Source organism: Sorex araneus, chromosome 10 (assembly GCF_027595985.1).
Source record: "Sorex araneus isolate mSorAra2 chromosome 10, mSorAra2.pri, whole genome shotgun sequence".
Taxonomy (NCBI): Eukaryota; Metazoa; Chordata; class Mammalia; order Eulipotyphla; family Soricidae; genus Sorex; species Sorex araneus.
This window is the reverse complement of record NC_073311.1, coordinates 53,061,022-53,349,379: the sequence shown is the minus strand read 5'-3', so window position 1 is coordinate 53,349,379 and position 288,358 is coordinate 53,061,022. Positions and strand designations below refer to the sequence as shown.

Below are 288,358 nucleotides of genomic sequence, written 5' to 3'. Positions count from 1 at the left end.
ATGGAATACATGCATGTGGCCGACTCGGGCTAAATCCCTGGCACCCTGTGTGGTCCCCCGAGCACCCGCAAGAGTTAATTCCTGAGCACAGAGCCAGGAGTAACCCCTAAGCATCACCGGGTGCTCAAAAACCACAAACAAAACAAAACAAATTTTCATACTGGGCTTCATGTGCTTTCCTCCAGAGCCACACCATGCCTACAACATGCCTACAACATGCCTACAACATGCCTACAACACGCCTACGTCATGTGTACACCCACGCGTACACCAGGCCCACGCCACGCCCGTGCCATTCACTGGCACGGCCTGCCAGGAGCGCTGTATTCAAACCCACGTTTCCAGTCTCCAGGGCAGCTGCGCGGTCACTCTGCTCTGCAGTTCACGAGTGACAAGCTCGGCGCACACTCCGAGGCGGAGGCCGGGCCGCCAGGGCCCACAGCGGCTGGGCGGGGCTGGCGTTCTCGCAGGCAGGTGTGGGGTGGCGTGTCCCTCGGGTGCCCCCGTCCATGGGAGACCAGCGTCAGCCCTCGCAGAGAAGACCCTCAGAGCCAGGCCTGCCGGAGCCCGACCGGACCCCAGGACACCTTGCGCCACCACACCGTGCTAGGGCCTCAGCCCCGGGCTGGGAAAGCCAGAGACGTTTCCAGTCCACAGTCCCCCCCGTCAGAGGAAACCGCACAGTCCGGGAAGACGGCTCTGAAGTGTGATCTGTGGGGGGCAGGGTGGGCAGAGGGGGCATCATTTCGGCCCCTAATGGAAACAAGAACCTATGAATGTCAACGGGTGAATGTGACTATCAGACGACACGGGCCGGGGTCCTAGGGACGGAGACGGCAGCCTAGATCTGTACTCGGGAGAGCGCCAGGGAGAACTGTAGCCTGCTTCCTTCTGGAACCTTCCACGCCCACTCCAGCTGCCTAGTCCACGGCCACTTCCTGTTTCGCAAGGGCCAGACAATGGGCAGGCTGTCGCCAGTGCTCTCATGAATTGCCCCACGGGCCCGGTGGCGTCGATTGCCACATACTGGACATTCTGAAGTGACCCGGTTTCCTTTGCTCAGATGAGGCGGAGGAAGGTCTCAGGAAAGGGCCGTATTTTTTTTTTTTTAACTTGGGTTTTCCAGAAAAAATGGAGCCATCCCCGGACCTCAAGAATGCGGATTGCATCACTGGGTTTCGGGAATGACTGTGTGAGCTGCCCGGCACGCCCCACTGTCCTCTGAGCGGCTGCAGAGGGATGTCTGGGGCCCGGGGACCAAGGGAAGCACTGAGCCTGCCAGCACGGCTGCCCGGGACGCGGCCCCATGGCAGGGCACATGGTGGGCACTGTGGACCTGGGTCCGAGCCCGGGCCCCCGCACTGCGTGAACAGAGAGCTCACGCCAGAGCCCCTCCCTCCTCCCGAGAGCACCTTCCCAGCACGGGAGAGGTCAGCTCGGGCACACTGGCCCCGTGGAAAACCTCTGGCGGGCCGGAGAGATACTGCATCGGGGAGGACACTTGCCTTGCACACGACCCACCTGGGTTCGATTCCCGGCATCCCATGTGGTCCCCTGGGCACCGCCAGGAGTAACCCCTGAGCATCACCAAACATGGCCCCAAATATTAAAAAATAATAATAATAAGACAAAAGAAAATAAAAAAAAAACCCTCTGGTCTCTCTGCAACATCTGTGAGCGCAGCCAGGCACCCCGGTGGCTCCGTCCACGAGAAGCAGACGCCCCCCAGTCTGCTCTCGGCTGTTCCTCAACCTCTGCTCAGGGTCGCCTGGCCCTCTGGGACCTTCCTCCATGGCGACCGGGTCAGGACAAGCCGTGCGCCAAGCAAGAGCTGTCACCAGGAAGACGGTGGCCTGAGGTCCCTGAGCGAGTCTCTGAGCGTGCAGACACGTGTTAGGACAACTCTAGAAATGAGGGGGACGGGGGGGGGGGGGGCGGGGAGGGGAAGTGCTGGAGCCCGGGGCGCGGTCCCCGAGAGCCAGGAGACCACATGCAGCTTTAAACCCTTGGGACTACAAATCCATCTTTTTTTTTTTTTTTTTTTTCTTTTTGGGTCACACCCAGCAATGCACAGGGGTTACTCCTGGCTTTTCACTCAGGAATTACTCCTGGTGGTGCTTGGGGGACCATATGGGATGCCGGGGATCGAACCCAGGTCGGCAGGTCGGCCGTGTGCAAGGCAAATGCCCTACCCGCTGTGCTATCACTCCGGCCCCTACAAATCCATCTTTAATTGAAAACTTTTTTTTTTTTTTTTTTGCTTTTTGGGTCACACCCAGCGATGCTCAGGGGTTACTCCTGGCTTTGCACTCAGGAATTACTCCTGGCAGTGCTTGGGGGACCATATGGGATGCCGGGGATCGAACCCAGGTCGGCCGCGTGCAAGGCAAACGCCCTACCCGCTGTGCTATCGCTCCGGCCCCTAATTGAAAACTTTTAAAAAGGTGTTTAACCTAAGGGCAGCAGAGATAAGGGCCAGGAGGGTCACACCATGGATGGGACACGGGCCCTCCATACTGGGGGAAAAAGGCAGTTGGGACGGAGAAGGAACCACGAAGTAAATGATGATCGGAGGGATCGCCCGGGACGGGAGATGTGTGCTGGGAGTAGACCAAAGGCCAAACACAAAGGCCTCTGAGTATCTGTACTGCAAACCACAGTGCCTCCAATCAGAGAGACAGTAAGAAGGATGGTACCTGCCACAGAGGCAGCGAGTGGGGTCGGTGGGGGTGGCGGGAGGGGCACTGGGAACAACGCTGGTGGAAAATGTGCACGGGTGGAGGGATGGGTGCTCGAGCATTGTGTGACTGAAACACAATCATGCAAGTAACCGCATCTCAGGGTGACCCAGTAAAACGTCTTTAAAAAAAAACAAAGTTCAAAACTGTCATGAAAAATAATTAATTAAAAAATCATTAATTAATAAAAATAATTTTTAAAAATAAATAAAAAGGTGTTTACTTATACCATGGTGCTCCCGGAAGCATGTCAAAGGTACACGTATGTCCCTGACCATCACCGACACTCGCCTGGGCTCTGCCGGCTGGCGAGTACCTTCACCTGGGGGCACCTCGTGGGTGGGTGAGTGGCATCACTTCTACCCAACCAGGCAGCGTCACCGCGCGGGAACAGTGGCTGACACTGCAGTGCGGCTCCCTTTGGGAAGGATGCCAGACTACGGGAGGGTCAAGAACGAGTTTCGGAGCAGAAACAGCCAGTGGCCTGGAAGACAGACAGCAAGCCATTTACTCCGAAGTCTTTGGTGGGGTGGGGTCAGGGGGCATTGCCACGAGTGGCCTCAGTTTCCGCATCTGCAAAGTGGGGAATGTGTTATCTGCAATGAAGACAAAGACAGCAACTCTCCTGGGCACGGGAAGTGGTGACCCAGAGCCCTACCAGTCCAGTTCCCCGAGCCTTTCCCTCTCGCCAGCTCCTGCTGCTGCTACGGAAGGCACAACGCTGCCTGCATCAAGGGGAGCCGACGCCCCGGCTTAGACCCTGACGACTCTCCGAGGGACGGGCTCACCAGCCGCGGGGCAGGGCCCCAGGAACCACAGGCAACGATCGGGCAGCGCGCGTGCGTCTCGGGCCGTTACCTCCTTGATCCGCTTCACCAGTGCGTTCTGGTCGAAAGCCACGGCCTCGGCGCACTGGTGCAGGTGGTCCTGGTAGCGGAGACACAGCTGCAGCACCTGCTGGGAGTCCAGCTTCTCCAGCCTGGCATTCGTCGGCGAGGTCTGGCCGCTCAACAGCCCTGCGGAGCAGAGAGAAGGACCAGCTCAGGTGCGGCGGGGGTAGCCAGGCGTGAATCGCAGGACCGGGGCACGTAACAACCCCTCGCCACATGCTGCCCCCGACCAGAGCAGCCGGCAGCCACCCGCGTCTCTATTTCCCGCAACAGCCCTGGGCAAGCTGTTCCCTGTGAGTTACTGCTCATTTCCGCCACTGCCCCGCAAGCTAAGACACCACCAGTCCCATTTCACAGACAAGGAGCTCAAGACTGAGGCAAAGAAACTGCACTGACATTCGATCGCTATTTCCAGGGATTTGGAACACAGTTCCCTTCTTTTTATTGATTTATTTTTTTATCACACCTGGCAATGCACAGGGGTTACTCCTGGTTCATGCACTCAGGAATTACTCCTGGCGGTGCTCGGGGGACCATATGGGATGCTGAGAATCGAACCCGGGCCAGCCGCGTGCAAGGCAAATGCCCTTACCTGCTGTGCTATCACTCCAGCCCCACGGTTCCCTTCTTTTTTTCTTTTTGTTTGCTTTTTGGGTTACACCCAGTGATGCACAGGGTTACTCCTGGCTCTGTAGTCAGTAATTACTCCCTGCGGTGCTTGGGGGACCATATGGGATGCTGGGAATTGAACCCGGGTCAGCCGCATGCAAGGCAAATGCCCTACCCGCTGTGCTATCACTCCAGCCCCATGGTTCCCTTCTTGATTGAAAACTTTGGAGACTGTTTTTTGTTCGTTCCTCTAAGGATGAGTGGTTGTCTGAGACCATTCGGGAAAAGAAGTAAAATGTCCTGGAGGTGATGAGATGACAAACAGGAAAGAACTGACCAGGCCCGGGAAGACGTTAATGGTCGAGTGGCTGTCCTGTGAGCAGGAGGTCACGGGTTCGGCCCCCAGTGCCGCCCACATGCCAAGCGGAGTCTAGGGATGCTGTCGCCGCCTGGGATCCCCAGTGCAGCATCGTGGACAATCTCCAGCACGTGGTAACAAGTGTGTGGCACAACCACCAAAGAGCGTGCAAGCACCGAAACTAAGGGTGTACCTCGGCTCTGCCATGACAAAGGGGCAAAACTGATTTGAAAAAGATTTCTCCAGGGCTGGAGCGATAGCACAGCAGGTAGGGTATGTGCCGTGCATGCGGCCAACCCGGGTTCGATTCCTGGCATCCCACATGGTCCCCCGAGCACTGCGAGGAGTTATTCCTGAGTGCAGAGCCAGGAGCTGACCCCTGTGCATTGCTGGATGTGACCCAGAAAGGAAAAAAAAAAGATTTCTCCATGAACAGAAATCACCGAGCACTCTAGACACCCCATCTCTGCACGGTCCCCCGGCCCCAGCTTAGCCGTGCCACGGAAAGTCTCCTGCCTTTGCACGGCCTCCCTCACCTTTCCAAAGCCCTTCACCGACAACTCTCTTGCTTTCCTTTAGGGCTTTCTAGCACTGATCCAACAAGAAATCGAGCAGCGAGACTCCAAGACAGCGAGTCTCGACGAGAACTCTGTTCCATGATTTTATTTTATTTATTTTTTGGGTCATACCCGGCAATGCTCGGGGTTACTCCTGGCTTTGCACTCAGGAATTATTCCTCGGCAGTGCTGGGGGACCTTATGGGATACCAGGGATTGAACCCAGGTCGGCCGCGTGCAAGGCAAACTGTGCTATCGCTACGGCCTCTAATGATTGCTTCATTATGATCTAACCCACGTAGCTTATGTTTGTGTTTTAAATTTTTTTTCCAAAGAGTTGCTCAGTAACTGATGACATTACAGTAATGGATCACATTCAACATTTCAACACCAACCCCACTACCGTTACGCCTTCCCACCACCTTTTTTTCTTTTTAAATTTTTTATTAGTGAATCACCGTGAGGTACAGTTACAGACTTACAAACTTTTGTGCTTGCGTTTTAGTCATACAATGATCGAGTACCCATCCCTCTACCAGTGCCCATTCTCTGCCACCAATGATCCCAGTACCCCTCCCAGCACCCCTCCACCCCACCCCACCCTGCCTCTGTGGCAGGGCATTCCCTTTTGTTCTCTCTTTCCTTTTGCCACCACCTTTATTTCGAGTTTTACCACCACCGCCCAAACCTTCCCCAAAAGCAGATGCTAAATAATTTATTTTGCATTGCTTGTTATGAGTAATTGACTAAAAATGATCCAAAATGCTTTCCTTAGAGTGTGTGAAAATTGTTGTATCTCATCTTGGAGCTATTAAGCCCCTGAATTAGAGATCATTAACATGATGTTAGAGTTTGAGTCTTGTGTGCTAATATATACATATATGTACATATATATATATATATATATATATAGGGACTGGAGCAATAGCACAGCGGGTAGGGCATTTGCCTTGCACACGGCTGACCCGGGTTCGATTCCTCTGTCCCTCTCGGAGAGCCTGGCAAGCTACCCGTGGCGTATTTGATATGCCAAAAACAGTAACCACCAATCTCACAATGGAGACGTTATGAGTGTCCACTCAAGAAAATCGATGAAAAACAGGATGACAGTGTTACAATGTTACATACTTATATATTTATATTATCAAGATTGGTTGTCTTCTACTTTACGCCCCATCAAAGTGCTGTCCACGTAGCTTACATTAAGGAGAACAACTCTTCTCTCCCCAAACAAATGAGCACCGAGGCGGGCATGGGTTTACGTTCTTCTCTGTGTCTGGTCTAATGAGAAACAAGGGGACCCCTGGTGCCTGCTTTCTGCACTTAATCTTCAGCGACTTCATGTCCGGGTGCAGCGCTGTCCCCGCTTAAGAGAACCGGGTCACCGGCAAGTGAATGAGGGTGACAGAGCTCAGCCGAGCTCCCAGGCCCCCAGCCGTCCCCAGAAACAGCACTGCCCGGCCCCACTCCATGCCGGAGCCAAAGACGGAACACAGGGGTATCAGAGTGAGCATGGGGCACTCACTGTCCAGAAGTCACCCTGGGGGCCGGGACGAAGTTGCTCCGGCAACTCCCAAGTCAAGGCAATGGCCCCTTCAATCACCCGTAAGCCTTAAGCCAGAATTACACCCCTGCCCTTTATCAAAACACGCCGCCCAGGTCCTAATTTAATGATTAGAATGTTATCACTGGACTTGGAGGAATCTGGGAAAACTGCCACAAATCCTGCCAGATCACAGGGGCCGCCAGGTGGAGCAAAAAGAAGAGGGAGGAACTCGGTGAAAAGCAAGAGTCCCCGTCCCTCTCGGGGGCCTTGACTCCTGCTGGAGGATGGAACCACCCCAGTACCTTCTGAGACAGGAGCCGGGGAAGGGCAGGGTGCCCCAAGACGGCCAGCTCCACCCGGGCTTAGCACCACCAGGATTACAGGCACTCAGGGGGAGCACCGCAGGGATTACAGATGCACAGGGGAGCACCAGCAGGGTTGCAGATGCACGGGGGAGCACCGCCAGGATTGCAGACACATGGGGAGCACCACCAGGATTGCAGACACATGGGCAGAGCACCACCAGGATTGCAGACTCATGGGTGGAGCACCACCAGGATTGCAAATGCTGGGGGGGAGCACTGCCAGGATTACAGGCACTCAGGGGGAGCACTGCCAGGATTACAGATGCACAGGGGAGCACCGCCAGGGTTGCAGACACATGGGGAAGCACTGCCAGGATTGCAGGCACATGGGGGAGCACCACCAGACTTGCAGACATACAGGGAGCACCGCCAGGATTGCAGACGCATTGGGGGAGCACCACCAGGATTGCAGGCACTAAGGGGAAGCACTTCCAAGATTGCAGACGCATTGGGGGAGCACCACCAGAGTTACAGGCACATGGGGGAGCACTGCCAGATTGGAGGCGCATGGGGGGAGCACTCTCCGTGGGCGTGCACAGGCTCCCTCCAATCTGGGCCCAGCCAGCCTCCCTCAGTCACATCCGGGCCGGGTCTCTGTGGAGCCCTTACCCACCGACTATACTCACCACCCAAAGCCTCATCCTTAACGAAGGAAGGATCCACATCCACCTGAAACCGTTTCCTGTGGACCGGTTTCCTCAGTGGGAGTCGCTTCATCATCGGGGCTCTGCCCCCCACCCCGTCTCACTAACATAAACCTTCCAACATGCAAAAAAGCGGAGAAAACTATAGGTCCGAACACTCACCAGCTAATTCCAGCAGGTGACAGTTTTAGTGAATCGATTTCACCCCTCCGCCCGGTCACAGGAAGCTTTCCCTGCGCAACGAAAGCCACCTCGCCGGTCGGCCCCCACCCGGGGAACACGGCCAGGGGCCCTCGCTGTGTTTCAAGCTTAAGCCCTTCCCGCGCTTGAAACTGCGATACACACACGGCAGATGTTTCCGGAGCTAAAGTCCTTGGCGGACCCGAGTCCATGGGCGAAGGGGTGGGTCTGCACGGGGGAGACACTGCAGCCCTGTCCAAGCCGCTCCGCTGACACAGGCGGGGCGCATGCACACAGGGGTGGGGGGTGGGGGGCCAGGTGGAGCGAGACACAGGCTGCCCACCATCCCTCCCCACCCCTCCGCACCAGGTGGAGAGTGGAAAAACCACCAGGTTCAGAGATCTGGAAATTACTCTGCCGAGTAACCTTTCGCTTTTTGGTATGTCAGGCCGAAAAACGAAAAAAAAAGTTTTGCTTCATTTTCTCACTACAGTATGGAGCCGTCTGCGGATCAACCTCGGCTGTGACCTCACCGAGCTCCCCGACCCCTAGAGGCTTATTAGCTGGACGCAGTGTTGGGAGAAGCGGGGCCCAGACTGGAGAGCTGGTGGGACAGGCTCCGTACCCAGTGCTGGGACCCAGTCCGTGGAATCCACATGACTCACAAGAATCAGGAGCCAGAGGCGGGGTCAGCAGGCAGGGCGCTGGCCTTGCACATGGCCAACCTGGGTTCAACTCCCAGCACCCCACGCGGTCCCTTGAGCCTGCCAGAAGTGGTCTTTGACGTTAGAGACAGGAGCGAGCCCTGAGCACAGCTGGGTGTAGCCCTAGGCCCTCCCCTCCCCCCCAAAATAAAGTTGTTGGGAAGGTGCAATTATGCAACAGATAATGAACAGACAGAAATTCCAGGCCAGAGGAAACACTCAAAAGGCTCATGCACGTGGTGTGCAGGTGGGATGTTGGGGTCTGAGACACAGACGCAACACATGGTCCCCAGATACTGTGGGGGTGACCCCGAGACATCACACTGGGTCCCACTGAGCACCGCTAAGGTAGCCAAAAAAACTAAAAAAACAAAAAAATTTCCCCAAACACTATTGACTCTGTTTATCTACATGATTTAAAGATGAGAGCACATAAGCCACGTGTATTCTTTAATACCAAGTCTTTTTTCAATTTTCATGGGAAAAAAATTATTTTTAAACACTAGTGTTTTTTTCGTTTTCTTCCCTTTTAAAATTCTATCTCTCTCTCTCTCTTTTTTTTTTAAAGATTTTGGGCTACACCCGGCTATGCTCAGGGCTTACTCCTGGCTCTGTGCTCAGGGATCACTCCTGGCGTGTCTGGGGGACCGTATGGATTGCTGGGGATCAAGCCCGGGTGGGCAGTGTGTAAAGCAAACGTCCTACCTGCTGTCCTATTGCTCTGGTACTAAACTCTAGCATTCAAAGGCACCTTCTCCTCTTCTCTAAAGGGCGAAGTTTTGGGGCTGGAAGCATAGCACAGCGGGTAGGGCATTTGCCTTGCATGCAGCCGACCGGGGTCCAATTCCGAGCATCCCATATGGTCCCCTGAGCACCGCCAGGAGTAACCCCTGTGCAATGCTGGGTGTGACTCAAAATGCCAAAAACAAAAACAAAAACAAAACACTGAATCAGACAAGGGCAAAGCCTAAAGACACCCAGCTCACGGCAACAGAGCTTAGGAAGTGGGTCGGGGTGGGGGGAGGGGGGATTTCTTCTCCCAGGGCATTTAGGAGCCCGCCGATGACCTCTGCTCTGCACCCGGCCCGGGAACACCCACCTGACCGGGAGGAGGACCACCCAGACGCTCAGCACAGCTCCTTCAGCCCCCAGGAAAGACTCGAGAGCAGAGAAGCTCCAGGGAGCCGGGGCAGGTGTGGACAGAAACACGCCCTGGGGTGCTCCCTCCCCTGAGTCCCCAGGAACTACCCGCATGCCTTCGAGTGAGGTGGTTTCTGACGCCCCCAAGTCACTGATTCAAACCGCAACCTCGTCCCTATCTTAGGGACGGCTGAAAGAGCCCGGGACACTCTCGCGCCCCTTCCGCCGTGTCCAGCCCGGTAGCGACTATCCCCGGCGGCACCTGGTCTCGGGCTGGCGGCAGGTCGAACTGTGGGCGCAGGTTCCCGCTGCGTGTCGGGTAAGTAGCCGCTGGGGAAGCCCGAGAGGCCCAGCCATGGGCCGTGGGAAGGGCAGGACTCAGCCTCGCTCCTGCCCAGCGGGAAGACCGAGCACTTCACCCCAGTCCCCTCTTCCTTCTCGGGCCAGAGCTCCGAGAGCCACCTGCCCTCTGCGCTCGCCCTCCCGGGACTCCCCGCACAGGCGAACCCCTTCAGCCATCCAGGGCCGGGCACCCCTCTGGTCACAGTGTCCACGAGACGAGAAGGGGCTGCCGTGACCCCAGGGGGCCGGCGCCCGCTGAGGAGGCACCTACACATCCTCTCCCCGTCCACCGCGAGGAGCCGAGCGAGCAGTTCTCCCCCTCCCCGACTCTCTCCTCCCAGAGGATCAGGCAAAACGCCACACCCTGGTCCTCCCTTAACAACGCCCAGGACCGGAGTCTTCCTCCCCGGCTCCACTTACGGGCCGGGATGGGGACATCGGCCAGACTTCGGAATCAGCTCCACAAACCGGACTGGTGCCTCTCAGCTAGGGGGGTCTCATGACCTCCAGGGGGGCCCCAGGGATGCTGCAAGCAGGCCACAGGTGGGAAAATCATGTAAGACTAGGAGGGCAGGGGCTGGAGCAATAGCACAGCGGGTAGGGCGTTTGCCTTGCATGCGGCCGACCCGGGTTCAATTCCCAGAATCCCATATGGTCCCCCGAGCACCACCAGGAGTAATTCCTGAGTGCAGAGGCAGGAGTAACCCCTGTGCATCGCCGGGTGTGACCCAAAAAGCAAAAAAAAAAAAAAAAAAAAAACGACTAGGAGGGCAGCTGGTCGAGACAGTGGGGGCCGCCGGAAGGAAGCGAGGCCGAGAGGCGCTGGTGCGGGTCATTCAGAACTGTTGGCAGAAGGAACTCAACATTCGGAAGTGAAGAGCAGAGCAGCGTGGCCTCATACAAACACCTGGGCTTGGGATACCCTGGCCAGCCTCTAAACATTCTATGGGATGAACGCAGTGTCCACTTGTCTGGGAAATTAGCGCCACTCCAGGAACAAGTGACCCTCCAGCTGGACAGGTAACTACGGCCAAGCCTAAGTGTTCTCCACCAGGCCACTGATGATGCCCCGGGCCCGGGACGAGTCCTTTCTGGAATCACTTGTCACACCAAATGGCTCAGGCAGTTTGAATAACACAAAGGGGGTGTGTGTTGTATGTGTGTGTGTGTGTGGGGGGTGTCAGTTACAGAGACAGCAGCAGTCACACCATGAACTTCATTTTCCTTGCGTAAGTTTGTAAGAGTCACTTCAAATAAATTTTTAAAAATTTATTTAAATTATTTTTAATTTAAAAAATTAAATTTTTTAATTTAATGTGTGTGTGTGTGGGGGGGAAGAGTCTGAAATCTAAATGCCAGTTCTCTCTCAAAGGGCTCATCCTTCTTCTCGTGGCCGGGAGGACTTTGTACCCGGCGTTCCAGTGGGAACCAGGAAAGTCACACAGGAATGTGGACGCTGGTTGGTGGGGGGGGGGGAGGGGAGAGGGAGGGAGGGAGGGCAGAGCCAGCGCTCCTGGCTCACTTCAAACGCACAGGTAATTCCGAACGAGATCAGTTTCAGGAAAGAAAAGGAAAATTAATCAGCTCTTCCCCCACACGAAGCCTGCGGAGAAGGAAGACGATCTCAGGTTCTGCCCACGCCCACGCCGAGGGGTCCTCCTTCCTGCCGGACTTCAGACCCCAGGACCATCTCTGTCACCTGCTCCTGTGTGGGCGCTGCCCCCACACACCCACCCAGACCCTGTGAGGCGGCGAAGGGGCCCAAGAGAGACCTTCCTCGAGGGCCGTTCCCTGGTGACAGGCTGGCCGGAGAGTGCGAGGCTGCCCGAGAGGCCAGAGAGGTGGCGGGGAACAGCCTCCCTCACCTGCCCGCCCGCTGTCCCCTCGGGGTACACGGGTGGGGGCGGCAGAAGCAGCCCCGGCAGAGAAGTGGCCACATGATTCTGGCCTGGACTAGGGGCGCCTAACCCTGGTTCTACAAACTCTTTCTGCTTGGTAGGGCATTTGCCCCGCACATGGCTGACCCGGGTTCGATCCCCGGCATCCCATATGGTCCCCTGAGCACTGCCAGGAGTAATTCCTGAGTGCATGGGCCAGGAGTAAGCCCTGTGCATTGCCCGGTGTGACCCAAAAAGCAAAAACGAAACAAAACAAAACCTCTTTCTGCTTTGTTTTTGCCGTTTCCGGGTCACACCCAGCAGTACTCAGGGCTGACTTCTGGCCCTGTGCTCAGGGATGAATCTGTGTGGTGCTGGGGGACCATCTGGGTGAGGGGTATCAAGTCCATGTCAGCCGCATGCGAGGCAAACACCCTCCCCGCTGGACTGTTGCTCCGGCCCCTGCTGACCAGTTTTTTTTCTTTCTTTCTGTAGAGCTGGGGATTGAGCCCAGGGCCTCTCATTCCGGGGCATGCCCTCTGCCACCGAACTTGTTCCCGGCCCCTAATTCTAGAGCTTTCTGTTACGCACTCCACCATCCTTCGCGAGAGTCCTTATCTGCTTCTATCCACCCAGAACCTGAGACTAAGTGACACCTGGATACCCCTGGGAGTATTGCTGAAATTTACTACAGTGTAACCACAGTGGCAAGACATAAAGCCCAGGAGTAAGAGAACCAGTAGCTGCCACACTACACTTGATCTCAGCCAAAAGGCCGAGAAGCAATAGCACAGCTGGTAGGGCGCCCCGGGTTCGATTCCTCCGCCCCTCTCGGAGAGCCCGGAAGCTACCGAGAATAATATCCCGCCCACACGGCAGAGCCTGGCAAGCTACCTGTGGCATATTCGATGTGCCAAAAACAGTAACAACAAGTCTCACAATGGAGACGTTACTGGTGCCCGCTCGAGCAAATCGATGAACAGCAGGATGACAGTGCTATAGCGCTGTCTCAGCCAAACACGGCTCTACGTCTGTAAGACCCTTTCTCTGATTTAATTGTCCCAACAACCACAGGAGGCAGATTTTGTTAGCCACTACACTGCACAGGTAAAATAATTGCAATAATTATGACAACAATCACAGCGATGCAAATAAGTGCTGGAATTAACGGGAAAAAATATCATAAGTAATTTTTGGTGACAGAAAAATCACTGTAATTAAAGGGAGATAATGCAGTAACCAAACCATGAGAGTGTTGGGCTTGCCACTTCTTGAAATCCAGCGATTTAGGAATTACTTGAGGAATCTGTTTAAAATACCATTTTCTTTCTAATTTATGCCTCAGAGGTTTTTTTTTAAAATTTTTATTAGTGAATCACCGTGAGGTACAGTTACAAACTTACGAACTTTCATGTTTGCATTTCGTTTACCCATCCCTCCACCAGTGCCCATTCTCCTCCACCAATGTTCCCAGTATCCCTCCCACCACCCCCACCCCAACCCCCACCACCCGACCCTGCCTCTGCGGCAGGGCATTCCCTTTTGTTCTCTCTCCTGTTCGATGTTGTTGTTCGCAATAGAGGTACTGCGTGGCCATCATGTTCGGTCTATAGTCTACTTTCGTGCCTGAGAGTTTTGCTGATTTGAGCTTTGGTTATACTCTGGAATCAAACTGGGTGTTATGGGGGGGGTGATTTGTTTATGTTTTGGGGTCACACCCAGTGGTGCTCAGGTGTTCCTCCTGGCTCTGCACTCAGAATTACTCACGGCGGTGCTCGAGGGAACATACGGGATGCCAGGAATTGAACCCGGGTCGCCTGCGTGCAAGGCAAGTGCCCCACCCGCTGTCCTATCACTCTTGTCCCTGGAATAAAAATGCTTTTAAGCAGCGCCATAGTTCATGGACAACCAAACCTTTTTGAGGGGGACGGTGGGGGGGGGGAAGGGGAAGGAGGAATCCGAGGAAGTGCTCAAAGGGCCTGGGGCCACTCTAGGTCACACTCGGCCAAGCAGGCTGATGGTTCGGTGTTTGGGTCCAGAAACCCAGAGGGCCTCTGGCGCCACCTTGGCAGTGGGGGTGGCAAAAGGCAGTGCATGGGGATCCCTTGCAGGAGACAAGTGTCCCCGAGCCCTGAGCTGTCTCCCCAGCCTGACAAACGGGTCTTCCACTTGGAAGAGACACGCCGCCACCGCTCCTTCTCTGTGTCTCTCTCTAATTACCAGGAAAGGGGCTGGGGGAAAGAATGGCAGATGTTAAGTTTAGTCTCTGAAAGACCGAGGCGCACAGATGACACAATTCTCCACAGACATTGCTGCTCTCGTCCCGCGCGTCCCTCAGGGTCGCGGCTCGAGGGCCCTAATTCCCACAGGCGCGGGTGCCCTAGAGACTCCCTTCTGTTTCCTCCGAGCGAAGTTCTGATTCGAATTTCTTTCTCGGCAAAGCACACAGGCTGCTCCTATCTCTCCCGAGAAATGAACTCCTTCCTGTCTCCAAAGTAAACTGACGTCACCCCGTTTGAAGATAGGAGCCCTCCCAGGGCAAGGCGTGAATGAGGCCTTATCTATAAATCACTCGCTGCAGCCTTTTGAAAATTCAGGAAGGCAATTATATGGAGCTACAAGATAAAAGCCATACCAAAGGTCAGCAAAACTCAGGATTAAACTTTGCTCCTTCCCCCTAGCAACTGTGTTAAAACACACACACACACACACACTATATCCCGTCATCACTCGGTCAAGACTTGATTGATCTGGGGTAATTAAATCATGTACTCAGCAAGCTCACTCCTTGGTTGCCTGACTCCTGACCTCAAGTGTGCGGAGATAACTTATCTGAATCCCAAGGTGACCATAAACACCAAGATGCCTGTCACCAGGCTGGGGCGGCCGGCCGGCGTCCCTCCCGCACTCGCGTGACCCCCTGCCTTCGTGGCAGATACCCGCATTTATAAAAATTCAAAGTTCCCCAGGGTCCCTGCAGCACACAGCTGTGCAAACATCCTCCCCGTGGAACACAGCTGGGCACGCCGCTCACGGCGATGCGGCCCCGGGTGGGATTCCTTGTTAATCTTTTCTCCTTCTGCCCTTCGTTTCCCCCAGCAGCAGGAGAGGCCCCAGAGGAGGCCGGGGAGAGGTGGACATCCCGGATTACCACGGAGCCATCATCAAAAGGACCCACGAAGCCTCAGTGTAGACCGTGGAAAGGGACACAGCCCCTCACAGGGGCAGCTTCTGAGCAGATCGTGTCTGATTTCACGACGCGCTTCACAGATGGAATAAACAGAAGCGTGTTCTGAGTGAAATGAGTTCGAAGGAAAGGGAAAGATGCAGAATGACTGCATTCATTTGTGGCATATAAAAACATATATGTAGTAGATATATTCTACATATCACTGTATCACTGTCATCCTGTTGTTCATCGATTTACTTGAGCAGGCGCCAGTAACATCTCCATTCGTCCCAGCCCTGAGATTTTAGCAGCCTCTCCTTACTCGTCCTTCCCAACGGTGCCCTATTGGAGGCTCTTTCAGGGTCAGGGGAATGAGACCTGTTATTATTACTGTATTTGGCATATTGAATACGCCACGAGAAGCTTGCCAGGCACTTCCATACAGGCAGGATACTCTCGGTAGCTTGCCAGGCTCTCCGAGAGGCAGATATATATTTCCCTTTATGACGATGTGTCGCGGTCCAGGAATATGTTCACTTATGCGTGAGGCTCAGCCTGAGTGTGTAGAAAGCGGCCTGGAGTGTGACGGCGGTGGGGTAGTGGAGGTTGGCTGCCAGGGCTGGGTTGAGTCTCTCTGGCAGCTAGGTAATATCTACTACATATATCTAATAGCTGGTTGCAAGGCAAATGCCCTACCTGTTATACTATCTCCAGTCCCCACATTGTAGTTTTCTTTAAAAAAAAAAAAAAAGTCAATATCCTGTAACATGGAAATCAGTATCAGAGTATGTTAAGACAACATGAAAGTGGGAGGCTGGAGCGATAGCACAGCAGGTAGGGCGTTTGCCTTGCATGCGGGTGACCCGGGTTCGATTCCCAGCATCCCATATGGTCCCCTGAGCACCGCCAGGAGTATCCTGAGTGCAAAGCCAGGAGGTAACCCCTGTGCATTGCTGGGTGTGACCCAAAAAGAAAAAAAAAACAATATGAAAGCCTGATGAAGTGATGTGGTGTCAGTAATTTCAAAGCATCTCCTTAAGATACATAATAAATATGAAAGGAAAACTGCACCTAGAGGTGGGGGAAATGTCAGGTACCACCATAGGTATATGATAAGTATTATTCGGGGGAATAGAAAGCTATAGAATTTAGTCACCAGCGTTTAGTAACTTTTTTGTAACTGTTGCCATTTGTTTTCTTTTAACTTTATTTTGACAAGTTTATTCAATGGGGTTTATTCAAGTTTGTACAATGGAGTTGCTAGAGCGGTGCAAAGAATGCCCACATAATTCACCCAGCTAGATTCCCCGAGTGTTATTTTGTTTCTTTAATTTTGTGTATGTATGTTCAGACAGTAGGCAACAAATCATAGAGGGAAGCATATATATATATATATATATATTTGACTCAGTGATTTTTTATATATATGTATATATATATATATATATATATGTGCCTGACTCAGTGATTCAATATATATATATATATGTGCCTGACTGAGAACACCTGTAAAGGTGTTTAGAGGCTGCCCCCAAAGCCTCCCTCCCTCTCAGAGAGCCCGGCAAGTCACGGAGAGTATCCCACCCACATGGCAGAGCCTGGCAATCTACCATGATGCATTCAATATGCCAAAAACAGTAACGACGACAGTCCTCATTCCCTTGACCCTGAAAGAGCCCCCCCACATACACCCCAAAATAAACAAGTAGGCCAGTGTCAGACCCAGCCCTGGTTTAAAGCCTGGCCCCACCTGCAACAGCTGTGAGGCAGGAAAGATCTTCAACTTCTCTGAGTCTCGGGGTCTTCGCCCGCCTGAGAAAAGTGCCCGCCCTTCGAGGAACAAGGACCCGGGGGATGTTGCTGTTAGGAAGCAAGAAAGAGGGCTGGGGGTGTCAGTCTGTGCTAAAGAGCAAATGGCACAGGTGGGAGGCCCAGGACTTGACAAGAAGAAAGGAAGAAGAAAAAGATGGAATTTTAGAGAAAAATATGGGTTTTTTTTTTTGAGGGGGTGGGTCACACCCGGAAATGCTCAGGGGTTCCTCCTGGCAGTATTGGGGGGCCATGTGGGACGCCGGATCAGCTGCACACAAGGCAAGGGTCCTCCCTGCCGTGCCCCTGCTCCAGCCCAAAGTGTCCATTTTTAATGTCACTGTCACTGACATCCCGTTGCTCATTGATTTGCTCGAGCGGGCACCAGTAACATCTCTCATTGAGAGATTTGTTGTTACTGTTTTTGGTATATCGAATACGCCACGGGTAGCTTGCCAGGCTCTGCTGTGTGGGCGCGATACTCTCGGTAACTTGCTGGGCTCTCCGAGAGGGGCGGAGGAATCGAACCCGGGTCAGCCGCTTGCAAGGGGAACGCCCTACCGCTGTGCTATCGCTCCAGCCCATTTTTAATGTACATGTCAGAAAGTTTAATGAATATACCACAGCCACTGCTTATGTACAACTTCTAAGAATAACAAAGCGAGGGGCATCTGTATTTTGAAACGTGTCCATTCACCAAGGGGCGTGTGCCCTGCACTCAGCCAACCAGCTCTGACCCCTGGCACCACGGAGTGATTTGTGAGCACAGAGTAAGCAAAGAGCCCTGAGCACTGCCGGATGTGGCCCAAAAGACAAAGACCATTTTTATTAAATAAAATTTAATTAAGTAAAAAATGAAATCGGGCTGGAGAGATAGCACAGTGGGTAGGGCGTTTGCCTTGCACGCGGCCGACCCGGGTTCAAATCCCAGCATCCCATATGGTCCCCTGAGCATGGCCAGGGGTGATTCCTGAGTGCAGAGCCAGGAGTAACCCCTGTGCATCGCCAGGTGTGACCCAAAAAGCAAAAAAAAAAAAAAAAAGAAAGAAATCGCCTCGTCGTAACCCATTTTCACATCATTTCCCTACTGGAAAGACAAAGTTAAATTGTACTTGGAGCAGGTAGGTCAAATATGTTTGTTTTCTCTTGGGGGGGAATCGGGCCACACCCAGTGGTGCTCTGGGGATCAGCTACGTCCTGGGGAAGCAGCGTAAGGCATGTATTTTATCTCTGGCCCCAAACATGCTCATTTACACGTAGATCATAGGAGAAACTAACAGAGAAACACTCGAGGGAACGTTTCCCCAGGGTTACTTCTAGGGACGCTCTCATCAGAAAGCAAATGAAGCAGGAAGCGAAGGTCGAAGGGCACGAAACGTGGGTGCCAGTGACAGAGCCCAGCCAGGCATCAGAGCTGTGCCCCTAAGCAGCGCCCCACCACGCTTCGCGGCTCTGAATGAATGAATGAGTTGGGATTCGCCCAGGAGCCCCGGCAGGAGACCGACTGTGATGAGACAGGCTGCAGGACACACTCTGCCCCGGAGCTCTGCAAGCGGCAGGCGGGACAGGGCTTTCCCAGCCCCTTCGCACCCCAGGGCCCCGCAGCCCTGCTGCCCTGCCACACTCAGCAGCTCTCTGGTGTCTGCGGGGAGTTTCCTTCCCGGGGTGCCCCTGAGGAGAGAGAGAGGTGAGAGGAGGGTGAGGCAGACTGTAAGAGAATCTCAATTCAGGTCCTCGTGACCCCTGTCCCCCGCCTCCCCAACCACCACCGCCAACTGTAACACCCAGATTCAGTTTTCCTCTAAATCCATGAAGATTTGCTGCCCCCAAGAAATAAACAGAAGGGGCTGGAGCGACAGCACAGCGGGTAGAGCATTTGCCTTAAACACGGCTGACCCGGGTTCAATTTCCAGCATCCCATATGGTCCCCTGAGCACTGCCAGGAGTAATTCCTGAGTACAGAGCCAGGAGTGACCCCAAAAGAAAAAAAAATAAATAAACAGAAACTCGGAGATTTATACAACAAGACTGTTGACTGCTAAGTATGAAAAACGTCCCCCTGGGCCAAAGCAGTAACAGAGCTGGTAGGGGGGTTGCCTTGCTTGCGATCCCTGGCGTTCCCCCGGCCCCCTGCGCCCCCCAGGAGTGATCCCTGATTGCAGAGCAGGAATAAGCCCTGAGTAACGCCGAGTGCGGCCCCCAAACCAAACAATAAATAAATGAAAATGTCTTCCAAGGCCAAGGATAATTAAACTACATGGCAGATATGCAAATAAATGGGATACACCTACTAAAATGGCACTTTCAAATAGTATTCAATGACACGAGGGATGCCACGATATAATGCTAAGGAAGATTGTGGTAGAAAATGACAAATTCGGAGGCTGGCGAGATGGCACCGGGCTAACACACTTGTTGGCCTTGCTGCTTACTCTAGCCCTGCTTTGAACCCCGACCCGCACACAGTCCCCAGAGCCCCGCCCCGGTGACTCCAGAGCACGGAGCCGAAAGGACAGCCACACAGCCCCCGAGCAGCGCCGGGCGTGGGACATAAACACCATCCAAAGTCAAAGTGACAAATGCAGCATGATTCTAACTGCAAAGTGTATCACGTGTAAGCTTGAAGGCAGAAGGGAATATACAGAAAAAGGTCAACAGCAGCATCTGCCTAAGTGACAGGTTCTAAATGTTTTTCTAACTTTTCCAAATTACCCACATCACATGTACTGGTTTCACTTTATGATCATTAACAAAAGTAAATATTAGGGGCTGGAAACATATATTAGAGCAGGTAAGATGCTTGCCTTGCACTCAGCCGACCCGGGTTCAATTCCCCCGCATCCCATATGGCCTACCCAGCCAGGAGTAATACCTGGGTGCAGAGCCAGGCGAGATGCTAGCATTGTTAGGCATGACTCTAAAATAAATAAATATTTAAGTGAATAAATATGGGCAAAAGGCACTGTGTCGTGATGAATCTGGAACTCTCTCTGAAAGGGAAAACAATCCCTTAAAAGACGGTCTTTCTCCAAGCAGGTGACACCACCCTAAGGGGTGGGGCGGGGGTGGTGTCAGAATGATGGGGAAGTGGGGGCTCCAGGGACAAACTGGGGGCACACTCCATTTGTTCCTCGGGGGGAGGGGCACTGAGCAACGTTGTTCTCAAAGGGGGGAGGCAGCAGGCTGAGTAAGTCTGGGACTAGCTCTAGCAGGAGGAAGCCGAGGACTGGAAACACCCACGTCTGCACCTGACCCTCCACGGGAGGCGGCTGCTTAATGAGAGGGTGAGGCAGGAAGAGCTGGGACCATCTCCGGTCGGACCGAGGATGGGGAACGACAGGAAGTCGCAGATGCGCTCATGAGGACAAAGATCAGCAACGTGGCTCTGGCCAGCCACTGGACGGTGTCTGGGACCCGGCGAGGCGGGCCTTGCTCCACACGCTAGATGCACGCTCCGAGACGGGCAGCAGGATGGACCCGTCTAGGGCCAAGGAGAGCTGGGGAAATAGCCCTCGGGGGTGCCGCCCCCGCCCCCAAGAACGGAAGGTATCGGGATGGATGAGTAACACACACAGCAACTTACATATGGACAAAACGCCCAAGAGGTGATTTGTTGCTTTGAGGCAGACAAATAGGTTGTGCGGGTGCACGCAGACTCGGACCCGGCTTCCCTGGAGTGAGGAGGGGGCCGGCGGGGCAGGGAAGGATCACGGAGCGGCGAGGGGCATCTGGGAGGTCTGAGAGGGTCTCCTCTGCTAAAAGACCACGGGGACCTGCCTCCCCCGCATCCGGACCCCAGGGCCACCAACCTCTGCTGCGTCCTCATGACGAGGGTGCACCTGGCAGCTCTCCTGCACCAGGTGTGACGTGGGCTACCCGAATTCAGGCGTGTGCAAGCCCAGCAACAAGGTGGGGGGCGGGGGTGGAAACGGGAGGGGGGTGGCAGTCCCTGCAGGCCCAGGCAGCAGAGAGATGTGCAAGCGGGGGCCACAGGGAGGGCCCTCCACACAGCAGGGAGGGCGCTGGCCTTGCACGGAGCCGACCCGGGTTCGATCCCCACCACCCGAGAGGGTCCCCTGAGCCTGCCAAGAGTGATTCCTGGGTGTAGAGCCAGGAGGAAGCCCTGAGCACCACCAGGTGAGGCCAGAAACAGATAAAACAGATAAAAAGGAAAGATGCGTGAGCGCCCCAGGCCAGGAGAGCGCGTGAAGGCGGCAGGACCCCCCAGGGAGCCTCCAGCAAGCACCCAAGGGGCAAAAGGCTCCGCGAGCACCACAGTCGAGGTGCGATCTATCTGGAGACGGTTTCACGGGGGTCTGCGGCGGCGCTGTACGGATACAAGAACAGCTTCCGGGGAAGGGGGGCAGCCCCCCCATGGGAATTCAGCTCCAGAGGGAAGTGGGAGGCCCCCTCACCAGCCCTAACCCCCCTCACATCGTGTTCCAGCCCAGAGTCCTCAGACACGGCAAACACGGCGTTGCCAACACAGTCCCGGCGTGTTTCGGGGCGTGTGTTCCTTCGCCGGCCTATGCTGTCCCCGTAATTCTGTCCCCTTGGCCCCCCCATCCCTGCCCCCCGCCAGGCCGCACTGCTATCTGTTGGGGGGAGGGGGTCTCGGTACTGCTTCCTGCCAAGTGTGACCTCAATTCATTCTTATTCAGTGACGGCCCCGCCGGCAGGAACCCGCTCTCCCGGGCTGGGCCGGCGCCTTCTGGAGCAACAGGCTCCCCGCTGTGCTTGCGTCTCCCGGTCACACGCAACGGATGCTCACGCGTGGTCCAGGAACACGGCGTTTCGGGGTCCTGAGGTGGCATGCAAGGTACCCCCCAAATCTTCTCTGACTGCTCTGGGAATGCGGGGTCAGGGGGATGCAAAACCCTGGCTTCTGTGACAAAAGGGACACACCTGATGGTGAGCCGCGGGGACGGCCCTGCCGCCCTGGGGACAATGTCCCCATCACTTCCAGTAACCACAGGGACTGGCGGTGAAGAGGAAGCCAAGTCCGGTCAAAGCGAAGAACGTGGGAGACTCGAGGAAGGAGGAGACAGACACGCAACAGCAGCCCCGGTCACCCGGGGAAACCGACGCCCTGACTCGACACATAGAAGAGGCCCGGCTCTGCGATCCCTGCCCCGGGCGCAGCTGGCACGGCCCCTGCCCGCCTGACCCGCGCTGCTCCCCTCCGAGGGCGGCTGGACGGTTCAGCCGGAAACAGGGACAGTCCCCAGCCCACCTTCCTGCAGGGACGCTCGCCGTGACTGTGATGGAATGGCCAGGACGCAGGGGTGAATCCCCAGGGACAGCGGGTCCTGCGAGTGAGGCTGTAAAACATCTGCTGACAGAGCTGGCGCTGGGGGGCGGGGGTGACAGTGTGGCAGGGAAGGTGCTGACCCTCCCGGGGCTGACCCACAGGCTGACCGGGCACGTGGTTCGACCCCCGGCATCCCAGACGGGCCCCAGAGCCCACCAAGAGTGACTCCTGAGCTGCAAAGAGTAAGCCCTGAGCATCACTGGGTGTGACCCCCCCCCCCGCCAAAAGCCCCCCAAAAAAATAACCAGACATACTTCGACGGGTCATTCCTAGCTTCTAGGTCTTTCGGGGGCAAGCGAGCCCCATGAGGGGTTCCAAAGTCCTGCAAAGGAACCAGGTGAGAAACAGGTAAACAGGCACCTGTCTTCCTGCCACTGTCTCACTAAAGGAGAAAAGTATTTAGGAAAAAAAAAGGAAAAATCACATGTTGGTTATTTGGGGGCATGTGTGTGCAAAGTTCATGAGAGTGGTACATGCGTGTAGAAGGCATGGCTGGGGTGTGGAGTGTGGGGCGGCATGCACAGTGTGTGGGCTGGGATGTACGATATGTGGTGTGTGTGTGGGCCGTATTTGTGTTCCAGGTATGTCATGTGGCGGCGAGTGTGGTGGTGTGTGTGTGTGTGTGTGTTTGTGTGAGAGAGAGAGATTTAAGTCAGTCAGAAAGAGACAAAGGGACGGGCCTTTAAGGTTGTAATTATAGGAAATTATTCAGGTGACTTCATCCCACCCACATGCTTTCTTGATTTTCCAAAAAATACGCCGGGTGCTGTCTGAGTGAGTGTTCCAGAAAGACGTGCTGAGTTGAGGACATTATTTTATCAACAGCAAGATTACTGGTTTCTGAGCGGGGATGACAGCTCCCAGCACGAGCGCCTGAAGCTCAAACCCACATCCAGGCTCAGTTTAAAGACACACACCAAGAGAGGAGAACTGGCTCCTGATAGGAACAAAAAATTAATTATGTGAAGATTTACAACCCCCAGTCCCCCCCCTCACCACCGCGCCGCCCCCCCCTCAGGATTCCTTGTGTGGCCTTTATAAAACGCTGCCTCTGAGCTTAAGCGCATCAAAGCACAGGGGCAGACGGGAGTAAACCCCCAGTGGGCACCCTGGCCGGGGGGCCGTGTCCACTGTGCCCAGTGCAAACTGGGTCAGGAAGACGGCCCTGGCGTCAGGGTACTGCTCCTGTGCTCCCCATCGTCAGTGCCCCACCCGGGGTGGGGTTTTTCCCTTTCTCTGCGCCCCCCCCACCAACAGTCGCTGTCACTTCCCTCCACGTCCTCACCTGGATCCCGTCTGTCCCGTCACATCCTCCTTGAAGGTCACTACCAGGCTGGAGAGAGGCAGAGGCTCCCCCTGACCCAGCTTCCCACCTCTGACCACTGCGTTCCCATCACCCCAAACAGCCTTCATGCAGTCGAGGACTGGGACTAGGATTCCTGTCCTGGATACCGGAGACCCCCACATCAGCCCTGGGGCCACGGGGACAGCTCGGCGTGAGCTTGCCCTGGTCCCTGGACACCGCTGCCTGGATCTCTGTGGTACTGGACACACTGCAGCACGGCTGACCGCAAGCAGCACCATCTCACCGGGCTCCATCCCAGAATCACATGCATCACTGGGAGAGACCCCCAGAGGCCCACCCCTCAGAGGGGAGACCCCCAGAAAGAAACACGCCCCTCTAGCTGCTCCCGATGGCCTCACCCTGAAATCCTGTCCCTGGACTTTCTGACCGTTCCCCTCCCCCTCGGGATGACCCGTCGCCTGGGACAGGACGCTTGGGGCCGCTCTGCTCTCACTGGCTTCTTACCCTCCCGCACACCGCACGCCTCCGACCCAGCCTGTGCTTCCAGGCCCAGCTGGCGAGACCACACCCCCCTGGGGTCGCTCCCCTCGGGGACCACAGTCCAGCTCCAGCAACAGGCACAGACGCCAACAGACCCGACCGACTCCCAGCCTCTGCGGAAGTGAAACAAGCTGCCGGCTTGCTGGTGCCCCGGGCCGGACCTCCCTGGGCCTCCTGAAGCAAGGAGGAAGCTCCGGTCTGTTAGAAGGCCGTCGGGGAGAGCAGCAAGACCCCCCAGACAGCCGGGCACAGCACTCGAACAACGGAAAGCGCGGCCAGCGTGACCTGCACTCGGAGCACGGAAAATGCGGTCAGCATGACACGCTAGCACCTGCACTCGAAACACGGAAAGCACGGGCAGCATGACACGCTAGCACCTGTACTCAGCACACGGAAAGCGCGGCCAGCGTGACACACGATCACCTGCTTCTAAAACCCCCGCCTCTGTGCACACACCAGGCAATGCCGCTCAGCTCGGCGACGAGTCAAGATCAGGATGTGAGACGGACGGAGAGGGCGAGGGTCCTGCTAAGGAAGAGCGTCTGGCGGGCACAGAAAAACACGCGGCAACCTCACGCACATGTGGGGCTGAATCCAGGCAAAGCACAGGGGCAGACGGGAGCAAACCCAAACCAACTCTCGGTCTCAGCCTGCAGCTCTGAGGTCCCAGAGTGGGTAGACGGTGAGGGCTGGAGGCCCAGGGTGGTACCTGGTGCCTGCGATTTCGCTGACACGCCTCTGCCGGGTCGGGCCAGCTGCCCTTCGGCGAGGGCCAAGCACAGCGAGGGGCCTTCTGCAGGGTCTGAGGCCACAGAACGATGCTGAGTAAGAGACGGGTCCAGCCCCACACCCGCGACCAACGCTCCTGTCGGTACCAAGAAAGGAGCCAGCGAGCGGGGAGTCAGAGCCGGGCACATTAGGGTCCCCTCCTCCTCCCCACTCCCCTTCCCTGTCATGTCCGGGCTGCAGGTGGCGGCCGTGCTTCCTGGGGGCTGCAGACTCTGGCACGAACCAAGGACCACCCAAGGCCACGGGCCGCAGACTCAGAGTCACGACCCGCGTGCCAGGCCCTCATCGGCCCCTCCCCGGGCTCCCTCGCTCACACCTTTCTTCTCACTAACAGGGGCCACTCCCCCAGGCTGCCCCCGGAAGGCCAGGCTGGAGAGTGCCCTGCATGGGCCAGTGCGGTAGGGGCTGCCGAGGGCTGCCAGGCAGGCAGGGGGTCGAACTCGGGGCCTCACATCTGCCGGGCTGGAGCTAGAGCACAGCCACACCCTGGCTCCGAGGACACTGTTTTTAACTTTTTTTCTTTTTTGAGACACGAGCTTCTTTTTTCTTGGGGGGGAAGGGGTGATGGGCCACACCTGGCAATACTCAGGGCTGACTCCTGGCTCTGCACTCAGGAATCACTCCTGATGGTTCTCAGGGGACCATATGGGATGCCGGGGATCGAACCCGGGCCTGCTGCATGCAAGGCCGGAAAAGTCTTATCCTCCGTCCTATCGCTCCAGCCCTGGACAGTGTCTTCTATGTCTGGGTGTCTGGCCCCTCTTCTGTCTCCTTGATTCATTAAGAAAAGGACTGCTCTCATTTGTGGAGTATAGAATAACACATGAGGCTGACGCCCAAGGACCGTAGATACAAGGGCCAGGGGGACTGTCCCATAGCTGGAAGCCTGCTTCACGAGCAGAGGGGAGAAGGCAGATGGAATAGAGAAGGGATCACTAAGAAAATGATGGCTGGAGGAATCAGTCGGGATGGGAGACGTGTGTTGAAAGGAGATAATGGACCCAACATGATGACCTCTCGGTATCTGTGTTGCAAGCCATAATGCCCCAAAGTAGAGAGAGAGTATGGGGAATATTGTCTGCCATAGAGGCAGGGGGAGGGTGGGAAAGGGGGGGTATACCGGGGATATTGGTGGTGGGGAATGTGCACTGGTGGAGGGATGGGTGTCTGATCATTGCGTGATTGTAACCCAAACATGAAAGCTTTTAACTATCTCACGGTGATTCAATAAAATTAACAAAAAAGAAAGAAAGAAAGAAAGAAAGAAAGAAAGAAAGAAAGAAAGAAAGAAAGAAAGAAAGAAAGAAAGAAAGAAAGAAAGAAAGAAAGAAAGAAAGAAATGCACTGAAGAGGCTCAAGAACTTCCTCTACAAGATCTCCCAGCTCCCGGACCAGACGGGGACAGAAGGGAAGGAGGACAGAGAGGAAAGAGGAAGCACGGCCCGGTGGCCAGCCCACGGCACCCGCTATGTCTCTTCTCTCGGGGATCCTGGTCCCTCTTTCAATCTATCACCCCCGGTTAGTTTTCTTCTTGACAGAAAAAGCAGAATCAAGAGGCACTACCACGCTGTTCCGCTCGTCAAACCAGGCTGACCGTGTCCACCGCCGCTGCTGGGCCCTGCTGCCCGGCCACGCTGCCCTGACGGCCTGACGCTGCTCAGTTTTTATCTGCCTCTGGCCCTACTGGCACCTTTCCACGGTCCGGGCGCATACTTTCAGGGTGAGCGCATTCTGGAATGTTCTCTGCACAAGCCCCGGGGATGACTTCAAATACCTTGCACTTTCCCTCTCATCCTAGTGACGTGCGTGAAGACGGAGCATCACCCACGCCCAGAAGGCCCGAGAGACGGCAGAGATGGCTGGCCGCAGACTGACCTTCGCGTGGGGGCAAGCTCGGGGCCCGTGTCCTTCTCTGCATCCTGCCGGCCCGAACCCAGGCCCCGGCCCTAACCTGAGCGGACGCCCAGAGCACACGGTAACTAAGGCCCCGGGCGGCCAGGGAACGGGAGCTCAGCTGCCCGGCGGGGAGAGCGCAGGCGGGAGGCCCTGAGAGGGTCAGTCCTGTGGAGCTGACGAGCTCAGGCCTCCGACCGGCAGGCAGCATGGGCGAGCAAAGGTCCTGGGGAGGAACCCCACGGCTGAGCCAAGGCCAGAGGAGGGCCGAGGGGCCGGGACCGGAGCTCCGCGGGAGCGAGCTCATCCTGCACACCCCACAGGGCTGCAGTGCGGGGCGGGGCCCTGGCAGAGGTATTCGAGGTTAGCCCACGGAGAAAGACGCTGTGCGGCCTGTGGTGGGTCCGAGGTGAGACCCCTCCCATCAACAGCACTGGAAGCCCCGGTGCCGAAAGTAACATCACCTTCTTTTTTTTTTTTTTGCTTTTTGGGTCACACCCGGCAATGCACAGAGGTTACTCCTGGCTCTGCACTCAGGAATCACCCCTGGCGGTGCTCAGGGGACCATATGGGATGCCGGGAATCGAACCCGGGTTGGCCGCGTGCAAGGCAAACGCCCTACCCGCTGTGCTATCGCTCCAGCCCCAACATCACCTTCTTTAAAAAGCGTATTCCTGGGGCTGGAGCGATAGCACAGCGGGTAGGGTGTTTGCCTTGCGTGTGGCCGACCCGGGTTCGATTCCCAGTATCCCATATGGTCCCCCAAGCACCGCCAGGAGTAATTCCTGAGTGCAGAGCCAGGAGTAACCCTTGGGCATTGCTGGGTGTGACCCGAAAAACAAACAAAAACCAAAAAAAACAAAAATACATTCCCTGGGAGCCCCCACTGCAATAGTACAGCAGACCTGGGTGGATCCCCCAAACCCATGGTGGACCCCCGAGCACCACCAGGAGTGAGCCCAGAGCACAGAGCCAGGGATGAGCCCTGAGCACCACCAGGTGGGACCCAAACTAAACAAAACAAAATTTTAAAAGGATTAATTTGGGGCCTGAGAGGTCAAGGTTCAGGAAAAGGCACGTGCCTGGCCAGTGGCTAAAGTCACAATCCTGGTTTGTCCTGGCACAGCACGTGCTCTGGGTACTGCCCGCATGTCCCCAAAGCATTCATTTGCATGAGCCCCGGGCAAAACTCTGGCCAGAGATCAATAATAGACAGGCAGCTGGCAAGGCGCTCGCCCTGCACGTGGCCCACCCAGGACTGACCCCCAGCACCACGCTGAGTTCCTGAGCACTGGGCATCGGGAGAAAGCCCTGAGCACAGAGCTGGGAGGAAGCCCTGTGCACAGCCGGGGGTGACCTCCCCACCTGAACAGAACAGAACATCTGAACCCGCAGCCTCTGCGTCAGCAACTGTGGCCCGACCCCGCACTGGAGCAAAGAGTTGGGCTAAAAGAGGCAAATCAGCGTCCAGAACTGCGGCTTCCTGCCAGGTGTCTGCGCATCGGAGGAGGAGGGGCCCCGGCTTGCCAACAGAATGGTTTGGTTGTCTAAGCGCAAACCTAGATTTGTTTTTTCCTGCGTCCATCTAATGCGTCTGTGAGGGGCTGCCCTGAAACCCTATTTCCACCTCTCCCGGCACCCGGCAGGACGGGAGAAATGGCAGGAAGAGAAGCTCCCGTGGCCCCAGGGCTGCTGCCCGCCGTGGCCTGGTCCCCGGGAGTCTCACCTGCTCTTCCCTGTGCCCATCTGGGGTGCGCTCTCCTCTTCAGTGACCCCAGCCTCGCGCTCCTCCTCCTCGCTGCGCTGCTCCGGGACTCGGCCTGGCCGTGGGTCTCCGAGGCACTGACCAGAGAACACGGGGCTGCCGTGCTGCAATGTCCCTGATCTCCGTTCCCGACACTCTCGCTGTGCCGGGGGCTGCTCCTCCTCTCTGGCGAGCAGCCAGCTCGCAAAACCAGGGGCTGACACCGGTAGCAGACCTGGGCTTGGGCCAGATCTGAGAATTTTATTCTCCTCTCAACGGTCATGATTTAGAGGAGGTGGATGGGGTCACTCCTGGAGGTACTTGGGGATCACCCCTGGAAGTGCTCAGGGATCACTCGTGGAGGTGCTCAGGGATCACACCTGGTGGTGCTCAGGGGTCACACCTGGCAATGCTCAGGGATTACTCCTGGTGGTGCTCGGGGATCACCCGTGGAAGTGCTCAGGGATCACTCCTGAAAGTGCTCAGGGATCACTCCTGGAGGTGCTCAGGGATCACACCTGGCAGTGCTCGGGGATCACCCCTGGAAGTGCTCAGGGATCACCCCTGGAGGTGCTCAGGGATCACCCCTGGAAGTGCTCAGGGATCACCCGTGGAGGTGCTCAGGGATCACTCGTGGAGGTGCTCAAGGGTCACACCTGGCGGTGCTCAGGGATTACTCCTGCTGATGCTCAGGGATCACCCCTGGAAGTGCTCAGGGATCACCCCTGGAAGTGCTCAGGGATCACTCCTGGAGGTGCTCAGGGATCACTCATGGAGGTGCTCAGGGCAACACGCAGTGCAGGGGATCAGAGCAGGCTGGGCCACGTGCAAGCCTTACCCTGTACTGTCCGTCCTGTCCTAACCACGGTATTACTTTTATCTCCCTGGTCACGGCCACGTGTTTGGGGAATTTGGGCTACACTGTGGTTTACAAGTCTCAGGGATTGCAAGGGGGGGTGAGGGAGGAGAACCAACATTTTAAATAAGTTTTGTAGTAAAAATTAATATGCGGAGAGGCCGGAGTGATAATACAGCAGGGAGGGCACTTGCCTTGCCCATGGCTAACCTGGCTGGACCCCCGGCATCCCATAGGATCCCCTGAGCACTGCCAGGAGTGGCTCCCTGAGCACAGAGCCAGGACTGAGCCCTGAGCACACCAGGTGTGGAGCAAAACTCAAATAAAGAAAGAGAAAAAACAAAAATACACACACACACACACACATATATTCAAAATATATGTGTGATACCACAATATAGCATTAGTGACAAACATAATAAAACACAGTGCTAATAAAGATACAAAAAATACTTTTTTGTTGTTGTTTTGGTTTTCATGCCACACTCAGTGATGCTCAGGACTTACTCCTGGCTCTGCACTCAATAATTACTCCTGGTGGTATACAGAAATTGGGGGGAGGGGGTAGGGGATAGGGGATGCCAAGGATCGAATCCAGGTGGGCCTCGTGCAAGGCAAGTGCCCTACCTACTGTGCTACCTCTCCGGCCCAGGGTGCCAGTACGTCCTATGGTACAGACAGAGACGATGGCAGTCTTACTCTAAAAGCCCCCAGCTAGAATTCAGGGGGAAATCACCTTGACACAGGGCCTGGGTTCTGCGTCTGCTGAGTACGAAATCCCGTGCGCTCTCCGCAGCCCTCTGATACGGGGTCCCTCCTGGTGCACATTTTTCAAAAATTGGAGTGAGGTCACTAAGAGCATGTTCCTGGGCTTGATTTCCAGAACCACCACCAAAAAAAAAAAAGAAAGAAACAACAGGAAGCTCACCAGGGGGTTCCAAAATAAGTGTCAGCAAGTAGGAAGGCAAGCCACCCTCCCCTCCGAGCCAGGGATGAGCGGAACGGCTCAGCTCGCACTGAAGGGCCGGGAGAGATCCCGGCTGGAGGCGTGGTGAGCATCAGTGCAAGCGGGAACGCTCGGAGCTGCGGATGAGTCAAGCTGACTCAGCTGCGTGCGGTGCCAACAGCTCCTCGGGCCGGGCAGGAGGGACGCGGCCGGGCCGGCCCTCTGCTGGCTCAGGCGCGGGCTCGGGTACCTACAGGTTCCAGACCAGGGGCTGGAGGACACAAACGCACCTTCGCAAAGGAAACAGAGGCGTCTCTGCCACGTTTCTAGGGGCACAGATTCCTTTTGGGATCAGAACACACGATGATGCTTCCGGGCTGGAGAAATCAAATATTCGAGAACGCCTGGCATCGAAGGGGGGCGGGGGGTGCTGATGCGAGGTTAAGACGCTGCTGGTTTTACAGGGATCACAGCGGCAAAGGGAGGGGCAATCTTCAGGAAGAAAAGAAGAGAAACACAGGACCTGAGAGACTGAGAGACGGGATTAAGGCGCTGGCCTTTCATGCAGCCGCTCCCTCCCTCCCCCCCAGTGCGGCACAAACCCCACCCCACCTCCAGGGCGCAGAGATAGCACAGCACTTGGCCTTGCACGCACCCAACACCCCCTATGGTGCCAGGGGTGATCTGTGAGTACAGAGCCAGGAGCAAAGCCCTGAGCACTGCCTGGTATGACCCCAACAACCAAAAAACCATGTTAAGATGTATACCTAAGGGGCTGGAGCAATAGCACAGCGGGTAGGGCGTTTGCTTTGCACACGGCCGACCCCCCCGGTTCGATTCCCAGCATCCCATATGGTCCCCTGAGCAACGCCAGGAGTAATTCCTGAGTGCAGAGCCAGGAGCAACCCCTGTGCATCGCCGGGTGTGACCCAAAAAGCAAAAAAAAAAAAAAAAAAAAAAAAAAAAAGATGTATACCTAAGGCAAACTAGATGTAGGCTGGTTACAGAATGCACGCATGGAGGGCCCCAGAGTGTCTCTCTCTCTCTCTCTCTCTCTCTCTCTCTCTCTCTCCTCTCTCTCTCTCTCTCTCTCACACACACACACACACACACACACACAACTTTCTCAGACCACCACAACTGAAAGAAACATCCCCCCCAGCTATGATAGGACACAGAAACAGAAGCCTATATACAAAGAAATAAAGGCTTCAAAATCTGGTTAAATTGAAGGTAAACGTGAAACAAATTTTTAATCTCTTTGAACAATTGCTTGGCTAAAGTAGGGGTGAAGGGGCTGGAGCAATAGCACAGTGGGTAGGGCGTTTGCCTTGCATGCTGCCGACCTGGGTTCAATTCCCAGCATCCCATATGGTCCCCTGAACACCTCCAAGAGTAACTCCTGACTGCATGAGCCAGGAGGTAACCCCTGTGCATTGCTGGGTGTGACCCAAAAAGGAAAAAAATAAAAAAATAAAGTAGGGGTGAAAACTAGCAACGGCTAAATCTCTTCTTCTTTTTTTTCCTTTTTGGGTCACACCCAGCGATGCTCAGGGGTTACTCCTGGCTTTGCACTCAGGAATTACTCCTGGCAGTGCTTGGGGGACCTTATGGGATGCCGGGGATCGAACCTGGGTCGGCCGCATGCAAGGCAAACGCCCTACCCGCTGTGCTATCGCTCCAGCCCCACAACGGCTAAATCTCGACCCATAGGAAGGTGAGTCAAGTTCCACGGGACACAGCAGCACCCGTTCTTGTATGTCCTTTCCATGGCTGCTTCCCCGCTCCACGGTGCTGTGTAGCCGAGACTACGACAGGGATTGAAACACCAACAGGGTCCATCACAGAAAAGTCTGCCACCCTGGTCTGTAGCACTGTAGCACTGTCATCCCGTTGCTCATCGAGTTGCTCGAGTGGGCACCAGTCACGTCTCCATTGTGAGACTTGTTACTGTTTTTGGCATATCAAATATGCCACGGGTAGCTTGCCAGGTTCTGCCGTGCGGGTGGGATACTCTCGGTAGCTTGCCGGGCTCTCCAAGAGGGAACAGAGGAATCGAACCCAGGTCGGCCATGTGCAAGGCAAACGCCCTACCTGTTGTGCTATCGCTCCAGTCCACCCTGGTTTAACGCAAAAAAAAAAAAAAAAAAAGCATTGTGGGCTTAAGGTTTATGAAAAATAAAAATTCATGAGACCAAGAGCACACTATATGATGAGGAAACTGGAGTATAGAAAGCACCCTCTGATAAAATTCCTACACTATGTGTGGTGATGACTAGGAGATGTGTATAAGCCTGAAGACAACCACAAAAAAATCTTCTAAGATTGAAATAATATGCAAAAGTGATGGTAAAATGTGAATCGTAAAGAAGCACTTGATTAGAACTTATAGTGAGTCCTGTACCAAGTTCCTCCCCTCGTGGGGAGTTTCTTTTCCTTTCTCTTTTACTTTCCAATAAACTTTTATACTTTAAAAAAAAAATCACTTGATTAAGACAAGAGCAAAGATGGACGGGGGAAGAAATAAAGAACAACTGGAACAAATATCAAAACCGCCAGGGGCTGGAGCGATACAACAGCGGGTAGGGCCTTTGCCTTGCATGAGGCTAACCCGGGTTTGATTCCCAGTATTCCATACAGTCCCCTGAGCACTGCCAGGAGTAATTCTTTTTTTTTTTTTAATTTATTTTTACTTTTTGGGTCACACTGGGCGATGCTCAGGGGTCACTCCTGGCTCTGCACTCAGGAATTACCCCTGGCCGTGCTCAGGGGACCATATGGGATGATGGAAATTGAACCTGGGTCGGCCGCGTGCAAGGCAAACGCCCTACCTGCTGTGCTATCACTCCAGCCCCTGCCAGGAGTAATTCTTGAGTGCAGAGTCAGGAGGAACCCCTGAGCATCACTGGTGTGACCCAAAAAAGAAAAAATATATATATGTATATATCAAAACCACCAGATGGAAGGGTTTACTCCACGCTAAAATCGCATTAAACGTAAGGAAGCTAAAGATGGCATTTCAAAGACAGAGATTTCAACACGTGCCTCGACCTCTATCTGCAAAATCATCCACACGGACACAGAGCCAGGGCAAAACTGGACGGATGAGCCAGACAGGACTTCTTGGCCTACAAGAACAATTGCTTCCAATAAAAAATGTGGACTACACTTGTCAAAGCCCCACTCTGAGGCCTGAGAAAGCAGCCAGGGTCCGACTGCCCATCCCCCTCCAGAAGGTGGGCGCCCTCAAAACAATGGGAGCCCGTGGCCTTCCCGCCTGGCACCTCCCCTGGCCCTCCTGCTGCGCCAGAAACAGCTGCTGTGCCAAACCGGGGCAGGTTGCAACAATCAGCAGCTTTTCTGGGCGGTGGGAGGCGGCGGCAACACCCTTGCCGGATGCCATCTGCGAAGGGCCGGTGCGAGCGCCAACTCTCCGCTCACCGAGGGAGCGGTCGTGCTCGGGCGAGTTGGATCCTGGCTCCAGGGAGCACGCTCAGCCCTGCGCGCCCGCCGCCTCAGAGGCAGAGAAGGGAGGGGAAGGCAAAGGAGAGGACGGGACAGGTGTGGACGGCCTCAGCTCTGACTCTGCCCCTTCCCCGTGAGGACCGACCGCCAGCGACTGTCAGGTCTGCTCGCCCCCAGGCTGACACGTGAGTCACAGACCCAGGGGCAACCCTGATGCGAAACGGACTTAAAAAATCAACACAAGGGGCTGGAGCGATAGCACAGCGGGTAGGGCGTTTGCCTTGCACACGGCCGACCTGGGTTCAAATCCCAGCATCCCATATGGTCCCCTGAGCACCGCCAGGGGTGATTCCTGACTGCATGAGCCAGGAGTGACCCCTGTGCATCGCCAGGTGTGACCCCAAAAAGCAAAAAAAAGAAAAAAGAAAAAAAAAGAAATCAACACGAGGGGCTGGAGTGATAGCACAGCGGGCAGGGCGTTTGCCTTGCACGCGGCCGACCTGGGTTCAAATCCCAGCATCCCATATGGTCCCCTGAGCACCGCCAGGGGTGATTCCTGACTGCATGAGCCAGGAGTGACCCCTGTGCATTGCTAGGTGTGACCCAAAAAGAAAAAAAAATCAACACAAGGGACCGGAGTGAGAGCACGGCAGGAAGGGCATTTGCCTTGCATTGGGTCGACCTGGGTTCTGTCCCTGGCACCCTCTCTGGTCCCCTGACCCCACCAGGAGTGATCCCTGAAGTGCAGAGTCAGGAGTAAGCCCTGAGCACATACCACTGGGGGTGACCCAAAAATAAGCAAATGAGTAAATAAATACAAGTTAAAAAAAAAAAAAAGCAGAGACATCAAAGGGGCAAAAAAAAAAATCTCCGGGAAAGAGACTTTGCAGATTTAGCAAGCGTGTTGTAAAGAAACAACCAGATCTGTCAAATAGCTTCACTGGGACACTCATTTTCACAAGAAACCTGTTCATCAACAAGGATGTAAATATACTTAATCGTGTGTCATTTGTAACTATCAAACAGTCCTCAAAATCTAGCTACACCCACGCGCGCGCGCACTGGAGTTGGGCAGTTGTAGAAGGCGCTTGCGGCCCCTCCCGCCAAGACCCCAGGACCGTGGGCACAGAGCCAGGAACTGCCCGCTGGCGTGGCCCAAACTGCCACCCCAAAAATACTGGGCCAGGGGCCGGAGTGCTAGCACAGCAGGGAGGGCGTTTGCCTTGCACACAGCCGACCCGAGTTCAGTCCCCGGCATCCCACAGGGTCCCCCCGAGCACCGCCAGGAGTGATTCCTGAGTACAGAGCCAGGAGGAAGCCCTGAGCAATGGCTGGTGTGTCTGAAAAAGCCAAAGTAAATAAATAAATAAAATTTAAAAATTTTAAATCTATATACTGAGCCAGAGAGACAGAGCAGTGGCGTGGAGGGCACGCCGTGAGAAGATCTGGTTCCTGATTGTTCCGGAACAATCAGGAGGAGTCCCGGGTTCAACCCCGCGTGCCACATGGCCCAATGAGCACTCAAACAGTGCCAGATGGAGTCACCTTCTCCCCTCCCCCCAAATTTAAATTTAAAAAATTTGGAAAGCAAAAATCTCCAGGCTGGGGAGCCAGCTCAGGGGGGAGGGGGAGGCTTTCAGAGGGACCCAACTTGCATCCCCGCCTCACAGGGTCCCTGGGGCACCACTGGCTGTGGGCGCGGTGGCCTCTGCTGACCCAGCAGCACCGAGGGCACTGAGTGGCCAGCCTGGTAGGCAGAGTACTGCCAGGAGTGACCCCTGACCTCTGAGCAGAGACGACAGGACCCCCACCTCCACCCCGAGAAATCTTGGAACAGTCAGAAACCAAACCTTCTGTGATGTCACCTAAAATATCTGGTTCTCCTATTCCTGGACCACGAGACACTTCATAGGACACACCCTACCCATGCTCCAAGAGCACCGCACCACATCTGATGGGTCAAAGTAGGAGGCAACCAATCTTACAGGGGAATATATATATATATATTACAGATATATATATCTGTATATATACGAATATATATACATATATACATATATAAAGCACACAAGGGTCAACCTTTAGCAACATGTTAGTGACCTCTTATAGAAGGGTTTAATGGCCCGTGGGTGAGATACAGCAATGTTCACACTCTTTCCTCTAAGGATACTTTTTTGTAACATTTTCAGCGGTTTTTCATAACAAACAATATAAAATATATTATTTTGGTTCTGCTTTGGGGCAGGGATTGGGGTTCGGGACGGAAACATCCCAAATATGGTGGTGGGAAGGTGTCATGGTGGTGGGATGGGTGTTGGAATATTAAATGTAATCAAATATTGTGAACTACTTTATAAAATAAAAAAAATTAAAATAAATAAATAAGGTGTCTGGTTCTCAATATGAAATCAGACAGCAGAAAAACTGGGAGGTGTGACTCCTACTCAAGAAAACAAAGAGGCACTAGAAACGGGCTGAGGATCCCGGGTCCGAGAGTTTGAGGGAAAACTCTGGCAGCCCATTACTGTCCATCATTCACAGGCCTAGAGGGAGTCATGGGAAAGAGGGAGGAAAAGTAGGGCGAGGGGAATCTCAAGCAGAGGACAGAAATCCTGACCCGTCTCGGAAATGGGAACTGCACCACAAAGGGTGATCGCAGTTCTCGGAAAATAATGACCCATCTGGGAGAAGAGCTGACGTCTGCAAGGGCAGAAAGGATCCACGACAGAGAAGGGTGGGAAAGACACTCGAAGGAACGAACACGGCTTCGGACATCTATGAGACACGCGTTGGGCTGGCCGAGAAGCCCTCGAGGGGACCCAGAGGGCAGGGAGAGCGCAGCTTTCCCCAGCGCGGGGAGCGCCATTAGTCCACACGACCAGGGCAAGTGCAGAGTTCATCACCTAAATATAGAAGCAACGGCTGTAAGGCAGAGACAAAGAGGAAGTTTTGAAGACCCCAGGCCGAAGTCAACCTCTTTGAAACAAGGCGGGTGGGACGAGGCTTGGGTGGCAGACACAGGTGTGGGGGGCTCGCCCAAGAATTCCACATCCCGCAAATGTGCCCCTCAAGAGGAAGGTAAGATACGTTTCCAGCTCAGCAAAACCCGAGAAGAGCCATTCCTGGAGGATCAGTAATGCCAGAGAGCCCAGAGGACGGCTCTTCAGGTGCAGTGACACTCGGGGGAGAGTCGAGTCCCGAGCAGCAGGGACGAGCCCCAGGGACAGTGACTCTGCGGGCCAAGGGGAAAGAGCCTGTACATGCATGTATGTTTATTCGTTCCTTCTCTAAGCGCCTTTCAAAGCTCTGCATGCGTGTCTGGGAGTGGGGGTGGAGGTGTCTCACACCCAGCTGTGCTCGGGACTTACTCCCACTCTCGCACTCAGAGACCAAGTCCTGGTGGGCTCAGGAACTACCTGGGATGCTGAGGATCAAACCCATGTCGGTGGCCCCTGCAAGGCGAGTGCCCTACCCGCTACACTATCTCTCTAGCCCCTGAACTGTTTTTGCAAAACAGCTGACTCTTGACACTGTATTTTGTTTTTTATAACACATTTAGACATATATGAATGCACTTTCATAGATGTATAATGAACATTTTAATACATTTATACTTTTAATATGGACTGGAGCGATAGCACAGTAAATACGGAGTTTGCCTTGCACACAGCCGACCCAGGTTTCAATTCCTCAGTCCCTCTTGGAGAGCCCGGCAAGCTACCGAGAGTATCCCGCCTGCACGGCAGAGCCTGGCAAGCTATCCGTGGCGTATTCGATATGCCAAAAACAGTAACAGCAAGTCTCACAATGGAGATGGGATGTAATGTAGAAGGCAACCAATCTCAATGAACAAAACAAACACAGAAGGCGTAAGCTGTAACATCTCATACAAGGACTTAATGTCTCCATGGTGAAATACAAAAATTTACACTAATTTTCTTCTAAGGAAACATATTTGACCATTCTGTTAGCAAATTATTAATAACAAGCAATATAAAATAAATTACTGAGGGCCTGCTATGGGGGCAGACCTAAGAGGTGATTAGCAAAATTGGAGACAATGCAATGGTGGAGGGAATGTGTAGTGGCGGTGGGATTGGTGTGGGAATATTGATCACCTGTAACAAATCATTATGATCAACTCTGTAAACCAGTGTTTACATAAAGGTAGGGGGGGAAATTTTACATATGTAGGCCTTACCCATTGCATGTAAACTTCAAAATGCATTAACCCAGAATGGCTTCAAAAGTTTTATTAATGACAGGTGAGACACGATTACCATAACAAGATCCAAGTTCGAAAAAAATAATTTAATGTACTATAATTTAAATCCCAGGGTTGGAAATGTATATATGTAAATAAGAATAGGCATTTTATTATATTGTATTAAGTGGTTTTAATTTTCTTATTCACATAGGTCAAAATCATATAGTAATCACAAATGGGCTATTTATTTCCTGATCATTCTATTTGCCGTTTCTTAAAGTTTTGTTGGAATAGGCAGTATAAGGTCAATGGGTCATGCCCAGTGATGCTGGAAACTCACTAGGTACAGGGTTTTCCTCCACTGCTGTTTCTGGGTCCATGTGCTAAAGACACTGAAACACAAGGATGGCCCAGGGGCAGGATTCTGTGAGAAAATATTTTTCACTGATACGCGGATGCGAGTAGCTTGTGCTTCATGAGATCACCACTGACATCCTGAACACAGACCCTGGGCTGGAGAGAACAGAGAGTTTAATCCTCCCCTGGACCCTGCCAGGAGTGATCTCTGAGCACTGAGCCAGGAGTAAGCCCCAAGCACAGCTGGATAGGGACCAAAAAGCAATGAATAAATAACTGACCATCTATGAGACATAGTTCAATTGGCCTTAAATGGCAGGACTCAGGGGAAATGCATCACTGACCCCTTTGTGCACTGAGGTGTTCACTACTCTCCAGGGTCTTGAAACTTCTATTTCTGGACTCCCAAGGGAATTTGCTCTTGCCTTAAGTCATCCTCGTGGGTACTTATCCCCCAAAATTCTTTAAGGTGGTGGGAGATGCGAGAACGTTTCTTTTATCATCTGACCTGTTAATAGAAAACTTGGTCTCAATATGGTATTACTATCTTTCCTAAAACAAGATTACATTTAACTTTATTTTTCAAGTAGCCATGAAAAAAATATTACATAAAGTACAGTGTTCTCAGAAACGGGGAGCCAAAGTGAAATGAGTCAGAAACAGAGGGACGGACATAGAGGGACTGCACTCATTTGTGGAGTGTAGGGTAGCATCACATGAGGCTGACACCCGAGGACAGTAGATACAAGGGCCAGGGGGACTGCCCCATAGTTGGAAGACTGCTTCATGAGCGGAGGGGAGAAGGCAGATGGAATAGAGAAGGGATCGCTAAGAAAATGATGGCTGGAGGAACCAGTTGGGATGAGAGATGTGTGCTGAAAGTAGATAATGGACCCAACATGATGATTTCTCGGTATCTGTGTTGCAAGCCATAATGCCCAAAAGTAGAGAGAGAATATGGGGAATATTGTCTGCCATGGAGGCAGGGGGGGTGGGAAAGGGGGGATATACTGGGATATTGGTGGTGGGGAATGTGCACTGGTGGAGGGATGGGTGTTTGATCATTGTGTGATTATAATCCAAACATGAAAGTTTGTAACTATCTCATAGTGATTCAATACATTTAGAAAGAAAGAAAGAAAGAAAGAAAGAAAGAAAGAAAGAAAGAAAGAAAGAAAGAAAGAAAGAAAGAAAGAAAGAAGGAAAGAAGGAAGGAAGGAAAGATAGAAAGAAAGAAAGAAAGAAAGAAAGAAAGAAAGAAAGAAAGAAAGAAAGAAAGAAAGAAAGAAAGGAAAGAAAGAAAGAAAGAAAGAAAGAAAGAAAGAAAGAAAGAAAGAAAGAAAGAAAGAAAGAAAGAAAGAAAGAAAGAAAGAAAAAGAAAGAGGGAGCCAGCTCAGCGGGGCTCCGTGCTCCATTCCTAGCATGCCATGGGGTGGTGTGCACTGAATTAGGAGTAGCCCCAAAGCACCTTTGGGGTGCTCAAAATGTGAACAGAAGGCTCCCTTCTGCCCCGCACCACTTCCCCTAGCAAATAGGGTACAATGATCGCAGTGCCAGCTACTAAACTGTAAGCCATAACTAATTCTTTGTTTTCCTACTAGTCTCCCTTTCACTCTCGGGTCCAACTCAGAGCCCGGGCTGGATGTTCTCTTCAGTCCCGCAGTCTCTGAGTTCCTCAGGCATCCCTGGTCTTTGGCTAACTGTGGGATCTCAGGAAGATACAATCGGTCGGTTACTCTGTAGAGTGTCCCGAATTATTTTCAATTGGTCAGTACCATTATTATCAACAAGAATCACTGGGCCAGGGCCTCCGGGGCATTTCACTAATACACGTCTCGGGGCCATGTGTGCGGGCCTCACTCCTGGCCGGCTCGGAGAACCATACACAGTTGCCAGGGATCAAACCCGGGCCAGCAGCACGCGGTACTAGCACTGCAGTCCCTCGCCCTATATATTATATCACTTAAGTGGAACTGGTTTCTAAATAGACTTTGAAACAGAAGGATTTTATTTATTTATTTATTTATTTATTTATTTATTTTTTCTTTTTGGGTCACACCTGGTGTTGCACAGGGGTTACTCCTGGCTCTGCACTCAAGAATTACCCCTGGTCGTGCTCGGGGGACCATATGGGATGCTGGGAATTGAACCCAGGTCGGCCGCGTGCAAGGCAAATGCCCTACCCGCTGTGCTATCACTCCAGCCCCTGGAACAGAAGGACTTTAAAATTAAAAAAAAAAAATCATCTCCCTTCAAGTGCTAGTATTTTGCAAATGACAAAGCATAACTCATTTATTATTATATCCTTACTTATCTTAATGCCCTTTAATATCTCCTCTCATAATAGCGACTATTAATTCTAGGGCTAGGGAGAGATTACAGTGACTAAGGCACTTGAGATGTGTGTGTGTGTGTGTGTGTGTGTATAAAATCTCCAAGTGTAAAGCTAAAATTCAAGGCCCTTGAGCTCCTGCCTTTCCGCCTTTTTCCTACCTTGGGCCTGGGTTCACCTTCCTTCCGCACTATGCCTGGCCTTCCCTTTCCCTCTCTAAACACCCTTTCTCGAGAAATCTCTCCTCACCGCCCTGCTTCGAGCCCCGCGCTCTCCTGACAGAGTCCCCCGAGGGGCAGGTCGTGCGGCGGCCCAGCCCGTGGCTTCCCCAGCCTGTGGCCCATCTTCCTCCCCGTGGCACTTAGCCACTGTCGCCTCATAACATCGGCCGCCCAGGCGTCCAGCTTGGTGCTCAACCCCGGAGAACTAGCGATGATTTAAGACGCAATTCCCGACACTAAAGGAAATTTCATACATCAATAATTTTCAATTCCGTGGCCGACTGAAACAGCGTGTACTCTCCAAAAAATTAAGGTCACTGAAACCAAACCGTTTCCTAGGGCGAAACGGTTTTTCCCCTCTCCCTCCTCCTCCCCCCTCCTCCTGCCCCCCCCCCCCGTCCCCTTTTCTGGCCCAATAGACAATAAAATAATTCATGATACATTACAAATGTGTCCTAAGACAGGTAGGTTTTCCAGCCAGCTTGTGCGCAGAGCAAGCCGTGACCCGGGAGGAAGGAACCCGGGCTGCTGCCTCACTAAGTTAATCAGCCCAAGGTCTTTGCAAACAGCCCACGGGCCACAGCAGTGTCAACCCGCTGGCCAAGGCCTGGAGCCCAGCGACACCTAGTGGCCGCGGCGGCACTCCACACGGCCCCACGCTGACCTGCACTCAAGGGAGGCCATCTTACCCGCGGAAAACCGCAAACTACGGGCGGGGGCCGAGGTATCTGTTAGCGTTCACGGACGCCTGAGTGTTCCTTCGCCTGTAAAGCTGCTAACGCCTCTCCGTGTGTCCCCTTCTTGTGGCTGGCAAACATGAATCGTGATGCAACGGAAGGGGGGGTGCCCAGAGTCCCAAGCAGGGACAAGGAGGCGTGGGGGACACTTGAAGTGATGCCTGGCCCGCTGTGCAGCGTTGCTCGGGCCAGCAGTGCTCCTGGCCCAGCAGGCCCACATCCGGTGCTGCTCACTGGTCCACACAGGGCCAGGCCTAGCCTCTGGCCCTCTGGCCGGTCAGCTCTGCCCGGCCGTGACATTTCACTATCAGCTGAAAAAAGAGCTTCTGGGTTAAAATGACCCGAGAGAGAAACGCCCCAGTGTCACGTCACGTCGCCAAGGGAACACGGTACTGCTGAGCCTTCCCAGGCAGGCTGGTCTGGGCTGAGAACTCCCGGGGCTTCTCCGTAGGGGGGCAGGCAGGTTCCCCTTTCTGCACGAAGTCCCCGAAGCCCACAGCCACACCCGCCACCCTCGGGGAGAAAAGTCCCAGCTCCACGACTGAATCTCGTCCCACGGCCGAGCCACGAAATTGCGCCAGACCTGCGGCTCCTGGACCACTCAGCCTCACACGCGGCCGTGCGAAATCTCAAAACTGCAGAGCAGGGAGGACGTTTGCCTTGCACGCAGCCGAGCTGGGTTCGATTCCCGGCATCCCATATGGTCCCCTGAGCACTGCCAGGGGTAATTCCTGAGTGCAGAGCCAGGAGTAACCCCTGTGCATCGCCGGGTGTGACCCAGAAAGAAAAAAAAAAAAACCCTACAGAGTCCTGTCAGCCTGGTAGGATCAAGGAAATCTGACGGGGAAGGGGCCGAGAAGCCCACCCAGCTCAACACACCTGAAGGCTGGCACTGACCGCACGGTCCACCTTCAGTGACTTCGGTCACATCACGGGGAAATGCCACCGTGACCACAAGCTGACTCACACTGATCTAAGTTTCTAGGATTCCATTTGCCTCCGTGTTGTAACAGACCCAGAGACCTGCCCTACGAAAACAGGATGGGAACGCTATTCGGGTCTCCCAAAGAGGAATCGTAAGAGCTATGCTTGGAGTCTCACATTTCACTCAATCCGGAGTTCTGGTGCCTTGTTTGCCAAGGCGTCAAAAATCAGATGGGCCAGGGGCTGGAGCGATAGCACAGCGGGTAGGGCGTTTGCCTTGCACGTGGCCGACCCGGGTTCGATTCCCAGCATACCATATGGTCCCCCGAGCATCGCCAGGGGTGATTCCTGAGTGCATGAGCCAGGAGTGACCCCTGTGCATTCCCGGGTGTGACCCAAAAAGAAAAAAAGAACAAAAAAAAAACGAGAAGTGGGGCTGGAGTGATAACACAGTGGGAAGGGCATTAGCCTTGCACACGGCCGACCCGGGTTCGATTCCCAGCATCCCATATGGTCCCCCGAGCACCGCCAGGAGTGATTCCTCCACCAACTTACAGCCTCAGCGACAGCCGTCAGGCTGCTCATGAACAGCAGAAACTCGGTAATCTTGGATCAGTTCATCCACAAAATGTCACTAAAAAGAGGACAGGGCTTCTACTGATGCCTTAGACGAGAAAATCATAAAAATCCAAGGACAATAAAATTTGCATCAAATTAATCTTTTCAATTTTGGGGTGAGAGAGAATAAAAAGTATTATTATTATCATTATTATTATTATTATTTTAAATTCTGGACTGGAGTGATAGCACAGCAGGTATGCATTTGCCTTGCACACAGCCGACCTGGGTTCGATTCCTCCATCCCTCTCGGAGAGCCCGGCAAGCTACTGAGAGTATCCTGCCTGCACGGCAGAGCCTGGCAAGCTACCTGTGTCGTATTCGATATGCCAAAAACAGTAACAACAAGTCTCACAATGGAGACATTACTGGTGCCCGCTTGAGCAAATCGATGAGCAACAGGATGACAGTGACAGTGACAGTGACATTTTTAATCCTGGGAACACTTTAAAGCCTCAGCTTTCCAAAGTAAACATCTTGGTCTCAAATGGCATGTATTTAAAAACAGAAGCATATTTACATGTGACCTTTGGAAAAGTAGAAAAATTAAAGATGACAGAATTTTAGACTATTCAGACTGTGTCTAGGATATCATTCAGCAGAAATGACTGGCAAATCAGGGCCTGAGAGAGAAATGTATACATTTATCTTTCCTGTCATATTCCACAAGAGATGGGTTGGAAGGAGAAATCTTCATTCCCATTCCTTCCCACTCCAGTCCTTGCATGATGTTCTCGAAGGTGGCACTGAAGAGTTTCGGTGAAATGATATCACCCCAATGAACCCCTGTCTTTACGTCAATGATCACTTCCTTGTAGAATGGTGAGATCCTGGTGGTGAATCCGTAATACAGCTTACGGAGGATCTTGAGTTTGAACACCCTGTTTCACTAGGGCTTCAATGACCGCTTCAGTCTCAACAGATTCAAAGGCCTTTAAATCAATGAACGTTAGACAGAGTGGCATCTTGAACTCTCGCAAAACTTCAATGAGCTTGGTCACTGTGTGGATATGGTTGATTGTTCTGAATCCTTTTCGGAACCCGGCTTGCTCGCATGGTTGTCCTTCGTCTAGTGCTCTGCCTATTCTATTCAGGATGACTCGAGCGAACAACTTGTAGACGACAGACAGCAGGCAGATTGGGCGATAGTTGCTGATGTCATGGATGTCTCCCTTCTTGTACAACAGAACGGTCCTACTGGTTTTCCACTGGGACGGAACCTTGCATTCGGACAGGTAGCGTGTGAAGAGTTGGGCCAGTGTATTGATGAGTACTGGCGGCAGATTCTTCAGGTGTTCGGGTCTGACCTTGTTTGGACCGGGTACTATCCACGTCTTTACTGATGAAATGGTGTGTCGGATTTTGGAAGGGAGGACATTGGGAACGACATATCCATCCTGCGGAATTTGGTGTGTGGGCAGGTGGACGTGGCTGTCGAAGAGATCCTGAGTAGAAGTTGTGAAAAGACCAGCAGCTTCTTGAAGAAATGCCTTCAGACTGTGAACTAAGCCATGGCCCCATGACGCCCCAGGAGGGGAAAGGTTTTTCTCTCTCGGCTTTTCCTTGGGGGGGAGGGGCGGCGTGACGACCACCATCTTATAACGCCCACTAAAGAAAGGTACCAGCTTGCACCAACGGGACGCGTGAGAGATCTCGTGATAGGGGGGCGGTACCGGCACCGCTCTCCGCCCAGATGTGATCCCCGCGGCCACTCATGTGTGGCCCCTCCGTTGTTGAACACCTGTGATCCCAGAGGCCATCTAACTACTCTCGGCACCAGCAGCTTCTTGCAGAAATGCCTCCAGACTGTGAACTAAGCCACAGCCCTATGCCACCCCAGGAGGGGAAAGGTTTTTCTCTCTTGGTTTCTCCTTTCCAGGGGGGCGGCGTAGTGACCGCCATCCTATAAGGCCCACTAAACAGAGGTGTGAGCTTGCAATGATGCAATTTTTGGCAGAAATTTCCTGGGACTTAGTTACTAAAATACTAAAATACAGAAATTCAAAACTTCATATCTCTTCATTCTCAGCAAGGGAAAACAAATTATCAAATGCTGCCTTTTCAGCAGGTTCGATTTTGGGGGGAAAATTCCAAATACTTATAGTGAGTTTTATGTTGAAATATTGAATGTCATCAAAGTAAAGAGAAAGTAAAGTGAAAATTATCAGCTACACAGGCAGCGGGGTGGGGAAAGGTATACTGGGGTTCCTGGTGGTAGAATATGGGCACTGGTGAAGGGATGGGTATTTGAGCATTGTACGACTGAGACTTAAGCCTGAAATCTTTGTAACTTTTCACATGGTGATTAAATAAAAAATTTTTAAAAAAAAAAAGAAGTCATGAATAATTCTCTCCATTGCCCTTCTGGAAGATGTGATAGATCCATCAGGACATCGGAGGGCAGTCGTCTTGGTCTTATAGTTGGCGAAGGACAGGGAAGCATTGGGGCATCTTAATCACATCTTTTTGTCTCTGGAAAGTTCTTTAAAACATGAGTACCCTAGGCCATGCTGTTGTCTCTATGTGGCTAGCTCCTATTCATCCCTCAAAGCCCAGGTCAAATGTTACTTTCTAATGAAGCTGCCTCAAATTCCAAGGGCAATTAAATTATTCCCTCCTCCACACACGCCCACTTAAGCCTTTGGACAGAATTCCTCCTATTATACTATGTAGAGTTAGTGATCTGTGTAAGTCAGAGAAGGACCGAAACTGTGCCTCAGAGTCTCTGCTAACCCCACTCTCAGGAGCAGACGCTTGGCAAGTATTTCCTGAAACACTGCAGAAGTGAATGAGCCAGGGGCTGGAGTGATAACACAGCGGGTAGGGCATTTTCCTTGCACGAGGCTAACCCGGGTTTGATTCCGGGCATCCCATATGGTCCCCCAAGCACCACCAGGATTAATTCCTGAGTGCATGAGCCAGGAGTAACCCCTATGCATCGCTGGGTGTGAGAAAGAAAAGAAAGAAAGAAAGAAAGAAAGAAAGGAAGAAAGAAAGAAAGAAAGAAAGAAAGAAAGAAAGGAAGGAAGGAGAAGGAAGGAAGGAAGGAAGGAAGGAAGGAAGGAAGGAAGAAAGAAAGAAAGAAGAAGAAAGAAAGAAAGAAAGAAAGAAAGAAAGAAAGAAAGAAAGAAAGAAAGGAGGGAGGGAGGAGGAAGGAAAGAGAAAGAAAGAAAGAAAGAAAGAAAGAAAGAAAGAAAGAAAGAAAGAAAGAAAGAAAGAAAGAAAGAAAGAAAGAAAGAAAGAAAGAAAGAAAAGAAAGAAAGAAAGAAAGAAGATAGGCCACGGGACATTCTAGCCAGTGAGAGAAAGTGTGTAGAATAATGAGACCCTCACCCATTTATTTCCCAAAGGGGAAAATGTCCCTAAAAAGACTGAATAAGGGGCCGGGTAGAGAGCTGGGGGGGGGGGGGAAAGGCCTGCTCTGCACACAGTAGGCCGGCGCAACCCATGTGCCACATGGTCCCACAGCACCTCCAGGGCTGACTCTGAGGACAGAGCCGGGGGAGCCCCCGGGCACCACTGGCTGTGGCCCCCAAAACCAAACCAAACAAAATGACACTTTCAGAACAACGAAAATCATTTATTTGCTAAAACGCTGCCAAGAAATGCTGCAATTCTCAAAACGGAAACTCGGATATCAAAGAGGGAATAAAGAACTGAGAACATGTGGTTAGGGGCTGGAGCAAGAGCACAGCGGGACGGGCACTGGCCTTGCACGCGGCTGACCGAGGTTCGATCCCCGGCATCCCAGGTGGTCCCCCCGGCACTGCCAGGAGTGATCCCTGAGTGCAGAGCCAGGAGTAACCCCTGAGCATCGCGAAGTTGTGCCCTACCCCCGAACAACAATAAGGAAAATAAACAAAAAGACTATGTGGTTAACCACGGTGTCCTGAGCACAGCCTCCTGTTTTTAAATCTGCCTGTAAGGTCCCCTCCCCGCCACCCCCCTACCCCCCCCCCCGTCCTTTCTGAGCTTACCAGACAACACACCCCTGCTTGGAGACAGGCACATTTGGGTGGTAGCTCTTGTTGGGGGGGGGGTCGTTCTTTGGCTGTGGGCCCTCCACTTTCGGTGTGGTTAAAAAAAATTCTGAAAATTGAGGGGTTCGAGCGCTTGCCATGCACGCTGCTAACCCCACTTCAACTCCCGGGCCTCAGGTGTGGCTCCCCAGAGCACTATTAGGAGTTTACTTCCAAGCACAGAGCCAGGACAGCCCCTGAACACCTTTGGGTGCTGCCCACTCCCCTCCCCAACACTTTCCCTCCAAACAAAATTACGTGTGAAAAGCCAATCTGCTCGTGCCGTCGGCACCCCTCTCAGTCGATCTAAAGTGTCCACTGGAGGGATAGTACAGCGGGTAGGGTGCTTGCCTTTCATGCCAGCTAACCTGGGTTCGATTCCCGGCATCCCAGATAGTCCCCTGAGCACCACCAGGAGTAATTCCTGAGTGCAGAGCCAGGGGTAACCCCTAAGCATCACTGGATGTGGCCCAAAACCAAATAGATAAAGTGTCCATTGGCCTTCCCGCTCCTGTGGGGAAGGTGGACGCCTGGCAGGGTAAGTCATGGTCAAAGATCAACTGAAAAACTGTTACACACACACACACACACACACACACACACACAATCTACAAGTCATCTACGCTGCAAACGTGGCATCTGGGGTAAGGCACCCTCAGGGCTGACCCTGGGCTGAGGGGCCCCCCAGAAGCCCTGGGCGCTGACGGAGATTCATTCCTTGGCTCCCTCCCTTCTCCTGGGTCTGTGCACGGAGGTCTGACGGTGGCGACATGGGCCTAAACTCACTTTCCACTTTGTTTGATTTATCTGTCTATCGCATGAGTGTCAGACATGAGGAAACAGGACGTTTGAAATCTAGCTCCCCCAGGCTGCCCTCGGCACCTTTTCCCATAGATCATTCTTTCCCAGCTGCAAGCTGGGCACCAGCACTCCGCGTTCCTCTGGGAACCTTCACCGCTGTTCCATGATTCACACACACACACACACACACACACACACACACACACACACACACACACACACACACACACACACACACACAGAGGCTCTGTTGTTTACATGGCCTCCACAAAGGTGAAGGAGCTAAGGTTTGCACGTGCCAGTGCCTTTGACATGGGTTCAAATCCCAGCACCGCAACTGGCCCCCCGGTACCAGCAGGTACGGGCCCTGAGCAGAGCCAGGTGAGGCCTTAAAACCAAAAAGGAAAACAGAACATTGCCTGTCCATGACAGCCCGACATACAACCCTCCACAAAGCTGTGCAGGGCCCTTCTGCCGCTACACCATGCACATCTGACCTCATCATCAGGAGGTCAAGACAGGCCTGGCCTTAGGAAACTGGACATCTCCTGAGGTACCCTGGGCCGTGGCTGAGAAAGCCATGTGCACGCACAAACGTCCATGGTGTGTTACACACACAGATTCATCTCCAGGGGTGACCACTTTTATAATATGCCTATAAGTCAATACTCTACTACTCTCAAATACGTTATTTCTTTTTTTTTTTCCTCTTTTTGGGTCATACCCCGCGATGCACGGGGGTTACTCCTGGCTCTGCACTCAGGAATTACTCCTGATGGTACTTGGGGGACCATATGGGATGCTAGGAATCAAACCCAGGTCGACCGCATGCAAGGCCTACCCGCTGCGCTATGGCTCCAGCCCCTCAAATACTTTATTTCTATAGAATGACCCAAAATAGTGGGATTCAGACCAAAGGGGGGAAGGGGAGGGGCAATAAGTTGAACTAAGTCTAGGGCCTGGAATTTCAATTGCATTCCACCTCCATTTCCCTTCTGTGCTCAGTTATGGCCATTTACTGGTACTAATTTGTTAATTAACTACTTTACATTTCAAAAGAAATCCCTAATTCAGATTCTGTTACCAAAAAATAGGAAAAAAAAAAACCCAACAGAAATTCTCTTGACTTCCTTGGCACTAGTACACAGTATAAATTATACTCTCGGGATATTTACCCAAAAGGGTTAAGACCAAAGAAAGAATGTGCTTGCTTGTTAAAAATGCAAACATGACCTCAGTCTTACCGAGAGCCCCAAACTCGCCCAGCCGCTGCCTCTGCAGATCACCCACCAGCACTGGCATTACATCATATGACATTATGGAACAATAGCAAACTCTGTGTAATACTTGAATATTTTGTTTTGAAGGAGTAAACGGTCATTAGCTTGGATAAAAGCTTTCTGAAATCAAACCTGGGGGGTAGAGCCTTCAATGGGTGGCCTTTTGACTGCCTTAAGAAATAACTTCACCCTGCAAGCAGCAAAGGGGTGGGGGGAAGAGATGAGAATCTAAGGGTGACAGTGATGAGGGGCCCCTGCCACTGCTGCCCGGGGGGGCCCACGAAGGCCCTAAGTAAACGGGCAGAGCCATGCCACAGCAGGGGCCAGGCCCGGGAAGGGGCTCAGCGGCCAAGCACTTACCTGGCATGCGGGAGACCCTGGGTTCAATTCCGGACACCACCAAAGACACCACAAGGGACTCCGGACACATCCTGCACCCCAACCCCAACACAGCCCCCACCCCGTCACTCTCCTTCCTGTTCCAGTCTGGTGGTCTCCGGAGTGGGCTGTGCTGAGTCTCGTTCTCTGCCCAAGATGTCAGGAAAACCCCGGCGTCCCCCAGGCCACCCTGAGACAGGGGCTCACCGAGACTCACAGCGATGAGCTGACACAGTGTTTCCATCACGGTTCTCACCCAGAGGTACTCGGGAGGTGACCCATTTATATTATCTCTTATTTATTTCTTTATTTATTGTTGGTCTCAGGGCCACGCCTAGCCATGCTTAGGACTTACTCTTGTCTCTGTCCTCAGGGAGCACTCCTGGCTGGGGGAACCGTATGGGATGCTGGGGATCAAACCCACAGCAGTGGCGTGCAAGGCCAAGCACCCTACTTACAATACTCTCTCTCTCTCTCTCTCTTTGACCTTTATTTTTAATTCTCTAATGACACTCATGATTATTTCCACCCAGCTGAACCCCTTGTGGATCTTTTCTAATCACACAGGTGAATACTTCCTTCACACACGTGACACACGGACATCTACTGCAATGCTCACGGCCTTTCCTGCTCCTACTGGTGGGCCGAGGCCACAAGTGACCAGCCCCATTCTCAGGCCACGCCCGCCCAGTGCCTTCTCGCCCTCTCTCACGCCTCTTCTCCGGGTGCGCACGAGCAAAGCCCACAGCTGTGCGGAGACCCAGGGCTCGGGGCCACCAGGTCCGGCCACACTGCACTCAGGACACCGCCTCGTTCACTCTCGGAGATGCCGGGGATGCTCCTAAATGTGATGTTGGCTTCCCGTTAAAGCCAAGTCTTCTCCTACCCCCACCGTCTGGTATCCACAAGAGGAGCCACTTCAAATACCTAAGGTGAAAACATCAATCCCAGGAAAGTAAAATGTCCTGGGGCTCGGGGAGGAGCGACAGGACAGCAGGCAGGACGCTTGCCTTGGGTGGGCCAAGCTGGGCTCCATCCCCACCCCCTCCTCCCACAGGGTCCCCCAAGCCCCACAGGAGTGACCCCCAAGCACTGGCAGGTGTGAATTTATTGCTGGCGGTGCACAGGGGTCCGTGTGGGGTGCCGGGGATCGAACCCAAGTCGACTGTGTGCAACTCAGGAGCCTTACCCGCTGGACTGTCGCCCCAGCCCTGTGGGGTCTTCTGGTTTCTGAAGTGGGGAGGAAATATGGTCCCAAGAGTCCTCCCCTAGCTCTAAAGGATTTGGTGGGAAGAAAGGACACAGCAAGGGGGCCGGAGCAATAGTACAGCAGGGAGGGCATTTGCCTTGTATGTGGCCAACCCGGGTTCGATCCCCGGCATCCCATACAGGCCTCTGAGCACCGCCAGGAGTGATTCCTGAGTGCAGAGCCAGGAATAACCTCTGGGCATCTCCAGGTGTGACCCAAAAAGAAAAGAGAAAATTAAAAAGGACACAGCAAACAGGAACAGAGGCGGGGAGCTGTGTGTGAGCCCCAGCTGGGAGGAAGGCGTGGACTCGAGTGTCTGTCCCCCAAACGGACGCTTCATGGATGCCAGCTTTAGAGGAATGTCACATGCTCCTTAGCTTAACGAAAGTCAAGAAGCGTCGGCCAAAGACTAACCCTGAGAAAGTGGGGAGCGGGGGAATCTGACGGGGTGCTCGGCCACACGAGAGAGCCAGCGGCTCGAGACACAGCTCCACTGCAGTCCAGGAAGAACCTCTGGACACCACCAGGGACAGCCTCCCAGTAAATATAATCATACATAAAGCACCACCCGCTTATTTAAGGAAGTGATGGGGGATAACGTAACCGGTATGTGATTTGACACCAGCGACATCAAGGTTCAACTTCTGCCTGTCCGCCAGCTGTTCTATCTTACACAAACCATTCCAAAATAGTTACTGGTGGAAAATGAAAGGGAATTGAAAGGGAATGTGTGTGTGTGTGTGTGTGTGTGTGTGTGTGTGTGTGTGTGTGTGTGTGTGTGTGTCTGGAGGGGGGGCATGTTAAACACATTCTAAGCATGCAGAAAGGATTAATTGTATGTGTTAATTGTATGTGTTATCAGTGGTCATGGGGATTCTTTGGATGGAACTCAACAAGTGCCTCCATTGTCCAGCCAAGCAAGAATGGACTCTTGTTTGGAAACGTAACGCCCGACATCATTCACCTCCCTCACCCAGCCCTGCGTGAAACTGGCTCTCCTTTAAACACTGAGGACTCGGCGGTGCACAAAAGACTGAGAGTCAGGCCGAAGAGCACTGACGGAGAAGCCAGGAGACCCAGGGAGCCCCCAGCCACCTGTGCGGTGGGGCAGTGGGGATGAAGCGCGAGGGAGAAAGGCGGGCGGGCCGAGCACTGTCAGTGGGGAAGGCTGCGCCAAGAAGACCTCACCGGGGGCTGGAGCGATAGCACAGCGGGTAGGGCGTTTGCCTTGCATGTAGCCAACCCAGGTTCGATTCCCAGCATCCCATAGGGTCCCCTGAGCACCGCCAGGAGTGATTCCTGAGTGCATGAGCCAAGAAGACTTCACCAGGGCACAGACCCAGAGCAGAGGAGGGGTGTCTCTGGGGCCCTGCAAACCTTCCTAATGAGTGCCGCGGAGACAAAGGCCAAGGCCCTACCTTTCAGAAGCGGCTGGAAGGTCGGAATCTCTTGCAACTTGATGACATCAGGATCGTTGCTGACATTCCTCGAGGCCTGTGAGCCCTGAGCTACCACCACGATATCATCCATCTTGGCTCTGTGCTTGGCGGGAGAGGGCGCCACTGCAGGGAGAGAAGGGGGGAACCGGTCAGCCGTCGGGTGTTAGCTGGCTCTCTAGGGCCTGTTCGCAGTGCAGACACACAGACACACAGACATACACACACACATCTGCAGTTATCCTGCAGTGGCATGAAATGCAGAGGATGAGTTGGGGATGGGGTGAGGTCTTATATTTGTTAGAGTCTTTAAAAAATAGCGATAGCACAGTGGGCAGGGCGTTTGCCTTGCACGTGGCCGACCCGGATTCGATTCCCAGCATCCCATATGGTCCCCTGAGCACTGCCAGGAGTAATTCCTGAGTGCATGAGCCAGGAGTAACCCCTGTGCATCGCCAGGTGTGACCCAAAAAGAAAGAAAAAAAAATTTCTAACTGGACTATTAGTCTGTTAATTAGGGTGCCTGCCTTGCAGGGGTGTGGGGGTAGGAGCGAGAGCTCAATGGGCTAAGGCCATGCTTTAGATGCCGGAGGTCCAGGTTCGACCCAGGCCTGGCATGGCCCTCCCAGCACGGGTGGGAGTGAACCCCCAGCACAGAGCCTGGAGCGGCCCTGGAGCACTGCCGGGTGCGGTTCAAAAACAAAACAACCCCAAAACTCTCGAACATGGCCCTGGAAGACAGCTCAAAGACCAGCTCTACCACATGGTCCCGACACACGCAACCAGGGGCACGTGAGCACCTGCGACAGTGGCCCCCAAACAAAACCAACAACCAAAAACCCTCAAGCATTACAGAAATCCATAACATGCACGAAAAAGCTTGTGTAATTTCAAATCGTTATCATTCAGGACACAGAGGCATTTGCTGAGTTCTCTTCTTCGCCCATCTTGCTGCCCCTATTCACCGAAGAGGGAATCAGAGAACAAACTCGGGCTGTGACTTGCTCCAGGTCAAGAGTGCTAGAAGCAGGAGGGGAACTGGCGGTCTAAGGGGCCAGTCTAGTGACAATGGGGTCGCAAAGCTGCCAAAACAAGAATGTTTGATGGGGCTGGAGAGACAGTACAGCGGATAGGGCACTTCCCTTGCACGCAGTTGACCCAGGGTCACATCGTCAGCACCACATGGGATCCCCCCTGGAGCCCTGCCGGGAGGGACCCATGAATGCAGAGTCAGGAACACGCCCTGAGCTGGGAAAACCTGGCTCTCATTCTTCCTTGGCAGGTCAACTTCTGAGCCAGCCTCTCCGACCTTAAATTGATGAGCACTCATCCACGAAGAGCAGAAACGACCGGGTATTATTGTAGGTGGGAGACACTGCTAGAGAGGAACTCGGAAGGGGGGTTCAAATTCAGCTTCTCAGGAGAACGGGGCCTTTGGAAGTTACACACAGTATCAACACCCCCAGGGGAAGACACCCCATTCCTCTCTTCCCAAGTATCTGCCTGACCGGAGTCAAAGGAACTTTTAGGTCTGGGATGTAAGTCCAGCGTTAGAGTACACTTCAAATACACACACCAAAACTTAAAAATGTAAAAGGGCCAGAGAGATACCACAGGGGTAAGACGCTTGCCAGGCACTAGGCCCACCCAGATTTGATCCTGGGCACCCCACACGGTCTTCTGAGCATGGCCAGGAGTGATCCCTGAGCACAGAGGCGGGAGTAAACCCTGAGCACCAGCAGGCAAGGCCCAAAAGTGAAAAAATAAATAAATAAAAATGAATGTCTGAGGGTCACTCTCCAGCTCCTCAAATTAAAACGAAAACAAAGGAACAAAACACTAACCCTTCGGTGGGTTTCAGATTCTAGAGATAGTCTCTGTTGGCTCATCCAGGCTGATCCAGGGATCACAGGGGTGATCTGCACCCTGGAGGCTCTCCACGCGCCCCTGAAAACCCTGCCTGGGGGCCCGGGGATAGTACAGCAGGGAGGGCACTTGCTTTGCTTGTAGCCAACCCGGGATCAATCCCCGGCATCCCCTACGGTCCCCTGAGCACCGCCAGGAGTGATTCCTGAGTGCAGAGATGGGGGAAGCCCTGAGTATCAGCAGGTGTGACACAAAAATTTAAAAAATTAAAAAATTTTAGAAAAGAATCTACTTCCACTATTCTTCCAGGAATTGTCTCCTCACCTGTCCTGGGAACTTACCTAACATCTGACCGATCCCAAAGCAGAAATATTTTCTGCTCCACCTTAAAGTGATTCCTTCTAGCCCAGGTCTGAGACAACAGGACTTGGCGAAGTTCTAGCTGCCTCCTAAATTCCCTCGCCAGTCAAACGGCGCCACTTGGAGGAGAAAACGTAAATGCACATAAAGTGCATGGCGCGGGAACTAGGAGAACTCTAACCCACGGTATTAAGCCTGCCGTAATATTTGAGCCTAGGCAGTTAGGGGCGCAAGCATATTAAAACAGCACCTCTTCCTTCAACATAATGCTTTTGGGGAGCCCAGGGTGTGTCTGCCGGGGAGGGAGCCCAATAAATCAGGAACAAAAGGGTGATCAAGCCTGACAGAGACAGGGCGGTAAAAGGCAACACTGACTGCATCTGTTGCAACCAATACTCTGGGGCTTCCAGGAACCGCAGGACAGTAGCAGAACTGATCGCTGCAGCTCACCACGCCCCCAGCGTGGGGGTTTGAAGCAGTCACACTTCAGGATGGAATACCCCTTGACTTCTCCGCTTCCACATTTCTGAATCACAGACCCCACCGGGAACAGAACAGCTCACCGCCAGTGGCGGCGCCTCTTTTACGCCCTGGACTGCACCCAATTTGGATTCGCGACCCCAGCGCTTATCCAAAGCCCTCCCAGTTGTCTGTGATTAAGGGAAAACAGGAGCAACTGATGCCGAGGGAAGCATGCACGGTTTGATTTATTGAGCGCTCACTAGGTGCCAGGCATAGAAATTCTCCCACTCCTCCCACAAACGCTGAGCGAAATCCAAAATCATGGGGGGCGCGGGGAGGTGGAAGAGATGGAGGGGACGGGCTGGCGGGGGCGGGGGGGGGAGGATACTTAGGTCCCCCATCCCAGCTCCTGCCCTCCTGCGAAGCTTCTCCAGCACCAGAGAGGGGGCCCGAGATTGCCTCCTGCTGGGAAAATGCAGTTTCCCGAGATGCGCATCCAAGGGGGCTCAGCCAGCCAGCAGCGTACAGCGGTCACGCAGCATCTTTGCAAAAACCCGGTTGTGGGGGGGGGTGAGGGGGAGCTTTTTGTTTGTTTGTTTAACCTGTGCTTAGTGGTTCTGTATCGGAGGCACCCCACGGTGTGAACCCAATCTCGCCCTGTCCATCGAGAAAGCCACAGCTCAATGAGGCCGTCCGAGCCGGGGCGGCAGCTGGCACAAACCAGCTGCTTTGCAAGCGGACGCCGGGCAGCTGGGAGCGCCCGGGCCAGCTCAGCCCGGGAGCACTGGCCACTCGCTTCCACGCCAAGGCTGGGGCAGATGGGCAAGGCTTCTTTGCATCTCTTACTATTTTTTAATTTATTTGTTTTTTGCTTTTAAAACAAACCAAAAATGCAATTTTTTTTTTTTTTCAAATCGGCATGTGGCGGGGAGGGCCGGCCCGCGGAAGGTGAAGGTTAGGCACCGACCTGAGGAGTTCAGATCGTTGGCGCGGCTCTCGGCCTCGGAGCTCTGCTCGCTGCCCATGGCGCGGGCGGCGCGGGCAGCGCGGGCAGCGGCGGCGCGGCGGGACGAGCGGGCACCGTGCGGCAGCGGCGGCGGGGACGCTACATGCCCGGGAGGCCCGACGCGGGGCCCGGCCGCGGCGCACAGCGCCCGCCCGCGGGGCTCGGGGGGACCCACGGCCAGGGGCGGGGGACGCCGCGCTCCAGACGCGCCAGCGGCCGCCGGGCGGCGCCGCTTCCACTCGCTCGCTCCTTCCGGGACGCGGATTGGCCGCGCCGCCTGCGCGCGCCGTCAGTTCCGGGCGAGCGGGCCCGCCCCCGGGCCGGGCGACTTGGGGGCGTGGCCCCTCTTAAAGGAGCCGACCGCCTGAACGCCGAAACCGCCCCAAGGGTCCCCGCGCTTTCCGGGCTGGACCGAGGAGTCTCCTTTAAGCATCACCCAATGAACACGCACTTTTATCCTTGGCGTTAAAGCTTTATCAGCGAGGGTGTTCGTGTGTAGCGGGAGGGCCGAGGGCAGGTGGGAGGGCAGAGTGAGTTAAAATAAATTGAGATAAAATCAATTGAGATAAAATTTAACATATAAAGATATATTAGTTTAAGGGATACTGTCTAAGGATTTGTTACTTGTTTACACTATGAAATGGTAAATCCTGTTAGCAGTTGGACAAAGAAAGCTGCTAGAAAGAATTGGAATCCACGACTGTCTGAATGCCAAACTCCTATTTTTGTTCCAAAAACTGAGAATGTGGCAGTGAAGCCCATCCCCTCCACAGCACCCACACCCCCGCAAATATTACCGAAGTGAAGAAAGGATTTGGAAATGACATAGAGATAAATAGAATATGCTGATAATACATATTAAAAAGATCAAAGGATACCCATTCCTTGGGAAGCTTACATTCTGGTGGCAAGAAAATTAAATGGGTATTTATAATATTTATAAAAGATTTTCTGCAGGGTGGGCTTTAGAGTTAGGAAACATTTGGACTTGGTGCGTTTCAACATCCTTGCAATCAATTCTGAACAAAGAGCAACTCATGCGTCCTCAATGCACAACTACCAATGGAACCATCTTTTTTTTGATAACTTATATCTAACACTTTCATATATACACTGATTCCCAATGACCTTCTTTGAAAGTAACACTTTCCCAATGTTACAGAGAGAATAAGTAATTGATTTCTGACTGCACAGTGTGTAAATGAAAAAACAGGCTTCAAGCTGGGTTTTTTTTAATGCCATTTTTATTTAAAATACAACTAAGTATTTCTCTTTCTGAAACAGTAAATGGATCAAATAATGCTGAACATAAATCACTGACTAATACGAGAGTTTTAAACAGGACTTATACAAGGATTTTACTTTTAGAAAGCAAAATAATAAAATTATATGCAAAGGGGTTTTGGAATCTTGAAGCCAATTGCAGACATGAAATGAGTAGAGAATCTGTGGTGAAACCAGAACATTCCACCCTGCTTTGAAGAAGGGTTATTATACAACATTCAGTCAGCTAAAGATGGACTGGTAGAGAAGTCTGGACATAAACTTCAAGTCATTTTGCTTGTGCAGAATCATCCAGAATTTCCCAAGATTGAACGGCAGTCCTGTGGCTTTCTTCTTTTTCCGTATTCCCAACAAGGCTACATGAAATTCACCTCTTGATGAGCCGCTTACAACAGCAGTTCCTTAGAAGCCAATGCGACAGGTGGGTCAGATTTCCCTATAAGAAACAAAACTGGCCACCTGCATTGAAGCATCCAAAAGGACCAGTCCTTCTTTCAACAGTGAAGGGGAGTTCCTTTCTCCCCACACCCACTCAGCACCTCATTTCTCTCATTTCTTGGAAATCACCTCCAGCCTTATCTCCTAGAATCCATTGTGGAAAAAAAACCACATAAGTGAAGTCATTTTTAAAATCAGGTGAGAGAGATGCCATCATAGGACAAAACAAACAAACAAACAAACAACTTTGCTGTCTTGTCTTAAACTGGGTCAGCCCAGCGGACTGGGCCAAATGGCAATTACTTTGCCAATGGTTGTTTGAGAAACCAGCAGGAGAAGGGCCAGTGTAATCACAGGCCTGGTGAGCGGGGGCGTTCTGCCAGAGTACCAATTATGTCGGGCCAAGAGTAGCTTAAGCTTGTTAGCACTAATTAATTCATTTCTCAAAATTACTTACTCATCTCTTTCTCTCCCATTCAAACCCCCTCACTTTGTGGGGCTGGAGAGACAGTCCGGTGACTTGCATGTGGCCATCCGAGCTTCTGTCCCCAATACCCCATATGGTCCCCCAGGCCCTGCCAGGAGTGATCCTTTAGCTCAGAGCCAAGTTGAGCTTGCCTTGCGGCTGGCTGACCTGGGTTTGATCCACCTATCCACCACCTGTGGCTCCTCAAGCCCCCTGGGAATCAATCCTGCGTGCAGGGCCAGGAATCACCCCTGAGCATTGCCGGCTGTGGCCCCCAAACAGAACAAAACAAAACAAAAAAATACACAACTATTGACGTGCTTGTCTCCCCACTGAGCTAGTGTCACGTTGAAGGTAGCCCCCAGGTCTCACTGGGTTTTCATTTCCCTTACAGGTTTCTGAATGAAAGAAATGCTTTAAAAACCTCAGGTTTGGGGGTCAGAGAGACAGAGCACAGCAGGTGCTTGCACACGCCCGGCTTGTACATGGCCGCTTGAGTTCGATGCTCAGCATCCCATATGGTCCCCTGAGCACTGCCAAGGGTGATGTCTGAGTGCAGAGCCAGGAAAAAGCCCTGAGCCCTGATGGGGCTTCGAGACAAAAAATAAATAATTAAAAAAAATATTAAACTCTGAGCCAGAGAGATAACTTAAAGGGCTGAGTGCATTGTTGCAAGCAGATTTGATCCCTATACCCCGTCGTCCCCTGAGAGCAAGTCCAGCTCGGAGCAAGGAGTAACCCCTGAGCACTGCCAGGTGGGCCCCCAAACAAACAAAATCTCCCTCCACACGGGATTTCTAAATGTCAGAACAGGATCAGGAATCTGTTTAGACAACGAACTGGCAATGGATATGCTTTCAAATTCAAATGCCTACTTCATGCTAATAGAAATGTTTTCCTTGATCAGTAGTTCAAGGTAGCAGGCTGGCTTCCTTCCCCAGCAGCCCATAGGGTCCCCTGAGCACCGCCAGGAGTGATCCCTGGTAGAACCAGGAGTAAACCCTGAGCGCCACCAAGTGTGGCCCAAAATCCAAAAAAGAAAAACAATCAGAAATTTAACAGTGTCCTCAATTCACTTGTCAAGACCGAGGAAACAAACAAAAAACATATCATTTCCAGGACTTGAGGTTCAGCGTATCAGAAAGCGGGTTTCCTGGGTGTGGGAGCCTGTAGCAGGCCCTCTTTCTGTTCCAGTTCTCAGAGGTTTGCTGAGATAAAACGTTTATTGTCTCTTGTCACAGAAGGAAAAGCTTGGTGGCTTTTCCTTTTCTTTGGTAACTAGCTCTTTAGAAGCAAGTTTTCACAGGACGAGTGTAATGAAAGAATGGGTCCTCCCCTGGCTAAAACTAGTAGAGTTAGTTTCACACACAACGAAGCATTGTTCGTGGGCATTTTCTGCCAACACTCTTCCTGTCGGGTTCGTTAAAATTATATGTAGCTGTTGGTTGTCTCCAGCTTAGAAAACTCATCGACAGCTGTAAAGGGTGTTGTTTGAAACCGCACCCCATCAACCGAGGTGGGGTTCGGTCAGAACTAAATCACTTCCAGGTGGGATCGATAGCACTGCCTTGAATACAACTAACCCTGGTTGGAACACTGGTGTCCTATAGGTACCCTAGATGGTCCCCCAGCACAAGGAATGATCCAAAAGAGCAGAGCAGAGCCGGGGAAAAAGCCCTGAGCCCCTCAGGGTGTAGCCCCCAAGCCAAAGAAAACCCAAGTCACAATGGTTTATGAATGTGTATTTGTATTTGTGTATTTGGATGTGGGTGCGGATTGAGCAATGACTCAAACTCACCTGTACGACCTGTGCCCTATGAATTCTTTTCCATTCAACCAGCAAATAGGTTTCAATTAAATATTGACAGTCCATAATACATTCCAGGTGCCATGCTAAAAGTCAGGTATACAATTAAAACCTGTAACTGTTTTTTCTTACTTACAATCCTCATCAATAAACAGATACCTTCCCTAATTTTCATTTTAAAAAATTGGGGGTGAGGTCTTCACTGCATCTGTGCTCAGGGGTGACCCCTGGCTATGTCTGAGAGTGAACCCCCAATTTGTGGGGTGCAAAGAAAATGCTTAACCCCCCAGTACTATCTCCTAATTTTTTGTTTTGTTGCCACACTTGGCGGTGCTCAGTGCTTACGCCTGATTCTGTGCTCACAGATCCCTCCTGCCAGTGCCTGGGCACCGTATGCGCTGCCGGGGAATGATCCTCGGTCGCAGTGCGCAAGGCAGGAGCCCTACCCACTGGGCTATCTCTTGAGCCACATAGATATACATATGTGAGCCGCTCCCCGTGGTCCTGGGCGTTCGGAAGCCTTGGGGTGCCTGGAGCTTATTGGGTCTGCGACTTGCTAGGAGCGCGCTCACCCCTTGAGCCATCTCAACCCTGCCGGAGGCGCCCCCGTGACTTGACTGGGTGACTAGGGTCCTCGTGGCTTGGCACCAGGTAGGGTGATGGCCTGGGGAGATGCAGTGGACTCGCCCGAGCGGCGCCAGGGGCAGCTGGTCACCAGCACAGGTGTCTCTGGGGCTGAGAGTCCCGGGCCCGCGGGCGGGCGCGCATCAGCTCCCGCGCTTTGCAGGGGCGGCAGGGGGTGTCCACCCGGGCTGCCCCGCGCCTCTAAGTGGCCGGCCAGCAGCTCCGGGTTGCAAGGCAGGAAAGCGCCTCCCCCGCCCCCAGCCCCCGCCGACCTGCGGCGGCGGCGGCGGCGGAAGCAGGAACTGGCCAAGCACCCGCCGCCCGCTGCCCGCTGCCCGCTGCCAGCCCCGACCGCGGTTGCCCAGGCTTCCAGGTACACGCGCGTCTGCGCGGCGGCATCCCCCCGTGCGTCCCCGCCAGGTTTCTCTTCCCCACCCCGCACCCCGGCTGCAGAGCCCCCGGGACCCGGTGGGGACAGTGGGGCATGGGGAGAGGGGAGCTCCAGCAAGCAAGGGGACAGCTGTCTCGGTGTCACCTCTGCTGGGCGTCCGGTGGAGAGGCGCCCGAAGAGTTTGGGGAGCCCCATGCATTCCCGACGGGCTCACGCCCCCTGCTTCTTTCCTGGCGCTTCTCTCCTGCGTTCATCCTTTCTCGGGCCGGTTGGTTTAGGGGCCACACCCCGCGCTGCTCAGGGGCTGACTCCGGAACCTGTGCTCTGGGGTGCTCAGGGAACCATATGGGGTGCTGGCTTGAAACCGGGTGGGCCGCGTGCCAGCACCCTGCTTGCTATGCGCTCTGTCCCCAAAGAACCTCCTGAAGTTCATTCCTGAATCTGCTAGTCGTGGGATGCGCTGCTACGCACGGGTGTGCGGGTCTGCCAGTAACTTGCGGCCCCGTCAGTTTCCTCTCGGCTTCTGCTCTGGATTTCGGACATTTGACCCAGTCAGGTGTGAGGGCCTTATCAGCAGACAGGCGCAGGTGTTTGCCCGACACCTGCAGCCTCTTCCCTGGTTCAGCCGGGACCTTGCTGTTGGCACCGTGGAGCGCTAACTCTTCGGTCCTGGGACGAATTGCTCCATGGATAAATGCAGCTTCCCTCTCTCACGGAATCGACGCTGCAGTGCTTCCTGCCCCTTGCCCAGGAAGCAGCAACAGGAAACACAACTCCTGCCAGCTCCCAGCTCAGGTTCCTTTGCCAGGGCTTTCAGAAACACCGTCAGAATTCCTTCCACGCAGAGTGTTAACCCTTTGGGGTTTTGCTTTGCTTTGGGGGCCACATCTGCGGGGCTCAGGGTTTACTCCTGGCTCTGCACCATGGATTACTCCTGGTGGGGTCCTGGGGATCCTATGGGGTGCCCAGGCATCCAGCCAGGCGAAGGCTGTACCCGCTGTATCTGTCGCTCTGGCTCCCTGACCTTTGGTTTCCGTTTGATTTTCTTTAAGACTAGGAAAGAGACTTGCAAAATGTGGCAGCGGTAAAAAGACACCTGTGCTAAATTCGTACCCGGGGGAGCGCAGGCATCCTCAGGACAAAGTCTGAGTTTAGCAAGGTGCGCTGTTTCACTCACCCTGTGCTGAAAGTTTAGTGTTTCTTCTAAGAGACAAGTAGGCAGGCTGAGAGGTGCGTTTGCTCAGGTCCGAGCCCGTCCATCTTAGCCCCTGAGCACCATGGGGCGCTGCCCCCAAAAGAAGCAGAAGAGGAGCCAAGTAGATAAAAGCTACCATAGTGTAAGTTAGTGTTAGTCCCAGCCGGATTCGCCCCGTAGAGATCACAGATATTTTAATAACATTATTGATTGTGCCTACCTGGAAATGTTTACTTTCTGTGACTTCAATTTCACGGCAGGTCCTAGGCATTCCCACTTATTTAGTAGGTTAGTAAAGAAGTATGTTAGCACACGATTGTTTTCATTTTTATTGAAAATGGGATCTGTCTTCTTTGAGTTCTTGTAAAGATTAAATGATAGGGGCTGGAGCGATTGCATGTGGCCGACCCCAGTTTGATTCCCAGCATCCCATATGGTCCCCCAAGCACCGCAGGAGTAATTCCTGAGTGCAGAGCCAGGAGTAACCCCTGAGCATCGCCGTGTGTGACCCAAAAAGAAAAAAAAAAGATTAAATGATAAAGATGGATAAAGAGCTGGAGCTATAGTACAGTGGGGAGGGCATTTGCCTTGCACGCGGTCAACCTGGGTTCTATCCCATAGGGGCTCATGCATCCCCTATGGTCCCCTGAGCAATGCCAGGAGTAATTCCTGAGTGCGGAGTCAAGTCATACCCCTGAGTATTGCTGGCTATGACTGGAAGAGAGAAAAAAAAAAACAAAGATAGGTAAAGAGTTTAGCAAGAAAACTAGCATGTAGGAAGCATAAATATTATTATTTGGGGGTTTGTTCCCCCAGGGTTTTTTTTTTCTTCTCTGGTGTTGGGGACACAGCCAGTAACCCTTAGGGGCTAATTTGGGCTCAGTGCTTGGGAGATCCTCCTGGTGGTGCCTGGGGGACCGTCTGGCCCAGGGCTCCTGCACTCAAAGCCTGTGTTCTAACCCTCTGAACCGTCTTTCCGGCCCTCTCATTCTCTTGCTTTTGAAGGTTACACATAACGGCAAAAAAGGTATGGGACTTGGTTGTTTAGTTTGTTGTTTTTCACTAAGGAAAGCACTGGTTTCTGTTAGGACTCACTGTGACATAGGCCTGTAAGTGTTGTCGATTGTCATGCGTTTTACCAAACCCAGATTCTGGTGCTGGCTGCTTGAAGTCCGCCGCTCTCAGGCGGAAGGGGTGCAAGGGTGCGGCCATCCGGGCTTATTCCTGACCCTGTGCTCAGGGCTCTATCTGCAGTGCTGGGAATCGAACTGGGGTCAGCCACGTGCTGAGTGTGTATCTTCGACCCACCCTCCACCCTCCATCAGCTGTCCATCTCCTTGAAGGCCAGTATTCAAGAGACAAGAGTTGGTGAGGGAAGAACAAGTGTTCCAGGCGAGAGCAGCCTCAGAAAATGGGGACTCGTGTCCCCAAAAACCATCTTGCCTGCGTGGTCACAAGAAAATGCTTTTTATATGAAACGCGAGCAGGAAAGGGCATCGGGGCCATTTCCTCCTGGCTGACCCCCCAGACACACTTGGTGAGCGCGAACAGATTTCGGGGGAAGGTTTCCGCTCTTCTCCTCTAGGGCGAGTGAGCGAGGGGACATTCCCACACTGACAGCCAAACTGAACTAGACAAGCTTCCTGGCTTCTAATACACAGTTCAGCTCTTTCGGGGAGGGCTGGCGGGGGGTGGGGGGCTATACCTGGTGATGCTCAGGGGACCATTCGCGCTAGGGGTCGGACCCCGGGCCTCCTGAATGCAAAGCATGTGCCCCAGTTCTGGGCCCTTATTTTATTTCTGAAAACGCCCAGGCCAGTGTTGTGGAGAGTTCTGCGGCCTGACCTTCCCTGCCCTCCTCCTTCCTCTCCTCCACCTCCCAGCAACTAGTGTTTGGATTTTGTTTTTTCCTTTCCAGAATGTCATTTAGCCGGAGTGACACTTTTCAGCGTGACTTCTTTCACTCGGCAACATATAGCTAAAGTTTCCCTGTGCCTACTGTGGTTTGAGAGCTGGGTGGTAATAAAGACCTTATTTTTATTTATTTCATTAGTATTGTGGCTGTTGGCATTGTGACTTTTGGGTTTTTTTTTTTTTTTTTTAGGACTTTTGTTTTTCTTCTTCTTTTTTTTTTTTTAGAAGGAAAAAACAACAGGGCCGAAGAGCTAGGACAGCTAGGACAGGAGGGCATTTGCCTTGAGTACAGCTGACCAGGGTTCGATCCCTGGCCCTATGTAAGGTCCCCTGAGCATGGCCAGGAGTGATCCCTGAGCACAGAGCCGGGAGTAGGGTCTGGGCACCGAGAAACAGCACCACACCAGAAACCTGCTGCTAAGCTTCTCTTCAGTCGAGCCGTCGTGCCCTCCCGGCTGCCGCCCCCTGCTCTCTGCAGCCGAGTCTCAGAATCAGATCATTTGCAAGCCCAGCCTGGGGGTGCTGCGTAAGAGGGGCAGCTGTAAGCGAAGCAGCCTTAGGGGCTAGAAGGACAGCACGGCAGGCAGGGCCTTTGCCTCGCATGCGGCCCACTGGGTTCGATCGCCAGCATCCCATATGGTTCCCCGAGCACTGCTAGGAGTGGTTCCTGAGCATCTTCAGGTGTGACCAAAAAAGCCGGCCCTCTCCCAAAAAAAGAGGGCAGTTTCGCTTCTTTTATCTTTGAAATAGAGAAAGAAAAGCTCTTTTGTTTGTTTTTGGGGGGCCATACCTGGTAATGCTAAGGGCTTAGGAATCACTCCTGACAGTGCTCGGGGGACCCTATGGGATTGGCCGCTGGTTGGCCTCACGCAAGGCCCTACCTGCTGTACTTTGCTCTGGCCTGTCGCACCTGATTTGACTCAGTCTTCTGATCCCATTTGCTAATTTGCGGGGGTTGGGGGGCAGGTCTGGGGTTGGTTAGGCCCTACTTGGCAGTGCTCAGGGCCTGTATGTGGTGTCAGGGACTCAAACCAGGGTTTCTGCCATGACTTGTGCCGTACCTCCTGTACAATCTTTCTGGAGCCAATTTGCCATTTTTTTTTCTTGGGAGGTTGTCTCAAATCTAATCAAAGTGAAACCCAAAGAATTAGGGAAATTTGTTTCTTTCTGCCCTAAAAATTGTGCATTGCTTATACCAACTTGAAGGACATGAAATATTTTATTCGCTAATGAGTTCAACAAAACTCAGGGGTCCGGGGCTGTAACTCAGTGTAGAGTATCTACTTGCCCGTGTGTGTGTGTTTGTGTGTGTGTGTGTCTGGGGCTGTAACTCAGTGTAGAGTATGTACTTGCCCGTGTGTGTGTCTGTGTGTGTGTGTGTCTGGGGCTGTAACTCAGTGTAGAGTATGTACTTGCCTGTGTGTGTGTGTGTGTGTGTGTGTGTGTGTGTGGCTGTAACTCAGTGTAAAGTATGTACTTGCCCCTGTGTGTGTGTGTGTGTGTGTGTGTGTGTGTGTGTGTAGTGGCAGGGGAGGGAAGGCGGGAGGTGGAGGGGGCGGTCCCTGGATCTGATCCTGGGCACTGCAGGGGAAAAAAAAAAGAAAGGAAGTAGCACCACTCACAGCCAGTTCTTTATTATTGTTCTACAGCGTCCAACATCTGCACAATTGTCCTGAAGCAAAGGAAGACCCTGAGGAGGAGGAGGAGGAGGAAGAGGAGGAGGAGGAGGAGGAAGGAGGAGGAAGATCATTCCTGAACTGTGAAGACAAAGACTCCTTGGACCTTAAAATGTGCCTCGGCGGGGCCGGGAGCCGGGCCTGCGCTGTCCTCCTGGTCTGTTTCCTGACCCTGAGGCCGGCCGGCGGCCGGCAGTGCCTCAGCCAGAGCCTGGAGGACGTGGTCATCGACATCCAGTCCTCGCTGGCCAGGGGCGTCAGGGGCAGCGAGCCCACGCACACCCCAGGCCCCCAGGAGTGCATCGCCTCCTGCTGTTCCACCAGAAACATCTCGGGTGAGTCACGGCTGGGGGTGCCCTCGCCCCTGTCCCCGGGCTTGCTTGGGACACTCGGAGGCTCCTTTCACATCAGTGCTCGTGGGTCGCTCCCAGCGAGTGCTCTGGGGAGCAGGGGGTGCCGGGAAGGAACCCAGGGCCTCGCACATGCAGAGTGAGCCGTTTCTCGGGCCCCACCCTACCCTGCTTGTCCTGGTGACCAGCACCCCACACCCTCCCCCGCACACACACACCGAGGCCACGCTCTTGAGTTGGGCCTCGTGCACATTCTGGTTTGACGCTGGCCGGGGTGGCCGTGGCAGTCACAGGGGCTCTCAGCAGGGGCCGCCCCACATTCGTCAGTGTGGGGTTTGCAGGGGGCGTGCGATACACACCTTAGCTGAAGTGCTCGCACACACGCACACACGAGACACACGTGGCTGTGGTGGGCTGGAGACCGTTGCTGCACTGGGGGTACCAGAAGGGCCAGGGGTGCACGAGAAGCATGTGGGAAGCCCCGGGGGTCTGACTCAGGGCCTCGCGCTTGCCTGCTGGATTCTCTCCTGAGTCTTTAGCCATTGTTTTTAAATATAAGAAGCTGGGGGGCTGGAGAGGGAGGCAGGGGGCGGGCTCTCCAGCCCATATGGCCCCCTGGAAACTGACAGGAGAAGTTCCTGAGCATCGCCAGATACAGCCGCCAAAACAAAAGTAAAATAATAAGGAGTTGGGATTGGTGTGGCTAAATAATTCCTATCGGTGACTCTCAATAGGATAAAAAAAAATTGGGGTGACAAAATTCACAGGGGAATGTTCCACACATATGCTCTCCTGTCCCCAGAGTGAAGTCAGAGTCACTGTGTGTTTGTGTGTGTGTGTGTGTGTGTGTGTGTCTGTCTGTCTGTCTGTCTGTCTGTCTGTGTGTCTGTGTGTTTGTGTGTCTGTGTATTACCAGGTGTCTGGGTAGAGGGGGGCAGAGAAGCGCCAGGGTAATTTACACTGGGCAAGTGTTTAGGATACTGGAACAAAATCTCCTTCCCTTGCTCGCCTGCCATCATATGGGGCACTGAAATATCAAGTGATTTTCTCCAGAGTTTTGTCTCTGAGGAAAATCAGCCTATGCGCTTGTCTTGGAGATGGAACCTGACAGGAAATCAGACGGCGCCAGGGCCTGAGGCTTATGCTTTGCCTGCCAGAACCACGCGTGTCCCCCAAAATAAAAGATTTCAAAGAATGGGAATTGCCGTTTGATTATGGGGAGGCGCTCAGGGCTTACTCCTGGTGCAGTGCTCAGGGACCACTCCTGGCAGTGCTCAGGAGACCATATGTGGTGCTGGGGATCAAGTCCGGGTTAGCTGTGTACAAGGCCAGGGATTTAACCTCTGTATTGTCACTCCAGCCCTAGAATTTGATTTTTTCATTATTGTTGTTTTGCGGCCAGAACAGTGATGCTCAGTGATGATCCCTGGCCTGTGCTTCAGGGATCACTCCTGGTGGTATCGGGGGACCATATGGGATGTCAGGGTTCGAGCCCCGTTGGCTGCATGCAAGGCAGGCACCCTCCCCACTGTGCTATCGCTCAGACCCTAACATTCGGTTCTGAAATGGCAGGTCCCCTTCCCCGCAGTGACGTAAGTCAGGTCAGCACGTGACAGGTGTCTGGGACGTAGCACAGTGGACTGAGGGGCAGGGGTGGAGTGTCATCTGGCGATGCGGGCGACATGGCTGCAGGCCTGAGCCGCGTCTCTGAGTATTCCAGATGCCGATGCTTTTGGGTGAAAGAAGACTAGTAAGGCCTGAGAGACAGGTTACGGCATTTCCCTACATCCGCAGGTTCAAACGCCCAGCATGGGTGTCACTGAGCACAGAGCCTGGAATAGACCCTGAGCACCTCCAAGCTATGAGAGAGAGAGAGAGAGAAACAGAGACAGACAGACAGACAGACACAGAGACACCGAGAGAGCGAGCCTTGTGAAGTAATTACCATTTTCTAGTCATGACCTGGCCCTCAGCCTCGAGCTGTAAAGCAAACACCTAGCCGTGGAGGACTCACGCCTTGTTGGGGGGGGCTGGGACGATCCATCCTCGCTCAGGCGAGGGGTCAGCCTCCCGTCAGCGCCTAGAGGAGGTAGCGGTGGGGGCTGGGGGTCTCGTTTCATTCCTGAGCCCGCCGTGCAGTGTGACCTCTGTGAAGGGCCAGAGAGAGAGCTCGGGGGTGCGTACGGAAAACCTGCTTCCATCCCTCGCACCCCACAGACCCTGAGCACCACCAGGAACGACCCCCGAGCACTCGGCTAAACGTAGTCTCTGAGCCCCCATGGACCACTGGGTGTGTCCCAACTGACACCCTCCCACCCCCATAAGACCCCCCCAAAGAGCAAGCCTCATCGCACTGCTTCAGCCTCAGCAAACAGGAGTCTCTCTGCAAGGACTCACCCGCACTGTCGTTAAACATCCCTCCTGGGGCCAGAGCCATAGTACAGCGGGGAGGGCATCTACCTCGCATGTGGCTGACCTGGGTTCGATCCTCAGCATTTCACATGGTCCCCTGAGCACTGGGCAAGCATCTAGGATGCTGGAACAAAAATTCCTTCCCGGGGCTGGAGCGATAGCACAGCGGAGAGGGCGTTTGCCTTGCACACGGCCGACCCGGGTTCGATTTCCAGCATCCCATATGGTCCCCTGAGCACCGCCAGGGGTAATTTCTGAGTGGTGCATCGCCAGGTGTGACCCAAAAAGAAAAAAAAAATTCCTTCCCGTGCTCTCCTGCCATCATATGGGGCACTGAAGTACCAAGTGATTTTTCTCCTGATTTTCGTCTCTGAGGAAAATCAGCCTCTGTGCTTGTCATGGAGATGAAACCCAACAGGAAGTCAGATGGTGCCAAGACCTGGGGATTCTGCTTCGCCAGAACCAGGCATGTCCCTCAAAATAAAAGATTTCAAAGAATGGAAATTAGCATTTGATTGTGGGGAGGCAGTAAGAGGCCTGGAGTAATTCCTGAGCGCAGAGCCAGGAGTAACCCCGAGCATCGCTAGGGATGGCCAAGAAGCAAAACCAGAACCAAGTAACCCCTCCCGCCCAGGTTACCTTCAGTCCAGTTTTTGAGCGCGTGACGTTTTTGATTGCCTCGTGTTCGTGTGACCAAACAGAAGGAGAGGAGATGGCTTGGCGGGCCCTGGGCCAGCGGAGGCCCTGCCCCGGGCACCAGGACCCGTGCCACCCTTTCTGGCCCCCGTTCTCTTTAGAAATTGCGTTTCAGGGTGACGCTTACAAAACCTCTCCTTGCAGGGGACAAAGCCTGTAACTTGATGATCTTCGACACTCGGAAAACCATCAACCAGCCCAACTGCTACCTGTTTTTCTGTCCCAGTGCGGACGCCTGTCCACTGAAACCGGCGAAGGGACTTCGGAGTTACAGGGTAATCGAAGGTAATGCAATCGCACCCCTTGACTTTTGTGATGGGGATAGAGGGGAAGGCGGGCTGGGGGGTCTCAGTGGAGCTCCCAGGGAGAGCAAATGTGATACGCCAGAAAAGCCCCATCAGGCCCGGGGTACTGGGATGGGTGTGACTGGGGGTGGAGCACACACCTCACTGTTTTCGGGGGTGCTGGGGGAGGAGGTTGATCTGGGCCACACCTAGCCGTGCTCAGGACTTACTCCCTGGCTCTGTACTCAGGGAGCACTGCTGGCAGGCTCGAGGGACCATATGTGGTGCCAGGGATCGAACCCGGGTTGGCTGCACACTGCATGCAAGGCAAGAGTCCTACCCGCTGAGCTATTGCTCCGGCCCCCACATGCCTTACTTCTGAGAGACCCCGGGTCCGATCCCCAGTACTGCCGACCACCTCACCCGCCCCGCCACTGCACACACATGTCAGGATTCTGTTGGGGGGGGGGGTCTTGGGCAGAGAGAGCCTGAAACTCAGGTCCCCCAGTAGGGAGACCCCAAATAAATTTACTGTATTAGGGACTGTAGGTTAAGGGATTAAGGTGCTTGCCCTGCGTGTGGCCAACCCCAGTTTGATCCCCAGCACCCCAGAGTAAGCCCTGAGCACTGCCAGGGCTGGCCCAACCTTTGCCCATGCACAGATGAATGAATGAAATGTCAAACTTTCCTTTTGCCATGAAAGACTTGAATGAGGGTATTTTGCTTTTGCCTTTCTAGTGGGGAGCGCCTGCGGGCCCTCCACGGAAAGGGTCTCGGTCCCTTTCCCTCTGCATCTGTTGCTGTGACTGAGTGACCCTCTTCCAGCTGGGCTGCTAGCTCTCACCTGAAGGTCCTACGGAATGCTGTGGCTCTGCAGGGGTCACAGTGCTGGGGGCAGGGGTGCCAAGGTGCAAGTTGACCTGATGCCCTGTCCCAAGCCATCCCAGACCCAGAAAAGCCTCTCAAGAGCAATGTAGCAAGACTGGGATAAGGGCCCAGGGTTCCAGGGTGACAGAGTGAGGGCGGGGAGAGGGAGAGAGGGGGGAAGAGAGTGAGAGAGGAGAAGAGAGGTAGAGGGGGAGAGAGAGAGGAAGGGAGAGAGAGGGAGGGAGGGAAGGAGAAAGAAGGGAGAGGGAGAGGGGTAGAGAGAGAGGAAGGAAGGGAGGGAAGAAGAGGGAGGGAGGGAGAGAGAAAGAGGGGAGAGGGAGAGGGGTAGAGAGAGAGGAAGGAAGGGAAGGAAGAAGAGGGAGGGAGAGAGAGAGGGGGAGAGGCAGAGAGAGGGAGGGATGGAGGGAGGGAGAGGGAGAGAAAGAAGGAGAGAGAGAACTGTTCATCCCTGAAACCCATACTAGAGAAACAGCCCCCAAACAAGAAGAAGCTATTGGGTGGAGCTGTTTATTGTATAATTAGTTTAAAAAGTGAAAAACCAGGGCCAGAGCCGATAGCACAGCAAGTAGGGCGTTTGCCTTGCACACGGCTGACCCAGGTGGGCTGGCCCAGGTTTAGTCCCCTCGAGGGTCCCTCGAGCCCACCAGGAGTGACCCCTGGGCAGAGAGCAGGGACTCAGGCCTGAGCACCACTGGGCGTGGCTCAAAAGCCAAACAAAAAGTGACAATCATGGGGCCAGGGAGATCACTCAGGGGGCCAGCGTGCGGGCATGGCAGGTGGGTGCCCAGGTCCGAGCTCTGGCGCCATACACCCTCCCTGGCATCGGTGGGTATGACCCAGCTGCCCCCCAGCACTGTGCCGAGCATCCTCCCCCACTCAAATGAAATGAGCGGTGATGGGGCTGGAGAGGCGGCAGAGGGTGAAGGGTGTTGCCGTTCATGTAGCTGGTCCTCGTTTGATCCCTGGCGCCACACAGAGTCCCCTGAGCACCATCAGGAGTGATCCCTGCATACAGAGACCGGAGTCAGCCCTGAGCCCTGCCGGGTAGGGCCCAGCGCCCTGCCCCCCCAAATAATATTTCTTTAAAAAACAGTGAAAAATATGAAGCAATATAAATGTCCAGTGAGTGGTTGGGAGGCAAAAATCAGATGGGTCCACCTAAGAGAACATACTGCAGAAATGGAAATATAAATTTGAGATGCAGAAACAGATTTAAACTTCAGGAGAAAAAAATCTCTCTTTTTTTCAGTGATGTGAGGAAACAATGTTAACTTTATGCTCCACAGGCAACGCCCATCAATGATGGCACATGGGTAGGCATTTGTAGTTGAATTTGTTTTGCAGTGAAAATTCTCTAGAATGTTATATCAACTCTTTATAATGGAGATACCTCTGCAGTGTTATTGCGTTTGTAATGCAAGTGTCAAAGGGTGATGGAGTCTGTCCAGTAAAAGTGAGAGAAAGCCGAAGTTGGCATCTGCCAGGACCTTTTCCTGAAGAAAATCAAGTGAGACTAGGATTAGGCAGTTCCTGAAGCAGCCAGCAGAGGGAGCCATCAGCTCAGAGCGCCGGGGACTTTATTGTGATCCATCCATCTGTCCTTGTATGTGACTGATGATTGATAACCCTATAAAAATAAGTCCCCCACCTCCTCTCTTCTATGACATCAAAAAGGTTATTGGTCCCATGGTTAGCTTCGAGGAATCTCCACTTCCTGTCACTGACTGATGAATATTTACAGACCAAAAGCATCCAAGAGGATATGCACACGTCATCCCATCAAATCATACGTCTCGGCATTACTTTTCTTGCTTGCTTCTTGCAACTTGGTGGTATGTCTCTCTACTGGGGACTGGAATAGGGGGATTCAGAAGTAGAGTAGGGGCGAGAGAAATAGTCCAGCAGGGGAGGGCGCTTGCCTTGCGTGCTGCTGACCTCGGTTGGATCCCCAGCATCTCATGCTCTCCCGAGCATCGGCAGGAGTAATTCCTGAGTGCAGAGCCAGGAGTGACCCCTGGCTCAGTGCCAGGTGCTCCAGGTATGACCCCTGCCCCCCTCTGCAAACAACAACAACAACAGTAAAGAGAGTACCTTAACTTGGGAGTCTGATTTTTAATTGAGTCAGTCCCTCTGCCTTTTACACATGAAGCCATTCTGAAGTGTAACTGCGAGAGGGCTTGCAGGCACAGGGCTGCCGTGCCCAGCCCCCTCTGAGGCTCCCTGCCTGTGACCCAGAGAAAGCACCTTGCCCCAATGACAAACAGCAGGGGTGGGGTAGAGACAGCAGGTGTGGCGAATTCCTGTCTGTTGTGGCACCTTTGCCAATGGAATCTTACCGGAAACAGACCCGTTGGGGATTGGAGCTGAAGCTCAGTGGTAGAATACACCTTGGCTGGTAGGAGGCCTGAATCGGCCCCTGTCCCTGACCCCTGCCACCAAACACAACGAGAACACAAGCTGGGTAGATGGATGAAGGGGCTGGAGTGGGCTGGGGTGCTGGCTTAGTGTGGGAGCGTGTGCTTGGCGTGCCCCATGTTTGATCCTGAGCACCACCAGGGATCGTGACCCCTGAGCACTGAGCTGGGAGTAACCTCTTAGCTGTAGGGGGGTAGCCTTGAAAGTGGGGACTAGGGTACACGCTTTACATGCAGGAGGCCTGCGTTCATTCCCCAGTATTTCAGAGGGTGACCCCTGAGCACTACTGGAGGGGACCCCTGAGTGTTGGCCAAGGGTGGTCCCTCAGCACGGCCAGGTATGGCCCAAAAATATAAAAGGAGAAAGAGCCAGAATTAGCCCCACTGCCGCCTCCTAAAGAAGAGAGCAAGCCGCCTCTTGCAGTGGCGATGCCGGCTTCACACAGGCTCAGAGCCTCGCCACGTCTTTCTTTGTAAAGGGGTACGTCCAGTCCTGTTCTTTCCATGTATTTGTTTTGGGGGGTCACACCTGGTGATGCTCAGGGCTTACTCGTGGCTCTGTGCTCAGGGATCACTCCTAGCGGGGCTCAGGGGGCCCTGTGGGGTACCCGGGATTGAAGCTGGGTAGGAAGTGCGCAAAGCAAGCACCCTACCCACTATATTATCCCTCTCGCTCCATTTTCTTTTTTCTGTTCGAGTTTTGGGGTCACACCAAGCAGTGCTCAGGGGCTATTCCTGACTCTGCTCAGGAGTGACCGCAGGTGCTGCACATACGTGGTGACGGATTCGAACCCAGGCCACGGCTGCTGCAGCTGCCTGCCAGGCAAGTGCTTCCTGTACTGGATGATCTCTCCAGCCTGAAGTCCTGTTCTTTAATTAAAAAAAAAAATTGAGGGGCTGGAGCAATAGCACAGCAGGGAGGGCGTTTGCCTTGCATGTGGCTGACCCGGGTTCGATTCCCAGCATCCCATATGATCCCCTGAGCACCTCCAGGAGTAATTCCTGAGTGCATGAGCCAGGAGTAACCCCTGTGCATCGCCAGGTGTGACCCAAAAAGCAAAAAAAAAAAAAAAAAAAATTGATTTTATCTAGAAATGTAGCCCTGCTTCATCTCCTGGATGCTGTTTGTGAGTGGAGCTTCTCCCCCAGCAAAAAACTCTGCTTCGGCGGTGTGGGGGAAACGGCACGCATTCTGTGAGGCTGGGGGGCTCGGGGCTGGAGGGCAGACTTGGGGCCAGGCCGACCCCTTTCTCCTCCTCAGCTCGCTCCTCCTCGCCGTGGCTCTTCTCCCGGCTCTCCAGCCTCTGGCGATCCACGTTGGCATCTGGGGGCAGGCGCCAGGCTCTGCCGATCCTGCATTTCCCCAACGTGTCTCTGTCCCAGTAGAACGTCCAGGATGACACGCAGGGACCAGCGCCCCCGACAGGCGTGTTTGTGCCTTTGCTCAGTTCTCCTTCTCTTCCCGTTGTGTCTGTAGAGCCTCTGTCTTCTCCGACCAGACCCGAGTTGTCCAGCCCCGGCCGGTGGGACCAGGCAGCCCCCTCCTCCTCGCCCCCGACCGCCAGGGGCTCCTCGAAGCCTGCCGATGTCCTCAGGGAAGATGTGTCATCTCAGACATCGGGGACGTCCGGTCACTTGGAGAAGCTGCTCCCTGGAGGCTCGGCCAGCCCGGGGGTCCTGGGATCGGAGGGGGAAGCCCATCCCCCAAGTTCACACTTTTCCCCAGAGCCAACAAAGGCGCTGCTGGAGCCTGAAAATGGAGCCGCGCTCTCCACGCCAGCGGCCACGGCCACCCGGAGGCCCCCCACCTCTGCCTCTCGGCCGCCGGCAGCTCCCGGGATACCTTCTGTGGCTCGGCCACAGGCGGCCACCGCAGCTGGACCCGTGACCACAGTCCCCACTCAGCCCCCGACAGGCCTCCCGGCCACCGTCTGGACAGGAGCTGTGACATCGGCCCCAGCACGCCCGACAATGACAGCAATGACGAGGGGGACAGGGACGAGGGGGACAGGGGCGACAGCCACCTCTCAGGCAACAACAGGCCTGCAGGGCGCCCCCCACGTGGTGCCCTTCCCGGAAACCTCCAGCCTGCCTTGGAACTCGGGTGCCACCCACGAGGCCGTGACACTCCCTCCGTCCCGTGTGGACTCTGCCCCTGCGAGCGAAACCTCCTCCGGGAAAGCCGGGCAGCGTCTGGGCGCTGCCTCCCTGGACCGTGGCCCCGGAGGGCGCTACAGCCTCCCGTTTGATAAGTGGCTTCTGGTGGGCAGCCTGGTTTTGGGGGTCCTCTTCCTGGCCATCGGCCTCGTGCTCATGGGGAGAAAGTTCGTAGAGTCCCTCCATAGGAAGCGCTACTCGAGACTGGACTATTTGATCAACGGGATCTACGTGGACATCTAGGCGGGTCCGGATGGCTCCGGCCTCGCTGAGCCCCTGGCACCCCGGCTAGGGTGCTAGAGCTGCCAATGGGCGCAGGAGCAGCCTTGGAAGCGTTTGGACGTCAGGCAAGGGTGTCCCGCCTGTGATGGTTTGCCACTTTCTTATTGTTCGGTTCCTGAGGAGGGGGGAGCAAGTGGGGAATTTGAATGATTCATCTCCAAATCTCTGCTGAGAGCAAAGCTCTCCCTGGACCAGTCAAGTAGAATTGCTGCTATGAACGGGAAACCTGCGACCCCGAAAGACGGTGCGCGCTTTCAGGCTCAGCCCGTTAACATTTCTGGTTCCAGAGAAAGTCCACTGTTTCCGACATGAGATTCCAATAGATCCACTTTCCCTTTTGTATGAATTCTGATCAAACCTATTCCAGATGTGTTTCCTTCCAATTAAATATTTGAATAAATCTTTTTTTTTTGTTAATATAATGTGCTTGTAAACGACATGTCGGGCTAGATAACTTCCCATTTTTCCTCACCAGCACAATGATGAAATGATGAAAATATGTATTCTCAGATAAATGACCCCCCACCCCGCACATTTCCTGTCCATGAGCAAAGAACTTCCTTGGGGGAGAATTCTAGAGAATAGTAAGCGTACGTGAATCAGTGATAAGCCCGTTCTGAAAAAGGGCCAAGTCTGCTTGGGGTCTTTTCTCATTAGCTCTTTAGAAGGGCGGAGAGGGGAAGTCATGTAGATATTTCCTAAACTTTAAGTTAAAAAATGCAACAGTGTTATTTTAAAATCCTCGTGTACACTTGCCCAATGGTCAATGTTAACTTTATTTTGGATACTATTACCAATAGTATATGGCACTTCAATATTTTATTAAACCAATAAGTTGCAGGGGCCTGAGATGCTATAGGAGGTGAGGTACTTGCCTTGCATGCGTTCAACTCCAGTTCAATCCCCGCACCATATATGGTGCCCGGAGCACAGCCAGGGGTCACTCTCGAGCATGGCTCCCTAAAGAACAATGACCAAACATGAGTGTGCTCTAACTTTTATGATTTAGATTTCCTGAGAAATTCTCTAAATGAGTTGCAGAGGGATGAGGAGGAACCCAGAGTGCTACTTGGATCTCCTCGGCACCAGCCTGCCCTAGACTTAAAGTTGAAGTCTGGGACTTTGTTTCCAGGACTTAAAAGGGAATTGGGGCACGCACTTGCAGACTACGAACACTGGAGGGCAGTAGCGGGCTAGCGAGTTTAGCAAGGACGTTGAACTAAAAGGAATCGAAAAGAAATTAAGGTTTTCCTTAATTAAGGTTTTTCTCTTTCCTCCTCGTCCTCTCTCCTGGGACACCCCCCATCCCACCCACACCCCCACCCCATCCACCTCCCGCACTTTATGCTGGACTCATAAAGCTCCTTACGAGGAAATCTGGGTGATTGAGAATATCACTCTTCATATATTTTCCTACTTAGCAGCAGGAGACGAATCTCCACGGGGTTTACATAAGCTCCAAGAAGGTTGAGTAAATAAAACCTCGATTCAATTGAATTTAACAAGTACTTATTGAATATCCACGTGGAGGCCAGAATCAGATTAGTAACCAAGTGCCCTGGAATTTTAAGATTTCGCCTCATTGCTTGCGGCTTTTGGGGGGTGGATAGAAGCCTGGTGCAGGGTGGCCAGAAGCAGCACATCTACCTGTCACTGGGACCCTGGGGATGGAGGTGGAGGCAGAAGCAGGTGTCTGCCTGGGGCTGGGCAGTAGTGCGGCTGGGCCCACCAGTGAGAGACACTCCTGCCTCAGCTCCCCTGCCCCCAGGGGTTGCAGGGAGGAGGTGATGCCAGAATGAGCTTTCATGGGAACCCGACCAAGTGAACTGACTCAGCGTGAGATACAAAGTTACATAGTTAGGGGCTGGAGCCATAGCACATTGGGGAGGGCGTTTGCCTTGCACGCAGCCGACCCTGTTCGATTCCCAGCATCCCATAGGGTCCCCTGAGCACCCCCAGGGGTGATTCCTGAGTGCAGAGCCAGGAGTAACCCCTGTGCATCGCCAGGTGTGACCCAAAAAGCAAAAAAACAAACAAAAAAAAAACAGTTACAAAGTACAAAGTTATTCATCATTTAAGTTTCGGTCCTACAGTGTTCTGACACCCATCCCTCCACCTATCTCCCCGGCTTCCCTCCGGCCCCCAAGCCTTCCTTTATGGCAAACTTTTTTCTCTTTTCTCTTTTCCTTTCCATCACTGGTTTGCGATAGTGTTACTGATGGGTTATCATGCATATCACTTTACCTCCTTCCAGCACCCAGTTCTTGTCCAGAGTGGTCACTTGCTGTTACTGTTGTTACCTTGGTCCCTTCTCTGATCTGACCCAACCTGCCCCCTCTTCTATAACTGAACAATACACAATGTAGCCACGGTAGCAAGAGAGAAGCTCAGCTGCCTTCTAGATCAGGATATCTTTAGAACTTTTGTTTGGGGGCCACTCCTGGCTCTGTGTCCAGGGGTCCCTCTGAGGTCTGAGGAATGGAATCAGGGGGGCTGTGTGCAAGACAAACGCCCTACCCCTGTACTACCCCGCCTTCCACCAGGGGCCTTGAATTCCTGTGCTGCAGCGGTGGTCTGCAGACCAGGGCTTGGAAACCACTGTCACGGGCCCTGGCTGAGAACTAACGATGCCCTGAGCCCGGGCACGGGAGCCGAGGGCCGGAGGCGGCTTTCCAGGGGAGCCGCGGCCGCTCTCAACACTGGCCTCCTTTCTTCCCTGTCTCCGGTGTCAGAGCTTGGGGCCATGCTGTCGTTAGGGTCCCGGGGGCTCGCACTGGGCCCCAGGAAGTCCTGCACTTCCTCCTTCCCCCTCAGCGTCCGCGTCCAAGGGTTCCTCTTCCAGAAACACCTCTCTGGGCCAGAGGGGTCGTGCAGAGGTCAAGGTGCACGCTCAGCACGCACCCCAGCCGGGTTGGGTCCCCGACACCACGTGACCTTCAGGGCCAGGGTCTGGGGCACCCTGAGGCTCTCGGGGGCACCCCAGGGCCTGTGTAGCATCACATCCTGGACCCTCACACTGAACCAGGGGCCCCGGATTCAGGAGCACAGAATGGGTCTGTGCATACTAACACATGCTTATGTGCTCACACAGAACGGGTCTGTGCATACTAACACATGCTTATGTGCTCACACAGAATGGGTCTGTGCATACTAACACATGCTTATGTGCTCACACAGAACGGGTCTGTGCACGCTACCTCACACTCACATGCTCACACAGAATGGGTCTGTGCACGCTAACACACTCACATGCTCACACAGAATGGGTCTGTGCACACTCACACATGCTCACATGTTCATGCAGACAGATCAGCACGTGTTCGTACAAGATGGCTGCATGCGTGCTCACACAGACTGACCCATGCAGGCTCTGACACGTGACCAGCTCATGTTCACACAGCGTAGCGTGACTCCTTGGCCTCATCACCCCGGGCCTGGCGTGGAGCGAGCGGTGACTCTCGTCTCGCCCCGAGTGCATTTCACACGCTGCTGTCCACTGCTGTTCTGGCCTTGGCAGCGATGGGCTCCAGCGGGGCTGCCTGTGTGTCTAGATCATGAAAGAAAAATCCACTCACGACCCCACTTAGCTGCATTTTTTAGGAGAACGGGCCGCATTCCAGGTGCGCCGTGATGAAGTGTGTACTTTCAGTCTAACCAGGACCATGTGCAGAGAGCCCCGCAGATAAGCCCGTTGGCTGGAGGCTCCCTCTCCTGCCAGCCAGGCCGCAGTTTACTTCGAGTCGAAACTTGAGAGAGTGAAATTTTTGGTTGTGCTTTCATACGTTTGTGAAAGAACATTGTGTGTGTGTTGTGTGTGTGTGTGTGTGTGAGAGAGAGAGAGAGAGAGAGAGAGAGAGAAAGAGAGAGAGATGCCAAGGGTTGAACCTGGGACCTCACGCATGCAGGCAAGTGTCCTAGCTGGCCAGGGGCGCAAGGCAGATGCTTTACCACTGGACATCTCTCTAGCCCCTTGGCTCGTTGCTCAATAAGGTAAATTTTAGAAAGCTTTTTACATTTGGGGTTTTTTTTTTCTTTTTGGGTCACACCCGGTGATGCACAGGGGTTACTCCTGGCTCAAGCACTCAGGAATTACTCCTGGCGGTGCTGGGGGACCATATGGGATGCTGGGAATCGAACCCAGGCTGGCTGCATGCAAGGCACGCGCCCTACCCACTGTGCTATCTATCACTCCAACCCCAGGTCTGGTTTTGTTTTAGGCCATACCAGCAGTGCTCATGAGCTTCTCCTGGCTCAGAACTTCAGGAGACCTTGTGGGAGCTGAACCCAGAACCTTACACAAGCAAAGCTGCCACTGAGCCACACTGCCAATCACCAGAACCCCAGTTCTGGGCCTCCAGATCCAGTATTGTTTGTTTTTTGGGCCACACCTGGGGATGCTCAGGGCTTACTCCTGGCTCTGCACTCAGGAATCACTCCTGGAGGTGCTCGGGAGACCATGCGGGATGCTGGGGATTGAACCCAGGTTGGCCGTGTGCAAGGCAAGTGCCCTACCCGCTGTATTATCACTCCGGCCCCAGATTCAATCAATATTCTTCTCCTCTTCACTGTGCCACCTGTGGTTGGAGGCAGTCCCTTAACCAACACCAAGAAACAGCCCCTCAGACTCTCGGAAAGGGGCTCAGCCTAGTCTATAGTAGGGCCATTTAGAATATTATTCACATTTGTTTTTTCACTTATAATATTCAAATAATAGAAACAGGGCTTTGTGCCTGAGAGACAGGATAGGGTAAGGCAGAAAGGCACGTGCCTTGCACACAGCTGCCCCTGGTTCAGTCCCCAGCACCCTTTGTGGTCTCCTGAGGGGGAAAAAAAAAAAAAAAAAGCAAAGAAAAAGGGAGCATTCCTGGCCTCATGAAGACTAAGTTCTGTCTGACTAAATGCAACTTCTTCCTCCAGGGCCCCTTGTGTGTGGTCTCTGCAGCTCTTCACACAGATTCTGTGTCTTCGGGCAACACAAGGCTCCTGGAAGACCAGCACTGAAGCCCCCACTCCCTGCCACCTGCCTCTTCCGGCTCTCCCAGCCACCGGGGTCTGGAAGTCACACTTGCTTATTTACTATTTTTCTCTCATTTAGTTCTCATGAGGGCACAGTAAAAGCTAAGAAAAGGGGGCCAGAGTGATAGTACAGCAGGGAAGGCGTTTGCCTTGCGTGCAGCCAACCCAGGTTCAAGCCCTAGCATCCCTAATGGTCCCCCGAGCACCTCCAGGGGACCCTGAGCATCACTGGGTGTGACCCAAAAAGAAAAAAGAAAGCTAAGAGAAGAACCACTAGTGGAAACCCAGCCTTCACTGGGAAGGTGATTCCACCCTGGAGAGGCCTTAGGGAACAGCACTCAGATTCAGCACCCTGGCTTCCGGCCTGGTCCTTCCAGGGCTGAAAGGGAGGTCAGGCGAGGAGCGAAGTTAGCAAAGGAAGCGTTTCTTGCCGCTCAAGCTGGCGTCCCTGTCTCCCAGGACCCCCTAAACTCCTCACACTTCTCCCTGGCACCCCTTCTCACAGCCCCCAGGGCCCCCCCTGCCAGCCGGCAGAGGAAACAGAAAATCCCGCACACACCTCGACCGTTTCTAGAAGCTTCTACCACACAGGCCTTCCAGGAGGGCAGGTGCTGGCCTTCCATGCCAGCTTTAGGCCCCTTGCCCTGCACGGCACAAGACCCCCCCAGCACCAGAGCCAGGAGCAGGCCCTGAGTACCACCAGGTGGGACCCCAAACAAAACCCCAGACCCAACAAATGTGCAAAGAGGGAAAAAAAACAGACTCGGCGCAAAGGCCGGAGCAAGTGGCCAGGTAGCCGCGCAGGGGGGCCAGGTTGGGGTGACCAGGTCCGGGAGCGCCCCTTGGGCTGCCGAGAGCCGGCCAGGGCAGCTGCCGGGGCCGAGGAGCCCCTTGAGGAATCAGGCCTCGGTGTTCCCTGCGTCTTATCTCTGCTCTCCCGTCCCTCCCGCGATCTTTAGACTTCTTATCTTTTTAAAAAGGAAACTTCTGGCCTGCAGAGGACTTTGTCCAGCTGGGCAGGGTCACACTAGCCGGACCCCCCACCCCCACCGACTGCAGCCGCTGCAATAACAGAACACCCCACCCCTTGGATTTATGACCTCTCCACCCCGCGCCCCTGCCGGGCGGGCGGGAGGCCCCGCTGGAGCAGAGCGAGGATCCAGTGTTGACGGCTGATGTGCTCAACTTTCAAATGTTCAATTACGGTGAAAAATATTTTGGAAGAGAAACGATCTTAAAAATTGCGCTACATAGTAAAGTTAATGGAGCCCATATGTCGGCCACTAAAACTTAGGAAAACAAACGAAAAACAAAACTTTCGCGCCTGCCAGGCTGAAATGTGATCTACTGCCTAGCGGTCCCGCGGCCCGGCCCGGCTCCGGAGCCGAATGATCCCCGGCAGCGGCGGGCGGACGGACAGACAGACGGGCGGGCGGGGGCGGGGGGCTTGGGGCTCAGGCCCGGGCCCGGTGGGCCCTGCTCTCCCTCCGCGGCGGGGAAAGGGGGGCGCTGTCCTCGCAGGGCGCGCCCGAGGCCCCCTGGAGGGCGCCGGGCCGGCTGGACCAGCGGGGCCTTTTCCCGACTTGGCGGCGCGCCCCTCCCCCGGCGCAGGGCCCGGCGGCCAAGGGGGCGCAGAGGCCGCCCGCGCGGGCGGGGAGCGGGGCTTCCGGGGCCGCCGGGAAGCTTCTAGAAGCACCGGCCCTCGTGGGGTTTGGGCCTCTGGGAGAGCGGGGGAGGGGGGAGCTGCGGCGGGGGCGGCCCGGCCTGGCAGCCGCCGGGCACCTGCCCAGGGCCAAGGGCCCCCGGCCCCGCCCCCCAGGGTGGCAGGGCCACAGGGGACCTCAGGGGGCGACTGTTGTGCCACACACGCCAGAGGCGCATCGCGCGTGCACCCCGCACCCTCCACACACGCCACACACACACCACCACCACACACAATACACACACCACACACACACCCCACACACTCCACACACACACCCCACACTCCACACACACACCCCACACTCCACACACACCACACACCCCACACATAACACACACCCCACAAACACCCCACACATAACACACACCCCACACTCCACACACCCCACACACACCACACACTCCGCACACACACCCCACACTCCACACATACCACACCCCACACACACCACACACTCCGCACACACACCCCACACTCCACACATACCACACCCCACACACACCACACACTCCGCACACACACCCCACACACACCACACACACCACACACTCCACACACCACACACTCCACACACAACACATACCCCCCACACGCCACACACCACACACACCACACATACTCCACACCTCACACACACCACACACACCACACCCCATACACCACACACACCACACATACCACACACACTACATATACACTACGAACACCCACATATACCACACAACCACATCCCCACACACCCCACACACACCCCACACATACCACACACACCACACCCGCCCCACACACACCATACACACCCACACCCCACACATACCACACACCACACAGACCATACTCCCATACACAACATGCACAATGCACAAAATACACACACCACACGCCCACACACAACATACTCCCATATATCCCACATACCATACACATACCACACACACCATACATCACACACACCACACACACACACATACCACACATACCACACCCCCATACACACTTCACACACCATGCACACAGCCACACACACCCCAGATGCACATCACAAGTACATCCCACACCCCAAACAGATAACACACACACCGCACACCCCCATAAACACCCCACGCCACGTACACGTATCGCATACATCATACACCACACACACATGCACCACACACCATATACATCACACACACAGCTGCACACACATGCCTCACACCACACACACATATCACACAGATATCACACACCACACACATGCCCCACACACCACATACATCACACACACACCACACACACCACATGCATACTACACATACATCACACATATCAAATGCATACACACCACATATACACACATCACATGCACCACACACACATGGCCTACACACCACACACAGGAATGCACATCACACACATACCACACACATATCACACACATACCCACATACCACAAATACACACCAGATACACACACACCACAAACACATCAGATTCATCACACATACACACCACACACGAACTCACACACACACCAGGCACACATCACAACACGCTACATACACATGTCACACATACTCCATACTGCATATACACCAGACATCCCCCTACCACACACGTACACATCCCATATCCCATACACACCACACCATGTACATCACACATACCACCACACCTCTACCTCTGTATACCACCACACCACGCATACCTAATTCTAATTTTGCTTATTTTTTTGGGGGGGTCACACCTGGGAGTGCTCAGGGCTGATCCCCAACTCCGCACTGCTCAGGAATCACTCCTGACATTGCTCAGGGGGCCCTGTGGGCTCCGGGGATTGAACCCGGGTCTGCCACATGCACGGCAAGCCCCTAGTGGCTGTACTGTCAAGCCCGCCCCCACTGTAGACATTCTGACGAGGTTGCGTGTGTTCAGAGTGGCATGGCCGTAGACGATGTGGACATTCTGCAGTGGAGACCGTACGAGACACCCGTATCCTCCACACAGCGAGAGCTGAAGTCCGGACCCTCAGAGAGGCCGGGCAGCCTTTCTCCGTCCCTCGCCGAGCACGCAGCCTGCAGACACTCACCACCAGGCTTTCCGGCCTCCCACGGCCGATCCCTGGCTGATCCCTGGCAGAGCAGGAGGGAGCTGGAGCGGGGCCCCCTCTTCCCGTCAGCCCTAACCCACCCTGCTGCCCCCAGCCCCACGCCAGGGGAGGGGTTGCAGGTATTCACCTTTTAATTGCCCAAAGAGGAAAATGGTTGGGGGGTTTCCCTCCTGGCTTCGGGGTCTTCCTCTCCCAGGTGGGACAGCGGCCCACGCCGCGTCTGCTCCCTGCATCAGACTCCGCACTGCCAGCCTTGTTTACCTCCAGGTGCTTGCTCAACCGCACCACAGACGGAACTAAAATAAGACCGGGCCAGCTAGTAATTGCTGTTCAGGCCCAGCGCATGAGCCTGGAGCCCGAGACACAATTATCCCAACTATAATAACCATTTTTCAGTTTTCCCTGCCTGCCGTCCCTCTGCTGCTTCTGGTAAGCCGGTCCTATTTTTCGGGCTGGCTGGGGAATGGGAGGGGACAGAACCCCACACTTCCTCCCTGGCCCCACACAAACATGGTACATGTTTGACCCCAGGGTCACACTTGCCTCAAGGTGGGGGACAGGGTGGAGCATGGTGTATCTGGCACAGAAATTCCTTCAGACTCAGGGTCTCTGATTATCGGCCGGTCCCTGAGGTTCTCCTCTGGGGCCAGAGAGATGGACAGGGCCTTGGGCACTTGTCTACATGCAGTGCCACATCAGGTCACCTGGCCATTGCCCAAAGTGACCCCTAAGTACAGGGTCAGGAATAGCCCCTGTGCATTGCTGGGTACCTCCTCAAGAAAATATGGATTCATGGGCTGGAGCAATAGCACAGCGGGGAGGGCGTTTGTCTTGCTCGAGTCTGACCCAGGTTTGATTCCCAGCATCCCATATGGTCCCCTGAGCACTGCCAGGAGTAATTCCTGAGTACAGAGCCAGGAGTAACCCCTATGCATCGCCAGGTGTGACCCAAAAAGAAAAAAAAAAAGGAAAATACGGATTCAACTGGTGCTAGAACCTCATCACTGTTTCAACTTCTCTGGGCAGACAAGAGGGATCCACTGAGCCAGAATAAGCAAAGCCCCCACCCCAACCCCCAGGAGAACACCCGTTTCTCACCAAAGCAAGAATATCCCCTCATCCGAGTCTTTGCATATCCTACAGGTGTAGCCGTATTCTAAAGTGACTATCTCTGTGGCAAAGGAAATGCAGAAGCAATATTCTGAGATTTGAAAAAAAAAATCAACCTGCACCGGTGAATCCTTTATTTTATTTATATTTTTCCGGTGTCAGGGCCTTACCTGGGAGTACTCAGCACTGGAAGCAAACCCACCCCTGGGGCGTGCTAAACATGCGTCCCAGCCTGTGAGCCATCTTCCCAGCCTCCTAAGTGACAGTTCTTGTTGTAACACTTGGCAGGACCCCGGTGACTGTGTCCTCATGTGGCCCATCAGTTTCCCAAGCACTCGCCAGGCACTGTGTCAGGAACTGGAATTCTCCGGCACTACCCGGGCCCAACAAATGGAGCTGCACGCGACTCGGGCCCACGGGCCCAGCGCTGTGTCCCTGGGACACGCAGAACCTTTCAGCGGAGTCCTCTCGGGGGTAGGTTTGGGAAATCTACTGTCTGTTTCTCTAAGAGAAAAGGAGAAGATGGCACCTTGGGCAGAAAGTACAGTATGGAGGGATAGCATGGCAGGGAGGGTGCTGGCCTTGCACACCCCGGACGGGTTCAATCCCCAGAACCCCAAGTCCATCAGGAGTGAGCCCTGGCCAGGGGGGAGCAAAGCAAGGTGTGCTGGCCACACAGTACACCCGTAACAGCCACGGGCAGAAGGGGAGTGGACGGCTCCACGGAGAGTGAGGGATCGGGTGGTCCTGAGACAATGAGCCTGCGGGAAGGGGGTGGCACAGCCGGAGACTGGCAAGGCTGATGTTCGGAGAAGGGAGATGGGGAGGCCAGGCTTGGGGGTTAGGCTCACCCCAGGAGTGCACACATGAAGCGAGTATTTCTGTGCCGGAGGGGTCGCTTGTTCGTTTGCTCTTTCTGGGGAGGGCCGGGACCCTCAGTGGCTCTCACTGAGCCGCATCCAGGCCCCGGTGACATTTCTTTGGTTACAAAAGAAACTGCCGGCCGGAACAGGGAAAGAGCAGAAGAGAGAAGCAGGGAAAGCAGCTTCGGGACCCTCCAGACCCCAGAGTCCTGCCTCTCCCTGCTGCCCCGAGGGGGTGCTCAGCAAGGTCTCGGTTTCAGGATAAGGAGGTGCATGCTGGGTGGAGCACAGCAGTGCTCCTAACACCCTCTCGGAAAGCCCCCTACGACAAGGGGTTATCTGGCCCCAAATGACAGCAGGGCCGATGCTGAGGGGGACAGTCTGCTTTGCACAACTTGATGTCCAGCCCCCCTTTTTTTTGAGGGGGGAACACCTGATCATGTTTCGGGGATACTCCTGGTTCTGTGCTCAGGAGCGCCTGCTGGGGGTGTTTGGGGGCCACCCATTGTACTGGGGCTTCAAAGCGAGGTCAGAGAAGGCTGTACAAGTGCCGGAGCCCCTCTGCTGTCTTTCAGGTACTTTTTGCTTTATTTGTCTTAGGGTCACACCCAGTGGTGCTCAGACTCACTCCGGGCTCTGCGCTCGGGAGATCTCTCCTGGGGAAACTGAGGAACCATATGAGGTGCCGGAGATCACAGGCAGCCGGAAAGCGCCCTACCCTCTGTCCTAGGACTCCTGCCTCTGGCGCTTTCTGGTTTTTGTTTGGGAAAGATGGACTGCACCCAGTGATGCTCAGGCTTTATCTACTGCTCCACGGCCAGGGATCGCTCCTGGCAGCAGTGCTCGAGGGACATTATGGGGTGCAGGAGATCAAGCCCGGATCGGCCAAGTTCAAGGTATGTGCAGTACCCACTCTGCTGGCTCCCCACCCCTGGAACGGAGTCTAGATGGGACCAAGTCAACCCCGAAGGGACGAAGCATCTCGCAGTTCGGGGAGAACCTCGCTGTGGTAATGGAGACCCCAAATCAGTGCTCTGGATCAGGCAGAAGCTCACCCTTAACTCTCAGACTAAAGATCGAGCTCGGAGATGCAGGGCTGGGCACGATGGCTGGCCTACGGAGCATGGTGCCACATCGCCACCTCCAAGTGGCCTCAGCATGACGCAGGGGGACTGGCTCAGCTCCTTCCATGACGGTCCGGGGAGGGGCCATCAGTGGGACCAGGAGCACGTCGGTCTTTTGTTTTTCCCCCCTTTGCTGGGGTGTGATGGGGGCGCTGGCCTCGGGGCTCTTCCTGGCTCAGTGCTTAGGACGGTGCCAAGACGGAACCGCGGGGTAAAGCCCAGCGCCGACGCCCTGTCCTACCTCTTGGGCTTCCCTGCCCGTCCTCTTGACCTGAGCCCCGCAGGGTCATGGCAAGTGAAAGGGAAACTGGGAAGCCGCCGGGCTGGCGGGAGGGAGGGAGGGCAGACCTCTGGCACACTTCCTTGCAGTCAGGGTTTGGCACGGGCTCGTGAGTTAATGCAGGGCCCACGAGCTAGGAAAATAGACGGCAGAGATGTTTTTCTGGGAAAAGAAGCAGGAGCTAGTAAAATTCAAATCAAGCTAAAAATAACTTGGAGCGCCCGATATTTTCCCTTATTTGTATTAGATCGCCTCCTTCCAGCTGCACTTTGATTTCTGTTTCCAAGAGAACCGCTGCTCCGTTTTCCTTCACGTCAGGACTTGGATATATTCTCCGGCTCCGCCTTCTCTCTAGCCCCACAGCCGTCTGCTCTTTCACTTTCTAAGGCCCCTTTTTCCTTAAACAGTTTTGTGGACAAAGGCGCTTTCCCCAGGCGGAGCTATGTTTCTAAGGATCACTCGTTCTCACTCTTCTCTGCTCTCACGGGTCACTCCTGGCGATGGTCAGAGGATCATAGGGGCCCCGGGGGATGGGTCTGGGGTCAGCTGCACGCAAGGCAAGCCCCCTACCCGCTGTCCTGTCATTCTCCCTTTAAGCACCCTCTTATCTTTCTCCTAAGCTTATCTGTTTTCATAGTCACCAGGGCCAGCAGTCTGTAAACCTCCTCCGAGCTGTCATGGTTGGTGGACAGTTGGCGTTTGCACAACTGTCAAAGTTCAGCGGTGCGGCCGTGAACTCGTGGATTTCTTACTCTCTATGGTTTGTATTAGGAGAGGTGGATCCTGAAACCGGGTCCCCCTCAAATATCCACAGAGGGTACTTCGGAAGAGGAGTCACGTTTGAAAGAGTCTGAGGTTTTCTGTGTGAGGGCCTGGAGTGATGGGAGAGTGGGGAGGGTGCTTGCTTTGCGTGTGGCCAACCCCGATTCAATCTCTGACACCCCCTAAGGTTCCCCAGGAGTGATCCCTTAGCTCAGAGCCAGGGGTAAACCAGAAGCACAGCCAGGTGTGGCCTCAAACAAACAAACAAACAAAAATAACCAAACAAAAAGTTCTGTGTGGGGGTTGGAGAGAGTATAGAGGTTCAGGACTTGCCTTCCATGTGGCGTCTGTTGGATAAGGGCCCAAATCCCAACACATAGAGTCCCCTGAGCACTACCAGGAGATTGACTTTGAGTATTGCCAGGTGTGGCCCGAAAGAGAAAAAAAAACTCTATGTGGAGGCCAGGGGGCTGGATCAAATGGCTGGAGCATGTGCTTTGCCTGCCCTGGGTTCCATCCCTGGCACCAACTGGCCCCAAGGAATGCTGGTAGACGCGCCCCCCCCCCAACCTCTCTCCCGCATGCACAGCCTGGGAACTGGGCATTTGCACAGCAAGGGTCCCAGGTAACTTTTGGACTGCAAGGCTAGTGCTCCCGATCCTTAAAGGGTACAAGAGAAAGCTCTAAGTCTGGAACATTTCCTGTGTGTTCCTGTGCCTTCCTTTGCTATTTTTGGGGTTGGGGGAGTGGGGGGAGGGATTGTTTGCTTGTTTGTTTGGTGTTTGGGTTTTTGGGCCACACCTGGCGTTGCTCAGAGGTGACTCCTGGCACCGCACTCGGGAATCAATCCTGGCAGTGCTCGGGAAATCATATGGGATGTCGAGGACCCAACCCTGGTCGGCTGTATGCAAGGCAAACGCCCTCCCCGCTGTGCTGTCACTCCGGCCCCATCCTTCTCTCGTGTTTGCTTCCCCTACTAATGTGACTTTTCACCTCTGTGATATACCCGGTTAATGTTTACCCTAAAGAGATGACTGCCCCTGGTGAATAATAGAACCCCAACCCTGCCCGTGGGAAGAGCTGCTCCTTTTCCTAGCCCTGGGGGAAGATTGGTTCTCATCAAACTCACAATCTCTGTGCTTGCTACTAGTGACCAGCTGTTTTGACCTAAGGAACAGTCTGCGCAACCAGAATGCTCCACGCCGGTCAGCTGCTGACGGAAGTCACTGTCGCGCTCCACAGAGGTTCAGCCAGAGCCGGGGAAGGTGCTGGGAGCCGAGAGACACCAACAGGCAGAAGGCCCAGCGGAGGGCGTGCTCTGCGGGCAGTGTGGCCGCCGTCCCCCATATCGCGTGGTCCCCTCAGCACTGCTCGGCGTGATCCTCTGAGCACCAGGAGTGACCCCTGAGCATTACCAGGTGTGGCCCCCAGAAAGACAAACCAAAATAAACCAAAAAAAAAAAAAAGAGCTTAAAGGAGAAACAAAACTACTCTGCAATCTACACATACCCTGATATTTTGTACCTGATGCCTATTAGAGAAGGGGGTGCAGGGGTGGGATAGGAGATCACCTTTGGGGGCCCTCCGTGAAAGAGGTTGGGGGGCAGTTCTTTTTCCCTAGGTGGAATGAAGGGTGTTTCTCTTCTTGCTTTCACCTAGAGAAATATAAGTGTTCCTCGCTTTCCTTCCCTCCCCCAGTGCAGCTAAAAATAACACGAATCTATTTATTTTGTGCCAATATCCCTTAGGATGTCTGCAGATGTTAACAGATACTTCAAAGTTAATAAAGGAAGCTCAGATTTTCACCCTGCAGTGGGTGGGGAGTGGGGGACCCCTGATCCTTATTAACTTACTTGCTTGGGCATCGCCATTGTTTTCACTGTTGACGATTGTTTTTCCTAAGGAGAGTGAGGATTTTTTTTTCTCTGACTTTAATGGAAGTTCTTGTTTACAGTAAATTCAGAGGAATTAATTCATTCTCTACGGAAAGGGATACTGCTCAGAACTCAACTTGCCTTGCACACAGCTGACCTGGGTTCCATCCCTGGAACTCCTTATGGTCCTCCCAGCCTGCCAGAAGTGATCCCTGAGCACAGAGCCAAGAGCCAGGTATGGCCACCCTGCCAAAAAATGGGAAAGAACTGAGACCCACATACCACATTAAGCAGGGTATATTTGACAGAGAAGCAGAGAAAACCCACAAAAAAAGGAACATCACGTCTGTTTAGACCTGCTGAAAAGATTTCAGGTTCCCAAATTGTATGCTGTACGATGTGACAAATTTTTTGGGGGGGAAGTAGACCCAGCAGAGTTTACTCTTTTTTCTTTTTTTTTTTTTTTTTGCTTCTTGGATTACATCCAGCGATGCTCAGGGGTTACTCCTGGCTCTGCACTCAGGAATTACTCCTGGAGGTGCTCAGGGCACCATATGGGATGCTGGGAATTGAATGGGGTTGGCCTCGTGCAAGACAAATGCTCTTCCCACTGTACTATCATTCCAGTCCCTCAGGGCTTACTCTTGACTCTGTGCTCAGGGCTCACTCCTGGTGGAAGTGAAGATCATATGAAATATGATACTGCCAGACAAGTATCATAGCTGCTGCCTTCCCACACCCCTCTGCCCCACCATTCTTCATCATTGCTATGAGTGCAGAAGATTTCTGTGTAGATTCATTGAAAAAACTCTCCATACTCAGGGCATCGGGCGAATACTAAAAATAAAGAATTCACTGTGGTAGAGGCGCAGGAAAAGATGATGAGAAACGACCACACAAGGCACTTGGGGAAGTGACCTGAGAGTTTGTCGTTGTTGGAAAGTCTGGTTGTTCCCAGGCCTGAGTCCCGCAGTGCTCACACAGTGCTCCCTTCAAGGAAGCCTGGGCAGAGGGAGACGCAGGCAGCCTCAGATGACCCGCGTGAGAAAAGGAGAAGAACGTTCCACCTCAGGCATACCTGGGTGTAGAGCATGCTGGGGGATTAGGGAGCACGGGCCAGGCTGTCTGAGGCTGAAATGGCAGATGGGGCAAAGTAAGGCTGCCCCATCAGAGAAGCATGGTCACAGCATCGGCTGTGTCCCCAGAAGAGACCAAAGCTTGGATTTTTGTGGGTATCTGGTCAAGTTGAAAATGTCCACAGAACAGTTACTTGCCTCTTAGTTTCTAAAAGGGCTGAAGACCTTTTTGGAAAACAATATGGACAGTCCTTCAAAAACTAGAAATTGAGCTTCATTATGACCCCGCAATACCACTTCTGGGACTCTATCCCGAGGGTGCAGAAAAGCACAGTAGAAATGACATCTGCACCTGTGTGTTCATTGCAGCACTGTTCACAATAGCCAGAATCTAGAAACAACCCGAGTGCCCAAGAACAGATGACTAGATAAAGAAACTTGGTACATCTATGCAATGGAATACTATGCAGCTGTTAGGAGAGATGAAGAAATTTGCTTATAAGTGGGTGGACATGGAAAGTATCATGCTAAGTGAAATGAGTCAGAAAGAGGGGGACAGACATAGAAGGACTGCACTCATTTGTGGAATATAAAATGACATCACATAAGACTGACATCCAAGGACAGTAGACACAATGGCCAGGAATGTTGCTCCATAGTTGGAAGCCTGTCTCATGAGCTGGGGGAGAAGGCAGCTGGGATAGAGAAGGGATCACTAACTCAATGATGGTTGGAGGAATTGTTCGGGATGGAAAATATGTGCTGAAAGTAGATAAAGACCAAACATGATAGCCTCTCAGTATCTGTGTTACAAATCATAATACCCAAAAGTGGGCAGAGAGTATGGGGGAAATTGTCTGCCACGAAGACAGGGAAGGGGGTGTATACTGGAGACATTGGTGGTAGAGAATGTGCACTGGTGGAGGGATGGGTGTTTGATCATTGTATGATTGAAACTCAAACATGAAAGTTTGTAACTGTATCTCATGGTGATTGGGCTGGAGCAATAGCATAGCGGGTAGGGCATTTGCCTTACATGCGGCTGATCTGGGTTCAATTCCTCCGTCCCTTTCAGAGAGCCTGGCAAGCTACCGAGAGTATCTCGCCCGCACTGCAGAGCCTGGCAAGCTACCCATGGTGTATCCGATATGCTAAAAACAGTAATAACTAGTCTCACAGTGGAGATGTTACTGGTGCCTGCTCGAGCAAATCGATGAGCAATGGGATGATAGTGATACAGTGACAGTGATCTCATGGTGATTCAATAAAAAAAATAAATAAATAAAAAATAAAAGGGCTGAAGAGGCCATCGGGGCTTATGGTGACTGCCAGGAATGGGTCTGACCCCAGTTTGATCTTCCACATCATGCGGTTCTCTGAGCTCCAGGGGTTTCCCTGGAGGCCTCCAAGCTCCGTAGGAAGGTCTGGGTGATCGCAGCCTGAGCAGCGCAGTGCCCCGGGACTCGGGCATTGAATCACCTGCCTAGTTGGCCAAGAACCCCCAGCACCATAGACCGAACATGATGGCCACTCAATACCTCTATTGCAAACTACAACACCCAAAAGGAGAGAGAACAAAGGGGAAAGCCCTGCCGCAGAGGCAGGGTGGGGTGGTGGGGATGGGGTGGTGGTGGTGAGAGGGATACTGGGATCATTGGTGGAGGTGAATGGGCACTGGTGGAGGGTTGGGTAAAAGATCACTATATGAGTAAAATGCAAACACAAAAGTTCATAAGTTTGTAATTGTACATCACAGTGATTCTCTAATAAAATTTTTTTTTAAAAAAGCATTTAGAGAGGCCCCAGAAATAGCCTCTTGGAAAAACAGCTGTCTTGTAAGATAAAGCTGGAAGCTCCATCCCTACTAGCATCACCCCCTGCCAACCAAGCCAAGTGTGGTCCTGGAAGATACTCTGAAGCACCCTGGCGCTACAGTCAAGTATGTGTGAGCCCTGAGACGGAAATGTGTCCTCCCAGCTGGACCATCCATCCGGCCCCTAATTTCCTTTTTCGGTATTGAGTTCAGAGAGGAGAGTTGATCCGATTTCTGTCTTGGTGATTTTATAGAAACACATGGGTGACCGAGCATGTCCCTCTTGGAGTATGTCCCGAGGGCATTGGAGAAGGACACCTGGTCACCTTTCAGGGCAGGGAGGATCCTACATCCATATGCCAGGTCTGACACTCCCATTTTTTTCTTTCAGAACCATTTCCTTGTTGAGTTTCTGCCTACTTGCTCCATCCAGTGATGACTGGCGTATAAGGTGACCTCGTACTATTGAAGGTCGCATAGTACCATTGTGTCACTGTCAATACCTTCCTTCCTGTCTGTTAGCAATTGTTGGAAACGTGTTGCTGTCCCTCCTAGGATGCGCTCATCTTCGAAATCTGACGTATTCCCCTGTACCTCCCTCTGTGTAAAGCCCCCACCCACCCCACCCCTGATATTTGTTGTTGTTGTGAAGCAAGATAGCTTTTATTGAACAAAACTTACTTAGAGGGGCTAAAGCAATAGCACAGCAAATGGGCTGGAGTGATAGCATAGCGGCTAGGGCGTTTGCCTTGCACGCGGCCGACCCGGGTTCGATTCCCAGCATCCCATATGGTCCCCTGAGCACCGCCAGGAGTAATTCCTGAGTGCATGAGCCAGGAGTAACCCCTGTGCATCGCCTGGTGTGACCCAAAAAGCAAAAAATAAATAAATGAATAAAAATAAAGAAGAGTTCTAGCACCATCTGATCTGCTTCCAGACCTTGATTCCCCACCCGCTGTATGCCTGACAGAACTCTCCTTAGGAAATTAGATTTTAAAAAGATATTTTCTAGGAGATGGCACAGCAGGTAGCTGCTTACTTTGCATACGGCTGAGCCAGGCTCAATTCCCAGCATGCCATGTGGTCTCCTGAGCACCGCCAGGAGTGATCCCTGAGCACAGAGCCAAGAGCAAGCCCTGACATACTGTGTCAGCTATAGGTTTGCCTGGAGTGACTTATAAAGTGGGTGATTGGAAGAGAAGAGAAAAGACATTGAAAGGAGGGAAGGTCTTGGGCAGAAATGAGTGCCTGAGCTTCAGCTCAAAGTCTTAACTAGAAGGTAGGAGGCAGGAAAGAAGGGGAGACCGTGTGTGTTGAACCCGTGGGAAGAATAATGGAAGCAGGACGGCTGGGCGGGAGTCAGGGCTGGAGGACCCAGGTCAGGGGAGGAGAAAGACACAGGCTGCCCAAACCATGAAGCAGGGGCACACGTGGTCACCAAGAGAGCCAGACCTGTGGCTTTCCTGGACCTGTGGCTTTCCCGAACCATGAAGCAGGGGCACACGTGGTCACCAAGAGAGCCAGACCTGTGGCTTTCCTGGATCTCCCCCAGCCGTCACATGGAACATCCACTGTCCCAGGATGACGGGTCCCAGCTGATAGGACAGAAGAGCACTGGGACTTGAGAATCAGTCAAGGGGACAGGACAGGTGGGAAATGGTCTACAGGGCTGTTTTGGCAAGGACAGGCCCAGGGGCCAGACGAAAAGGGGAGGCAGAGTCCACTCTCCTATCTAGGGCTCTTCCACCCAAGCCGGGAAGTTAAATGCACACACAGAGAGTGCTCCAGGGGCCGCAGTGCTCACTGGAGGTGGGAGGCCCAGGTTCAATCCCCGGCACCAGATGGTTCGTCCAGCATCACCAGGGGTCATTCTTCAAACACAGCTGAGCACTCCCAGGCGTGGCCCCCGAAATTACAAAGCCGATCCCCACCCCCACCCCGTCCCGAAATCACATCTAAGGAGACATTGTAAAAGAGGGAGGGAGGAGGAGACCTGAAGTCTGGAGCACCGTGTCCGTGGCTCCCACTTACTCACGGCTGCTGGGCGAGCTGCCGCGTCCACATCTGTGGAATGGGATAATACCTACCTCCTTCGCCGGTTTTGATGATCAAATAGCAGCGTGCACGTAAAAGAGCGTGGTAAACTGTAAAGCACCCGGTGAGTCTCACGGCAGGCCCACTATCTCACTCGAAATGCATGTGACCACATCAATGCGGGGCGGGGCTCCCTGGTTCGAAGGGCCCCGTGCTGCTTCCTGCTGCTCCCCCCCCCCCGCCCCCCTGCCCTGTGTGATGCATCACAAGCTGCTCCCGGGTGTCTGCGGGCAGGTGGGGGGTGAGTTTGGAGAGACCTGCTGGTGGTCCAGATTTTCTTCTCCTGCTACTCTTCCTCCTCTTCCTCTCCTTCATTTTCTTTTCCCCTTCTTTTCTTCCCCCCTCCTCCTCTGTCTCCTTTTCCTTCTCCTTCCTCTCATTCTTCCATGCCCTAAGCAGTCAAGCCAGGGAAAAGGCAATGGAAAGGACCAAGAAGGCAGGGCGCCTTGGATGGGACTGGAGGGTGTCAGGCAGCGTGAAGCGTGTCTGAGGGCCCAGGCCCTGGTCCCGCCAGCCACCCTCCTGCGTGGAAGGAAAAGCACAGCAAGACATAATGGCCGCTGGGGACAGGCCCCGAGAAAGTCTGACCATGGAACTGAGCCAGCTAAGGGGGAGGCCATGGGGCATGAGAAGGCACCTAGAGACAGAGGTGAGGGGTGATGCCAGGTGTGCATGGCGGGGGTGTGGGGGGGGCGTTGTGCATCGAGGTTGTATTCCTAAATCATTCATACATTCACCATTGTCAAGTCTGGTCTCTGAATAAAACAAACTCAAATAGCCAAAGGATAACAAGAGGGGGGCAGAGGGGTAGAGAAGAATGGAAGTGATTGTTCTGAGTGCCTATATATATATATATTTTTTTTTTCTTTTGCAGGTATATAATGTTTTTTTAACTGAGTGACCGTGAGATGTACAGTTACAAAGTTGTTCATGCTTGAGTTTCGGGTATACAATGTTCTAACACCTGTCCCTTCGCCAGTGGACATGTCCCACCACCAATGTCCCCAGTTTCCCGCCCCCCCTGCCGCCCACCCTACCTGCCTCTATTGCAGGCGCTTTTCTTCTCTCACAGAATATGGTTTTAAGTGTTCCTATCGACTTAGTCCCAAATTGGTCTGTCTGTTTATTGTCTCTTGAGGATAAAGTGAAGTGGGGGTGGGGGGCCCCCACACCTGCTGGTGCTCAGGGGCTGACCCTGATGCTGTGCTCAGGAGTGACCCCTGGCGGTGCCGGGGAGAACGTTTGGTGTTGGGCATCAAACTGGGGGTGATCCCATGCAGCCGACCAACTTAACCCCTGACCTGTCTCTCTGGGCAGTTTATGGTTATTTATTCATTTCTTTTTTTTGGGGGGAGGGGTCACACCCAGTGATGCTCAGGGGTTACTCCTGGCTCTGCACCCAGGAATAACTCCTGGCAGTGCTCGGGGAACCATATGGGATGCTGTGAATCAAACTGCTGGGAATCGAACCCAGGTCAGCCACATGCAAGGCAAATGCCCTACCCGCTATGCTGTCGCTGCAGGGGCCACACTTGACTGTTCTTACTCCTAGCCCTGTGCTCAGGGGTCACTCCTGGTGGTCACCCCTGCGGAGTCGGCAGCAGGTAAGGCAAGCTCCAGATGCTAGTGTTATCTCTCCAGCCCCGGTCTATGGCCCTCAAATACTTTTGCCTTTTGCCCAGGGGATAAGACCTGCCCATCCCGCCTCCACCCCAGTGTTCCTCCTCGAGTTCTCTTCAGTCCTTCGGCCCATAGGCTTCACCCCAGCTGTGGCCACGGGGAGCGTTTCCTGACTCCTTCTTGTCCGTGCTGGCCCTTTCCTGACTACCTTCCTCGGACAGGGCTCAGATGCCGCCTCCCTCAGGAAGTCTGCGTGACTGCCACTGCTAAAGCCAGGCTTGGGAGCCCAGGCGTACTTCTCCGGCTCAGGAGAGAGTGTGGAACGCCACAGCAGATGGGCATTGGTTCTCATGCACACTGACCGGAAGCCCAGTGCTGCAGTGACAACTCTGGGGTCTCTGAGCTGCATCTGTGCACATGGGGGTGGTGGTGGCTGTGGCCCGAACTTCTGGACTCTCAGAATCTACAAGGGTCCGTGGGGTGAGGGTATTCACGCGTGCCACCCGGGGGTGGTCCTGAGGATGGAATGAATGAATTTGATTTGATTTTACTTTATTTTATTGGGGTGGGGGTGTGGACCACACCTAGTGATGCTCAGGAGTAACCTTTGGTGGCACTCAGGGGGCCATATTTGGTACTTGGGATTTGAATCAGCATCTCGGTGGCCTTGGTCACATGCCAGGCAAGTGTCTTGGCTCCTGCACCATCTCTCTGCTGGGATGAATTTAGTGTCAGAAGAACAGAGCCAGACCAGTGCCTGGCACGCGCATATTAGCTCTCGCTCTTCTTCTTTCATAAGATGGGAAACATACTCACCAGAGACTGTGGTGTGAGCACTGTCCAGCTCAGCAGAAGTGTTTGGCACGAGAAGGTCCTGATGACCACGCGGCAGCACGTCACACCGCCGACATACCAAGAGTAGCACACCACATTTGATTTGGAAGACAACCAATCTTAGGGGGTAATTATATTTATGCAGATACATAGATATAAGCACACAAGGCTCCACCTTTAACAACACGTTGCTAATCTCTTCTAGCAGAACTTACCGGCTCCTGGGTGAAAGCCAACAATCTTCACACACTTTCCTCTAAGAAACCTTTTTTTTTTTTGTCTCACTCAGTTTTAGCGGCTTATTCATAACAAGCAATACAAAATAAATTATTTTGCTTCTGCTTGGCAGGAAGGGTTTGGGGTCCGGGATGGAAATATGGTGGTGGGAAGGTATAGTGGTGGTGGGATTGGTGTTCGAATATTAAACCTAATCAAATATTGTGAACAACTCTATGAAAATAAAATAAAGCAAAAAGGAAGGTCCTGGTGAGGGCCCAGGAGGTGACTCAATGGGCTGGGTACACGCTTTGCATAATGGAGCCTGGGACCCAGCACTGGGGCCTGGACTGGCCTCTGAGCACCTGCAGGTGTGACCCCAAAGCCAAAAAAAAAAAAAAAAAAAAAGAAAGAAAGAAAGGGAGGAAGAAAAAAAAAGAAGGCCCCTGGGGGGCCACACCAGAGAGGGTGCTTGCCCTGCGTGTAGCCCACCCGGTTTTAATCCCGGCCTCCCATAAGCACTGCCCGGAGAAATTTGTGAGCATAGAGCCACAGGCAGATGTGGCCCAAAGAACAAAACAAAACAAAACAGGCCCTAAGAATCCCTCACTTGACCTTTCCACTCCTTCTCTGTTTTTGGATATTTCACTTTGTTTTGGGAACCGCACCCAGTGACAAGAGGCTCTGGGCTCCCTCCCAGCGGTGCTCAGCCGGGCCTCCCGCGTGTGAAGCTTACGCGCTTTGGGCCGGCTCCCAGCCGACTCCGGCCCTCCCTTGGAGCTAGAATTCTTTCCTCATTTGAAGGTATCGGGTCTCCTCCAAGGAAGACAAGGCGTTCCACCACTGCCTCCTCTGCCTCTGACGCTCAGGAGAGTGATGCTTTATTAGTGAGTGAACAGGTGACAGTACAGCGGTGGGCAAACTCAAAACGAGTTAGACTGCCGCTCAGGAAAGGCCTAACGAGCATAGCGTCGCAGGCCCGAGACTCGGTCCCATCCTAAATCTGTGCGAAATCCCAACTGGGGCGCGTTCAAGGTTGGCGCTCTTTCAGTATCCTGCATTTGTGTGTGCGTCTCTATCTTCCCCTCCCTGGTTTTCGCTGCTTGTCCGCACGGGGTTTCTCAATGCTGGCGCTAACACTTCTTTGTTGTGGGGAAGTGTCTTGTGACTGCGGCTGTTTAGCAACACCCCTGGCTTCTACCCACAGGACGATAAAAATAGAGTCATGGGAAAACGCACAGTGGCCCTGGGTGCCTCTCAGAAACATCCTACAGGGCCATAAAACAGGAATGCCAGCCCTACAGATCTGCCTCCTTATGGATTTTCTGCATGAGAGTCATAGTTTGATTCTTGTTTGAGAACTGAGTATCAAGTTTTCAGTTTTTTTGTTTGTGTGTTTGTTTTGATTTGGGGTCACATCCGGTGGTGCTCAGGGCGTTTTCCTGCATGCGCACTCGGGGATCACTCCTGGCGGTGCTCAGGGGGACTACATGTGGTGCCAGGGATCGAACCCTGGTCAGTCGCATGCGAGGCAAGCACCGTCCCTGCTGGACTATTGCTCTGGCCCCATTAATTATTTACAGCTCTGTCTCTCCCTACCTTCATCTGGAAGATCTGACATGTTCTAGGCATTGCCAAAAGTTTGGAGGAAGAGGCAGACTTAATCCCTCTCCCCACTCCTGAGAATTCTCCTGTCCAGCATTTCTCAACCTTTCTCCCACCGTGGCCTCCTTCTGACCTGGTTTCCTGCCTGTGGCCCCCACACCCCATTGATGTGATTTTCACCGATGCCCGAAACCCTCTCCCCACCCCCATCCCTGAAACACACACCGGAATATCCCGGGTATCCAGAGGGATCAAATGGCTGCTCTAACCTAGGGAATCTGTTTCAACATTAAAAAATTGGCAGGGGTGGGAGGTAGCAAACCCAGAAATACTTGAGACTTACTCAGGCATCACTTCTGGTGGTTCTCAGGGGACCATATGTGGTGCCAGGAAGGGGAAGCAGCGTTGGCCAAACGCAAGGCAAACACCTCAACCGCCTCTCTCCCTCCCTCTCTCTCTCCCTCCCTCTCTCTCTCTCCCTCCCTCTCTCTCCCTCTCTCTCTCTCCCTCTCCTTTTCTCTCTCTCCCTCCCTCTCTCTCCCTCTCTCTCTCTCCCTCCCTCTCTCTCTCTCCCTCTCTCTCTCTCCCTTCCTCTCTGTCTCTGTCTCTCTGTCTCTGTCTCTGTCTCTCTCTCTCTCCCCCCTCCTCCCTCTCTGGCCCTGCTTAAACACTTTCACATAAAGCATATTTTGTTTATTTGTTTGGTTTGGGTTTGGGGGCCATATCCAATGGTGCTCAGGAGTTGGCCCTGGCTGTGTTTGGGGATCATGTAGTGGTGGGGTTTGAGTCCAGGGTCTCTCCCTCATGCCAAACACACACACTAGCCCTTTGAGCTCCCTCCCCGGCCCTGGGGTAAAGTACGTGTTGGTAGGACTGATTTATGTTTGCACTCTTTATTTCCAAGGCCAAAATTTGGTTTGCCTGCTTCCAAATCAAATAGATCCTGGCACTGGCGACAGAGAAGGAAATTCTTCCCAGCGAGCAGGTTTCCCCTCTGTCCTCACTCAGCCACGGCAAGGCTCGGGGTGGGATGGCGAGGGCCGGATCATGTTTTATTTATGTCCTGCCACATAGCAAATGCATATTTCTTTTATTTCTTTGGCTGGAGAGGAAAAAAACTCGAAGTAGGCAATGCTTTGCATTTCAGAGTAAAGCTGAGAGGCACATGAGGGGTCTGGGAGTGAGCCGTGGGGGAGGGGGGTCTCCCAAACACAGCAGAACTTCTCAGCCCCAGGAAAAACTTTTAACAGCATGAAAGAAAAACGTGACGTTGAGAAAGCACGTGCTCAAACCACCCTGTGGCCGTAAATCCTGAATCTGAGGCCCGATTCATAACGCTGCTTTCCTAGTCGTGCAATTTTAAACCTATTTAAGCTGGGAAATTTGTTATCAGGTGACTCATATATGTGGGGAAATCCAGTTCATTTGTGCCAGAGATGAAAGAAAGCAATTAGGTATTTAAATGTTGGGATTCCATTCAGTCTTGTGAATGAACAGAGACCTTGGACAGGAAGGGAAAGGAGGGCAGTTACCCAACAAGCTGGAAAAGAAAAAAAAGATGTTAACGGGCTCTGTGGATTTAAATAATAAAACTGTGTTTATGACACGTTTATGTTTCAAAGAGCGTATTTTTATTTCATTTTTTAAATTTCGAAATATGCACCACGTTAAACCCCCCCCCCACACACTCACACACACACACACACACACACACACACACACACACACACACTCACACACACAAAATCCCAGACCAGCAACAGTACAAAGGATGTTTTGTCTCTAAAGCATTTGAGAGTAAGGACAGATCTCATTTCCCACCCGCCCCCAGTGCTTGTCATCGTCATTTACTGCAAATAAAGACTGCTTCCACATGCTCACAATGCCCGCATTAAGTCAAAAAATTCACAGAGGTGCTCAACAAATACCTCTGTTCGTTAGTTTGGGGGCCACCCCTGGAAGGCTCAGGGACTGCTCCTGGCTTGCGGCTGGGGGGTAGTGAGGTGTCCGAGATGACCCCTGGGCCTCCCCGACTCAAAGCCTGTACGCTGGCCCTTGGCGCTGTCCTCCCGGCCCGGGCCCACTCTCTCCCCCACAGGCCGGCTCGGGTCTTGCCAGTGGCCGCCATCACATGCTGTCGGCCAGGGGTTCTAGTTCCAAGTAGAGCTAGACCATTTCCCTAACCTGGAGCAGTTCGTTCCTTGGTCTATCCTACACTTGCAAGGCCTTGACCTAGGGCCTCTTTTCTCTGTGGTTGTCCTTGGTGATGCTAAATCGGGGGTCACACACTTGACGGCTGTGTGGCTAGGAGAGCGCCAAGAACTGCCAAGGTAAAAAGCAGGGCCTCTGCCACGCCTAGGGCAGAAGTCAGGCCGCGGTTCTGTTACTCTGCCTTTCTGCGGGGTTGTTAGCGCTGCTTGTTTTTAGATTCCTTCCTCCTCTTCGGAGGCCTTCCCCAGGCGCCGCTGCTTTCTTCTCCTCGCACCCAGGACTGATGGTTTCTAGTCTCCTGGTATCTGTGCCATTGTCTTTGATTCCTTGCCGAAGCTGGTCTCTGCTGGGCATATTCTGTGGCGCATAGTCTGGCCTCTCAGAACCACGCCAACACCCCTTCCCCGGGCAAGCTTTACATCCTAGGAATTTATTTGTGACTCTTGATCTTCACGTTCTCCTATTTGGTTCGATGGATGGTTGGAGTTTACTATTATCTTAAAACTTTATTTGGGCACCTCCTGGGCAGGGCTCGGGGAAACCAGAGGCCCTTCCTGGCAATTCTCAGCCGACCGGGCCGCTGGCTCAACTCGAGGATGCCGTGCTACTCAGGCTCTGGGGTGCTGGGGATGAGCCCTTGCCAAGCTGGTGCTGCTTGGGGGCCGTTAGGGCTGCACCCACAGACGCTGGGGGTGGGGGAGCAGGTGGTACCAAAGAGGGAAGCAGGGCTGGCCTGCACAAGGCAAGTGATTTCACCTCTGCTCTCTCTCTCGCCCCAAATAAGGTTCGCTGTTCTTGTTGTTGTTAATTGCATTTCTGGGGGTTAGAAGCTCAGGTGCACATTAATTGGTCTGGAATGGCCCTTGAGGTACTTGCCAAGGGATGGGTCACAGCGATGGCACCTGGTTGCTTCTTGTGATCCTGGAGGTTCCACTTCCCAGAAGGCTCACCTGTTTCTCATCGGTGATGCGGGGGAGGGAAGGAGGAGGAGCTCCCCTTCTCTGGGGTTCCCCAGTGCTCAGCTATTCTGACTCAAGAACTGGACCCGGGGATGTGTACCAAGGCACTTCTTTCCCAGGTGTCAGTGTAGACGGAGGGAAGAGGCACAGAAGGGAAACAGGTGGAGAAAGTCTGTTAAAGCAACAGGACACGGGGCTGGAGAGATAACACAATGGTTTGGGTGCTTGGATCCCCAGAATCTCCGATAGTCCTCCAAGCACCACTAGGAGTAGTTCCTAAGTGCAGAGCCAGGAGTAACCCCTGAGCATTGCCGGGCGTGGTACCCCCAAAACAAGACAAAACAAAAAAAAACCCTAAAACCCCCAACAGAGTGGACCACGCTTACCCAGAGGAGTAAAGATATCCCCCTTGGTTTAGGATTATATGCTTGAGTTGGATGTGGGGTTCTTCCCTGTCCTGCTAGTTCATGGCCCTGTGGCAGTAGACACAGGAGACACGAAGTGACAGACCTCTGAAGAAATAAGCGGGCGGGGCTGAGGGAGAGTACAGAGGACGAGGCGCCTGACTAGCTCACAGCCAGCCCAGGTCGGTCCCGGGCACCACACAATCCCCTGGGCACATCCAAGAGTGACCCTGACGCACAGGGCCAGGAATCTCTGAGCACCTTTTAGATTCGTCCTAGTCTAGCCCTCCTGTCGAGTCCATACGGAGGTGAAGAGCGAGCACGGTTGGGGCGAAACCACTTCCCATTGGCTTGATTGAATTTAATGAACAGAATGCCCAAGTCCATTTAATATATTGTACATTTTTGCTGCTCTCCACTTACCAATTCTAAGGCTTTTTTTTTTTTCCTTTTTGGGTAACACCTGGGGATGTTCAGGGGTTACTCCTGCTGGTGCTGGGGGCCGTATGGGATGCCGCAGACTGAAGCCAGGTCGACCGTGTGCAAGGCAAACACCCCACCAGCTGTACTATTACTCCAGCCCCACGGAGGCTTTTCTTGAATCTTACTTACAATTTTTCTTGAATCTTACTTCTCTTGAAGCAGAAATATGTCTTTGCGGCATAAGTTATTATTAATTGAAGCAGTGTGAGATACACAGTTACAAAGTTGTTCTTGATTGGGTCTCAGTCATGCAATGCTCCAACACCCATCCCTCACCAGTGGGCATTTCCCAATATCATGTCCCCAGTTTCCCTCCCGTGCCCCCCAGCCTGCCTCCATGGCAGATACTTTTCTTTTTTTTTCTTCTCTGTCTCTCTGTCTCTGTCTCTGTCTCTCTCTTTCTCATGCTCTCTCTCTTTCCTTTTGGGCATTATTGTTTGCAATACAGGACTGAGAGGTTATCATGTTTATCCCTTTACCTCCCTTCCGCACTCAGTTCTTGTCCAGAGCGATCATTTCCCGTTGACATTGTCATAGCGCCCCTTCTCTGTTCTAACCGCCGTCCTGTACTTACTTGTGGCAAGCTTCCAACCATGGACAAGGCCTCCTGACCCTTGTTTCTACTGTTTTGGGGTATTAGTTCCATAGTATGTTTTTTTTTTTTTAATCCCACAAATGAGTGAAATAAATCTATGTCTGTTCCTCCCCCTCTGACTCATTTCACTCAGCATGATACTCTCCATGTCCATCCAGGTAGAAGCAAATTTCATGACTTCGTTTTTTCCTGGCAGCTGCGTAGTATTCTATTGTGTAGCTATACCATAGGTTTTTTTTTAATCCAGTCATCTGTTCTTAGGCACTTAGGTTGTATTCAGATTTTGGTTATTGTGAATAATGCTGCAATGAACATAGAAGTGCAGATGGCTTTTCTGTATTGTGGTTTTTGGGCTCCCAGGGTATATTCCCAGGAATGGTATTGCTGGGTTGTATGGAAGCTCAATTTCTAGTTTTTCGAGAAATGGGGCATACATCCTTTTGCACTTCTTCATTAAAATCACTGCTTCTTACTCCTTATTGTGTTCTTGGGCGTCCTGAAGTCCTTGATGCACTCTGAAATATTAGTGCACTTTTATTAGGATTTACTTTATGGTGTTCCGTGTCTTTTTGGTTGTAATAATTTGAGTGGCTTTCCCTACTATGGTCCCGTTAACTTCTAATTCCCCCTCCAGTGGGAGGTCTCAGATCTTTACCACATGGGGGTGGTGGTGGGGGGATTATGGGCCATATTCAGTAGGGCTAAGGGTATACTCTTGACTTTGTGCTCAGGGATCACTTCTGGCAGGACCCAGGTGACCATCTGGGGTTCTGGGTATTGAACCCAGGTGGGATGCACTCTGCTGGCTGTCCTATTTCTCCAGTTCCAATCTTTCCTTTTTTGTGCAGCCAAGGTTTGAACCCGAGGCCTCATACATGCAGAAGCAAGCATTCTACCACTGAGCTACAATCCGTCCCCTAAAGTGTGTTGCTTGTTTTTTGGTGGGCATTTGGGGGAAGCCAGCCAATCTCTACAGGCTGCTCAGAGCTCACAACTGGCTCTCTGCTCAGGGATCACTCCTGGAGGTGCTTGGGGGACCTTATGGCATGCTGAGATTTAAACAGGCGCCAGCGTGATTAAATGCTTTAACCCCAAAATGTTTTTGTCCTCATGGTGCTCAGAGTAAATCCAGAGGGATGAGCTCTCCCACCGAATCCCATTCGTGGGCCCCCTTAAAGGTTTATCATGAAATTTGCAATATTTCAATCATGCCTTCGGTTTCTTTTACATCTCTTACCAGTTCCACCAAATATGTATTTAGAAATGATGTGAATGTCTTTTTCCCAAAGCCTTTTTATTTTGCTTTCCGTAGTTCTGCACCCACACTGCAGAGACACTATAATGCAAATCCTTTACTTTGAGAAAAATCTTTCAGTATCTACATTGTCATCAGATTAAAGTGAAAACTTTGGGAGATAGCACAGCAGTTAGAACTAATGCTTAGATCCAGGTTACATTCCCAGCACCGTCTGGTCCTCTGAGTACAACTGGGTGTGGCCCTGAAAGCCCCCTAAACATCTCTCAGTCTAGCCCGGGGGTCCCCAGCACAGCTGGTATCCCCATGCTTGTGTCCTTGGGGCTTGCTCTGAACTGCTAATTTATGGGCATTGCTGATGGGGTCCCTGGAGCTTCTAGGCACCACTTGGAACTTCCACACCACAATAAAATGAAAAATTCTTTTTTTGGGGGAAGGGTTTGGGCCGTGCCTGATGGTGTAGGTTAGAGGCTGCTCCTCGCTTGATACTTGGAGATTGCTTCGGGTAGTGTTTGGGGGACCACTCAGTGCTGGAGGTCAAACCTGGCCTCCTGCGTGCAATGCACGTGCTCAGTCTATCGATGTACTCTGCCCCCTCCCCCCCTCCCCCCCCCCGTGACAAAGTCTTAGCCTGACTGAGATGGCTCCTTACTATCCAATCAATACCTACTAGCTGGTCTGGCCTCCTTCTCTGCCATTGTCTGGAAGCCCAGCGCTCTGAATCTACTTTCAAATTCCCAACATGCCAACTTCTTGAATAACACATCGCCTTTGTTCCTGCTTTCCTCCTGCTTGGAATTCCCAGCCAGGCTTGTTTGCCTAACAAACTCCAAGTCTCAGCTCTCAGGGCAATGTTCTTTGCTTTTTTTCTTTTGGGCCACACATGGTAATGCTCAGGGCTTACTCCTGGCTCCGCACTCAGGAATCACTCCTGGAAGGGCTTGGGGCACCATAATGGGGTACAGGTATCTGGGTTGGCTTCATGCAAGCATCCTACCTGTTGTACTATTACTATTAAGTTACTTTTAAGAAAATTGGACCAATGGCCAATTTTCTCTAAGCAATGCAGGCTGTGGCACTGTAGGTCCTTGCTGGTATGATGCAAACCTGCATCTTCAACATTAAAATTGTTTATCAGTTCAGATTTCTAATTCAGGTTGCAAGCTTCTTGAAGGTCTGGACAATCTTAATCCAATTTTTTCATCTCCATCTATTAATGCTGTACTGACTTGGAATACTTTATAGGCACTTGAACGACTGCAAAAATGATTATTAAAAATGAATATTAAGCATTAAGAATCCCATTGTGTCAGGGTTTAGGATTGGTTTTATTTTTGTTTTGTTTGAGGGACACACCTGATGATGTTTAGGTTTGCTCTTGGCTCTGCACTCAGGCATCAGTCCTGGCCACCTATGGGTGCCAAGGATTGAACTGAATTGGCTGCATACAAGGCAAGCAACCTACCTGCTGTCTGATATCTCTGCTTCCAGCTATTGGTTTTCAATAAACATTCTTTAACTCTAAAACAAAACATGATCTTACGTATATGGTTTTAGGTGAGTCTCAGCCTATGGGGCCTGTAGGTCCATGCTTGGGCCTTGCAGTGCTAGGGATTGTCTGGGCCACCTCGGCAGTGCTGGGGGAGCCTCTAGTGATAGGGAAGCTATCATTTTTGGGCCACCAGGGCTGCGCCCTGTGACACTCAGGGTACCATTTAGTGCCAAGAATCAAACTGGGATCAGTAGCATGCAAGACATCTGCCTTAAACCCTGTACTATCTCTCTGACCTCATGTTTATATTTTAAAATCTTTCCACTAAGATAAAATTGACATATATCACTGTCAGAAGTACGTCATTGCAAAATGATGATCTCGGTAAGTCTGGTTAATATCAGTCACCACACAAAATTAGATTAGTTTTGGTGATGAAAATTTTTATGATTCATTCTCTTAACAACTTTAAAATATACAATAGTATATAATTAGTTATAATCCTGAGCTGCATCTACTCTATAACCGGAAGCTGGAATCTTCTGGTTCCCTTCACTCGTCATTTCCCTCAGTTCCCTATTTCTGGCTAACTCCCTTATTCTTTCTGAGTTCAGTTGCTTGTTTCTGTTAGATTTCACATATAAATGCAATCATACAGGTTCCATTTTTTTTTTGTCTGATGTAATTCCCTTACCATAATGTCCAACAAGTTTCATCCTTGTTTTGCAAATGGCAGCAGTTTTTATTTTACAGTTTATTTGTGTTAGTTCCAGCAATGTGGAGCTAAGCCTCTGAGGCTTTATATATTCACATGCCTTAACTTTGAGGCAAATCTCTGGCCCTATTTCTTTCTTATCACCGAACAGTGAATGTGTGTTTGTGTGTGTGTGTGTGTGTGTGTGTGTGTGTGTGTGTGTGTGGTGGGGGCTTCTTTTCTCTACTGATGGGGACTTAGATTACCTGCATGCCTTGTATTTTGAACACTGGTGCAATGAACATGCATTGTAGTTATCTTTTTAAATTAATGTTTTGTTTTGGACAAATACCTAGAAGTGGAATTGCTGGATCCTTATGGAAGTCCTACTTTAAATGTTTTGAGGTATTGGTGTTAATAAATATATATCATTTTAATTTTGCATAACAAAGATGAAAATGTACTCACACTTTCACATGATTTTGAATATAAAATATTTCAATAGTGTGGCCTAATTCCCAAAATGATCATTTCTCAGTGTTGTATAATATCTCAACCTCCAACTTGGGTCAAGAGCCTAAGACTTAGGTTGTAGCCAACTTTCCCTTATCAATAAAAAATAGGTTCAGGTTTTGTGGAACTTGAAATTTTTATCAGCAAGAGGAGTGTTTTTAGAAATATAATACAAAAATAACCTTACTTTTTCCCGCAGTACCATGTGAATGCTTTGTTAGGGTTTCCTGTCTGCTTCCCCAGACTTTGCACAGAACCAGTGACGGGAAGGGGTCCTGCACATTCATTTCTATTAGCTTTATGGTTATCTCCCTGCAGTGATAAACAATCCTGCAAACACATTTTGAACATATACTTGACTCTCTTCTGTAATACCCCCATGGATCCCAGGCTGTTACAAGATTATCGCCTTGGGGTTGGAGGGATAGCACAGCAGGTAGGGCGTTTGCCTTGCACGAGGCTGACCCAGGTTTGATTCCCAGCATCCCATATGGTCCCCTGAGCACCGCCAGGGGTAATTCCTGAGTGTAGAGCCAGGAGTAACCCCTGTGCATCACTGAGTGTGATCCAAAAAGCAAAAAAAAAAAAAAAAAAAAAAAAAAAAATTATTGCCTTGAAGGAGAGAAGTGGAATATTGTGTTGCCTTTTCTATTATTATTTCTATATATTTCTACATATTCACTTAGTCTTACCCAGCCGCTGCCACAAGTCTGAAGGAAGTTTAATCCTCACTTCACAGGCCGGAACACTGAGGCACAGTGCATTTAAATACGCCCCAGCTCACAGGGAAGTAGGATGCAGGGTTTAGACCAGATCTACCGCTTCTTTCAAAGCTCCAAAGTTAGGGGCTTCCCCTCTAACTTTCACAGACTTTCCACTGCCTCTACCCTCATAGTGATACAAACACTGGACCAGTTTTTCAACCAGGGGACATATGACCACCTGTGGGTCCTCCAGATATTCCAAAGGGGGACACAGGTCAGAATCATGTAAACAGGGGGCCATGGAACAGACTGGGGGCCAATGGATAGAATATAGCAGGGCTTGAGAAGGAAAGCGGTGGAAAGGAGGCCCTGGTCTAAAAGGGAAACCCTGTTCAACTCTATTGTTGAAAACCTGTTTATTTCACACACACGCAGAGCTCAGGGCTGCTCCAGCGTGGTTGGCCCGGGGGACCCTGCAGGGCTGGGAATGGATCCCGGGGACTCCCACGTGCAAAGCATGCCCTCCAGTCCTTCCTGGCCCCCAGCTCTGTTTTGAAGAGGCCCAAATCCAAAACTCCTGGAGTGCTGATAGCGTTTTTTGGAAGAAGGAAGTGTAAGTGGGTGATGGTTAGACTTTGTTTGGCCGATTGAGGAAGGCAGATTGTGCTCTCCTAGCTGTTGATATGTTCAGGGCCTTGGTTCAGCAGTTTTCCTTTTTTAAAGAGCTGTCAGGCATACAGGCTTCAAGACTGGGAACCCATTCACCCTGTAATCAAAGTGTTCGACCAACAGGGCAAACAGGGCATTCACCACACACACACACACACACACACACGGCAAGCACCATCCCACACACAGGGCAATCACCACCAGCACACATACACATACACACAGGTCAATTATCACCACCATCATATACACACAGGTCAATCATTACCAACACATACACACACACGCACATATGGCAATCACCATCTCACACAGAGAGGGAAATCACCACCAACACACACACACAGGGCAAACATCACCAACACACACATACAGAGCAATCATCACCAACACACACACAGCGCAATCATCACCAACACACACACACAGGGCAATCATCACCAATGCGTGCGCACACACACAGGGCAATCATCACCCATCACCAACATATACACAGGGCAATCATCACCAACTCACACACAGGGCAATCATTACCAACACACACACACAGGGCAATCATCACACACACACGCACACACACAGAGGCCAATCAACATCCCACACAGAGGGCAATCACCACCAACACACACACACACACACACACAAACAGGACAATCATCACCAACATACACACACACACAGGGCAATCAGCATCATACAGAGAGCAATCACCATTAACACACACACACACACACACACACACGGCAATCAATCACCACCAATGCACACACACAGGGTAATCACGATGTTTCATACACACAGAAACATACACCGGGGAATCACCACAACCAAAACACACATAAACACACAGGGCAACCACCATCACACATATCACACATACACAGGGCAATCACCACCATCCCCCCCCCCCCCCACACTCACACACACCCTGGCCTTTACCTGCAATTTGCCACTCTAGTGGCGCTGGGTGAGTCATTGAACCCCAGAGGTTCCCACTTCCCTGCTCTGGGCACTGTGGATTGGTGCAAATCACCAAATCTGCTTGACGCAGGGGCTCAAGCACGCCAAGCACTCGGCTCTCCCGGGAGCGCAGCCGCGGCCCCCGCCCCGGGGTAGTTTTGAGTGTCAAATCTGATAATCTGAGCGCAGGCACTTGAACTCCTCAGTCCCTGGGCCGTGAGCAGCCCTGCAGAAACAGTTCCACTTCCTCCCCCGGGGGCCCCAGGTGAGCGCGGGTGACAGCCTGCCGGCGCGCACCTGAGGGCTCCTTTCGGGCTCACTCCCGGGCCCTCCCGGGCTGCCGCGGCCACGTGACGTCGGGGGGGGGGGCGCCGCGGCGGAGCCGGGAATCCCGGGGACCGCGTCGTTCCGGGGGCCGAGGGCGGCTCATTCATTGCAGCCGACACCGCCGACATCGAGCGCAGCTTGGCCGAGCCGCGAGCCCGTCCCGGCTAAGGACCGACGCCTTTGCTCTGTCTTAGGTGCTGACGCATTTATCTGGGAATCTGACGAGCCTGTGTGGAAATCTCCCGTTTCTGTCTGACTGGATTCGGGGGCTGGGGGTGGAGAAGGGAGAAAGGAGGGGACCTGTCTGTAGTTCTGGGGAGCCAAGACGAAATAATAATAAAAAAAAAATCTCCGACTTGGGAGGGCGTTCGAAACCTCCTGGACGAGACCCATTTTTTTTTTTTTTAAAGCCGGTGCCAGTGGCTTTAGCGTTGAATTTTTCTAGCATTTAAAACATAATGAGTAAAAAAAAAAAAAAAAAGCCCGATCTAGTTTCCCATTCTGAGGACCGAACGTCTTTTTTCCGCGCGGCTTCCCCCCTCCAGCCCCCGCGAGACGTGGCGCTGCAGCGGTGCCGCCGCCGCCGCCGCCGCCCCGCACCCGCCGCGCCCAGGTGGCAGCCGGCGCGGCCCCGCAGCCCCACCTGGCCCGGCCGCCGCCGCTCGCACAAAGAGCCGAGGCGGCGGCGGCCCGGCCGAGCCGCAGAAAGTAGTCCCGACCACGCCGGCCTCGGAGCTCGACGTCGCTTCACGCCTCCGCGGGGCGGCCGCCCCGGGAAAGAATCCCATTGGAATGCGGCTCCGGGCGGCCTGGGCGCCCCCAGCTCGCCTCGGCTCGCGCGGCCGACCGCCGTGGGGAGGGGGGCTCCCAGCCGACCGTGAGCCCGGGCTGCGCCCCCACCCCGCGCCCGTTTTGATTCTGATTATTTTTTAATTTGTTTCCGAGCGGCCCCGGGGGCGGCGCCGGGGGGCGGGGGCTCGGCGGCGCAGGGAGACCTCGGCGGCGCCCCGTGGCGGCGGCGGCGCGGCCGTATCCCTGCGCCGCTGCGTGAGAGGAAGAGGCTGAATGAGGAGCGGCGCGGGGGCAGCGCGGCGCCGGGGGAGGAGGCGGCGGCATGGAAGCAGACGCTGGCGTCGCGCGAGCCCGGGCCACGGCGGCGCGGTAGAGAGGGCGGCGGCGGCGGCAGCGGCGGCGGCGGCGCGCGCGCGCGGGGAGCCCTGACGTGCCCCCCTCGCGTCCCTTTCTTCTCCGGCGGCGAAGCGGGGCGGCAATGAGCGTGCAGACCTGCGGCCGCGCCGGCCGCGCCGGCTCCTCGCCCGCCCCGCTGCGGGCCGCCCGTCGCCGCTGAGCGCCGCGGAGGCGAGCCGCGAAGATGGGGGCCGTGCTGAGGAGCCTGCTGGCCTGCAGTTTCTGCGCGCTCCTGCGAGGTGGGCAGCGCGGCGGGCGCGGGCGAGTTGGCGGGGGGCGCGCGGGGGAGGGGGCGGCCTTGTTGTGTGTGTGTGTGTGTGTGTGTGTGTGTGTGTGTGTGTCGGCGCGGGGGAGGGGAGGGCGAGACGGGGGAGACGCGCGCCGGGAGGGGCCGGGGGCCGGCGGGGGCGCCCCGGGGGCCGGCGGGGCGACTGGGTGGTCTGGCTCCCCCGCCCCCACCCCCGGGAGAATTCTCTGGAGGTGTGTGTGTGGGGGGGGCGTTTGTATGTGTCGGGACTGGGAACGTGCCGGCACCCCGACGTGTGGGAGGCTTTTCCCCGTGGGGGCCCGCAGAGCCCCTCGCCTCGGCATTTTGAGGTGAACTTGAGGGAGTCGCGTCTCCCCTCAGCCCCCTCACGGCTTCTCCCTCACGGCTCCTCCCCACCCCCCCGGTTTGCACGGCGGGTCGGCTCCCGGGGCGGGCGGGCGGGGGACACAGCGCGGCTGCAAAGTGACTCGGCGGTGAGAGGTGGCGCGTCCCCGCGTGGGGTGTCGCGGGGCCCCCCGAGTGGAGCCCGGGGTGCGGGCGCTGCTCCTCGCGCCCCACTCCCTCCTCGCCGCTCCCCCTCAGGACGGAGGAGGCCGGCGCGGCTCTCCGGGCACTGGCCGGACCCGGCGGGGCGGTGGCCGGGGGCCCCGCGACGCTGTCACGCACGCCGCGCCTCGGGCTGGCTGACAGTTCCTCGAGATCGGGGGAGCGGCCCGCGGGAGTTTGCCAGCTCGCGGGCGTGGACGTGGGCACGCGGCCGGGGCTTCCGCCGGGCATCGCTCCGCAGGGGAGCGGACGCCCCCCGGGGCGCGCTGGCACGCAGCTTTGGGGATTCATGGTCAGTTTATTATTACTTTTTTCCCCCTGTCCCCCTCCCCCCAGCCCACCCCGGACCCTATTTTGAGCCTGTGGGACTCTCGAGCCACAGTTTTGACAAGCTAAACTTTGGTTAAACCAACGAAACTTAACCGAGGCTTTCAGAACTTCATAGTAACTCATGACAGATAAGGCCAGTTCTCTGTTTGTTTTGGATAAGAGTGATTTTTTTTTTTTTTTGCGGGAGTGTGTTTTGTGCTTGCATTTGCAAGTTATATTTGCTTCCACTTAATAATTGCTACTCACCATAAGCATATTCTAACGATTTCCACATGTAAACGCCAGCAAGATAGTGCACATTTAATTTTCTTGGCAGAGTCTAGTGCAACCGAATGTACTGGAGAGGTTTAATAAACATATGCTTGTTTTATTATAACATACTTCCCGTTGAAAGGGAGTTTTGCTGCAGTTGTGAGATACTATTGTATTTGACATAACAGCATGTATTTTAGGACACAGGTTAATAGAGTCAGCAGTAGGGGAGTCAGTTGACGGGTTAACAGTCTTTGGGCAATCTGAATTCATAACCCAGCAAGCTTCTGATAGCCCAGTTGTACTTTGTGGAGGGAAAGGCTGTGATGTAAATGCCATTTGCTTAGCACCAAATTTGAGCCTGCAGTCCATTTGTTTATTACTGCAGTTTGGAGGAGTCACACTTGTAGTAATGTTTTGAAAGAATGGTATTATGCAAGGAGACCTGAGAGTTTTAAATTGCCTCACTGGCATTTTGCAAAAGTGGAGCTATCATTTTAAGTGTAGCATAATAGGCGGGGGTTGGGTGGAGTGAGGGGGGGTCACTCCTGATGGTTCTTGGGGCGCTGGGCAGTGCTGGGCATTAAATCCAGGCCTCCTGCAGCAAATCAGGTTCTTAGCCTGTTGAGCTATCTCTTCAGTCACATTCGGTTGTGGGCTTATGTCTTTCAAATACAGGTGAGGTCTGTCTTTCTCTCTCTCTCTCTTTCTTTCTTTCTTTCTTTCTTTCTTTCTTTCTTTCTTTCTTTCTTTCTTTCTTTCTTTCTTTCTTTCTTTCTTTCTTTCTTTCTTTCTTTCTTTCTTTCTTTCTTTCCTTTCTTGGAGGGGCACAACTGGCCATGCTTAGGGATCACACCTGGCTATTTGCTTAGGGACCATGTGCAGCACTGGGAATCTGACCTGGTCAGCCCCACATAAGGTACTCTCCATCCTGGGATTCATGAATTCTTTTTGTTTTGTTTTGGGCCATGTTTTATTTTGGGCCACACCCAGCGGTACTCAGGGTATACTCACTCAGTGATCACTTCTGGTAGTGCTTGAGGGACCATATGGGATGCTGGGGGTTGAATCCAGGTCAGCTGCCATGTACTAGGGGATCGTCTTACCTGCTGCACTATCACTCGACCCCATCATGAATACTTAAAGGTAAAACAGATCTTGATCATTTGCAAGTGGGAAAACTCAGATTCAGAGAGATTTAAGTTGATCAAGGTCCTACAGCTTGGGGCAGAGAGATAGGGCAGAGGTTAAGGCCTTTGCTTTGCATATGGCGGTGGCTGAAACACAGGTTCAAATTCCAGCACTACATATGGTCCCCTGAGCACAGCTAGGAGTGGCCCCCACACACCGCACCAGGTAAGGTCCAAAAAAAAAAAAAAAAGAAAGATCTACAGCTAGTGGTAAAGATGAGACTTGTTAATTGTTCTAGCAAATCCATACGATATGCCTACTGCATTTCAGCCACTGTTCAGGTAGTGGTAAGTAAAACCTAGCCCTTCTCCCCAAATTTCACAGGGACTGGGGAGATGACCCAGGTGACCGGAGTACATATTTTGCTTATGGGAAACCTGGATTTGAGCCCCAACACTGTACAATTCCCTGGCACCGTTGGGACCTTGAGTACCATCAACTGGGTAGTAGCCCCCAGCACTGTCTGATGAGATTCAGAACTTGAAAAGAAAAAGACATCACAGTTTATGTTGCCATCTTCATCATTCAGTTAGTTCTATTTAGGATTAGTTCTATTCAGGATACTAGTAAGAGATGACATTTCTAATTTTTTAGGGAAAATATTTCTGTAAGAATATAAATTTTGGGATATCATTAGTGCATATAGTCTCTAAATTTTGTGTCCTAGTTTATTTTGAAGAGCTCTTGTTTGTTTTGGGGCCACATCCAGCTATGCTCAGGGGTTACTCCTGCTTCTTCGTTCAGGGATAACTTCTGGAGGTGCTTGGGGAACTATATGGGGTGCCCGGGACGGAACCAGGGTTGACCTTGTGCAAGGCAGGCATCCTACCTGCTGTATTGTCTCTCTGGTCCAAGAGGTTTTTCACTGATAAAAAATTCTTTGTGGGGCTGGGAGTGTAGTTCAGGGTAGGACACTTGCTTTGCATGTGTTTCTTTCTTAGCCATGGGGGAATAGTTCTTTGCAACTTAATTATTTTTGTGAGACTAAACCACTAGTGGTTCTCATTGTACATATTTTATAGAAGTAACCCTTTGAATAATTTTTATTTAGTATCAGGTATATTGAAGTCTTGGGGAAGATTTATAGTGCATATGAATGTATTAAGGACTAATAGTGAAAGTCAAAAGGTTTGAGAGACCAATGACTATTTCCCAAACTTGCCAGTCATTCTTTTCTAAATCCTTTTAACATACAGTTAAATGTTCTAGTTCCAGACAACACCCTTGGAGAGAACCAGGGCTAGAAAATCTTTTTTTAATTCCTTGTATCCGCTGGTATGTGTGTGAAGGGGTTTGCCTACACCTGGAGGAGCTTCGGGACTCAGTGCTCAAGGGCCTCTGCTTGTGCTTAGGGAACCATGTTGTGCCACAGATAGGATTTGGGCCTGTTGCATGCAGTGGGTGAGCAGCAGTTCATTGAACCAACTCTAGTCCTGGACTACTAGATAACACGTACGTGTGTGTGTGTGTGTGTGTGTGGTTGGTCTGTGTTTATTTCAGTTGGATCTGGTACTTTTTCTTTTTTTTTTTTTTTTTGTTTTTGGGTCACACCCAGCGATGCACAGGTGTTACTCCTGGCTCATGCACTCAGGAATTACTCCTGGCGGGGCTCGGGGGACCATATGGGATGCTGGGAATCGAACCCGGGTCGGCTGCGTGCAAGGCAAACGCCCTCCCCGCTGTGCTATTGTTCCAGCCCCGGATCTGGTACTTTCATTATTGGTACTTACCTTTAGGTTGGCTCATCCAACTAGGGAATAAATAAAAGAGTTTGTTGAATTTCAGTTCATTTGTGTGCGGGGGATATCTGGATATGCTTTGGCTCACTCCTGACTCTACTTCAGGAATCACTCCTGGTGTGTCTCAGGGTACCAAATGGGGTGCTAGGGAATTGAACCTGGTTTGACCATCTGTATGGCAAGCTGTACCATCTCTTTGGACCCAAGCTTTTGTTTTGTTTTAATTAGAGAATTTTCAAATTGCTATACTACTTCCAGTTATATATGCTCAATTTTTTATATGCAATTATAATTTGAACATGTTAGAAAAAGGTCATGAGTACTACTGAGAAAAAATTATTTTCTTTGTCGTATTATTAAAATTTGCACTCAGAGATTATAAGGAGGACCACTCACTATAGCAGAAGAATATGGCCTTTGTTAACAAACAAGTTCAGATTTTCTCCCACTTTAATTTCCTCTCCTCCGTGGGGTAATCGCCCGTAAGATATCTGTGAGAATTGATGAGGTAATGTTTATAAAGCTTGTTACAATGCAGTCAGTTGCAGACTGACTAATGAATAATGGTTGGTATTATTAAGATGAAAAACTTAAAATGTAAGTAAATGTGGACTGGAGTGATAGCACAGCGGGTAGGGTATTTGCCTTGCATGCGGCCCGGCCGACCTGGGTCGATTCCCAATTCCTTCTCGGAGAGCCCAGCAAGCTACCGAGAGTTTCCCGCCCGCATGGCAGAGCCTGGCAAGCTACCTGTGGCATATTCGATACGCCAAAAACAGTAACAACAGGTCTCACATGGAGACGTTACTGGTGCCTGCTCAAGCAAATCGATGAACAACGGGGACGACAGTGCTACATACATTAGGGCTTTATTCTCAGCACTGTGCTTGGGGATTACTCCCTGTAGTGCCCAGGGGACAGTGTGGTGCCAAGTAGCTAACCTGGGCCTCCAGAATGCAGAGCATATACCCTGCTCATTCAAGAAGGTTCCTATTTTTTTTTTTTTTTTTTGCTTTTTGGGTCACACCTGGCGATGCACAGGGGTTACTCCTGGCTATGCACTCAGGAATCACCCCTGACCGTGCTCAGGGGACTATATGGGATGCTGGGATTTGAACCCGGGTCGGCCGCGTGCAAGGCAAACGCCCTACCCGCTGTGCTATCTCTCCAGCCCCGGTTCCTATTTTTTTGAACCCATGCATTTTCAACAGATTCCTTGATACACATGTTCTTGTGATATTTTCTTTGGTTTTATTTTATATAAGCAAGGTTACTAAATATTTACTAAATATATTTCACTTTCTAACTCATTCTTTCCCAAAGTGGATGATACAGCCCCATGAGGGCGCTAAAACTGTGGGGGACCATGGGAGGGAGCAGGTACAATTAGGGGTGATTTCTGTTTATTTGCTTAAAAAACATAGATTTCCAGAGGTGGTATCAAGTAATATTTTGTCTGAAAAGAGGGTGGTGGACCAAAGAAGTTTTGGACAACTTTGCAGTCTAAAGGATTGCAGTTTTAATTTTGTTCTTGTTGTTGCTGTTGGACCACCCCTGGTGCAGAGCTGGGGTTACTCTCAGTTCTTGCTAGGCATGAAATCTGGGCCTCCTGACTCAGAGCATGTACTCAGCCCATTGAGCTATCTCTCTACCCATTACGATCTTTGCAATGTGATTATTATAAGTAAGCTAGCTGATAACTAGTTATGTGCTTGTGATTTTATTTACTTAAGACAATGAGGACAAAATTTCTCAATGTCTAATTGAGAAATTTATTATTGTCATGTGTTTATAACAATTAATTAGTTGATGAACTTCCTTTGCTGAGTGGGTAAATGCTGTATTGAGTTTCTGCATTTCATTTTTTACCTCCTTTTCATGAGCAAAGTTCATGCCAGGAAAATAGCCCTTTAAGGGCTGGAGTGGATGCTTTGTATATGGCAGTCCCTGGTTTGATTCCCTGGCTCCATACCACATGCACTGCCTGCCCACAGCCAGGAGTGGGCCCTCCCCACCCCAAACAAATGAAAAAACACTGTTTCATGTAAATAACTTTGAAATTTAGTCAAGTACATTTACTGTGCACTTAAAAATTGTATATTTGCTCATATAATTTAAAATATAATTTATCATAAATGTAAGGAAGGCTGGTATTTGATATTAGTAAATGCTTTTTCCTTTTCAAACTGTTTTGTTATTTGTGGCACTGTTTTTATGAAAGACTCAATTTCCAAATGCAAGATTGGAAAAGATTAAAATGTTCCTGGACTCTCTTTGCTGTTATTGGTACTTTGCTGTGATGTGATTAACTGTAATATAACCAGATAGGTTTTGTCTGTTATACCTTGTTTAGAAGGGTCAGGGGGATTGGGGTTATGAAATGAAGCCATCATTTTTAGGCAAAAAAAGTACGTATATCGGTCAGTTCTTAAGTTACTAGTTCAGTAACCTACTAACTCATGTTTAAATTATTAGGTGCTGGGTCAGAGAGACAGTACAGCTGGTAAAGCAATTGCCTTGCATGCACCTGGGTTGGATCCTTGGCATCCCTTACGATCCCTGAGCCTGCCAGAAGCAATCTCTGAGCACAGGAGTAAGCTCTGAGCACCACTGGGCATGCCACCCCTCCTCCCACCAAATAGAAGAGATTATTAGGTACTAATAAAAATTAATATGCAGAGGTGACCATGATTAGCAGTAGACTTGTTTTTCAAGAAGAGAGTTACCCAGAAGGCTTATAGCAAATGAAAATTCAGGACAGATGATAATTACTGCTGTAATTTGCTAGCTATTCAGAGAAGAATTAATACAGTTCTTCCCAGATTCTTCAGAAAAATAGGAGGAGGGAGTATATCCCAACTAATTTTGTAAGGACAGTGTAACACTGATATCAGAACCACACAGGACATCACAAGAAAAGAACGTTTAGTTGGTCTTATAAAGAACATAGATGGAGGGGCTGGAGCGATAGCATAGCGCGTAGGGAGTTTGTCTTGCATGCGGCCAACCCGGGTTCGAATCCCAGCATCCCATATGGTCCCCTGAGCACCGCCAGGAGTAATTCCTGAGTGCAAAGCCAGGAGTAACCCCTGTGCTTCGCCGGGTGTGACCCAAAAAGCAAAAAAAAAAAAAAAGAAAAAAAGAACATAGATGGAAAAAATCTCAACAAAATTTTAACAAAATGAATTCAGCAATACATTAAAAGGATCATGCACTATGCTCAAATGTGATTTTTGCCTGGGATGCATATGGTTCAAGTCTTTAAATCAGTGTGACACATAGCAGTAACAGAGAAGGATGAAAACTCAGGTGCAAAAAAAAGCATTTGATGAAAGCAAATTGCAAAGAAATAAAACTTGAAGATGATACAATGCTAAAGACTATCAAATTAACTGTTAGAAGCAATGAATTAGTTATAAAATGCAAAGTCAGTCTGTAAAAATTGGTATCAATAAAATAATGAACTGTAAGAGAAGTTAAGAAAGCAGTTAGGAGGCTAGGAATGTAGCTTACTTGCCTGTATAAGAGCTCCTGGGTTTGATCCTTAGCACCAAAAAATAAAACTGATGGAACAGTTTGATTTACAGTTGTATTTTTTAAAAATAGAATGCTTACATATATTTTTAACCAAGAATGAGAAAACTACATGAAAACTCTTAAAAGATACTAATAAAAAAAGTTGAAGACATGTAAGTGGAGAGATAGTTAATGCTCATGGATTAGAAGAATTAGCACTATATAAGTGTTCATACTATCTGAAGTAGTGTACAGATTTTGCAGCAATCTTATAAAAATTCGAATGATGTTTATTGAGAACTAGAATAGACATGCCTTAAGGTTTATTTTAAAACTCTTTTTAATTGAATCACTGTGAGATAGACCATTACAAAGCTGTTCATGATTGGATTTTAGTCATACAGTGTTCCAACACCCATCCTTCCACCAGTGTACATTTCCCAGTATCAGTGTCCCCAGGTTCCCTCCCATCACCCCCTACCCCTCACCCCCTGCTTGCCTCTATGGCAGGCGCTTTTCTCATCTCTCTCTCTCTCCTCTCTCTCTCTCTCTCTCTCTCTCTCTCTCTCTCTCTCTCTCTCTCTCTCTCTCTCTCTCTCCCCCTCCCTCTCTCTCCCTCTCCCTCTCTCTCCCTCTCCCCCCCTAACTTCCAGCTCCTTTTTGGACTTTGTTGACACTGAACAGTTTGCACTGTTGATACTCAAAGGTTATCAGGAATATCCCTTTACCTACTTTTAACTTTCAGATCTTATCCAGTGTGATCATTCCCAGCTATTATTGTCATACTGGTCTCTTATCCACCCTCATCCCCACACACATTTGTGGTTAGTTCCAACCATTGACTAGTCCTCCTAACCCTATTTTCCCTGGCCATGAATATTAGTCTCTTACATATATATAACATATTTATCACTTGTATCACTTGTAGTCCCATTGATCTTTGATTTGCTCGAGCGGGCCCCAGTAACATCTCCATTTGTCTCTGTCTCGAGCTAGTGTAGCCCAATGATACCTGCTTGCCCCAGGAACAGAAAGAGCCTCAAATCGTTCATTCAGAGATTTGACGAAGAAATCTGACCATCTAGTTGGTGGGCGGCCATGAGGTCTTCTGACGTCCCGTGGAATCCAGTCGGTAACAGCTCTAGTCCAGTGGTTGTCTCTGAATTGCATTACATGACGGGCCCACCTGATTTTTGAATATACGTATTTATTATATACCAAAAATGAATGTAGTCTTTCTTTATCGGTCCCTCTCCTTCTGACTCATTTCACTTAGTATGATACTTGCCATGTCCATCCATTTATAGGCAGATTTCATGACTTCATTTTTCCTGAAGCTGCATAGTATTCCATTGTGTAGATGTGCCATAGTTTCTTTATCTGCAATCCTTAAGTTTTATAGAACCACAAAAATCCCCAATAGTAAGTGCAGTCTTGAGAAAAGCTGGAAACTTCATGCTTTGTGATTTTAAACTATTTCAAAGCTATATTTAAACTATTTTTCAAAGTAATCAAAATAACATGGTATTGGAAATTCCTAATTTGACACCAAAAATCAGTTATTCAAGCAAAAATAAACAAATGGGACCACATCTAACTAAAAAGCTTTTGCATTTCAAAGGAAACCATTGTAAAAATGAAAGACAGCATACTGAACTTAAGAGACATTTGCAAATCAAGTATCTGATAAAGGGTTTAATAAAGTTGAGTCATAAAACTCAGTACCAAACAATTTAGTAATCCTAAGGGCTGACCCCAGTTCAGTTGCTGGCAGTGAATATGATCCCCTGAGCACCTCTGGGTGTGACCCCAAAACCTACAAATCAAATGAGAAACAACCCCTAACATTCTAATTAGGAAACGGGCAAAAGGTCTCAATGGGTACTTTAATTTTTTTTTTTTTTACTTTTAGTTACAGATCCAAAGGAAAGATAATCATTCAGCTACCTGTATTTCCTTATTCATTGAAGCATTATTTATAGTGACAAAGCTATAGCACAGTGGTTGGGCGTTTGCCTTTCACACGGCCGACCCGAGTTCGATTCCTCCGCCCCTCTCGGAGAGCCTGGCAAGCTACCGAGAGTATCGAGCCTGAGCGGCAGAGCCTGGCAAGCTACCTGTGTGTACTGGATATGCCAAAAACAGTAACAATAAGTCTCTCAATGAGAGACGTTACTGGTGCCCGCTTGAACAAATCGATAAGCAGCGGGATGACTGTGACAGTGACAGTGAAAGATATGGAAACAACTTAAGTATTGATGGAGGAATTTTTGTACTACACAGTAGTTCTAATTTTTTTGGAGGCACCTCCAGACTCTGCTGTAGTGACTCTGCCAGTTGTGTTCCTGCCAAGCATTGCACGAGACTCTGCTTTACACACTTGTCAACTTTCATGATTTCTTTTTTCTTTTGATAATAGCCATTCTAAGAGGTGAGAGGTGGTGGTAGCTTATTGTATTTTGCTTTTCCCTGGTGATTAGTGATGTTGAGCACCTTTTCTTGTACCTGTTGGCCATCTTGTCTTCCTTGGAAAAATACCCATGCTCAACAGCTCCTTTCTCAGGACCTCACCCACTCAGTTAGCTCATAAAGAACCCACTTTTTTAACACAGTCATGTGCTACATAGAGACTGTCTGTCAGTGAGGGATTGAGTATTTCACAGGATGTCCTCCAGAATTCCTATTGCCTAGTGATGTTGTCGCTGTCATAACATCATAGCGTTTTATGCTGGCAGCAGGCTCATCCTGTGTTTGCTGTGTCTTGATAGCATCCTTTTCCCTTGTGCTTGATTTAATTACATGTTTTGCTCATCATGGCCCCCTAAGCAAAAAAACAAAAACAAAACCTACTGCTAATACTGTATCCATGCGATGACAAAATTGTCTGACTATGCATTTCTCAGAGTGAATTCCTGTTGTGAAGTAAGTCATGATTGTATCATGATATGAGGTCAGGGGAGTAGGATTTCAGTATATGATTTTTGAATGTGCAAATATTCAGTCCATAATAGGATGGAGTAAAGTTATTATAAAGTTAGTTTCATTAGATATGGCCTCTTTGTTTATCTAAGTAAACTTTTCTTTGCTGAAAGTTTTATAAGGAATCTCACTTAGATTGAACTTCTGTTGTTGTTTTTGTTGTTTTGGGGCCACACCTGGTGATGCTCAGGGGTCACTCTTGGCTCAGCACTCAGTAATTACTCTTGACAGTGCTCAGGGGACCATATGGGGTGCTGTGATCAAATCCTGGTCAGGTGCATATAAGGGAGACATTCTATCCAATGTTCTGTTCCTCTGGACTCTCAGATTGGACTTTTAAAGTTCTCTTGAGGTCAGGAAAACTAGAATTCATTATCAGGTTTCATTTCCAGTACTGATAAGATTTGGGTGAATTCCTGAGGTTCCTGAGATAATCTTGGATGGATTCTGGGCCAGCTTGAAAGTGACCTTCCTTGTTTCACCTGTAGATTGGGAACTTTGTAAACAACATAGCTTATCTTTTCAGAGGATTATAAGTATTGGTTCTATGAAGCCAAGTATAGTTCTTTACTTCCTTGCAGTGCCAGGGATCAAACCCAGGGCCTCATACACTCAAAGCAAGTACTCTACCACTGGACTGCATCTTGGCCCAAGTATTCAAGTATCTTTAAGAGTGTTTGATTATAGTTGATTAAAAGAGGACTAGTTGAAATACGGTTTTTAAGTTACAATGCAGTGTTTCCAACTGGAGATGGACTTACTGCATCTATACAAATAAGTTTATTGACATGAAAATAGGAATACTTATGGGGGTTTTAATTATGGAGGAATCAGGCATGTAGAAAAAGATACACAATTTTTGTTTTTGGGTCACATGCAGTGGTGTTTAGCACTTAATTCCTGGCTCTGCACTTAGGGATCACTCCTGGTGGGCTTGGGTGACCATATGGGTACCAGGGATCAAACCTGGGCTGGCCACATGCAAGGCAAGTCCTCTACTTGCTGTACTATTGTTCTGTCCCCAAATAATTTTTTTGTGTTTCCTGGGTCATAACCGGTGTTTTTTGGTGCTCAGGAGTACTCCTGGCTCTGTACCTTGGTCACAACCAGTAATGCTCAGGGCTTTCTACTGGCTCTGTACCCAGGGATCACACTTGGCAATGCTCTGGGAGTCAGTTGGGGTGCCAGGGTTTGAACCTGGGTTGGCTGTGTGCAAGGGAAGAGCTCTGCCCACTGTACTGTCTCTCTAGTCTGACATTAAATTTTTTACTTATAAAGGTATAGTCTGCTTAAATTGCTGGTGAGTTACAGGTAGTTTAAGAGAGAAAGGAGTTCTTTATATCCAGAAGACAGTACATTAAAACGTTAGAATACATGTTAATAAAAAAGTATTTTTGGGGTCTCCCAAGCAGTGTTCAGGGGACTCCGGGGCCACTCCTGGTGATGCTTGACAGATGCTTGTTCAGTACATGGATCTGGTGATGAAGTGCTGCTTGGGCCTGGCTGTGCTTAGGGGCAGCTACCACACCCAGTGGTACTGTGTGTATGTGTCGGGGGCATGTGATGCCAAGAATTGAACTGAATCGTGTGCTTCCTAAGCATGTTCCCCTAGCTCCTGTGCCAGCTCCCTGGCCTCAGTATTGGTGATATTTTATTTTTTCTTTTTTTTTTCTTTTTTTTTTTTTTTTTTTTGCTTTTTGGGTCACACCCAGCGATGCTCAGGGGTTACTCCTGGCTTTGCACTCAGGAATTACTCCTGGCAGTGCTTGGGGGACCATATGGGATGCCGGGGATCGAACCCAGGTCGGGCGCGTGCAAGGCAAACGCCCTACCCGCTGTGCTATAGCTCCGGCCCGAGTATTGGTGATATTTTAAACAAAACGTATAATCACCCTCCATCAGTCCATTCGTCGTATGTAATTATTTCTTGTTCTTCTGGTTCTTAGGTTAGCAGCCTTCCCCCCCACCCCGCAAAAAAAAAAAAAAATCAGTGTGTTTTTGGAAATTCCAACTCAGTTTATTGATTTGGTCTTGAAGTTATATAAGTGGAGCCATCAGAAACTTGTCTCCAAGAGTACTAGTATTATTTTTTTTTTCTCCTATCTTCCCTCTTTCCTTCTTTCCTTCCTTCTTGTTTTTAGGCTGCACCCGGTGGTGCTCTTGGGACCTAAGCCCACCATACGGTGTCAGGAATTGAACCCAGGTCAGCTGCATGCAAAGCCAGACCTTACCTGCTGTACTATCACTCTGGCCTTCCTCTTTACCCAATAGTTCTTTAATGTCCTCTCTTTCTTTATTTCTTCTTTCTTTCTTTCTTTCTTTCTTTCTTTCTTTCTTTCTTTCTTTCTTTCTTTCTTTCTTTCTTTCTTTCTTTCTTTCTTTCTTTCTTTCTTTCTTCCTTCCTTTCTTTCTTTCTTTCTTTTCCACAGCTTGGAGGGATTCCTGGGCTCCTACATGCAAGGCAGGAATGCATTCACGTCCTTTGAACTGTCTCCTCCTACTGACCCTTAACAGTTCTTTTCCCACTACCCTGTTTAAATTACTACTTTTTACAAAGTTTTTTTTTGCAAGCACAGTAGAAATTAACATCTGTACCTATATATTCATTGCAGCACTGTTTACAATAGCCAAAATATGGAAACAACCGGAGTTCCCTAAAACAGATGACTGGTTAAAGAAACTTTGGTAAATCTACACAATGGAGTACTATGTAGCTGTTAGGAGAGATGAAGTCATGAAATTTGCTTATAAATGGATAGACATGGAGAGTATCATACTAAGTGAAATGAGTCAGAAAGAGAGGGACAGACATAGAAGGACTGCACTCATTTGTGGAGTATAAAATAACATCACATGAGGCTGAAGCCCAAGGACAGTAGAGACAAGGGCCAGGAGGATTGCCCCATAGCTGGAAGACTGCTTCATGAGCGGAGGGGAGAAGGTAGATGGAATAGAGAAGGGATCACTAAGAAAATGATGGCTGGAGGAATCAGTCGGGATGAGAGATGTGTGCTGAAAGTAGATAATGGACCAAACATTATGACCTCTCGGTGTCTGTTGCAAGCCATAATGCCCCAAAGTAGAGAGAGAGTATGGGGAATATTGTCTGCCATGGAGGAAAGGGGAGGGTGGGAAAGAGGGGGGTATACCAGGGATATTGGTGGTGGGGAATGTGCACTGGTGGAGGGATGGGTGTTTGATCCTTGTGAGGTTGTAACCCAAACATGAAAGCTTGTAACTATCTCACGGTGATTCAATAAAATTTAAAAAAAAGAAAAAAGAAAAAGTTTTTTTTGCCACACCCAGCAGTGCTTTGAGGTTCAACTGTGGTCTGCGTACAAGGTCTGCGTGCAAATGCCTTAGCAGTGGTTTATCTCTCTTAAGTTTTGTTGAAAACATTCTGACCTGTAGTTGATTTGCAAGCAGTTTTCAGGGAAATTTCAAGCACAAAAGACATCCATTAGGATTTGACTTTGAAAGAACAGTGAAATGTCAGTAATCTCCAGGAGGTTTGTATTAATATTTTTTGTTTGTTGTTGTGGGGACCACCAGAGCCACGACTGGCAGGACCGGGGCTTGCTGTCCTGGGAGTCAGACGGAGAGCTGTGGACTGCAAGGCATGTACTCTGTCGCTTATCTATCTCCTGGCTGACAGGAGGTTACATAGGATTGTGAGTTATTGAGAAAAAAAAATTAAACTTACTTATTGTTAGAAATTTTTTTTAAGTGATGTAGGAGGCAACATGATTGTAAAGAACCATAGCATTTTCAGAAATAAGAGAACTTATTTTCAGAAATAATCATGGGCATGATAGAATCAACATAGAGTAAGTTCTGATAAGAAAAAAATCTTTGCCTCCTGAGGAAATTATTTAGGAGACAAAAAGCCAACCCATTCCAAATCTTTTATAACATATTTATTGAGTCAACCAGTAGTTGAAGAAGTGAGACCCCTTTCACTTAAAAACTATAATGCCTGTGAGCACTGCTAGAAACACCTTGGATTTATTTTTTTGTTTGGGGGCCACCTCTCTCAGTGCTCAGGGCTTACTCCTAGCTTTGTGCTCAAGAATCATTCCTCCTGGGGCTCAGGGGACCATGTGTGGTGCTGGGGTTCAAGTTGGTTATGTGTAAGTGGAGTACCTTGCCTGTTGTACTAGCGCTCTTGCTCAGATTGATTATTTTGATTTTGAATGAGTTTTTGGTCATTGCACATTCAGAATCTTTTGCTGTTGACAATATTTTGAGACTCTCACATTCACTGTGGACTCAAGCACAGTTAAGGTAGCTAGGCCCTAAAATGGAATGGCAGGTGAGAAAAGGACAAGACAGTGTTTAGGGGGAGAGGGAAAAACTACTGGGAGTAGTGAGTTCCCCAGACCCTGCAAGCTTACACTTTATTCCCTGAGGCAGCAGGAGACTCACCAAAGCAAGTTCTACAATTTGAGACCAGTTGTTCTGGTCTTATTGTAAGGAAGGGTTGAGAAAGAGAGAGTCTTTAGGCTCCGCACTTGACCTGCTGTAGCCGAGGCTATGGATTGAAGAGACATAGATGGGTGGGACAGGGGCAGACAAGTTAGTAGGCAGGTGGTACAGAATGTTGACCCTTTTATTTTTTTTTATTTATTTTTTTTTTGGTTTTTGGGTCACACCTGGCGATGCACAGGGGTTACTCCTGGCTCTTCACTCAGGAATTACCCCTGGCGGTGCTCAGGGGACCATATGGGATGCTGGGATTCGAACCCGGGTCGGCCGCGTGCAAGGCAAACGCCCTACCCGCTGTGCTATCGCTCCAGCCCCGAATGTTGACCCTTTTAAAATGACTATTTTAAAGTGGAGTTTATAGATAAAAGAGTATATAGTAAGTAGTAAGATGGAATTTATAGTATTTATAGGATAGAAGTTGTAGTATAAAAGAATGAACAGATAGTTTTGTGTGTTTGTGTGTGGTGGTCATTGTGGGGGGGAACACCTGGCTGTGCCAAGGGCTTACTGGCAATGCCAGTCCTGACTGCTCAGGGGCATCTTCATGCTGGGGATGGAAGCTTTTTGTTTTTTTTGACCTTGTAATCCTGTGTGTGTAAAATACAATATGGGTAAGTGATGCAAAAAAAAAAAACCCAACAAAAAACTCTGGCCCTGTGGGTTTCATTATGTTGATTTTTGAATTTTTGGTCGTTGTACATTTAGAAACTTCACTGTTGCCAAATTTTTGGGGAGCTCTGTATTCAACCTGCAGTTTAAGAAGCTAGATGCTGTCTTACCTAGAAATAATTTAGATATTTACTGAACACTGATGAATTACCATAGCATATGCCTATGGTTTTAAGTTTTAAAAACATTTCAGAAATGATTTTCAAGTATACTTACTATAAAACTTATTGACTGGGGGCGGGCCTGCGCTGGGAGGTCGCAACTGTGAGTGGTCGAGGGCCACCGGGGAAATGCGATCATTAAATTTTTTTAAATAAAAAAAAACAACTTATTGACTGGGGCAGGAGCGATAGCACAGTGGGTAAGGCATTTTCTTTACATGTGGCTGACCTGGGTTCGATTCCCAGCATCCCACCTGGTCCCCTGAGCACCACCAGAAGTAATTCCTGAGTGCATGAGCCAGGAGTAATCTCTGTGCATAGCCGAAAAGCAAAAAACACCAAACAAACAAAAAAACTTAAATGACTGTTGAAATAAAGTTTGTCAGGGGGCTGGAGCAATAGCACAGCGGGTAGGGCATTTGCCTTGCACATGGCCGACCTGGGTTCGAATCCCAGCATCCCATATGGTCCCCCGAGCCCCACCAGGAATAATTCCTGATTGCATGAGCCAGGAATGACCCCTGTGCATTGCCAGGTGTGACCCAAAAAGAAAAAATATATATATAAAGTTTGTCAGAATGATGTAATTTGTTTATGGTAGTTTATCAGTAAGACTTAAAATTCCAGAAAAGCATAGTGAAATTGGATAAAAATATATTGCTTGTGTTTTACTTAGTACAAGTTAAATAACTCAGCCGAATAATTCTGACGAGAAAACTTCTTATTAAATAAAATATATACAGAGCTCCCGTGTTGTCTCTCACTTGCCTATCTGTTTCTTTGTCTATTTCCACTCTAGAGAAGCCTGTGCGCTCTCTCTCTCTCTCTCTCTCTCTCAAAGATGTACTTTTCTCTCCCCCGTTGGGAAATGCTCCCCTCTCACATTTTTCTAAAAAGTTTTCAATAAAAACTGCCTTCCTTCACTGAAACAAAACCAAACCACACCATATCTTAAATCTTATTTTTGGGGTGCTATGTGTAATGGTGCTTGGGGCTTATTTTCTAGTGTGCTGCCTTGGGGATGCTCCCTGTGGTGATGGGATTGAAGCCAGGCTTCCCCCTACCTTTACATTTTTCCAGGATTATGTTCTGGCAGATGGGCGCCTTTTGAGATTACCTGCTCTGTGTGAGTACTGAAGTCTAATAGTTGTGGAAACTTGGAGAATCTCTTTCCTTGATGTGTAGTTGTATGGAGACTGTAGACTAAATTTTGGGTAAGGGATTAAAGAAAGATGAAGTGACTGCCTACAAATTTCATGAGTGGGCAAAAGATTCAGTCTGTTTTAATTCATGTCTCATAGACCCTTAAACCCCTCCTGAGACTCCCTAGTGAGGAAAGGAGGCCTTAAAATCTCAGTGACAGCTGGGAATTGAGAGGTTGGAGGGAAAGAAATGTTTGATGGGGTAGAGAGAGGAATCAAAGAAATTTGGGTGTTAATGGGGATTAGAAAAAAAAAACCTCAGATTGTTAAAGGAAATGATGAGGTTGGTAAAAGGGAGGAAGATAGCTATGGGAAGAGGGATTCTTACTTTTGGGCAGGGCGTAGATACACCTGGTGGTGGTCAGGGCTTACACTCAACCTGGTGACACACCTGGCTTGATGCTCAGGGGACAATATAGGGTGCAGAGAGTTAAACCAGGGTCAGCCAGCTATGTGCAAGGCAAACATCTTGATTCCTGCACAATCTCTCCTCAGAAAGGGAGAAATTAAAAAAAAATTTTTTTAAAATTTTATTGAATCACCGTGAGATAGTTACAAGCTTTCATGTTTGGGTTACAACCTCACAATGATCAAACACCCATCCCTCCACCAGTGCACATTCCCCACCACCAATATCCCGGGTATACCCCCCCTTTCCCACCCTCCCCCTGCCTCTATGGCAGACAATATTCCCCATACTCTCTCTCTACTTTTGGGCATTATAGAAAGCGAGAAATTTTTAAGTGAGCCAGTTTGGGGCTCTTCCAAGTTTGCTAAGGAGAACTTTAAAGTTGTAAATTGCCTTTTGTAAGAATTTACCATATTTGAATTGCAGATCGGGAATTGAATTAGTGCTTTAATGATGAAGTATGCAGTTTGAGGGAGAAGAGGAAGGCTTCCCGATAGAGAATTACCCATGGAATTGGTTAATTGAATCAGACCTAAAGAATAGTCCCCTTGTGAAGAGCCAAGGACATTCCCTTGTGTAATTCCCATTAGGAGTCAAGGGGAAAATAGAAGAGACCTCACAGAAAAGCTGGGCATATTCCCAGTCAAGAGTTACGGTAGAGTTCTCTGCTACTTGACAGCCAAAGAAAAAATTTTTGCTTGGAAATAGCAGAGTAACTAATGCCATGTTTCAACAGACAAATTGTGTGGAGCTTTGGCTTAAGAGTTGAACTCAAAGAAAGCTCTCTGAGTTTCTCAGCCAGAGCAAGTTTAAATGACTCACAAGTTTCATTGAGGTGGGGATGGGGTGGGTTCATAGAGTTCAATTCACATCATAGTACAAAGATTATTGTGATAGGGAGAATATTTTTATTGTAAGATCCGTAGGTATCTCAGATTCACATGCGAAAATGATTTCTCCTATAAATAGAAGTGAACAGTGCCTTCAGAGTCTGTGGGAGAGGTAGGAGTTAGCACATGTCAGGAGCATGGGTATGGTGTGTGTGTGTGTGTGTGTGTGTGTGTGTGTGTGTGTGTGTGTGTGTGTGTGTGTGTGTGTGTGTGTGTGTGTGTATGGTGGGGGTGGGGTTGTGTGGTTGCAGGGATTGAACGCAGGGCAAGCATACCAGGCAAGCAGAGAAGGTAAGCAGTGTCCAGCTCTGCCATTGAGCATCACCATCCACTCCCCAGGGCAGTTTAACATGTTTTTTTCAGAGAGCTGAAGCTGGGATGAGTCTTTTAAGAGAGTATGATCTACATTTCTTTGCTTGAGCTCACAGTTACTCAAGTTTAGTCCTCTGTCGGGAGGAGGACTAAATTTGGTCAAGTGGAGTTAGTGGTCATTTGTGACACTTGCTCAGTGATTAATGCAAAGGCCTTTTGGATTTGTGACAAATACATTTTTGGATCAGTTTCTGGAAATTCCTTTCAAATATTGGTAAAATGTTTACGTATTAAAGTCTGATATAAAATATGCTAGGATTTAGGAATAAATAATAGCTATTAGCGATGACTCCTATTTCCAAATGGTAAATGGTAGAGACTAAGGGTTCAAAGAAGAAAGGGTGAGGCAGTTGGAAAGAAAAGATTTGAATCTGGTTTTGAAGGATATAAACGTGTTTGGTTGGATAAGAGAAATATAAAGTGGCAGGGAAATGAAAGTATGTGCTGAGCAGTGTGTGAAGTATGTGCTGAGCAGTGTATGAAGTATGTGCTGAGCAGTGTATGAAAGTACGTGCTTGCAGTGTATGAAACCAGTTTACTACTAGGGAGGTAGTGCAGAAGGGCTGGAGTGTATGCGCAACCCTGGCTTCCATTTCCATGGTCTGGAGCACTGCCAGAAGCAACCCTGAACCCCACTCAGTATGGCCCCTGAAACCGAAAAGCAAAACAAAAGATTCATATGTAGAAGTCATGAGTGGAGATTTGTGTAGATATCTTGGGGGTTTTTGTTTGTTTAGGGTGAGTGATAGCACAGCAGGGACTGGAGCTATAGCACAGCCGGTAGGGCGTTTACCTTGCACGCAGCCGACTGGGTTCTGTTCCTCTGTCCTTCTCGGAGAGCCTGGCAATCTACCCAGAGTATCCTGTCTGCATGGCAGAGCCTGGCAAGCTACCCGTGGCGTTTTCGATATGCAAAGAACAGTAACAAGTCTCAGAATGGAGACGTTACTGGTGCCTGCTTGAGCAAATCGATGAACAACAGGAGACTGTGCTACAGTGCTACAAGGGTGTGTGAGTTTGTGTATGTGGTGCTGGGGTTTGAACTCCATCTCATACATGTAAGGCAAGTGCTTTACCACAGAGCTACATCTTTGGTGTTTCTCTGATGTATTTCTTTAGTGGATGAAGATAATATTGCAGGTCTAATGATACCTTTAAGATGACCATAGTCTTTGTACTGTTGAATATATATTGATGACAATTTTGATAGAAAATACCCAGAGTGTGATTGCACAGGATAAACTCTCTGGTTTCCTTTTATTAGTGTGAAAGTTCCATGCAGTCCTTTATAATTCTTAGCTATAACCAGTACTGCTAATTTAAAAGAAACTAACTTGTTTCCTACACCCTGCACCATGTACCAACCTCCTCCCTCCTTCACTTTTTTTTTTTTTATTTTTTGGTACTCAGAGTCTGTAAGTGGCCAGAAAGATTCTTTGAACTTGATTACCAGATACTTAGTAGCAATGTTAATGTTTGATTTGAAAGTCATAAAAGAAATTTGGTTGTTACATACTGTGTACACATGTAGATACAAATAGTGCTTTTGCCAAGATAGTATCATAGGGAAAGTGCCTGTTAAGGATTAGATTATTATTCTTGGATTTAAAATTTTAAGTGCTGTAGGCCTAATTCTTACCTCTGTGCTGCACTTAGCATTGGACTCCCTATCCCTTTTTACCACACCAGATGGTTGTAGGGGACATGTAATGCTATGAAATAGCCAGGGGTCTCTGCTTGGGCAGCATGAGTTCTGATTCTTACACCCATTTCTCTCTTAGCCTTATGTCCTTAATTAATAGAATCGGTTAGAAACCTGTCCCATGGTTCTTGTGATTGGTTAGTACAAGGTGTCTCAGTAGAAGGATGCTTTGGATACATATGGGACTGATCCTTCATCAGTGTGAAGTCCTGAGATGTGAATTTGAGGAAATTTGCCAATTGTTAATTTGCCAGTAGCAGCAGCAGATACAGTACAGAAAGGGTAATCATTTTCTAGCTACATCTGTATTATTTATACATGAATTCATTATTTTTTGGACCTTACCTCATGGTGTTTGGGGTCTACTCCCAGCTTAGCCTAGGGGGTTTAGGTGACCATGTGGTTGGTGTTTGGTGTCAGGGATCAAACTTGGGCCCCCCACATGCAAATCAAACTTGCATCCCCGGTTAGCTCATTGAGTTCCTTTCCAGACCCTGCTCCCACTTTTTTTTTTTAACTAAAAAGTTGGATTTAAACTTAATTAAAACAGCAGTTTAGGGCTGGATCAATAGTACAGTGGATAAGGTTCTTGGCCTTCCACGCAGCTGACCTGATTTTGCTCCCTGACATCCCTTATGCTCTTCTGAGCACTGCCAGGAGTAAATCCTGAGTGCAGAGACAGAAGTAATTCCTGAGCATTGCTGAGTAACCCCTCCTTCCAAAAAAACTTAAAAAAAAAAAAAGAGCAATCAATGTATTTAATTTGACTTTTAGAAATTTCTTTACACTTTAGAGCACTGTTAATTAAAAATATTAATGTCTTTAGAAAGGATGAGTGGTTACTTTAATGTGGTATTTGGTTTAGGCTTTGGATGACACAGTTTTAAGACGTTAGGAATTGTGAGAGAATATCATGTAGATGATTGCATCCTAATTCTGGTCTTTTTTTTTTTCACTGCTTTGTCATCTTTTCCTCTACCATTAGATCTGTGCTATCCAATGCAATCGCATGTCTATTTAAATTTAAATTGTGATGGAATAAAATTAAAAGACAAATTTTTCAGTCACACAAGCTTCATTTTAAAATGCTCCTTGCCACATGTGGTCAGTATCCACTAAATTGCACAGTGGAGAGAACATTTCTTTTTTTTTTTTCATGTTTGATCCATAATTTATTTTATTTTTTTAAATTTTATTTTATTATTGAATCACCGTGAGACAAAGTTACAGACTTACAGGTTTTCATGCTTACGTTTCAGTCATACAATGATCGAGTGCCCATCCCTCCACCAGTGCCCATTTTCCACTACCAATGGTTCTAGCATCCCTCCCACCACCCCCACCCTATCCCCTTTACCCCACCCTGCCTCTGTGGCAGGACATTCCCATTTGCTCACTCTGGAGAAAACATTTCTATCATCTCAGAAAGCTGTGTTCCACATTGTTACTGTTGAGGAAAGTAAATGTTAGTAGCTTGCATTAAATGCTTTGAAAAGCAAACTAAAAAACCCAGAGAATTTTTTCCACTTTAGTTCTAACAGCTAAAGTTAAATATTCTTCAGGCTTTATATTTAGTATTGGGAGGTCATTCTAGTAGTAATTTAACATGGATAAATAATAAAGAAAAATTTTTATTAAGAACTGTTTTCTGAGCTCGTATGAATGTATTATTGATAAGTAATAAATTGCACATATTAAAGAGTAAAATGAGTAAGTTTTGTCATTGTTTACACCATTAGACTTACCATAATCTATATAGTACAGCCATCATCCACAATTTTCTTATACCCAATCATGGTATTCACTTCCTATTGTTCATTCTTTCACCTTCAGCTACTGATCTGCAAGCACAATGATTTTAATTTTCTGCAGTTTTATGTAAAATTTTTTATATAAAAATGGATAATGGTGGTATTACATAGATTCTGATGAGTAGTTATGAACACGTCAAAACTCACTAAAATTTGCATTTGTGCAATTTATTGCATATCATTTATATATTAATATAGGTCAGCAGAGATCTTAATGAACAATTTTATTCTTTTGTATGTTCTTTTACTCTGCTTAATTATATTGAGTTTCATCCATGTTATGCGACTATATTGTTCTGAATTCTTATCGTGTGGACTGTTGTCTGGTGATGAGTGTTGGGTTGATTCCAGTTTACATACTGCAGATAATCCATTATGAATGTTTATATACAAGTCTTTATATTGACATGCTTTCATTTCTTGAGTAAATTCCCGGAATTGAATGACTAGATTAAATGGTAGGTGTCTTTTGAGAAACCGCTATGCTGGGGCCTGAGCGATAATGTAGCAGGGAGGGCGTTTGCCTTGCACATGGCCAACCCGGGTTCAATCCCCAGCATCCCATATGGTCCCCCGAGCACTTCCAGGAGTAAGTCCTGCCGGGTGTGACAAAAAAAAAAACCCAAAAAACCCAACAGAACCAAACACCCAAAAAACCACTATTTTCTTGAGTGGACTGTGCCATTTCTGTCCTACTACTAGATTGTGAGCCTTCAGTTTTCTCCAATTCTTGATAGGGTCACTATTTTTAATATTTATCTGACAAACTACTTTGATGATAAAAGGACTGCTTTGATGATAGTTTCAAATTCCCTTCTTGCAACTTTGGTTTTTAAAAGCTACAAAAATAATTTGTTTGAAAATATTTTAAGCATAGGCTGATAACTTTTAGTTTTGGGTATTTACTCACTAATGCAGATTGAAAGTCAATTTACCTAAGAATCAATACAATAACTTCCTTTTTACTTACACACTTTTCTTTTTGTTCCAGCGGCCCCTTTGTTGCTTTATGCAAACAGACGGGACTTGCGATTGGTCGATGCTACAAATGGCAGAGAGAATGCCACCATTGTAGTCGGAGGCCTGGAGGATGCTGCAGCGGTGGACTTTGTGTTTGGCCATGGCTTGATATACTGGAGTGATGTCAGCGAAGAAGCCATTAAACGAGCAGAGTTTAACCGGACTGAGAGTGTGCAGAATGTTGTGGTTTCTGGATTACTGTCCCCTGATGGACTGGCATGTGATTGGCTTGGGGAAAAATTATATTGGACAGATTCAGAAACTAACCGGATTGAAGTTTCTAATTTAGATGGATCTTTACGAAAAGTTTTATTTTGGCAAGAGTTGGATCAACCCAGAGCTATTGCTTTAGATCCTTCAAGTGGGTAAGTTTTTATTTAATGTATGTCTCTTAATGGTGTCTCTTTTTTTCTGGTTTCTTTTCACTAGCACATATATCTTTATTCTTAAGGCAAGAGAAAGATCCAAAAACCAAATCTTAGATTTTTTTTTTTTTGTGGGGGGAGGCAACATTTGGTATTTCCTAACTCTGGGAGTTGCTTTCTGGGGTTCTTGGTAGCTACATGGTGACAGAAATTAAACTTGGACCCCTAATGTGTGAGACATACACTCAGCCCATTGCATTATCTCCCTAGCCCTGAAAGCTTAGATGCTTTTTTTGCTTTTATGTCAAGTAGATTTGAATGTACAAAGTTAATACTTTCTTAAAGGAAGGTATTTCTGTAGTTTTTATTTCTAATAGCACTTAAGGCATAGATATATTTATAATATGAATCTTGTTTCTTGCATTTATTTTTTCATAATTGCGAGGGGATAGTTTGAAGGCAGAAGGTGAGTAAAGAGTAGGAGTTAGTATTTGATAGTTCAGGGCAATGTAAAAATCTGGATTTTATAATTTTTTATTATATGTAATCATGTAATCTTAACATTAGACTTTGCAGCATTATTTAATCTTAGAGTTAAATGAAAATAAAAGTTGACAAATGAGTTATTTTAAGTTAGTTAGCCAGCCATATTTTTTTCCATGAAGCTTTATTTTCTATGGAAAGGGGAATGTAAAACTGTGGGATAATTCCAAAAGTAAGTGTGAGCTGTGTCCCTACATATGTGGCTGGGCCTTCATCCTACCCTATATATACCATTCCCTGGTATTTCTATATTGATGTGCTCTCATGCCAGAGCCAGTTATGGCTATGTATAGCTAACTATGTGAACATGAGCTTAAAGAGAGTTACTAAGAATTGGTTGAAGTCTAAAGATTTTTTTATCACTATGATTCAGTAAAAAAAAAAAATTAAAAAAAGCAGCACAAAAATACCTGGATATCTGGAAGGAACTAAAGAAAACTAATGGACAATTCCTCTGGTGTTAATCTGATTTAATAATAAATCTGCCACTAGCTGTCATTCCAGAATCATATCTAGTAAAAAGTATACAGCATGGTTTAAAAAAAAAGTCTATAAGGATAAGAAGCCTCTAAAGAACAATTTTAGGGGGCGGGGAAAAATAAATAAAGAACAATTTTAATGTTTCTTTGATTTTCAAGTGTGTTGGAAGACTAAAACTTTTATAGATGGGAGAGGGTTAAAATATACATAATGAATACAGTTGGAAAAATTGAAAGCTAGGTTTTTACATGCTGCTTTGTTTTGATATTGGTGACAAAAGTCTAAAAGATTCTATCTTGTAGATGAAAAAGAAGAATTAGGGTAAATAAGTTCTGGAAGGCACAAGTATATAACAGACACAGACATAAGCAGACACACACACACACACACACACACACACACACACTCATACTCTCTCCATGTTTATTTTTTGATATATCTTGTGGTGCTCAGGGACTACTCTTGCCCCGGCTGGGGATCCCTTCTGCCCATGCTCGGAGGACTGTATGGTGCAGGGATTGAACTCTAACCTCCTGCATTCAAGATGTTTGCTGCAAGCTTATAGAGCTCTCTCTCTGACATCTTATATTTTATGTGCAGTGAAATAAAATATGCTTTTAAAAATCTTTATTCGTTTTTGGTGTTAGGGCCATACCCAGCAGTGCTCAGGGGTTACTCCTGGTGGAGTGCAGGGGACTGATGTAGTACCAGGGATTGAACCCTGATTGGCTTCTTGCAGTCTTTTTGAAAGGAGTATCTGGTAAAATCCGATGGTGCTCTTAATAAAGCTTCAAAGAAATAATACAGTGTTTCTTGGGGTAGGAAGAAGGACTGAATGTTCTGAGGAAAGAGGTCTCAGGTGATAGTGTGCATTAAACTGCACTGATTGAAGAATTTGGTTGTTCAGAACTTTTTGAGAAATGGAGACTTTACTTTGTCAGCAAAATCTAAGTTTCAGGGAGTAGTGAAATGTTTCTGAGGTTATTTCCAGGCAGAGCACTCAGAAATTTGTTACAAATTCTTTTTTGTAGAATTTAAGAATTCAATCTAGGGTTGATAAGTTCAGAGCTCTGCTTTGTACTTTTGGGAAAAGCTTGGGAATGTCTTTTAGAATTTGCTATCTTATTTCAGAATAGAGAAAGCATACCTTCTCTTTGTTTGAAGCATGTTATATATTGCATGTTTATATAGTATGCGTATTGAGAGGGAGAGAGTGAAAGAAATTAAAAGGGCTGTAAGATCTGTTAAGGAGGATGGGTTAATAAAATAACTGGGTTACCACATTTTTGAAGCAGCATCTTAATCATTTATTTATTTTTTGAGGTCACACCCAGTGATTCTTGGGTTCATCCTGGCTCTGCACTAAGAAATCACTTTTGGCAGTACTCGGGACCATATGGATGTCAGGGATGTACCGTTGCTCCAGCCCCTTGATGTTTTCTATGAGATAATGATTATAATCAAGGGAACAGAATTGATAAGAAATGTTACTATTCAGAATCTAATTATTGTTCAACTTAAAATGAGGCATATTTTATTAAAATGGCCATTGTGGGTCTAAATAAATGTACAGAAATAATACAACTAATGGTTCATGGTGGAAATCTAAGAATGTCTTCTAGTGCATGATGCATTCAAATTTTTTAGTTTTATTTACTTAGAAAGTTTCTTTTATTTAGATCATAATTTAGGTAATAAGGTTATAGAGTCCTGCATTTTTTGTTTTGTTTTGGGGCCACACCTACTGGTGCTCAAGGCTAACCCTTGACTGCCCTCAGGGATCACGCTTGGCAGGGCTCAGTGGACTACATGTGGTGCTGGGGATCAGACTTGGGTGGACTGTGCCAAGGCAAGAGTCCTTCCTGCTATGTTATTGCTCTGACCCCAGAGTTCTTGAGAATTGTGTTATAAGAACAAAGTTATGAGACGGTTATCACCATCCAAGTGCCCAAGAACTTCCACTTGATCTTTTTCTACCTCTTACACGCATGTGCACGCACACACATACTCCCTCCCACTCTCCCTTCAACTGTTTGGTAATTTAAGTTTTGCAACAAAAGGGCAAGCAAGTGTTTATTCTCATTTGTTACTTGATATTATGTATTCCTTTTTTTTTTTCTGTATACCACAGATAAGTGAGATCTTCTGATACTTGTTCTTCTTCTGCCTTATTTCACTTAACATGATGCCCTACAGTTTATCCAAATTGCAGTAAACCAAACTGCAAAATTTCTTATTTCCTTCCAGCTATGTGATACTTCATTGTGTACATATATCACAGCTTCTTTTATTCAATCATCAGTTGAACATTTGGGTGTGAATATTTGGGTAGTGTCAGTCACCTGGTTTGTGTACTTAGCATTGTGGTGAACATACATATATATCTTTTTGAATTAATATTTTTGTGTTCTTGAGCTAGATGTTTAAGAAATGGCATCAAAGTCATAAGGAAGCATTATTTTTAGTGTTTTACAAATCTCTTCTGTTTTCCGTAGAGGCCGAATCAGTTGATGTTCCCATTAACTGACTGAGAATTCCTTTTCACCACATCTCCACCAACAACCCCTACCAATAGTTTTTGTTTCCGGTCTTTTTTTGATCTTTGCCGTTTTCAGTGGGTGAGATAATACCTTATTAGTGGTTTGGGTCACACTTGTGAGTGTACTGCACACTTGACAGTTTGTTGGCTCTGTGTTCAGAAGTGACCCTGGCAGTGTTTGTGGGCTCCTTGTGTGTTGCAGGGGATTAGACCACATACAAGGCCTTACCTCCTGTAGTATCTTTCCAGCTAAGATACTATTATTGATTTGATTTGCATTTCCCTGCAGCACTTTTTCACATGTTTGCTGGTGGTATGCCCTTTTTATGGAACTGTTTTCACCTCCCTGTTTTTGATGGGGGTTGCTGTTTTTTGTTGTTGAACTTTGCGAGTGCATTATATATTTTGAGTATTAGCCCTTTGTGCTCTTCGTGTTTCTGGAGAGCAGACGCCATCGGGCTACACTTAGCATGCGACAGGGACAAATGAAGACGTTACCGGCGCTTGCTCAAGCAAATTGATGAACAACGGGATGATAGTGACAGTGATACAGCCCTTTATTTAATGTATGGTGTGCAAATATTTTCTCCCATTTTGTTAAGCTATCTTCTAATTTTAGCCCGAGTTTCTTAGTGCAAATACTTGTCAGTTTGATGTAATAACATTTGATTTTTGTTGCTTTTGCTAATGGAGTTAAATCATTCAAGATACCTCTGAGAGCTGTAGCCTAGAGAGATTTGCCTCTGTGTTTTATAGATTCTGGTCTAATCTCAAGGTCTTTAATTCACTTTGGCTTAACTTTTTGTGTGTGGTATAAGAGTGGGTTTATTTTTTTTTCCTTAATTTTTCTTTTTGTATGTGTCTATCGAGTTTTTCTTTTGTTGTACTTGCAGAGGCGTTTCCTGTTCCATTTCAAGTATCCCTCTTCTTTGTTGTGGATTAATTGTTCATATATCTGAGGGTTTATTTTTGGACTCTCAGTTCTATTCCGTTGGTCTGAGACTATCTTTATTCCAGTATCACACCCATTTTAATTACTATAGTGTTATATATGATTTAATGCGATATCTCCAATAGTTTTGTTTCTTTGGGCCACGCTTCGAAGTGCTTATGCCTTAATTTCTGCCTCTTTGCTCAGGGATCATTCCTGGTGGTACTCCAGGGACCCTACTGGGTGCTGGCGAGTGAACCTGGGTCAATCACGTGTAAGGCAAATTCCTTGCCTGCTCTAGTCTCTCCTGGCACTCTCATCCTTTTTTCTCAGAATAGCTTTGGCTATTTGGGGACTTTTATGATTCCTTACAAATCTTAATAGCATTTGGTTTAAGTCTTTGAAGATGCATACAAAATTTTGATGTAAATGCCATTGAATCATTGAATCTGTTTAGTGTAGATGCGATAGTCATTTTAGCAATGTTAATTTTTCTAATCCATGAACTTGAAGTATTTCACCTTTTCTAGTGCAGGATTTAATAATGTCATGAGGAAATGAATCATTCTCATTTCCACTCCCCCCACAACCCCCCTAAAACTAATCAGTTTGGGGGGGCTTGGGGATGTGGCTTAAGGGTAGAGAGCACATGCTCTCCTTGTGTGAGGCCCTGGTTTTGATTGCTGCCACTGTGTGTAGCTCCCTTCTCTACCCCTTCCCCTGCTCTGCTGGGTTTGCTCCCCAAGAACAGTACCACTGTAGCACTGTCATCCTGTTGTTCATCGATTTGCTCGAGCGGGCACCAGTAACATCTCCATTGTGAGACTTGTTACTGTTTTTGGCATATCGAATATGCCAAGGGGAGCTTGCCAGGCTCTGCCGTGCGGGCGAGATACTCTTGATAGCTTGCCGGGCTCTGCCATGTGGGCGGGATACTCGGTAGCTTGCCAGGCTCTCCGAGAAGGACAAAGAAATAGAACCCGGGTTGGTTGTGTGCAGGGCAAATGCCCTACCCACTGTGCTATTGCTCCAGCACTCCCCCTCTTCCCCCAAGAACAGTATCAAAATCAATTCAAATGAATACACTTCTGGGTGGCAGATTGATAAGTGTCTTAGGAAATTTTCCATTAGTTAAAAAAGTACACTGGGCCACACCCAGTGGTAATCAGGGATCACTTCTGGCTGGGTTCAGAGGACCGTTTAGGGTGTTGGGGAAATCCTGATAGGCTGTAGACAAGGCAGCGCCCTACCTACTATACTATTGCTCCGCACTTACGGCTTTAACTTACTCATGGTGCTTTCCAGTTTTGGAAGTGAGGACTTACCAGCACCTTAGCTGTTAAAGAATATTGCTGTGGAGAAGTGTACCTGCCAAGGAGGCAGGCTGTGGCATGAAAGGAAAAATGGGGACATTGGTGGAGGGTAATGGACACCAGTGAAAGGATTGGTGTTGGAACATTATATGCCTCAAACTCAATCGCAAATATCTTTGTAATTTTGTAATTTAGTGATTCAATTAAAATATATTTTAAAAAGAATATTGCTGGTAGAATAAATAATAATATACCTTGAAGGTATAAAATAGTGTTATTTAAACTTCTAAGGAACATTCAAGTGAAGATTAACTGTAGTTTTCCTAAAGATTAAAAGTTTTATCAAACAAGTAGTGAAATTTAATTTTTATTCTCATTGTATTAATTTGTTTGTGGAATATTGGTATTATTGGTCTTAAGACCTTAGACATGCAAAGCATGTATTTCAGCACTGACTTACTTTCTTGGCCCATATTCCTCGTATCTTCATTGTGTAGTTTGGTAGAGGTGGGAGGGGAGAGATTGACCGAGAGAGGGTGAGAGGAAGAGAGATTACGTATTAGAGTTCTTTTACTTCCTTTTAATTCCTTTTTACTTCCTTTAATAAAATTTCCTCTGAAAATTTCTTTTAATCTTTGAGAAGTGGTTTTCTGTTACAGCTTATTTCCCCCCTATATGGACTGTAGGTGCTACTGGGAACCAGGGACTTGGCGGATAGTAATTTGAAAGCGATAAAGCTAGAAAAAATCAAAAGTAGCAGAATGATCCACATTCATTCATAATTTCAAATTGCATGTCAAATTTACATATTTGAAAACATTCTATCAACCTTTCGGTGTTGATCTTCAATTTGTATTAAGTTTAATATAATATTAATGGAATTTTTTAATGATTTTAATGGGAAATAACTTTAGGCTGAGTGCATTACTTTTTTTCAAGAGATGATATTCAGATTTACTATCTTGGGGAAAGATGAATTTCACTCTCTTGAGAAAGTACATGAAAATAGTGCTGAGGAAAAATGTAGGTTTTATCAGCACTCCAGCATCCGGGGTTCGAGGTTCAGAAGTGCTGACTGAGCTGTCTCACATCAGCTTATGTAAAAGGAAAGCTGTTGAATGACTGGTATTGTTCGAGCCCTGGGAACTAGTGCAGACATCTGTGTGCTTTCCTATGTATGGAGTCCTTTGTGTAATCAGTCTATTTAGCCTAGATTGAAGGAAGATTTTTATTTCCTTCTCTAAATTTGGCCTCTATTAGCCTGAAATTTTTTTCCTCCTCTTGAGTGACTGGCAGTGTAGAATTCAGAATAATGAAGAAGAAAACATGTACATGAAACTTGTTCCAGAAATTAATGACCATAGTTACAGAAAGCAGTTTCTTCAGTTTATAGTGATCAGTAGTAATTCCTGACTTTGTAGCTATTCTTAATGATGGAGTTCCTTAATCTATTACATCTAAAGGTTTTTTTGTTTGTAAAAGTGATTTCATCCAAAGTTATTTTGAATAATTTTTAAGTTGATTTAACCTGAAACAAATTAATACCATGTCATTTTTGAATGGCATAAATTTAAAAATGAATTAAAAAAATAAATTTGCTGAAGCAGAAGTTACCAAGATCAAAATTTTGGTTCTAAAATTTATTCAGGCATCTCAAACGCTGTTCAGGAAGCTTGGGGGTATCTGTTGGTGATACTTAGCCCACCAGGCTCGATTCAGTGCCTAGGGCTCATAGGTGCTCAGGGGCCATGTAGTGTTGGAAATTGAATTCAGATCCTGTACACGCAAATCATGCACCTCCCATTGCCCTCTCAAGATCAAAATTAAAATACATATTTATACTTCAGGGCCACTGGTGGTATTCCAGGACTTGAATACCCCTCCTAGTAGTATACACCTGTTTTTCTACCCTTTGCTACATCGGTGCTCTGGTGTCATGAAGGCCTAACAGTTCGTGTGTGGGGCCCTGAGGGCTGCACTCATGCTTGTGAAGGTAATGTGCCAGGGATCAGATTTGGAGACTTACACATCCTTGGCATTTTACTCCTTTTGAGCTATCGCCCCAGACCTCAAGATAAAATTTTACACTCACTGAAACTTGCTTTGTCATATCTGCTTCTGTTGTTTATCTACAAACAATTTCATTTTCTTCAGTGTCCTCGATTCTAAAATAATAGGTTTCTTTCAATTTTGGCATTAGGTTTGAACAGACATTTATTTTATTTTTATTTTTTGCTTTTTGGGTCACACCCAGCGATGCTCAGGGGTTACTCCTGGCTTTGCACTCAGGAATTACTCCTGGCGGTGCTTGGGGGACCATATGGGATGCTGGGGATTGAACCCGGGTCGGCCACGTGCAAGGCAAATGCCCTACCCGCTGTGCTATCGCTCCGGCCCCTGAACAGACATTTAAAGAAAGGTTCTGTCTAAAAAATTGTATTTCGTGGGGCCGGAGCTTTAGAACAACAGGTAAGGCAACTTGCCTTGCTCGTGGCTGACCTGGTCCTATCCCTGGCAACCCATAAAATCCACCGAGTCCCTCTGGAGTGATTCTTGTGTGCAGAGCCAGGAGTAAGCCCTGAGTAACTGGGTTTAAAAAAAAAAATTCACTAAGACACATTCAAGTTGGTAATTTAGATATGTTACACACTGATTTTATTTCTGCAGAACAGATTATCCGTAATGTTTTTTATTACTGTTACTGTGTATGTCATCATACTTGAACTGTTTTTGTTTTGGACCACACCCAGCTATGCTCAGGGCTTATTCCTGGCTCTGCCTTTATGGATCACTCCTGGTGGGGCTCACAGGACTATGCTGGAGATCTAACCAGTGTTGGCTGTTGAAGGCAAGCACTCTCCCCACTGTATTGTCACTCCTGCCCGTGCACTTCAATTTTTAAAGTCTCCCAAAGCCAACTAAAAGGTGCTAAAATGTCATATATGAAATTCTATCAGCATCAGTACTGTAAATTACATCTCAAAAAGAAAAAGAAAAAGAAAAGCACTCATAAAAGCAGGGTGGGAAGCATATGGGTGGGAGCAATGGTGAAGGGATTGGTGTTAAAACATTATATAACTGAAACCAATTATAAGTAACTTTGTAATTTCATAGTGAATATAGTAAAAAAAAAAAAAATTAAAGCCCCTGGGGTGGAAAGATACGTATAGTCCAGGGGTTAAGGACCTTACCTTGCACAAGCCTACCCCAGCTCGGTTCCTGGAACCACATATGGTTTCCTGAACAGTGCTAGGATTGATCCTTGAGCACTGAGCTAGGATAAGCCCTGAGCACAGCTGAGCATGCCCCAAAATTATATACTCCCTTCCAGTGTTTCAAGTGGCCTAAAACCAGTTCCCCTAGATATAAACTGAAAAATACTTAAAGTATCTTTCTGTATGAAAAGTGAAAAATGTAATTAGTTACTAAGTCTTCTGAAATTATTATCTAAAAATTAAGCAAAGTATTTTAGAAAAGCCACTACTAATCCAGTAAAACTAAATTATAGGTTTTACTATACTAATTTTTGGGATATGATTAAAGGGAATACAAAATGTTTTTATTAGTTAATATGATGTGAACCAATATGAATATACTAATGAATAAAATATCAAGGAAATTTAAAAAAAGAATAAATATGTTTTCAAACATGTTAGGGCTTTACTCATTTCCTAAAGCCATTAATCATTAGTTTTGAATTCTTTTATATTTAGTGGTAATCTAACATAATGGTTCAAATTGAGTTTTAAATATGTGGTTAATGTTTTATGTCTCTTATTTTCAGTCCCACTTTTAATTGAAGGATTATTGAAAGGATTGTTTGCAGTATAACTAATAGAATGACTTTACATACTTGGGTTTACTAGCTTTGCCTCCCTCCCTTGTTTTTTGTTTGTTTTTGGTTATTGTCTTGGGCTACATTTATCTGGCAGTGCTCAGGACTACTCTTGGCTCTGTTGCCCCCCCCCCCTAGTATTTAGGGGGATGATGAAGTGGTAGAAATTAAACCTAGCCCTCCAGCATGTAAAACAAGTGCTCTAGCTCTTGAGCTCTCTCCCTGACCTCCAGTTTTGTTCACTCTACTTTCTGGGTCACACTTTTCATTCCTTCATTAGATTCTGAAATGCGCTATTTATCTGAGATCATTGCCATTCATATATAGCTTTTGTCTAAGAAATAGATAAGGGGCTGGAGCAATAGCACAGTGGGTAGGACATTTGCCTTGCATGCGGCCAACCCAGGTTTGATTCCCAGCATCCCATATGGTTCCCTGAGCACCTCCAGGAGTAATTCCTGAGTGCAGAGCCAGGAGTAACCCCTGTGCATTGCTGGGTGTGATCCAAAAAGCCAAAAAAAAAAAAAGTTATCTTAAAATCTAAAGTTTCATACTGGATTTGCTTTCAGTTTAAACAACGTGTGATTTTGAATAATGGCAAACTTCGGAAGTTATTTTCTAGACATTAAATGTTAGATTTGGGGCCAGAGCAATTATTTGGTGGGCAGGTTATGGCTGACTCGGGTTAGATACCCGCCATCCCATATGGTCTCCTGAGCACTGCCAGGAATAATTCTTGAGTGAAGAAGCAGGAGTAACCCCTGAGCATCACTGGGTGTTAAAACCATTCTCCCTTCCATCCCTCCCTCCCTCCCCCCAGTAGATTTGTTGGGAAATTCTAAAGATTTTCTAAACCAAGTTAAAAAAATTTTTAAAAAATATTTATTGACCCCTATGAGATACAAAGTTACAAAATTGTTCATGATTGAGTTTGGTCCTTCAATGTTTAAGCTCACATCCCTTTACTAGTTTTACTTTTTGGCTGAAGAAATCAAGACCTTTGGCCAAGATAAGTGAAAGCTAGATCGAAGTTGATTTTTTTGTGGCCACACATAGTGCCTTTTCCTTATGCAGAGTATTTCGATGAGACCCGTTTTGGGGTTATGTTTTCCAGATTTAATTACTTAAACAGTACAGCATGAAAAAATTTACATCATGGCAGCTTTTTTAAAAGGAGGGCTTTGTAAATTTCCATATTTTTTTAGATTTAATCTGTAGTTTTTTAGTTTACTTGCTTTTAATGAAACATTTAAAATCAGCTTCCTTTTACTTGAAGTGTGTTCTTTATTACTTCTTTCAACAAAGGTCTTGTTAAAGGTACACCTTGATCTTTATCTGGAATTGTATTGATTTTGCTTTTATTCTTGATAGCTGATTGCCCTTATTCTTAATAATTAATTGATTATAGAAGTTTAGGTGATGCTTTTACTCTGTCTTTTGGATTATTTGGATATTGTTGTGAGAAGTCTTATTTTCTGACTATTGCTGACACACACATATATATGTATATGTATATCACCCCGATTGTTTAAAAGTAATCTTCAAGCATCTCACAATATAATTTGCAGCTTAGTTTACCTTGTGTCAAGATGTGAAAGAGATTCTTTTTTTTTTTTTTTTTTTTTTTTTGCTTTTTGGGTCACACCTGGCGATGCACAGGGGTTACTTCTGGCTCTGCACTCAGGAATTACCCCTGGCGGTGCTCAGGGGACCATATGGGATGCTGGGATTCGAACCCGGGTTGGCCGCGTGCAAGGCAAACGCCCTACCCGCTGTGCTATCACTCCAGCCCCTGAAAGAGATTCTTTAAACAATGTAGCTTTGGGGCCTGGAGCAATAGTACAGCAGGTAGGGTGCTTGCCTTGCATACAGCCATCTTGGGTTCAGTCCCGTAGCCCACCCCTGCACTGGCAGGAGTAATTCCTGAGTGCAGAGTCAGGGATCTGACTTGGAGATTGCTTCTGGAGGCTCTGGGAACTATATGTCGAGCCAGAAATCAAACCTGGGTTGACTGAGTGCAAGGCAAGCTCAGTACCCACGGTACTATCTCTCTGGCCCCAATGAATGTATTGTCTTATAACTCACTCCTAAACTAAGTCACTTTAAACAAAGTGAATTCTAGAAAATTATGACCCATTATTAATTTCTACTGTCTTCTTCTTTTGGTTTTCTTTGGCCACGCTTTGCAGTGCTCAGGATTTACCCCTGCCTCTGTGCTCAGGGATCACTCCTGATGCTTGGGACACATATATGGTGCCAGGGCTCTAACTGGCGTTGACTAGGTGCCTTACCCACTATGTTATCTCCCACCCATTGCCTCTTTTCTCTTTAGTAAGCTTTGGAACTCCTGTTTAAAGTGATTAACCTACTTTTCTGTTTTATACGTTTTTGCTCATGCTTTAGTACCTTCTCTTTCTCTTCAGAGTACTTTCTGGTTAATCTTTGTATTTTTCAGATACCTTATTTTCTTTATTTGCTCTTAATTTTACAGTTTTTATTTTGTGTACACATGATACCCAGTTTTGTGTTTGGATTCATTGTTTTCCAAAGTGGGTGCTACGCTCCTTCAGGAACTGTGGGTCAATCCAGGGACCATTTGATATAATTGTGGGAGTGTGGGTATTTTGTTTGCTTAAAGAAGGTAGATTTCTAGGTAGGGCTGAGGCTGAGTAAAAATTTTAACCATAGAAAGGGTATTGGACTAAAGAAATTTTGGGAACCTTGGATCTGTATGTTAAAAACACAACTTGTGTTTTGTCTTTTATTTTTACAGTGATATAATCCTGGCAGTATTGGGAGGACCATGTGGTGCTGGGGGTCAAATCCAAATGAATTTTTGTTGTTTTCTGATTCTAATCTATCACCTCAATGTAATAAGTTGAGGGTTTTAAAAATGTTTCGTTTGCCCTAGATTTACAATACTCAGTTTGCTTTTTAATAACAGTGACTATTACATTGTGCTATTCCTAGACATTCTGTGTGGAACTCCTCTAAAATAAAAGTTTCATCCTGCTTAAAAGAACAGTGTATCTGTTTACAATAGCCAGAATCTGGAAAAAACCCGAATGCCCCAGAACGGATGACTGGTTGAGGAAACTTTGGTACATCTATACAATGGAATACTATGCAGCTGTTAGAAAAAAGGAGGTCAAGAATTTTGTAGTCAAGTGGATGGGCATGAAAAGTTTCATGCTGAGTGAAATGAGTCAGAAAGAGAGAGACAGACATAGAAAGATTGCACTCATCTATGGTATATAGAATAACAGAGTGGGAGACTAACACCCAAGAACTGTAGAAATAAGTACCAGGAGGTTGACTCCATGGCTTCGAGGCTGGCCTCACGTTCCGGGGAAAGGTCAACTCAGAGAAGCGATCACCAACTACATTGTAGTCGAAGGCCATGTGGGGGAAGGGAGTTGCGGGCTGAATGAGGGCTAGAGACTGAGCACAGAGGCCACTCAACACCTTTATTGCAAACCACAACAGCTAATTAGAGAGAGAAAACAGAAGGGAATGCCTTGCCACAGTGGCAGGGTGGGGTGGGGGGGAGATGGGATTGGGGAGGGAGGGAGGGACACTGGGTTTACGGGTGGTGGAGAATGGGCACTGGTGAAGGGATGGGTTCCCAAACTTTGTATGAGGGAAGTATAAGCACAAAAGTGTATAAATCTGTAACTGTACCCTCACGGTGATTCTCTAATTAAAAATAAATAAATTTAAAAAAAAATAAAAAAAAATAAAAGAACAGTGTATCAATTTTTTAATTTAAAGTTAAAAAAATAATACTTATACCTGAAATTCTATTCAGCCTTCACTCCACTTTAGTTTATTAATAACTTTGATTAAAGTTACAAAGGTAGTATTTATGTATGAGTTCTTATATATTGTTCAGCCTGAATATATCAGCAGTTTTTGACTTTGTTACAAAAATTTTAATACACACAAAAAAATTACACAGAAGAATATCCTTCACACAACCTTCCATAATGACATTTTATATAACTTTATAGCAGTTTCCTAGTCTGGCAAATTAATGTTGATACAGTGCTATTACTCTCTTAACTATACTTGACATTCTTCAGTTTCCTCACTAGTGTCTTTTTCTAGGATTCCAGATTGCTTTTGTTGTTATCGCCTTGTCTTCTAAATTGGAACATTTTGACAGTTTAAAATATTTTTTTTTTAGGGGCTGGACTTGATAGGATGTTTACTTTGCATGTGATCGACCCTAGTTCAATTCCCCAACATCCCATCAGGTTCCTCAAGCACTGCCAGGAGTGGTTCCTGAGTGCAGAGCTAGGAGTAATCCTTGCTGAGTGGGAGCCCCCCCAACCTCAACTTCCTACCCCCTCAAAAAAGTTTAAAAAATGTGGGTGACCTCTTAGGATGCTCTAAACTCTCAGAGAGATTATTGGCATGGTGCCTCCCTCATCCACCGCACACCAGCTGATAGATTCATGACAGTGCTCAAGGGTGTGGAGCTGGTTGAACTTGTTGGTGTCAGGGATCAGCTGTGCTGCCAGGACTATACTGGTGATGCTCGGGGAGTATGTAGGACCAGGAATCATTGTCAGCCATACTATGTCTCTGGCTTCTCAAAATAATTTTAGGGGTCATCCACACTGATGCTTGGAGAAGAGGGCTGCTGAGAACCATTTTGTTACTAGGTTTGGCTGGGCAACTCGTATTCTGGCTCACTTTGTGTTTCTGGGCCTGCAGGCATGAGGCAGGGCTTGGTACGCCAGGAAGGACATAGCCCCCCAGCACTACTAGTTGGTGTTGACCTATTAGTGTGCGGGGGCCATGTGTTGTCTGGGTTTGCATTGAGATGAGTCTTGCTTGGGAAGGCATGTGCACTGCTCCATGAGCTATTTCCTGGTGCCATAATAGTAGGTTTTGGTCATTTAGAATTATGATTTTCTGGAGCTGAAGAGATACTACAGGAGGTAGGGTGTTTGCCTTACGTGTGATGAACCGGGGTTTGATCCCCAACACTCTCTATGGTCCTCTGAGCCTCGCCAGGAGTGATCCCTGAGTACAGAGCCAGGAGACTCGGGAGAATATGCTCTGAGCACTGCTTGGTGTGGCATCAAAACTAAACAGAAAAGATAGAACCATGGTCTTTTGAAAATCACTAGTGTTTTTTTGTCCCTCAGTTTGGGTTTGACTGGTTTTTTTCCCCCTCTTGTTAGATTTTATACATTTTTCAAGTAAAAATGTATACTTCGCTTTTCTGGTAAAAAGCGAAGTTTGCTTTTCTCAGGGATGGATGTATCTTAGCAGGTACACTATATGAATTTTGATAATGTTGCAATGAGTGATTTTTTTTGACAAGTTAAAAAAACAATTATTTTCCCCGTCACTATAAATATTTGAAACTTTGCTTTTTGCCTAGTTCTCATATTTTTTTGCCCATTATTATTCTTTGGTGGGTTTTGCCTACAACTGTTACTACTGTGCTGTTTGTCAAATGGTGACTTTTCTAGTTCTTTTGTTTTGCTTGCATGCATTTTTAGGTTTCATTTTGGGGGGTCCACACCTGGAGAGGTACCTAGAGATTATTCCTGTCTCTTAGTTTAGGGATCACTCCTGGAGGGCTCAGGGGACCATATGGGGTTGCTGGTGCATCAAACCCAGTTTTGCTGCATGCGAGGCAAATGCCCTACCTATGATGTTATTGCTCCAGCCCCACATTATTAGATTTCTATCTGAAAAATAAATGATCCTATGTTTCTCATTCTTTTGTTAGTATGTATTTAATGGATTTCATGGGTGTAAGGTTCCTCCCGCCCTGCTTTGTGCCATACCCAGCTGTGCTCAGGGCTTACTCCTGGTTTTGCACTCTGGGATCTTTTCTGGCAGTGCTTAGGGATCCATGTGCTGGACCGAATTTGGGTTAGCTACGTGCAAGGCAAATGCCCTTGTCTCCTGTCCTTTCACTTCAGCCTTGTCCCTCACCATATTTTAAGTACATTAAAACTGTCTGGTAATATAAGATGTTCCAGATTTGTCTTGTACTTTTTTCCTCCTCACCTTTGGAAGCAATCATTTCTCAAAGATTGCTCAATCCTCTCATTGGAAAGTTATTTAGAAACCAAGATCTGGATACTATTGTTTTCCCCTTTCCTCAGGCCCTCTCAGTGGACAGCTAGGAAATGCAAATATGCATTTACATGCACCTGTTTTACATATTTCATTATCACTTGTATTACTTGTCATCCTATTGCCCATCGATTTGCTTGAGCGGGCGCCAGTAATGTCTCCATTTGTCCTTGTTGCATGCTAGTGTAGCCCAATGGCGTCTGTTCGCTCCAGGAACACGAAGAGCTTCAAACCATTCGTTCAGGGTCTTGACGAAGAAGTCTGATCATCTTGTAGTGGGCAGCCAGGTGTTCTTTTGACATCCTGTGGAATCCAGTCGGTAACAGCTCTAATCCAGCAGTTGTCTCCAAATCGTATTACATGTCCGGCCCATTTGATTTTTCAACGCTTTGGTAAACGAGACAGTGTCCCTGATCCTCGATCATCAACGGAGGTCAGAACTCCAGATTCCTTCTCTCACTTGAGTGAAATGTGATACTCCAAGCATAACTTTTGATTCCTTTAAAATATAAATATAAGAATGCTATATTTCATTATATGTTTTAAAAAAACATGAATTTTTGTTGATCTCTAATTATAACCTGTCTCTACAAAATTGCATTTCAGTAAGCCCTCAGTGTTGTTTGTTAATAATGAATTTTTGTGACTTTAATACACAGAGACAGTTTGGGGTTATCTTGGTCCTTGGCACCACATGGTCGACCTCTGGATGTGCTCGATCCCTGTTACCCCCCCCCCAAAGAAACAAATACAGTGCCTAACAAGTTAGGACCTCAAAATGTCATTTCCAGGTCACTGGGGATCGAGCTGTTTGCAAATAATAAAAATGTAGTGTACACCAGGGTATTATAAAACAACAAAAATGTATTCAAGGCTTTTTGTATAGTCTTCCTTTTCTTCTTTGTTTTGTTATAGTGTGAAACCTGATTCTCTTATAATACAGTTACTTGTTTGTTCAATCCTAGTGTACAAGAGTTTTAGAATTGCTAACCTATGCACTTGCGAGAATCAAATTTGCTGTCTAGAATATAGTATTGTAAAAATGCTGTCTTGATTAAAAATACTGTTATTCACATTTAGGTAATTTCTTTTCTACTCATTGCAGTGTTGGTTGTATCACTTATCCATCCATCCATCCATCCATCCATCCATCCATCCATCCATCCATCCATCCATCCACTCATTCATTTATTTAATTTAGTTCAGGACAAAGGTGGGAGCCAGCCTCAGACAGGATACCCTTTAATTGCAGGGCTCATTCATACATACATTTTCCATCTGTCTCCTCCCCTCTCTCCCTCTCTTCAGCCTACTCGCTCCCCTCTCATAATCAGATACTGTAGACACAACCTCGAACCTCATGTGCATTTCTTTGGGTTGTGGAAGGAAGAGAACAGTAGGCAGACATGGGGAGAGTGAAACTCCTAATAAAGCATGACCCTCGTCAGGAAAACATCCCCACCCACACCCATCAATATTAAATAAAACAGCATTGAATGAAATGACATTATTCAAGGACATGTTGTACTTCATTTTGCGTCTCTTAAGTACAGACATTTGGGGATGGAGCAATCATAGAGTTAGGGTAGGGTGCTTGCCTTACACAGGGACCTGGGTTTGTTCCCTGGCAACTGTATGTGGTCTTCTGAGCCCTGCCAGGAGGAATCCCTGAGCTCAGAGCCAGAAGTAAGCCCTGAGAACTGCCAGGTGTGGCTCCCAAATTCCCAGAGCAAAACCCCAAAAGACATTTTCTTAAATAACTACATACTCCTCACCCCCATGTTCAAATACCAACAGTAATCTCAGATTTTAGAGTTGGTATATTTGAAACAGACTTCACAAGTTGCCTTTGGTTACACCTCTTAAGCTTCTCTAGCATAGTGTTTTTCAGCCATTGATCTGTTAACTGGTGCTGGTCTACAGGCATAGGAAGGTTGAAAACCACTGGTGTACTGCCGTGATTATAAAGTACTGTTTCACAGGTGTAAAAAGGTTCAAGAATGCTGCTCTCGAACAATTCCTCCGAATGTGTCCCTCTTTTTTTCTCTCACCCTGAGATGATTTATTGGAAAAGATTCTGCAGCTGTCATATAAACTCTCAAGTTTGGGGATATTTTTAAAAAACAAATCCTTTCATAATATTTGACTTACTGTTTGCCTGCTTCCTTTCCCTTCTTGATTAGTGGGTCACATACCCTTGGTAGTGGTGCTCAATAGGGATTGCACATCTGGCGTCTTTGCTCACTGGGTGTCTGTTACTCGTGTGTGTGTGTGTGTGTGTGTGTGTGTGTGTGGTATACTTTTTCCATGCATTTTATTCTATCTTCTGTATGTTTTACATATTTAAATAAGGCAATGTATGAGATATAAAATGCTGCTTTTCTTTGTTCCCTGTGCTTATTCTTGCTTATGCTGTTTTTTGCTTATGCTTGCTTATGCTGTTTCATAGTTTTGAATTTTATGCTGTTCTTCAGAGGGATATCTGTGAGAATTCTGAGTGTCTTTATTGAGGCCCTTTAAAGGGGGTTGTTTACTTTTGCCACCACCCTAGAGGTACTTCCAGAGACCACTTTATTTTTATTTTTAAATTGAGGTGTAATTCTTAGAGTAATGTGCAGATCTGCGTATGCAGTTTTACAAGTGTGTACCCTTATGTTCTCACCTTCTTTGAGACAGATCACTTTTTTTTTTTTTTTTAAGCTTTTGGACTTAGAAGTCCCTGTATTTTGTAAATGGAATGAATTCAGAATCTCAGCCTATGTGAAGGCAGTTCTGCGGTTAGAATCCTTCAGTGATTTTTCCCACCTTTTCAGACTTCAGCTGTAGAAAGAAAGGTTTCTTTGTCTCTTGCTGCCAGCGGCAAATTTTTCTACTTCATTGGTCCCTGAGGGTCTGTGCTTTGTGCAAGAATCTTATTTCCAACACAGAGCTGCCTGTGTGTTAAGGCTTTCTCTCTGTGCTTTGCCATTGAAACAGAAGTCCCTTAGTTTCTGAGATCAGAAACTCCTCTAAGGGTTGCTATTGAATCAAGCATATATTGCATTTTTTTTACTTCCTTGATCATTTTTGGATTCCTAAAATTTTCCCTTTCATGATATCTTGGTTGTACATTTGAAGGGGAATATTAAACAAAAATTAAAAAACTTGAATCACTGTGAGATACACAGTTCCAGAGTTGCTCATTATTGGTTTCAGTCATACAATATACCAACATTATCCCTTCAGATGTGTATGTTTCCCACCACCAATGTCCCCAGTTTTCCTTCGGTCTTCCTCTCCCTCCCCCCAGTTGTCTTTGTGGCAGACAACTGTACTTTGATTTTTGAGTATCTACTTCTCAGTATATTTGGTTGTTATAACAAAATATAGACTTGAGGAGCTTATAGAAACAGGAATTTATGCCTTCTAGTTCTGGGGCTAGAAGTCCAAGATTCAAGTGAGAACACTCCTTGCACATCGCTGTGTTCTTGAATGAAGGGCTGATGGGTCTCGTTAGAGCTGCATCCTCATCCTCATCATTATTATTAGTTTTGGGATCACACCTGGCAGTACCCAGGACTTGTTCTTGGTTTTGCACTCAGGGATCATTTCTTGTGGGACTTAGGGGACCATATGTGGTGTTGGGGATTAAACCCCAGTTGGCTGCATATAAGGCAAAAGCCCTTAACTGTAGTATCACTCTGGGTCCTCACCAGAACTGCTTTTGTAAGGACACTAATCCCATTTGTGATGGCTCTGCCTGCACAATTAAGAACTTTCTGTAGACCTTCACCTTCCAGTATTACCATTTTTAGAGGGGTTAGGATTTGAACTTACAGGTTCTGGGGGTAGGGTACAGAGAGTTAACGCATAGCAGTTTGTAAATCAGATAAAAAGGTGCTGGAAAGATCATCATGGACTGAACATACGTTTTGCGTGCAGGAGGCTAGGGTTCAATCCCTGGCACTACATGGGCTCCAGAGCATCACTGAAGCACTGTCAGGTATGGCCCCACTATAAAAGACTAATTGGTGTAAATGTGTTTTGTTGTTGTTGCTATTATTTCAAAACCAAACAACCAGAAATAGCACAGTGGGTAGGGCATTTGCCTTGTACACGGCCACCCGGGTTCGATTTCTCCTCTAGGGAGAGCCCGGCAAGCTACTGAGAGTATCCCGCCCGCGCGGCAGAGCCTGGCAAGCTACCTGTGGCATACTTGATATGCCAAAAACAGTAACAAGTCTCACAGTGGAGATGTTACTGGTGTCCGCTTGAGCAAATCGAACAACGGACAATAGACAGTGCTACAGTGTTATTAAAACAATTATTGGGAGTGCAGGTCCATGATTTTTGGGCATTATTTCACTGTCACTATCACTGTCATCCCGTTGCTCATCGATTTCCTGGGCTGCATGAAAGGCGAAAGCCCAACCGCTGTGCTATTGCTCCAGCCCTAAAAATGTGTTTTGTTTGAGTGGGCACCAGTAATGTCTCTCATTGTGAGACTTATTTTTATTGTTTTTGGCTATCCAATACACCACGGGTAGCTTGCCAGGCAATACTCTTGGTAGCTTGCCGGGCTCTCCGAGAGGGGCGGAGGAATCGAACACGGGTCCGCTGGTTGGCCGCATGAAAGGCGAACACCCTACCGCTGTGCTATCGCTCCAGCCCATTATTTACACTTTCTAATATGTGTTTTAATTACTTTTAATTATAGATAGGATTATAGATAGGATATGTAAGTAACTCCAGGGATCAAGAATGATTTATGATTTACTACAGATCTGGATACATTTTTATGTTAAAAAAAAAACTTTAATTTTTTTTTTTGGCGAGGGAGGGAATAACACCTGGCAGTGCTCAGGGCTTACTATTGACTCTGTGCTCAGAGATTACTCATGGTGGGCTTAGAGGACTATCTGGGATTGCCGGGGATTGAACTCAGGTTGGCCATGTGCAAGCCCTGTGGTAGAACTATCTACTCTGGTCTTACCTGCCCCTATTTTAAATGTTGTCTTAGTCATATTTGTGTGTAATAACATCTTATAAAGTGTAGAAATTCTTTCAATTTAGCCTTATTGAAATGGAACACTGCTGAGTATTTTTGTTAGTGGAAACTAGATTTAGTTTGAGTATAAACATATTGACTAGTGCCTGTGTCTGGAAAATTATTTTTTTCTTGCCTAATGTTGAAGTAACATATTTGTAACACTATCATGTAATAAATTTGTCTACAATATGTGCAAAATGATTGGTATCTATTCTGATTATTAGTTGATATTTTTACCTTCCTGGTATAAGAAATTTACTCTAATTAAGAAAAAAAATGAAAAAAAAAACAAAAAAAAAGAAAGAAAAAGAAATTTACTCTAATTATTAGTTTAGATATTTTTACTTTTCTGACACAAGAAATTTTGATATCTTGAAATGTCATTTAAGTAATGCTTAAAATTTTTTTCTTTCTAACTAGAATGAAGTCTGCCTTTTTTTTTTTTAACCTCTCACTGTTTAAAATGTACTTTCCAGAACAAGTTGCAAATGGATACAAGGTCAGGTACAACAGTACAATTACATTTGTATGGAAACTAGTGAACAGAATTTAATGACATGGTCATGGTTTTCATGATTATTAATGAGTAACAGATGTTCATTTTATTGCACAGTGGAGCTATATTTAATTCTTCAGTATTAAGTAAATAAGTTGATCTTTTCTCAATTCAAAGCCAAAATAAATTGAAGACTAATATACGACATAATTGGAGAGTTGGTAATTGTTGTGAAGAGAGATGTCTCCTCTAAGAGTCTTTTTCTTGGCTTCTGAAATGCTGTGGAGATATTTATCAAATAGTGAATGCCCCAAGCCGTAATGAAATTTGATTTTTAATCTGATACTTGTTTTGGTTTGGGGCCAAAGGAGACAGATCTTAGGGGCCACTCTTGGGGTGTGTGTTACTCAGGGCAGTGCCAGGGTAACGTTTGGTGCTGGGGCTTGAATCTGGGCCTCCCATGTATACTCGAGCCCTTTGAGCCATCCATCTCCTGCTGTGAAGCTGACATGGTTTGGGGGCCATACCTGATGGTATTTGGGGGTTGCTCTTGGCTCTGTGCTCAGAGGTCCTGGATCGCTCCTGGTGGTGTTGGGAGATGGAAGGGATACTGGGGATAGAAGGTACTAGGGATAAAAGGGGATAGAACTTAAGCCTCCTGCGTGCAAAGTTTGCACTTGACTGGTTGAGGTATCTTTATTTCCAACCCTTGATGCTGACGTTAATTTTTTTTTTTTTTTTTGTCTTTTGGGTAAGTTCGGCTGTGTTTAGGAGCTACAACTGACTATGCTTAGGGATCTCTTCTGGTGGTGCTTGGGGGACCAAATGTGATGCCAGGGATTAAACTGGGTTTGGCTGCATGCAAAACGAGCACCTTCACCACTTTACTCTCAAACCCTTATTTTTAAAACACCCTGGAGTGATCTATTACAGAGGTAATTGAATTCAAAAGGTTAAATTAAGTGCTTTTAGGTGACCATTGTTTTCTAAACTAGGTTAACTTTACAAATGAAAATAAGACAACTAAACCAAACCAGCCTATACCTTAATATGTGCACTCAAATTGAGTTTTCTGTTTTTAGCAAGGGTTCAGAATAAAATGAAGTTGTAGTTAAGTTGTAGTTAAGGAGACAACCTCAGTCTAATTTTTAGGGTTAAGGGAAAATTTTTAGCTTCATTTGAAAAAATTATTTTTAGTGGGGGTGATGGAGCCTGTCTAGTAGTGCTCAGGGGCTATACCATGCTCTGTGCTCAGGAGTGACTCTTGTTGGTACATTGGTGATCATATATGGTGCGGGGATCAAACTGGAGTTGACTGCATGTGAGGCAGCCACTTTTCTTTTTATACTCTTCTGTCTGGCCCAGGCAGAGAATTTTGAGAATGTTTTTTTCCTTGGGAATTTTGTTTTCCCTCTGCATCTTGAAATCTCCATTCTTCTAGGAATAAAATGCTTTTCATTCTAACTGATCTTTAAATTAAAAAGTGTGCGTGTTTTTGTGCCATGTCTGGATTACCCGTATTTGAGGGCACATAAGCGTACTAGTCTAGGCTTGCATTGTTACACTTGTCCTATGAATGAAAGGATACAAATTGGTAATCATTTGACAATGGTAAGATACTTATCTCAACTTTGTCCCAACTGTCTCCCTGTACCCAGCCTCCGCCTAAACTGGCCCCCAAATAGGTCTCAGACAGTCGACTCAGAGACATAATAGGGATTTTGTATCTACTGTGGATACAGAGGATACTTTGTGTGATTTCATTTGTATTTGTGGTGTGTATGTGTGTGTATGTGTGTGTGTGTGTATGTGTGTGTGTGTGTGTGTGTTACCATCTGCCATGTGGAGGGCCACCAGGGCTCCATGGGTAGTGCTCTGGAGGTTAGGTGCCTGGGATAGAATGCAGGGCCCTGTGCTTGCCCCACTGTGCTCTTACCATTGACTATTCCCCTAGCTCCTGCTTTGTCTAATTTTGGAGGATAAATTTCAGTGGATTTTACATTTTTCACTTCAGGGATTTTTTATCTCCCCTCATGTAGAATGAAGACTTTGGATTGGCAAAATGAAATACCCAGCTGAGACCAGCTTCTGTTAAGGTCTCCCATGTCAAATACCTTATAGCATCTTCTGAGCAGAACATTTGCTTGGATCAGGGTCAGTGCAGCACACTTGAGTGCCTTGAGTGTGTTTTTCTCCTGGCTCTTTAGGATACACTGCCTAAAATTTTCTGTGCTCCTCAAGGACATTGTCTCAGAGCCAACTGCCTGAAACGTATGGGGGAAAATAGTGACTGCCATGGAGAAGACTCAAATATTAAGAGTACCTATTCATTTTGCTACCAAGTTTCTCTTAGTTTGAGAAATAACATTTGTCTTTTAAGCTGTTTCTATTGCTTCCTTTTCCTTTGGCAGCTAAATCCTTGGGGGAAATATGCCTAGTGAAGATTAGTATTAATCTTATTGATGACAAAAGTGATAGGACTGGAGCCATAGTTCAGTGGGTATGGGACTTGATGTGCGCATGGCTGACGCAGGTTTGATCCCTTGCACCTTACAGTCCCTCCCCCCATCAGGAGTGGTCCCTGAGTATAGAACAGGAGTAAGCTCTGAGCGCTGCAAAGCAAGTGCCTAGGTTTGCTTCAGCAAAAGGTGTTCATTGTTTTTTAAAAGACTTTCTTGTTTGGATTCACAGTGTATTTGAATGGCCCAGAATATTCCTAATTCCTGCCTTCTGTCCACTGATTACTGCTCTTACTTATTTTACCTGTGATAATTAAACATCATTGTTGTTTTCCTTGGAAATTTTGTTTTCCCTCTGCATCTTGAAATTTTGAAATCTCCATTCTGCTAGGAATAAAATGCTTTTTATTCTAACTGATCTCTAAATTAATAAGTGTGAATGTATTTGTTCCATGTCTGGATTCTGCCAACTTCTGTTAAGTTGGTTAACAATTGTAAAAAGCAAAGGATATTGCTTACAGGGTTGAAGTGTGTACTTTGTACACAGGATTGATCCTGGCACTGCATGGTCTCTGAGCACTGCTAGGAGTAGTCCCTGAGCACCACTGGTGTGCCCTCCTCTGAAAATAAAGATACATTTTATTTTACATTTCCTACTTCTTTCTCTCTAATACTTACCCTTTCTTTAATACAGGTAAGAGTTTCTGACCTGTAACATTTTTTTTCCTCTCTGAAGAGCTTTTCTTGCAAGTCCAGTCTACAGAAAATAAATTCAGTAGTTCTTTGTTTGAAAAGTATTTCTCTGAAGGATAGGGTACAGAATGCTATAGTGGTAGGATTTTTCTCTAAATACTGTCATGCATTGCTTAATAACAATCTAGTGAATTATTATGTATATGATGGTGGTTTCAGTTGACTGTTCCATATAGCCTAATTATACCAGTGTTCACTTATACCAGTGTTATATCATCCATTTATAGCAGTGTTCTCAAACTGATCCTCACTTGAAGCAGTCTTCGACAGTATTTCGTTCCAGTCATTTGGCTGAATGATATCTGAGAAGTCAGATTTGGTTCTTGTCTTTGCTTTTCTCTACATAAGTTAAACATTTTTAAGAAGAATGTATTTCTTTTTCTATTATTTTTCTGCAGTTTGATTGTGAAATATCTAGACATGAATTTTGTGGGTTTTTAGTGCTTCTTGGTGTTCTCTGAGTTTCTTGGGTTTTGTTTGGTATCTGACAATAATTTGGGGAAAAGTCAGAGCCATTATTGCTTCAAATATTCCTTTTCTCTTTCCTTGTGATATCCTCACTGAGCGTTTTTACATGGTTTGTAGTTGTTTCTATGGTCCTTGGAAGTTTCGTGGGGCTGGAGGCTGGGATTGACCTAGGGTCTTCTACATGTGATGTGAGCCATGTGCTGTACCACTGAGCCTATCTATCATTGTTTCGTTCGTTGTTAATTTTCATTCATTCATTTTTTTATTCTTTTATTGAATCACCATGTGGAAAGTTACAAAGCTTTCAGGTTTAAGTCCCAGTTACACAATGAATTTTCATTCATTCTTAATTTTCTCTTTGCTCTTCAGTTTGAAAGTACATCTTCTAATTTTTTGTGGAAAGTGAAGCTCAATAATACTAGGTAGAAGGAATAGTGGTAAAATACATTGACTTTTAGTAATAATGATGAATGAGAGTTGGAATAGAGGAAGTGGTTCCACAGTTCTGTTATTAGATCTTGGTGTTCTTAGTGAGCCCGTGCTCCTGGAATAAATAGGGAATGTATGCTCCTTATTCCTCCCTTGAAAAAAAAAAACAACTGTAAAAGATTTTCTTAGATCTGGGACCATACAAAAATAAGACATGTGCATCAGTCAGATTTGACCCTCTGTCCATAGTTTGCTTATTCTTGTTTTAGAGAAAGGTTGTTTTTAGAGAAACCTTTAGAAAGGTTTTTCTAAAACATTAGATTTAGAAAAATTTTAGAATTGGTGTCTGTCAGGACTTTTTTGACATTTCAGGTGATAAGATTTTTTTTTTTGGACTTACTACAGTTTCTGATGGTTCAGTTCTGTTCCTATTGAATGCCCATGATCCTGGAGGCCAACTAACTACTCTCGGCACCCAGTGGCTTCTTGCAGAAATACCTCTAGACTGTGAACTAAGCTACGGACTCCGTGCCGCCCTGGGAGGGGGAAAAGTTTTTCTTTCTTGGCCTTTCCTTCCCCTGGCAGTGTGGCAACTGCCATCTTATCAGGCCAACTAAACAGAAGTACGAGCTTGCAATGATGCGACTTTAGCAGAAATTTCTCTGGACTTAATTACTAAAATACCAGAAATTCAAAACTCTGCAGACACAATAGCGTCTGCGCGACCTCATATCCTCTTCATTCTCAGCAGTGAAAAACAAATTATCAAATGATGCCTTTTTGGCAGGTCTGATTACTGGGGGGGAAATTCCAAATAATAATAGTGAGTTTTCTGTTGAAATACTGAATGTAATAAAAGTAAAGAGAAAGTAAAGTGAAAATCATCGGCCACACAGGCAGGGGGTGGGGGTGGGATGGGAAGTATACTAGGGTTCTTGGTGGTGGAACATGTGCACTGGTGAAGGGATGGGTGTTTGATCATTGTATGACTGAGACTTAATCCTGAAAGCTTTGTAACTTTTCACATGGTGATTCAATAAAAAATTAAAAAAAAAAGTCTCTGATGGTTCAGATGCCTGGTTCAAATGGTTCTGATGCCTGTTGTCTGTTGTCTACAAGTTATTCACTCGAGTCATCCGGAATAGGATTGACAGAATCCTAGACAAAGGACAACCATGCGAGCAAGGTCTCACGAGAGTTCAAGATGCCACTCTGTGTAATGTTCATTGATTTAAGAAGGCCTTTGATTCTGTTGAGACTGAAGCAGTCATCGAAGCCCTAGCTGAACTGGGCATTTAAACTCAGTACATTAGAATCCTCTGTGAGCTGTATTACAGATTCACCACCAGGATCTCACCATTCTACAAAGAAGGGTTCATCAATGTAAAGAGAGAGGTTCAGCAGGGCGACACCATTTCACCGAAACTCTTAAGTGCCACCCTCAAGAATGTCATGTGACGACTATAATGGGAAGGAATGGGAGTGAAGATAGATGGTCGGCAACTACACCACCTCCGCTTTGCTGATGACATGGTTCTAATAATACCAAAGATTAGCCAAGTGACACAAATACTGGCTGACTTTGACCGCGAGTGTAGAAAGGTCGAACTACAGCTAAATCTCACCAGGACAATGTTCATGAAAAACGAGCTAGTCCCTGATGCTCCATTTGCTCTCAATGGAACAAACATCTCCTAATGCAACAGCTATGTATACCTGGGTCGAGAACTCAACATGAGGAACAACTTGTTGCCAGAACTGCGCAGGAGGAAGAGAACAGCGTGGAACACCTTCAAGAGCATTAAAGAAGTTGTTAAGAGGATGAAGAACCAGGGCTGGAGCAATAGCACAGCGGGTAGGATGTTTGCCTTGCACGCGGCCAACCCAGGTTCGATTCCCAGCATCCCATATGGTCCCCCGAGCACCGCCAGGGATGATTCCTGAGTGCAGAGCCAGGAGTAACCCCTGTGCATCGCCAGGTGTGACCCAAAAAGCAAAAAAAAAAAAAAAAAAAAAAAGAGGATGAAGAACCTCCGGCACCGGGCACATCTTTTCGACTCCACCGTTCTTCCTGCACTAACATAGGCCTCAGAGACCTGGGCCCTACAAAAGAAGGATGAGAACGCTATTTGAGTATCCCAAAGAGTAATAGAAAGATCTATGCTTGGAGTGTCACATTCCACCCAAGTGAGAGAAGGAATCCAGAGTTCTGACCTCCGTCAACAATCAAGAATCAGGGATGCTGTCTTGTTTGCCAAGGCGTTAGAAATCAGATGGGCTGGACACGTAATGCGATTCTGAGACGACCGATGGACTAGAGCTGTTACCGACTGGATTCCATGGGATGTCAAAAGACCGTGTGGCCGTCCACCTACAAGATGGTCAGACTTCTTCACCAAGACCCTGAATAAATGGTTTGAGGCTCTTTATGTTCCTGGAACGAGAGACGCCATTGGGCTACACTAGCACGCAACAGGGATGAATGGATACATTACTGGCGCCCACTCGAGCAAATCGGTGAATAATGGGATGACAAGTGATACAAGTGATGGTTCAAAGTTTTTGTTTTTGTTTCTAGAAATCTGTTTTGTTTTTACTTTGAATTATAATTTCACATACAACAAAGTGCAACAAAATCATCCATTTTAGTTTATGGTCTTGTGAATAAGGACAGCTATGTTACTATAAAAGATAAAGCTTGACTCAAGTATCACTGTGTCACTATCATCCCATTGTTCATCGAATTACTAGAGCAGGCACCAGTAATGTCTCCATTCGTCCCAGCCCTTAGATTTTAGCAACCTTTCCTTACTCATCTTTCCCAATGATGGGAGGCTCTTTCAGGGTCAGGGGAATGAGACCTGTTACTGTTACTGTATTTGGCATATCGAATATGTCCTGGGGAGCTTGCCAGGCTCTTCCGTGGGGGCTGCAGCTTGCTGGGCTCTCCGAGAGGGATGGAGAATGCATACCAGAGAATATAAGCAAGTATGTTTAAACCAAACTCATGTGTGCTGCTTTAGACACATCAGTGAGCTAGACTGTAAGAGTCTTAAAGTGGCTTCGTGTTTCCAGGAGCTTTGTTTTATATAGTCTCTGGATGTTTACTTATTTTCAAGTTAAAAGTTTCCTCCTTGATGAAGCTGAGATCCATGCCAGGTGGTCTCTTTGCCCTGTTTTATTTCATATGCTTAATTGGTACTTGAAATTAGCCTTTGTGTTTTCCGAACTGTGGAATGTAGGGATCTTCTCTTGACTCAGTGCTGGGGGAGCACCTGGCATGTCCAGGGAACATACGGTGGTGATGGAACCCAGACTTCCCAGGGTGCCCATCTAGCATGTTGAGCTGTTACTCTGGCTCTGAGGGTAACGATCTTAGTTTACCACTGTGCCCATTGTTTTCTTCAGCCTGCTTGCATTTTGCCTAGCAATATCAATACCTAACTTAATAGGAAAATTAAAATGGGGGAGGGAGGAGTGGTAGGTTGGGCCAAACCTGGCATTGCTCGAGGCGTCCTCCTGGCTCTGTGCTCAGGGATCACTCCAGGTGGGCTCAAGGGGCCTATGGGGTGCCAAGGAGTGAGCCCGGATTGACTCGAGTGCTAAGTGCTTATTTTAATCAGTGATATACGATGTGATAGGGAAGAGTCCAGTGTAAGTGAAACTCATCTTTGGTCTGTACACTTCCAACTCAGTATTTAATTAAAAACTTTTTTTTTTCTTTTATGGTTTTTGGGCTAGACAGGGTATACATGCCACCCTGGTGATGCTGGCGCCTTACCCCGACTCTGTGCTTAGGGATCATTTTTGGTGGAATTTGAGCAATTCTCTGGGGTGCCAGGAATTGAACCTGGGTTGGCCACATGCAAGGCAAATGCCCTGTCCACTGTACCCCTGACTCAGTGTTTTAAAGGGGGAATGAGGGAATGGGGGTGTGGTGGGGTCAGCAGAGATTCCATTGAGTCATGGGAATAATTAACTATAAAAACCTGGGATGCATTGTTGGTCCATGTCAGATCAATTTGAGTTGGTAAATTGGCACCCTACAACAGAGGCTGGGAGACAGGGTCCCTTTGTTCAAGTGTTGGCTGGAATGATCAGTAAATTCTTTTGGTGGCTTTTACTAGGGTCATCCTAGGTATTTGGCTGTGAGCCACTAGAAACTGTTAGCATTTTGTTTAACTCTGTAGGTCAGGGTTGAAGTCTAGGAGAGAAAGGATTCAGAACCAGGCTAGAGTTTCACTTAGCCTCACTGTTATGAGGTGAAGACTGGGATTCCTGCATGAAAAGCATTTGCCCCAGACCTTTGAGTGTCTGGTTCTCTCCATTCTAAAGTGTATATATTGATGAGTCATTGTGGTTTTAATTTGTTGTTTTCTAATGCATTGCTTCCCAAATTTGGTGGTGTGTCGTCCACCCTTGAGGGTGCTGGAATAAACCTGTGGGTGGAAATTGTGGGAGCACACTTTTGAGTTGTTCTCTTAAAGAAGCTAAGTTTCTACGTTGAATTATATTTTTCTGAAAAGAGGAGGATAGGCCAAATTAGGTTGGGAATCTCTTGTCCTAATGATTAATTGAGATAATCATACTTATATGTGTTTAATGTTAGTTTTGTATATTAGTTATCCTTGGTGAAATGTCTTTTAAACTTTTTACCAGATCTTATTTTTTTTAATAGTTCTTGTTGAGTTTTAAGTTATTGATAATGTCTGAATGCAAGACCTTTATCATTCTTTACCTCCTAGTCTTGGTCTTGTTTTATCACTCTGAACATTTCTCATAGTTACACATTTTGTATTTTTGTTATCAAATTTTTCTTACGCTTTTTACTTTCAGTGTCAAATCTTAGAAATTGTTGCCTAATTTGAAATTGTAGGGATTTTCTCCAATGCCTTCTAGAAGTTTTAGATTTTGTATTTAATTCTAGGACCCATTTTGTGTTAAATTTTTATTTATTATATAACTTGGCTTATGGATACCCATTTATTTTAACACTATTTATTGAAAAGATTTTTCATACATTTTAATATTCCAAATAGCATTAGTTACCCAACATTTGTAGATTAACATTAGTAAAAAAGTTTCCCTTCTGTGTAAGGGATCAGTAAGTCAATGCTTGGAGGAATTGCTCGGGATGGGAGTTATGTGCTGAAAGTAGACAAAGGACTACACATGATGGCCTCTCACTATCTGTATTGCAAACCATAATACTCCTAAGTAGAGAGAGAATAGAGGGAAATTGTCTGCCATAAAGACAGGGGAATAGGTGTGGTGGGGGTAGGGGAAGGGATACTAAGTGGAAAATGCACACTGGTGGAGGGATGGGTGTTTGATCATTGTGTGACTGAAAGTCAAACATGAAAGTTTTGTAACTGTAGCTCATGGTGATTCAATTTAAAAAAAAGTTTCCTTTCCATTCTTGTTTGGTGAGAGCTTTTATGATGAATTGATGACATATTCCAAATGCCTCTTTTATATCTGTTGGGATGATGTATTGCTTTTCTTTAGTCTTTTGTTCTGGTGAATTTGTTTTTCTAAGGTTGAGCCAGTCTTGCATTCCTGGGATTAGTCAAACTTGAACATTGTGTATTATTATTTTTATATTATTGGACACAATAAAATTTTGTTGAAGACTTTTCATATTGGTGTTCATGTAAGATTGTGTTTGCATTTCTTTTTGGTTGGCTATGGTTATTTTGCAGTGCCAGTGGTCAAACTCAGGTCTCAGCCATGCAAGGCATCTACTGAGCCACATCCCTAATCTTTTAGGTTCATTTCCTCTTGGAGTGTCATATTCTCTCTCTCTCTCTCTCTCTCTCTCTCTCTCTCTCTCTCTCTCTCTCTCGGGGGGGAGCACATCTGCCTATGCCCAGGGCTTACTCTTGGCTCTGTGCTCAGGGATCAATCCAGACGCATGCCATGTGTGGTGCCAGGGATCAAATATGCAAGTTTTACCTTTTTCTGGTTTTCTATCGGATTATGTTTTCTGGGTCTTCCAATTTTGAGTAAGCATGTATTGCAGTATTGTCTCTGGCCCAGTTTTAGTTTTTTTGTATCATAGCAGTTGATGACTTAAGAAAACTCATGGATACTCAGTGCTTTCTATTTTCAGGAAGGGTTTGTGTTATTTATTCAAGTATTTGGTATTGAACAATTCAGTCCTTTAGGCCTTGAATTCTCTTTATTATAAGAATTTTTTGGTCTGTTTTATATAAACTTTTAATGTGCATGGTTTATAAAAGTTTGAGCAAAAGTTGTGTTTGATTACACTTTAAAATGTTAGTTTGGTTTGTTGATTAGTCCCTCTTATTCCTGATATTTTCCCTTGGTCAGTCCAATCAAAGTTTTATTATTGTTGATATTTTAAGGAACTTAAAGTTTTGAGTTTTCAAGACTGCCCTCAGTTTTACTAGAAAGAACTGAGAATTCACTTAAAGTTGATTTATTTCAGCAAAATAATACAATTAAAAATAATCTAGGGAATTTTCTTCCTGATTTACCTCATTCCATTAAATGATTTAATTGATTATTTAGTGATTATTAAATGATTTTGTGGATACTATTACATTTTGCTTTTTAGTGTTATTAGCCACAGCTGCTTCCTTTTTGGTATATTTTTCTGGTTTTCTATCTGATAATGTTTTCTGGGTCTTTCTTTTTTGAGTAAGCATATATTTCAGTTTTTTCATCTGATTTAAAATATTATTACATTACATTTTGTTTCTGCTGTAATTGTTAGCCTCAGATTTTGTCTGTTTTCTTTTTTTTTGTATTTGGTATTTTTTTGTTTGCTTTTTGGTGTTTGGACCATACATGCTGGTGGTATTCACGCCTTACTCCTGACAGGCTCAGAGGACTGTGTGTGGTGCGGAGGATGGAACCTGGCTTGGCTGCCCGCAGGACGAGTGCCATACCTGCTGTGCTGTCTCCCCAGCTTGGGCTCATTCTTGACATCTCATTTTATGCTGCTTGTCCTGCCCATTTCTTTTTATTTTTTTCTTGTCTCTTGACTTTTTTCATATTGATTATATTTTTTCACTCATTTTTTCCTCTCTACTGTGCACACCTTTTTTTGAGGTTGCACTGGAAATTTTTTACATTACTTTAATAATTATTGATGTATTCTACCTCCTTTTTACTATCTTGGCTTGTGTAATATGAATTGTGTAATATGAATTTTCATTCTACTTCTTTTTTTTCTAACTTGCAAGATATTTTTTAACCTTAGATTTATCATTACTTGTTGAAAAAGAGATGAGTAATGACATTTTGTTTTAAGGATTGTCAAAGAGAAGCACAATGATTCTCTCTGTTGAAAACTGAGAATCAATTAATTTTTTTTTAGCTCTAAATTATTTTTATTTATTTTTTTTTAATTTTATTGAATCACCATGTGGAGGGTTACATAGTTCTCAGGACTATGTCAGTTATACAATACTCAAACACCCTTCCCTTCACCAGTGCCCATCTTCCATCACCAACCCCCCCAGTATACCTGCCACCCCCTCCCACCTCCCCAGTCCCCACCCTTGTAAGTGATAAGTTTCACTTCGTTTACGCCTTATCTCGATTACATTCCATGTTTCAACACACAACTCACTACCGTTGTTGGGGTTTCCCCCAAAAAAGAAAAAGACAGTCCTATTGCCAAGGAGGCATTTGATAGTTCTCCACTGCTAAGAATATAGAGATATTAAGTCCCGCTGTTTGTTACATAACTTTTCTTTTTCCCCCTTGCCCCAAGCCACCGAGTTCATGCCTGTTTAGTAATCGCCACGCTGCCTGACAAGGGAAAAAAAACCGAAAAGGATGGTTATTTCCCGTCATCAGCAGGCGTGGGGCTCTGGCTTAGTTGATAGACTAGTAGAGTGTCTGCAAGCAGTTTCTGGAACCGAAGGTCTTGCGCTGGTATCGGCTCCGGCTCGAGATTCCACCAGCGTCCCACTGTTCCATGTACATAATTTTCCCCCTTATATCCCATTCCCATGCCACCAGGTCTGTTTGCTTAATGGACATCACACTATAGGTGACGCCACTCCGCGTTTCTTCCCGAGAAAGAAGAAAATTTCTTCTCAGCCGGCGTGGGGATATAGCTTAGTTCAGTCTAGAGAGATGGCTACCACTTTGATTGCCTTCAATATTTCAGCAACAGACTTACTATTCTTGTTAGGATCTCCCACAAAAGTCCGACTCATTAAAAAGGAACCATTACATATTGCTGATGCTAAGATGACAATAGGTCGCGCGGCCGCGATTTTGGGTTTTTTGGTTTTGGGTTTCTGTATAAAGTCCAGGGAAAGTACAACCAGAAATAACATCACTACAAACTTTTACCCTTTTATGGTGCTCATAAGATCATGCTTGCTCTGCAGCAGGGTCCAAAGGGAAGCACATGTGGGGGAGGTGGGTTTAAGTATCTATCGGCGGTGGGCGGGGGTCACCGCCCCCGCCCCCTGGGGTCTCTCGCAAGCGCGCGTCCTGTTTCAGCTGGCTCGGCGTCTCCATTTTGCGCTCAGAAAGCCGCGGACCCTGCGCTGTGCTCGGGAGGAAGGAGTTGAGAGAGAGAGGTTAAAAGAATTGGGGGATGCCTGGTTCCCACTGTTTCAGCCTGCCGTGGGGTCTCCGGTCCCGTGCCGGAATTAGTTCAGTGGGCTGCTTGGAGTCCAAGGGCACTTCCTTGGGCTCTTCCATCATGCTCGCTCTGCAGCAGGGTCCAAAGGGTGAGAATCAATTAATTGATCATTGAAGCCTCAAAGTCAGTTTATCAGTGAATTAACTTAAAAATAATTAAAGTACAGTGATTCTCCCTATTGAAAACTCAATCAGTTAATCAGATAATCAGTTGTTTTTGATTGATGCAGTTTTGTTTGAAGCATGATGGCTCCTTGGGTAGAGAAATAGTACAGGGGTTAAGGTGCTTCTGAATGAAACCGGTGGCCAACCCTATTTGATCCCTTTCATACATAGAACATATTAACTTAGTGGTGGAACACATAACCCTACAGGTGTAAGGCCTTGAATTCAATCCTTGGCAATCCTAAACAATTTTAATAAAAGGGGCATGGGTTCTATTATTCATCAAGTTTCTTACGTAGTAGAAGCACTGGGTGTGGAATTTGCTGCCAGGACCAATGCTAGAAACAGATTAGTCCTGGTTCACTGAAGGCACCTCTGTTAGAGGGCATACTCACCACTTATTTTCATCCTCACGCACTCTCTTGAACAATAGAATCATCCGAAACTGAGGCTGCTACTTCCTTATAAACTAGATTAAAGAAGGACAGATGAATTGAAACTGCATCAGATTAGCCATTGTTATTGGCGGTGGAGTGTGGGGGGGAGGTTGACTCTGCAGAATAGCTTGGATTACTTCTGGTTTTTCCTGCTGCTGCTGCTTTTGGTTCCCTCCTCCCCATTTATTTTCTGATGGACAGAACTCAGATCTGACACTGTCATAGATATGAAAAAAGATTGGAAAGCAATGACCTTGTGTTTGCAGTTTCTGTAGGATGATTCTGCTTCCTTAAATTCTTGAAATATAGGACACTAGAGGTAAAATGGTGGCTAGCCCCCTAATTTGCAAAGGATTCACTATTAAACATTTTGTGAATGAACGTTCAAGATGATTTATAGATAACTCTTGCCATACTTTGAATCTTTGTATTTTATATTTTCACCTTTACCATTTTGAAAGAATGAAGTGTGATGATACATACAAAAAGAGAAAAAAAGTCTTGCTTACCCTTGTGAATGATGCAGTTTTCTGCCCCATTCTAGAAAAAAGTTTTTGTGTAAGGACTAACACCTTGTTTGACCACAGTGACAGATTCTTTAGCATTTGACCTTGTAACATCAGGGCAAAGTTCAGTAAAATAGGAAAAGGTGAACTGGAAAGAGAAACAGAATACTCCAGGGCAAAGCTGGCATATTTCTCTTTATAAATAATAGAGAGCCCTGCAATGTGTTGCACTGGCAATTGAAACCCTTAGAAAGCACTGAAATAATTTTACCTTAAAAAATAATTTTCTTTTAAGAAGTGAGAACTTGGTTTGAGCAGTGGATTATGATAGTATATTCTCTGAGGTAACCTAGTTGTAAAATGTTGAGACTAATCATAAAGGTTTAATGGCATAAACTAGTTTTGAATTTAAGGAAAAATAGGGAGTGCCATAGACATACGTACAGTTGAGCACCAAGGAGAGAATATTCAGTTTATGGGAACAGCTGGAGGGAGTGGAGCCTATTTCAGTTTGGTGCTCTGAGCCTAGCAGTTGTTGGCTTGAGGGATAAGGCTAGGAAATAGGTAATTGCTTTTAAGTCAGTAGGGACACTTGTGTGCGAGACTCGTGCCATTGCACAATTGAGGAATAGCAGCAGACAACTTGTAACCGGAACATAATACAGGAAAAGTGGTATTCATTAAAATGAAATTCTGCTTATACTTCTAAAGATATGGTTTCTGTAATAAGACACATATAATGGTGACCCAAGAGCAGGTGCAACTGTTCAAATAAAAGTGTTACTTCCTCTTGGTATCTTTTTTTGACAACTGTTATATTCACTGGTTTGATTGGGTGTTACTTCCATGTACTCTCATAGCACCTTGTTCATAACTCTCTTGATACATTTATGAATTGCTGCCTAGCTTTATTGCTTCATAAGGAAAATAGTTTAGTCTGCTTATTTTTATATTCCTTAAGTCAAACATGATGTTTGGTTTCTAATAGGTACTCAGTATATGTAAGATATTTGAATAATATCTCGATAACTTATAAAATACTGTTTTCTCACTTCTTATCCCTTTTTATATTAAGTTTGTAATGAGTTTTTAACTTAATCTCAAAGTTAACATAGAAATGGTTAGTATTTATAAATGATATTTATAACTTTAAATTTTAAATATTTGAAGAAATATAATCATTGTTTATTTAAGGATTCTACATTTTCCCACCAGCATTGCTGGATATGTCCCTGGTGACCCATAAGCAGGGTCTTGCGTGAGCCAGGAGTGACCATGAACCCCTGAGCACTGTCTCTGCTCGCCCTAAAATTTTGAGTCTTTATTGATTTCTCATCTCATAGCCATCTTCGTTTGTGGTGAGGGGCATCTTGGTCCCCTTTTTGTTGCTTTTTTTTTGGGGGGGGGAGGTCACACCTGGTGATGCACAGGGGTTACTCCTGGCTCGTGCACTCAGGAATCACCCCTGGTGTTGCTCAGGGGACCATATGGGATGCTGGGAATCGAACTCGGGTCGACCGTGTGTAAGGCAAACGCCCTACCCACTGTCTATCACTCCAGCCCTTGGTCCCCTTTTTGTGGTGTTCACAAAATTGATTGCACTGTGACAGTAGAATGCTGTTTGACTTAAACAGGTGAGCTTCTGGATTGGAAAGGATATGCATGTGGAACACCAGGGATTTATACTTGTGACCTTATGCTTGCAAGGCATAGGTTCTAATACCTAACTTCTTAAACTATGGGTTGTGATCCGGTATAGGACTCATAACTGAATGTGGGGGTCACAAAAATTTGGCCACAGTAAAAGATTTCTGAACATGCAATGACTGAAAATTAATTTGAAGTTAAATGTGTTTGAATCTGATGTGGGCTGTAGCTGTAGCACAGTGGGTAGGGCATTTGCCTTCCGCGCAGCCGACCTGGGTTCAATTCCTCTGTCCCTCTTGGAGAGCCCGGCAAGCTACCACCCGCATGGCAGAGCCTGGCAAGTCACCTGTGGCATATTCGATAAGCCAAAAACAGTAACAAAAAGTCTCACAAAGAAGATGTTACTAGTGCCTGCTCAAGCAAACCGATGAACAACAGGACGACAGTGCTGTGAATCTGATGTATTTCAGTCAGCACTTGTCCGAGCTGTATTTCTCAGATTGAAGGTCAGAAAAAGTTTTAAGAAGTCCTGCTTTAACCATTGTGCCGATTCATCTGATAGGTATTTCTTTGAGTTGAGTAGTAAAGTAGTTGTCTGTTAGTTTCATAAAAGTGGCATATAAATATCTCAGTGCTAAAATTCTTGTTGAACTTACTAATTTATTTTTAGCACAGTTTATTGATGACTTAGTAGTGGGTTTTTATTGTTGTTGTTATGCTTTGTGATTACTTTATCTTGGATGTGAGTCCTTTATCTGAGGTGATGAGGCATGTAAATATTTTCTCCTCTTTGGTAGGGTGTCTTTTTAATTTTAGTTTGAATTTATTTTGCTGTATAAAAACTTATAATTTGATGTAGTCTCATTTTTCAAAAATCTTTGCCAATAGGGTTTAGTCATATAACAGTATATTATATAAGCTTAGCATTTCCATTATAAGGATTTGTTTCTATGAATTGTACAACTTGTGACTGAACATTTAAAAAGACAGTTGTTCTGAGGGTATGTGAACACAGTGTCTGTACCACTAGGTAGTATGTGGTTGAACAGTTTAATAGCCATACACACACACACACACACACACACACACACACACACACACATATAAAATGCCTTCTATTAAGGTACTTTAATCCAGAGGCATATACAGCATTTTTTTTTTCTTTCCTAAAGATCAGTTAGGTTTTCTTCCTAAGTATCTGTCGACTCTATCCTCTGCGACATTTCCTTTCTGGTTGGAATCCTTACTCCATTTATGTTTTAATGTTGAGTATAATTTTATTTGTCATTTTACTATTTATTGCTTTATGTCTTTCAGTTTTTGCTTTGCTTCAGTTTACACACTTCCTTTTTTTAAAATTAAGCAGATGCTTTCTGGTGCAATGTAATTTCTTTCTTTTTTTTAAAACTTAATCGCAAAAGTAACCCAGCGATGCACAGGGGTTACTCTGCTCGGGGGACCATATGGGATGCTGGGAATCGAACCCAGGTTTAGTGCAAGGCAAATGCCCTTCCCACTGTGCAGTTGCTCCAGCCCCTAGTGCACTATAATTTCTTCACCAAAGTTTTCCAGTGAAGATTATTTAAGGGGTTGCCTCCCCAACAGTAATATGAGTTCTGGGGCTACTCTAAGCATTAGTTATTCAGCAGTGCTAGTGGACTTTCGGGCCACTCTTGGTCAGGGAACATACTTTGGGGGTTGAACTCAGGTCCTCAGGCTCCAATTCTGTGAGCTGTTTCCCTTGCTCTCTTTGTTGATTGTTAGCCAGGGGTTTTTTGTTTTGTTTTGCTTTGGTTTTTTTGGCTTTTTTGGGTCACACCCGGCAATGCACAGGGGTTACTCCTGGATCATGAACTCAAAAATTACTCCTGGTGGTACTTGGGAGACCATATGGGATGCTGGGAATAGAACCTGGGTATGCCGAGTGCAAGGCAAATGCCCTACCCACTGTGCTATCACTCCAGCCCCTAGCCAGGATATTTTTGAGATATCTGAGGGAAGGCACATGTTGATTTTCATTGATTCACATCTGAAGTTTATATAACATCACAATGCAGTGTTGCTTTATTTTTCTTCTACTTATGTATTTATTTTGGTTTTTTGGGCCACACCTAGTGATGTTCAGGAGTCACTCCTGGTTGTGCACTCAGGAATCACTCCTGGCTGTGCCAAGTTACTTGCTATTTTTCTTCAACTTATTTATTTATTTTGTTCTTTTGGGCCACACCTAGTGATGTTCAGGAGTCACTCCTGGTTCTGCACTCAGGAATCACTTCTGGCTGTGCCAAGGGTACTATATGGGATGCCAGGGATCAAATCCAGTTGGCCACATGCAAGGCAATAGCCATACCTACTGTACTATCACTCCAGCCCTGTGATGTTACTTTAGTTACACAATAATTAAAACAATAAAATTGCCCTAAGGAAAGTTTCTGAGATTTTCTTAGTATTTATTGTGTGTATTAAAATTTCTTTTAATAAAGATGAACTTCTAGTTTAATGAACTTCTGATTTAATTCTAGTAAAATATAAGCCGCAGTAAAATATAAATATATAAATATATAACACTGGAGAGATAACACAGCAGGTAGGGCGTTTGCCTTGCTCATGGATGAATCCCAGGTTCGATTCCTCCACCCCTCTCAGAGAGCCCGGCAAGCTACCGATAGTGTCTCGCCTGCACGGCAAAGCCTGGCAAGCTCCCCGTGGCATATTCAATATACCAAAAATAGTAACAAGTCTCACAATGGGACATTACTGGTGCCTGCTGGAGCAAATCTATGAGCAAGGGATTACAGTGATACAGTGATAAATATAAACACTTTGTTGCATTATTTCTTCCTTGCTTTGTTTTGCTATTGTAATCATATGTTATGTTTTTGTATGTTAGAAACCATCAGTACTGTGCAGTAATAAATGCTTGAAGCAGTCCTGTCTCAGAGAAGTTAAGGGAGTAACTCAGAAAAAATGAGTAGAGTTTTTCTGTTAGCCTATATATTTAATATTCCTGAGTTCTTTGCTTCAAGGATGCTTATTCTTGCCTTTCCTTATTATTTCCATTTGCTTAAGCCAAATAATACAACTTTTTATTTGTTTGGGGACCACATCCAGCAGCTTAGGGCTTATTCCTGGCTCTGTGCTTAGGGATCAGAGGTGGTGCCAGAGATCCAGTCCAGGTTGACTGCATATACAACAAATACACAACATACACAACTGCTTACCCACTGTGTTATCACTCTGGACATGAAATAATACAGTTTTAAATTTTGTTTCAGAACCCACTAAGGCCTGGCAGGATGAGGCCAACAGAACCACAGTCCTGGGGGATGAGGGAGAGTGCAGAACTGGGGATCACATCTACGGCCTCACACGTTAACCCTGGCTCAGTCACTTGAGTTTGAGCCGAGCTCCCAAGTCTTTTTCCTTAAAGTTGCCATTTCTTCCTGTTAGTCAGTAATCTATGGGGGTTGATATACTCTCATTCTTTTTCTCCAAGAAATGTGGCTCTGTGACTTTTATATTTTTAATTGCCATGGTAGTTGTAAAAGGTAGATTATTAAAATTTTGAAAAGTTTCTAGTGTTTCTGAGAGCCTGTAAAAGCAGTAATAATTATAAAATATTTGACTGTTAATCTGCTTATGTCATGAGTTTATTTATATAATTTCTAGGTTCATGTACTGGACAGACTGGGGAGAAGTGCCAAAGATAGAACGTGCTGGAATGGATGGTTCAAGTCGCTACATTATAATAAACACTGAAATTTACTGGCCAAATGGATTGACTTTGGATTATGAGGAACGGAAACTTTATTGGGCAGATGCAAAACTTAATTTCATCCACAAATCAAATTTGGATGGAACAAATCGGTAAGATCAATTTATAAGTGTATTAATTGTGAATTAAGTGTTGGAACTTCATGACCTCACACATGCAAGGCAAGTATTCTACTGCTGAGCTACATTCTCAGCCTAATAAATATATTTCTAAACTTAAGTAAACTCCATGATGTCTTGATATTAACGGACTAGAACAATAGCACCGCAGGCAGGGCGTTTGCCTTGCACGAGACCGTCCCTTTTGGAGAGCCGGGCAAGGTATCGAGAGTATCTTGCCCATACGGCAGAGCCTAGCAAGCTACCCGTGGTGTATTCAATATGCCAAAAACAATAAAAAGTCTCACAATGAAGATGTTACTAGTGCTCGCTCAAGCAAATCGATGAACAATGGGAAGACAGTGCTACAGTGCTACTCTGAGCTGCTTTAATTTTTCAGTGCTTCTCAACCAGGGATTATACTTACATTCTCTGCCAGGGTATTTGGAAATATCTGGGGGAATTTGCTTAACATGTGGATGGAATAGCTACTGTCATCAAAGTTTCCCAGTGGCCAGAGAGTTTCAGCCTCTGCCATGTCCAGGACAACAAAGATTGATCCTACCCAGAATCACTCAGAATGTTCCCAGGTACTGTTTGTGGGAGCATGTTTGATAATTCTCTAGTCCCAGGAAGGAGTCAGCTTACTTTTACCAGAAATAACTAGAAGTAAATATTTTAGAGATTGTGGGCCATTATATTTTCTGTTGGAACTACTTAGCTTGGATGTTGTGAAATTAGCTATTCAAAATAAGGTCACAGAAATGAGTATTGTGATAAAACTTGATTTGCAAAATAGGGAGCCAGTGGCCTATAGTTCCCTGACCCCTGGAGAAGGAGAAAGCCTGGCGTGCATGTGTGATGTGCCCCAAATTTCACTGAAAATAAAGGTACAGAATATTAAAATGGAATTTCTACTTAGATCATTATCAAAATTTTAAAGATGTTTTGTGTTTACACTCCTGTTTTTTAATGATTTTGGTTTTCTAGTGCTCTTATTCTAAGATGACAATAAAACAGGTTGTTAAATAGTTGAAGAGGTTTTTCAAGGTATAAACATTTGTAAGATATCTGAACTGTGAAAAAGAAAAAATTTATTGTTTTTTTTGGGGAGTTGGGTCACACCTGGCTGTGCTCAGGGCTTACCTATGACTATGCTCAGAAATCACTCTTTGTACCATGTGCAGTGCTGGGGATTGAGGTGCTGTTGGTTCCATACACAACAAGCACCTTCACACCCTGTACTATCTCTCCAGCCCAAGGAAGCATTGAGAAGTACTAAAAACCAGGAAAGATTTAAAGAATTTTCTTAAAATAAACATTGTAATCATGGAGTTGGAATTATTTAGCCTATTTTTAAACATGAATGAAATGACTTACATCAAGATGATTTAAAAACAACTATAGGGGCTGGAGCGATAGCACAGCAGGTAGGGCATTTGCCTTGCACGCGACCGACCTGGGTTCGATTCCCAGCATCCCATATGGTCCCCTGAGCACCGCCAGGGATAATTCCTGAGTGCAGAGCCAGGAGTAACCCCTGTGCAGAGCCAGGTGTGACCCAAAAAGCAAAATAAATAAATAAATAAATAAATAAATAAATAAATAAATAAATAAAAACAACTATAATAGTTGTCAAAAGAATCAGTGTATGGTGAATATATAAATACTAGTTTCTGTATTGGAACTTTTGATTTGCTTAGAGGAGGGATGTTAGGATGTGACTATTGATTTTGCAAAAGTGTTTTTGGACTCTTATAATACCCGCACAAGCAGGTGAAAGTAGATAGCAGATTCAAGAGCATACCATGAAATTATCCCTAGGCATTCAGAAATGAAAGCAGATACAGGCCGACCATTAGCAACCACCTGACCTTCATTAGTATTACTGTCTGTGTCAGAATAAGCGGAGTCTGGGTGGGATGATTTGTTGAACTTAGAAACCGGAAGTGCCAAATAGCCTCTTACTGACTTGCAAGAGGATGTGGTGGACTATATTAAGAGAACCTCTGAAATGAGAGAGGGTAGAAGGCTTGCCGCTCTGCTATGAGGCAAACAAAGCATATCAATGAAGACTGAGTCCAGATTGTTCCCTTTTTCTCTTTTATTTTAAAATTTTTTTATTTTTTAATGAATCACCATGAGGTACAGTTATAGACTTACAAACTTCCGTGCTTATGTTTCACCTTTTTCCCCTTTGTCTTTTTCTTTCCCCTTCGCCTTTCCCATTTCCCCTCTTTCCTTTTTCTTTTCCCTTTATTTGGAACCCAGAGCCTCACAATACTCTACCATTGAACCATATCTTACTAATGTGAATGTTTTGTTTTGGGGGCACATCTGGCTGTGTTCAAGGGTTACTCCTGGCTGTACGTTCAGGCATTGCTCTTGGTGGTGCTTGGAGGACCATATGGGATGGTGGTTTGGCTGCATGCAAAGTGCAAAGCAATCACCTTACCTGCTGTACTATATCTCCAGCCCCCCTAGTAATTTAAGTGGATCTTCTGAGATTTTCTACCAATTTCACACTGAGTAGGAACAAAATTGAATAATATAGTAGCAAAATTAAGTATAGAAAATTGGGAGGAACAAAGGTGAAGGAAAGAGAAGGTTCAAATAAAGGTGGGGAGAGGAAAAATGATCATCAGGGCTTACTCCCGAATTACTTGTGATTCAGGAGACCTTATGAAATGCTGGGGATTGGACCCAGGTTGTCTGTGTGCAAGGCAAGTGCTCTACCCAATGTACTATCTCTCCAGTCCTGTAATTCCCCCAAAGCTGGGAGATTTTTGAAAACAAAATAACCCTACTTTTAAGCTTCACATATAGACACTAGGAGATTGTAAATTAATACATAAAGTTGGAGAAAAGCACCTTCATGTAAAAGTGTAAGGACTTGCAATCGGAACATAAAAACATGAGAAACATAAAATTATCAAAGTAAAATTCAATTAAAGTTATTATACAGAACATTCACTGGTATTTTAAGTGGATAATATTTAGCTTTATATTCTTATTTAAGTTCTAGTTTTTTACTTCCCCTCTGTGTATATACCAGCACATTAATGTAATTAAAATTATTTTAAAAACTGGGTGTTCACACACCGTCCCCAGCACTGCTTAGGCCACTAGGATTTCACTATGTGGTATTAGGGGTGCTCTGCGGTGTTGGGGGTTGAAACCTCAGCCTCACATGCAAGGCATGTGTTCTACCACTTGAGCAGTGTCTCCCAGTGACAGCCTCTGGAACTTTTAAACATGTATTTCAAAATTATGTAATTTCATTTATTACCATTAAAATGTACTACTTAAAATTACTACTACTTAAAATTACCATTAAAATTACTAACTTAATCATGTATGTGTCCTTTCCACTTATTTATATTTTGATTATTTTCTTGATGGGCTGGAGTGATAGCACAGCGGGTAGGGCGTTGGCCTTGCACACAACCCGACCCGGTTTGATTCCTCTGCCCCTCTCGGAGAGCCCGGCAAGCTACTGAGAGTATCTTGCCCACACTGCAGAGCCTGGCAAGCTACCCCTGGCGTATTCAATATGCCAAAAACAGTAACAATAGGTCTCACAATGGAGACGTTACTGGTGCCTGCTTGAACAAATTGATGAGCAAAGGGATTATAGTGATACAGTGATGCAGTGTTTTCTTGATACTAATTAATTACCATCTTTTTATTTCATTTTAAAAAATCTCATTGCTTTTTCTTTGAATACTGGTTTAGTGACATTAGAGGCATTAGAATCAATGCTTTTGCTTATCAGGAAATCATTGTACTGAAGGATTGCTTTGCTGCTTGGAATATCCTTAGTTAGCAAGGTTCCCCCAGGAGTTTGAATATATGACTTCAGCCTCTTTCAGCCTCTCGAAAAATCTTGAAGGCAGGTGCTTTACCATTAAGACGTATCCTCAGCCCACTTTTTTGCAGTTTAGTGAAATGAGTATTGGTGTGGCTCCTCTGAAACTTTTTCTTTTCAAAACTCTCTGGACTTCTGAAATCTAGCCCTTGCCCCTATAGGTTACGACTTTATTTATTTTTGACACCCTGCAGTGCTCAGGGACTATTCCTGGCTCTATTGCTTAGGAGTGACCCTTTGGTTCTGGTGGACCAGGTGTGATTGAGCCCTGGATTGATCACATTGAAGCCAAGTTCCTTCCCTCCTACACTATTTTTCACTCATAGGTTAGGATTATAGCTGTTATTGCTGGTTTGTGTTTGGGACCACGCCCCAAAATAGTGTTAAAGTAATGCTCAGAGCTCAGGGGCTCCTTTTAGCTCTGCTTGGGAGGCACTTCCAGAGGTTCCCAGGGCCCATGTGGTGGTATTGGGGGTTGGGGCTGGGCCCTCTGTATGCACTTAGCCCTTTAGACTATCTCTCTGGCCCTTTTTGTCCCTTTTTCTCTTATTCTAAGACCTCCACTAATGGAAACGGTGGTTGACGTGGTGCTATCCTAGAAGTTTCTTAAGCTAGCTTCACTTTGACTTTTCTTTTTTCTTTACTGTTTGATAAATTCTACTGCTATGTCTTTGAATTTGATGAGACTTCTCTTTTGGGGCTGCGGTTGGGGCCACACCCCGCTGTGCTCAGGTTTTACTCCTGGCTCTTTGCTCAAGGTTCACTTCTGGCAGTGCTCTGGGAGCTGTAAGTGGTACCAGGTATCAAACTGGGATTGGCTGCATGCACAGCGTGGACCCCGCACATTGTACTATCCTATCTCTCTGGCTCTCCACTTGATCTTTTGTGCTGTTGTGCCCCTCTTGAGTTTTCCTGTTTATTGTATTTTTCCACTCCGATTTCTGTCTGATATTTAGTAATATTTTCTAACTTAAGAATATTTATCATTTTTTCATGCATTCTTCTCCTGATACCCGTGTATGTTTGTGTGTGTGTGTGTGTGTGTGTGTGTGTGTGTGTGTGTGTGTGTGTGTGTCTCTCTCTCGGGGCAGGGGAAGGGTTAAACTGGCAAAAAAGCATGTGCTCTACTGCTCAACTACATCTGCAGACCCATAGAGTATCTTTATCACTGTTACTTTGAGATTTTAATAAAAACAATCACACCAGCTAAGTTTTGTTGCAGGAATTTTATCTCATTTTTTGTTTTGTACTTACTCTCCTCTTTTGTTTTCTTTGACTCTGTATTGGCTTCTGTACATAGATAAAACAACTACTGAAGCCTTGACAGAGTGGTCAGAATAGGGGATGCCCTTATCACTCAGCCTGGCTCAGGCCCTTGATAGTCTTTCAGTGCTCTAAGCATAAGTTTCAGTGATTATCTGAACCAGGGGATCCAGGAACCCATCAGCCGAGGTTGTTTCCCAAGTAATAAAAATTGGGATGGAACTAGGATCAGCAGTATTTGTGTGGACAAGCTACTTCCATTGTGGTAAGCTGGAAATTTGGAGCAAGCTAGAAGGTAGAGTGATATCTGTTTTCCTTGATCTCCTGGCAGGATTGCAGTCAGCCCATAGGTATCTCTTATGCTAGAAACCTAACTCCAGTGCAGTAGTTAATAAAAGTATTAAAATTCACATTATTCAGGTAGTGACTGGGGTGTGGTGTTTCTGACTGCTCCCTCTACTTAATGCCCTGCTAGGGTAGATGTCATATATAAGTAAAAAAGCTTCATGACAACCAAAAGCAAAACCTACAGTAGATAAAAACCAGATTAATGGAAAGGATATTATGGGAGGAAATCAAACTACGGAGAAAGAGACTAGCAGAAGAAAGGAGCAAACAATGTATAAAGCATATAAGAAACAATAAAATGACAAATAAGTTCATATCTATCTTGTTCTGTATACCATAAATGAATGAGATCATTATGCGTTTGTCCCACTTACTCTGGGGCCAGAGAAAGAACCAAAGGCAGGGCACATGGCTTGCAAAGAAGACATAGATCTCACATCCCACATGGCCCCCTGAGCACTGCCAAGAATGATCCCTGAGTGCAGGGCCAGTGTAAGCCCAAAGCTCAGCTGGGTGTGGTCCCAAAACATCATTAGTGAGACCGTGTGGTTCTGGGAATTTCTCTCCCTTCTTCTCCCCATCCCTTGCTCTCCCACTCCCCTCTCTCCCTGCCAGTGCTCAGGAATCACTGCTAGTGAGCTCGGGGACCATATGGGGTTCTTGGAATTGAACCTGGGGCATGCATGTGCAAGGCAACCCCTTACCCACTGTATTATAGCTTTGGCTTGAGACTTAAAAAAATATTTTCTTGAGTCAGCTTTGGTAATTTGTTTCATTCTAGGAATGTTTCCATTCTAATTTGTTTATTTTCTTGATAGAGTTTTGGCATTTCCTTGTAATTTAATTTCTTTTTTTTTTATTATAGTTTAGGTAATACAGTTAGTAATTTCTTTAAGGTTATAATGATGCTTCCTTTGCTTAATAATTTAATTAACAAGTTTCCCAATTTGTGTCCCCTTTTTTTTTCTTAGTCTGGAAAAGGTTTATGGTTTTTCGAATTAACCCATATTTGGTTTCATTAATTTTTTTCTCTTATTTTCTGTTTTATATTCCATCAGTTTCTTTCCTTGTGTTTTAGTTTCTGTGGATGCTTTGGGTTCAGTTTTCTTTTCTTCCTTCTGCCCCGCCCCTCCCTTTTTTTTCCTTTTCTCTTTTGTGCCATACCCAGCTTACTCAGGAGTCCTCAGGGCTTATTTGTGACTCTGGGCCCCAACAATCACTCCAGCTGGGATTTTGAGGACCATATGTGGTGTCAAGGATTGAACATGTGTCGGATTTAGATTCTTGGTTTTGAGACCTGTACTCTTTTGGTAACTTTCCACAAATTTTCGTTTTTTGCATTTTCATTTTTGGTTTGTTTTGGTACTCTACTCAGTGGTACTTAGGGGCTGTACCTGACTATGCTCAGGAATGACCCTTAGTGGTGCTCGGGTGGTGGGGATGGAACTAGGATCAGTCACATGTAATACAAATGTCTTACCTCCTATATGATCCCTCCGGCCCTTCTCCCCCCGCCCCCCCACTATTTGGTGTGCCAGGGATTGAAACCCACTGAATCACGTGCAAGGCAAGCACCCTGCCCATTGTATTATTTCTTTGTCTATTTCCCACCCCCCCCATAATTTTCTTTAGTATAAAATATTTAAAAATGTTTCCTATTTTTTTTTTCTTTTTAAAAAACTCTTTAGAAGAAATTGAGAAATTTAGAAAATGTAGAGTTTGGAAGAAGTCTCACTTATAGAATTTCTGGATTTGTTGTTGTTGCGTTCTTAATTCCATTGTGCTCAGTGAATGCTCTTTGTATATTTCAATCTTTTAAATTAATTGATACTACTATTGCTAGCTTATTATTGGATGAACTGTTCTATAAATGATAGGTTGCGTGGTTGATAATGTTCAGAGGTTTATGTATTGGATGGTTTTCTACCTAGTTTCATAATGAGGAAAGAACTTAGTGATCTCTGACTTATTTGAACTATTCTTTCCAACTCTTTAATTCAGTCAGGTGCTGTTTTATTTGCTTTGGGGCTGTTTTCACATCTACCTAAACTATTTTTATAATTGTTATAGATTCCTAATAAATTGAACTTCCTTGTGACTTCTTTTTGCCACTAAAGTATTTATTTTCCAGACTCACACAGTTAGTTTGCTGTAATCTTTTTCCTTCCAAAAAACTTGTATCTTTTAACAGTTCTTTTTCGGCAGCATTTAGTTAGATATTTTGTTTTATCTAGTCTAACAAACCTTTATCATTTTTTAATTTGTTTGCATTTTTTGGTTTATAGTCTATTTTTAAGGCTTATAGCATTTTGCCATTTGATGGAGTGTTTAATCTGTTCAGTGTTAGAATTGCTAAATATGGTTTATGAGTTTATGTCTGGATTTTTATCTTTTTCAGTGCCAGTGATCGAACCTAGGGCCTCATACACATATATGTATTTTACTGCTGAGTTATATCCCAGCTTTTGTCTGATTTCTTTTTTTTTTTTTTTGCTTTTTGGGTCACACCCAGCAATGCTCAGGGGTTACTCCTGGCTTTGCACTCAGGAATTACTCCTGGCAGTGCTCAGGGGACCATATGGGATGCCGGGGATCGAACCCGGGTCGGCCGTGTGCAAGGCAAACGCCCTACCCGCTGTGCTATCACTCCGACCCCATGTCTGATTTCTTTTTATACTTACTTTTCGGCATCTTTCTCTTTAAATTATTTTAAGTTAATCGTTTCTCTTTTCCCCTGTTAAATAGACATTTACTGTGTCATCATTTTAATTTCTTTTAATTATAATTTTGAGCTTTAAATCCACTGTCTGATGCTATTAAATCAGTTTTTGTGCTTAAAGTCATTTATTACATAAAAATAACCTTGAAGACTCTTTTTACTCTATTTTATTTACTCATTTATTTATTAATTTTTGGGCCACACCTGGCTATGTTCAGGGCTGACTCCTGGCTCTGCTCAGGGATCACTGCTGGTGGGCTTGGGGACCATGTGGGATGTCCGGGATCAAACCTGGCTTTACTGCACACAAGGCAAGTACCCAACCTGCTATACTCTTTGGCCCTACTTATTTCTTTTATTAAAATTTTTTTCTGCCCCTTCTTTGGTTGACATTTGATGGTGCTCAAGGGCTGCCCCTGGGATGGTGTTGAGGACCTTTCCCTGCAGGGCTCAGAGGGCTGAAGTGCCTGGAGTCCCCCTACTCCCCCTTTTCCTTATTTATTTTTTGCTATATTGGGGAACGCAGGTGTCATGCAGGGACCTCTATTTTGGATTTTTGTTTGTTTTGATTTGGGTGCCATACTTTGCTGTGCTCTGGGCTTATCCCTGGCTCTGTGCTCAGTCACTCCTGGCAGGACTAGGGGGACAATACGTGGTGCTGGGGATCAGTCACTGGTTAGCAGTAAGCAAGCCACAGCACTTTACTGCTGGCCTCTCCTTGCCCCCCAGAAGAATTTATTTTTGTAATTCATTAATTCTGTTACCTCAGTTTTGAGATTATTAACTTATGTTACTCTTTAATGGCTAGTAGGTTGTCTTAACATGTTTTAGGTCATTTTGAAATCTGTTGATGTTTCTTTTGTTTTAGGCCCATACCTTGTATACATTTACTGTTTGTAGAGGTATTATTATTCTGAAATTTGTTTATATGTTTCTTTTGCTTTAGGCCAATACCTTTATACATTTACTGTTGAGATATTATTATTCTCTTTATAATTTGTCTTTAATATCAACTTTGTTTTTTTTTTTTTTCTTTTTGGGTCACACCCGGCGATGCACAGGGGTTACTCCTGGTTCTACACTCAGGAATCACTCCTGGCGGTGCTCAGGGGACCATATGGGATGCTGGGATTCGAACCCGGGTCGGCCGCGTGCAAGGCAAATGCCCTACCCGCTGTGCTATCACTCCAACCCCCCTTAATATCAACTTTGTGAATGGCATTTGACCTTGATATATTTGTTTTCTTATTTTCATGTGACATTGTTATTCTTGGGTTTTAGAAAAAGGCAGAATTTATAATTATATATATATATATATATATTTTTTTTTTTTTTTTGCTTTTTGGGTCACACCCAGCGATGCTCGGGGGTTATTCCTGGCTTTTGCACTCAGAAATTACTCCTGGCGGTGCTTGGGGAACCATATGGGATGCCGGGGATCGAACCCGGGTCGGCCGCGTGCAAGGCAAACGCCCTACCCACTGTGCTATCGATCCGGCCCCAGAATTTATAATTAATTTTTAAACTTCACAGAATGTGTATGTAGGAAATTTGGCTTTCTGAAATTTTCTGTGTTTGCTCCTACTTTTTAAAAAAATTTTTTTATTAGAGAGTCACTGTGATGTACAGTTACAAACTTACGAACTTTTGTGTTTGCATTTCACTCATACAGTGATCATTTATTTACCCATCCCTCCAACTCCTACTTGTATTTTTCCACTTTATGTACTCAAGTTCCTCGCTTTTCATTCTGCTCCAAGTAATTTGTCTTTAGTGTGGGCCTTGTATCTAGAAGGGAGCCCTGGAAGTCAGTTTTGAGAGTTCACAGAGGATTAAAGTGTGGTAACTCTTTTAGTCCTAATGGGGGTTCATTGTAGTCACTCACCCTGGAGTGACAGAACCCCTGCTGTCAATGGGTCTGTTTACCATGCTTTCCCTTGTTCTCTGTCTTGTGTATTCTGTTCTCTTTTTTCAAATAGGGGCCACTCCCAAGGATGCTCCCAACAGTGCCCTGGCAGATCAGTGCCCAGACCCGGTGGTGCTTGGAGCCACCAGTGTCACCTGAGCAGTGCTTGGGTGTGTTTTCTTGCTTTATCTGCCAAATACTCCCTTCCTAATTCTTCTTACTGCAGTGCTGATTCCAGTTTGTTGTGAATGTTGTTTATCTTGGTTTTGTGACCCAGTTTTTCTCTAGTCATATAAAGGACACTGAAGATTTTTTTCAGAATCTATGCCTCTACCACTGCTGTCATCTTCTTCTGTGTCTTAATATACTGTGATGTGGGGAAGCTCCAGGGTTAGGTCCAGATGTCAAAATTATGACAGCAATAGTTTGCTGCACATTTCAGCAAGGTTTATCATGTACACCGATGGGGATTTCTGAGACAGGGACAGAGCACAGCTTTCTAGGAAGTGGCACAGAAACAAAATGCATACAAGTACACAAGTATTGTGAAAAGGATAAGTCCAGTTGGTATGGATTTTGAAAGGGGCACTTGCCAGACTCCTTTGGAGTCAAAGGTCCTGAGTGTGCTCAGGTAGGTTGGGCGGCCTCTGAAAGAAGCAGAGAAATGGCCAGGCACAGGAAGGAGATCCTACTCTGAGGTTGTTAGTACAAATTAAAGCAATACCAGGGTGTTTCTCCCCTTCAATCTCCGTGATACAGATTCGTTTTTAAGTGCCTCTTATTATTGTGACATGCCATTGAAGAGCTAGATTTTGATCCAGTCTGCTGATTTTGTTGTCAGTATCCATGGCCAACAACTCTTTGAAATAATTTGTTTCCAGGGGGAAACCAAGAGGTAGCCAACTGAGTGAGTAATCACAAGTAGAGAGAAGAAAGTTCAGGACAATGTATAGTTACTTCCACTATTGGGAATAAGTTACCATTGCTGAACAAATAGGTAAATCACCAAAGACTATGGAAAAAAAAAGTGAATGATGGCTTTCTTTCTGCTGTTCTTACAGTTCTATTAATTACAGATTTAAAATATTTAATTTATCTAGCATTCACAGAGTGTCTACCCAATTTGTGCACATTGTGTTATATGAAATCTGGGACAATAAGCCAGCCTAGTATTTAATTGGCTTTAAAAAGTTATTGACATTAAGGACATTCTATTGATTTAAAAACTACTACATGAAGCATCCAGTTTGTAAATTGAGCATCTTATTTATAAATAACAATCTTATTTATAAATCTCAAAAGTAACAAATTGTTAAAAACACTATCCCAGAGCCAGATCAATGGTACAGTGAGTAGGGTGCTTGCCTTGCCTTGTACCCTTGTAGACAACCTGAGTCCAATCCCTGGCACCCCATATGGTCCTGCAAGCACCACTAAAGTGATCTCTGAGCACTTGACAAGTGTGACACAAAACAAAACTATATATATACACGTGTATACTAAAATTGAGGAATTTTTTGATGTAATAATTCATAACAGTGCATAAAAAATGCCTTTACATGTATTGTCACTTACTCTTCACAGTAACCCAGTGAGATTAGACTATTGTCTTTTATGTACAGATGGGAAAAACAAAGCTTGCAAAGAATTACATAAGTAACTGTGCCTATCATTTGAACTCAGATCTGTTTTATCATCAGTATATACCTGTTGTAAGCCAATATGTAGTATAAGTATAGCTTTTACAAAGGGAGAGATGCTTGTTTTCTTTTATTTGGTTCGTTAAGTGAATTTTAGCTATTTTTAATAACATGAAGGATTTTAAAGGTTTAGGATTCCTCACCTTGGGTTCTCCAAAGATCTGATTATGTTTTTTGAGGTTTTTTCCAACGGGATGACAGTGACAGTGATATATAATATGTATTTTATATATATATATATATATATATATATATATATATAAAAGATCCTAAAGTGGTGCTCAGAAGGTCTGGGATCTCCTCCCCAAAGTTATCAGCCAAACATGGCCAGTAGTTCAAGGAGAGGTCCAGGGACCAGGTGCTGGTTAGGCCCTTATAGTGCCACACCCTGCGATGCTCAGGGGTTACTCTGGGCTTTGTACTCAGGAATTACTCCTGTCAGTGCTTGGGGGGACATATGATATGCCGGGGATCGAACCCAGGTCGGCCGCATGCCAGGCAAATGCCCTACCCATTGTACTATTGCTACATTTATTTTTTATTTTTATTTTTTGCTTTTTACCCACTGTACTATCGCTCCAGCCCCTGTTATGTATTTTTTAAAAAAACATTTTTTCAGCATGTTACTTGGCAACATTGAAAAATAGTTTTTTATGTCTTGCCATGTTAATTTTGGTCTGAATTGTGAAGGCTTACTTATAAACAATTACATTAACATTCCTATAATTAATAATAATTTTGTAAACAATGCAATTACTCATTTAAAAATTGGAAAAAATCTTCAGTGGCAGACATTATTACTTTTTGGGAAATGAGGGAAAAACAGTTCTACTAGGGATGAGAGTATTTACAGTGTGAGCAGAAAATTGTACTGATGTGGACTGGCAAAATCAGAAGTTCTAAAATATATAGTTATGCTTATGTTATGTACAATCTTCAAATTTTTTAATTGATACTCAGATATGACCTTCTAAAATCAGTCTATTGAGCACAAGCTGTAAATAATGTGGTACTTGTTGAGAATACCTTAGGTTTGTCCTGGGCAGTAATATGGCAGTAGAGTGCCTGCCCTGTAAATATGAGGCCTTTAGATTTGATTGGGGCAGTGTGAACCCAGTGTCCCCGTGTGCTGTTGGAGATGGCTGGTGTACCCACCAAGTATGGTTTCTCTGGTACACTGTAGCTATGTCAGGTTCGAGATTCAAGTGTGCGACTGCCCAGTGAGCTTGATAACCCAAAGTGTGAGATACCAGTGATGACTGCAGCCAAGTTTGGGGGACCCTCCCACCTCCCCAGTTACCACATAAACAAGTGGAAGGGAATGGGGGAAAATGGTAATAAAAACAAGTGAATGGCTTCACATTTTATTTGCAACAGCAGATGCTAATTCTACATAGATAAAAATGATTTTATTTTTGAGTTTAATCTCTTAGTTCTTAGGTCCTCAGTGTCAAGGACCTAAAATTGGGTTGTCTTTTCAACTCTATGATACTCTTTCTTTCTTCCTCCTTTTTGGACTATTTATGAAAATACTTTTCATAAAGTGAAAATAAGCATTTATATTCCTTGATATTTGACCTCAAAAAGCTGTTGGTTATTATTTACTGACTACATAACCCCCATGATTTTCTGCAAAGTTCTGAGACTTGAGTGTTGATTAGGCTTGTTACTTTTGTTTGGGGTGGGGGGGCGAGGGCGGGGAGCGGTGGCAGCATCCGCATCTGTACATGTTATTTTCAGGGCTTACTCCTGGCTCTGCACTCCGGAATCAGACCTGAGCTGGCTGCATGCAAGGCAAGCACCTTACCACTGTACTGTCTCTCTGGCCCCACCTTTAAAAAATAGTAATAAGTTAACTGGTTCTGTTTTTGTTTGAGGGCCGCACCAAGCAGTGTTCAGTGGTTGCTTCCAACTGGGCGTTGCTTCTGGCACTTCTTCAGGGAGCACGTGGTGCTGGGGAGCCAGGGAACTAAAGTGTCGCCTGCGTGCAAAGCTTGAGTTTAGCCTGTTGAATCACCTGCTATGTTTTTGGGTTTTTTTTTTTAATTTTGTGAGTCATTTTTGAGATTCTGTATGTGTTTTGCCTCATGAAAACATTATGCCAGTGCAGGGTTTTCTTTTGCTACCTGACCTCAGCAGAAAACCAAGTGAAGTGACCGTTTGCTAGAACGAGATTGGGATTTGTAGAGAGCCTTTTTAGCCTTGTGGATGTTTTTATTCCCAATTATTGAAACCAGAAGTAGTGATGGAAACGGAGACTCAGATGCTTTTTTTCTTCAGTCAGCAAGGGGAAAAAGCATTGCTGATTTTAATCTACGTTCCAGTGCCAACTGTGTAAACCCTGGATATTTTTCCTTTGTGTTTACTTTCCTCCTTTACACAACATGAACTATTTGAGAGGAAGAAGATATGAATCCAGAGATGGAGCGACAGCAGTATTAACACTTGGTCTTCTCTCTGTCCTAACTTGTAGTGACTCTGGGACCTGCTGCCTAGTTGTGAGACCATTCTGCAGGTTTTGGTTGGGGTTTTAGATACCATGAAAAAAAATTTACCAGGTGATTAATTTTTATTGGTGTATTGGACCTGCAGATGTGTGTTACTTGAGATTCATATATGTTAATGTGGAATATAAAGCCATTTTAAATCAGAGAGAAAGTGTTGACCACAAATTTAGAAATGTTTTTATTTTTCTCTTTGTGTTAATAGGCAGGCAGTTGTTAAAGGTTCCCTTCCACATCCGTTTGCTTTGACGTTATTTGAGGACACATTGTACTGGACTGACTGGAATACACACTCCATTTTGGCTTGCAACAAGTACACTGGCGAGGGTCTGCGTGAAATCCATTCTAACATCTTCTCTCCCATGGATATACATGCTTTCAGCCAGCAGAGGCAGCCAAATGGTAAGTGATCTTGATTTTCAGATTGCATGTTGGAATCGCTTTGTAGCTATTTTGATGTCTGGCTTCAGTGAGGGACAGGAGGAGGGAGGACATATTTAAAGGTTGTAGGAGAGAATAAAAATAGGGAAAATATTAAAATATATTTTGGTTAAACAATAATTACTATAAGACACTTCATTCCTTGTTTGGGGCTGGTATTATGGTATTATGAAGGTAGAGGGGAGAGAAAATTAGAAACTGAGGTAGCTCATATGCATATGCTAATTTTATAGAAAAAATGCATTTCTTACTCATATTATTTCCCCTAGTGTGTTGTGTTCATGTGAGAGATTAGAAAGCAGTATTTCTAATTAGAATGAAAATCAATTGTTAGTCCAACTGAAAGATTGAAGTATTTCAGCTGACTGAATAAAATACCTCCCTAATCTATATTGTGCATTACTTTAGTTTTGCTAAACTTACTTTATTCCCTTAGTTTTGCTTCTATTTTAGGTCAGTCTTTACAGTGTCTTGGGCTGTGATTGCTTACGACTAGAATTAGGGTTAACATGAGTACAAGAATGTTAAGTGTTTGGCACTTATGTGTAAATAAAATTGTGGTATGCGTTCGAGAATATTTCAGATTGTAGTCATTAGCCAAAAAATAAAAGGGCTTTGGGTTATGCATGGCTCTGTGTCCTTCCATTTGAGAGGAGAGAGATAGTCAAGTATAAATAAATATAATATATTAGAATCTGGTGATCATGTATCTATAATTGTATGTATGTGTTACTCTTGTGTGAAAGAGAAAATATTTAGTTTCTTGTCTAAAGTTTTTATTCTCATGCTTATTCCTAGAAATATGGAAAATAAAAAATTTTAGGATTTTGGTTTTCTTCCTTTTTAGATTCACTATGGATCATTTATCTTTCACTAAATTTTCAATTATCTTTGATATTATTTTCTTTATTTCTTGTCTTTCATATTTTATTGCTTTTTTTTTTTTGGTTATTTATTTTTGGTTTGGGGGCCACACCCAGCAATGCTCAGGAGTTACTTCTGGCTCTGTGCTCAGGAGTTCCTTCTGGCGGGCTCAGGGGACCATATGGGGTGCTAATGATAGAACCTGGGCAGGCTGCATGCAAGGCAGGCTCCCTACCCATACTTATTGCTCCAGCCCCAACTTTGTGATGATTTAAATTCACCCTTTGCATAGTGTAAATTGTACTAATTTATCTGTGTATCTCAAATTTCTCTTTTAATTCATTTTGTCTTCATAGTACTCTTTTCAAAGTAATTTTTCAGCATTCTTCCTATTTTTCTTGACTTTCAGTATCCTTTGTCAGCCTGTTCTTTTTTTGTGCTCATTCAGTTTTAGTCCTCGTTCATCACCAGAAACCTTAATTTCCCAGTTGGTCTGTGTGCCTTATGAATTTAGCATACAACCTTCTGGGTACAAAATCTTTCATTCACATGCTTTGGTTTTGGTTTTTGAGCTATACCTGGCAGTGCTCAGGACTTACTCCTGGCCCTGTGATCAGGGACAGGGATCACCCGTGGAGGTGCTCTGGAGACCATATGCAGTGCTGGGGATTGAACTGGGGTCAGCTGCATGCATGACAAGCACCTTTCCCCAGATTACCTCTCTGGTCCCTTACAGGTTTGGAACCACACTTCAAGTTTTTTACTTTTTCTGTCTTTCATGGCTGCTATCATGTCCTCATCCTCCTTGAAATTTTTCCTTAGTGAGTTGATTCCAGTTTGACTCTTTACTTACAGTGTAAAATATACAAGAGAAAACTTGGTTTTCTTATTTTTTTGAAATTTTTAGTAGGGCATACTGATCAGAGTCTCAATCCTTTTTTCCCTCCTCCCTTTTTCCTTTTTAAAGGACAGGGATCTCTGCTTCATTTCTTGTATATTACTCTCCGGGTACAAAAATATTAAGTAAATTCCTACTGATTAAATTCCCTTTCTTGCAGATGGTTTGGTTGTTAAGCACCTGAATGACATTTGGTAATAATTTAGTTTATCACAGCTGCTCATGTTAGGACTGTTGACCTTTGTGTACCAGAGTGAGGGGGTCATTCTTGGTCATTGGTATTAATCAGTGTGATTTATATTTGACAGCTACAAATCCATGTGGAAGTGATAATGGTGGTTGTTCCCACTTGTGTTTGATGTCTCCAGTTAAGCCTTTCTATCAGTGTGCTTGCCCAACGGGGGTCAGACTTCTAGAGAATGGAAAAACCTGCAAAGATGGTAAGAAAATGGTATCTGAGTAGGAAAAACTCGAGGTAGCAACTAGCATTCTTTATGACACATTTTATTTCTCTGTAGTAAGCTCAGTAGGTTTGTAAGTGCTTTTGGGGATCAGTCAGTTATCATTAAAATAATGTAAGGTTATAGTGAAAGTTTTTTTTTATTCCATTGCTGGAATGTTTTACAAATTATTTTGGTACTTAATTTTTTTTTTTTTTTTTTTTTTTGCTTTTTGGGTCACACCTGGCGATGCACAGGGGTTACTCCTGGTTTTGCACTCAGGAATTTCCCCTGGCCGCGCTCAGGGGACCATATGGGATGCTGGGATTCGAACCCGGGTCGGCCGCGTGCAAGGCAAACGCCCTACCCGCTATGCTATCTCTCCAGCCCCGGTACTTAATTTTTTTAACATGCTGTTTTATAAAACGATTTGGTGACGTTTCATTTCTTTGAGGCAGTCCTTGTTAGGAATATGTTTTTAGCAGTAGGTAGTAGTAACTGTTTCTTTTTGTACTTTACAATTACACTCTCTCTTGTCCTTTCCTTGTTAATTCTCTATAGAGCATGCACATTGATGGAGTTTCTTGATGTAGAACATTAAAGGGGTTTCTAGTTTGGGAATATATTAGTCGTCTGTCCATGATAGTGTGTCCTCCCCATATCTGTCCCCCCCCTCCCACAACCCTGTTACAAAGTCATTCGTGGTTAGGTTTTGGCATACATTATTTTAGTGCTGATCTCTGCAGCAGTGCCCCAGCCTATCACCAACATTTAAGTGACATATTTTCTATTGAATACCACTTCTCATGTTCTTTGTTTTTGTTGTCTTGTATTCAGTATTCTACCATTATGTTTCCTTGTACATGTGAGAAAGTGCATTCTGTGCGGTTCTCTCTCCCTCTGACTAACTTCACTCAGCATGATACTGTCCAGGTCCCTCATAGCCGCAAATTTCGTGACTTTTCTTTTCTTATGGGTGAGTAATATTCCTTTGTGTGTATGTATCACGAATCACGAATCACGAAATCCGGTTGATTGTTGAATTTCTCAAGCAGTCTCAGTAACCTCTCCATTCGTCCTATCCCTGAGATTTTAGAAGCCTCTCTCTACTCGGCCTTCCCAACGATGCCGCATTGGAGGCTCTTTCAGAGTCAGGGGAATGAGATCCAGCTTGTTACTGGTTTTGGCATATAAATACACCATGGGAAGCTTGCGAGGCTCAAGTATCCTGCCATCTATTCTTGGACATTTGGGTTTCCAGATTTTGTCTATTGTGAAAAGGCACATGAGAGAAATGCTTTGCATCACTAACAATTAGGGAGATGCAAGTTCAAAACAACAATGAAATATTACCTCACAACTCAGAGACTGACACACATTAAAAAGAACAAGAACAAAACCAGTCCTGGTATGGATGAGAGGAGAAAAGGATTTTCATTCACTGCTGGTGGGAATGTTGATTGGTCAAGTCTTTCTGGAAAACAATACGGACATTCCTAAAAAATTTAGGAACTGAGCTTCCATTTGATCCAGCAATCCTACTTCTCAGAATTTACCCAATGGGTCCAAAAATCAAAATGGAGAAAACACATTTCCACCCCTATAATCCTTGCACCACTGTCCACAATAATCAAAATCTGGAATTAACCCTTATGTCTAAGAATAGATGACTGGGTATTTTTTATTCTCGGCACAATGGATTTCCATCTTACTCTTTAACCACCAGCAAGATCTGGTAAGAAAATTATATTTAGCAGTGGCTTCTTTATCTGACTCTGAAAAGCAAAAGCAGGTTAAAGATTTCTGACAAGGGGTTTAGGGAATCAGAGAGATGGTATTGAGTCTGTGTATAGGGTATTTGTCATGACTTGGCATTGATAAATTATCCACATAGTCAAAGGTGAAGTTGGCTGACTCTTGTCAGATGGTTTCTATGGCAAACAGTAATTTGGTTTCAATTTAAGACAAAGGGTTTTTGTGAGGTTGCTTTTTTGTTTAAAAATGTAGCCTGACTTTAAATCACAGGATTTATTTTAGCAATAGTGGTCTTACTGCTCTCTCACAACAGTGGGAATGAGCATGTTTAACTAGTATTTTGAATTTCAGATAACTTTTAGTTAAGGGTTCTGTTTTGATCAAGTTGTTTAGTTTAATAACTTCACTTGTTTGTTTGCATAGTTTTGGATATTAAAAGGAGAGATATATTAAAAGTTATTCCTATATGATGCTTGCTATGGGATTTAGGAATGTATTTTCTCCAAGATATAATTAATTTATACGTAATTCAAGAGCCAAGAAACCCGTAATAAGAGTTTTACATCTCTATTTTTTTTTTTCAAACATAATTTCAGATTGATGCTTGTGATTTATATGCCAGTATTTTCTTCTGGACCAATATCTTTGTGATTTTTTTCTCTCCCACTTTTTCAGCTGTCACTTTGCTTACTATCTTTATTGGTTTTATGGTTAAGTGTCTTTATTTGGCTGGGGGAATTAGTGGTTTGCCAGAATTATTAAAAATCAAAACAAAAAGGTTGGGCTTAATGCCTTCATTAGTGGAGAGTTTTCATTGATCACTAATTTGTGGTCTTAAATGTTTCATAAACCTGATATAAAATGCTGAAATAAAAATTAGAAATAATTTATTTATATGTACATACTGATCTCTTTGAGTCCTCACAGCAATCCTGAGATAGTGATGAAGAAATTAGACTTAGAGAAATGTGTTTTCCTTATATTTTTATAGTTACTTAAATCCAGTTCTATCAGATTCACAGCTCTTAGTCTTAATTTCTATGTTATTCTTATTCTATCTTATTTCTCCATAGCCTCCTTTGTTCTTATTTCATCAGATAATGCCCTATAGTTCTCTTTGTTAAAACAGCTTTACTGAGATAATAATTTACATACTATAGAAGTTGGTCATTGGGGTCAGAGAGATAGCACAGTGGGTAGGGTGCTTGCCTTGTTTGTAGCCAACTAGGGTTCAATCCTCAGTATGCCATATGGTCCCAAGTACCACCAGGAACGATCCTGGAGCATAGAGTCACTTACGCCCGAGCATTGCTGGGTGTGGCCCAAACTCTCCTCCCCACCCCCACCTCCCAAAAAAGAAATTATTTTGAGTGACAATATAATGATTTTAGTAAATTTATAGAGTTGTGCAATCTTCATAATGTTTTAAAACTTTGTCATAATTCACAAAAGATCCTTGTCCTAGATTTCTTTTTTTTAATTGAACAAAGGATCTCTGTATCATATGTCTATTTCTTCCTTTAAATACTTAGCTACCTAAGCTTCTTAATCACTATTGTAGTTATTAATCATTATACCTTTAATTGAAAGATGTACAGTAATGAGTTAATCCAGAGTGAATCAAAACTTGATTTTTAGGACCCAGTCATTGTAGTTTGACTTCATAGTGCATTTGTCTACTGCAATACATTACTTTCCATTTCTTACATAAATAGACTCTAGTGTCCTGTGGTTTGGTTTTTGATTTGGGGCTACAATGTGTAATGCTTGGAGATAGCTTTTTGGCAGCCCAGGGGACCACTCAAACCTTGGGCTCCTCCATACAAAGCATGTAAGATAGTTCTTTGAGCTATCTTTCACCCACTGAGTATCATACTCATTTTATATTCATTTACTTTTCAGTTCCTGAAGTTCTGCAATCTTTATTTAGAGTGACTAAATTTTGCCTATGGGTTTTGATTTTTTTCTTCATTTTTTCACTTTCTTGTTCTAGGGGCCACTGAATTACTGCTTTTAGCCCGAAGGACAGACTTGAGACGCATTTCCTTGGATACACCAGATTTCACAGACATTGTTCTACAGTTAGAAGACATTCGTCATGCCATTGCCATAGATTATGATCCCGTAGAAGGCTATATCTACTGGACTGACGATGAAGTGAGGGCAATACGCCGTTCATTCATAGATGGATCTGGAAGTCAGTTTGTGGTCACTGCTCAGATTGCTCATCCTGATGGAATTGCTGTTGATTGGGTCGCCCGAAATCTTTATTGGACAGATACTGGCACTGATCGAATAGAAGTGACAAGACTCAATGGGACCATGAGGAAGATCTTGATTTCAGAGGACTTAGAGGAACCCCGAGCCATTGTGTTAGATCCTATGATTGGGTAAGACGGCATGCTAATAGAAAACTTTGCCAGCTTTCTCTGTGTTCTATAGGTCTCTAAAAACATACATACGAGAATGTGTTATTTTCAAGGCATTTAATTCTTTGATGACTGTTCAGTTTGAGAATATAATGATTGTACTGAAGTTTCACGTTAAGGAATTGTTAGTGTTTTTTTTCCATGAATATTATGCATTTTTTTTCCCTTCTAAAATAAGTCTATGCTTGCTGACTTTGGGTGTTGGCTGCAGGTTTTGTCCAGGTTGCATCATGAGAGTGAAAAATGTGGAAAGAAACTTTTCAGAACTCTTCCCATAGAAGATTTATTTTCACCCCACTTCAGTACTTTTGGATTGTAAATCTTACTGTATATTTCTCCAGATACATGAATTGCCTGATTTTCAAAATTTGGGCAGGCCTTGCTACTTTTACTTCTGGTCTTATTTTTATTTTAAAATCATACCACCTGACCACAGTGCAGGAAAATACAACTTTCTAAGTCCTCAGCAATATTATTTGTTACTATGAGATTTATTCTGAGATTGAACATAGTGGTACATTATTACAGTTCTATATATACAAATGCCTTAGAGCCACTTAAATTGCAAGGAAGTTAGTTTGGGAGTTAGTTTGTTATCTCAATAAGCTACTGGGATAATCTTTTTGTGTCAGAGATGGCAGGCCTCTAGAAAAACAACAGACTGTTAGTAGAAAGAATCACAAAGTATAGTGGTGAAAAGAGCTAAAAATGGGTGTCATTATTGGAAGTTATTTTTAGAGTAAGTTTCAGAATACACACTGATCTAAAAATTTCCTGTAGGCTTCTTCTTTATAATAAATTGTACATATAAACATCTCTGTATAATTTTACTTAATAAATGTCTTAAAACATATAGATGGTATGTTTAAGTGGTACATTTTTTACCTTTTTTGTAGTGCTAACTTATAGATACTAGTGTAATATGAGAAGTATTTCAACTTTTTTAAATGTGGAAATTACAGTTTATTACCTATTTTTAGCTTATTTTCTGTGTACTTTTTTCCAAAGGATGAGTATATTTAAATGTATATTCATATGTGTACATACATATTATTTATAAATGCACATATATCACTAGGGATATAGTAATAATAGGAACATAGCTACCCATTCAGGTATTAAATAGGTAAATATATATGCATATGCTATATTCTAAAAGTTTTCATTTGGTGTATAGACTAATTGTATTCCTAATAACCATTCTAGTAATGTGGCTTCCTTCCTTCCTTCCTTCCTTTTCTGTGTACTTCTATAGGTACATGTATTGGACTGACTGGGGAGAAATCCCGAAAATCGAGCGAGCAGCTCTGGACGGTTCTGACCGAGTAGTGTTGGTGAACACTTCTCTTGGTTGGCCAAATGGTTTAGCCTTGGATTATGATGAAGGCAAAATATACTGGGGAGATGCCAAAACAGACAAAATTGAGGTTTGTTTCTTGCATTTCCATTTTAAAATCAGTCGATGATGTGTTTGCATTGATGGTAATTTGATGTCGATATTCTTGTCTCTTTAAGTTGTCTGGTGTTCAAAGGTAGCTTTTGTAGATATTTTACTCAACTTTCAGAAGTCTGGGTTCTATTTAAATCCACTACATTTATCCTACATTTTCTGGGAACATTTTGCAAACCAGTGAACTGTTATATAAAATCTCTGCTGGAATAGGTGACAATCATATAGAAAAATAAGAGCCAGTACGTGTATATGTAACTATTTTTTGTTACTAGTGCTTATAATAATGATTACATGCAAACAAAATTTTTCCATTTATTTTCATTATTCTTGAATTAAGGTGAGGTTAGCTTATAACATTGAGTAAGTTTCAAGTATACTTTCTATGTTGCAAAAAATGTTGATCTGCGAGCTATCTGGGAGAAAAGAAGGATCAGTCAACTAAAGCTTGGTATGAAATATTTACTAAATGAGAGAATTTAGTTGTGGTGATTAGAAAAGAGTTATAATGGCAGCAACCAGTGGTAAATACCTCAGTGTTTGTAACTGGCAGATGTCTTTAATATTGATTGTACTAATTTCACAACTTTGAATTCAATTCTGTTAGCAGACTTAAGGATCGCAGACTCAAGTTTCCACTGCAGTTTTTTTGAGGAGTAGGCGGGTATACATGATTTTTTGTAAAAGGAATGGCTTTAAATGGCTCTTGCAAACCACAGCATATATTTTCTAATCAATAAATAATAAAGGTTCTGCAGTTGTTATTTTAGGAAGGTAATTCATAGGCTTCTTGGGGACTCTTAGGGAATAATGTATTAAAGGCCTTCCTTTTAGAATGGAAACTTGGAATAAGAGAAACCTATTAGTATTCCAGACTCATTGAAAACTGCATTTCTTTTTTCTTGCAGCTGGTTTCCATTATTAGAAAATTTTGCATAGACTTGACTATAAATATTTTTCCTTTTATTGGGTTTTAGTGCCCCCTTTCTTGAGCCCTAGATATGTGTCTCTCTCCAGTATCTAGAATGCAGTGCTGATGAGACAAGGAAAATTGGTTTACTTTTCAGAGGCTATTAGCTTCACATGGGTCAGCTTGTGTATAAATGACTTACTCGTTTTCAGTCAGATCTTAATGTGTCTTTTTGTTCAGCTATGTATGTGATTATATAGATTGCAGTAAAAACAGAAGATCATGTGTCCCAGAATGTCTGTGATGAGGAGAGAACATACTCCTGACAGTGGAGAAGGCACTTGATTCACTATTTTGTTGGCATTTAAAAATGCTTGTTTTTGGTCTTTTTCTTAGTGTGATCTGACTGATCCATTTGAAACTCTGTCTGAGGTTTGTTTGAGCACTGAGCTATCAGGTCATCTGTGCACTACTGTTACCTCCTGAGCACTGCTGAACATGAACCCTAGTAAAGCAAACCAAAACAAAAAACAGTTCTTACTGGGGAGTTTTAGCTTTTAACACTGAACTTTATTCAAATATCATGTTCAGGAAGGATTCAGTTAGAGATAAAATGGAGGTTCTGAGTGACAGTGTTTAAGAATGAAAAAAATAAATACATTCTGTAACTATAACAACAGAGGATGATTGCTTAAGTAGGATGTGTAAGTTTGCTGTGAGTTCAGCAGACCTTAAAACTAATACTTGTTCTGTCTTCTTGAGGTATACATGTATGAATATGGATGCCATTTTCTCCTGTGCTTTGCTTCTTTTCTTTCCTTCACACAGTAGTACACATGTCTTAGACCTACTTCTTTTTGTTTATTTGGGGGCCACTCCCAGTGATGCTCAGGGTTTTTTCCTGGTTCTGCACTCAGGAATTACTCCTGGGAGTGCTTGGGGGACCAGCTAGGGTGCTGGGGATTGGACCTGGGTTTGCTGTGTGCAAGACAAGCACCTTTCTCTCTGTACCGTCTCTCCAGCCCCGTCTTATACTTACTTCTACCAAATTATTCACAAGATCTGTCACTATTTCCCTGTAGATTCTGATTGAGTTCCCCTAATTGAGCATCAATGCTTTTGTTTCAAATCTGTAGGCGAATCTGGGAAATAAGGAGAGCAGACATTATTTATTAACTTTTGTGACTTGCTGGTATATGGCAAGCTCAGGAAAGACACAGCTCTTCATCTGAGTTAGTTCTGCATAATTAGAGGAGAAAGCTGTTAGTTTCTCTCTCCGAGACTAGAGTGATTTATGGCTCTACCAGCAGTTGTCACCAGCAGCTTTTTGCTTGCTGCATGGTAGGTAGATCATAGTGAAACTGAAAACTTTTGAGTTTTTTCAATTTTAGAGTTGCTTATTTCTCTAAGATTTTTTTTGCTACCCTCTTGTTTTGAGCAGTTGTTCCTGGGAACTGATGTTAGTGTAGTGTAATCATATGCTCTGTTTCTATTCTCCAAAAAAAGCTTTTTTGATATTTTTATGACCTAGAATGACAAGCACTACTTTTCTTGGGTTTGCAAGAAACTATCAGATATCCTTACAGTAACCTTATCCTCTTTTGGAAAATTTAGGCATTCCAAGGAAGACTTGAGGTTCAGATTACCCTACATGTGTGTGTTACGCATTTGAAAAGAAAAGATTGCTTGTTTGGTAGATGTAGTGGTAAGGATAGTAAGATTGTGTCTTTAGAACTTTACTCATGGGAAGAGCTCTGAATGTTTCCTGGGCTGGGTTTAAGGTTTAGTAAACATAAAAAAAGATAACGAAGATCTTTGGATTTAATGCTCAATTTTTATTTACAGAATTAATAGTTAACCTGAGGCTTTTGATCAGTCTTTGCAAAGGGGGAATGTGAACATGTCATATTTTTAATAAAAGGCCAGCTGGAGAGATAGTATAGTGACTCAGGTGCTGACCTTGCATGCAATCACCTGGATTCAATCCTTGGCACCCCATATAGTACACTGAGCACTGCCAGAAGTGAGCCCTGAGCACAGCTGGTGTTGTCTCCAAACTCCCCAAAATAAGAAGTAAAAGCAGTACTAGTTGTGTTTAGTATAAGAATATATCTGTGAGGATGTGTCTGCCCTACTTATCAGCTGGACGTGGAACCTCTTATCTGTAGGTTTTACTCAGAGGGTACATGTCGATACTTGTTACTTGCATATGTTTCTTCTTCAGTAAACTGAAATCATTTCATCACCTTTTGCAAACAAGCTTCTTGTTTGCTCGCCTACACTGGGCTCCCCCACCCAAATGTTGGTTACTGAGGTGTTCTAGGACTTCCCATTAATAAATACTAAAGCTTTAGCAAAGAGGATAATTTCTATTTTTTCTGTAGGGGGGGCATTTAAGCCAGCCCTTGTTTCTACTTTATGACTTTGTAGTAGAGGGAAGAATATTTTGACTTGACAACGGTTCAGTTTTTCTTGGCAAGTTTTCACTGCCAAAAACCTCTTTTGTATTGAGGACCTGAAGTGCCTATTACTGACAGCAAAAACAAATCAGTATAATATATGAATTTTCAGAGTATTTTCTTGTCACCACGTAAAGTTTGGTATTTTTTCCATTTTATTTATTTTGTGATACTAGGGATTAAACTCATGGTTCTGCATGTGAAGCAAATGGTCTCCTACTGAGTTACATACCCAGCCCACAGTGCATTGTTAACTTGTATATTATGGAGGTTTTTTTTTCCATAAAAGTAATCTTTATGTACTTTTTGAAAATTACTTTTTTTTCATACTAGCTCAACTACTTGACAGATTAGTTTGCTTTGAATTACAGAATTTAAGAAAATATGTTGTCCTAGCTAAAATTTCTCACAATTCTTTCATTTGTATTTTAAAATTTATGTCCTTGCTTTTGAGATTCTGCTGGCAAAGGCAGTAGCACCTGGTTGTTACAGGCAAAAAGTAGTATTTCTTGTCTTCTTGAAGTACATGTAGGTCTGTTTTCAATCTCTTTTACTGTAAATTTTCCTACTTTTAGAGAATGTAATTTCCATAGGTAGTTTCATCCAAATCTAATTATACTAGCCACAACTTTTTTGGGAAATAGAAACAGATTATTAAAACCTTGAGTACCAAGAAATTTTGAATAGAGAGAATATTGTGTAAGTTGTGTGCTGAAAACTTGGCATTTGATAAATGTTCTGTTTCATATTCTAAGCCTAAAATTGAAGGGTTACATTTTTCTCTAAAAGCTTCCCCTACTTTATCAATACCCTAGTAATTTGTTCTCTTAAGTATTTAGATTTATTTTTAAAGTGAAGTCTTTGTCTGGCATCTTCACTCTGTATTTTGAAAATCTGCTAAGACACACAAGGCCTTGTAGGTTGTTTTTTATTTTTCTTCTTATTTGTAAGAGACTTGTTGTTACTGTTTTTGGCATATCCGAATACGCCACAGGTAGCTTGCCAGGCTTTGCCGTGCAATGGAGACATTACTGATCTACGCTTGAGCAAATCGATGAATAACAGGACGACAGTGCTACAGTGTTTGTTTGTAAGATTAAGTCCTTAAGAAATTTTAATAGAGATAGGGAGGAGTTCATGCTTTTGCATGCAAGAGGACCCAGGTACTGTCCTTGGTATCTTATGATCCCTTGACCACTAAGATGAGCAACTGCTGAGCACTTCTGGGTATGAATCCAAAACACCACCACCAAATAAATGATAATCAGTGTACACAACTCCCCACAGCCACTCTCAACCCCTTCTTCCCTATTGTACTCTCTGGGAGTGGCCTTTGCTACTTGATAACATTTGTCATTCCTAATCCCTCACCACACCTCTCCTTCCCCTCTCCTGCCCACTCCCCCCCACACACACACTTTACTCCTGTCTCTGCACTCAGTAGTTACTCCTGGCTGGCTCAGGGATCCATATGGGATGCCGAGGATCAACCCCAGGTCAGTCATGGGCAAGGCAAGTGCCAGCCCCACATTTGTCATTTTTTAAAATTGATTATACTTCCAGTTGTAGAAAAAATTTAACTTACAAATTTGAATATCTTTGTCCATTCTCCTTTTTCTGTTTGTTTGGTACTAGGCCTCACACATGAGCCCTGCATGCTTGACTCTTCATTTGTACTGCAGCACCTCACTCAATGTATGCAAATATTTATTCTCCCCACAGCAAACATGATATTAATAAAAACTCATATTCAGTTCTTCAGCACAACAGTATTCCTAGGTTTGGAGTTTATATTCACTGAGAAGTAAACATGATGTAGTCTAGTGTTTCATCTTGCTTGGAGTTTACATTGTATAATATTTTCTCAACTCCCATTTGAAAGTTGTTTGCTGATATATAGTTCTAGCAACATTATTTAACTTGTTATAATCTACAGAAGCTGGAGTCCCTCATCCAATTATATGTTTCGTTGTCTCATTATCCACTCTACTCTGTCTGCTCTTAAAAAATTACTACACGTATATAATGAGGAAACTTGCTTGATGATAGGTGTAGTCATGCTTTCCTGAACTGCCCCGACAAACCCTCGAGCCTCACCAAACAACATGCTTGCCTCACCGAGGAGTTGGTATACTTTTGTCTGTATAAACGAGGGTAGTCTGGTGTTGGTATTTTATAAAGCATTTAATGACCAAGTTTAAACTTGCTCTTGAGTCATTTTTCAGTTGTTCTGCTCTTGCTTTTTCTTGTCACATTCTAATATAAAATGGTTTTACAGGTGCAGAGATTTATTTTCTTCCCTTGCTGGTATTCCTCAGGCAGCAGGGCTGCTGGGGCGACTTCAGCACATGCTGGTCACTAGGATTCACCCTTGAGGCCTTAGTACTGCCCGGCAATGGCTATGAGCCATTGAGCTGTCTTTATATGTACAGAGATGCCTTTTGTTTCGGTCTTGGCAATTTTCAGAATTAGCTTTTTTAATTTCTTTGGTTTTATACTCCTGAAGAGTTGATTTTATTTTGTATTTAATTTTGTTTGTTTGTTTTTTGACCACACCAGACTGTACCCAGGACTTACTCCTACTCCTCACTTTATTTCAGAGATCATTCCTGGTGGTGCTTAGGGGACCAATCTATATGGTCCCAGCGACTGAACCCAGGTTGGATATGTGCAGGACTAGCCCTTTCTCCTCTGTACTATCTTCTCTATCCAAGTCCTGCCTTGAGAAGAGAGGTCAGCCTCTTCATTTATAGTGCTCCACTGTTTTTTTTTTTTTTAATAAAAATTTTATTTTATTAAATCACCATGTGGAAGATAACAATGCTTTCAGGCTTAGGTCTCGGTTATACAATGCTGAAACAACCATCCCTTCACCAGTGCCCATATACCACCACCAAAAAAAAAAACCAAAAATCAAACAGTTCACCTCCCATCCTGCCCCCCACCCCCCGCCTTGTAACTGATAAGTTTCATTTTACTTTCTGTTTACTTTGGTTACATTCAATATTTCAACACAAACCTCACTATTGTTAGGAGTACCCCACTAGATTCATTCAGACCTACTGTGAAGACAAATGAGGTCGTGCGGCCGCAGTAGCGGCCGCGCGGTTTTGAATTTCTTTGCTTTAAAAACTAAGTCCAGGGAGATTTCTTCCAGATATTGGATCATTGCAGACTTGAAAAACCAATCTGTGGTCGTCTTAATATGGCGGACACCGCGCCCTTCCTCCCCGGAGAGAAAGAGGCGAAAGAGAGAAATACCTTTCCCCTCCTGGGCGGGCACGGGGCCGAGGCTTAGTTCTCAGGCTGGAGACATTCTGCGAGGACTTGCCCATGCCGAAAGGTTTTGCTGTGTCTGGATTCATGCTTGTGCAGCTGCGGAGAGTGCTCCACTGTTTTGAGTGGTAATCTTTCCTCTTAGGGGGCTGGGTTGCTTCTGGCTCTGTGCTCATAGATCAAACTGGGGTTAGTTGTACGCAAGACAACTTTTAAGTAAACCCTGTACTTTTCAGTCCCCTGTGAGAGAATTTCTTGATCTTTCTTGAAATATTTTATATTGGATCTTGACCTTAATTCTTTTTTTTTTTTTTTTTTGGTCACTTAACTGGGTGATCAAAGGCCTTTGTATTTGTCTAGTAAGGTCATTTGAACCAAATGATCTTCAGGTGCCTTCCAGCTATAATGGTTTGGTTTTGTTATCCTGTTACTTTGGTTAAATATAGGTAGTAAATGTATCTTACCCTGGGAGAGTAGCTAAATTTATGTTGACATGGATATTTCCTTTTTTACTTCTTTTAATTTTCTTTATTTGATTTTTTTCTTTTGTAAATGTTTCCTTATTTACTGTGCATTTAATTCTTATTACTCTAAGAAAACTTGCTTATTGTGAGTACAGCGTATTTTTAATTATTTTTTGGGGTCAGACCTCCCAGTGCTCAGGGGTTATTCCTGGCTCTTTACTCCTGAAGGAGCTTGAGGTGCTGGGGATTGAACCAGTGTTGGTATATGAAAAACACACTCTGACCCAAAACTTTCATTAATTTACTGAAAGCAGTTTTTCCTGATAAGCAATTTGTTCCGATTTCTTACTTATCTTCATGTAAATTGATCTATTATAACATGCTTGTAGGCTTAAGTAAATATTCTAAGCTTGCTAAACATATCAGTGTTTTTTAACTAATTGAGTCCATGTAAAACCAAGAGGTCATTACTTTTGGCTCTCTGCTCCGTCATCACTCCTGGCAGACTTGAGAGATCATTTGGGCTGCTGGGGATCAAATCTGGGTCAGCAGCATTCAAGGCAAAGGCCCTATCTGCTGCACTGTTGCTCCAGCCCTTCTCATTTGTTCTTTCTAATACAGGTTTCTCAGCCAAATTTGCTAATGCTTGGTTATTTTGTTTTAGTTAAATGCTGTTGCTACTTTTGTCTTTGGAGCCTGAAAGTAATAATAGCTTTTTATTTAGAAAGAAGGTAAGAAGGTAGTGGATTTCAGACTTTTGGGGTTCCTAATATAGTACTTAAGATTTTTTAGTCACCGTGATTTATAATACTATTAGTGATAGGGTTTCATGTATACAGTGTTCCAACACCACCTCCACCAAAGTGTCCCTCCCAACTCCTACTCCCACCGTTCTTTTCTGTAATACAGAACTTTTTTGTTGTACTCTGTTGCTACTGTTTTTAGATTACTACTTTGAAATAAATTAAGCTTAACAAAAATCTTGTAATAATGCATATACTTACTCACCTTTATTTTACTTATAGAAGTTAAGAACAAGAAATTAGTAGTTATACCATTTGTTATTTCATATGTGTGTGTGTATGTGTGTGTGTTAAGTCTTAGGGGCACACGAAGTGATACTTGGGCTTACTAGGTAGTGTTGGGAATTGTATTCAGTGCTATTCCACAGACACTTTCCCCAATTCCCTGTTAAATACACACATACATTTTTTAAAAAAATTATCAGGCCGTACCAACAATGCTTGGGGTTTACTCCTGGCTCTGCACTCAGGAATTACTCCTGGTGGTACTTGGAGATCCATAGGAGATGCCTGGGGTGGAACCTCGGTTTGCTGTGTGTGAGGCACTTGCCCTACCCACTGTGCTCTATCCCTGGCCCCAAATTTTTTTTTTTAAAGCAATACCAGGTGGTATATGAGGGAGCTTGTGGTTCCTCCTACATGCAAAGTACATGCTTCAGCTCATTGAGTTACCTCTTTTGTCCCTCTGTTATGTTTTTTGATTGAACTCTTTCATAAGGAAAAGCATTCTCTGGGATCTCAAGTGACCCTGTAGCATAGAGCCAGGAGTAATAAGCCCTGTGCACTGCTGGGTATGGCCCCCAAACTAAAAAAGAAAACAAAAAGCATTCTCCTGTTTTATTATTCACATATATATCAGCATGGATTTTTAGATATTCTATAGGTTATGTTCACTGCCCTTTTCAAAAATTGCCCCAGAGTTGACATGAAGAAGACTTTTGAGTTGATTCCTTTGCCCCTTTTCACATGATTCCATCTTTTAAAAAATTGTGGGTATTTTTTTTAAGAATAACAAAATTTGCCATTCTTGCTCATTTTAAAATGCACTGTACAATGCTGTAAATTATATGCCCACTGTTGTAGTAGGAAAAAAATCTGTATGACTTTTTTATGTTGCCAGAAGAGAAATTCTGTATCTGTAGACCAACTTTCCTTCTCCTTATCCCACTCCTGGCTATTCATTATTTTACTTTTGTTTCTGGAGCATTTGTCTATTTTATATACCTCATGTTAGTAGACTTACTTAGGGCTGTGCTTTTGTGATTGACTTGTTTCACTTAGCTCAGTGTCCTCGTTGGTTTACCCATACTGTTTCACAGAGTACCTTCTTTGAAAAGGCTGCGTCCTGTTGTGTGCTTGATTGTTTCATATTCATCAATGGATAGATGTTTAGATTGATTCATCCTCTTGATTTTACATGGTTGTGTAAATAGATCTTTTCGAGTCTGGTTTCAGTTTCTTTGGACATGCATCCAGAATTAAAAACTTTTAATATATTTCTGTATGGGAGTGGGTAGTTACTGAGTTTGGGTGCATGCCCATCAGTGCACCAGGTGCTCCTGACATGGTGTTCAGAAGTCACTACGTAGCAGTTCTTGAGGAATAGGTGTGCTGGGGATTGAACCTCTTTCTCCCGAATGCAAACCATGTGCTTCAGCTTTTTGAGCCATCTCCTAGGATGGTAATTCTGTGTTAAAGTTTCAAGAAGTCCTCATAATATTTAAAGCACTTTCTGGAACAACAGTATTTTCAGCCTTATTTTACATTTCCCTTGCCTTAGGACTGGAATCTCCCATTGTTCCAAGGAGTAATGGTTCTTTTTAAAATGATGTTTTAAAATCATTATCTGAAACTAAATCTGCTCTCAGTCTGTTATTTTCTTGAATACTGTAGGTCTTGTTATTGTAGCAATAACAATTCTTAGGTCTGTAAATGAACATAGTAATCATAAATGCTTAGAATCCTAAGTTGACTCCTTTCATAAACAGTAAAAACCTAATGCAGTTGTGATACTTTAATTCTCAAATTAAATATCATTTGTATTTATTAGATGTAATAATAATGTCCTGCATGGCTTTGGATATTAATTTGAACAGACCCTAAAACTGCTCTTAGGCAGGGACTTAGTATTCTTTTACTTCTCCTGGATTCATAGATTTCTCCTCGTCTCCTCAGTGACTTTCTGTGTGACTGAAATGTTAGTTTGAAAAAATGTCCCCCTTTCCTTTTGTGGGTCATTTTGGGCCAAACCTGGCCGAAAGATTTATGCCTGGCTTTATTCAAGGATCACTCCTGGCAGTGCTCAGGGGACTATATGAGGTGCCAGGGATCAAATCCAGGTGTGCCTTTTGCAAGGCAAACACCTTACTCACTGTACTATGACTCTGGACCCCCAAAACGCCATTTTTGTGGAATTATATTTTACAAAAATTGTATTTCACCCTCTGAAGTATTTCAATCAGCCCCAGTTTTATTTGTGTCATAATTATTCACTTCATTCACTACTTTTGTGTGAAACATTGCAAGGTGTTCTTTGTGATCATAATTTAAATTGTTCTTTTATGATTTTATAGCATTTCCACCCCAGCTCATTTTAGGCTATGTGCCTGATTGTCCTATTAGAATACTATGTTTTGAATATATCCAATCAAGTGAAGTTCCATAGCAGAAACTTTTGGTGGTAAACTGGCTGCATTCCAAGATTTCATTGGTAATCTTATCCTGACATTTAATGAGCTGATAAAATTTTTAAAGTTGCATGTGATGTCTGTGGAAGGTTTGCCATGACTTCCTCTTGGAGTTAATGTTCTGGTTAACGTAAATCTATTTCCTGTGATAACCTATATTCTCAGTGTGGTTTGCCGTATTTGAGAATTCCTCAGAATGTTAAATCCATACATAAGGTGGTGAAAGCAGCTGACGCCACTGGAGACTCTCACTCAGGCTGGCAGGTAGTTTTTACAAGTGACAGAAGCCTAATTTCAGTTTAATTAAACCACTATGAGGTAATACAATGAAGCATATCCTTAAGAGTTGCCAGGAGATTTAATTAGTATTGGCCTAACTTTGAAAGCATAACCTAAAATAGTTCTTTTGTTCTGGGTTCAGAATGAACAAATAAGCTTTCTACAGAAATTTGTGTTGATACTTTAAACACAAGAGGCTTAAAACTGTATTTACAAACATAGAAACCTGTCCTATTCTGTTATTTGTTGGGTGTGAAAATTTTAATAGTGGTTTTGTTGAGTAAGTAAGTACTCAATAACAGGTCTCATTCCCCTGACCCTGAAAGAGCCTTCAATCGTTGGGAAAGACGAGTAAGGAAAGGCTACTAAAATCTCAGGGCTGGAACGAATGGAGACGTTACTGGTGCCTGCTTGAGCAAATGAAAAATGGGATGACAGTGACAGTGACACAGATTTTGTTGAGATGAAGGAACATGTTTTTGTTTTATTGTGTGGCTTTTGTCCTGAAGAAAGTGACTATGTAGCTGTAGGTGAGAAATCTTCAGGGGAGTATCAAGAATCAAGTCTGCAAAAGTAATTAAGGGATACAGATATGAAGAAAATAATCAGTAGGCACTGAATAAAAGGAAGCACCTATTGTTCTTCAGCTGTGAAGTCTCATCATTAGATTTGTTTAAATTATTAATCCCTGGGTCCTTAAGGATTATCTTTATAAACAAATGATAACATTTATTAATAGTCTTGTCATTGAAGTGCTCTTAGATTTACTCCTTAGATTTTCTCCCTTTCTTCCTTTTATTCCACGATGAAGAATTTCATAGATAACATATTAAAGATATTCATGAGCCACACAGCTAAATTGAATTGTATCTAGTCTGTATAGAATGCTCCTGTGGGGGCTGGTGGTGGCTGGACAGATAGTTTGGTGGTCAGGGTGCTTGCCTAGCTATGGGTGAATTCGGTTTGATCTCTGGAATCACATACAGTCTACTGGACACCACCAGAAGTGATCCCAGAGCACAGAATCAGGTGCTAAATTCTTTTATTTGTGAGAGCCAAAAAAATGATATGCAAGATAGGGATTTTCTTATGACTTAACTATAATTTTAATACTACTGCTTTGGGTTAACCTAAAAGAAATGAAAGAATTGGGCCTTTGGGGGGCTGGAGCAAATTAGCACAGCGGGTAGGGTATTTGCCTTGCATGCGACCGACCTGGGTTCGATTCCCAGCATTCCATGTTGTCCTCTGAGCACCACCATGAGTAATTCCTGAGTGTATGAGCCAGGAGTAACCCCTATGCATCGCCAGGTGTGACCCAAAAGAGCAAAAGAAATAAAAATAAGAGTTGGGGGGCTGGAGCGATAGCACAGTGGGTAGGGCGTTTGTTTGCCTTGCACGCGGCCGACCCGGGTTTGATTCCTCCGCCCCTCTCAGAGAGCCTGGCAAGCTACTCGTGGTGTATTCAATATGCAAAAAACAGTAACAAACAAGTCTCACGGTGGAGATATTACTGGTGCCTGCTCGAGCAAATTGATGAGCAACGGGATGACAGTGACAGTGAACTAAATGTTGCAAAATGCTGACATTGCTGAAAGAGGAAAGAGTTGGTTGATTGCATAGTATTTTTAACATAGAAATTAAAATCAGGGGCTGGAACAATAGCACAGCGGGTAGGGCATTTGCCTTCCCAGCATTTTGATTCCCTAGTTTGATTCCCAGCATCCCATATGGTCCCTTGAGCACCACCAGGAGTAATTCCTGAGTACAGAGCCAGAAGTAACCCCTTGTGCATCACCGGGTGTGACCCAAAAGGCAAAAATAAAAAAAGGAAAAAAGATCAACATTTTAATTTTTAGGAAGTTGTATGCTGGCTGGCCTGGGTGTAGCTTAGGTATATAATAACAGTAGTTATTTTAGCTAATACTGAAAATAGGATAAAATTAAGTAAAGAAATGTTTTAATATATGCTAAGCTTGTGAGAAAGTGATACCTCACACTCCATGTTAGATGCTGTCTGAGAGGATGATGAACTCTCTTTCATGGAGAAAATAGGTGCATTGTTAAATTTACCATTTTTGATTACAACAATAAATTTTCTGGAGAGTACAATAAATTCTGCTATAGAGGGGCCTTTAGATGAGGTCTTCACATATTTGCATTTTTGGTACATAATGTAATTTAGAAATCAGACTTTATTTCAAAATAGTTATTTTTTTCTTTCTAGACTTGAATGGTTATTTTGTTTCTTTGCTTGAGTATTTTTGTTTGGTTTTAACCATACCCAGTGATGCTCCAGGGATCAGACCTGGGCCTCTAATATGTAAAACTTGGATTTCCTCTTGTTGAGCTCTGGTTTCTTAAAGGGCTCATTTGAAGGCTATTTTACAGATAGACAAAAACCCAGAAAGCTTTGGAAACTATCCATTCCATCTAGGTTTGAAAGGAGAAGGAGGAAGGAGAGACCAGTGAAATGGTCTCTGGCAGTAGAAACTTGAGGAGGAAGGATGGATCAGTGAAATGGTCCCTAGGTAGACAATTAGGTTCATTTTATGTTAGGACAGGCCAAAATTAGAGCATCCAAAAATGGGCCATTCAGAATGTAACGTGTTCAAAAGACAAGAGGATTGGAAATGTAGCTCACTAGGTAAAATGTGTAGTTCATATGTTTAAGGTCCTGGAGATGGGAGGTATAGGGAGGGAGAAAGATACTGAAAAAAGTTAGAAAGTCATTGACAATTTTCATTAGCATTTTTTTCCAATCTGAGTTAGATTGGAAGCTCAGTTGTAGGCAGTAGGAACACATGATTAAGAGTTAGAGACAGCTGTAATAGATGTGTGCTGAAAGTCTTGAAGCACTGAGCATTGCCAGGTATGGCCTCCAAAAAAATAAACGTACATATTTAAATGTGGTCATAAAATCAAAATGGCAGACTAGTTAACAAAATCATATATTTAGACAGTGCTGTTTTTTTTTTTTTTTCTTTTTTGGCCATACCCAGTGATGCTTGGGATTACTGCACTGGTGTCAGTTTGGCTTCTTCGGTTCAGAAGTAGTTTTAAAAACAAGCTTCACCTGTCACTGTCATTGTCATCTCATTATTCATCGATTTGCATTAGCGGGCACCAGTAACATCTCCATTTGTCCTAGCCCTGAGATTTTAGCAGCCTCTCTTTACTCATCCTTCCCAATGGTGCCACTTTGGAGTCTCTTTCAGGGTCAGGGGAATGAGACCCTTCATTGTTACTGGTTTTGGCATGTCAAATATGCCACACGGGGAGCTTGTCAGGCTCTGCCGTGCAGGCAGAATATTCTCAGTAACTTGCCAGGTTGTCTGAGAGAGAGAACTGGACAATAAGAGGTTGCACGGCCAAGTTCTGGATCTTGGCCGTTGATGGAATTATACGGAAGGGAGGGGGAGTAGTTTGTGGGTGTGACTGCCTAGCTACTGGAAAATGAAGGATCTGGGTGGAGGAGGCCCAGTCCCAATCTGAGCAGGCTTAGAGATTTTAGCCCCGGGTCCCTCACACTTGGGTTCCTCTGCTGGTTCCTTCATGTGTGTGGAGAGTGGCCTTGAGCATGGGTGTGGCTGAGTTCCAGAGGTCTTCAGCTGTCAGGGCTCTGCTCCGGGTGGGTAGGGAAAGTCAACCCAACCACTGAGGGGCCCTGGTGAAGACAGCCAGGGGCAGAAGCACTATTATAAAGTTTGTTAAACAGTTTTCTTTTTTGAGGGAAAAGTTGAAATCATCACTTTTTTTTTTTTTTTTTAAGTTTTCTTGGGGTCAGAGCAGTGATACGCAGGGGTTACTTCTGGTTCAATGCTCAGAATCACTTCTGGTGGGGCTAGGGGGACACAGTGAAAAATCTACAATTTTTATTTTTTTAATTTAAGTGAAGCCTCACTTCTCTTCCTATCATTGTGAAGCTTCACCTAAATTTTAAAAACAAAATGTAGATTTTTCACTGTTTCCAAACCAGAAAATAATTTTTGGAACTCTGCTTTAGAATTCTTCAGTAGTACACATTTTTTTACAGGGATTCAAAATTTAGACAAAACCACCTTTTATTCAAATGGTCAAACTGTAGAGAACAATCACTGTTATATAAACGTTTGCCCTCATTTTTTAGGAATTGTCATTAGATGAAGATTTTCAGTGTCTGTACCTTTATCCCAGTGGTGATTGTGAGCTTTTAAAATGTGGACTCACGGGGGCTGGAGCGATAGCACAGCGGGTAGGGCGTTTGCCTTGCACGCGGCCGACCTGGGTTCTAATCCCAGCATCCCATATGGTCCCCTGAGCAACGCCAGGGGTAATTCCTGAGTGAAGAGCCAGGAGTAACCCCTGTGCATCGCCGGGTGTGACCCAAAAACCAAAAAAAAAAAAATAATAAAATGTGGACTCAGAACTTCTATTTGGGACTGTGGAGATGATTCAAAGGGCTGAAGCACATGTGTTTTGTGCTGATGGCTCAGGTTTGATTCCTGCTACCACCTGGTTTCGAAGCCACCACTAGAAGCAGCCCCTTGCACTGACACTATCAGCCCCTCGCACACCTGGTGTGACCCCCAAACAAAAAACCTTTATATAGAGATTATCTTAGTTACGAGGACAAACATTTATTTTTTTATCCATTGGGGGCGGAGTTGGAGCCCAATGGTCCTCAGGTGCTATTCCTGGCTCTGTACTCCGGAGGACCATGTGTGATACAGGAAATAATTGGGCTCATTTACATATAAACAAACATCTTACCTCCTGTACTATTTGTTCAGTCCCAGGATCTCCATATAAACTAGATTTCTAAATTCTTATTCATAACTATTAATTTGTCTGGCACCCGGGCCATTTTAAATGATAGAGTGGGGTGAGGGAGGTAGTTCAAAGGGATGAAGTTCATGCAAGATTATCAAGGCCCTTAGGGGCCAGAGTCATAGTACACCTGGTTGGGTGATTGCCTTGCACGCGTCCGACCTACGTTCAGTCCCTGGTATCCCATATGGTTCCCCGAGCACCAGCAGGAGTGATTCCTGAGTATTGGCTGGATGTGGCCCAAAGACAAAAATCAAAAACAAAAATTCAAGGCCCTACGTGTGGTGCCTGCAGCACTTGGAACAAGTATCACCTCATCCTGGGCTTGAGACCAGACCAGTGGACTTAGGTCTGCTTGTGTATCTGTTGGAAGTGGCCCCTTGGCCTTTTGAGCACTACTGTGGTAGACCAAATAAATAAATAAATTTATAGAAAGGTTTTCTTGTTAGTAACCGGAGATTGGTGATTTTGGAAATTTATCTTTTAGAACAGAAGATAGTACCTGTTGCTCAGTGTCAGAAACCAAGGGTTCCTTCCCCACTCCCAGTTCAACTTCAAGTGATGTTTATATAATCAGAGTAACAGCATGGGTTCAGTGTTGCATAGGTAATTGGAAAGAATATCTTACTGGAAATAGTAAAGTTGTAGAGTGTGTCGTAAACTCCAAAAGTACTTTTGTGATTTTTGCCTCAGGTAGTAAGGTAGTTATTGAGTGTGTGTATGTAGTTTATAGAGATCCTCTGTGTGTGTGTGTGTGTGTGTGTGTGTGTGTGTGTGTTTAAACAAAAGCAAGAAAATAAAAAGTACATTAAGTGGAAAAAACGCCCTACAAAGGCATCAACTCTATAATAGCTTTGTTTTTTTGTTTGTTTGTTTGTTTGTTTGCTTTTTGGGTCACACCCAGCGATGCTCAGGGGTTACTCCTGGCTTTGCACTCAGGAATTGCTCCTGGCAGTGCTTGGGGGACCATATGGGATGCTGGGGATTGAACCCGGGTCGGCCACGTACAAGGCAAATGCCCTACCCGCTGTGCTATCGCTCCGGCCCCTATAATAGCTTTGTGACCTATACAAGTCTCTGTGTCAGTGGTAAAAAAGATTAAAAGAAAATTTATTTTAAAATAGAATTTGTACTAAGATTGTATGCGGAGATATATTGTAATTTGAAAACAGGTACAACTTATAGCAAATGATTTGTAAAAGTTTTTAATTTTTTACATACTCATTTGGTAGAAGATATTAATTTAGTAGTTCCAGAACTTTTAGAGAGAAGAGTATATGGAGAAATGGAGGTAAAATATGAGCTTACATTGGATGTTTACAATCATTCTTATTAAATCACATGTTATTTTGCAAGTGTTATAATAGGAGCAATTAAAATGACACTTTTCATTTTAATGTCACTTGGCATTTCAATTTATTTTTTGTGTGCCTGTGTAAAATATGAGCTCACCCTTTTTCTTTAAACTTAAAGGTAATGAATACTGATGGCACTGGGAGACGAGTACTAGTGGAAGACAAGATTCCTCACATATTTGGATTCACTCTACTGGGGGACTATGTGTACTGGACGGACTGGCAGAGACGGAGTATTGAAAGAGTACACAAACGAAGTGCAGAGAGGGAAATCATCATAGATCAGCTTCCTGACCTCATGGGCCTCAAAGCCACAAATGTTCATAGAATCTTTGGTAAGTGATTCAAAATCCTCTTACAGATAGAAGCCAGGTTTGAGAAAAGATGGAGATGGTTAGCAGTTTGTAAAGCATCATTGTAAGTCTCTGTTATGTGGGGATAGAAATAATCTGCTAACTAAGGAATGGGTATTTTAAACCTTATTTTTAAATTATTATTATTATTTTGGTTTTGGGGCTACACCCAGCAGTACGCGGTGCTTCCTCCTGGCTCGTGCTCAGGGATCACTCCTGGAGGGCTTGGGGGACAGTATAGGATGCCAGGGATCTAACCTCAGTTGGTCATGTGCAAAGCAAGCGTACCTACTGTGTATCATTCTGATCCTTGGAATGGGCATTTTAAATGTTGACCTTTTTCTGGTGTGTTGATTAAAGACCTAAAATAACATGTATGCCACCACCCCTTCAAAATAATTTAGTCCTATTGTCACATTTTAAAATCTTGGTATCACTATAGCAGTGTCATCCCATTGTTTATTGATTTGCTCAAGCGGGCACCAGTAATGTCTCCATTGTGAAACTTATTACTGTTTTTGGCATATCGAACACGCCACGGGTAGCTTGCCAGTCTTTGCTATGCAGGCGGGATACTCTGGATAGCTGGCCGGGCTCTCTGAAAGGGCCAGAGGAATCGAACCTGGGGTCGGCCGCGTGCAAAGCAAGTGCCCTACCTGCTGTGCTAGGGCTCCAGCCCTTGGTATGCGTATAAAAGAAAGTATTTTGTATTTTGCCCTATTTTTATTTCCAGTTCATTAGCATGAGTTATGAAACACTTTAACGACCTGGGTGAACTCACTACTCCTGAGACAGCTTGGTGTCCCCTACTCTCCCACCCCCAGAAGTCGGCAAACTGATGCTGTGACACTTAGCTGTGGACACCTAATGATTACAGTGCACTCTGGCTCCACCCCTGGGCTTCTGCCATGCTCTTGCCACAGAGTAACTGTGACAAAGGTGCTTCTGTGCCTGCCTTTTATTCCCTGTAAATCCTCACAGTATAATACTAGAATTGAAACTAGACTTGAAAGCAGACATTGGTCTTTGTCAAGCAAATGCATGGTTTAGTTTGGGGGCCACACCTGGCTGTACTCCTGGCTCTGCACTCAGGTATTATTCTTTGGGGTGTTCTTTGGGACTATGGTGTCGGGGATTGAACCCGGATTGACAAAGTGCAAGACAAGCACCCTATCTGTTATACTATCTCTCTGGCCACCTGTATAGTCATTTAAAGTGGACATTTGTTGATTGTGTCCCTTTTTGGACTTCGATTTACGATCAATTTCTCTTTTAGGTTCTAATCCCTGTGCTGAGGAAAATGGGGGGTGTAGCCATCTTTGCCTCTATAGACCACAGGGCCTTCGCTGTGCTTGCCCCATTGGCTTTGAGCTCATCAGCGACATGAAGACCTGCATTGTCCCAGAGGCTTTCCTTTTGTTTTCACGGAGAGCAGATATCAGACGAATTTCTTTGGAAACAAACAACAATAATGTCGCCATTCCGCTCACTGGCGTCAAAGAAGCTTCTGCTTTGGATTTTGATGTGACAGACAACCGAATTTACTGGACTGACATATCTCTCAAGGTTAGCAAAATAAATGGAAGTTAAAACTAGGAAATTAAAGGGAGAGCTTCTTGAACTCCCGAATTTTTATGCTGTTAATCAACCTGCCTCATTAAGCTAAAGCTCATCTTAACTTTTCACAGAAAGTCAAGATTAATCTATGCATTAATCCATGCATTAATTTTTAAATGACATTTTATATGATTTGCATGAGTTATAAATCCGTAAGATTTAATCTCCTATGTTTGATTTGTAGACGGAATATATTTTGCAGTTGTATTGAGCACACAGTTGTTTCACATAAATGACAGAGTTGATTTTTAAGCATTTTCAGGAATATTATGAGGCCTTAGAAACTGCTAGTTATGAGTTATAACATGGTCTTATTGTCTTTCCCCGAGATAAATACTAAAATACATACTAAGTCAGTGAGGAGGAGGAACTCCTTACTAGAAAATCTGAAGAATGATTTTTCCTCCTTCCAGATTATTATGTTTGGTTTTTCACAGTAACTTATGTCAAGTTTTGTCTAATAAGCAGAAATGATGTGATATTAGAATGAGTGCTGAATTCTAATGATACTTAGTAAAATCTATGAAATGATTGCATATACAAAGTAAATTAATCTTGACTTTTATTATATATGACCTTGTAAGTTTCTTCATACTGAAGTTAAAAATGTCTCTTTTCAAGAAGACTAGTGAGAATTAAATGAAAAATTATATGTAAACAAAGTACTAATGATATTTGACTGGGAAATGTTGCTCAGTGATAGAGAACTTGGTTTGCATGTGTGAGGATCTGGGTTCCACCCCCAGCACCACACACACAGTAAGAGAAGTAGTAGTAGCACTACTCTAGTATTAATCTCATCATTGTGGCATTTTAAATTTGGAAGATTCAAAGCTAAGTGATAGCCCTGTGTTATGATTATTTGTATTTTATAAGGCTTAAAAGCTTTGAAATCTCAGATTGATGATGATGTGTCATATTTTCAGATACTGTCAGAGAACTGACTGCTTTTGAAAAGTTTACATTTTCGTCACATATTTTTCACTTTCTTAATTTATTTTTTCTTTTTATCCCACTTTATTTAAATACTGCAGTTTATAAAAGTTGTTCACGACGATTTATTATAGGCATTCAGTATTCCAACACTAATTCCACCTCCACGGTCACCTTCCCTTCACCATTGCCTCCCATTTCCCCAACCGTCCCTCAAGCCTGTCCCTGTAGCAGGCCCACAAAAATTTGTTTTATATTGCTTGTTACCACTAAATGGCTAATGGAATGATCAAAAAATACTTCAGTGAAAGAAAATTGTGAGAATTGTTGTACCTCACCGTGGGGACATTAAGTCCTTGCCTAAGGGTTTACTAAGATGTCGTTGCTAGTTAAGCCTTCTTTGTTAATTTTTTGTTAATCAGATTAGTTGGCTTCTACATTACATTCCCATCCAGTCTGATGTGCTCCTACTGGGATGTTAGTATTGTAGAGTTTGGAGATGTCACAGATGTGGCCTCGCACTCCAGAAAATCCAGAATATTTAAATGAACAGTCTGGCCACCGGCATGGCGACAGCTCTTGGGGTGTTAGTGCAATAGGGCTTTCGTCAGGGTGGGAACTTGGTCTGCCCCAGAGGTCTTATCCGGGACTGGGTAGTCACTTTCTTAATTTTAAAAGGAAAGTCAATACACCATTGTACTAGAATGAATTTTTGGTTCTTAAAAATAGCAAAATTTCCTCCCTAAAGTGGTAAAGATGAGTTTACCATTGTGTTGTTAGAGGTTGAGATCAGTTTTTTTTGCGTCTTATAAAATATGTGAATTTTATTAAGACATTATATGCTATTCTGCATCTTCCTGCCTCAGCAAAAACCAAACCGTACATTCTTTCTGGATAATGTTTTTTACCTTGTGACTTAGTTATTAATCTCTTGCAGACCATCAGCAGAGCCTTTATGAATGGCAGTGCACTGGAGCATGTGGTAGAATTTGGCTTAGATTATCCAGAAGGCATGGCAGTGGATTGGCTTGGCAAGAACTTGTACTGGGCAGACACAGGAACGAATCGAATTGAAGTGTCAAAGTTGGATGGGCAGCACAGACAGGTTTTGGTGTGGAAAGACCTCGATAGTCCCAGAGCTCTTGCATTGGATCCTGCTGAAGGGTAAGCAGCTTTTTATGTGGTTTCTTTGCGACTATTCACATGGCCTAGTTATGGGTTATATTCTTGATGTCTTCATTAAAGCTTATTGGGACTCTGACAGCTTAATCACAGGTAGGCTTTATTGTATTCTTTTCTCCATCGTACCCAGTTTTTACTGAATCCTTAATCAGACGTGAATGTAGGCAGTTATATAAATCTGCTTTAATAGTGAATTAATTTTATTACTCCCAGAAAATTTGAAATGTATGTCACCCTGATGTGTAAAAAGTTTTACTTAAAGTGTATTAATCCTTGTGAAAAATCTGCCCAGTTGCTACAGGTAAAGTCATTACAGAATCATTACTCCTTTTTCCAGCACCAATTTTGACACCTGATGTCCTTCATCTATTCTAGGGCTCCTTTTTTGTTTTTTTAAATCGGGTCTTTGTCTTTTCACACAGACCGTGACTTGCCAGTGTATGTTGGGTTCACTTTTCTTTGCATAGCCCAAAGAATTGTAAATAATGCCAAAGTCAATTGTCTTGCTACCACCAAAATGGGTTCTGATTCCAAAACAAAGATAATGTCTGGGGTGTTTTTTACAGTTTGGTTACTTTTTCTGGAATCTCTTAATACACTGCATCCCCAGGTGAAGGACATTGGTGGTGATTTGTTTTCACAAAGTGTTGTCAGTTGGTCGTGTAGCTTTGAGGTATAGGTAGTGACTATGTTAATAATGGCAGTATTAAAAAAATAAATAAATAAAATAGTGGCAGTATATATTCAGAAAAACAGGGAGGAAACGAGTGATAGGCTTTATTTTAAAGCTATCAGTTGAGACTTGACTGATTCAGAATTAGTAATTATCAGTGATACTTTACTCTTGTCTTTATCATTGGGTAGAGAAAAATGAGCAAAATAGGGTAGAGATAGCAAAGGGGGTTTATGCACCTATCTGTGTACAGCTGACCCTGGTTCAGTCCCTTCACATAGGATCTCCCAAAAGCTGCCAGGAATGACCCCTCAGCAAGATCCAGGAATAGCCCCTATGCATGGTCAAGTGTGTCCTACCCTTTTCCTCCCCTGATTAGCACTGTGGGCCAGTAAATAGTACTGGTCATATTCGATCATATTGGTCATATAAGTAAATAGCATTCTTGGGGGTATCGTGCCTGGTATTTCCTTGTACCTTCTCCCAAATTACACCCGATTTCAAATCTGTTGGGGTAAACTCAATGATATAATGTGTGAATGCAAATGCTTGCAATATTTACATGTCTGGGACATAAATACAGTGTATCTGAATCATATTCTCTGAATTCTGTTATTGGCTAATTCACCATCTAGTTTGAAGACCAAATCAGTGAGAGCTTCTCTATGCTGCCCTGTGGTTGATTCTGGTGATCTTGACTGTAAGCATGAATTACCAAACAGATATATTTAGTACTCAGCAGTACGAAGGACTCTCATCTCTGCTGTTGGCAACTGTGAAATTTCTCCCACAGTTGTTTCTCTTTGGCACTTGCAGTGTGCACGTGCTTGTCAGCTGACAAGTACAAATGCAAACAAAGCCTGACCCTGACTTTAACTTTCAGAAATATATGTCTCATACATTGCTTCTAACTTAGCTATGAGCTGACAGACTGATGGATGAATGTCCTTAGATGTTTGGTGAAAACTGGCGATGGAGTGCTTTCCTAGCTTTGGTATTCAGAAGGTTCCCCAAACTTAATTCCTTTAGCTAGCTTAGTTAAAAAGGCATCAGGTTAAGGATTCTAGACCTTGGAACTGGAGCAATAGCACTTGCTTTGCATGCGCTGACCCAGATTTGATCCCTAGTATCCCATGTGGTCCCCCAATACCACCAGAGTGATTCCTGAGCACAGAGCCAGGAGTGAGCAATGCAGGTGTGGTCCCAAAACAAACAACAACAAAAGGATTCTACTTCTGGTTTTAGCACTGCCATGTGATTAGCCTGAGGAAATCTGATCAAATTCTTCTTGTTTCCTTTAGTTCTTTGGTCTCCCCATCTATTATAAAAGGGCTATGCTGTAGGGCTGCTCTTAAAGTTTATTAAAGTGAAAAACTCAAGTAATTCTAAAATATCATAGGGATTGAAGAGTAATGTTCACCATACAGCAGATATATAAAAGGGTATTTCATTGCTCTTATAGTTCCCTTGGGTCAAATAAATACCTTTCCATTGTGTTTGGTATAAAACGCTTTGCTTTAATTTCAATTAAAGGTGATTTCTTTTTACCTTTAATGTACTCATAACTTGGGACAATTGGTTGGACAAGTTGAAAAATAATTTTAAAATAGAAAGAAATGGGGCTATAAAGATAGTATAGGGGTGCTTGCCTTTTATCCCACCGAGCCTGGTTTGAATTCATGGTACCACATTGATCTCCCAAGCACTGCCAGCGCCAGGAGTAGGCCTGAGTAGCACTGGGTATGGCACCCAAACAACATCAGAACAAGTTTTTTTTAAAACTTAATAAAATTAAAAATTTAAAACTCAAATTACATGGTTTGAGAAATATATAAACATATTGAATAATTAACCAGATTCTGAGACCAGTGCTTTTTAAATTTCTGTTTCGAATATTAATTTTATAAATGAAGTGCTTCAGTAAGAAAATATTTGACATTTCTAAATCCTAGATTTTGGATGGAATGAAATCATTGGAAAAACTAAGGAAAACTGACTCATTTCCTCTTTGGGCAATGGAAAAATAAAGGGTGCTAAAATAGAAAAAAATATAACCATGATTTTGTTTAACTTTAATTCTAAATTTGTATTTTCTTCAAATTTACTTTATGACTGCATGACTATGATCTTTCCCCAGAATATCAAAAGTAAAGTGTTACATATTAATTGTTTTGAATATAGGTTTATGTATTGGACTGAATGGGGTGGAAAACCTAAGATAGACAGAGCTGCTATGGACGGAAGTGAACGAACCACACTAGTTCCAAACGTGGGGCGAGCAAATGGCCTAACTATTGATTATGCTAAAAGGAGACTTTATTGGACAGACCTTGATACCAACTTAATAGAATCTTCAAATATGCTTGGTAAGCTGTACTTCTTTTATTCGAGCATGGTGTATGATTATTTTCTATACAGAAACAAGTGCCTGTTACTCACATTTGGTTAGTACCTGTTAGTATCACATTAGATACTACTGCTAAGAATATGAGTATCTAGGTCCTTAGTAGGCCAGGTACCTGGATTCACATGCTTCTGTTATGAGAAATTTTATTATTTGGGGGTTTAATGGAGTATATAACTGAATAGTCCTGATGTGGCTTTTTGTGCCAGTGAAATACAATATACACATTCTTTCTTTTTATATAAAGAAGAAACAGAGTTGAACCATAAACCCTTATGGAGAAAAAATATACCAAAATCAAAGTGGACCATTTGCAGGAGTTTAAACAAACTCATTGATTTATAGCAAGACAGTACAAGTCTGCTGGGTATTGGTGGCAGGTGAATTGATTCTGAGGACTGCTTTAATTCAGAATTGTACAAGTGAATTGTTTCACATTAGCTACAGATGTAGTTTTATGTTTTATATGTTTTGGATTTCTCTCTTTATTATTGCTTTTTGGCTATGCTGCTCTTACACGCACACATATTTCATCCCTCTGCTTCTCTCCCGTCTAACTGCCTTTCCATAAATAGGACTCAACCGTGAAGTTATAGCAGATGACTTGCCTCATCCTTTTGGCTTAACTCAGTACCAAGATTACATCTACTGGACGGATTGGAGCCGACGCAGCATTGAGCGTGCCAACAAAACCAGCGGCCAAAACCGCACCATCATTCAGGGCCATTTGGATTATGTGATGGACATCCTCGTCTTTCACTCCTCTCGACAGGCAGGATGGAATGAATGTGCTTCCAGCAATGGGCACTGCTCCCACCTCTGCTTGGCTGTGCCAGTAGGAGGTTTTGTTTGTGGATGTCCTGCCCACTACTCTCTTAATGCTGACAACAGGACTTGTAGTGGTAAGTTGCATTTCTCCCAAGATAGACTGAAACTGCAAGAAAAACTAGAATTTGGGAAAACAAGGTAGTTATGTTCTTTCTAGAATAAAAAGTTGGAGGTCATAATTGATCATTATGAAAGAGAAGGATTATAGTAATATGCAGGGTGGGTTTTTTTTAACTTGATTTTTTTTTGATAGCTAGTTGATGCTATAGAAAAATTGTATCTTTTGCTTTTGGACATTATAATTTAATGCAAAAATTTATGTAACTTCATTGACAGAGGAAGTCACATGTGCCTGCTATGCATAATGCATATTCTTCATCACTAAGAAAAGCAGTATGGCAAAGAGAGCTCTGAAACACAGCCTTCTTGTCTTTTGATTTTGATAGACTATACTAAAGTTAAAACATTAAGTGTAAGAGACCAGGCAGAAGGTGCAGAAGAGGAACTAGAATCCAATGTGGAAAACAGTGGCTAGATTGGAAACAGCATGCAGATGCTCTGGACATAGCAGAGTCCACCCCTGCCTTCCTGTCAAGGGTCCCAGATCTCCCATCCAGTCATGAGTCCAGTCCAGATATTTTTTTTTTTTGGGTGGGTGGGTGGAAATTAATTATATTTCGATTTTTAAATGTTACTGAGGAATTAATATTCATTAGTGCTAACAGCAACCAAACAGTATATAACATAACATTGTTGGTTTAAGGGAAAGCAGATTTATGACACATATATGTGATGACCTGTATATTAGTGGACGGAGAAAACAAATTGGTTGAAAGTTTTTTGAGGATGAGGGGCTCTCCAGTGGGGCTGGGGGTCCTTGATATCCAAGAAGCTAGGTGGAGAACAGAAAAGGGGTCTTATAACCTAAGGAACCCTTGATTAAAGAGGGAAAGCACTTGGTGTATACCGAAGCCAGAAGAGGGGAGATAGGATTGCTTCCAAAATGAACTGGTGAGTACTGCTGAGAAGCTGAGGAGTGCAAGGCTTAAAAAGTATCCATTGAATTTGGGTATCATAAGGTGTCATGGTGAGAGGTTGAGTAGATCAAAAAGTAAATGGAGGAAGGAAGAGTGGTATATACAGACATTTCTTTCAAGAAGTCTGACTGGAAGGAGAAAAGGACGGTAAAAACTGAGCAAATCAAGAAAAGATGGAAACAGCTTTTGAGCTCATTGTTGTCTTAGGTGTTCATATACCCACATGTTAGCTTGTGAGTAAAGGCTGAGAAATCAGAGCTGAGTGTCTTCTATGTGTCTTTGTGTCCTTTTTTCTAATGGGTAGCAGGCTTCCAGAGATTGCCTTTGGTGTACTTTTTAAAGGATTCTGCTTATTATTAGTATAGAGATATTAGAAAAGCAAAATCCAAAACAAATTTAGGACAAGTTTAACACAAAAGTACTGTCCTTAGAAAAGTTTCCAACATTGTAATTTACTCTTGACCTTTGTTCCAGAAGCTAAAGTAGATCATGTTGTTTCACTGCCCCAAACCTTGCAATTACTTTCCATTTCAACTGGCAAGAACCTAATTCTTACAGTGGTGTACAAGTTTTTCTATGATCTGTGCCTGTGCCAACACCCCCCCCCCCATGCCCCTGCGCTCTTTTCTTTTCTAGCTTCAGACTTTACTATACTTTTTCTTTCATTCTTTATTCTCTTTGGGCCATACCTGGCAGTATTCAAAGCTTAATCCTGCCTGTGCACTCAGGAATCCTCTTGAACATGCTCAGGGGGCCGTATGTTTTGCCAGGGAAATATGGAACCTAGTTTAGTTGGAAGCAAAACAAATGCCTTACCCATTCTTTTCTATCTGGGAGCATCTCATGCATTCTTTATCCTGCCATTCTAGCCTCATTGCCATTTTCAGCTGTGCCAGTTACTCTTAACCTCAATGTTTATGGCTTATTTTTCTTCTAGAGTGTTTTTTCTGCAGAAATTTAATAGTAATATTTCCTTGTGATCTGGTACAGTATGATCAGACTACCCTATTCTGTCTAGCCCTGGCAGTGCCCCTTATTTGTACATTTCTTTTTTTCTATTGTGCTCATCACATTTTGGGCTTAGGGGCTGGTCCCCAGTATGGCATACTCCTGGCTCTGCACTCAGGGATCTTTCTTGGCAATGATCAGGAGACCATATGCAGAGCCAGGTACAGAGCCTGGGTTGGCTGCATGCAAGGCAAGTATCCTATCCTCTGTACTATCTCTGCAGCCCAGGGCAATTCATTTTTTTTTAAACACTGTTCTCTGTAGGAGATGAGAAATTTTGAATATATAAGCTATATAGGATGAATTTACACTTGTAAAATTGCTTCTCTGTTGTCTATGCAGTGAATGACTTGTAAATAAATTAAAACATCAGCATCCTCTTAGAAACATTGGGACCTTTGACTGAAACTACTGGTTTTTATGAGGATTTTGAATCAACCATTTATTTCAAACCTCGTTTGACTTTGTTTCAGTTAACATTTTTAGTACATCAAGATCTATGCCTAATGTAGAATATTATTGAAGATTAAAACTGACTCAAAGGGGGTGGAGCGGTAGCACAGCAGGTAGGGCGTTTGCTTTGCACACAGCTGACCCGGGTTTGATTCCCAGTATCCCAAATGGTCCCCTGAGCACTGCCAGGAGTAATTCCTGAGTGCAGAGCCAGGAGTAACCCCTGTGCATCTCCGGGTGTGATCCAAAAACAAAAACAAACAAACGAAAAAATCCTGACTCAAAGACATACCCTCTAAGATGTAACTAAAGAGTTAAAGCTAAATACTGTTTGAATAATTGCTTCCCAGGCAGGAAAAGTTGACAGCTAAAATTCTGGAACCAGTCTTTTGTCATTTTGTATATAAGTTAAAGTTTTAAAAGTGATGTTTATCTTGTTAGATAATTTACAGTTTAGAGCATTAGTGCAATTGATTGGGAAGAAAGTTTTAATGCCCCCAAATGTCTTTAGGAAAAGAAGGGTGGAATTTGATAGCCACCTTACCGCGATATGTTTCGTTACTTAAGGCCTGAGTTCTGTGCTAAAATTGCTGAGAGTTGTTAGAGGGGTGGGGTGGGGTAAGGGGTCTCCAGGTATTGGAGAGTTTCAGTAGAATCACTGGAGCAGGAGGGCACCTACCTTGCATGTGGCTGACCCAGGCTGGATCCCTAGTTCCCCATACAGTTCCTGGTGCTCTGCCTAGTGTGACCCAAAAATAGATACAACATTTCAAAACTTACTTTTGTTTTGCATCTACATACTGCCTTACTTTTTTTTTTTTTTTGGTTAGTGTAAGGAATCCCTAAGCCTGTTCTCATCTATAGAAGGCATGAACTTATACTGATACTCAATCTTACCCCTTAAATCTTTTGGGTGCACTCTCCTAAGATGTGCAGAGGGCCCAGGGGTGACTCCTGGTGATACTTAGCCTGGCTCCACAGGCCTGAAGTGTCAATGCTTGGGCCCGCAGTTTTGGAGTCACCAGGGCTACACCCAGTGGTGCAGTACTAGGTCTCAAATTTGGGGCCTCTGCATGTGAAGCAAGAAGCTATGTAAATATTTTTTGCTTACATTGTAAAGTTTTTAGAGCAGCCAATTTACTTTATGGGATCAGATGGTGGCCTTATGTTGGAGTTGAGCAAATTTTGACCCTGGAGAGGTTTAGTGACTCGTTTAAGATCAAGTGACTAGATAGAGAACAGAAATGACTTCTGGAGGTTCTAGCTCTGCCATTCCCGAGGATAGTCTATAGAGGAGCAAAATTATTCACTTCGTAAACAAGAAGTGGGGGTTTTTGCTTTTTTTTTTTCCCCTTAGGAACTACACCCAACATTGCTGGGGGTGAGCACACCTAAAAATGCTTGTTAGATTATAAGACCCTCAAGCCTCATAGTGCTTGGGAGGCACCAAGCCCCCACCCCCCCTGCAGTGCTTGGGTGCTTTGCAGTGCCAGGGATTGAACTCCCAGGCCTGGGAGACTTAGATGTATGTGTTATCACTTAGGCCATGTGTTAACACATACGGATTAGAATTTTGTTCTTAGAGAATCTGTGCTATTCCTGTGGACCAGATTGGGGTGGGGGGAGGAGATTAGATAGCAATGTCTTGGGTAGATTCATAACTGGGTTGGTTACTACTGTGCTGACCAATATAACCTTGAAGGGAAATTTTTGGGGCATGTCAGAAGGTTTTGTCCTCAACATCTGCATTGTATGAGAGAGGAGGCTGATCAGTGTCGGAGTACTACAGGATGTAGACTGATTATGTTTCCTATTTACTCTTCTTTCTTCTAGCTCCAACCACCTTCTTACTCTTCAGTCAGAAAAGTGCCATCAACCGCATGGTGATTGATGAACAGCAAAGCCCTGACATCATCCTTCCTATCCACAGTCTTCGGAATGTTCGGGCCATTGACTATGACCCACTGGACAAGCAGCTCTATTGGATTGACTCGCGGCAAAATGTGATTCGAAAAGCACAAGAAGATGGTGGCCAGGTATTTTAAGGACTCAGTTCAAAATTATTTTCTTATGACTAGAAACAAATTTTTGACCCAGCAGCTCTTTTTCCTTTTAATGATCTAAGAGTAAATAATTTTTTTAAAATGCTGTCACAATGAAAATTATGTTAGGTAATTATGCCAATATATTGGTAATGACTTTTTCACTACAACCATCTATTTATAAATTAGTCTTATGATTCTGTTGGACTCCATCAGGGAGCTTAGAAATCAGATTGTCCTTGCTTCATGTCAGCTCTGTTCGAGACTTCTTAGGAACTTTCTACTAGAAAGGATTATAGGGGCTGGAGCGATAGCACAGCGGGTAAGGCGTTTGCCTTGCACGAGGCCAACCCGGGTTCAATTCCCAGTATCCCATATGGTCCCCCAGCACTGCCAGGAGTAATTCCTGAGTACAGAGCCAGGAGTAACACCCCTGAGCATTGCTGGGTGTGATCCAAAAACGGGGGTGGGGGTCGGGGGAAGGATTATAAAGGACATAGCTCATTACCTGTTGTGTTGTAGGGACTCAGTAATTATACTGCTATTGAACTATTATTTCAAAGTTTCAGAGAATAGAAAATACACAATCTCACTAATTTTTTTTTTAATTGAAACACCATGAGAGCAGTTACAAAGTTTTCAGTTTAAGTCTCGGTCATACAATGTTGAAACACCCTACCCTTCACCAGTGCGCATTTTCCACCACCAAAAACCCCAGTATCCCCCCATCTCACGCCCTCCCCCTACCTATGTGGCAGATGATTTCCACAATCCCACTAAATTTGTAAGGCAGGTCATTGGATGAATTCTCATGGAGTAGAAAAATAAATTAATTGTTAATTTTAATCTTTCTTATGTAAACAAAACTTGCAAGATATGTTTATTCTTTGTTTTGGTTATTGTATTTGGTTATATTCGTGGGAAGGGGCAAATAAATTTTTTTTTTATTTTTGTGTCACACCCAGCGATGCACAGGGGTTCCTCCTGGCTCATGCACTCAGGAATTACTTTACTCCTGGCAGTGCTCGGGGGACCATATGGGATGCTGGGAATCGAACCCGGGTTGGCCGAGTGCAAGGCAAACGCCCTGCCCACTGTGCTATTGCTCTAGCCCCCAGGGATAAATAAATCTTAGCTAATAAATATTATATAACAAAACTTTCATGGTTACAGGGTCATGGTTTCCCAGTGATTACTCATTCTTGTTTTTTTTCTGTGACTTAGCAGTTTAAAACTGGGATTATTATTAATATTTGTCATTCTATAGTGGCATATTGGATTTTTGAATGTAGTTAGGGAGACAAGGTTATTAATTTTGATAAGTTCTTTCATAGAAAAAGAGCCGGGCAATAACGATTTCAGGTTGCTGAGGAATCAGCAAATGCAAATGATGATAAGTGCATACAGATGAGGTTATAGAGATACATGACAGAGGCATCTTAGACTAGGGTGATAACTAGTAGATACTAATCATAGCTGTAATTATACTGTCAAGGACACACCAAATAAATGAGATACTATCAGTAAGGAAGATGCTCCCTTAGAGATTCTGAGAAGGTGAAGTATGACTTGCTCAGAACTATGGACAAAGCCTTTCAGGTTTTGCTTGGGCTTGTAAAAAAATTTTTTTTTGGATCTGAAGATTAGAGGAAAAAAAAACATGATTAATTGATATAATTTACAGCTTTGGCTAATTATTGTTGTCTCTAGAGCAGAGTTTCTTTTTTCTTTTCTGCTCTTTTGGTTTTGGGTCACACCCAGCAGTGCTTGGGGGCTCCTCCCACTCTGGGTTCAGAGCCCTTCTGGCAGTGCTTGGGGTACCATGCAGTGCCAGGATGAAAACCAAGCCTGCCCCCTGCAAGCCTGCCCTCAGCCCGGTGAGCCATTTCTTGGTCCCAAGGGAGAGTTTCTTGACCCAAGTGCTATGGACAGATTGGGGCTGGATGATTTTTTTTTTTTTTTTTTGGATAGGGAGCTAAACATATACGTTGTAGGATGTTTTGCAGCATCCCTCTCTCTGCTTTTGGATTCCAGTTAAATCCAATTAGACATAACAACATAACAACAAAATAAATTGCTCCTGTTTGAATATAATTTCTAGGGTGTGGATTTTAACCGCAGTTATGTCCATTTTACTGGAAACAGTTGAGTTGCCACTTCCTTGCTCCCATTTGTAATCGGCACACGATCAGGTTCTTTGAACAGTTATTATGGCATCAGCTTCAGCTCTGTGTCATAACAACAGAACAGGACATTTTTGAAATGCTTGTTAATAACTAAGTACAATATTAATTTTTTAGGAAAAATGAATTGGTAAGAAATGTTTTCTGAGATCTGACCATCTCAGCAGTGTGGCCACGGAAGTACAAGCCTTGGGAGTGAATGCCATGGAGTCCAATTTTCTGTCTTTTTCTTTCCCTAGGGCTTTACCGTGGTTGTGAGCTCAGTTCCAAATCAGAACCTAGAAATCCAGCCCTATGATCTCAGCATTGATATTTATAGCCGCTACATTTACTGGACTTGTGAGGCTACGAATGTGATTAATGTAACAAGATTAGATGGGAGATCGATTGGAGTGGTGCTCAAAGGGGACCAAGACAGACCTCGGGCCATTGTGGTGAATCCTGAGAAAGGGTAAGTCACCGAAGCGGTGCCAAGCTCCTTGCCTCTGAGACCGTCTGGCCTTCCTTTCCAGCCTGTAAGTTATTTACCTTATGTGTGCAGTGCTCTGGTGGAAAAGTACACTCTGTCCACCTTCGCTGATCCTGTCTTATATATTTATCAGTGCTTTCTCGGATTTTACAATTTTACTGTGTAGGATTTCATTCCTTATTCTCCTTTTTTTCTAAATATTCTTCATACCTCAGGACCACCTGAACTGCTTCATCCTCCATGAAGTTTTCCTTGACCTACTTTCCTTCCAGCCAGATGTGATTTCTCCCTTTCCAGTACCCACATCCTAAACCTGTGTCTGTCTAATTAGTCCTTCCTGCCACCTCTTCTTCTTGTTTCTCACTCATGTATTTTTCTACTAGACTGTAAGTTCCTTTCTGTTAGAAACTTTGTTTCATTTGGTACAGTTTTGCATTTAGTAAACTGTGTATTTGCCTCTGAATGCTAAGGAATTTATCATGGAACATGGAATGTGACTTAACTTTAAAAGAGTTATAGGTGGGGCTGGAGTGATAGTACAGTGGGCAGGGCATTTATTTGCCTTGCACATGGCTGATCTGAGTTTGATTCCCACCATCCCAAGTGGTTCCCTGAACACCGCCAAGAGCAGTTCCTGAGTGGAGAGCCAGGAGTAACTCTGAGCATTGCCGGGTGTGACCCAAAAAGCAAAATAATAATAATAAGAAGAAGAACAAGAACAAGAAGTTATAGGAAAAAGGGCCATAGGCATTAATATAACGAATTATTCATACGACTTATTTTTTATCCATGAGGTGAATTAATTAGAGAAAGAATTTTTTGAAATTGTGTGTCCGTGTTGCTCTGGTTATTTCTCTTTGATTTAACTTATCATACAGGCATAGGCATGCATGTGTCTAATGTTTTAATCCATGAAATTTTTAATCCACTAATCCATGAAAGTTAGCTCCCTAAGAACATCGATGTACTTTCATTAATGCTATTAAAGCAGTAAACATCCCACGGCCTTTCTCAAAGTGAACTGTAAAACATTTTAAAATACTATCCCACGTCCTTTTGTCTCAAGAAGAATATTCGCATTTTGTGTGGATTCTTAATTGGTAAACTTACTATTTACTTTTATCTCCAGGTATATGTATTTTACTAATCTTCAGGAAAGGTCACCCAAAATTGAACGAGCTGCTTTGGATGGAACAGAACGTGAGGTCCTCTTTTTCAGTGGTCTAAGTAAACCAATTGCTTTAGCCCTTGATAGCAGATTGGGCAAGCTCTTTTGGGCTGATTCGGACCTTCGACGAATTGAAAGCAGTGATCTTTCAGGTATGCAAGACATGTTTCTTTATTCTGATTTGAGCTTTTGAAATAATTTGTCAGTAAGACTTGTGCTTTTGTTGTTGTTTCGAGCATAGCTGGCATTGCTCCGGGGCCATGCAGCCATGCAGTGCTGGGGTTTGTACCAGGGCCTCATGCATGCAGCCCACGCTCTGTTTATGCTCAGCCCCTTGAACTATCTCTGACACAGCATTTGTCTTTTCTTTCACTGTATTATAATTCTCTTGTTTTGGGGTTTTTGTTTTTTGGTCATACTCAGCAGTGTTCAGGGGTTGCTTCTGACTCAGTGTTCTGGACGGGTGCACCTAGAATCAGACTCGCCGCTCAGTGTGTGTACTCAACCCTTGGAGCTGTCGGCCCCCAGCCATGTATTTGTACCTGTTTTCTCTGTGGTTTTGTTCTTGAAAAGTAGCATCATGTTAGTTGGGAACTACATTTTCTATCAATAGGATTACTATATCTTACCGAATTACTTGCCAGTTTCCTAACTGGGGCTCTCTCTGTGAGTAACATATTTCTAGTGTGTCTTTTCCTTTCCTAGTTCTTCTCTAATTCATGTTGTCTCCTATTTTGGCCTGAATTGTAGTCTACAGAAAATACCTGCAGAGGGGGCTGGAATGATAGCACGGCTGGTGGGGCGGTTGTCTTGCATGCGGCCGACCCGGGTTCAATTCCCAGCATCCCATATGGTCCCCTGAGCACCACCAGGAGTAATTCTGAGTACAGAGCCAGGAGTAGTAACCCCTGTGCATTGCCAGTGTGACCCAAAAAGGGAAAGAAAAAAAACCTGCAGATTTTTCCTCCATTAAAGTTTGTATTCTTTTCTGAGACATTATTTCTACTCATGTCACTATTGTACTAAAGTATCTTCCAGATTAGTTTCATAATGGGAGGGAAGAAAGTTTACTTGGACAAACTTAAGTTGTTCACAAATGCACAGTTACACTCAAACGTTCTTTACACTCTTGGTATTTACATCTGATCACGTCAGTGATATGTTTCAATATGCTTTTACTCTCTCATATCTCTGCAGTCCTGGTTATTTTCTCTTCCAGTTTCTGATGTTCTTACTAAAGATCTGGAATATGAATTTAAAATGGACACTATGTCAAGAGGAGACAGAAAAACTGTTAAAGTTACTTATATTCAGCATTTGGCCAGATTGATAGAAAACAGGAGGCACTTTGGTGGCAGTGGAAATTGTTAGGTCTTTTTTAAGGACAATTTTCTGATAACTTTTACTTTTAGATTGCTGTCATGTAGAATTACTGACATAATAATGCAAGAGTACTTGCTGAGCATTACTTGTAGTATTCTATCTCAAAGAAATACCTATCAAATATTAAAGATTTCTTTTTGTTTTTTGTTTGGGACCACACCCAACTCAGCTCAGGGCTTACTCCTGGCTCTGTGCTCTTGGATCACTCCTGATGGTGCTGGGGATCAAAACCCTAGTAGTCACTTGCATGCAAGGCCAAGTGCCTTATCTTACTGTACTATCTCTCTGACCCCTACAACTATTTTTTTAAACCAGGTAGATCTGATACAGAAGGACATTTTTACAGTTTTTTTGTTGTTGTTGTTTTTTGTTTTTTTGCTTTTTGGGTCACACCCTGGCAATGCACAGGGGTTACTCCTGGCTTTGCACTCAGGAATTACTCCTGGCGGTGCTCAGGGGACCATATGGGATGCTGGGATTCGAACCCGGGTCGGCCACGTGCAAGGCAAACGCCCTACCTGGTGTGCTATCACTCCAGCCCCGACATTTTTACAGTTCAGTTGCATAATAATGTTTATTAAGATCTAGGGCATGGTGATAGCCCAGGGGTTAGGGTGCATGTTTTGCATGTGTCCAACCTTGGGTCACACCATGTGCCCCCACCCAACATTGCTGGACATATCCTGAGGGCCCTCAAGCACTATGGAGTGTGGCCTTGGTGATCCCTGAGTATGACCATGTCCCTGGCCCCTAGCATTTAGCCGTCTGGTCCCATTTGCTCTGTATTGCCAAGAGTAGGTAGGCCCAGACTGGAGAAGCATTCCTCCCCACAATCTAATTTTGTTTAAACTTGAAAACTATCATGTAGATACTATATATTATGTAATTATATTATACTGCAGTTATATAAAATTTTATTTACTAATACAAGAAATACCTCCCAGGCTGGAGGGGTAGTACAGTGGGTAGGACGCTTGCCTTGCACACAGCTGACCTGGGTTCAAGCCCCGACATCCCATATGGTTCTCGAAGGACAGCCAGGAGTGATTCCTGAGTGCAGAGCCAGGAGTAACCCCAGAGCATTGCTGGGTATGACCCAAAAAGCAAAAAGAAAAGAAAAAAGAAATACCTCCCGAAGTTCCTACTATTTATGTATGCTTATATGTATATAAAAATACATATATATAAACACTCACTTTCAAGAAATATGGATATATATATTTGTATTTTTCTTGAAAAATGTGCAATATAGCTTGAGAGATGTGCCTTTTCATTTAATATCTCCCCAGTTTGCTCCATTTATTTAAATTTTGCTTTATGCTTGTTTCCTTCATGGAACTTTTCACGATATTTCCAAGTATAAACTGATGTTTTCTTTGTTTTTTTAAAATGCATTTTTATCTGGGACCACAGAAGTAGTACAGCGAATAAGATGCTTGCCTTGCAGGTGATTGACCAGGTTCAGTCCCTGGCATCCCATATGATCGTTCAGAACTGCCAGTAGAGATTCCTCAATACAGAGCTAGGAGTAACTCCTGAGTATCACCAGGTGTGGCTTCCCAAACCAATAGAATTCATTGAGATAACATGGTTACAGTAGAGATACTGGTTATGCTTTTGATGTACAACACCATGCCTTTACTACCAATAATAAGTTTCCAGTATCTTCCTCCACTGTACGTTGCTCTCTTCCGCCTTTCTCCTCGCACCCCTGTTATCCAGATCTTCCCCCATTCTCAGTTTAGTAACTCAGTTTTGTTGTCACAGTCCAAGATTTATTTTCATTGGACACTGTCTTTGTCCCTCACTTTGTTTATCTGTATACCTCATATGAGCGAAATAATCTGACATTTGTCCTTCTCATTCTTATTTTTCTTCATATTTTTATTTGCATTCAAATTGTAGCAAAGGGCAAGATCTTATCTTTTCTTATAACAGAGTAGAATTGCATTGTGTATATAGACTAATTTATTCACTCATGTGTTGTTGAACATTTGGATTGTGTCCAGATCTTGACGGTTTTAAACAGTGCTACAGTGATGTAGGTATGCATATAATTAATGTGTTTGTGTTCTTGGAGTAGATATCCTGGTGTAGAATTGTTGGGTCATAAGGAGTTTTAATTGTTTGAGAAGTTTTCTTACTGTTTCCCAGAGAGACTGAACCATATACCAGCCTTCCAGCTGAGTGAGGGGTCCTTTTCCATAACATTTCCTCAGCACTGTTGGAATAGGCCATACTCATGGTTGTGCAATGGTGTGACACTCTTTGTTGTTTTGATTTGCAGTCTCCCTGATAAGAGATGTAGAGCACTTTTTTAAATATGCCTGTTGATCTAGGAAGTGTCTATTTAGTTCCTCCCTCTCCCCTCCGCCCCTTTTTAAATGAGGTTGTTTATGCTTTAATTCTTCGAAATTGTCCTTTTTCAGAATTATGGTGTGTAAACATTCTCTCCCTTACAAGAATATTCTTATTTTAGCTATTATTTCTTCCACAGTGGAGAAATATTTTGGTTCATGTTCATGTAGTTTTGTTTATTTTTGCTTTTGTTTTCTTTGCCAGTTAGGTCTCAGATCATTGAAGACACCATTGAAGTCAATAACTCTATGTCTTGATACTTCTTTTTAAACTATTATTTCTTGTTGGTTGAACTCATTATTTATGAACCACAAAAATGTTTTATAGATAATTTAAGGACTACTTTTAAGAAGGGGTAATGTATTTTTCTTGAACAAGGGGGAAATGACACTTACATACATATATGTAAGATCTCTTTTATAGCTTGATAGTACAATTAATATATTGGCTCCTCAGAGTCTAGATGGCTCTATGTATGAAACTCTTAACAGGTGAGACTTGAACTAGGCAGCCTCTGAGTCGGTTGATTTTCCTGTGTAGTCGGGTGGAGCATTTGCCACAGAGGTACACAGCACGTTTGGGAGGCCATGAGTTCTGGGCTCACCACTTAGCTTCATCCAGAACAGTACTGGGGGGTAGGGGATGTGGGGCATATCCCACAGTGTTTGACTCCTGCTCTCTACCTAGGGATCACTCCTGGTAGTATTTGTGGGGCCATGTGGTGCCAGGGATCGAATTGTGGTCAGCCACATGCAGGGCAAGTGTAACTTAATTCCTGTACAGACCCTCTTGCCCCAGAAAATACCATTTTGTGGAGGAGGGGTTTGGGCCACACCTGGTCGTGCACAGAAATTATTCCTGGCAGTGCTCAGGAGACCCTGTACAGTGCATGGGATCAAACTGGGTGCAGCCTCCTGCAAGACAAGCACCTCGATCCTAAACAAGACTGTTTACATCTGTTTTATATTTTAGAGTTTTATTTATGAAACTTAGTTTGAGAGATGGGATGTTATATAAAGGAATATTTGAAAACTGTTCCAAGTTCTTTTCTATGAACTTAAAATACATGATGTGTTTTGGGCACTTTTTGGCTTTTGATTGCCACTGAATTTCTGTTATGTGTTCTGGTATGTCCTTCTCTCTCTTTTTTTTAGTTCATAAGGTAGAAAATATCACATTTCCTCTTCAGTACTTCTAGGATGTAGCTGATATTATTAAATAGTTGCTAATTGCCAGCCACATGAATCATTTCAGTTCACTGTTTTCCTTCCTCAGGTGCCAACCGTATAGTATTAGAGGACTCCAATATCTTGCAGCCTGTGGGGCTGACTGTGTTTGAAAATTGGCTGTACTGGATTGATAAACAGCAGCAAATGATCGAAAAAATTGACATGACAGGCCGGGAGAGTAGAACCAAAGTCCAGGCTCGAATTGCTCAGCTGAGTGACATCCACGCCGTGAAGGAGCTGAACCTGCAGGAGTACCGTGAGTACCACAGGGGCCTGCTGGCTGCGGGGCGCAGAGCTGTGGCGAGGACTGCAGATGAAACGGACCAACTTGTGGGCCTTTGTCCTTCTTACCTCTGTCTTCAAGATTTTTGTGTGCTTTTTAGTTTGCCATTTTTTTAAATTTAATTATTTTTAAAGCTTTGTTTCAAACTCAAGTAGGGGAAAGTAATCCCTTGTTCATTTTCCTGGTACTACAAATAATCTGTTTGTCAACTCTTTTCCTTTCCATTAGCTCCTTAAAATATATTTGGTAAGGGGACAACTCCAGAGCATTGTCAGGTGTGGCCCCAGAACAGCACCTCACCCCCAGAGAAATTGGCTCAAGTATCTATTCCCTTTGAGGGGAACAAGGTGCCACTCTCGGTGGTGCTCTGGGGGTGGGGGTACTGGGATCAGAGCCCTGGCGTCCTGCACGTGAAGCATATGCTTGGCTCCTTGACCTGTCTCCGAGCCCTAATTTGTGTATTTCTATTACAGACCTTCATGGTTTGAATGAACGGAAAGATTATCTGATGATGAATATAGTTACCATGAAATAATTTATTTAATTTGTATAAGCAGGTTTAAATTAAAAATTAGGTGGATAGACCTTTTCCTATACATGTAATTTATTTTATTTTATTTATGTAGCTGTTTGGGCCACACCTGGCAGTGTTCAGGGCTTGGGAGACCCTCAGGGGTGCCAGGAATCAAACCCAGGTCTGCCGCGTACAAGGCCAGCACCTTGTCCCTCCAGTTTCTATACATACAATAGTAGTACTGCGTTAATATAAACTTACAGAAGCAAGTGCTTATTAATACAAATTCTATTTAAACACTGCATGTAGTCACCTGAATCCCCTCAGGAGTGATCTCTGAGCACAGCTGGGTCTGTAGGTGTTGCCCAAAATCCCCCTGAAAAGTATATAACCTTAGAAAAGACTGTTCTTAATAAGTGCAATTTTTTCCTTCTTGAATAAATTTTTTATTTTTAATTTGGGGAGGGGTTCACATCTTCATATCTGGCAATGACTCAAGGGTCACTCCTGGCTCTGCACTCAACTGTTACTCCTGGCAGCGCTCAAAGGACCATATGGGATACCAAGGATCGAACCTGGGTCTGGCACATGCAAGACAAGTGCCCTCCCCGCTGTACTGCTCCAGTCACTCGAATGCACTTTTTAATTCTCAACTTCGAAAAGTAATCATAAATATTTTGTTACTGAAAAGTTTTGAAAGTGGCTTATATCACCTTGGCCTATTTTTTTTTATTAGAATATATATATGTGATCTGGGACTGGAGGAATAACTAGTACAGTAGGTAGTACGCTTGCCTTGCACACAGTCAACTTGTGTTCAATCCCTGTGACCACATATTTGAAGTCCTTCCAGGAGTTAGCCCTGAGTGCAGAGCTGAGAGTAAACCCAGAGCACAGCCAGCTGTGGTCCCCCAAAAGAAAAGACCATGTCTTGACCAGAAGCACCTCAGAGCAATTGCCACCCTTGAATCTTAATGACTGTACCACAGCTGCTAACGTACCGCGGTTTCCTTGATAGTCCATCAGGGTTGGTTATTGTCTAGACTGGCCTTCATTTTCTGTCCTTGTTCTGTTTCTTTGCAGGACAACATCCTTGTGCTCAGGATAATGGTGGCTGCTCACATATCTGTCTTGTGAAAGGAGATGGTACGACCAGGTGCTCTTGCCCCATGCATTTAGTTCTGCTGCAAGATGAGTTATCATGTGGAGGTATGTATGTAATTTACTTGTTCAGATCTAAGTGTCACTTAACACAACTTATTGTCTGAACTGGCAGTATAATTGTTCTTTTCTTGGTTGGTCACTTGTTTTTTATTCATCTACATTTGAATTATTTTAAGAGTAAATTGTGATGTGATATGTTCTGATTTTTGGATCTATGAGGAAAATTAGGGGGGAAATTTCCTGTAAACGAATGCATTATAAAAGACATAATAAAGTAGATGTTTAAAGATTATGAGAGGTCAGAGAGATAGTACAGCAGGTAGGACTTTCTCTTATACTCAGCTGATCAGGGTTTGATTCCAAGCACTACATATGGTCTCCTGAGAAACCATCAGTTGTGGCCCCCACCCCCAAAAAGAAGAAATTAAATCCAGAATGAGGGACCAGAATGATAGTACAGTGGGTAGTGCTGACCAGAGTTTAATCCCCGGCATCCCATATGGTCCCCCAAGCACTGCCAGGAGTAATTTCTGAATGCAGAGCCAGGAATAATCCCTGAGCATTGCTGGGTATGACCCAAAAAGAAAAAAAAATATCCAGGATGAGGAGCCAGAGAAAGAATACAGTGAGTAAGGTGCCTGCCTTGTACCCTGCCAACCTGGTTCAACCCACAGCATTCCATGTGGTCCCCAGAGCACCGCCAAGAGTGATTCATGAGTTCAGAGCTGAGAGCAACCCCTCAGCATCACTAGGTGTGCCCCCCCCCCAAAACCCAAGTAATTATAAAATGAGCTTATTCTGCTCCTTATAATCACTGAATTCTAGGTTTTGGTCATTTATTATTTTTGGAAATATTTCCAGTGATGAAAGCAGTATTTTTTTTTTTGTTTTAATACATTAGCTGTTCTCTGTTGGTTTTTTATTTGTATAGCAAAAACATTATTTTAAACATAAATTGATGATAATTTTTCAGCAAATTTGGTTCAGTCTCATGAAGACATAACAAATTGATATATTCATTTGTTAAGGCATTGTATAGTAGCATTAACTTCTGTAATAATGCTCATTTCCCTAGCTGTTGTGTTCCTCTTGGGAATTACTGTAATTCAATTCAGCTAGGGGAGAAATACTCTTTATAGTGTTTCTTACGTTGGCAGAAAATAAAAACAATTAAAATTTTTTAGAATTAAAAACTAACTTATTGGAGCCAGATAATACAGTAGGTAGGACACTTACCTTCAGTGTGGCCTATCGTGTTTAATCTCTGGTACCTATTTGGTCCTTTAGCCCACCAGGAGTAACTGGTGGATGTGGCCCTAAAACAAAAAAAATTAAAAACTTCTAATGATAGGGAAATTATTCATAAATAACTGAATTTATATAATTACTAAACATCCTGATCATAAAAAAGCTGATATAAAACTAACCAACATTTTATAAGCTTATCAGGTCCTCCTGAAAAGTTCAGTGAGATAGGGCAGGGGGAAGGGGTTTTATGTTTTTTCCTTTTTGAACAATAGGTAGCAGTGTCAAAGAAGTTAAATAACATGTCCAAGGTCATACAGCTTGTATGACTAAGGAGTAGGCTGAATTAGAATAATAATGCCAAAGACTTAAGGATGGCTTGTGAGCCAATACAGGACTACAGGGTTTTTTTTTTTTTTTTTAATTAAATCATTGTGAGATACACAGTTCCAAAATTGTTCATGATTGGATTTTGGTGGGCTGGAACGATAGCACAGCGGATAGGCATTTGCCTTGCACACAGCTGACCCAGGTTCGATTCCTCCATCCCTCTTGGATAGCCCGGCAAGCTACTGCACGGCAGAGCCTGGCAAACTACTCATGGCATATTCAATATGCCAAAAACAATAACAACAAGTCTCACAATGGAGATGTTACTGGTGCCTGCTCTAGCAAATCGATGAGCAACAGGATGACAGTGACAGTGAACATTCTAGTGTCCCTTCACCAGTACACATTTCCCACCACCAGTGTCCCCAGTTTCCCTCGTTCTACTTCCCAGTCCCCAGTCTGTCTCTATGTCAGGTTCTCTCTCTCTGTCTCCCTCCTTCCCTCTTTAACTGCCTCCCTAAAACCTCTGCCCCAGACCAGAGACAAACTTCAACCATGGGCCAGTCCTTCTGGTCCTCGTTTCTGTTGTCCTTGGGTAATAGTCTTATACTGTGTTTTTTATGTCCCACAAATAAGTGCTATCATTCTTTGTCTTTCCCTCTCTGACTCATTTCACTCAGCATAATGCTCTCCATGTCTATCCTTTTATAAGCAAATTTCATGACTTTATTTTTCCTGGTGGCTGCATAGTATTTCATTGTTTATAGAATGCTAGTGAGGTTTTCGGAAATTCCATGAGCTTAGCAGTAGCAGCAGCAGCAACATCATCATCATTATTATTATCCCCAGTTTCCAGGAAGGAACAGAAAGATTGACAATTGGATTGTCCTAATTCAGGACACAAGCCTTAACCATGACTTTGACACATCATAGAAATCTGGCCATTTGTTTTCATGTCCTGGATTCCTTTCACCAAGCCTGTCTGCCTCTGTGGGCTTACTATCTCCCCCTCTGAGCCTCAGTTTCTTTTTTGGGCAACATCTTGTGATGCTTAGGGAACCATACAGTGTCATGGATTGAACCTAGGGCTCTCAGTGCAAAGCATACACTTTGGCCCTTGAGTCATCAATCCTATCCAAGTTTAAAATTATAATTTTTAAAAGGGAAAGAGATATTATAAAATAGTACCACCAATGTATTTCAAACAATTTAAAATACCCTAAACTAGAAAGCTGTCCTAGGAGCTAGTGCAGTATTGTTTGGCTTTACTTCCATGAAATGGATATGCTCTGTAACTATTCTGTCTAGGATGGCAGCCACTATAGCCTAGAGAACATACTTAAATGTAATGAGTTTAAACTGCTTCTTTGGTAGTGACAGCTACTCTGCAAGGAGCTAAGATCTCTTAGTTTCCCAACTAGTCTGCATTGGCAGTTAAGTCTCAGATGTATCTCCATGCTGATAATCAGGGTGGATGACAATTGCCAGTGGGGACAAAATTAAGGAATTGGTTTATTAGTGAATTAATCACTAGCAAGGTTGTCAGTGATTAATTTTTTTTTTTTAATTCTTTTATTGATTCACCATGTGGAAAGTTAACAAAGCTTTCAGGTTTAAGTCTCAGTTATACAATGCTCAAACACCCATCCCTTCACCAGTGCACATATTCCACCACCAATGTTTAACTCTAAATAAATCATGGCATTTAAGAAAAAACTAAGCATTTGGCACAAATGGGAAAAATTCACAGTTTTGTATTGTGATAGTGATTACGTGAAATACATTTTACTCTTTTTTTTTTTTTTTTTTGCTTTTTGGGTCACACCCAGCGACGCTCAGGGGTTACTCCTGGCTTTGCACTCAGGAATTACTCCTGGCGGTGCTTGGGGGACCATATGGGACGCCGGGGATCGAACCCGGGTCGGCCACGTGCAAGGCAAACGCTCTACCCGCTGTGCTATCGCTCCGGCCCCACATTTTACTCTTTACAGATATTGAAAGGCCCTGTCCATTCTGTCAGTGACGTGAATGAAATGCTCATTGTATTTCTCATTAGTTTTACAAACATCTGTTTTAAACTGTTTTATGTTTGTTATTGTGTGAACATCACGTGGGTGTGTTCGTACCTCTGTGTGACTATTCTGTTTTTGTCACTCCCCTTCCCCTTGTTTATTCGAAGAACCCCCAACGTGTTCTCCACAGCAGTTCACTTGTTTCACGGGGGAAATCGACTGTATTCCTGTGGCCTGGCGGTGTGACGGGTTTACTGAATGTGAGGACCACAGCGATGAGCTCAATTGTCCCGTGTGCTCAGAGTCCCAGTTCCAGTGCGCCAGTGGGCAGTGTGTTGACGGTGCCCTTCGATGCAATGGAGATGCCAACTGCCAAGATAAATCAGATGAGAAGAACTGTGAAGGTATGCAGTGTTCTAGAACCTGCTTGTATTATACATTATCCACTACAGTTTTTGAAACTTAGAGTCTTGCTTTGGCTCAGTGGTAAATTTGGGGTATGTCAGGTAATTTTGACTATTTAAGAGTATGTCAGGTAATTTTGACTATACTGAGAGTATCTTGCCCACACGGCAGAATCTAGCAAGCTACCCATGGCGTATTTGATGTGCCAAAAACAGTAACAAGAAGTCTCACAATAGAGACATTACTGGTGCCTGCTCGAGCAAATCGATGAGCCACAGGAAAACAGTGAAACAGTGAAGTTTTGCCATAGTTTAAGGGGGAAGCAAACAAATTTTTCTACGTATTCTTTAGTGTCTAGAAATGCACATAGAATTTGGAAGTGGGCGGTGGTTGGCCACACCTGGCAGTGCTCAGAGCTTACCATTGGCTCTGCTCAGGAATTACTCCTGGCAGGCTCACAGGTCCGTGTGAGGTGCCATCGATCCAACCCTGTTGGCCGTGTACAAGGCAAACTCCCTCCCTGCCGTACTGTCGCTTCAGCCCTGGCATCTTACATTCTTAATAGAATTATTTATAAAAGATACTGTTCAGATAAAGAACAAAACAGGGAATTTTCTGCATGGATTCTTTGTCCTACTCTTTTTTTCCTACCAATGGAAATCCCCAGAGAATAATTTTTTAATGTATATAAAATTCATACCAGAAAGTATTTTTTGACTCTTGCCCATGTTGGATAATAGAAACAACAAGAAAATTATTTGTGTTTCCCTCCCAGTACTTTGTTTAATTGATCAGTTCCGCTGTGCCAATGGTCAGTGCATTGGAAAGCACAAGAAATGTGATCATAATGTGGATTGCAGTGACAAATCAGATGAGCTGGATTGTTGTAAGTATTGCAACTTTGCATTATAAAAAAAACTTTTTTTCAGTATTATACGTGAACATCTTTATGTAAACATGTAGTAGAGCTTTAGGGAAAAAACACAGTTTGACCAAATTAAAGTTCAGAAAATCTCAATGTGGAAATCAATCAGTAGCCTAAATTTAAGAGCTTAAAGTGAGATCTTTTTTGGGGGGTAGGGGGGGGGAATTTCTGAACATAAGTTCTTATTTACCAGTGTCATGTTTTTCTTGACAAGAAAGTGTCTCAGTGTCTTGAGGATCTTAGAAATGACTTGAGTTCACATCAGCCCCTAGGCTTAGAAACCCTAGGATATAATAGCCAGCCTGTAACTCTTGACCACTTTCTAACATAAAATATACTCCAAATTAATGAACTTAATTGTGAGTAGAATTCATCATAAGCCAAATCTGCCATCTCAAAACTGGTGTAATGAAGTTTAAGATAGAACTAGTTTAAACATTTTTTTAATCTTCCTGACTGACTTTTACCTGTTATTGCACAGGAGAGAGGGGGTATGCTTGTTACAACTTTTATTTAGTATCTGTTCATTTCCTCAACACCTGATATCTGTGAGGGCATAGTACCTGTACTATACTTGTCGAAGTAAGATTTCAACAATCTCTATGATTTAAGAATATTAAAATAATTATGCGTATTAACTGATTTGGTATATATAATACATACAGCCTGTATAAAGCATTGTGGTAAATGGAAGCAATGTCTTATCGTAGAGAAGTATACAAGCAGAAACTCAAAGGGGAGAGTGGTAAAATCTTTAGGAATGAAGACGGGTTTTATAAAGGGAGATTTATTAGAAAATGTTCATAAGATTGGGTATCCACGGCCTGTATGTGTAGCACAGTGATGGAAGACATGTCTTACATGTTTGAGCACCCTTCCCCTCAACAGACATTGGATATTAGTGCTAATGGTGTTGGCAAGTTAATGGAGGAACTGCATCCTAAGCAAAGGCAACTGCTCAAAAGCACACAAAACAGGTGCATTGGAATTCTACGTGCAAATGAGACTGCCAGAATAATTTTTTTCTGGGGTTGAATGCACTCCAAGCAATTCTTGACCAGCTGGGTCCAGTGGCGCTGTATAACGCACAAGCCCTGTGCTGCCAGGTCTCACGAAGACTGCGTGACTGGCTCTGGGGCCCATGTCATGCCAGGGATTGAGCTGGGGTTGGCTGTACACAAAGCATATTCCTTAACATCCCTGGGACATTTCTCCATTAGCCCTCAAATTTTAAGTGAAATCCCAAAATAACCTGGTTGGCTTTTATGAGGTTATAAATAAAATTGCTTTTTTAGTGATTTAAGGCTTGATAGTGCTTAAATCTGTAATTCACTCAGCATCCTTTTTTTCTGTTCATTTATGGTAATATTTCCCAGTGCATTTCTTTAGGAATAATTCATTTTTATTCCTAATAATTCTATTTATTCATATAATCTGGGGCACAGATGAGTTTATAAAAATGAAAATTTTTGGATTTTTCTTCCGTTGCTTTACAGTCTGATAGAGTTCCTCTTTTTATTTGTTTTGAATTTTCTGAGCTGAGAAATGGCTCAAAGATCTGAGGGTGTGCTTTGCATTTGGAGACAGACTCAGGTTAAACCCCAACATCACAAGGTATCCCAGGCACTGACTGCAAGGAGTGCCTCTTGTTCCCCATCTCCACCAGCACAGAGGTGAGAGTACCCATCGAGCACCCCAGAGTGTAGCCCAAAAATTAAATTAAAACAAATCCCAAATGTCGATTATTTTCTGCTTTTCTATGAAAATGTTCTGTTATGTGACTGTCCTACATTTTCTCTTAGATCCAACGGAGGAGCCAGCACCACAGGCCACCAATACAGTCGGTTCAGTTATTGGAGTGATTATCACCATTTTGGTGTCTGGAACCATATACTTTATCTGCCAGAGGATGTTGTGTCCACGTATGAAAGGAGATGGGGAAACCATGACTAATGACTATGTAGTTCATGGACCAGCTTCTGTGCCCCTGGGTTATGTGCCTCACCCAAGTTCTTTGTCAGGCTCTCTGCCAGGTGAGCTGAGACTCTGTAGCACTGTGACACCATCTTCCCATTCATCGATTTGCTCCAGTAATGTCTCCATTGTGAGACTTGTTGTTACTGTTTTTGGCATATTGAATACACCACAGAGAGCTTGCCATGCTCTGCTGTGCGGGCAGAATACTCTCGGTAGCTTGCTGGGCTCTCCGAGAGGGACAAAGGAATCGAACCCAGGTTGGCCGCATACAAGGCAAATGCCCTACCCGCTATGCTCAAAAATAAGGCCAGCATCAAGTGTCCTTTATGGAAACAGTGCTTCCTAAAACTTAGTTCAAAGTCAACTTTTTGGAGCTTAAAAGTTACAAGAAACATTTTCTTTTAGCATGTTCTCTTTACACAAAATCTCTTACGTATGGTCTGGTAGATACTGCCAAAAGGTGTGACCCAAATACATGTTTAAGTTGTAGGTCCCTCTCACAGCACTTCCAGAGGCGGGTCAGCTGCTTGGTGAAGGGAATCAGAGCCTTAAGTTTGTTCAGGTCTGTGACCAGGGCACCCAGAGAATGTGTCCATCAGTGCTTCCGTATATGCCAGTATGCATGTTTCTGAACATGGCCAGACCATCTTGCTGTAAGGAGCACCTCTTCCTTTTGGGTGATTTCAGTGAAAAACAGTCCCTGTTTTCGAGTGTGGAGAAAGGACTACCAGCAAAAGCCTAAAAACAAGAATTTATTTGGATTGTAATTCTTGCAAACTGACTTAATATTTTAGTGGTAATGATTCCTTGTTGCTCTACATATCTTCACTTAGTGGAGTTTGGACATTCAGTCACTTGACTATAATTCCAACTTTTGTTATTAGTGGATGAAGAAAAAATCTTCCACACAGGGTGGAGGGGTAATACAGTGCTCTTGCCTTGCATGCGGCCAGCCGAGTTCAATCCCCTAATATCCTCAATGGCCCCCTGAGCCTGTCAGAGGTGATACCTGAGTACAGAGCCAGGAGTAAGCCCCGAACACCTTTGGATGTGGCTCAATTTTTTTTCTTTTTGAACAGATAACATTGTTTACTCTGCTTCACAGCTGCCACTCTCCATAGTCTGTCCTTCACCAAATCCTCTAAAGATCGAAAACTTCTTTGTAAATTGAGATAATGTGGTTTACAGTACTCTTAATATTAAGGCTTTAGGCCTTTAATGCTTAAATGCATCACACCCACCACAGAAGTACCAATACTCCCCATATAATATGATCCTCCCAGCATACTTCCCCTTACACTCGCTACTCTCAGGTCTGTTGGTCAGAGTCTGAGGGTTTGTCAGACCTTTTGCTTCAAAGAGTTCTGCTTCTATCCTGGGAAGGGAAAGGACAGAAGCTAATCTTGTCCTTCTAGACCAACCCTCAACGGATGTGTTTACTTCTCTGTAACTTCCATTTTCCCTAATTGTTTGCTTTAAATTATTTGTAAAAGAGGGCATGGATTGTTTCTGAGCCATACTGTTTACCTTGGTATTTGGAGTCTTTGTTTCAGTAAAATTATTTTATGCGTTTTTATACATCTTGTTCATCTCTTCACCCCCATTGATTTTAGGAATGTCTAGAGGCAAATCGATGATCAGCTCTCTCAGTATCATGGGCGGGAGCAGTGGGCCCCCTTACGACCGTGCTCATGTCACAGGCGCATCTTCAAGTAGTTCATCAAGCACCAAAGGCACTTACTTCCCAGCTGTAAGTCTTCTGTTTTCTTTCGTTTCACTTTGAATGCTAAGATTAGCATTATCCAAGAGTTGTAACCCGCTTAAATGTGATTACTCAGTGATGGAAAACTTTTCAGTACAGAATTCAGATGTGTAAATCTCAAAGGAGGATTTCTTACCCCCTCTGTGCTAACACTTAGCAGTCCTTCAGTTCACTGTGTAATTGCCAGCATGTTTGAAAGCATCAGGCATTAATTTCAGGTAAAAGTGGAATTGCTGATTAGTACCTCTCCAGAGAGGTATGCCTGAAACTCCATAGCCCCTCATTTTTCTCTAAATACAATTTGAAAAATCAGAACTAAGCTGTGCTGAACTCAAACAGGTAACTTGGTGAGTGATTTTTCTCTCATGACCTTGCCCTCTGTGATTATGGTGACTGACATTGTGTCCTTGAGAGTGGCAGCCACAACCCTAAAGTGTTACTTGAGGCCAGTTCTTTCCACAGGAAGGATTGTGTTGTGTAATGGAAAGAAATGGGACAGATGAGCAGTCTGAGCTAGACTTGTTATTTTATTGTTTCAATTACTTTTCCTTTTAGATTTTGAACCCTCCTCCATCCCCAGCCACAGAACGATCCCATTACACTATGGAATTTGGTTATTCTTCGAACAGTCCATCTACTCATAGGTCCTACAGGTAATGTACATGCACCCTCCATCAAGAAAAAACTTTTTATTCTAGTAACAGGTTTGATGTAAGCTGAATGAGATCTTAGTCATCAGGAGAGAATGGGTATGCTAACAGTGTCCCTGCCACACATCTTTTTCATTCAGGGCATGATATACTTTGAAACGATATCTCAAATACTGACTTTTAGGGTTATAAAATAGAACTCCCCTAATTTTTCTATAAAATTAGAAAAAAAGTCTAATTTTCCTTAGACTTGGCAATACTCTAAGGAAAATTAGTCTAGTAGAGAAGTTCATTCCAAAATAGCTATTTAGGCCAAGGTTTAAGTCTAAGAATTGAATTTTGGGTTAAGATTGTATTTTTATAGCCAAAAACAGTGGCAGTATTAAGAGGATAAAACCTGAGAGATGCTTACATTCAGCAGTTGCTTGTGTACGTTATTATAACCTAGAATGAAGATGTCTTACATACTTACATGAAATTAGAGCTCACTTGTAAGGCGGTGGGAAGGGGTTGTTTTTGCTGATCTGTGAATCTTTATAGAGCAGGTTAGTTGCTAATGTTACATTTTCAAAAACTTTTCCATTGTTTTTGAAAGACTATCTGAAAGTTAGCAAACTGATAAATGGGTCTAAACATGTAGTGCCGGTATTTGTCCTCAGCTCCAAGTGCCTGTTATCTTCTAGATAATAAGGTGTTTCCCAGCATTTCAGTTAAACTGTCCAGTATAACCTTACAGATGGACAGAAGTCAGGTGAAAGCTATTTAGAGTATCCTGTTCAGAATTTAGTTTGTAGAGAAGATTATTTGAAATATGCTTATCTTTGAACTGATAATTTTTGCTTAACTGTAAACATACCTTCCCTTGCCACAGATTTGTTTTCAAAAGGTAAAACAGGAAGGAATTGGAGGGTGGAGGCTCAAAAATATTAAGAGGAGACCCCTAAAATATTATGATTTTAAATTTATTTGAATTTTATGAGTCTTCTTTGATCAAAAATAAACATAATTGCACCAAGAGCAAGTCTGTATTAGACATTTTCCATATCTCAAACACATTTTCTGCTTTTTGAGTCATAACTTCTGTCTAAATCATGATGTAAGAGAATTTTATTAATTCTGTTATCTTCCCCTTATTCCCCGCCCCCCACCCATTCCCATGAGAAGTGCTGGGTCTTTTAAATGTGAAGCCAAGAAATATCATAAGACTTGACACCTGATTGGATAGAAAGATAAGACCAAAAAATACTATGACAGCATGTCAATATTGGTAGAAAAAGCAGCTGGAGAACCTGCTCAGCAGGTCATGTAACTTTTGTTTTTTGGCATACCTTTCTTTGGAAGTAAGTCCTCAGTGGGATCATGTTTGTATCCTGGGCTATTTCCCTTGTGGCACTCTCTGTCACGTGGGTAGTTTATGAATCGTAACTTCTCTTTTAACATGGTCTTACCACCACCCCCTTTCAGTCATTTTGTTCAATGAGAAGCATAGCAGAAAAGATATCAAATAAGATCATCTGTATCATAGTTAGACTCTAAGTGGTACAAATAGTTGTAGATGGAAGTAGGACTGATAGAAAAGCCAGCACTCTGGTCTTAACTCAGCTCTGATTTTCCTAATACATTCCTCTCTGCCCAGTGACTTCCTCTCCAGTTAGCAGTGCTGCAGACTGGCAGGCAAAGTTACAGTGCTGCAGTGATAGCACAGTGGGCAGGGCATTGCATTGCATGTGGCCAACCCAGTTCAGTCCCAGGCACCAGTATGGTTCCCTGAGCACCGCCAGGAATGTTCCCTGAGCACAGACAAAGGAGTAAGCCCTAAACACCGCTGGGTGTGGGCCCCCCCACCCCCCCACACACAAAAAGGTAAAGATTACTTGAAAAGGTAGATGAGTAAGAAATAAATGAGGTGTCTGAAATGCATACTAGAAAAATCACTAGTCCTATATGGGTATCTAGAATTGAGCAATCTTTTAATATTTAACCTTAAAAAAACTATCTTCATAAACTTGTTCACAATAATTGGTTACATTCAGTATTTCAATACCAATCCCACCACCATTACACCTTCCCACCACCAGCCAAGTCTGTCCTACAGGCAGATGCTAAATAATTTGTTTTGTACTGCTTGTTATAAATAATTGACTAAAAGTGATCCAAAAAGGTTTCCTTAGACGAAAGTATGTGAAAATTGTTGTATCTCATCTTGGAACCATTCAGCCCCTGTATAAGAGATCATTAAGATGTTACTAGAGTTTGACCCTTTGTGTGCATATATACATATGTGTGTGTTTGTATACATACATATGTATGTGTATATATATATATATCTCAAGAACAGTTGTCTTCTGCCTTGCACACCGTCAAATATAGTGTGCTACTCTTGTATCAGTGGCATAAAATATGAGATGTCTCCAGGAATTCTGAAATTTTAAATAGAATGCTAGAGCTGGAGTTAATTTTTTTAACTGGATGGTGGTTTAGACGTCCAGAGGCATCTCTGCAGCGTGCTGCTCTCTTCCAAGATTCATTTGTGAGTCTCTGGATCAGGGCCATTAATGCGCTTAAATGGCAGCCAGAGGCAGTTTGTGTATGACTGCCAGGAAACTGGAAGGGTGGGGAGACGGGAGGAGGGGCCCTCCTGTCTCCACGTGCAAGCGTGGAGGTTTCAGTCACAAGTCCTGCATACCTGAGTTTTTCAGTGGATTTATTCTTGTACGTGGGGGGTTCAGGTGGAGCCTGTGAATGTCGGCCGTGAGCATGGTGGTGATTGGTTTCTGGAGGTGTGTGGCTGCTGGGGTTCTATTGGGGCAGGTGGAGGGACATACCTGCCCCCTCAGAGGTGCCCAGGTGAAATCAGCCTGCCTCGGGGTGGGGAGACATCTCTGCAGCATGTTGCTCTCTTCCGAGATTCATTTATGAGTCTCTGAATCGTGGCCGTTAATGTGCTTAAATGGCACCCAGAGGCTGTTCATGGGCACTAATATTTAATATTTATTACTTAAAAATTACCCCATCCCCACCCCGTTCCCTGCCCTGTATTGTTGGCGTGATCAGGATCACACACAGCCTAGCTGTGTGTCCGTTGTGAGGGGACACTTGTGTCCACACTTTTCCTGATAGCCATGGCCGAGATCACAGCAGATCTCGGATCAAGCTTAGCATTTGCAGCAGCATCAGGGATCCCGTGCAAGGCAGGCACTCTGCTACTGAGCGGTCTTCCGGACCCCTAGCATGAACCATTTGAAGTTCCTCTAATAATCTCTGTATGTAGGGAATCTGATTGTTTTCCCCAAACAACAGTGATGCCCTTTTCTGTTTTCAACAATAACATAAACTGTGCCTACAGGGTGTCTGCCAGAAGTCCACTTGGCTTCTACAATAGATAAGGGTTTTTTCCGTTGGTTTTTTGGGGGATGGCAAGAGCTGAGCTCGGGGCTTCCTCCTGGCTCTATTCAGGTATCACTCCTGGGGTGCTCAGGGGGACTATCCTGGTGCAGGGACTAAACCTCAGTTGGTTGCATGCGTGGCACACACCCTACCTAGTGGTGCTTAAGTGGCACCCAGAGGTACATGGTACCGTGTATGATCTCTCAGGCCCCAGTATATGGGTTTTAAAGGAGGAATGAAGTCTTGAGGAATCTTTTGAACTGTTGATCAGGAAAAATGCAGAGCAGTTCAAGAGTGTTGAGGTTCTCCAGCACGCTGCATGTTGACATGGATGCATAGTGTAAAGTATATAAAGACCCATTTTTCCTTAGACTGTGACTGTCAGAATTGGTGAGAAACCTCCAAATACAGGCTAAGTACAAAATATGAAATAAATTTTTAAAGTTGAACATTAAGTGCAACTTTGAATATTTCTTTTGTGATCTGTGAGGCGATTTAACAAAGACAGAGGAGCCCATCCACAAGACTAGACTGAGTCCGCTCTGTCCTCCTGCTCTCGTTTGTAACTGGTTTGTGCAGATCTAAGACATGTAGCTTCTGGCCTGCAGTGGCAGTAGCTTCTGATAGGTCGACTCATCAACCTTGCTTCTGTGTCCTATGCCAGCTATAGGCCATACAGTTACCGGCACTTTGCACCTCCCACGACCCCCTGCAGTACGGACGTCTGTGACAGTGACTATGCGCCCAGCAGGAGAATGACTTCAGTGGCAACCGCCAAGGGGTACACCAGTGACTTGAACTATGACTCAGAGCCTGTGCCCCCGCCTCCCACACCCCGCAGCCAGTACTTGTCAGCAGAAGAGAACTATGAAAGCTGCCCGCCTTCCCCGTACACAGAGAGGAGCTACTCTCATCACCTCTACCCGCCGCCGCCCTCGCCCTGCACCGACTCCTCCTGAGGAGGGGCCCTCCTCCTCTGCTGCCTCGACGCACACGTGGACACACAGATTCGCTGGAGTCTGGAGGGGGGGGAGGGAGCTATCGGCGCAGGATGAGGCAGACCGTGTACAGTTAAAGTTATAAATGGGTAGGGAATACTGGAGATATTTGTACAGAAGAAAAGGATATTTATATATTTTCTTAAAACAGCGAATTTGCTGCTTGTGCCATAAAAAATTTGTATAAAAATAAATTTGTACTAAAAGTTTTATTTTTGCAAACTAAATACACAAAGCATGCCTTAAACCCAGTGAAGTGACTTGAGTCCAAGGAAACAGGAATAAAGGCATCACTGACCAGGAATTCCTGGCCTTTATTAATACCAAAAATAAAAGAAGTACAAGGAAAAAAAAATACTCCATCTCAGAGCAGCAAACCATAGATACTTGGAAGTTGCCAAATAGCCTTCATGTTAATATTTGAGGGCCCACTAAGTTTAAAGAATCATGAAGAGGAAGGGGAAAAAGGAGTCAGCACTAACTTTGGACAAAGGGCTTTGTTTTCTCTAGGACTCCAGCCGATTTCGTGAGAAAACAGGTTTTCGTGAAAACCCGCTCTGTGTTAGTGTCTCGGGCCAGACCAGCTGCCCCTCAGACGCTGCGGGTGCTCGCGAGCAGGCCTGCCCTGCTCTGGACCCACACCTCTGTCAGGAGCCAACTCTTCTCGAGTTTTCACCTTCCTCCCCAACAGTTTTTATAGGCCATTTTGCCAAGTTACCATAATTTATTCAAAGTTTTTTTACCTGAGAATTGAGTAAATACAGTTTTTCGTTACAATGTTTCTACTAGCTCCATTCCCCAGCTGGAGTAGCTCTTCAATTTGACTGTGACTTCTGCCTAATGATCAAAGTTAGATGTTTTATTGCTCCTCTTTACTTCCAGGATTGTTTTAATTCTCATTAAAATGTCTTTACAATACATATAGTCAGTGTTTAAGAATCACAAATTTAGCCATTACTTTCGTTGTAAATTAATCATATATCCTTGCAGTACTTTCAGTGTATAATATCACAATATGAAATCGTTTATATAATTTTTTTCCTAGTAAAACTTTTAAATATGTCCTGGTTTTAGAGACAATCTATTTAAAAAAAAATTCTGTTATCACTAGATTCACCCTTTTTATTGTTTCTGAAATTTTTGTGTTCTTGGCCAATTTTTCTCAGAATGATGCCTATCTACATACATACCTCTTCCAAGTATGGCATGAGTTTAATATCATTCTGTTACCCACTGTGAATGTTAGATTCTTTTCAATCTATCCAAAAATTATCCTTATAATCACCTTATTTATATGTGTATTCTCTTATCCCACTGTGGGCTAATGATTTAAGCAATATAGATGAAATGAAAATGCAGAGTAGCAGCTTAGCTTTCTGAGCGTGAGAGGAGGGGACTGGAAGTGGCCTGGCTCCCTGACTGCTCAGCCTCGGCTCTAAGGCCGCCTGCTAGCGTGGCTCCGTCTCCTTGCCTTCCTTTGACATGCATCCAGCACTTCTCTGCTAATAGTGAATGTCGTAAAACTAAATCTTCCCTTAACAGGTGTTGGTCAGTTATGGAATGTGGAGATTGTTTTGTTTTGTTTTTTTCCTCTGTGTTTTACATTCTCCCTTGCTGAGGCCTCTGGATTTTAAGGTCCAAGGAGAAAACAACAAAAGAAAAGATTTAGAATTTTGCCAGGGTTGAAGTAACTTTTTAAGAAATTGAAAGCTTTATGAAGAGAAAAATTAGGGTTTTAGGCTAATGCTTAGATTGTTGGGTCCGGGTACTTCATTTTGCATGTAAAGAAGCAGTGACCCGTCGATCAGACTGGCCCTGACTCCTCTCAGTGATGGAATAGAGCGCGCACAGCCCAGCAGCCCTTGGACCTTGAAGTTGTTTTCTGGGACATACGGGGGCACTTGATGCTTAAATGAAGATGGAAAGGTAACTGGGTATCAGTTAGAATTGGAGAATTTTCTATGTTTACATTTCCTAATGTATGTCTTTCTCTGGTGGGCTTCCCATGTGGAAACTTGCACTATAATGAACGAAGAAGAATCTTGCCTTGTTCTGTCTCAGTTCAAGTGCTTGTACTGCGATGGCATTGGCCTCTTCTTGCAAAAATTCTAATCTGTGTGCCAATTTGCTTGAAATTATTTAAAGGCAGTTCAGCTTGGTCTCTGCATCCTCTTCCTGGGACAGTTGAGATACAATCTTAGTATTTGCGGGGGGAGTATCTTTAAAAGTGGCAGAATTGATGAAATTCCAAAAAGGAAAAAGACCCTCAAGTTACATGGACAGTTAAGCTGAAGTAATCACTCTTGATGATTAGACAGTGATCTTTAATTTGAAAAAAGGGGAGTATTTACTGCTAGAATCACATTGGAAGGAAGTTTTAAACTTGGTGTATTGTTTAGTCTGATGATCCATGGGGAGGAAACCAAACATTACCAGATTCTTTATACAAGTACTTCTTTTGAACATAGGCCTCAGACTCTGTGCCTTACTGCAGCGATGCAGGTGTCTGAGAAGTGGACGTGAGCACAGAGTACTTTCTCAGCCTGTCTGCACGGAGGCCATCTCTTCTGCACAGTAGCCCAAGACGTGCTGATGCTTAAATCAGTTAATAGCTTATTCGTTAAGGGCAAAAGCAGCTGGATAGCATTTTCTCAGTGTTGATATTTCCTTTTTTTAACTTTTAATTTATTTTTGGTTTTTGGGCCACATCTGGCCATGCTCAGGGGTTACTCCTGACTTTGCAACTCAGGAATCGCCCCTGGTGGTGCTCAGGGAACTATATGGGATGAGGGGATTGAACCTGGGCTGGCCGTGTGCAAGGCAAGCACCCTACCCGCTGTACTATAGCAACTTTTGGCCCAGTGTTACTATTTAATTAAAATTTATTACACTTTAAAACTTACCTGCCCTGCACATCATGAAATACAAAACTTTTTAATGTGAAATATTTTGTAATAAACTACTAATACTGGCCTTTTGGTAATTCTGAGAACAATTTCTAAAGGGATAATGGTATTTAGAAATACTTCATAGTACAGTTTCATCCAATAATGGGGGGGGACCTTGAGAAGTTAAAATTTTTTATTAAGGGTTATTTGTTCTTTTAAAAATACTATCAAGTTAATTTGTCTGAGACCATCACGTGTAGTATTAAGACCTAAAAGGTGCTGCATTTTTGTACAGTGGGAATTTAGGGTTTTTTTCTGGAAGATTTGTTTTGCTATAAAAGCCCAAGATTTCAAGTAGAATTAGCAGTTGTGACTTAACTAACCTGTTAATTAAATGTGTCTGTTTATGTAAGCTGAGACCAATAGATCATAGTTGAGACTGTTTACTTCAGGCTCTGTAAGGCCCTAAGGAAGTTAGCTTCTCTGTAGATGATGTGCTGCTGCTCAGATAATCCTTATCTGAGAATCTTAGAAACAGATTTGTGAATATTTGATTTCCATTTAGCCCTCAGCCAGTTCAGTTGATAGAGCTCTGGATTCTTCGTTTTGTTTTTGTTTTTGTTTTTATTTTTTGCAGAAGAAAACTTGCCAGCTTTATTGATTTGTAGCCTTAAGAGCTGTGGGTTGGTTACCACTCCACGTGTACCACGATTCAGACACAAAAATTGAGACTTCTTCTTCAATCTGCCCTGACTTATAACAAATGCAGCGCTTAAACTGTGTGGTGTCTGGGTGTAGATACAGGTACGTGATTGTCGGCTGGACATCAAGAGTTTGACCATCCACAGCTGAGGACTATCCACTCTAGAACTAGACTGAGTCATAAGTTTACAAACAAACATTGTTTAAGGCAGGTGCCGAGAATTCTTAAGCTCAAGAAATTTTATTCCAAGCCTAAAATGAGCCAAGAGAAATATCAGATGTCTTTAAAAAGCATTGGTGACATATGTGGTTTCTGACTTCAGGGATATCAATCACTAGCTCTTGAGAGTCTCAAAAATCAGCTTTTGAAATCCTCAAGGTTTTAGAGGACTTGAGCCTCAGTCATAAAAATATACCTTTATAATTCAAAACAATTTTATGAGCATTCTAGATCTCTAGCCCCAAGATTTTAATTTGATTTTGAGAGGTTTTTTTCCTTTATATTTTCATGATTCTTTGTCTCATTAAACTAAGACTCTGTTTAGAGGGGCGGGAGGTAGAGTTTTTTGATTCAGAATGAAATTACCGGTTTCTATCTCCCTCCTTCAGTCTAGGTAACACTTAGCCTATTTCAAAAGGCATCCATAAGCCATCCTTAAATTCATTGCTAAGAAAAATATCCCCCGTGCTTTTATAGATAAAATTGTTTTAAGTGATTTCTTGAACTTAGAAGTAGACTGTAGAACTAGCAAAAACTTGTCAGTTTTTCACTATTCGGATTTGTCCAGAGCTAACCAAAGAATTAGAGACTATACTTTTGCTTAACTGTCCATTCTTCAGGTCACATTATAAATAGGGCAGGAGATATGTGTATATCATCATACATATGCACATATATGCCTAAAATGTGAATATTAAAAGGAAAGTACAATATGACTACATCTAATGCCATTCCTTTAGTAAGGAAAATTTTTAAATGAGCCAAGAGGATACAGAGATGCTTAAGTTGAACTAGCCTGATTTGCAAGTGAAGGATCTGGTGCTGCTTTCAGATGTTTATCCTTTGTGTTTTAAAATTTTTCTTAAGCTTTAATCTTTGTCATTGTCTTAAAGTCTGCTGGTGTTTCTTGTTCATGGACTTTGGTACGATGGTGCTTTGCAAGGATGTATTTATATTTTAATGGCCAACATTTGGTCAGCCCTTGTCCACTATTCACTTCCCCCTTTTTGTAAAGTAAGTGCTTTAATTGTAAACTGTATAAAAAAAAATACCTTGTACAAACTCCCTTTTTGATTCTTACAATAAGCTGAGCTGTAATAAATGAAATGTTGATTTTTATAATAAAACTAGAAAAATAAAAGTGTCTTTCTTTTTTCAGCAAGAAATGAGACCAAAGATGATGCTTTGTTTTCTGTTTTGTTTTCAAACACAACAAAACATGCATTGTTTACGTTTCTGATGCACTACTAGCCTGGAGAGAGGTAAAAGAAAACCCAGACCCAGAATTCTTTTATGTGTTAGAGGCACGAGGTTCTTGACCTCCAGCAGTTGGAATTGAAAGCAAGCATTTAGAGACTGAATCCCCAAATCAGAAAAGATTTTATTTAAGGGAAGGGAAAGAAGGCAGAGGAGTGCCCAGGCCATGGAAGGGTTCTCCTGAAGGATTCCAGGAAAAGTAGAAATTTTTCCCCACTTACATCTTCTTTAACAAAGGAGTATATATAAATATTTCTTTATTGAAGTTTCCTGTGTCATCCCAGGTTATTTATTAGGCACAACCTGGGCCCATCCATGTGACATTCCAGTAATCCCATTTCTTAGGGCCATGTTTCGGATCTTGCCCTGACTTCCCCCGTATCACTGGGAGGACTGCTGAAGACCTTGAGCCCTATATTCTTTTTTATTTTTTTTTTAATGCTCTGCACTGAGGAATTACTCCTGGCAGTGCAGCGGGACCATATGGGATGCCAGGGATCGGACCCAGGTTGGCTGTGTGCAAGGCAAATGTACTAGCACTCCAGCCCCACATATTCCTTGGAAAAACTATTTCGGGTAACCAGTTCCTGGTGCAGAGTCCAGGGACATGATGATAGTGAGGGGCTATCTGGTATTGGGGCTAGAACTGAGATTATCTACACGGAAGGCAAGTGCTGTGACCTCTGTACTATCTCTGCCCACTCCATTTTACTTTTGGCATAACAGTGTCTTTATATTTAAAGTGGATTTTTCTAGAATGCTTATAGTTAAGTTTGTCTTTAAAAAAAGCCAGTAATCTGCCTTTTGTGATGTTTAAACCATCTTCACTTACTGCAATTACTCATTGTTTCATTAAATAGATAAGCCTGTTTTGTTTTCTTGAGGGGTCTTGGTGGGGGGACTAGGGGAGAGGAAGGTTGCTCCAGGTGGTACTCTAGAATTACTCTGGGCTTTCTGCTAGGGGACCACTCCCCATGGTGCTTGAGGACCATATGTAATGCCATTGATGAGACCAGGATTGGCCTCATGCAAAGCACGCACCTTAACTCTATTAAGGTGGTATCTCTCCAGCCTTGTTTTCTTTCTGTAGAGCCTGTCTTTCTTCCTCTATCCCCTTTTTCTTGCTTTTTATTTGATTCGAAGAATTGGCTGTTCGGAGTTTTCCTTTTTTTTTTTTTTAATCTATCAGTGTTCCTGACTCTGCACAGGGGAGGGGCCATTCCTGGTGGGCTCTGGGGGGTCATCTGTGGTGCTGGGCGGGGGAGGGGGGAGGGTCAAAGCATGACTGCATGCAAGGCAAGCACCTAAACCCTGGCCCCCTGTATTGAATCATTGCGGAGGGGCCTTTTTTGGGGTCCCATCTGGTGATGCTCAGGGGTTATTCCTGATTCTGAACTCAAGAATTACAACTAGCGGTGCTTGGGGGATCATATGGGATGCCGGGGATCAAACCCAGGTGGGTTGTGTGCAAGGCAAATGCCCTACCCACTGTACTGTCACTCCAGTCACTGGATTAAATAATTTTTATGATTCAGGTTTTTCATTTTTGTTAGCTTATGAGCTGTAGCTGTTGTGTGTGCTGTTTTTTTTTTGATTCAGCATGTACATTTTTACATGAAATTATATTTCATGTATAGTATGATCCCTAACAATTACACCTCCGTGTCTTTTAGTATTACCCTTGTCATAATCTTCACTTAAGATGTTATAAATCCTACAGTAATTTTTCTTTGAAGTGGCCCATTATCTATTGAAGAGATTCAATCGAAAAGTGTGTGGGGGCCGGGGAGAGAGCTCAAAGGGCCAGTGTTCATGTATGTATGTGCACTAGAGACGCAGATTCAATTCCCAGTACCCCTAAAATTCAGGAGCAAGTAGCATCACTGGTTGCATACTCCCTGCAAAGTATTTTATTCATATTTCTCACTTTCAGTGCCTTTTCTGAACAGACTTCTTTTTTTTTTTTTTTTTTTGCTTTTTGGGTCACACCCAGCGATGCTCAGGGGCCACTCCTGGCTCTGCACTCAGGAATCACTCCTGGCGGTGCTTGGGGGACCATATGGGATGCCGGGGATCGAACCCAGGTCGGCCGAGTGCAAGGCAAACGCCTTACCCGATGTGCTATCACTCCGGCCCCAAAAACTGTAGTTTTCTTTTTGCTAGTACTTTAGCATTTATGGTAGCAGTTTTGTTGATGAGAAATTCAGCTTTTGTATTCTGAAAACACTGTGACGGGCTGGAGCACAGCGGGTAGGGCTTTTGCCTTGCACCCGGCAGATCCGGGTTCGATTTCCAGCATCCCATATGATCTCCTGAGCACCACCAGGAGTGATTCCTGAGTGCAGAGCCAGGAGTAACCCCTGTGCATCGCCAGGTGTGACCCAAAAAGCAAAAAAAAACGTGATAGCTACAAATGATCACTCTGGATAAGAACTGTGTGCTGAAAGTAGGTAAAGGAACAAACATAACCTCTCAGTATTTGTGTTGCCACCCATTGTGGGGGAGAGAGAGAGAGAGAGGGAGGGAGGGAGGGTGGAAGGGTGGGAAGGTGGAAAAGAGGGAAAGTGCTGCCATAGAGACAGTCTGGGGGAGAGTGCCTGTGTCAGAAGGGAAATGGGACATTGGTGGTGGGAAAGGTACACTGGTGGAGGGATGGGTGTTAGAACATTGTATGACTGAAACCCAATCATGAACTGTGTCACTGTGTATCTCACAGTGAGTCAATACAAAATAAAATAAAGGAAAAATGAAAAACAAAGTCATGGTTTCATCTACAAACTTTTTGTTGGCTATAAAATTCAGTGTTAACAGGGTTTTTATTCTCTTTTAATAATATATATTTTCTGTTACTTATCAAGAAATGTTTGCTGTCATTTATTTCTCTGTACAATGTGCCTTTTTCTATGGATACTTTTTTTTTGGAGGGGGGGGCGGGGCCTGGGGGGTCACTCCCAGCAGTTCTCAACCAACCAGGCTGAAGGTTGAGTGCTAGGTCCTAAGGTTGCAGTGATGTGTAGCCAGGCATCGGGGATCCCCAGGTCACCTCTGGGTGCCGCGAGACTCCAGGCCCATACCTGATGGTGTTCAAAGACCATGTGGGGCTGAGGATTGAATTGGGATCTACTGCATGCAAGGAAGTGTCTAACCTCTCCAACCTTCCTCCCTCTCTTTTCTCTCTTTCCTACCATTCCTCCCTTCCCCTCTCTTTCTCAAGTGCTTTTTTTTTATCAGCTTTTGAGCAGTTAACATTGTGCTCTAGTGTAATTTGTTTTGTTATTTGTGCTTGAAATTGTGTTCCTAGGGTTTGTGAGGTTTTTTTTTTCACTCCAGATATGCATCTTAGCCCCGTGGACGTTATCCCACATATCATGGTTATTCTGTGGCGTGTCTCCATGATATACCCATATTCTGTTTTTAAAAATACTCAGGTGTATTGGACTGGAGCAATAGCACAGCAGGTAGGGCATTTGCCTTGCACACAGCCGACCGGGGTCCAATTCCTCCATCCCTCTTGGAGAGCCCAGCAAGCTACCAAGAGTATCCCACCCGCACAGCAGAGCCTGGCAAGCTACCCATGGCATATTCGGTATGTCAAAAACAGTAACAGGTCTCAACAATGGAGACGTTACTGGTGCCCGCTTTTGCAAATTGATGAACAACGGGACAACAGTGCGACAGGTGTATTATTGTCTTCGAGTTTCCTTAGGTGGTACTCTATAAAGTCTTAGCTGTCCTGTTGCTAATCTAATTTCATGGTTGTGGATTTTTAAGTTGATTTGACCCACAAACTGCCCCTGACACCATGTAATCTCATCAACGGTCAAGATCCAGAGACTATAGAACAAAGCTCCTGGAAGAGAGCAATGCATGCAACAGGAGAGACAACAAAAGGAAATGCCTTGCTGCAGAGGGTGGGGTGGTGGGGGTTGGGGTGGGGTGGCGGGAGGGATACTGGGAACATTGGTGGAGGAGAATGGGCACTGGTGGAGGGATGTAAACAAAATGCAAACATGAAAGTTCATAAGTTTGTAATTGTATCTCATGGTGATTCACTAATAAAAATTAAAAATTTAAAAAATCGATGCAGAATTTCCTGCCTCCGCACCAGGCTGTCTTCACTGAGGCCCCCTTGGAGGGGGGCGGGTTGAGTTTCTCTCCCCACCCCAAGCAGAGCCCCGGCAGCTGAAAACCTCCAGAACCCAGCCACAGCCATGCTCAAGGCCACACTCCACACACTCCAACGAGCCTCACCCGTGAAGGAACCGGCAGAGGAACCCAGGTATGTGGAACCTGTGGCTGAGATCTCCAAGCCTGCTCGAATCTGGACTGGGCCTCCTCCACCCAGATCCCCAGTTTTCCAGTAGCTTGGCAGTCACACCCACAAACTGCCCCCCGGTGCCATGTAATCTCATCAAAAGCCAAGATCCAGAGACTATAAAACAAAGCTTCCAGAAGAGAGTTACACAGTTTCTCCTGGAGCATGCTGCTGTTGTGGCCGTGCGACCTCTTATTCTCTAGCCCACTAAAGCAGTACACATGTGTGCTTGTATTCTCTTATAAACAGTCTTAAAGGGCCCCAGAATGAAATCAACAACTGTTACACACTTCCCTCTTACCATGGTGGGAAGATGCTTGATGGTGGGGTGGGTGTTTGAATATTATCTGTAATGAACTATTGTGAACTACTTTATGAAAATAAAATGTATAGAAATCGCAAAAAAAGAAAAAAAAAGGATTTTGGCCCAAATTACCAGTGGAGTTATACTTCTGGTAGTGCTTGGGAAGCAACACATACCCAGAGAACAAAGCTTCTCCTGCTTGGCTCCAACCTTTTGTTTGTTTTAGGGCCACACTTGGCAATGCCCAGGCCTTACTCCTGGCTCTGCCCTCAGGAATCACCCCTGGCAGCACTCGGGGGACCATATGGGATGGCAGAGATCGAACCTAGATTGGCTGTGTGCACGGCAAACACCCTCTCTGCTGTCCTATCCTCCGGCCCCTCCAGCTTTTTGACCTATTTATTTCCCTGATCCCTCCACGTACTTTTTCTAATCTATTAGAGATTTTTTTCTTTGAGGGGAGGCACACCTCTCAATGCCCAGGGGTTACACCTGGCTCTGCACTCAGGAATCACTCCAGGTGGGGCTCGGGAGCCATATGGGATTCCAAGGATAGACCCCAGGTTGGCCATGTGCAAGGCAAGCGCCCTCCCCACTCCGGCATTACTTCAGCTCTCTGGTAGAGGTGTCTTGTCTGAAGCTTCAGACAGGAACTCTCTAACAGATTAGAAACATACACAGAGGGGTCAGGGAGGTAGCTCAGAAGGCTGCATGCAGAGGGCCAGAGCAATGATAGTCCCGAATAATCATAAATTATTCAGTTCTAATTCCAGGTATTTGACCTTTCCTCCAGCTTATTGAAATACACTGAATTATTGAGTTATATTGCCCCCACCCCCAACACACATTTTATTAGCTATAGTACAGACCCAAGAGCAGCCTCCTTTCCTCCCCTCCTTTGTCCCCACCCTGAGGTCAGGCCTTGCCAAGAGCCCCAGCCCGGGCGGTCCAGAACTGCCAGCCTGGGGGCAGCTGAGCCAGCCGCCTCCCTTTGCTGGACCCAGAGCAGAGCTCACCCCTTCCCCACGATGCCTCACGCCGCCCTCTGCTCCTCTAAGACACCCGTGATGGGCGCCTCTAGCAAGGTCAGTTCCTCCTTCCCACTCCTGCGCCCCCAGCTTCTGCCGTCCCACATGGCTTTCTCGTCTTGGTTGTCTCCGTCGCTGTTGCGGTTTTGAAGCATCTCTACCTGCAGCTCCTTCGGCGAGGGGGTAGGGATGCCGGGGGGAGCAGGAGGGAGGTACCCAAACGCTGCTTTCGGGCCTGGCCTTCCTTTCATTGCTTGGGCAAAGGCGTCCGCCCTGGAGGACTCTGAGTATTAGAGTTTTCATCTCTTTGTCTAAGGCCATCTGCTGCGTCGTGTCTAGGGTTGCTTTTCTGCTCGCTTTTCTCCTTTGTTAGGGGTCACATTTTGCTATTTAAAAAAAAAATACTGGGACTGGAGCAATAGCACAGCAGGTAGGGCGTTTGCCTTGCACGCGGCCAACCCGGGTTCGATTCCCAGCATCCCATATGGTCCCCTGAGCACCGCCAGGAGTAATTCCTGAGTGCAGAGCCAGGAGTAACCCCTGTGCATTGCCGGGTGTGACCCAAAAAACAAAAAAAAAATTACTAAAAAAAGCACCATGCTTTGCAAAGTTATTCATAGTTGTTTTAGACATAAAATATTGCAGCCCGGATCCCACCACCAGTGTCCGCTTCCCTCCACCAGTTCCCGGCTTCGCCCCCGTTACACCCCGCGCCCCCCACCTCTGCCTGCCCTCTTGACGGGCACCTTTCTAAGTCTGGCCGTTCAGCTTTGGGTCTCTTGCTTCAGTGCTGCTGTCTCTGTGGTTTGGGTATTTGGCTCCATCACTCCTTAACGCCACCTGTGTACGTGACAGGATGGGGCCCTGTCCTGGCCCCCACTGCTTCGCATCTGTCGCTTCTCCCTCTACCCTCCACTCTCTCTTTCCTTCTCTGTCCTATATTCCCTGGGGCCAAGGTCGATCTGAACGTCCCCCATGTAAAACCCTTCGTTCCCTCGTCCAGCTATTGTAAATACCACACGTAAAGCGACATCGTTCTGTGTTTGTCTTTCTTCTGATTTGCTTCACTTGACATGACGTCTTCCCGTTCCATCCACGTTGCAGCACATTGCATGATTTCGTCATGCCTTGCAGCTGTGTGGTGTTCCATCGTGCATGCGTTCCTCGTCTTCACGATACACTGATCTGCCCCTGGCCATCTCGGTTGATGCCCAATCTTAGCTACCGTCGTGAGTCCTGCAATGAATAATGGTGTGCGTGTGTTTTTAGAAAAGCATTCATTTTGCTATGTTTTTTTTTTTTAAACATGCCTTGTAATTGTTAAATGTCAGATATTGTGAATATTCTCTTGTTGGCGCCAGTGGCTTTTGTAATCCCAGAAAAATGCCTGAGTTTGTTTTGAACACAGCTAAGTTGCTCAATGCTGCTAAATGACTTGATACCAGTTTAATCCTTTCAGCTTGTTTTTTCTTGGACATGACCAGAAGGACATTTTGTCGAGGGTTCACTGCTTTCCACGACCAAAGCAAAACCCTCAGTATCCCTCTCGCTGCTTGAGTGAATGTGGATGTTTTTATCCCAAGTCGTCACATAGGCCCTCCTCTGCTCTCTGCACTTCAGACGGTGCCTCCCTTACAAACTTCAGCTGCTCCTGAGCGGGGTGCTAGTCAGTCTTCCTCAGAAGCGTCTCTGGAGGGCCCGGAGCCATGGACAGTGGGCAGGGCGCTGGCCTTGCATGAAGCTGACCTGGGTTTGATCCCAGGCACTGCATCTGGTAACCCAAACCTGCCAACCGTGATCCCTGAGTGGAGAGCCAGGACGCCCGCCCCCCAATAAGCACCAAGCCCAGCACCCCAAACAAGGAGGCATAGAGAAGGAGAGAGACTCACGGTGGGGGGGGGGGGCAGGAGGGTAGGACAGTACTTGTCCGTCTGGCTCATTCACTTATTAAGTGCCTGTTTACATCAGGCTACATCACCGGGTGCTAGGGCTCTGAATCTGTAAGACCCTCCAGTTTGGGGCTGGAGCGATAGCACAGCAGGTAGGGTGTTTGCCTTGCACACGGCCGACCTGGGTTTGATTCCCAGCATCCCGTATGGGCTCCCGAGCACTGCCAGGAGTGAGTGCAGAGCCAGGAGTAACCCCTGAGCATCGCTGGGTATGACCCAAAGAGCAAAAAAAAAAAAAAAAAGACCCCCTAATTTGATAGTGGACTGAAGTGATAGCACAGAGAGAGGGTAGTGCATTTGCCTTGCACGCAGCCAACCCGGGTTCGATTCCTCTGTCCCTCTCAGAGAAACCAGCAAGTACCGAGAGTATCCCGCCTGCACAGAAGAGCTGGCAAGCTACCCATGGCGTATTCGATATGCCAAAGACAGTAACAACAAGTCAAACAATGGAGACGTTACTGGTGCCCACTTGAGCAAATTGATGAACAACAGGACAGTGCTACAGCGCTACAATTTGATAGTGTTTTTTCACTTGATGTGAGCTTCAAGTACTTACTACGGACCACACTTAACTCACTGGAACACTCTGACCCACAGGGCCCATTCCACGAAAGCAATCTGTCTGCTTTGAGAAGAGGCACATTCCTGCCCTACTGTGCGTTACTGACTTGAGCAAATCGATCCTCACTTGACTGTGGTCTTTCCACGAGTGGATTCTACCATCGGCTAGTTATCAAACAGCCACAGCAATGGCCAGAGTCCCAGGGTCCTGGGGAAGGAGAGGTCAGCTCACAAGATGTGGGGAAGGCGGCAGGAGGAACTGTTTACTGCCCAAAGGGAGTTTTGGAGCTGCCAGAGGATTATTAGGGAAGTGAGTCCCAAGGGAAGACACGGCAGGAACTTCCCCAGCCCAGTGGTTCTGGCAGCACACGTGAGTTTCTTTCAGCTGTGTCTCACTCACATGAACAGACTTGAAGCAAAGTCATTCCCAGGTCATCCCAAACGCAGTTTAAGAAAATAAATAATCCGGGCCGGAGAGCTGGCACAGGGGGTCCAGTGCCTGACTCCTCCACAGTTGGCTCTAGGTCAACCCCTGGCACTGCATATGGTCCTCTGCACCCCGCCAGGAGTAAGTCCTGACGCCCCCAGTGTGGCCCAAACACAGAAGGGAAAGGAAAGACATAGCCCCAGAAGCCAAAGTAAGTGGATGCACAGTTTATCGTTTCTCCTGCATGAGGCGAGCAGGCGTGGGTAACAGCTGCCGACCGGACGATGACCTGCCTGGACACGGAGTGGCCTTCCCACGTACACGCTCAGCCGAGGCCTGGCCTGCGCACGTGCAGGCCGCACACCGCTGCGTTCGATGAGACTACACGGGCCTTCTCCAGATCTCCGGGACTCCCAGGGTTAAGGGTTTTGAGAACTCCATTCCTCCTGCCTTTGTGCTTTCATGTTCTCTGCAGACGCCCACGGGAGCTGGGCTGGCCCGGGGTCTTTCCCTCCAGGCTCGAGGGTCAGTCCACTTCCTCCTGGGTTACGCCAAAGACTTTTTCCTGGAGGGGGAGGGAAGAGAAACAGCCTTAAATGTTCACACGTGTCTGATGTGGGAATAGCACGAGCCCTTCTTCCTCCCAGGCGTGAGCGGAGCCTGGGGACTAAGTCTGAGCTGGGGGAAGGTTTGCAAAAGTGACCAGGGGCACCTCGACCCGCTGGCTCCACAACCAGGAGGGCAGCTGATGGGCAAAGGCTTGAACGCAAACTAGAGTGAAGACTGAGAAGAGGGAGGGGCCGGGCTCACGGGCGTGCTTTGCATGCAGAAGGCCTGAGGTTCACACGTGTGTGTGAGTGTGAGTACATGTGTATGAGTGTGTATCTGTGAATGTATGAGTGTGTGTGATATGTATTTGTGTATATGTGAGTATGTGTGTATGTGAGTGTATGTATGTGTGAATGTGTGTATGAATGTGTGTATGTATGTGTGAGTGTATGTGTGTGAATATGCATATATGTATGTGTCTATGAGTGTGTGAATTTGGTATATGAGTGTGTATATGTGAGTACATGTGTGAATATGCATATATGTGTGAGTGTATGAGTATGTGTGTATATGTGTGTGTATTTCTGTAAATGTGTATGAATATGTGTATATGTGAGTGTGAGTATGTGTGTACATGTGAGTGTATGTGTGAATATATATATGTGTGAGTGCATGAGTATGTGTATGCGTATGTATATGTATGAATGTGTGAGTATGTGTGTGTGTGTGTACGTGTGTGTGTGTGTGTTTGGTCGCTTGGACTCTTGGTTCAGAGCCTGGCAATTCTGCTCCACTGTTGAGGGAAGTAGCCGTGTGAGCCCTGGTCCGAGCGCCCAGTGATGCTGTAGTGTCTGGGGAAACCCAAGCAGGAGTCCAGTGACTGACTCCTGTCTAGGAACAAAGTGTTGACAGGAAGTGCTGGAAGGAACAGGACAGACCCTGGGGCAGAGGAGGGCTGTGAGGTGCTCCTGGGAGGACCACCAATTAAAGGATGGATGGAGGATGCCAGGCCCAGAAACTCAGCGGAGCAGCGTGAACTGAGGGATCCCTTGGCGTGGGTCCACAGGTGTGTGCCTGACCCCGTAGTATCTCTCCAGCCCCAGACTTTAAAAAGTTATTTCCTTTGATTGGGGACCACACCTGTGGTGCTCAGGACTCACACACCTGTGGTGCTCAGGCTCTGCACTCAGATCACTCCTGGTGGTGCTCAGGGGCCCGTATGGGATGCCGGGGATCGCGAGCCCAGGTCGGCCGCATGCAAGGCAGACGCCCTCCCTGCGGTGCTATGCTCTGATCCCCTCATTAACTTACGCATCTGCTGGGGGATACCCCTGGCGGTACTTAGTACTGACTCCTGACTCTGCGCTCAGGGATCGCTCCTGGTGGTGCTCAGAGGCCCGCACCCCCGTGCTCCCTCGCTGTCAGTGGGGAGCACTCACCCAGCCGCCGTGCTGCTGCACCCAGGGCGAGAAGTGCTCCTTCAGGTACTTGGCTCCGAAGCCCAGCACCCGACTCATGGGGTGGGTGTCGAGAGCCGTGAGCTTGGTCATGACGTCGATGGCCAGCGCGGCCCGGAAGCTCTGGGCCTTGACCTCGGACTCGCCTCTGGTGTCCACGCCCCTGAGGAACTGGTCTGTGATGGTCCTGAAGAGGGCGTAGGTCAGCCCGTCCGGGAAGCTGCTCATCAGGTTCCTATCCTTCCTCAACTGCGGACAAAGGACACGCGTGAGCGGGGCCGCTGTGGAGACGGACGGCTCCAGCGGCACCTCTTGTCATGGCACTGGCGACCGTGCTCCCTGAGCACCCTCAGCAGACACGTGAGCAAGCCCCGTGAGTGCTTGGGACCCAGCCCTCCCTCCAGGGGCTCCGTGCCTGGGATGTTTTGGGAGAGGCCGTATCCTGACATCCCTGCGCCACTTCCTCTCTGCGGGACCCCCTGGGGAAAGGCCATCACCCCTCGGCTCCCGCTTTCTTTCCTCACGGAGCCGGATGGTGGTCCCACAGGGAGGGTGAGGCGAGTTTACCATAGAGATCCCCCTGCCCCTCGCCCTGGAGAAGGGGTCCCGGGCGTTTCAGGGTGATTCCAGGGCACAGGCTTCAAAATAGCCCCCTACCCGGGCTGGTGAAGTAGCGCAGGGGGCAGGGGCTGTCAGGGAGGGAGCTGGGATGCCAGCAGAGCCCCCAAGTACTGGAGGGCGCTGCACACTAAGCTTCCCCACCATGTTGCACCGAGCCACCAGGGACGTAGCTTTTGCAGTGCTGGGGATCAAACCCTGAGTCTCACCCATGAGAGGCGAGTGCTCTGCCACGGAGCTACATCCCCAGTGTCCTCCTCCACCCAAGGACCGAAACTCCAGCCAGGCGGGCTGACTCGCCCGGGGCGGCCCTGGTGGGTGTGGGGGGCACTGCTTAGGAGCCCCCCGTAATCCCGGCAGCCTCTACTCCCTCCCACGGTGCATCCCAAGCTACTTCATCTCCTACCCCCTCTCACGAGGCGTCTCTGCTCGTGCCCCTCTGGGGCTCAGAGCACCCCCTGCCGCTCAGCAGGTACTGGGGTGCGGACACCCCCCCCCGCCAAGTCTGTAGGTGGGAGCAGGGACCTAACACCCCTTTGGAAACCCCCTCGCTGGGCCTCGAGGAAGAAGCTGGACGAGGTCAGGGGGTCTTGTGGTGACTGGGTGAAGTGGAACTTCTGGGGAAAAGTCGGGGGCAAAACCAGAGCCTGGGGCACCCCAACTTTCTAAACCTGTAAACTCACCTGAAGCGGGAATGACTGGGGGTCCCCAGCAGGAAGGGACACCCCTATGCCAAGGACTCCACGGGTGAAATTGGACCCAGGACTCGGCAGCTTCCCAGAGGGCGGGAGCAGAGGCCGGGGGCACACGGGGGTCGAGCACGGCCAGTTCTGGGGGACCGGAGTCTCCGGCCGGCGCTCTGGGGATGGCCCTGGGGGTCCTGGTGGTCACCGTCTGGGAACGGCTCCCGACCGTCCCGATGGTGTAGGGGAGCGTGGACGCTGCCTCCCGCACATGGGGTGCCGGGGCGGGAGGAACGGTGCTGAGAGCCCCAGAACCTCCGGGCTGGCAGAATCCGGGTCCCCGCGGAATCCCCCACTGGCTCCTGGCTCTCCCGGAATCCCGGTGCCAGCCCACTCACCCTCCCCAAGGCGGCCTGTGGCCCACCCACGCCTGAGCTGCCCCAGACGCAGAACCAAAATGCCACACGTTCTGGAGACACACACGGAGGCCTTTATCTTGCCAAACTGCTGCTCTACTCCCCCTACTCCCTGCACAGTGCTCCCCCCATCTCTTCTTAGGAGCATGGAATCTCCATATTCTCTGCTTCTCCTTCACGCCACCCCCCCTCCCCCTGCCCTCCACCCCCCAGACGCCAGCCTTGGGCGCCAAGCACTTAGCGCCCCCTGCTGGCAGACCTAAGAACTGCCCCCGCCAGTGTGGGTCACACAGCTGGAACTGAGGGCCCAGATGCCCTGTCCTGAGGGTGGCAGCTCAACGACTCTCCTTCCTTTAGGGCCCCGGGGGAAGGTCTGGGTCACACCCAGCAGTGCTCAGGGGCTCCCTGGCTCTGTGCTCAGAGCAACGCCTGGGGAGCTGGAGGCTGAACCAAGGTCGGGTCTGTAGGACCTCTCCAGCTCTTCCCTACTTTAGTATTTATTTGGTTTGGGAGCCACACCTGTTACTCCTGGCTCTGTGCTCAGGGACCACTCCTGGAGGGGCCCAGTGACCACATGCAGGGCCGGAGAGTTAACACGGGTCAGCTGTGTGCAAGGCAGGCGCCCTGCCTGTGGGTACTGTCGCTCTGGCCACCGCTCCTACTTCCTTGATTGAAATGACAGCTTTTCACCGCTGCAGGAGAGGGGACCCAAAGCTCTGCCGTGGACACCCACCCGCCTCTCTGGCCAAGCTGACCAGAGAGGCTCCGGGAAGGAATCAGGAATCTTGGCAGCTCTGCGAGGGGGTTCCGAAAGGCTCGTGGCCAGGGCTGAGAGGGACGCCTGCGCGTCACCGCCCATCGGATCGGTTACCTGGGGGAGGAGGTTCATCATTCTATCCAGCACATTTTAATTTATTGGTGTCTATTTCTTGCAATAACAAGGTTAGTTTTTTTCATTTCCCAAAAATTCCAGCAAGGTTCCAGAAGGCTCACTTATGTTTTCCAGAGTGATTCATTTCTGAGAGGCTGCCAGCACGAAGCAGTTTGGCTCCAAAGGAAATAAAATTGAGGAGTAACGGGGGGGGGGGGAGGCAGACCTCTGCCCAGGGCGAGGGCTGCATTCTGGGGTGCAAACCTGGCCCCAGGCCCCCACGCCCCCACGTGTGGCCACGGGGAGAAACCATGTAAGCTTGAGAAGCCCCCTACCTCTCTTTCCAGCTGGTCCCCTGAATATTTCAACAGCTCGACGATTTTGGCGATTGCCTGGTCTTCTCCATCTGCCAGGGGGGAAATTTTATTTATTTATTCATTTATTTATTTTTGCTTTTTGGGGACTGGAGCGATAGCACAGTGGGTAGGTAGGGCGTTTGCCTTTGCACGCGGCTGACCCGGGTTCGATTCCTCCATTCCTCTCGGAGAGCCCGGCAAGCTACCGAGAGTATCCCACCCGCACAGCAGAGCCTGGCAAGCTACCTGTGGCGTATTCAATATGCCCAAAACAGTAACATCTCACAATGGAGACGTTACTGGTGCCCGCTCGAGCAAATCAATGAACAATGGGACAACAGTGAGTCACACCCGGCGATGCACAGGGGTTCCTCCTGGCTCTGCACTCAGGAATCAATCCTGGTGGTGCTCAGGGGACCATACAAGATGCTGGGAATCAAACCCGGGTTGGCTGTGTGCAAGGCAAATGCCCTACCCGCTGTGCCATCGCTCCAGCCCCTCCAATTATTTATTTTAAGGGGGGAAGAAAACCCTCAAAAATTTCTAGGGATAATCCTTGTGCCTGACTGAGGGCAGAGGAAAGGGGGGGTGGGGGAATGCTTCACAGTGCTTAGAGCACGTGAAACCGTACCTGGCTTCTTGTGTCAGGCAGAAAGTATTCCAGAATCTCCTTTCTCCAGCCTCCGCCTCCGCCTCCCCCTCCCCTCTGCTCCCTGGGCCCCGCAGCCCTCACCGTGAACTCGGTCACTGTGTTTACGGTAAGAATGCTGTGGGCACGTTAGTTCTGCTCTCCGTGATCCATTCCCAAAGGAGACCGAGCAGCATTCTCTCCGGTCTCTCGGCTTTTCCTGAACCTTTTTTTTGCCTTTTTCCATATGGACAACACAAATCCCGCAGTGGATCACATTGCTGTTGCTATTAGCCGCTAGGAAGCCCAGAGGCGCGGGGATGTGGCTCAGAAATTAGCGTGCACGCTTCACAGGTCTGAGGGCCTGGACTCCACCCCCACCCCCAAAATAAAGGAGGAAAAAAACCAACCAGGGAAAAATGAAACATGAAAGTTGGGAGCCAGGGCCAGAAGCCGCACCGTGGCGGGAGCGCGTGCTCTGCAGCGAGACGGGGCCCCGCGGCCACCTGCCACCGAGCCGGAGCCCAGCCCAGCTGCCCGGCTCCCTGGCATCAATGCTGGGGGTGCAGCGCGGCTCCCAGGGAGGTGTGACGCGGCGGAGCGCCAGGGATATCCGGCGCGGTTCCGATACAGGCCTGCACAGAAAGCTGGGCTGGGTGGGGCACGGGGTAGGGGTGGAGGAAGGGGGCAAAGAGGCGAACCTGTGCCGCCCCTCTCCCGGGAGATCTAACCGACTGGCTTGCCTTGGCGCACGCGTCGTCGGTCAGAGCACGGTGAAATGTGTACTCTGCCTGCCGCGTCTTTACAAGAAGTGCAGCGCAAGCACGGAACAGCCAAACAGGGCTGGAGCGCTAGCACAGCGGGCAGGGCGTTTGCCTTGCACGCGGCCGACACGGGTTCGATTCCCAGCATCCCATAGGGTCCCCTGAGCACCGCCAGGAGTAATTCCTGAGTGCATGAGCCAGGAGTAACTCCTGTCCATCGCCGGGTGTGACCCAAAAAGAAAAAAAAAAGAAATAGCCAAATATCCTCCCCCGTCCCTGGGGTGGACACGGGCCTAGTGTGGCTGTGGGATGGATCAGTGCAGGCAGAGTTCTACACTCCTCTCTGGCTCTATGAGGGGCGGGGGCGCTGCTAGAGATGGAGCCAGACCTCACACCTACAAGGCGTGCACTCTGGGGGGTGGTTTGGGCAGCTGTGCTCGGGACTTACTCCTGGTGGCGCTGGGGATTGAACCCGGGTCGGCCGGAGCCAAGCGTCCTCCCTGCCCGCACTATGGCTCCAGCCCGAGGTTGCTCGCTTGACTCTTGGCCACATCCTCAGAACTGACAAGGGGATGGAAACGGTTCTGGGAGACCCAGAGAAGCCAGGGATGAAGATTGCCTGTCACCCGCTTAGAGCACAGTCCAGGCCCTCCTGTCCCCCAGCCCAGCGCGGCCAGCCAGGAGCAGGCCCCGAGAGGTAGTAAAGGGCAAGGCGGGACGTGGTGGAGGGGGGGGGTCCCCAGGGAGGCCTCCATGGTCTGTGAGGCCTTGGCCCTGAGAGGGGGGCTCAGGAGGCCCCAGGCCAGCGGGAGCGGCGGCCGGGCCTCTGCCCAGACCAGCAGAAGGGCAGCCCTTTCTCCATGGCCACTCCCAGGGCACCTCCTCCCTCCAGCCCTCTCGTGCTCACACTCCGCGGCCCAGACCAACTCTCCCTGGTTGGGCAGCTCCCCTTTCCCTGGGGGCTCGATGGGTGGGGAGCCCCAGGCACCCTAGAGGGAGGGGTCTTGCCGGGTCCCCTGCCCAGGAGAGTGGGGAGACAGGAGAAGGGGCACGTGCACCCCGAGTGGGATCCATCCTCCCCCCTTGCCTGCAGCGTGGACTTTTCCTCCCGACTCAGCAGGGAGCTTGGCCAAGCGGCTGCAATCTGCAGGGGGGTCGATCGGTTCGTGCACCCCCACCCCAGCGCAGGGCTGCCCCGCCTCTTAGCCCAGTGTGTCCCCCCCCCCCCGTTCCAACTGGGATGGGGGGGCACCTCGGCGCGGCGCGTCGTTACCTTTCTTGGCACTGGTGCTGCGGGCTGAGGTGGTCGGACCCGGGCCGTAGAGCACCAGCTGCAGGAAGTTCCCTTTGGCCTCCCGGGCAGGTCCCTGGAAGACGGGCTCTTCCGGGGGCGGCCAGGAGTAGACGATCTCGGCCACGCGGTTGGCGACAGAGACCACTTTGGGGTCCACAGCTGGGAGGAGAGAAGAGGCAGCTGCGGGCCGGCAGTTGGCGCGCGCGGGGGTCCCGGGTTGGAGGCGCGGGCCGGAGGGCCCGTCCTTCAGAGGCCCCGGCAGTCGCCTGGCAGGGCCCGGGGCACGACTGCCACCCCGACACAGTCGCCCCTCGGCGCCCTCCTTTTGAAGCCTTGCAGAAGGCGGGTCCCCTGACCCCTTTGCAGAGTGGAGTAACACGAAAAGGGAGGCTGGGCTCCTTGCTTGGGGGGGGCGCTAATTAGGCTTTTGTTTTCATTCTTTATTTTTTCTGGACAACTTTTGTGCATTGGAGGACTGGCCCCACCTCAGAACATCTGATAGGCCGTGAGGGTTGTCATGGAGGGAGCAGAACGGTCCCTGCTTGCTCTCAGGACAGGTGTCACTCAAGCCCCTTACGGAGGCCCCTAAGTGCCACTCACTGGCTGCAGGGTCACGTGATGTTTCCCAGCCACGCCCACTGGGAGCTCCGAGAACACTGGTAGGGGAGTCAGGCCACAGGCACGCCCACTGGAAGCTCCGTGAACGCTGATAGGTGAGTCAGGCCATGGGACACGCCCACCGGGAGCTCCGTGAACGCTGATGGGTGAGCCAGGCCACGGGACACGCCCACTGGGAGCTCCGTGAATGCTGATGGGTGAGCCAGGCCACGGGACACGCCCACTGGGAGCTCTGTGAAGGCTGATGGGTGAGCCAGCAGGTCACAGGGCACATGTCCTCTGCGAACGCTTGACACGGGCCAAGAGTTCCACTGCAGAGCTGAATGAATCAGCACTCGGGGCAAAGCGCGTGTCTTTGGACCCTTAAACGATATAGACTGAGAAAACCTAGGTGGCTTTGGGCCAGGAATGTGTCTCAAGGCCGGACACATGCTTTGCATTCTCGAGGCTCGGAGTTTGAGCCCCATTTCTGCATTACTTCCCCCGTTCCCAGCACTGCCCCGTGGGACCTCCGGAGGCCCTTAGCACGAGCCACAGTGCTCCCCCACCTCCCCCCCACTGCGGGTGGCCGCTATTGAGCTAGCAACCAGGTCTGCCCCGGTCATGGATGGGGTTGGGCGTTGGGGGTGAGGAGAGAGATGTCTTGCTGTGCTTTGGGGGGAGTAAATATTTCCAAAAAACCCAAAACCGAAAAACAAACAAAACACAAAACATAAAAAACAAATAGATTTGGTCTTGGGACAGAACCTCACTGTTCTCGGTGAACTACGGTATCTGAGTGCTGAAAGTGGTGGTTTGTACTAAATCGTGGCCTCCAGTCGAAAGGACCAAAGTGAAGGCAGCCGCTAAGCTCTGCTTCATGGGGCGAGATGGAAGTAGAGAGAGAGGCCGCACCGCTGGGAACCACCCGCCTGACGAGGGGAGGAAAAGGAGAGGGGGTGGTGAGAAGGGGGGGTGCAGCAGAGTGTAGCGCTGAGCCGGGCAGCCCCTGCCTTTGAAAGACCTCCGCGGGGACTCGTGTTTGATCATGGAAAGAAATCCCAAGAGGATATGTGCTTCCACCACCAAGAGTCCACAAAAGTGCAGAGGGCTGAGGAGAGCTCCAGGGGTGAGTGGGGAAGCTCACGCCCGGCATCGCAAACGCCCCCAGCACTGCAATGCACTGGGAATAGCGCCTGAGTACCGGCAGTGCAGCCCTCCCAAATAAGCAAACAGGGGTGGGAGAAGCTAGCACAGAATAAAGCACTTTCGGGGATTGGAGCAATATATTGCACAGCGGGTAGGGCGTTTGCCTTGCATACGGCCGACCCAGGTTCGATTCCCAGCATCCCATATGGTCCCCTGAGCACCGCCAGGATTGATCCTTTAGTGCAAAGCCAGGAGAAACCCCTGAGCATCGCTGGGTGTGACCCAAAAAGAAAAAAAAAAAAACAGAATTAAGCACTTGCGTTGCATGCACAGATACCCAGCATCAAATCCCTAAGCATTTCTGGGTGTGCCCAGAAAATAGAGAGGAAAGGAAGAAAGGAGGGAGGGAATGAAGAAGGGAAGGAAGGAAAGAAGGTGGAAGGTGGGAGGAAGGAAGGAAGGAAGGAAGGAAGGAAGGAAGGAAGGAAAGAAGGAAGGAAGGAAAGAAGGAAGGAAAGAAGGAAGGAAGGAAGGAAGGAAGGAAGGAAGGAAGGAAGGAAGGAAGGAAGGAAGGAAGGAAGGAAGGAAGGAAGGAAGGTCACAGGCTGTTGAGTGAGGGCGCAGCCGGGCCTCTTCCTAGACCTTCCTGCATGGTGCAGGGCTCTCTGGCTTTTCTGTGCCTGTGTGCGATGACTTTATTTATTTATTTATTTATTTATTTTTTGCTTTTTGGTCACACCTGGCGATGCACAGGGGTTACTCCTGGCTCTGCACTCAGGAATTACCCCTGGCCGTGCTCAGGGGACCATATGGGATGCTGGGATTCGAACCCGGGTCAGCTGCGTGCAAGGCAAACGCCCTACCTGCTGTGCTATCACTCCAGCCCCAGTGTGTGTGATGACTTTTGAGTGTTGGACTCGGAACTGCTTCTTCCCTCCTTCGGGAAAGGCTTGGCCGGCAGGGGAACCGATGTGGTGTGTTTAGCTTAGAAGTGGGAGCCCATCAGCTACACGTCTTTATACTCAACTAGCTGGGCGCCTCCCAAGTGACCCTGTGACACCGAGTGCCAACCAGCTGGCCCATCAGTGTGAGGCCCAAGGAGGCGGCGCTGCTTGGAGCTGGCAGTGCCGGGGATGCTGGGACCGCCCGGGCGGTGCCGGGGGCCTGCAGAGATGTAGCCCAGGATGCTTGGGGGTGGTGCCTGGAAGCAAACCCAGGTCGCAAGCTCGTGCGCCCTTACCGCTGTGCTATCTCTCTGCCTGTTTTTAAAAGATTAAACCCTCCTTCTCAGTTTCATGTAAAAATCTGCCCCCGCCCCCCAGGAGCTTCTCTTGAAAACAGAAAAAAAAACAAAAAAACGAACCGGCAGGACCTGGAGTGTAGCACAGCAGGTAAGGCACTTGGCTTGCCCTCGGCCCACCCAGGTTTCATCCCCAGCATCCCATATGGTCCCCCTTGACCACCAGAAGTTGGCCCTTGAGCACAGAGCCAGGAGTAAGCCCTGAACACTGTTGGATTTATTTTATTTATTTTTTTGCTTTTTGGATCACACCTGGCGATGCCCAGGGGTTACTCCTGGCTCTGCACTCAGGAATCACTCCTGGCTGTGCTCAGGGGACCCTACCCGCTGTGCTATTGCTCCAGCCCGAACACTGTTGGGTTTAGCCCCGCAATGAAGCAAAGATTGTATAAAGGAAAACGAACTCCCCACAGCCAGGAATCCCTTCAGCAGTACCCGGGTCCTGAGAGTCGCTAGTCTTAGGCGGGGCCCAGGCTGAGAGGCTGCGAGTCTCTGCCCGCTGGCCAGGTCCAAAGAACAGGATTGGGTGGGGGGCGGGGGTGAGGGATGGCGGGGCAGCTGCCTCCCTGCCCTGCTGAGGTTTCCAGCTCAGTCCCTGCTTTCCGGAGGGGGGCGGGGGGACAGGCATGGAGGTGGGAGAGTCCTCCAGATAATCCTGACCATAGCGCTCCCTCTGGAAAATTCTTAGGTGAGGCATGGACATTTCACCGAAGGTGGGGACGGCCGGGGCTGGGGCGACGGTGCAGCGGGTAGGGTGCTCGCCTTGCAAGCAGCCAACCAGGACTCCATCCCCAGCACCCCACAGGGTCCCCAGAGCCCCACCGGGAGTGATCCCTGAGTGTAGAGCCAGGGATCAGCCCTGAGCATTGCGGGGTGTGGCTCATCCCTCAGAAAGATAAGGAAGACTGGAAAAGCTGTCTCGGGGGGGTGCGGATTCCCGCTCCCAGCCCTCAGCCCCCCCAGCCCCCCAGCCGGCTCAGGCACCACATTTAAAAAGCGGAGCACTACTGCCACCTGTTGGCTGTTTGAGGGCATTGCCCCACCAGAACCTATCCCTGGTAGCAAGGACAGGAAGGGTGAGGAAGGCAAGTTTCCCAGAGAGGCTGGGCAGGCTGTGAGGTACCCCACAGACTCTCAGCCGCTTCGGGGGAGCGCTTTCTACCTTGAAAAATGAGGCAGCATGTGCGGGAGACTCTAAATCCGGACGGAAACCCCGAGACGGACATGCATGTGTGTCGGGTCTGTCCTTTGTCGTGGTGGCTGAGAAGCAGATGCATTGATCTTTTTAATTAGGTTTTTGGTCTCCCCACTTCTGCCTCTGTGCGTGGGGAGCCGCCCGGGTGCACTCAGGGGACCAGGCAGTGCCAGGGATCAAACCTGGGCCTCCTTGTATAGACCAAGTGTGGGCTTAGCCCGGCCGCCTCTGCCCGCCTCAGAGTATGTATTTAGAGACCATGCAGAAGGCACATCCTGCCGGCTCATCTTTCTACTCAGTCTGGAGGAGAGAAAGAGCAAACCAAACCAAAAGGCAGGGCAGGGACTAGAGAGACAGTCTGGGCACTTGCCCTGCATCCCGATGCCCCCAGCTCCCTGGGGGTGGTCTCTGAGCACTGGGCCAGGAGTAAGCCCCGGGCACATGAGCCGGATATGGCCCTGCAAACAAAACAATGAAAGTTGGGGCACACGAGGGCACACTGGGCGCCAGGCCCAGGTGGATGTGAGCCCAGAGAGAGACCCGGGTGAGGGAGCAGGGGCGCATCCCCCGAAACCACCTACCTTTGAGTTCCACGCGCTGGTCCGCATTCGAGAGGGACCGGGTCCACTGACGCCCGGGGGGTCCCGCCACGCACTTCTCTACTCTGGGGCTTTGGGTGCTCTCACGAGGGCTCGGGGACTCTTCCTTCTCCGTGACGCCGAAGAGCGCTCTCCAAGAAGACTTTTTCTTGGTGAGGTTGATGGTCTGTTCGCCGGGCGAGGGCTGTCTGCCTGCCCACGGCAGAGGGGGCCACGACTCGGTGGCTGACCAGCTCCCCAGTCCTTTCTGGGACAAGCTGCGCGTCCGTGGCCGTTGGGGCGAGAAGAGAGTAGCGTGGTTTTTGAAGACGTGGTGCTTGACATAGTAAGCCAAGATCTGGAACTCGATGCTCCCGGTGTCATCGTCGTCCAGCGGGATCTCTTCCAGGTCACTCAGGCCCGCGGTGCACATGGCAGGCCTGCAAGGACACGGCCGCGCTCAGCCCCGTGCCACAAGCCTCGGGCCAGGTGGTGGGGAGCCAGGCGCCTGTGCTGGGTGCGGGACAAGGGTCTCCCCAGGGATGGCAGAGCCAGGAGGGGGTGGACCCAAGCCGCGTGCAAGGGCTGATGCCTTGCCAGACAGGAGGAGGTGAGGCAACTGGATGGACTGGGGGCGGGGGTCCCGAGCCAGTGGGCCAGAGGGGAGATTGTGGACGAGTTTCTTTCAGGGGATGCCACACTCGGCAGTACTCAGAGTTCACTCCTCTCTGTGCTCGGGGGTCACTCCTGGTAGGCTCAGAGGACCATATGGGGTACCAGGATTGGAACCCAGTTTACTGCTTGCAAGGCAAGAGCCTGGCCTGCTGTCCTATGGCTCCAGTCCCGTGGGGTTCTTGAGGGATGGGTTTTGAAGACTGTGAGAGGGTCCAACAGCTGAAGGCCCCCTGCGTGGCTCACGGTGTTTATGAAAGACCATGAGGGCCTGGTTGGGCTAATGAAGATCCAGAATTTTCCTCTTTCTCTCTCTCCCTTCCTTCCTTCTTCCTACCATCCTTTCTCTCTCCCTTCCTTCTTTCCTCTCCCTTCCTTCCTTCTTGCTTCCTTCCTCTCTCTTCTTCCCTCTCTACCTTCCCTCCCTCCCTCCCTTTTCCTTCTTTCCTCCCTTCCTGTTTTTTGGGTTTGTTTGGGGGCAGTGCTCAAAGCCAGCCTACTCCTGGGTCTGTGCCCAAGGATCACTCCTGGCATGCTTGGCAGACCCTAAAGAGTTCCAGGACTCGAACCTGGGTCAGCCGTGTGCAGGGCCAGCACCTCCCCTGCAGTCCACTCCCTCTGGCCCTGAGGGCTTCCCTTTCAGCAAAGCCAGTGAGCGTGTCTGTCTGGGCGGGAACAGCCCCGCCCCCCCGTGGGCGTGGCCGGCCAGGCTCTCTCCTGGGCACAGCTGACTCCGGACACTGTCTGGAACACTCTAGCCTTTTCCCATCAATGGTGATGGCACCTTTGCATGTCACAGGAGGTGCTGTTTGTGGCGAGCGGGGGCTACCTGCACGCCGTGAGCTAGGACCCCACGCGGGATCACCCGGCTCCCTTCCATCACACAGGGAGGCCAGACCCAGAGGGAGGTGTCACTGCTTTGCACGAGAATGTCCCCAACCCGATGGGACACACGCAGAGCTGGCACGACACTGACTGTCCACAGAAACTTCACCCCGGGCTGGGTGGGTGCGGGCCGGCGCCTCTTTGGAGAATGTGGCTGGCAAGGCTGGGCTCGGTTTCTGGTTTCTCAACCACAAAGAGAGTCCGGTGGCCCCGGGGTTTGGTCTGAGCACCCCCCCCCCCAGCAAAGGAGGCAGCAGAGACGAATCTGAGCAGGATCCGGGGTGGGAGATGGGCCGTGGGTGCCCGGTGGAAGGGGCCGAGCCCTGGGAGACAGACCCAGTCACACCCCTGTCACCTCCTGGCGCCAAGGACGGTCTCAGATGGGGAGCCAGTAGGCCAGCAGGTGGGTGGGGCGGGCAGGTGCGACCCCCCTGCTGGGCCACCTCCCACGCCTCTCCCCTTTAAATCCCCAAGCTCCTGTCACCAGGGGGAAAGGCAAAGGCCAGGGTCACAAAGGCCAACTCGCCTGTCTCCTGCGCCCAGCCCCAGCCCCCCAGCCCCTTGGCCTGTGTTTGGAGTCCCGAGGTTACCTGATAAGAGCGTCACAGCCAAGCCAGCCAACGTCTCCCCAAGGCAGAGCAACCGAGCTCCTAGGAAGGCGGCGGAGGGGACCCGGGGTCTCGGGGTTCCCCGCCCTGACAGCGCTCAGTGGCTCTGCTCTCTGGCCCGGCCTGCCCCCCGAGTCCCTCTCCCACCGTCGAGGGGAAGTTGCAGGCTGGGCAGCTCCTGAGGCCGAGCTCGGGATCCCCGGGCACTTCCGCCTGTGATATTAACCCGGGGCGGGGCTGACCTTGCCCTGGACTCGGCTGCACCTTCCGCAGGCCACGCCCCCTCTGCCAGGTCAGTTAGTGGGCGTTTTCTGGACGCTTCCTTCGCCTGTTAGCAGTTTAACAGGTGCTTACTGGCCACCTACTCCGCCCCAGGTACCTGGGCTAGTCTTCCTGAGAGGTGGGCAGGACACCAAGGCAGAGAGCAGCCTGGGGTGTCTGGTGGACAGGAGATCCCGCGACTGGTCTTGCTGGCCGCCCACCACGCCCCCCTCCCACACTCCCCGGGGAGGCAAGGCTGGACCCCACTGGCCAACTTATACCCATGGAACCCACCTCCCATCAAATCCCACCGACAGAGCAAAGGCCCCCAAAATGCCACCAGAGACTGCCACTATTTCAGGGCTAGAATTCGCTTCCCAAGAGTGGAGACATGGTTCAGTGGGATTTTACACACTCGCTAGATTCTGTTTTATGTAGGGGGGGGTGGTTGGATCATACCCCCGGTTGCTCGGGGCTGACTCCTCCTTCTGTGCTCGGGGACGGCTCCTGGGTGCAGTGCCAGGGAGAGAGCTGAGGTCTCACCACGCCAGCACCTAAGCCCCTGTCCTCGCTCCCCCTGGCCCCCAACATCTATTATTTCCCTTTTCTTTTTTGTTTTTGGGACCATCAAACCCCAGCGGTGCTCAGGGCTTACTCCTGGCTCTGTGCTCAGGGATCATTCTTGGTGAAGCTCGGGAGAGCAGGTGTAGGGCCAGGGATAGAACTCTGGTGGGTCGCTTTGCCAGGCTAGTCTTCCCAGCAGTACTATAGCTCAGGCCCACTACCCAGATGTTTAATGTTTTTTTGTTTTTTCTTCTGGTTTTAGGCCACACTCAACAGTGCTCAAGGGATTACTCTTAGCTCTGTGCTCAGGAATCACTCCTGGTGGGGCTCGGGGATCCCATAGGGTGCCAGACTGAGGGCTGAGGGCACAAATAAATGCCGCAGAACGAGTGTTCCACCTGCTACATGCTCTCTCTAGCCCCAGCACCCAGATTCTTGTCATGTAATCTTATCAGTGGCCAAGATCCAGAGACCATAAAACAAAGCTCCCGGAAGACAGTGATGCAGAATCTCGCACGGCAGAGCCTGGCAAGCTACCCATGATGTATTCGATATGCCAAAACCAGTAACAATCATGGGCCTCATTCCCCTGACCTTGAGCGTGACAGGGATGAATGGAGACATTACTGGTGCCTGCTCGAGCAAATTAATGAGCAACGGCATGACAATGATTTTTTATTGAATCAAATGATCAAATGCCCATCCCTCCACCAGTGCACATATTCCCACCACTAATGTCCCCAGTATCCCCCCCACCACCTCCCACTGCCTCTATGGCAGACAATTTTCCCCATACTCTCTCTCTACTTTTGGGCATTATAGTTTGCTCAAATTTTCCTGCCACTATACAAGCCTGCCTGCCAGGGGCAGACGCTAGATAATTTATTTTCTATTGCTCACTTTGCTTTTTTTGGGGGGGGTCACACCCAGCGATGTTCAGGGGTCACTCCTGGCTCTGCACTCAGGAATTACCCCTGGCTGTGCCCAGGGGACCATATGGGATGCTGGGAATCGAACCCGGGTCGGCTGTGTGCAAGGCAAATGCCCTACCCGCTGTGCTATCACTCCAGCCCCTCTATTGCTCACTTTGAATATCATGAGAGGTCGCTCGGCTGCTGGAATTCTAAAATTGTAAACGATTGGGGTACAGAGACATCTCTGTAGGGCACTAATGCATTTTGGGGTTCAATTGGGAGTCTCTAGCACCCAGATTCTTAATGGAAATAGATTATGTGGCTGTTGTGTAATCCGTGTTCTAGCATTTGGGAGGGTGAAGAGGAAGGAAGTGTGAAGGGGGAAAGAGGAACTGAAGCTCATTTCATACAAGGGGTGGGATGAAGGGGGCGTTTAGGTTTTAGGCAGACAGACTCGTGCTTGACCAGCAAGAGTCTGGGAAACTCAGCTCATGAATTTTAGCCTGTGAACTAATGTTTATTGCACATCTGGCACCAGTGTAGAGGGATATTAAAGAAATATTAAATAATGATTTTTAAAAATTGTAGTCTTGGAGCCAGAGTGATAGTACAGCAGGTAGGGGGTTTGCCTTGCACACAGCCAATCTGGGTTCGATTCCTGGTATCCCATAGGGTCCCTGAGTGCCACCAGGAGTGAGTCCTGAGTGCAGAGCCAGGAACAACCCTGGAGCATTGCCAGGTGTGACCCAAAAAGCCCCCCAAAAAGTAAAAATAAAATTGTAGTTTTTTTTTAAGAGAAGATGACTCCATTTGCAACAACTCAAGAATTAATAAATGCCTAGACTCAAGAACTAAATCACCATATGGACACAAACGATATTTGAGCTCAGAATGGCAAAACTTCACGAGACTGGTTCAGAATTCACTTATCCTCCCAGAGATCTTACTATGAACTCCAGAAAGGGGTACTTACCAAGAGACCAACTCACTGAGGCTGGAGAATGTCCTCTAACCATTCACCTGAGGGCCTCCCACACCAACAAGTGTGGGAGTGCGGCATGAGACATAACCTCCATGCTAACAGTCCCATCCCACCCCCCTTTTCCCTGGCTCTAAAGGTCCATGCGTGTGCTCCAAAAGTTTTAAAAGAAAACAGCTCAAGTAGTAGTAAATCCAGGTGTGAAATTAGAGTCTTCTAGCAATATTGTTAATAACCCAAGTGCCCGAGAACAGACGACTGGTTAAAGAAACGATGGTACATTGACACAATGGAATACTATACAGCTACTAGAAGAAATGAAGTCATGAAATTTGCCTATAAATGGCTGAACATGGAGAGTATCATGCTGAGTGAAATGAGTCATAGGAGGACAGACAGAATGACTGCATTTATTGCATATATATTTAAAAAAAAATAAGAGACTAACACCTAAGGACAGTAGAAACTAGGGCCAGCACTAATAGTCCATGGTTGGAAGCCTGCCCCAAGGGCTTGGGGAGAGGCAGTTGGGCTAGAGAAGGGACCACTATGACAGTGATGGTTGGAAGGGATCACTCTGGATGGGAGATGTGTGCTGAAAGTGGATAAGAGACCAAGCATGATGCACTCTCGGTGTCTGTATTGCAAACCATAATGTCCAAAAGGTGAGAGGGAAGGAGGAAGGGAGGAAGGGAAGGAGGGATGAAGGAAGGGAGGATAAGAGGGAGTGAGGAAGGGAGAGGAGAGGAAGGAGAGAGAGAGAGAGAGAGAGAGAGAGAGAGAGAGAGAGAGAGAGAGAGAGAGAGAGAGAGAGAGAGAGGAGGAGGAGTTCCATAGAGGCAGGGTGAAGGGGGACAGAGGGGGGATGAATGTTGGAACATTGTATGACTGAAACCTGATCACTAAAGCTTTGTAACTGTATCCCATGGGAATTCAACTAAAAAATGTTTTTAATATTGCCAACGTGTATTTCCCTCCTTCTGTAACAAGGGCAGTGAGCTTCCTTGAGGGTCTGCTCTCTCCCTACAGCCCACCACTAGCCCTGTAATACCCCTCCTCCCAGGGGCTCGCAGCAGAGAAAACACACGACCCCGTCACTGGCCAAGAAATGGCGTCTCCCGCCCATGGAGGCCGTTTCTCGATGCCCCCGGTTTGGAATTGTCCTTCTGGTATTCTGGTGAGTCTCGGCTTGAGTTTGAGCTGGGAGGGCATGTCCGGGTCCTGTGCAACACAGGAGGAAAAGCTGACGAGCAGAGCAGGAGCCGCAGAAGCGATCAGGAGAGGACTGGGGGACAGGAGGCCTGGGATCAGGGAACGCCGCCACCCCAGCAGCCACGCGCCCACTTGCCACTCTCAGACGTTGTACGTCGAGTTGGGAATCAAACCCAGGGCCACACACATGCAGAGCGAGCGCCCTGCCAGTGGCAACATGCCCTGCTGGAACCTCTGCGTTTTTTAAAATAGTAGCTGGTTTTGGGGCTGGAGGGATAGCACAGCGGGTAGGGCGTTTGCCTTGCACGCGGCTGACCCGGGTTCGAATCCCAGCATCCCAGCATCCCATATGGTCCCCCGAGCACCACCAGGAGTCATTCCTGAGTGCATGAGCCAGGAGTGACCCCTGTGCATCGCCGGGTGTGACCCAAAAAGCAAAAAAAAAAAAAATAGTAGCTGGTCTGAAGGCAGCTGGGTCCCTGGACAGACCTGGCGTCCGTGGATGGACCTCGTGAAAATCAGGAGAGTCCCGTTCTGTGGCTTCCTCTTCCCATTTCCCAGCTGCCCTGATGTATCTGTGTGCCATCAGCTTCTTGGGTAAATAGAAGTGGGAGTGGGGTGGGAGTTGGGCCACTCTGGTGGCACTGAGAGCTGCTCCTGGCTCTGTGCTCGGGGCTCGGCCTGTCGGTGCCGGGAGCGGCACCATATCAGATACCGGGGCGGGAGCCCGGCCGGGCTGGGGGTGTGCAAGGGCCCCCTTGCCCCCACACCTTCTCTCCGGCCCGTTCTCCAGAGATTGTTAAATGTCTATGTAGGACAGGAAAGTAAAGGCAATAGCCTCCTTCAACTAGGAAGCAACTCTTACATGTTTTCTTTGACTTAAAGTGCCTTCTTTCAGGTTAAAAGTAGGTAAGGGATATCTTTTTTTTTAAAAAAAAAAAATTTATTGAATCACCGTGAGATAGTTACAAGCTTTCATGTTTGGGTTACAATCACACAATGATCAAACACCCATCCCTCCACCAGTGCACATTCCCCACCACCAATATCCCGGGTATACCCCCCTTTCCCACCCCCCCACCCCCCCCCCCCCGCCTCCATGGCAGACAATATTCCCCATACTCTCTCTCTACTCTGGGGCATTATGGCTTGCAACACAGACACCGAGAGGTCATCATGTTGGGTCCATTATCTACTTTCGGCATGCATCTCCCATCCCAACTGGTTCCTCCAGCCATCATTTTCTTAGTGATCCCTTCTCTATTCCATCTGCCTTCTCCTCTCCACTCATGAAGCAGGCTTCTAGCTATGGGGCAATTCCCCTGGCCCTTGTATCTACTGTGGTGAGGGATATCTTGATAACCTCTCTGTATGAATATTGCAAACCACAAAATCACAATGCCCAAAAGGGACAGGGCAGGGGAGAGGGAGGGGGGAGAGAGAGAGACAGAGACAGAGACAGACAGAGAGAGAAAGAGAGAGAGAAGAGGTGTTCCTGCCATAGAAGCAGGCAGGGGGAGGGGGGTGGGATGTGATGGAATCTGGGGACACTGGTGCTGGGACATGTACACTGGTGGAGATATGGGTTTAGAATACTGTCTGACTGAAATCCAATCATGAATGGCTTTGTAATGCTCTAATAAAAAATAATAATTTAGTGCTCTTTCCCTACTTTGTGATTTTTGCCCTTTTTTGTGGGGGGATTGCTTACTCAAGCATCTAATGAGTGTGTCTGAATGAATAATCATTCCCTTGTTGGAGTTATTTTCAGTTTGCTTTGTTTTCATTCCAACCTACGTTTCGATGATGACAAGAATGTGATAATGTCTCAGGAAGCTTCTTTCTGGCCCCAGTTTGGATGAGCAGACAGAAAACTTGTCCTCAGCAAAAGTGGAGAGTTTTGCCATCTTTATGCAATTTTATTTTATTTTTTTGGGGGGTGTCTATTTTGGGAGACCAAATGCAGTGCCAGGGGTTTGATCCTGGGCCGGCTGCATAGGAGGCCAGCCCGGCCAGCCCTTACTTCCTGTCCTCTCTCTGCGGGTCCAGTTAGGCAGCTTTAGAAGTAACCATTCCGGGGGTATCGTGCCGCCAGCAGGTCCACCTCTACCTGCAGGGCGAGAGCATCAGCAGCCCAGTGGTGCCTTCAGGCTCCCTGATACCCCCAAATTGCTGCTGTGCCTTTGGCTGGATCCCAACAACTTGGGACCAAGTTTCCCAATAAATTAAACTGCCAAAGGTTAGGTGGGTGGGAGCCACGCCCATAAGCCACCTCCGGCTCAGCTCTAGAGACTCATTTATGGCCTTATTTCAGAGGCCCATAAACACATCTCAAAAGAGATCAAAAGCCGCAGTTAAGCTCGGACCCGCGCATGGCTGAACAGACCAGGGTAAATTGGAGGGAGGTGGGTGGGTTAGGCTGGTGCCCGCCCAAGCAGAGCCCCCCGGCAGACATTTGCTTCCACCATCCAAGATTGCCACCTTACCCCCGGCCTGACTCCACCGTCTCAGGACAGACATCTCCAAGATATAATCTGCTGAAAACTCGGGTGTACGGGTTTTGGGATGGAATCTCCAGGCTTCCTCGGAGTTGGGGTGGGCTACCTCCCCACACTCCCCAGTACTCCTGGAAGCACTGGCAGTCACCCCCACGAACCAACTCCAGCGCCACCATGTAAGCTCTACCACCGGCCTTGCTTCAGAGGCCCATAAATAAATCTCAAAAGAGATCAAAAGCCGCAGTTAAGCTCGGACCCACACATGGCTGAACAGACTGGGGTAAATTGGATGGGAGGAGGGCAGGTTGCCTGGGGCCCACCCAAGCAGAGCCCCCGGAAACCGCTTGCTTCCACTATCCAAAATCACCGCCATACCCCTAGCCTGACTCCACCGTCTCAGGATGGACCTCACTGAGATAAAATCTGCTGAAAATTTGGGTATACGGGTTTTGTGACTGAAATCTCCAGGTTTTTCTCAGAGTCAGGAAGGGCTACCTCCCTCCACCTCTCTGTACTTCCAGAAGCCTCAGCAGTCACATCCATACCCCAAAGCTGCCACCCAATTGAAAAGCTACTCCAGCCTTACCGTCCTGATAAAAATACTGAATGCCCTGAACAAATACCATGACCTCTTGGCACCTGTACTGCAAAGTATAATGCACAAAAGCAAAAAGGA

The 288,358-nt window shown here is 46.6% G+C and overlaps 4 protein-coding genes across 4 annotated transcripts in view; 2 read left to right on the top strand and 2 right to left on the bottom strand.

The window, feature by feature from the left end:
- The window catches only part of BORCS5 (BLOC-1 related complex subunit 5), a 65,509-nt gene extending 9,224 nt beyond the window's left edge, over positions 1–56,285 (bottom strand). Inside the window, exons 1-3 of the mRNA XM_055118533.1 lie at positions 55,993–56,285; positions 52,320–52,463; positions 3,597–3,754 (exon numbers count right to left, since the gene is read on the bottom strand). Of these exons, the coding sequence (XP_054974508.1) occupies positions 3,597–3,754; positions 52,320–52,463; positions 55,993–56,050 (360 nt within the window). The 5' untranslated portion in view covers positions 56,051–56,285. The remainder of the gene's footprint in view (positions 1–3,596; positions 3,755–52,319; positions 52,464–55,992) is intronic.
- A 9,629-nt stretch (positions 56,286–65,914) lies between these two features.
- MANSC1 (MANSC domain containing 1) lies at positions 65,915–76,504 on the top strand. Its single transcript, XM_004611380.2, has 3 exons — positions 65,915–66,161; positions 69,429–69,569; positions 74,348–76,504. The coding sequence occupies exons 1-3, from the start codon at positions 65,939–65,941 to the stop codon at positions 75,268–75,270; spliced, it is 1,287 nt and encodes a 428-aa protein (XP_004611437.2). The 5' UTR covers positions 65,915–65,938; the 3' UTR covers positions 75,271–76,504.
- A 35,263-nt stretch (positions 76,505–111,767) lies between these two features.
- LRP6 (LDL receptor related protein 6) lies at positions 111,768–257,952 on the top strand. The gene is made up of 23 exons (XM_055118208.1): positions 111,768–112,080; positions 135,355–135,748; positions 176,181–176,378; positions 190,898–191,094; positions 193,204–193,335; positions 197,084–197,480; positions 198,775–198,946; positions 216,130–216,346; positions 217,641–217,930; positions 219,852–220,078; positions 222,951–223,135; positions 223,749–224,075; positions 228,333–228,535; positions 230,964–231,175; positions 232,323–232,513; positions 237,378–237,587; positions 239,212–239,337; positions 243,047–243,283; positions 244,060–244,170; positions 246,012–246,242; positions 247,800–247,936; positions 248,504–248,601; positions 252,650–257,952. The coding sequence occupies exons 1-23, from the start codon at positions 112,026–112,028 to the stop codon at positions 252,942–252,944; spliced, it is 4,842 nt and encodes a 1,613-aa protein (XP_054974183.1). The 5' UTR covers positions 111,768–112,025; the 3' UTR covers positions 252,945–257,952.
- Positions 257,953–267,160: 9,208 nt separating this feature from the next.
- Positions 267,161–279,522, bottom strand: BCL2L14 (BCL2 like 14). The gene is made up of 5 exons (XM_004611309.2): positions 279,093–279,522; positions 274,250–274,429; positions 271,564–271,634; positions 268,623–268,889; positions 267,161–267,199 (listed from the first exon to the last, which is right to left on the bottom strand). The coding sequence occupies exons 1-5, from the start codon at positions 279,520–279,522 to the stop codon at positions 267,161–267,163; spliced, it is 987 nt and encodes a 328-aa protein (XP_004611366.2).
- Between the last annotated feature and the right edge of the window lie 8,836 nt (positions 279,523–288,358).

What these genes read in the sequence shown, in the direction of transcription:
- MANSC1 (XM_004611380.2), top strand. Translation starts at nt 65,939, where the DNA reads ATGTGCCTCGGCGGGGCCGGGAGCCGGGCCTGCGCTGTCCTCCTGGTC. An exon ending in TTCCACCAGAAACATCTCGG is followed by an intron (nt 66,162 to 69,428) that starts GTGAGTCACGGC and finishes CTCTCCTTGCAG; the next exon opens with GGGACAAAGCCTGTAACTTG. An exon ending in GAGTTACAGGGTAATCGAAG is followed by an intron (nt 69,570 to 74,347) that starts GTAATGCAATCG and finishes TTGTGTCTGTAG; the next exon opens with AGCCTCTGTCTTCTCCGACC.
- LRP6 (XM_055118208.1), top strand. Translation starts at nt 112,026, where the DNA reads ATGGGGGCCGTGCTGAGGAGCCTGCTGGCCTGCAGTTTCTGCGCGCTC. An exon ending in CCAAAACAGACAAAATTGAG is followed by an intron (nt 198,947 to 216,129) that starts GTTTGTTTCTTG and finishes TTAAACTTAAAG; the next exon opens with GTAATGAATACTGATGGCAC. An exon ending in AGATGAGTTATCATGTGGAG is followed by an intron (nt 239,338 to 243,046) that starts GTATGTATGTAA and finishes GTTTATTCGAAG; the next exon opens with AACCCCCAACGTGTTCTCCA.
- BCL2L14 (XM_004611309.2), bottom strand. Translation starts at nt 279,522, where the DNA reads ATGTGCACCGCGGGCCTGAGTGACCTGGAAGAGATCCCGCTGGACGAC. An exon ending in GGGACCAGCTGGAAAGAGAG is followed by an intron (nt 268,890 to 271,563) that starts GTAGGGGGCTTC and finishes CTTTGTCCGCAG; the next exon opens with TTGAGGAAGGATAGGAACCT. An exon ending in TGCAGCAGCACGGCGGCTGG is followed by an intron (nt 267,200 to 268,622) that starts GTGAGTGCTCCC and finishes CTCCCCCTCCAG; the next exon opens with GAAAAAGTCTTTGGCGTAAC.